This window comes from Malaclemys terrapin, chromosome 10 (genome assembly GCF_027887155.1).
Source record: "Malaclemys terrapin pileata isolate rMalTer1 chromosome 10, rMalTer1.hap1, whole genome shotgun sequence".
Taxonomy (NCBI): Eukaryota; Metazoa; Chordata; order Testudines; family Emydidae; genus Malaclemys; species Malaclemys terrapin.
Window position 1 is genome coordinate 61,954,084 of NC_071514.1, and position 233,256 is coordinate 62,187,339.

General features: G+C 43.9%; 4 protein-coding genes across 10 annotated transcripts; 3 read left to right on the top strand and 1 right to left on the bottom strand.

Annotated features, from left to right (window-relative positions):
- The first annotated feature begins 15,656 nt into the window (after positions 1-15,656).
- Positions 15,657-32,466, top strand: METTL22 (methyltransferase 22, Kin17 lysine). 4 transcript variants are annotated; one of them, XM_054041844.1, is made up of 12 exons: positions 15,691-15,738; positions 18,804-18,831; positions 19,840-19,988; positions 20,459-20,830; positions 22,356-22,396; positions 22,482-22,626; positions 23,546-23,617; positions 24,298-24,351; positions 27,930-28,010; positions 29,589-29,691; positions 30,443-30,611; positions 32,259-32,466. In XM_054041844.1, exons 3-12 carry the CDS (start codon positions 19,856-19,858, stop codon positions 32,289-32,291), a joined length of 1,203 nt encoding a protein of 400 aa, XP_053897819.1. In that variant the 5' UTR covers positions 15,691-15,738; positions 18,804-18,831; positions 19,840-19,855; the 3' UTR covers positions 32,292-32,466. The 4 variants fall into 4 exon arrangements, with proteins under 4 accessions (XP_053897818.1, XP_053897819.1, XP_053897821.1 ...); XM_054041846.1 differs by lacking the exon at positions 15,691-15,738 and adding an exon at positions 16,119-16,277; XM_054041843.1 differs by lacking the exon at positions 18,804-18,831 and having other exon boundaries at positions 15,657-15,738.
- Positions 32,467-50,290: 17,824 nt separating this feature from the next.
- Positions 50,291-203,073, top strand: ABAT (4-aminobutyrate aminotransferase). Of its 3 annotated transcripts, none has more exons than XM_054041963.1 (16): positions 50,291-50,366; positions 109,589-109,721; positions 134,868-134,965; positions 135,902-135,931; positions 137,555-137,672; positions 170,527-170,576; positions 181,931-182,011; positions 183,368-183,460; positions 185,743-185,805; positions 188,051-188,114; positions 188,947-189,095; positions 192,405-192,542; positions 194,096-194,263; positions 196,195-196,341; positions 198,856-198,967; positions 200,577-203,073. In XM_054041963.1, exons 2-16 carry the CDS (start codon positions 109,652-109,654, stop codon positions 200,696-200,698), a joined length of 1,503 nt encoding a protein of 500 aa, XP_053897938.1. In that variant the 5' UTR covers positions 50,291-50,366; positions 109,589-109,651; the 3' UTR covers positions 200,699-203,073. The 3 variants fall into 3 exon arrangements, with proteins under 3 accessions (XP_053897938.1, XP_053897937.1, XP_053897939.1); XM_054041962.1 differs by lacking the exon at positions 50,291-50,366 and adding an exon at positions 61,902-61,977; XM_054041964.1 differs by lacking the exon at positions 50,291-50,366 and adding an exon at positions 86,206-86,310.
- TMEM186 (transmembrane protein 186) lies at positions 165,083-210,307 on the bottom strand. 2 transcript variants are annotated; one of them, XR_008446464.1, is made up of 4 exons: positions 210,263-210,300; positions 206,757-206,849; positions 166,246-166,332; positions 165,083-165,405 (listed from the first exon to the last, which is right to left on the bottom strand). XR_008446464.1 is itself a non-coding variant. In XM_054041967.1 (2 exons), the coding sequence occupies exons 1-2, from the start codon at positions 210,263-210,265 to the stop codon at positions 208,776-208,778; spliced, it is 738 nt and encodes a 245-aa protein (XP_053897942.1). In that variant the 5' UTR covers positions 210,266-210,307; the 3' UTR covers positions 207,193-208,775. The 2 variants fall into 2 exon arrangements, 1 of the variants encoding a protein (XP_053897942.1); XM_054041967.1 differs by lacking the exons at positions 165,083-165,405; positions 166,246-166,332; positions 206,757-206,849 and adding an exon at positions 207,193-209,510 and having other exon boundaries at positions 210,263-210,307.
- A 130-nt stretch (positions 210,308-210,437) lies between these two features.
- PMM2 (phosphomannomutase 2) lies at positions 210,438-229,038 on the top strand. The gene is made up of 8 exons (XM_054041966.1): positions 210,438-210,583; positions 216,169-216,280; positions 217,761-217,837; positions 218,781-218,872; positions 220,307-220,406; positions 221,521-221,596; positions 224,528-224,643; positions 228,342-229,038. The coding sequence occupies exons 1-8, from the start codon at positions 210,515-210,517 to the stop codon at positions 228,441-228,443; spliced, it is 744 nt and encodes a 247-aa protein (XP_053897941.1). The 5' UTR covers positions 210,438-210,514; the 3' UTR covers positions 228,444-229,038.
- The last annotated feature ends 4,218 nt before the right edge of the window (positions 229,039-233,256 follow it).

A 233,256-nucleotide genomic window follows, 5' to 3' on the forward strand; every position in this document is an offset into this window, starting at 1 on the left:
AAAGGCTTTTCAATCTGACATCAATCCTGGGCAAGATAATGGAGCATCTGATATGGGACTTGATTAATAAAGAATTAAAGGAAGGTAATACTATTAATCCCAATCAATATGGGTTTATGGCTAATGTATCTTATCAAACCACTTGATGAGGTTAGAAGTTTGGTTGATAAAGGTAATAATATTGATATAATATACTTAGACTTCTGTAAGGTATTTAACTTAGTATCATATAATATTTTAATTAAAAAAATGAACACTAGAATATCAAATGGATTAACAATTGGCTAACTGACAGGTCTCAAACTATAATAGTGAATCATCATCAAGCAGGTACGTTTCCAGTGGAGTCCTGTAGGGCTCAGTTCTTGGCCTTACGCTATTTAACACAGTTTTATCAATGACCTGGAAGAAAACATAAAGTCATCACTGATAAAGATTGCAGATGGCACAAAAATTGAGGGAATGGTAAATAATGAACAGAACAGGAAACTGATACAGAGCAATCTGGATAGCTTGGTAAGATGGGTGCAAGCAAACAATATGTGTTTTAATATAGCTAAATGTATACATCTAGGCACAAAGTATGTTGGCCATACTTACAGGATGGGGGACACTATTGTGGGAAGCAGTAACTCTGAAAATGATCTGGAAATCATGGTGGATAATCAGCTGAACATGAGCTCCTAGTATGACACTGAAGGGTTCCCCCCAGCCCAGACACCTCACAGCCCCTACCCCACAGAGCCTAGCAGTGGGGTGCCCCCCAGCCCCATGTTTTATAAAAGAGGGCTTCGGTCTTCAGCAGGCCTGTCTGTTAGGCACCTCACACCACTTATACGTTCACTTTTTAAAATTAAATTGTAGAATATATTCAGTAATTAAGTTATGGCACATTAATTCCACAGGAACTATAATACTGTTATTTAGCAGGATGTGATTGATACACAGCGGGGGGAGGGGGAAACAAGGTGAGGGGAGAGGAAGAAATGAGATGTAAGAAAAGAAATCAGCACTTTGTGGATGAGAGATTTTATCAATTAAAACTAAAAACTGTTTGAATTCTCATCATGCTTCTGCTTGCATCCCTGGCAGTAATGTACAGTACCTGCAGAGAGAGAGAGAGAGAAACTGTGAAATGAGTTACACGATGAAAATGTCAGCTAGATATAGGACACGCTCTCTGTTAGAGAATGAGCAGGTTGACCCAGAGGCGGATTTGAGTAGACAGGCTTCTTTACTGCCATACTTCTTCCCCTCAACCCAATTGTCAAGTAAGCACTGAATTAGTTACAACACACTCTTTTAATCTAAATTAGTATGTAAATATTTACAATTACTAGAACACCCCCAAAACCCTTACTGAGTAATATGAATGCCCATACAGTATTAACTATATACTGAATATAATAATCCCTGCCCCCTGATTACTGTTTACGTCAATAACATAGTCTACAGATAACTTTTACATTGAAGATAAATTTCTTTACAATAATTGCTGCCACAAATTCCCTGGATCAGCAGTTTGCAGGGAAGGGAGGAAGTGGCCATGACCCCAAGCTCGTTTGTGTAGCTGGGAAAGGAAGGGAGCGGGAGAAAACACTGCTTTATCCAAAAGGTATTCTTTAGATCCCCACATTCCTTATGCAGCTTCAAGCTTATCAATCACCTAACAAGGAGAAGGGAAGGGAGAGGAGTAGCACTTTATCTATCAAGCTGAGACAGGTGCCTGCACTTTCTATCAAGCTTAGAAGCAGTACCTGCTTGTGCCTCCATTCCCTAATGCCATGTCTGCACACCAGTGGTCTCCCAGTTTTCTGCTTAACCCTTACATATCCCAACACTCCCCCACTCTCTTCAAAGAAGGGCCCACGCACCCCTCCTTCCCACACACTGAACGGCGGGGCACTTGGGCTGGAGGCCCTGGCTCCAGTTAGCCTTGGTCCACCAGTCATGCTACGGGGAGAGAGAGAAGGCGGGTCACAAAAGGGTGTAAGCCACTGAATCTACAAGTATGGCTTCCGGGGAGTGGCTAAGGCAGCACATCATTTTAAGCACCCCATGACTACAATTAATAATACAATTAGTATGAATAACACCCCTACAACATGGGTAATACGACCAAGAAGCGAATGAGTGTCCATTAGGCCTGTCCGAAGGGCACAGGCCACATCAGTCCAAGTACAATCAGCAGGCAGTTCAGTAGCCAGTCGGAAGGCATTCATTCCTCAAAGGGCCTGGGCTTCCAAAATCTGCGTTCGGTGATGCTCGAACTGGAAGTTGCCTGAGCAACTGTATTAAATAGTCCCAGTTCATCCAGGTGGTTTTCGGTACCACCATAGTCCAATTAGTGGGTATCGTTGGGTGTCCAGTTACATTAAGTCGATGCATGGCTGGTATATGAATTTGATACCGTGGAGTTTCCCAGCTGCAAGGAAAAGGTTCCTGGTCCAAAGCCCACCTGCTCCACATACTTTCCACCCTCCAAAACCTGGCCATTAAGCATGGCTGATCCCTCCCAGCAAATTTTATTTCCCTGTTGTACCCAACGCTGAGGGGGTATGGGTTCTGTGCACTGCAGGGGTGGCAGTTCCTGCGGCCATCCCTCCCATGCATTTCCCTGTCCCACCCACACTAAGCCTATGCATGGATAATACACCTCGGACCCCATCAGAAACTGTGTGTCATTAATTTCCATTAGCACCTGCCACACGGGTTCTTGGGACCATTTCCATTTGAACCCACTCCCGAGCCTTGGCTGTAAAAGGGTGGCCGAGGTCCATTTTCCTCCAGCCACTCCCCTGGCAGTAAGGGTACACCAACCCAGTGTACGGTCCCCCAAGTTGTCTATCAGGTGACTCTAAAGGACCAATACACCTTTAATTGATTTGCTACATTGGTCCCCTCTAAACCAGATGGCCATAAACCCCGGCGGGCATCCTGCAAGAGGTTTACAAGATGATTGGTGAGGGTTTGTTGAACCTGGTCACATGCTTCTCCCTACAAAATAGTTTTGACACTGTTCACCAGTTCACTCATAAGGGATTCTGTAATATTCTCAAGAGTTAGAATGACATTTCCCAACAGACGGTCAGTTGAGCTAAGTGCAGACCCCTGCAGTAATCCCCCCCATCCAATAGCCCCAGGACATGTTCCAGGCGTTGAATTCGAGCCACTGAGTCAGCTTCCTGCAGCGAGTTCCAACCTTCCCATAGGTAGTGGGTGAGAGCTTGCTGTTTTGGGGTGTTCTTTTCTACCGAGTTTGTAATTGCCCATAGCACCATTCTTTCACCTACTTTGGTAAACCGAGAACAGTTAGCAAATGTATTACTGAGGTACCAGTCAGTGGGGAACAGAGTGATAGATATTTGTAAACCTGATGCATTAAGAACCACAGGTTTTTGGATGGGGGTAGACCACCATGGGAATAGGTGTGTTACAAACAATTTGGAGGGAGGTGGAGGAGTAGGGAGGGGAAGAGGTTTAATTAGAGTGCATTTTCCCTTGGTCCAAAAGGGGGCAGCACGACATGTCCAATAAAAAGAGGGTGCCAGGCCTGAAGAATTTAGAGGAATGCAGAAGGGGGTCATTTCTCCGCAGGGTTAACGAGGAGAGAAAGGTACACATTCCTACAAAAACAAGCCTGAGTGGTTTGTACAAAATGACCTAAGTGACCACCCATTCCTCCCACCTTAAGCGTCCACCTTGCTGAACTTATATTCGGATGCTTGTAAGGAGCCATTATTAAACCACTGGACAAAGTGATTGGTCGGGCCACATCCATTTTGCAAGTATGCTTGGCACCAGGCACTGAGGGTGTCAGGGTCAGTAGATGGTGGGTTAGGGGAGGGGAGAGTGGATTGATATGGGGTATCCGTGCGTGCCCCATGGGCCATAGTGTGTGGTAGCACAAAGGATGTAGGCCTAAGGTCACTGACCACTTCGGCTGCTTCGGGTAAGGCCTCACACCCTAATCCCACCTCTCCAAATCTACATTGGCGAGCATAGGGAATAAACCCCCAGTAGTATCCAGTACCACAACCTGTTGAACCACAAGCTCCTCCCTGCCACCAAGGAATTGTTTGCCTTCGATACCAGGGCCACTATCGGACTTGCTCTGAGGTGTAGTACTTTGGTTCCTGTTGCATTCCAATATTCACTGGATCAGGGGCTGGATAACGAGGCTGATCAAACCTGACCCAGGCAGCCATGGGAAATAGCCACAGGAATTGCCATAGTCCTGAAAAACAGAATCACTTCATTCCTTTTGATATTTGGTTAAGGCATTATAGCGTTTTACCTGAGAGACATGAGCCCACCAGTGCTGACCCTCATGGGATAAGCACACCAGAGATGGATGAATCATGTGAGCTACCAGATAAGGACCCTCCCACCGAGGCACTGGGAAAGGGTGGGGACCGTGAGCACGATACATTACCAACATCCCCATTTGATCCAGAGGATTGTGTGGAAGATCGTACCAGGCCTTGGCTTTGGCCTTAGCCTTGCCTTCTGATTGGGCAGCCTTCATGTGTAATATTCGGATTTGCTCCTGAAGTTGGAGGATCCAATCCTCCATGTTTGCCTGCACAACCTGTTCCATTGGCGGGGAGGTGAGCAGGCTTTCCCACTGATTGGTCTGCCTGTTAGCAGTTCATGAGGACTGAAGCCTGTGGCTTTGGCAGGCCGGGCTTGGATATGCATTAAAATAAAAGGCAAGAGCTCAGCCCAATTGGTGTCTCCCAGATTGGCACCCTTCCGAAGTGCTTCCTTCATGATGCGATTCATGCATTCCATTTGCCCAGGGGCTTCAGAGTGGTAGGGGATGTGGAGTTGCCGCTCCACACCCAGCAGTTCACCAAGACGCCTCAACAGGGAACTGTGAAATGCTGGCCCTCGATCCGTATCCATGATCCTGGGAACCCCGCAGCGTACAAAGACCTGGGTAACAAGCATGAGGCGGTGGTTTGGTCCTGAGTAGGGAAGGTTTCCACCCATTTACTGAGTGCCTCTACTATTGCCAGCATGAACCGATACCCAGCTTTAGCGTGGGGAAGGGGGCCAACATAGTCCATCTGTATTCTTTCCCACGATCAGTTAAGGGTCGCTCCATGAGCTTTCCTTTGTGACCAACTGGGGCTGGCTGGTGTCGAGCACACTCTAGACATGCGGCTAGCCAGGCTTTAACATCCCCTTTCCACGAAGGCCACCAGCCCAGGCGGCTTACCATACCCATCATTTCTTCCTCCCTTGGGTGTCTGCCCACCTTAGAGCCGTGTACCCATAGCAGCAAGGTGTCCCTCCACTGAAGGGGTATGTAGGGAACCAACTGGCCCTCCTTCTCCCTGACCCACAGCCCTTTCTCCTGTTGCAGACCTGGAGGAGTAGGACCTTCCCAGTCCCGCTGCTCTCGCTCAAAGGCAGCAGCCCACTCTGCTTGGTTCCGGGTGCAGACGGCTGCCACTGGGTGTTTCCAAGGGGGCAGCTGGCTGGTATTGGGCTGGGAGCGGCTGTGCTGCAGCTTTAGCCGCTGCATCTGCCTGCGCATTTCCTGCTGCTCCAGATCCTGTCCTCCGATGAGCTTTTACCTTAACCACGAGGACTGGATTATGAACTTTATCGTAGAGTGCTTTCCACAGATTGTGATGCCATATGGGGGTTCCCAAGGTATCCTACCATTCATGGGAGGCCCACCACCCCCAGTAACTTGGTAGCCCCCTGGAATACATATTCACTATCCAGGACTATCACCCTTTGTCCTGTGAAAGGAAAGTCTTCCCATAAGTGAAGCAAGACCCATAGGGCACTCAGTTCAGCCCACTGTGCACTTCCCCCCAAAAGGGAGTAGGACCAGCTTTGCCGGGGGCTGACTATTCCAATACCCGTAACCCGCTTGCTAGCAGGGATAAGGTGGCAACTACCATCAATAAACCAGAGCTCACCCCCATTTTTGACCTGATCGGAGGAAAGGGCCCGGAACCAACTTGTAAACTCAGGGGACTCAGGGGAGTCCTCAAGGAATCAATTCTGGAGCACTTAGAGGAGAGGAAAGTGATCAGGAACAGTCAGCATGGATTCACCAAGGGCAAGTCATGCCTGACTAACCTAATTGCCTTCTATGAGAAGATAACTGGCTCTGTGGATGAGGGGAAAGCAGTGGACGTGTTATTCCTTGACTTTAGCAAAGCTTTTGATATGGTCTCAGTATTCTTGCCAGCAAGTTAAAGAAGTATGGGCTGGATGAATGGACTATAAGGTGGATAGAAAGCTGGCTAGTTCATCGGGCTCAAAGGGTAGTGATCAATGGCTCCATGTCTAATTGGCAGCTGGTATCAAGCGAAGTGCCACAAGGGTCGGTCCTGGGGCCAGTTTTGTTCAATATCTTCATTAATGATCTGGAGGATGGCATGGACTGCACCCTCAGCAAGTTTGCAGATGACACTAAACTAGAAGGAGTGGTAGGTACCCTGGAAGGTAGGGATAGGATACAGAGGGATCTAGACAAATTGGAGGATTGGGCCAAAAGAAATCTGATGAGGTTCAACAAGGACAAGTGCAGAGTCCTGCACATAGGACGGAAGAAGCCCATGCACTGCTACAGACTAGGGACTGAATGGCTAGGCAACAGTTCTGCAGAAAAGGACCTAGGAGTTACAGTGGACGAGAAGCTGGATATGAGTCAACAGTGTGCCCTTGTTGCCAAGAAGGCTAATGGCATTTTGGGCTGTATAAGTAGGGGCATTGCCAGCAGATCGAGGGACATAATCATGTCCCTCTATTCAGCATTGGTGAGTCCTCATCTGGAGTACTGTGTCCAGTTTTGGGCCCCACACTACAAGGGTACGTCTTCACTTACCGGAGGGTCCGGCGGCAGGCAATCGATGTTCTGGGATCGATCCCGGAAGTGCTCGCAGTCGACGCCGGTACTCCAGCTCGCCAAGAGGAGTACGCGGCATCGACGGGGGAGCCTTCCTGCTGCGTCTGGACCCGCGGTAAGTTCGGACTAAGGTACTTCGAATTCAGCTACGTTATTAATGTAGCTGAATTTGCGTACCTTAGTCCGAAGTGGGGGCTTAGTGGGGACCAGGCCCAAGAAGGATGTGGAAAATTTGGGAAGAATCCAGCAGAGGGCAACAAAAATGATTAGGGGGCTGGAGCACATGACTTATGAGGAGAGGCTGAGGGAACTGGGATTGTTTAGTCTGCAGAAGAGAAGAATGAGGGGGGATTTGATAGCTGCTTTCAACTACCTGAAATGGTGTTCTAAAGACAGTTCTCAGTGGTACCAGATGACAGAACAAGGGATAATGGTCTCAAGTTGCAGTGGAGGAGGTTTAGGTTGGATATTAGGAAAAACTTTTTCACTAGGAGGGTGGTGAAGCACTGGAATGGATTACCTAGGGAGGTGGTGGAATCTCCTTCCTTAGAGGTTTTTAAGGTCAGGCTTGACAAAGCTCTGGCTGGGATGATTTAGTTGGGGATTGGTCCTGCTTTGAGCAGGGTGCTGGACTAAATGACCTCATGAAGTCCCTTCCAACCCTGATATTCTATGAATCTATGACTCTGGGATCATGCAGGTATGGGGTGTATTCTTGATTAGCAGTCCAGCAACCCGACGCTCTGGAACTTTTAGCTGCTTTTGTTCAACTTGGCTGTTTTCCAACGCAATTGCCCATCGACCAATTTGAGTATCAGATACACCCCCTCTTAGCAGGTCACCAGAACAAACCAGTTTGCCTGGAGTATGAAATGTTCACAGAATGACCTCCCCTTCCCCTTACCTCCTTCACCCTCCCACTCCCCGATTAAGTACTTTACCTTTTCCAGTGCTCAGTAACAAGCTAGCCCCATTCTTTCACAGGGGCTGTACTTGCTTTCTACAGCTGACAGTCGCCGGGAGGCAAATGCTACCAGTCGCAGATGCGACCCTGTCTGCTGACAAGCCACTACTCCAATTTCCTCCCCAAAGACTTCTGGGTACAGAATGAAGGGTTTCTCGGGGTCGGGGCTGGCCAGACCAGGGGCAGAGGCGATATGCTGTTTCAGTGCCATGAAGGCTCTTTCACAGTCCGGGGTCCACTCCCAATCCAGAGAACGGAGCAGAGCTTGCAGGAGTCGCAGCAGGGTGCTGCACCGGGGAATAAATTCTCGGCAGAACCCAGTTAGTCCAATAAATGAATCTAGAGCCCTAGCATCAGTGGGACGGGGCAGCTGGGTGATTACTGCTGCCCGATTTGAATCAACAGACCGCCTACCCGACTCAATGGTTACCCCTAGGAAGGTTACTGAGGGTTGGACCAGCTGAGCCTTTTTCCCATTCAGCTTTAGTCCCGCTTGCCCGAGACTTGATTATTTCCCGGGTAGCCGCAGCTACCTCTTCCTTTTCCCATCCCAGGATGAGGATATCATCCACATACTGAATACATCGCTAACTTACGGGTCCCAGTGCATCCAGAACCCCCTTGAACGGGTGAAACAGGGTGGGGGTATTGTTGTATTCTTGGGGCAGAACCCACCATTGGAACTGAGACCCCTGCCAAGTAAAGTCAGTCTTCCATCGGCTTTCCTGGGCCAGAGGAATGGACCAGAATCCGTTGGAAAACCACTGGTCCCCTGACTGAATTTGGGCGAACATTTCGGGCAGTCATGCCACCAGTGGGGCGAGGAGGGGGGTGACATAGTTTAGTTCCCGGTAATCCATGGTTAGCCTCCAAGACCCATCTGGTTTACATACGGGCCATACGGGGGCATTAGCGCAGGAGGTGGTGGGTTCAATAAGCCCCCACTGCTTTAGGATTTCCATCGTAATGGAGAGATCCTGGATAGCCACTCGAGGGATGGGGTACTGCTTAACTGCTGAAGGAGCTCCCCCCTCGATACTCACTAAAATTTGGAGCTGCCCAGCATCCAGGCTGTCCATTGCCCATCCCGGCAGGTCCTCCCAACCCGAAAGAATGATTCCCGGCTTTGGTCCTTTTGCTACACTGCTTACCAGCTCCATGGGGGATCACCTGGCCGTGCCCATTAGGGATGGACCACAGCTGGCAGTTACACAGGTCAATGAACTGGGCTTTAAACTGGGTACCCCTATGATATTAAGCTGGATATTGGGGCCAACAACCCAGGGAGCAGAATCAAAAGGCTCTCCCTCGGACGGCGAGAATATCCTGTCCTGTTCAGTTCCCGAATTTTGGCCTCCCATAGCGCCTCCAAATGATATTTGCTGGCCCCATTCCCAGGCAGGACCATGTGCCAGATATAAGCTCGATCCAGAATCCAAAAGATATGTCCCTTCAGGCCCACCATTCAGCTGCCCCCAGATTACCAGGCGGCCGAACTGAGAGACCAGCTCCGTGGACTGTCCTGAGGGCTCCCCTAGTCAATGGCTGCCACAGCAGGGGCCCGTGCATGCCCGCATTTAAAACATGTCTCCCTTCAGGTAAAATTATTGGCTTGGCAACTGGGGCAGGGCCAGTCTCCTTTCCTTGCTACAGGGCTGGCCTTAGAGCCCGAGGAAGTTAGGGGACTGGGCTGGAACCTTTGGGCCACACTCCCTGAGGAGGGCATCAAGATGCTCCTCCAAGTGCCGGATCTGGGTGGAGGTATCCTTACCGGTGGGTCCATTTTGAGATGCAGGGGTGTCCAAGGCCATATTCTGTCGCGCATACGCAGAGGCCCTTTCCACTAATGCAGGCAGGTTGTCAGCCTGGAAGGGTCCTGCCTGTAACTCCAGCCAATCACAGAGTGGGGGACTTAGGCATTGAAGCCAAACATCGAGAAGGGCTGTTCCCCCACCGTTCCCAGAGGGTAATAGCCATTCATCCCCGAGGTCATCAAATATACTAATCCAGACATGGATGCAGGGAATAACAGCGTGCGGGTGTTCCCCCGGTATAGGGGCTAATTTAACCAAGCCCGCTGTTTGGGAATATACCCTGAAGAGAATCCAGGCCGTGTCCAGGACAATTGTTTGGAAACCCTTGTTCTGGAGGCCTACAGCCACTGCCATGGGACCTAAAAGTGTCTCCCAGGCTAAAACCAAATCATTTCTGGTATACTGGTTTAGCCGGCTTTACACCCACTCTAGCCATCGCAGGAACATGTTCCATTCTCGGGGTGGGGGCCCAATTCTCTGTACAGGCTTTCCCTATCCCCGTCCAACATTGATGTGATGGTAACCTCTTGCCGGATAGTAGGATCACCACCGTCCTCAGCATTCAGAGCCACCAGACCAGCACAAGAGCTCTGCCACCTCGTTTCTAGCAGCCTGATTCTCCTGTTCCATCCTGACCATAGTTCGTGTCATGACAGGATAGATGGGTTTTATTAGAGAATCGGGGTCTTCATAATCAGGGGGGGCTGAGGGGAGAGAAGGGGATAAGAGTGCAGGAGGTGCTGAGGGTGGGTAATTGACCCTTCAGGGCCAGGTTCTCAGACTTTAGGCGATTAAAATCGTCCACACAATTTTCAGCCATTCTGACTGCCAGCACACTGTGATGATTTACCGTGCACTGTTCCTCGGCAATTTGCTGGAGACCTTGCTTTTAAGACTCGTAACCTACTCCCATAAACCTGACAGACTCTCACACAAAGCCTGCAACAAAACAGCCTTTTTCTTATCCTGGGAGCATTTGGATGCCAGGGCAGCTTCCACCCACCCCTGGATGGCTGGCCAATCCTGACAGTCCCAAGGGGTGGCCGCATAAGGACCCCCCCCCCATCTCCCCACCACTTTATTAACAAACTCCTTAACTGGGGTTGCAGTAAAGGGCCTGTTCAACTTACTCATTGAATCCATGGTGAGACGTGGTGATCAGGCACGACTCTCCCCTGGTATCCTGTTCATGGCGCCAGATGTTAGAGAATGAGCAAGTTGACCCAGAGGCGAATTTGGGCTCCTTTACTGCCATACTTGTTCCCCTCGACCCAATTGTCGAGTAAGTACTGAATTAGTTACAACACACTCTTTTAATCTAAGTTACTATGTAAATATTTACAATTACTACAACACCCCCCAAACCCTTATTAAGTCCCTGATTACTGTTTACAGTATTAACATAGTCTACAGATAACTTTTACTTTGAAGATACATTTCTTTACATTAATTGCCGCCACTAATTCCCTGGATCGGCAGTTTGCAGGGAAGGGAGGAAGTGACCATGACCCCGAGCTTGTTTGTGTAGCTGGGAAAGGAAGGGAGGTGGAGATAACACTGCTTTACCCAAAAGGTATTCTTTAGAACCCCACATTCCTTATGTAAGCTTATCAATCCCCTAACAAGAAGAAGGGAAGGGAGAGGGGTAGCACTTTATCTATCAAGCTGAGACAGGTGCCTGCACTTTATCTATCAAGCTTGGAAGCTGTGCCTGCTTGTGCCTCCATTCCCTAATGCCATGTCTGCACACCAGCAGTCTCCCAGTTTTCTGCTTTACCCTTACATATTCCATCACTATCGTTTTTGATTTGAGCTATGATTGCTGCTGGGAATTCTATGAGAGCAGCTTCGTTAGGAATCGGTCTCCTGGAAACTGTGGATGAAAGGCTCTGAAATGTAAGCGTTAGGTATGGCTTCTATTTTCCTAGCTCCAGATTTGGCAGATGCACAGTCTGGTCTTTTCCTGTCCACTAAATAGGATTAATTTCTATAAAAGTTCTGCCTAATTTTAAAATCACTGGCAGTGCCACTCTGAAATAGCTGTCCCCTGAAACGTCATTAGCATCCTCCACTCTCCCTCTGCAGGGGACTTAGGCCAACATCAAGCAGCTGGGCCCAGTGCCCTACCACTTCCCATCCATGGCCTATCTTGGCCCCAAAGCATTCCTGGGCAGAGACACAGAGAGCTACTGTGGAATCCTGTACCACAAGAAGAGCCCTCATATGCAGAGCCTCTCCACAGCTGGACCTCTGCACAATGCAACTCCGGTTCCTTGGAGACCCCTCTGCCACCCACAAGATTTGGCCTATAATGTTTACTGGGTAAATAACATGCAGAGGCCTGATCATTTCATTGTTCTTCAGACTCCCTGGGACAGAAGTTCCAAAACTAATTAATTGTTATATAATTTGCAATTTGGTTTAAAATCTTCTTTGTGTAAAGTAATAGTATTTAACTTTTTAGATACACTGTTCGTGACATTTACTGATGTAGTTTTTGGGTTGTTTTTCTCTATTGTGAATTGATAAGGTTTCATAATGAACATGACCTGCTTTGCTTCTATGAATGGTTTTAGCACTTTGCAGCAGCAGGGACTATGCTAGCACAGAGAGGCTCCTGTAATAACTTAAGTGGCTGCATAGCACCCCACGAGTCAAAATAATATTCTGGTCTTTTCATGAGAGGCAGATGAAAGGAAGAAAAAAATCTTCAAAGCACTTTTCTCTGATGCTGACCCAAAATAATTTATAACAGTAATTACAATAATGGATGTGAAAGGCTGGATATTTCTCTTCCCTTACAACTGTGCGTTGTGGACCTTAAGAGTTCCACAGCCTAAAGTTCCTGATAATCCATAGTATTCATAGTCGCCAACTCCATGGGTGCTCCAGGGCTGGAGCACCTACAGGAAAAAAATGGTGGGTGTTGAGCCCCCCCCCCAGCAGCCAACCCCCTTTCCCACCCAGCGCCTCCTGCTCCTTGGCAGCCCCACCAATCAGTACCTCCCCCTCCCTCCCAGCACCTCCTACCTGCCGCAATCAGCTGTTCCATGGCAGGAGATGCTGTGGGGAAGCGGGAGGGGGAGCAAGGGCTGGGCACGCTCGGGGGAAGGAGCAGAACGGGGGGGGAAGAGGTGGGGTGGAGTGGGGGCAGGGTGGGGGTGAAACAGGGGTGAGAAGAGGCAGGGTGGGAGCTGCGGGGAAGGGGTGGAGGGGGGACGGGGACTGGGGCAAAGCCGGGTTTGAGCACCCCACAGCACATTAGAAAGTCAGCATTGCTGATAGTATTTATAGGAAGACTCAGCTAGTATGGTGATGAAAGTCAGAAAAAGTCTATAAATGAATGCTTTGCAATTTCGGAGTGCTTTACCAACATTAACTCATTAATCCTCACAACCTTTCCCCTCCCTACCTATCCCAAGACAACCCTTATAGAGACATATAAGGAACTGAGGCAGCTAAGGTGTTAGGGTTGCCAACTTTCTAATCGCACAAAACCGAACACCCTTGCCCCACTCCCTTCTCCAAGGCCTCACCATGCCCCCCCCCATCTCTGAGACCCTGCCACCTGCTCACTCCATCCCCCCGCTCTTCCCCACCCTCACTCACTTTCACCGGGCTGGGGCAGGAGTTTGGAGTGCAGAAGGGGGTGAGGGCTTTGGGGTGGGGCCAGAAATGAGGGGTGCTGGGTATGGGAGGGAGTGAGGGCTCAGGGTGTGGGCTGTGGGGTGGGGCCAGGGATGAGGGATTGGGGTGTAGGAGGGGGCTCTGGGCTGGGGCCGAGGGGTTCAGAGTGTGGGAGGGGGTGAAGGCTCCAGTTGGGGGTGAGGGCTCTGCGGTGGGGCTGGGGATGCGGGGTTTGGGGTATAGGAGGGGGCTCAGGGATGGGGCAGGGGGTTGGGGTACGGGCTCAGGGAGGGAGTTAGGATGCAGGAGGACTTTTAATGGCTCGGTCAGCAGGAGTTCCGGTCGAAAACCAGATGCCTGGCAACCCTATAAGGCGTAAGGGATTCTCAAGGACCAGTCACAGGCACAGCTGTCAAAATCAGGTCACGTTAAGTCTGCTGTAACTGACAGTTCTTCGACCTGATTTTCCTGCTACCAGATGCATGTAATTCCAAGGATCTTCATGGGGCCTTGTGATGAGGTACAAAAACCTCACACTGTCTGAACAGGTTAAAAGACAATACTTGGCCTATGTAGCCCCAGCCTCTGGGCCTGCAGAACATGCCGTGACTGGAGGAGCTGATTAAAAGGGAACTCAGAAGCCAAGGTGAAGGGTGGTAGACAACCTGCAAGAGAGAGGAGCCATTCTTCTGACTGGTTTCCTGCAGGTTGAGCCTGAGAGGGGAGAGCAGGTAAGGCCCCCCAGGCAATACCTTCTTTAAATATGGCTTTCTTTGAGAACCAGCAGATCATGCAGGGCCTTGCACCTTTGGACTTTTGTTTTGGGGGGGGGGGTGGGAGACTGTTTGGACTATAAGGGTCACACCCCAAACTGAAGGGAAATTGTGGTAGGGAGATTAATTTGGACTTTCTATAGGGACAACCGTGCCTGTGTTGCTTCCCACAGGGCCCTGAGGTGGGACACAGTGGAGAGGGAGGGTCCAGGTACCCCATCACACCCTAAAAGGGTAAAGGCCCAGAAGTGGATGGAAAGCTGAAGATTCCTGGCTTAAGGTCAGGCACAAATATTGCTACTATCCTGACAAAGGGGCAAAGAGCTGCAAGTTGGATGCATTAATTACTAGGCTACCTCATCCTCTGAGCCCCTTATCACTCTTGTAGGAAACTAATAAGGGTTTGTCTACACAGTGGGGCAATGTGCACTACAGGTGTGTGACTTTGAAAGCACACTAATCTGTTGTGCATTAATTGGTCCATGTGGATGTTGCTGGTGTGCACTAAAGGTTCTTTAGTGCACTTTAATGTACTACCATTTCAAACTTTACATTACAGTGCACTGGGGAACCTTTAGTGTGCACCAGCAGGTATTCAATAGGCAAACCGTGGGCTAAATCTGGAGTGCCAGACACTTTTGTACAGACCCTAAAATCTCTTTATATTGTTTTTTATTATTTTCTCTAGAGTCTGAACCTTGACTATACCTTGACCAAAAAATTTGGACCTTGACACAAAATAATTGACTACTGCTGGTCTACACAGACCAACTAATTTGTAACAGGTTAGTGTGCCTTAGCAATCACACCCAGGAGCAGCGCCAGGGTTTCTGCCGCCCTAAGCAGCAGCGCTCCTCCTCAGAGCATTTGGCGGCGGGGGGTCCTTCCGCTCCGCGTCTTCGGGGCACTTCGGCGGCGGGTCCCAGAGCAAGTGAAGGACCCACCATCAAAGCGCCCTGAAGACACGGAGCGGAAGGACCCGCCGCCACCAAATTGCCGCCGGAGACGGCAAAATGCCGCGCCCCAAATCCTGCCGCCCTAGGCGACCGCCTAGGGTCGCCTAGTGGAAGCGCTGGCCCTGATCACACCGCTGTAGCCTGCATTGCCACGCTATGGAGACAATCCTACGGTGTCTCCAAAGGGTTTTAGGGAACATCCTACGTCAGCACCGATTCATCAGATACGCAGTGCTGGTAGTGACTGTGCAAACCACCCAGCGGCCATGGCAGCCAGCCCGTTAGAGACGTGTGGCGCTGGAGCTGACTCTTCTCAACACCCACGTGCGGGGGGGGAGGGGGGGGGAAGCAGGCGGATGTGAAAATGCAGGAGGCTGCAGGAGCCATTGGGGCAGCCCTGGGGGCAGTGAGGTACCCAAAGAGCAGGGAGCTGCCTCAAGCCAGGGGGAGGGGCAGGTTAAAAGTCAGGCCTTGGGCCACTGAGCCAGACTCCATAAAGGCGCTAATCCAGCCTAGCCCCGCCCCTTAGCGAGAGGGCTCTTGGGTAAGTGGGGGAACAGCAGCAGCATCCGGGTCCCTACTGCCCCGCTTTGTTCCCCCTCTGGCTCCCAACTGGCCACGTCCCTGTTAAGGCCCCTCCCCCTTCACCTCCTGGGCGGGACGCAGGGTGATGGCGTCATGCAGGAGCGGCGGCTGCCCAATGGCGGCCGCCTCAGCTGTGTCGCGGGAGGTGAGCGGCGGGGCAGCGCGGGAGGCATCGCAGCGCCGGGCCGGGCTCCCCCCAGTCTTCGTCCCTCCCCGCCAGCTCCGGTCCCGTAACGCCGGGCTCCTCCGCAGCGTGCCGGGCCTCTCCCCGCAAGCGCCCAGGCCTGAAACTCCGGCACCCCGGGCTCCCGTGCCCCGGGCCTGCCCGGGGAGACCGCCAGGGCTGGGAATGCCGGGCCTGGGGAGCTGGTGACACCGCGGCGCTGCCGCAGTCATGGCAGGCGGTGCAGAGGGGTCGGGGGACGCGGGAGTGTCTCATACTGCGGGAGCCGCAGCTTCGGTGGGACGCGCTGTCAGCGAGAGCCCTGCGCGGCTTTGTTTGTGACAGGCACAGCCCGCCCCGCCCCGCACTACAGGGAAGGGAAGCGAAGTCCCTGAAACAAGGAGTTCCTCGCCACCTTTGGCAGCCCGGCGTGTTCTGTTTGGTTAACTAAGAGTGTTTTGGAGAAAGCCAGTTAGCAAACCCCCCTCTCCCCCCATCCGAGTTGAAAAGAAACGCAAGAGGTACAGAGCAGAATTCGTGTTTCTCCTTTCTGTACGGCTATGGGAAAAACAAAATATCCCACGCCGTCTTGAATTGTCATCAAGAAGCAGCGGGGTAGAGGGAGATGAGGCACGAGTCCATTTTTTTCCTTTACAGCTTGCCTTTACGACTTACCACCTACTTCTTTGAAATAGCATCTTGCTTCCTTGCCTGAAACATTGAGACGCCTGCGGGTGGGGAATGCCCAAAATACAGCAGTTGCATCCAGGTTGTGAAGTGTAGCTTGTAGCTGTCCTTATAGGTCTTGTCTTTGCTAAGGAATTTTACACCCCCCTCCAAAATAAAAATAAAGAAATCATTCTACTTTCATTTTACAACTATATTTTGAAAGTAAGGAGTTTTTCTGCTAACGTGAAACAAAATATTTAGTTAAAAATGACCAGAATTGGTATTTGTCTAGTAAGTTTACCAGTGGTAGTAGCTATTCAGACTGAAATAGCCTTTCATGTTCATTAATTAAACAGTGGTTCATGTGGTGGTGTGATGATTTTTTTTTTTTTGGAGTGGGCTAACTATTTTTATTTTATTTACTAAGTATACAGCCTGTAAAATACTGCTGATCACAAATAAGTGATAAATGCAGACAGGAAAAAGAAACATTTTCTAGTATTCATAAGGTTTACACTCTAGTTTGTGTCCTTGGAGAAGACTCAGCACATGGCCTGCATATTAAAAATCCCAGAATAAGAATGAGTTAAGATGAACATGATACAGATGAAATGGGGTAAAGAGATGTTTAAGAAGAGATTATCTTCTATTTTTGTTCTGTGACAGCAAAAGAACTATTATGTTCTCAGAACATTTCTATGCTGTAATATTGAGACACTGCTTTTTAGACTGGAAACACTATGCCTAATTTAAAACAAATAGAAAATTTAAATTTATCTTATTTCCCATGGAGGGAAAGCCTACTCCTCATCAGGAAAGCACATAGAGGGGTTTGGGCCTCATTTTGTGGAGGAGCGCACAAGCAGCTGAGCTTTCATGAGAAAAGGGGGGATACCTATTATTTGAAATTTAAAGGACCAACCACTGGTGGTATCCTTAGTGGCTTGTCCCTGTTGTGATACTTTTGTCTTGGAGCAGGAGCTAAAGTATACCTATATGATGTGTGCTGGAGTGGAAAGTGACTGTTGGTAGCTTCACCAAGAGTTATATGCCATCTTGTGTATATCTTGTTTTTAATTTGTCCTGATCTCATGTTCCTCATCAGAAATGCATTCAAAAGATTTTGCATCACTCCATTTTTCCCTTTAGTTGTCATCTCTTTCCAATAGAACAGAGGTAGGCAAACTATGGCCCACGGGACCCTCCTGCTGGGTCCCTGAGCTCCTGGCCTGGGAGGCTAGCCCCCCCGATCCCTCCCCTGCTGACTCCCCTCCCCCGCAGCCTCAGCTCACTGTGCCACCGGCGCTACCCTCTGGGCGGCAGTGCAGCTGCAGAGCCGTAGCCTGATCCGGTGCTCGGTGCTGTGCAGTAGCATGGCTGGCTCCAGCTAGGCGGCACGGCTGGCGCTCTGGGCAGCGTGGCTGTAGTGCCGCCGGCCACCAGTGCTCCAGGCAGCGCGGTCGGGGGCAGGGAGCAGGAGGGGTTGGCTAGAGGGCAGGGGAGTTCAGGGTGGTGGTCAGGGGGCGGGGGTGTGGATACGGGTTGGGGCAGTCAGAGGGTGTGGAACAGGGGGGTTGAATGGGGGCAGGGGTCCCAGGAGGCAGTCAGGGAGGCGGGGGGATTGGGTGGGGTGCCGGGGGGCAGTCGGGGCAGGGAGAAGGGGTGATTGGATGGAGTGGGGTCCTGGGGGAGCAGTCAGGAAGGAGAGGATGGGGCAGGAATCCCAGGGGGACTGTCGGGGGGAGGTTGGATGGGGCAGGAGTCCTGGGGGGACCATCAGGGGGCGAGAAGCAGGGAGGGTCAAATAGGGGGTGGGGGCTGGTCCACGCCTGGCTGTTTAGGGAAGCACAGCCTCTCCTAACTATCCTTCCATACAATTTCGGAAACCCGATGTAGCCGTCAGGCCAAAAAGTTTGCCCACCCCTGCACTAGAATGTGTAACTCTTACCTGTGAAGAGAGAGGCAGATTCTTTAAGAGTCATGGATAGTCAGGGAAAGTTTACTTGCTTGAGAAGACACATAGGAGCCCAAATTTTATTTGAAATAGCTTATACTCCTTGCTTTATTGGTTACAAAGACCAAGGGCCAAAATACAAGATACTTTTGATCCCTTCTATATTTACCCCAGAGCTTACCGCATTCTTCTAGTTTCTTATTTTCTACTAGGGTCTACACATCAGCTTCCCTAACACTTCTGATAAAAGACCACATTTCGGAACAGTTTTAAAAAAAAAACACCTGCATTTTTTCTATTGATTCAGTTACAGTTCTAGGTTAGAACAGACTGTCCGCAAAATGTATTATAAGAAAGGGGCCAAAAGTTTCCATTTTTGAAAAGAGAAACCAAACAGCTGATGTTTGTGTTTGTCTATCCACAGGATCACAGATAAGGTTCAAAATTATCATGTAAGTTATAGAGATTTTTAAATGTTGAAAAACATTTCCATAGTGAGGGGTTATTTTCTATGAATGTATGTGTTTGCTTCTATAGAGGGAGCATGGTTTTGCCCTTGACATTAGTGCACCTAAGCATGTATGGATGAATGACTAGAAAGAATGTAACTAATATTTTTAAATGCTCTTTGCCCTCTAATTCTGAAGCTGCAGGGCAGAAAATCAGATTTGTGAATGCCTATGTTCACTACAGTATGTTGAAATACTGATGTTGCCAAGAGGTGGGGTTTACTTTGCTCTTGTAGTGAAACACTTAGACACTCTGGCCACAGCTTGCAACAATGACTGGTGATTTTGGTTGCCCAAAATGAAATGCATTGAAGTTGCCAGACTTTTTGAAAGTGCTGAGTGCTCACCATCTAAAAATCAGGCCTTTTAAAGCTATCTCAAGCTGGCTACCAAAAGCCATTAGTCACTTTGAAAACTTTGAGCTGTGTATGTATGTACCAAAGTAAAGACCTGTTTGATGTGGTTTCAGAATGTGGTACAATATTTTTTTACACAACAACAAACAAAACGTCTCTTTCCAAACAGTTTGGTGCACGATTTGTCAGCCTATAAAATCCTGGGTTTTAACAGGTATTGACAGCACATTGAAACCTTAGTTTTGTAGAGGACAGAATGAGATGTCAGCAACTTTACTGAATGCATAAATGATATCTAGTTTTTTCTTATAAGGAATGATATGGCAATTTTTAAAACTACCAGACTATAACTCAAAGCTATATTTATATTGATTTGTTTTTACAGTGAACATCCCGCTTTACGTTGTTGTTTTTTTTAAATATCTTATTGGTGAGTGATGTACTAAGTTTGCATGATTCTGACTTGCCTGGGATCTTCACCCGAACTGTCTTTTGAGGTTATTCCAATGAACAAACATTTTAAATAAAGTGTATTGAGAAGAGAAGCATCTCCTGTTGTGACCGCATTTTACAAGGTGCTGTTGTCTTGTTTTAGATGTCCCTAGCATACCATGGTAGATGTGGCAAAGAAAGAGACTATGGATGACATCACATTTAGAAGCGACACTGTACTTTCTGATGTTCATCTACATACGCCAAGCAAAAGACATCTCATGGTGCGATTGAATACTGTTGGACAGCCAGGTAATTTACAATCAGAGGGTGCTTTGTGATCTACAGATGAAAAATAAATACCTAGCTCGTATATTGCACTTATTTATCTTATCTTAAATTTACCTACTTATTTGTAACAATTAAACCTGGTTTCAAGGATTAAATTAAATTCGTAATTGATCATTAAAAATTTGCCTCCAAACAGAAATGTCAGCATTAATTGTATTTAGTTATAAAATATTTTAATAGTTGTTAATGTTTACAGAGTAACATATTTCACTGTAATCATAGTGCCAAGTTTTCGAGGTTCAGAGAGCTGTCTCATAATCTCCTGGTTTAGCTCTCATGTAAACTAAGTGATTTATCAAAAAAATCCTGTTATGTTTATTTTTATATGTTATACTGAAATACATTTTGAAAATGCTAGTTTTCATATTGATTCTGTCTTTAATTTTTCTTTGTTTGTCTTTGACGTCCTTTTTTTTGTGTTTTTGTTTTAGTATTTCTGTCACAATTCCAGCTTCTTTTGAACAAAAATAATTGGGAGTCTGAGAGAAAAAATGAAAAAGAACTTACAACAGAAAATATGGGACACCAAACCAGAGGTGGGAAGGAATTGTGTGACAAAGGTGGTAGTAATCTAGATTTTCTCAACAAAAATGGAAGAGAAGCAAATAATTTTAAAGGGATAGAAGCTCTGCTGGATGATGATGGGGATTTGGAAGTGGTCAGAAGACCTCGATATGTGTCTGATCCAGAAGTGGAGGATCTTTCAAGGGATAAAGTATATCCCATAATTCTGACTAAAGGAGGAGAAGGTATTTTTGAAGATGCAAAGCAAGAAAGTATCCACAATAATATTATTAAAATAGGTAAGCAAAGCTTATAGGCTGATACACAGACATTAATCACTTACCTTCGTTCATACAAAAGAAAACATGGGCTATGTGTTACTGCAGTAGCAAGAGTGCTACTGTAGCACAATAGTTTTTGTGCTAATCTATAGATCAAGAAGAAGCTCTCATGCTTAACATATCACCTTTCACCAAATATTGTGAAACTACATGTACTTTGAATACTTAAGCACATTTCATAAATTTGTTCAATAGTAATTGATTCAGCAGCTTGGTGATTCAGAATGTTCCAAGAAACATAGCTTTTATTGGCCTTTAGTGGTTGCAAAGCATAAACTCAAGTTGTCATTCTTTAGGTTTGGAATCTTTTCATTTGCTTGAAAAACACACACTTTCTTCTCTTTTTAAGGCTAGCTTAAGATGTGTAGTTTTTATGGCTAATATGGGTCAAATGGGTTCTCTTCTTTTTTAAATTTATAATAAATCCTGAAGTACAGGGGGACATATTGTAAACATATTGCTGTATATGGCAGTTTGTATTGTCAATTCACGTTTGCTGGTATTTATCAGTAGTGCAAGAAGAGTGTGATCTATTTATTTGCCTCTTTCATGTTTTAGCTACAAAAGCAAAATGTTCAGGTGTGCAGTTCTTTACATAGTATGATTATTTGTTCAGGGCAAAGAGCTCTGTGTAAGTTGGAAAGCTTGTCTCTCTCAGCAACTGAAGTTGGTCCAATAAAAGATGTTACCTCACCTTCCTTGTCTCTCTAATATCCTGGGCCCGACATGGCTACAATAACAGTGCTTCTGTTACTCTATTTAAAACTTTTAGTTAGGAAGGGTATTGGTTATACAGGGAATCAGAATTGGTCCGATGGTTTCCAGGGATCCAAAATTCCAGAAAGCTTTTTCAACTGAACTATACCAGCTTAAGATGTTATTGAACAAAAGCTGTTAACATTTGGCTCTTCAGTGGCATATATGTGATCTTAGTCCAGTTGTTGGAGGGTAGTTGTCCACCTTTCAAACCACCATTATAGCTGGCACTACCTTAGTATACTTTTTGATAGTCTCAGAGTGCACAACAAAATATCTCTCATCCCTAGAGTTTTGTCTTTTTCAAGTCAGGATTGAGGCAGGTTGATAAATTACAAAAGAAGCTTATGCTACCGCTGCTTGTAGTCCACCTGTTATACGGTTAAATGGAAGATCTGTGATAAATGTTCTAACATAAAAACAGCCACTTATAAATACCTATTCATTGTTATGTTACTGTAAACAGTTCCTTGCTTATGTTCAGAGACTGCATGCATAGTGTTACGCACCCTACTTTTTACTGTTTTATGTGCAAGTCTAAAAATACAATTTTTAAAAATTTCCTTATTCATGTAACTTAAAGAATATGATCCCAGATGGTAAAGATAGTGTCCTTTGACATTAAGTTTAACCACATTTTTTTAAACAAGTAACATAAATAAGAGTCATAACTAAAGATTTTTTTTTTAAAATACTTATTTCATTTTTTTTGCTTTCATTTTACCAGAGCATACAATGGCAACAACATTGGAAGATGTTGGTAAACAAGTACGTATCTTCTTCATAGTATCCTGCACTTCGTGAACTGTGCATCAGAGTCTTAACTTTCTATGCCTTCTGCTCTCTCATGAAGGTCTGGCGAGGAGCCTTTCTTCTTGCAGATTATATCTTGTTCAAACGGGATATGTTCAGATGTTGCACGGTACTAGAGCTTGGAGGAGGCACTGGAATTACAAGCATTGTCATGGCAATGGTTGCTAAGACTGTATACTGCACAGGTACTTTGATGCAATTATTTTTAATTAAACACTAACATGAAAAAGAGTCTAATTGTGTAAAAGCACAGGAAATTTGAATGAAGCATCTCTTATTTCTGCTGGGTTTTTTCTGTTTTAGTCCTTTCTTTTTTTCTGATTATACATATTGACACCAAATAACAGGGTCTCGATTTATTGATAATACCGTGCATGAAATTTCTCAGTAGATGACACAAAAAAGAAGTGGTGCCTTCTTACAAGTGTGAAATGGAATTTTAATTTTATTTGAGCAGCTTTCATAGTGTCTCAAACTTGATTGATACCAACAAATGAAAAACCAGTTCTATGGCTATTTTTGTATTCCTTTGTGGATCTTATTTTATTGATATGCCATTGAAATTTCAGCTGCACATTGGAGATAACCTTGTCAGTCATTTACGTATTAACTTAGCTTTTGCTAAAACTGCAGTTTTAAAACAGCCAAAAAGTCTGAAAAAGATAATACTAAGAACAACTAACATTGTGGATCCTGCCTAAATTTGTTTTCCAGAAGAAATGAATCTGCCTTTGATTGTAACTCCCTAGAAAACTGTTGTTTTTACAAAAATGATTGCTCTTCTGGATAGTGAGAGCCTTTCAGCTCTAGGTCTCCTGTTCAGATACATCCTGTGTATTTAGCTGCTAGTTGTCTGTGTGAAAATGTTTGGCAGTCTAAGTTCAGCTCTTCATGAAGAAGTGTCCAGATCATAAAATATGCTCATCACTGCTAGCCTTAATATTGGGCTTTGTTATTGGCAGTGTCAGCAGAGAGCACAAGAACTATGAATAGGCCCTGGAGATTGACTGCTTCTTGGGATGAGAGGATAGCTCAATCACGTAGGTTAGGGCTTCAGCACATTCTGAATATAATATTGTTTTCAGTACAATTAATTTTTTGCAGATGTTGGTGAAGATCTTCTGGCTATGTGTGAGCAAAATGTAACATTAAACAAACATCTTACTGAACCAGAAGGTAAGAACCATTTGTTGTTTCTCAATTGCAAGTTTGTGCCTTTGCTTTCCCTGCACAAGTGGCAGAACAAGTTTGGGAACCACTGCACTTTATAAATGTTTACAAATAATGAAACTTGTATCTTAATTGAAAATATGGCTCATAGAAACAAAGATATGAAAACTCTATATAGGGTCCACATTGGGACTGCTGCTCTTCTGAGCACAGCGCAGGACTCATTCAGAGCACTGCTCTCTTCCAATCAGATACAGGTAACCATGGTTGCTGCACAAAGCTATTGTGTAATATGAAATCCTTCAAGAGTCACCTGGAATAATTGGGAGTCATGGAAGTCTTTGGGCCCAAGTCAGCAGTGGTGTAAATTGAGTGTCAATGGTGAAGTGATGTAATTGTTTCACATTGGAATGTATAAAACAAGTGTCAAAGGGATGGGAGATAACAGGAGAGCATAAGATAAAGCAGGCACCCTCTTCTGCACTTCTCCCATCATTTTCTCCTGCATGTGTAGCTCACTGGTTTGGCTGAATGCCAAATCAGTTCATGTCAAATTTTTTACTATTTTTCCACTTACCGCACCATTTCACTGCTGATTTTTGGCCTTTGATCTCCACTAAGTTGCCATCTGAAGGGTGGATGCAATTAATTTGCTCATCAGCTATGTTTTTTTTGTTTGTGTACAGGAGGTGAAGTTAAGGTAAAAGAGCTGGACTGGCTGAAAGATGAGTTCTGTACAGGTAAGTAGTTGTGATGCGTTTAATTCAAACTGTTTTCCATTATAGTTTTGAAATAGTTAAACATACTAAACTGCAGCTAACAACTCTTCAGTTACATCAGGTTCTAATAAAAATCACTTTTTAATAAGTCGGAATGGCGCCTTCTGAAATTAGTGATCATTTCCAAGAGCAGGAGTATTGAGTTACGAAAGTCCTCATTAAACCAATAAGTGTCACAGTTCTTCTCCCTCTGTGGTCTCCTCAAGGGGTGCCCCCTTAGATCTCAGGCCTCCAGCCATCAGTTCTCTATGAGCAGGGACTCGTATCCATCTCCCTCCAGACTGGGGACTCACGCTTGCTGTCTTATTGCAATGTACTGTGTTTATCCCAGCAATTCTGACCTTAGTCTTATTCCTGCTTTTCTGCTATCTCCCAGGAGCTTATGAGAGTGACCACCCAGCTTTAAGAGTACAGTAAATTTATTTAGGACAAAATCATTACACAAAAAAACATACAAACCACTATATTCTACACCCTTGCTAAGCTTACCATGTGGAGATACTGGTAGGTTTCCAGTCCTTCAAACTCTTCCAACAGTGTTTTGTCCTCCTGGTTACAGTCTCATACCAGTTCAAGGATCAAATGAGGCACCCTGAGTCAGTTCAGGCTGCCCCTTGTTACCAAAAGCCCATTCTTTGCCTACTGTGCTGCTTGAACCTGGTCAGAACCAGTATGTGCAATACCCTCTCGGGGGTGGTACTTCTATGGAGTTGCTTATCTGTCCCAGGATCTGCAAAACATATCCCTCATAGATTGTAGTTCCTTGGGGAAGCTCTGTATCTCTTCTGCATGGAGTCAGAATGCAATCCCTAGTTCCCAAAGATCTATGCCGTATTTAAGAGGTACCAAAGTCTATGAATATTCCATGGGACTATAGTATCTGGCATTCCTCACTATAGTAGTCTTTTGAAGTTTTCATGCTTCCAGGATCTTAGACCTGTCACATTATGATCTTATCTTAATGTTGTGGTGAAGTGTGTGTGTAAGCATACGTTATGCACACCGTACACATACACTAATGCCCAATCTATTGACCTGTCTGGATGCAAAACCCATCTATTCTTCCAAACCTTTGGGAAGGGAAGGGCAGGGTGGGGTGGTTAGAACAATTAAGTAGCTCTGTGATGGGATGCATGCAATTTTGTCTGAGGTGGGTTTTTTTTGAGGGTGGGTTGTTTTTTTTTGAGGTGAACTTGCTATACTTTAAATATTTGGTGAGGGCACACATAACTGGGATTGGGGCCTTTTTGTTCTGAATAAATGAAAATCAACACAGCTAATTTGGGCGCAATGAATACCGGTATCAATAAAAGGAACCTCTATTTTTCTTGGATTAAAATTGTAGGTTCTTTACAATGAAGCTGTCATCACTAAATTGTACAAGCAGCTGTATGCAACAGACTACTACACTTTCTTTGGACCCTGTCTCAATGTAATCATCCAAGAAGCAGTAATTGGATTTAATGCCTTCAGAAATGCTTCTCTTTTATGATTAAAAAAACCCATTCGTGCAGATGGAGTTTTGAGAGAAGAAAAAAATTACTGTTCTGTTTTTGGACTTTTCAGGCTGACTCCTAACTTTATTGAATATGTAGTAGCAATGTTGCCTCTTGGATACCTAAAATGCATAGCTAAAATTAAGTAGGAGTTTTGATCAAAATTCACATTTTTTGTTTTGTTTTGTTTCTTTATTGTGATATTTCTTTTAATCGCTTGAGAGTCAAATATTCAGATCTGGCTATATGGTAGTAAGGGATACAGCAAGACTTTATTACCATATAAGCAAAACTTTGCACCCCAGGCAACTGATTCTGAGAAGAATCGGTCCTAATGGAGAAAGGAAAGCAGAGCACTTCATTAAAGTGGGGTTTGGAGCTCCTGAAGGGGATAGGAATTTCATGTAAACAAACTCATCAGTACCCAACCCCAAGGAGCCTTCTGTGAATTCTCATCCACTCCTTTCTCCCCATTGTGGCTGTGGCTTTTACTGCTGCCCTAGTAACACCACATCCTGTTGTGGGAGATAGATTATTGTGGGGTGAGGGCAGTGGAATCTTCATTCAATAGGCCACATGCCTTTTGCATTGACCATACCAGAACTACTAACTGTAGTATGTAACCTATCACTTAAATCAGATTCTGTACCAGATGACTGGAGGATAGCTAATATGATGCCAATTTTTTTAAAAAAGGCTCCAGAGATGGTCCTGTCAATTACAGGCCAGTAAGCCTAACTTCAGAACCAGGCAAATTGATTAAACCTATAGTAACTACCAGAATTATCAGACACATAAATAAACATGATTTGTTGGGGAAGATGGCTTTTGTAAAGGGAAATAGTGCCTCACCAATATATTAGAATTCTTAGAGGGGGCCAACAAGCATGTGGACAAGGGGGATCCAGTTGATATACTGTACTTGGACTTTCAGAAAACCTTTGACAGGGTGCCTTATCAAAGGCTCTTAAGCAAAGTAAGCAGTCATTGGATAAGGGGGAAGGTCTTCTCATGGGTTAGTATCTGGTTAAAAGATTGGAAACAAAGGATAGGAATAAATGGCCAGTTTTCAGAATGGAGATAGATAAATAATAGTGTCCCACAGGGGTCTGTACTGGGACTAGTGCTGTTCAATATATTCATAAAGGATCTGGAAAAAGGGGTGAACAGTGACGTGGCAGTTTGCAGATGATACAAAACTACTCAAGATAGTTAAGTCCAAAGCAGACTGTGAAGAATTACAAAATCTCAAAAACCTGAGTGACTTGGCAGCAAAATGCAGATGGCATTCAGTGTTGATAAATAAATAGTAATACATATTGGAAAACATAATCCCAGCTATACATAGAAAATGATGGGTTCTAAATTAGCTATTACCACTCAAGAAAGAGATCTGAGTCAATGTGCAGCGGCAATCAAAAAAGCTAACAAGATTAGGAACCATTAGGAAAGGGATAGACAATTAGACAGTAAATATCATAATCCCTCTATATAAATCCATGATATACCCACGCCTTGAGTACTGCGTGCAGTGCTGATTGCACAATTCAAAAAAGATATAATAATAATGGGTACAGAGAAGGGCAACAAAAATGATGAAGAGATTATGAGGAGAGATTAAAAAGACTGAGATTTTCAGCTTGGAAAAGAGATGACTGGGGAAATATGATAGAAGTCTATAAAATCATGAATGATGTGGAGAAAGTGAATAGGGAAGTGTTATTTACCCCTTCACATAATGCAAGAACCAGGGGTCACCTAATGAAATGAATAGGCAACAGGTTTAAAACAAACAAAAGGAAGTACTACTTCACACAATGCACAGTCAGTCTGTGTAATTCATTGCCAGGGGATATTGTGAAGGCCAAAAGTATAACTGGGTTTAGAAAAGACTGGACAGTGGGCTGGATCACTCGATGATTGCCCTGTTCTGTTCATTCCCTTTGAAGCATCTGGCATTGGTCACTGTTGGAAGACAGGCTACTGGGCTAGATGGACCATTGGTCTGACCCAGTAAGGCCATTTGTATGTTCTTTGTTATAGACCCTGAAGCTCCCTACAGTTGGTCTGAAGCAGAGATTGCTGATTTGCATGACCACACCACGGTGATACTGGCAGCTGATGGTAAGAGAATGTAACTGAAGCCAGGAACTTGATGAAAGTGACATCTGAATGTGCAAGTGTCAAGTACTTAACTTTGAATAGGATAACTCAGTTTTGGGTTTTTTTTTTTTTTTTTTGAAAGTAGACCAGATCTAATGTAAATTATCACAGCTCTGTTGAAGTTAATTGACTTCAACGGAGTTATGATAGTCTTCACTATCTGAAGTATCTTACTGTCTTTCTTCAAAAATTATAGGTTATAATTACAAATTAGAAATTGAAACATAGCCTGTTCTTTCATTTGTGATGATAAACATTGTAACAAAATCTGGATAAACTGTTTAACGGAAGCAGCAACTTGAAACCTAGTAAATTTTGTAAAACAGTTGCAACTAGTTTCTTGAACTACATCTGCCCAGAGTCTCCCTGCCAACTTGTGTGGTTTTATATTTTCCTATTTTCTTACATGGGTTTTTCTCTGTCCTGTTGCTGAGTGGAAGACCCATACAAATAACAGAACAAGCTAACAGACTGATCTCACCATAGAGGAGAAACAGCGAAATATTGGCAATGAAGTAAATAGACTGATGGGACATGTTTCTCTTATGTTTGGGTTATAATTGTCATAGGTGTTACTTCTAACAATACTGGATAAAAAAAATTTTCAGGCAATGTTATGATTGTGTTGATATTCTTTTACCACATATGAAATTTTAACTTCTCTGAAGCAAATTTGTTATAAACGGAGCACAGTTCATACAGTCAGTAGTGAAGTTACCACATCTTATCTCTCAGAAAATGAAAATTATCTAGATGGTATTTTTTGAACTCTGTACCCTTCACTGTAGACCTTGGGGAAAAAAGAGACGTTTTTCCTTGAAAACCATGCTGTTTGCTCTTTTTATTAATTTGATCACACTTTCAGCTTTTCGTTTCTATCCTAAATTGGTGATAATTTTCAGTGTAGCTGTTCTGCAGTATGTTTCATAGTAAGTAGTGCCTGAATTTGTTGAATTCAGTTGTTTGTGTAAGTCCCGCCTAGTGTCTTTAGACAGTCAGATCAGGAGGCAAAGTTTCTTATACATCATATGATTTTGTTGCTGATGATGTAACCAGTCCCTGGTTGGCTTTTTTTGGCGTACTATATCTTTTGACTTTAAGGAACTTGATGGGCCTGATTCTCTTCTCGCACAAGTTTAACTTTGAGTTCAGTGGAACCACTACCATTTTGTCCTGATGTGAGACATAAGGCCTCAGGATTTTTGTCTCCTCCTTCCTTTAAGACGTACAGTAAGGTATTTCTTGGTCAGGAGAGAGCCTGTTTATGGATAATGCAAGTTGCCAGGCTAATGATTTGCATTGACATTTGAGAAACCGGTGAAGGCTTGACAAAAAGCAACTGTGATTAATATAGCTGGGTCAGTTGTTGCCATTAAAAGCTCTTCCTACTTTCTGCTACATCAATGTCTGGATTTGTCCCAAAGATTGTTCATTAGAAATAATCTGCGTAAATAAGGATGATTGTTTTATGTTTAAGATCATGTATGACTAAAACAGTCAAACATTCATCACTATGTTAATGTTTCTTTTGTATTTTAGTTTTTTATGATGATGACTTAACAGATGCTTTATTCAAAACACTGTACAAAATCACCCACAACTTGAAAAATTCTTGCACAATTTACTTATCAATAGAAAAGAGGTAAGTCCCACCTTGACCTTCCTTAAGATCTTTGTTTTTGCTTCAAAATTAAATCTTTTGATTCTCATAACGTTAACTGATCAGACATTTCAATGAATATTCGGTGCATTTTAGCCTCCTAGCATTCTAAGGTTCTGAACCTACAAAAATCAAGAGAAAGGGTTACGATTCTCTATCATTGTTCTTGCTATGTATCATGTCATGCCATCCTTGGGTAGAGTTACGTAAATGTAGCTAAATAAGCAGATATAGACTATTTGTGGGTTTTAATTCACGCCATATTAGTCTTTTAATATAATTCCTTGTACTAATTTGCCTTGTGTTCTTTGTTGAGTAAGAATGAATGTGACTGCGTATTCCCGTGTTAAAATGTGAGTAACAGGCCTTGTTTGAGTCTCTGTAGAGCTGCAAATAATGGGTTTCTATGTGGGCATTGTCATAATTTCTGTAGAAACAAAAACTACAAGACTGAATTCACTTGGAGAAAATGGCCTACAATTGGTGGGAAGGAAGGGTAGTTTCTTCTTATGAGACAGAAATATTATCCAAAACTATCAGTATTCTGATCCTAATTAAAATAACACATTTGCCATGAAAAGAACATGGTCATTATTGTTTGACATCAATAAATAGAATTTATATTGCGTTTTCTTTCTGCTGCTATATTTGGGGAAGTTAACTATCTATTTAAGATACAAGGGGCAGGAAAAATGTTTTGAGATATCATTTTAAATGGATACTTTCTTGCCAGGCTGAACTTCACCTTAAGACATATGGACATTACATGTGAAGCTTACAATCATTTTCGAAATACTTTGAATGATCTGGAAACCTTACAAGATAGCAAAATGAAATATACTTCTGAGCCCATTAAGCTTGCTTTCTGCCAATTTCTTGTTTATGAACGGATTGAGCAGTTGGTGAGTGATATTTATCAAACTAAATGTAATGTGTTAAGAGAACCACATCAAATTAGTTTTCAGTTGTTTAGTCCAATATAGTGAGTAAAAACACAAACAATTCACCATTTTATTTATGTTCATAAAGAAGCTATTTGTTGCCCAAGAAATGACCTGTCATTTATATTTACATTTTTTTATGCTAGGTTATATCCTAGCATATCAAGGTTTTATCAATTAATAACATACCGTGGCAAAGCTTATGCTGATAAGCATTATTTTATCTTTGAGTAAATTAATATAATCTGCATCATGAACATTCTCACTAGAGCAATGGAAAACATGATTGTCATAGTAACAACAAAACAGAACTAAAATATATTCATTTATTTGCTAGTAAATGTCTATAATAGTGCCATGATATGTTTCTCTATGTAAGAAAAGCTCGTTTCCAAGTTTTGAGTCAAAAAACTTTGCTACTTAAAGTGTACTGAAAAAGAGAGAATATCAAATTATTCATAAATTTTAATAATCTTAAAAATTACCAAATGCAGTAATTTTAAAATGGTTTCCATATTTACTTACTTTACCAGAGGGCTTTGTTGTCCCAACTGTATGACTTCAGTAATACCTAAAGTCACATAGAGAATGTAACAGTTTGTACCATTTTAGACGTTAGTGATTATTATCTGCTGTTGCAGAAGAAATAAGTAACCTTGAACTAGATTTTGAATCTCTTGGAGGTTCATAAAGAATGAAACTCATTTGGTCAAATATTGTGTGTGTGTGTGTGTGTGTTTTTCCTTTTAAAATATCTGTCTGTAATAGGACCTGATTTGGACGGAGCCCTAGTTTCATAGTTAGTTATTTTTTTTAATTCAGCTTTGATGTGTAAAATGACCAAAACCATAAGAAATAACATACTATTTTTGTGTTATGTATTTTCTAGGTTTCATATGTTGACTTCATAAATGTTTTTTGCCAAAGATTATATTCTGATCATGTAGGTCTTTAGTAATCTGTATGTAATAAAAACTTAATTTTCTGTTCTACTTGAAACTATAGGTCAAATCTCTAATCACAATTTAAAATATGGTGGTGATGGAGGATTGCCTATAAATTACACTTGTGACCAAGACAGTCTTCTTTCTAATGTTCCATTTAGCAAACACACATCTGCTATTGTTCATTAGCCAGAAATAGAGATACTTTTCAACGTCTCCTGTTCCTCGTGTTTTTGTAGTAAAATATATTGAGTGCATATATTCAGTTACACCCTTGAAGGCATTATGAGGAACCATTTGCAGAACCAAGCAAAAAACACAGAACAGGTTATCAGCAAAAACGTACCTCCTGCAGACCCCAGAATTTGTGAAATTATTGTAATGATATTTAATTTATGGCAATGTTAATTATTTAGAATACAGAATTCCCTTGCTAACTTCAGGAATAGGTAGATTCAACTTCTTTTGCTGCAGCTATAAGTACAAAGCTCCAAGAATAATAGCTAAATTAATTAGTCTTCAAAGATGATACTTACCTTATGCATGCTGCAAGCCAATTTATGTAAGGGGCAGGTGTTGAAACTAATTTAATATTCCTTAATAATTATCATGATATAGTGACCTGAGTGCATTCTGAAAATACACTTTTTTTCCCTCTTCACAGGAGCTGTGGAAGATCATTGCTGAACCACTTTAGTGACCTCTTTCACATAAGACAGCTGAAAACCTTGAGGCAGAAAATTAATGCTGTTCTACAATAAAACAATCTGAAGTTTTTTCCAGAAGATGTGCTCCCAATGATACCATAAGCCAAGAAACTGAATTTGATGCAGATTTGCCTTAAACGAATTAAATATATCTTGTATCACTTAGAGGATGATTTCTTTAAAGTTTTTAATTATATGATGCTGTTTTTAAATTGCTCCTCATAGTACAGATCTGAAAACTACTCTTAACTACTTCTGTCAGCTTTGTGATGGATCCACAGATACTGGTTCTCTAATAGTAGTGATAAGGTGTCTCTACTCCTGGGATCAGTAATTTTTTTTCTATGACTTTGTCCCTGTACACTAATAACCACCTATCCAACCTCTTTCCATATTACAGAAGTGTCAATCTCATACACTTACATTTATTTCTAATAATCAGTAAACTCAGTCAGACCCAGATTCTACTTCCATACCATGTTGATATTATAGACTCTTGTGGAGTGATCTGCAATAGGCCCAGCTGCTTTTCACCAGGTGGTTGTTTCCTCAGTTCAGAGCAATCTATTTTTAAAACTTTGGAATGAACTATGAAAATGGAGGACTACCTTTTCCCCTACATGGACCTTTTTAGTGTAGAGGCCAGGATTTCAATTGAAGCACGGAGTTCAGCCTTCAGGTTTTGTATGCCTTCCTCTGGAGCAATCCTGCTCACATCTTATGCTGTTCAATCCCTGCCAAGCTGAGGGTGGCATGAATTGTCCACCCTCTTTCAGTCCATAGATTCTAGTCTCACAACATACCTGTGGGTGGGTGAGATTTTGGGAGAAGGAGGAAGTTAATGCCATGGAGCCTCTTTTGCATTGCCCACATTGCATATTCTTGGACCTCTTGGCTATTAAATAAAAGTAGGGTTTGTTGATCACAGCTCTCCTGGTTAATAAAAAACAAACCCCACAATATATGTTCTATATTTCTGCCATAATTTTTTTTTTTTTTTTTTTTGGTGGAGGTAGTCTGTCATGGTCACCCACTTTCCCCACACCTGCAGTCATGGGAACTCTTCCTCCTGCTGAAGAGCTCTAGACTTCTCTAGAGTTGTTTTAAGTGGGTTAAAGTGCTGCATGCTGCTCCCAGTGTCTGAACATGCTCGTTCCATAGTTCTTCCAGCCCAGAGAGCTGTGATCTTTCATGTAGTAATGTGTTGTGCTTTATACTAGATGGCCAAACAAGGCCTCTAGTAGTAGTTTTAAAAGAGGGTTTATGCTTGATTTGGTTAATTCTTTTAGGGAAGTAATTACTGCTTTTCTCTTTACATGCATGAGGATATTATTTCCACGTGATGTTCTTAGCTGGGTTAAAATAGTTTTGTGGGAGGGTTTTGTTTGTTTGGTTAGAAGCACTTTAGATAGCACAGTTGATCCGTTAACCATATGGTTAATATATCCTTGACTAGATTTGTGTAGCATATCAGTCTGTGAAACCCCTTATTTAACCATTTTAAAACACTTGGATATTATTTTGTAATGATGATCTTAGCCCAGGTGTAGTTCATTATATCAGATAGGTGCATTGATCAAAGAGGCTACATATTGTATCTTGGATAATATGTGGTAAGACTGACTTAATTCCATTGGGACTGATGTTTTGTTTAATGAATATAGAAATCTCAGATTAGCTTTGTTTTTCTAGGTAGTACCATCTTGTGTCATAGTTTTCACACTGTTTTAGTCTGACATTTTATTCATAACGAACAAGTTTTCTTTAACCATCTGAGTTAAGTACTGCATAGCATCTTTAATTTTGAACTTTGTTATTTAAAAGCTATACAAAGTTCACTAACCCCAATGACATACAGAGAAGCAAAGTTGTGGCTCTGAATGCAAATGGATTGCACCCCTTTAAAAGAGGTGGGAGCATGTAATGGCTATAATGAATGTCAAAAATGCTTCTGTAAACAGGAATTTCTTTAGTATTGTTTAACTTCAAATACAATGATAAAAGCCATATTTTAATCCAGGGTTTCCAAGTTGCTGTCCATGGGATACTTTGCAGAGCGTGTACTGGTGATCTGATAGAACTGACAGTTCATGTAGTCCAGGCTGCTGATTCTTGTTTCTTCAAATATCCAGGCTCTTCTTTGCAAAGAAGAGCCTAGTAGCCAGTAAAAATAGGTGGAAATAACAAGGCAACTTTGCTGCTTCCACTAGGGGCCCTGCTACAAGTGGAGGAAACAGGATCCGGAGCCAGGGGTAGCGTGGAGCTGCCAGTTGCAGAGGAATGTCCAGGAAGAAGGGATACAGTCAGTTGGTCAGTGGAGCGAAGGGAGCTGAAGCTCCAATTCAGCAAAACTATTAAACTAGCAAGTCGTCCAATTGATTTCAAAATTAAAATTGCTTAAAATTAAACACATGCTTAGATGCTTTGTTGGATTTAGGGTCCAAGTGACAGAAAAATGGCTTAGGGATCTTGTGTGATCTGAGGTGAGGGAGTGGGTGTGTGTGCACATGCATTCTATCTGAACTTATTAAAATGGATTAAAAGATTTTTCAGTATATATTCAGTTTGAGTCACAAACCTTACATGAAGAAAATCTGTCAGTTTTCTTGTGGTTCAGAAAATCCCTCCAAGAAGACTTAAAATATGTATTTTTCTTGAAGACTGAAATGTGACACCTGGCGGGGACTGTTTGGGGGAACATGCATTTAGAGTCTGCTCATGTGAATATTTGACAGTTCAGATTTTTGCCAGATTTTCAAGAGCCCAGCAACTCCCATTTGGGCATCTAAAGAAGTGGCCAGCTCTTTAAAACTGCATCATGCCCAGCAGTAGACAACCTGCTGCTAAGTTCTGAGCAGTGTTAGAAGTCTGGCCACTTCATGTAGGTGCCTAAGTTGGAGCTGAGCTGTTTGTGTTGATCACTCTTTGGGGGGGGGACTTCTATTTAATTTTTAAAATATACTGACAATTTAATAGGTGTGTTGAAATGTGCCTTACAGCATTTATCTAATATATCAAAACTCTGCAGTTTTTGCATTTTAAAAAGTGATATTAAGACCGCAAACGAGCAATTGTTTCAAATTTCTTCGCTTGCTACGTAATGTCAATAAATTGCTGTCAAAGAAGTTTCAGCTAGAAGCAAACTTTTACAACCAAGTTATAAGCTTTAGAAAATATGGAGATCTTGGGTCAGTGGTGACAGCTGAAAGGAAGCGCAGCCTTTGCAGTTGTGGAATGTGCTTTTGCAAAACTGTTTTGTTATGTAATTAATGTGGTGAAAGGCTTTGTTGTTCTTGGACAAATACTAAAGGCATGATTTTACTTTGAAAATTAATTTGTGTTTTGAAAGTGTGGTGTAACAAGATAAATGAAACAGAACCTTTATGTGGAAAAGTTGTGTGTGGTTAAGGGAGCGTTTTTACTTTTTCTGTGCAGATTTTTTTTTTTTTTACTTTCAGAGGAGCCTGAAAAGTCAACCCAGCCACCAGCAGAAGGAAACTTTGAATCATACAGGTAGAGTGACATTGTAGATTTATTCACCTTTTTTAACATAACTGGTTCTGATTAGATCTAAATGGAGTATTGCATGCTGAGATCCATTGTATGAGGGAAGGTGAAAGCCAGTTACGTTTAAAATAAAAGGGAGGGTGGTTTTTATTCACTTAAAATAAAGAATTTTCTAGTTAAAGGTAATTCTTTTATCTCTCTGGAATGTTTACGTTTGGCTATACTCTAAAAGTCATGCTGTTTTTAAAAAAAATATATTGGTTACATGTTTGGACCAATGACTTTCATTTAGAGTTGCTCCCATTACGATTAAAAATGGCTGTGGCTGCAGTTTGTCTGAAGTCCTGTTGTGTTGCCCCTTATCACCAATAACAAATTCTGCAACCAAAAATAGGTAACAGCTCTGGGGTGCAAGAACCAGAAAGGGAACTTTCACTCTCATCAGCGTACTTATATGTTAGTACTGGACACCTAAGAAAAGGACAAACCTACGCCAGAAAGTTAGGCAGGTGTTACTCAGCATACCGAGAGTAAAAGTTTTGAGTAAGAATGTGCAGCTCTTACATAGCCATGTTTCTGGCCCTAACAGCACTTTTAAGTAGTACTAATACCATGTGACCTTATTGAGGACTTACTATGCACATTTCAGCCTAAAGCAATTTAATTTGTTCTATTGATAGCAACAAAACCAAAAGTTTATACAAAAACTGTGTACACAAGTGTTGCACCCAGAAATTTAGTTTTCCCCTTCTCTAATATGACTCCATTATATATTTGGCAAGATAATATTTTTTTCCTAATAAAGCATGATTTAGAAAATGCTACTAAGCCTGTGTTGTAATTAACCTTTGAAGAACATCCACTTGTAGTGTGCCTAGATGGTGACAGACATGAAAACTGTTTGTCTGGTGCATGAATTGTGTTTTGGACACACTTTAGATCTTAGAATGTTGGCTAGAATATGTAGTGTAACAATATAGCTCATTAGGGTTCAGTAGCAGAAGCAACAGGCTTCAGATCTCCCTGATAGTTTTTCAAGTGAGCAAGTGACTCTTACAGTGAATTTGAGCTGTCATGGAAGGAGCTGAATACATAGGCAAAGATGCTGCAGTGGAAACCAAACCCTCAACACCAAACAGATATAGCTCAGATTCCTGCTGATTTGTCTGAGTGTTCTTCAGTCTACCTTCTCTTTCACTGCCTGTCCTTTTCTATTGAGACAACAATCAAGCATACCAATTTTGTTGGTCGTTTTCATGGTGCAGATAGCTGTCCACTAGAAATTGGCATGGGACCTCAGATTCCATTCACATAGCCTGCCAAACAAACTACAGGTGGTAGATGACAAAATCATTAAGCTGGACTATTTTGGATGGGAATTAGAAGGGAGGAGGTTTCATGCTCCCTCCCCCCCTTTTTTTTCCCAATCACCATAGACACAATTCCCCTTCCTTGTTTTTTCTAACTTCATTTATCATTTTGGTAGCTCAAAAGAGAATTAAAGGCTTATGCTTCCATTTACAAACTAACGGGTGTAGAGTAAGCCAGTATCACCCATTCCTGTAGGTCCTGTAATTTTGTGAACATTATAAAGGAAAAGAGAGTGTTCACCACAGCTGTCCTCTTTTGTGGGTGATAATTGAAACAATTGCATTTGGACACCTTTGGGGGAGGTGCTGCACTTTCCAGTAAGTGCTTGTGACAGGTTCGGTCACAGAGACCCCCTTGGGACTGTCACCTGATGTGCTGCTTCTGAGCCCGTTTTCTCTGCCAGTTTGGGCCTCCAGAACCCTCCCTTGTTGAGCCAGACGCGCAAGCCTGCTGCAACACAGACCCAGGGTCTGAACCACACCCTCAAACCTGTAGACTTAACTGAAAACAGCTTAAGAAGTGTTCCTGTCTCCAGCGCCCAGACACCCAGCTCCCAGTGGGATCCAAACCCCAAATAAATCCATTTTACTCTGTATAAATATATACAGGGTAAACTCATAAATTGTCCACCCTCTATAACACTGATAGAGAGAGACAGCTTTTGGTCCCCCCAGTTATTAATCACTTACTCTGGGTTAATAAACAAAAGTGATTTTATTAAGTATAAAAAGTAGGATTTAAGTGGTCTCAAGTAATAACAGACAGAACAAATTAAGTTACCAAGCAAAATAAAACAAAACACGCAAGTCTAAGCCTAATACATTAAGGATCTAGTTACAAATACTAGCTTCTCACCCTAGATGTTATCTCAGGTACAATCCTTTTCATACCAACATTGTAGTTTATGGCGTGGGTCCAGCAATCACTCACACCCCTGTAGTTAGTCCTTTGTTCCATTTTTTTTCAGGCACCTCTTTGGGGTGGAGAGGCCATCTCTTGAGCCAGCTGAAGACCAAAATGGAGAGGCTACCAGGGCCTTTTATATTCTCTCTCTTGTGGGCGGAAACCCCTTTGTTCTTCTGTGCAAAATCACAGCAACAAGATGGAGTTTGTAGCCACCTGGGCAAGTCCATGAATTATTCAGTTTTTTGCAGGCCGACACCATTATTTACACTTTAGTTTGAACGTTCCCAGGAAAGCTCAGATGTGGATTGGCGTCTCCCAAAGTCCAGTGTTAGTTAAGTACTCCCCATTACTTGAATAGTTTCTTCACAGTATGTTGGCCAAACCTCCCTTTATGTGTTTCCTGTAGCAAACACTTCAAATACAAGCATAGAGCCAGCGCTCATAACTTTAGATATAAAAATGATACATGCATACAAATAGGATGAATATATTCAGTAGATCATAACCTTTGCAAAGATATGTCACATGGCATATCTGGAATAAAGCATATTCCGGTTGTTATATTTACACTTATAAGCATATTTCTGTAAACATGTAGAATACAATGTCACGGTGGTCATCCATCCAAGAACACATTTTAATCTCTGATCTACTAGTCCAATTAGTTACAAACATCCAGACAAATTGTTGCCGTGTGTGGAAGAAGTCACTGAAGAAAATGTGACCCCGGTATTTATCTCTGCTAAAAGGAGGAATATCAGTCACCTCCTGAGGTGGAAAGTTTTGTTGAATCCTGGAAATACTAGCTTCTAACATCAGCTCTATTTATAACAAATCTACCTTAGTATCCTGCCAGTGCATTTAGACATAGTTTGAATTTCCATCTTATGAGGCTTTTCTCCAAAATGAGGCGAAGATGGGGGGATCAAGAGAGTTTAACAAAGGTGTGGGGGGAATGTTAACACTAGATGTCACTACAACTTCAGGAATGAAGGAAGTCATAGGTGTCAGCAAGAGTTTAACAATGTCTTCTAACTTATTTTATGGGGCCCCAGGCTGGAGATTTTTCTTTGAGGCTTCCCTTGTGGCCAAGAAGGGTTAGAGTGTATATGGTCTGTGTGAGACAGGGAATGTGTAGCAGAAGGCCAAATAAATCAGGAAGTCACAAAGAAAACAAGCTTCTCCACCCCCCAAGGTGTCTCCTCAAGCCTTCTCACTCCTTCCAAGGTGCTTTGATAACAAGATTACCAACAGGTTTCAGAGTAGCAGCCGTGTTAGTCTGTATCCGCAAAAAGAACAGGAGTACTTGTGGCACCTTAGAGACTAACAAATTTATTAGAGCATAAGCTTTCATGGACTACAGCCCACTTCTTCGGAGCTTATGCTCTAATAAATTTGTTAGTCTCTAAGATTTAAATATGTATTCATATTGAGAGACCTTCCCCAATTCCCTGGTGAATACATATAATACTAATAAATTTGTTAGTCTCTAAGATTACCAACAGCTTCTACACCTTTCTAGGCTTTGGCGTTTCCTCAGACTGAGGAAGCCAGATGGCCTGTTGCCTCTTCCTGCTTAAGTGTTTGCCCCAATTAGCCCAGAGGCAAACACTCTAACTGGCAAGATGCGCTCTCTACCTGGGTCCCTTTGCCAGTAACTAACTCCTTCCCTGCCTGTGGTATTAATAAGGTGTAACTTAATTCAACAAAGTTCATTCGGCATGTTACAGGAAATTGTCAGCCTGTCACATGCAGCACTTTCCAAAGTTAAGTGGTTGCAAACAGATTCAGGATTTTGTTTGGATCCAAGAGGTCTATAATGAAAAGTAGAAAAACACCCATGCACCCTTTCACGTTTCCCACTCCATTTAAGGTCCAGCTGAGCTCCAGTTACAGAGCTTGGCTAGCTGGTGCCAGCTAGCGGCCACTGAGCACTACTCAAAGACAACCCCCTTGGTGTCTTGAATGCAAAGTGTCAAAGATTCCTGAAGGAAGCTGTTAACATTGTTGCCAGTTAAGCATTCCCCCAAGGGAGAGGATTACACAATGGCTTTCAAAGAACAAAATACATTTCTTAACCCTAACATCTTGAACACCAGTTATGGAACAGGGATGTAATGCTTTTTTTCCCTGTAATCAGATGCAGGGTGTTTGTGTTGGTATCAGAATTTGGCACATTATTACTTCATATTAATGAGCTTCTGCATATTTTAAAGTGTGTACAATGATTAATCTCTTGTGGAAAGCACATACCTTGCTTGCCATGTCTGAGAGAGCCCCAGACAAGTAAATATTTGATTGTCCTTTGCTTCATACTATTGTTATTGACTATTACCCAGATAGCCTGCTTCTTGTAGAACTAAGGCTCTAGGGAACAGCTGAAGAATGAGACTGCTTCTCAGCTTCTCCTTAGCTGCAGAATAGCAAGCTGGCAAGAGAAGGACGCAATGGCAAGAGGAAGATGGACCCGGCAACCACACCCAAGCTGCCTCTGTGCAGTGGGAGTTGGGCTGTCCATATTATTTAGAATGGCTTAGCCGGTCCATCATAGTGGTGGTTTTTTATCGGTTTATTGCAAATGAGCCCAGAAATTGATCTATGGGCATGACTTTTAAATAGAAAGAAAACAATCAATACAAAGAGTACACCGCATTGAGGTTCTGATTCTGTCATGGATCCCTGGGGGTAGTTTGTTGTAGGTACAGGGGCTTGCCCATATTGATCTGGCTGCAGGACTGGAGCCTTAGTACGTCCCACAAGGATGCATCTCTTTTATTACCTATAACCCTAATCCACCAATCAATTCCATGCAGGCGGGCAGCTTTTCCCATGCAGAGTCCAATCTCTTCAAAGGAGTTATGCCTGTTTATACCAGCCGAGGACTGGGCCCAGTGTTATTTCAGTGGAGGGAGGGGAGAAAAGGCAGTGGTTCTTTGGTGATGTTCAGTAATGCCTAGACTTTCTCATACTGAGGCCTTGGCTACACTTGAGAGTTCTAGCACAATAAAGCCGCCCACAGCGCTGTAACTCATTCCCCGTCCACACTGGCAAGGCACGTACAGTGCTGTATCTCCGTGGCTACAACGCTGCAGGTAGTCCACCTCCCCGAGAGGATTAACAGCTGGTGCAGAGTGGCTGAGATGCTGGTGCTCCAGTGTAAATGGGGAGTAACCTTATTACACAGTGATTGACCTCCAGAAACTCCCCATAATCCTTTTAAGGGAAGCTTCCTCTCCTTGTTTTGTTGTGAACTCCCGAGGCTCCGAGAGCTGCTTATCAAAAAAACAAACACAGCTACTGTTTGCTTTGAATGAGTAGAGGCAGGCAGGGGGGCTCCCTTTGGAACGCCCACAGCTAATGTTTGCTTGAAGAGAGAGGAGGCGCGAGGGGGGAGGAGGGGGTCCGTTTCTGCCAGCGGCTGCTTAGCTGGTCTGTGAGAAAAAAACAAACAGCTGCTGTTTGCTTTCAGTGAGTGAGAGAGGGGTGGAAGAGGGAGGGGGGTCGGAACTTGCAAGGCAGGGTGCTGACACAGTGTCGGCACTCCAAAAGTCCACTGTCTCCCCCCACGCTCCCTGTCACACTCCACCCCACCCCACCCCTTTTGAAAAGCACATTGCAGCCACTTGAACGCTGGGATAGCTGCCCATAATGCACTGCTCCCAGTGCCGCTGCAAATGTGGCCACGACAGTGCGCTGGCAGCTGTCAGTGTGGACAGACTGCAGCGCTTTCCCTACTCAGCTGTACGAATACAGGTTTAACTCGCAGCACTGTGCAGCTGCAAGTGTAACCATACCCTGAGATTGCACCTGAGTGCATGTTGCTCTTCAGGAGGTGTTTTGCTGGACAGTTCCCCATTGTCATCCATCATTGAAACAGCAGAATTGGTTCTAGCAACATTATGCCTCTCACACTTAACTTTGGTTGCCTTTCCAGAACCCAAAGGACTCCTATAGCATCACTGTGCCAGTCTGCATGGAAGGTGAGACTTTACTGATATGATAATGGTCTACACAAAATTATTCTAGCAATCAATGAAACATACAATGGAAAATCCATAGGTAGTGTGTTTTTCTTCCTCTGTATGAGCAAGCATATGTCCAAGTACCGAGCATTAAAGAGCCTAACTTGCTGTTTTGTTTTTGCCCTTTCTGACTGGTGTCAACTACAGTGCAATGAAATAAAATAAATGTCCAAGGTAATTGAGGCACTTAGGGCCAGATCTTGAGCTGGTGTCAATTGCCAGAGTTGTTCTTCAAGTGCTTGCTCATATCAATTCCAATTAGGTGTGTGCGCGCCGTGTGCACAGTTTGTGGGAAGGTTTTTTCCCCTAGCAGCACCTGTTGGGTCAGCTCTGGAGCCCCCTGGAGTCGCATCTTCATGGCTCTGCATAGAGGGCCCTGCCGACCCACTGCCTCTCCAGTTCCTTATTACTGTCAGTGGCGGTCGTTGGAACATTTCGTTTCTCGTTTTCAACGAGCGATCCTTTAGCATATTTTCTGTAAATAGTTACTGATAGTATCAGAGGGGTAGCCATGTTAGTCTGAATCTGTAAAAAGCAACAGAGGGTCCTGTGGCACCTTTGAGACTAACAGAAGTACTGGGAGCATAAGCTTTCGTGGGTAAGAACCTCACTTGTTCAGATGCAAGTAATGGAAATCTCCAGAGGCAGGTATATATCAGTGTGGAGTTAACGAGGTTAGTTCAATCAGGGAGGGTGAGGTGCTCTGCTAGCAGTTGAGGTGTGAACACCAAGGGAGGAGAAACTGTTTCTGTAGTTGGATAGCCATTCACAGTCTTTGTTTAATCCTGATCTGATGGTGTCAAATTTGCAAATGAACTGGAGCTCAGCAGTTTCTCTTTGGAGTCTGGTCCTGAAGTTTTTTTGCTGTAAGATGGCTACCTTAACATCTGCTATTGTGTGGCCAGAAAGACTGTGAATGGCTATCCAACTACAGAAACAGTTTCTCCTCCCTTGGTGTTCACACTTCAACTGCTAGCACCTCACCCTCCCTGATTGAACTAACCTCGTTAACTCCACACTGATATATACCTGCCTCTGGAGATTTCCATTACTTGCATCTGAAGAAGTGAGGTTCTTACCCACGAAAGCTTATGCTCCCAGTACTTCTGTTAGTCTCAAAGGTGCCACAGGACCCTCTGTTGCTTAGTTAAAGATAGTTTTTTAAAAATTGTTTTAGTTAGACAAGTGGACTTTGGGTACCTGTGGAGTGTTTCCCTCCCCTGCTTCCCTGTCCCTCTCCCAGGCCTGGGGCATACCTCGGACACAGGGCTTGGTTTCTCTAAAGTGCTTGGGGGAGTCCCATCAAGCAGACAGATGCAAGATCTGTAGGAGTTTTTACCTCCGCACGAAGAAGGAGAGGGATCACAGACTAAAGTTGCTGCTAATGGTCCGGCTGGCATGTCAGGCCTTTTGGCCTCTCCTGGAGGGCAAGTGCATATCGGTCCTGACAGACAATACAACAGCAATGTTTTATATCCACAGACGGGGGGAGCACGCTCCTCTCCTCTGTGTCAGGAAGCCCTCAACTTCTGGGAGTTCTGCATAGCACACTCCATACTTTTGGAAGCGTCCTATGTTCCAGGGTCGCAGAAGGTACTAGCAGACCACTTCAGCAGCTCTTTCCATAACCACGAGTGGTCTATCTGCCCGGATGTGATAAACAATAATCTTCCAGCGGTGAGGAGTTCCCCAGATCGATCTGTTCACCATGAGGGCTAACAGGAACTGCCTACAGTTCTTCTTTGAGTGCTGTCCCTGTGGGTGCTCCACTCCAGGTGACGGTGTGTGTCTGTGCCGTTGATTGAAGATCTTCGGTAGCAGTGCCTGGTCGGGATGCACAGGCTCAGCTGCTGTTTCGCGGCATCATTAGGGTCTGCCTGAGCGTGCGTGTTCCGCCCGCCTCGCTCCTCTCCCTCCCCCGCATTCCTTCTCAACCATGCTCGGCTGAAGACGGGACTCGGGACAGTGCTGAACCTCTTCCTTGGCCACTGAAGGAAATAAGTACAAAGACATAGAGATTAGAAATATCCCAGTTATTTCCCTTCCCTTAGAATACTTACCTATTTAAAACAAAACAAACTTTTTTCCTCGGGTTCGTCTCCCGTTGAGACACCCTCCCAAGGCATTCCTAGTTCAATAATGCCAGGGTCCCCAGGATTTAAGAAATGTAACTTCTGCAGGGAACCTATGCTGCGGTCTAAGTCTGCAAATAAACTTCCAAAAATCCACCCTGACACCCACACAGCAGATCAAGTGCATCAGAGCTCACCTGGACTCATTTCGAACCAGAGCCTCGTTCCCACACAACAGATTCCTTGCTATTACACATCTCATATGCACGCTGTCCATTCGCCCCAGAATACAGGCAAGAACTTGCCTACAGGTTCTCGGCCACATGGCAGCCACCACCTTCGTGGTCAAGTATCCCAGGCTGCACATGAGATGTCTTCAGGGTTGGCTCAACTCCAACTCCAAACCCAGCAGACACAGTTTCTGCATAACACTAACTCCTCCAGCGAATGTATTGTCCTCCCTACCTTGGTGGACAAAACCAGAGCGTTCCCTTCCATCAACGCTCCCCAGTACTCGTGCTCACCACGAATGCTTCCCTGATCAGTTGGGGAACATGCAGCACAGGGCCGCTGGTCCCTGTTGGAGACATGTCTGCACATAAATCTCCTAGAGCTCAGAGCAGTCAGATACGCCTGCCTTCACTTTCTCTCCATTATAAGGAACAAATCCATTCGGATCCTGAAGGACAATATAGCATGTATGTTTTACATCAACAGGCAGGGGGGAGCACAATCCTACTCCCTATGCACAGAAGCCATCCGATTATAGAATTGGTGCATACAACATCACATAGAACTCACCGCTTCCTACTTGCCCGGGTGTCACAACATGCTTCTCTGCATGGTGCTCCCATAGACGCTTAATGCCCCACACCATAACCCTCCCTGACATCCTGGACTACCTTTTGAAACTAAAACAGGATGGGTTCTCACTCAGCTCCTCAGAGTACTCCTTGGGGCTCTCACCACCTTCCATGATTTACTGGACGGATATTCACTTTTTGCCAACCCCACAATAAAGCGCTTCCTCCCAGGCCTACAAAATCTGTTCCCTGAGATTCATCCACCAGTGGCCGCCTGGAATCTCAACCTAGTCCTCCGAGATCTTATCAAACCTCTCTTCGAGCCCTTAGCTACCTTATCCCTGCTCCACCTGTCTATGAAAGTAGCTTTCTTGGTTGCCATAACGTCAGTGAGATGAGTAGGGGAAATAAGCACCCTGATGGCCTACCCTCCCTACGCGACCTTCTCTAAAGACTATGTTCCTTACGACCCCACCCTAATTTCTCCCCAAGGTGGTATCTACCTTCCATCTTAACCAGCCAATATACTTTCCTGCATTCTATTCCAAACCTCATAAGACTCCACAGGAAGCGAAATTACATACCCTCAACATCAGATGGGCAATCGCATTTTATCTAGACAGGACTAAGCCATTTCGTAAATCCTCTAGGCTATTTGTCTCCACTATCAAGAGAACGAAGGGTCCGGCTATCTCTAAGCAATGACTCTCCAAGTGGCTCTCTGACTGCATCAGATCCTGTTACCAGATTCAGAATGCTCAACCACCCGAGGGCATCAGAACTCATTCTACTCAAGCGATTTCAACATCCGTTGCCTTCCTCCATAGTGTACTTATTACTGACATCTGCAAGATGGCCACGTGGACATCTGACCACACATTCGCCAAACACTATGCTATCACACAGGATACCACAGCAGACACCATAGTAGGCCACACAGTACTCGCTACAGTGGCCACTGCCGCAACTCCAAACTCCAACTCCAACACCAACCATAATGGGTACTGATTCACCGGGAGTGGAGCACCCACAGGGACAGCACTCAAAGAAGAAGAAGAGAAGGTTACTCACCTTGCAGTAACTGAGGTTTTCCGAGATGTGTGTCCCTGTGGGTGCTCCACTACCCATCCTCCTCCCCTCTACTTTGGAGTACTACTCTGACATCTCTATGGTAGAGAAGAAACTGAGGAGTGTGTGGGACGGGGGTGCTCAGGCAGACCCTAACGATGGTGCGAGACAGCAGCTGAGTGCGTGCGTCCCGACCAGGCACTGCTACCGAAGATCTCTGATGAACGGTGCCGGGACATACTGTCACCTGCAGTGGAGCACCCACAGGGACACACATCTGGAAGAACCTCAGTTACTGCAAGGTGAGTAACCTTCTGTTCTGCCCCTTCCTAAACCACAGCCCAGATTAGTTGGCGGACGCATTTCTCCTTCCATGGAAGGACTGCCTGTTCTATGTGTTCCCTCCCATACCACCGATTCACAAGGTCCTCCTCAAAATCCGGAGCAACGGAACCTCGGTGATCTTGGTGGTACCGGCCTGGCCATGTCAGCATTGGTACACCACCCTACTGCAGCTATCGGTGGACACTCCAATCACACTACTGCTAGTTCCGGACCTAATCTTGCAACATCATGGAAGGCTTCAACACCCCAATCTTGAGTCTCTCCACCTCACGGCTTGGAAGCTGCGTGGTTGAACCCGCTAGAGCTTACATGCTCAGACCCCGTTAGGGAGGTTCTACTGGGTAGCAGAAAGCCTTCAACCAGAGTGACTTACCTAGCCAAGTGGAAGAGATTAACGATTTGGTGCTTGCCGAGTCATATCCCTCAAACACAATTGTCGATCCCCTTTATCTTGGACTACCTCCTAAAGTTGAAACAGCAGGGCTTGTCTCACTCCTCAATAAAGGTTCACCTGGCTGTCATCTCAGCTTTTCACCCAGGAGAGCATGGAGACACCATCTTCACTAACAAAATGGTGTGGCGCTTCCTCAAGCAGTTAGACAGATTATATCCTCCTATTCGCCAACCCACCCCTGCTTGGGACCTTAACTTGGTACTCTCAAGGCTGATGGGGCTCCTGTTCGAGCCCCAAACTACGTGCTCACTCCTCTACCTTTCCTACAAGGTGGCCTTTTTGATTGCAATAACATCAGCCAGAAGGGCGTCCATGCTCAAGGCTCTCACATCCGACCCTCCATATACCATTTTCTACAAAGATAAGGTGCAACTGCGACCCCATCTGGCGTTCCTCCTGAAGGTGTTTTAGTTTCCACACCAATCAAGACATATTCCTTCTGGTCTTTTTCCTGAAACCCATGCCAATAGCCATGGGCAGAGGCTCCATTTCCTGGATGTGTGGCGTGCATTGAGTTTTTATATTGAACGAACTAAGCCATTCCATAAGTCGAACCAGCTGTTTTTTGCTGTGGTGGACAGGATGAAAGGCCTCCCAGTGTCCACGCAAAGGATATCATTGTGGACAGGGCCGGCTCTAGGTTTTTTGCTGCCCCAAGCAAAAAATTTTTTTGCTGCTCCCCACCCCAGCCCTGGGCTCTCCCCCTCCCAACTGCACCCTCCTGCTGCCCCAGCCCTTGGTCACTGGTAACTCGCTCCCAGGGCGGGTCATTCAGCAGGAATTTTGGGTGTGCACAGAGCACAGACAGGATTGGTTCCCATATGGTTACAGAACTGCAGTAAAGTGGAACAATTTTCAGCTTGTGTGACTGGAGGATATCTGGATACACATTATAAGACTGCCCTACATAAATGGGGAAAAGTTGAGGTGCCTTTATTATTCTTTTGTTCCATTCTTTGTTTCTATGGGGAATGCACTATCACGGTCTTTCTTTTAAACAAATAAAACTAAAACTTACAACAACAAAAAAAGCAATGGCTGTTGAAAATAGCAATTCCAGTCCTAATAACCACTGGGAAGCATTTCTTGCTCAATTTATTCTACTTTTTCTACAGCAAGTTACAGTGGATCAGTACATTTGATTTGGGAGAAATGAAATAACAGCTGCCCAAATTGAGCTTGAGCCACTCCTGAATTTTGAGGGTGTTCAAATGTGGAAGGCAGGTGCTAGATTCCCTTTCTGAATATTAGCTATATCTGGAGAGGAAAAGTCAATTTCTGCTTCCATGGCTCAGAAGTGGAAATCCTCCTAAGTGCCTGGTGCTGTATCTAAAAGCTGCCCAGGTCCAGGGCCTCCCCTCCCTTACTTTTCATTTTAAATTCTAGTGGGATCTACATACCTCCCTTGCTAGGCTTCAGATAGAGAGGTGCACCGTCCATTTAGTCCCTCCAATTCCTTCTTTGGGGAAAAGCCCAGAGCTGGGGTGGCAGAAGGTGCGGGTGGGGGGGAAGAGCTCAGGGCTCGGGGAGCAGAGGAGTGCAGGTGGGGGCCAGAGCTGGGGCTGCAGGGGGTGTGGGGCGGGGGAGAGCCCAGGGCTGGGGTGGCAGGAGGTGCGGATGGGGGCCAGAGCTGGGGCGGCTGGGATGCGGGGGAAAGAGCCCAGGGCTAGGGCAGCAGGAGTTGCAAGTGGGGGGAGAGCCCAGGGCTGGGGCAGCAGGGGAGTGCAGGTGGGAGCCAGAGCTGGGGCAGCAGGGGGTATGTGTGGGAGGGAAGAGCTCAGGGCTGGGGCAGTAGGGGGTGTGGGCGGGGGGGGGGGGTGGCAAAAAACCTAGAGCTGGCTCTGTTCCTACCATTCACATCAAACTGCAGATTTCAGTTCCATAGGCCTTTCCCACAACCCTTCCTGTTGCTAGTGGCCAAGGGAATGCTGGGAAATGTAGTTCTTTCCCTGCTCCAGGGCAGGGTCTATAGGCAGGGAGCTAACCAAGGAACTACAGCTCCCAGGGGCCCCTGTTGGTTCTTAGCTCCCATGCTGGATTCTTGCGCCCCTTGCAAATCTGCCGCCCCAAGCAACTGCTTGCTTTGCTGGTGCCTAGAGCCGGCCCTGATTGTGGATCACATCCTGTATCCGGGTTTATTACGACCTCACTAAGGTCCCTCCCCTTGCTCTGACTGCACACTCCACCGGAGCTCAGGCGTCTTTGGTGGCCTTCCTGGCCCAGGTACTGATCCAGGAGATATGCAGAGCGGCTACGTGGTCTTCGGTCCACACCTTCATTTCACATTACACCATCACCCAGCACGCCAGGGATGATGCAGTGTTCGGCAGGGCTGTGCTTCAATCAGTGATTCCATAAACTCCGACCCCATCTCCTAAGGCTTGGGAGTCACCTAATTGGAATCGATATGAGCAAGCACTCGAAGAAGAAAAAACAGTTACTTACCTTCTCGTAACTGTTGTTCTTTGAGATGTGTTGCTCATAACCATTCCAAACCCACCCGCCTTCCCTCTGTTGGAGTATCTGGCAAGAAGGAACCAGAGAGGTGGTGGGTCAGCAGGGCCCTATATGTGGTGCCTGGAAGGCGTGACTCCAGGGGGCTCCAGAGCTGACCTGACGGGTGCTGCTAGGGCAAAAACCTTCCGGCGAACTGTGCATGCGGCGCACACACACCTAACTGGAATGGATATGAGCAACATATCTCAAAGAACAACTGTTACGGGAAGGTGAGTAACCACTTTTTTCAAGGAAGTCAATTGGACTCCAACAGGGTAAACAAAAGGAGTTTCTCTGCTAGCCTAGATAAAGTAACAGAGGAAATGGAGACTATGTGAGCAAGTTGTTGTATTTCTCTGTAGCACGAGAGTATACAAATGCCCAGGTTAGTGCCTCACTCAGTCATGTCTACTCCCATATGCAGGTGTGGAGGGGGAGGTGACACGGGAGGACAGGAATTGAAAAGATAATTCAGGTCATGGGCCAGATCCTCGGCTGCTTTAATCAGTCAACTAATTACAATAGCACTACTCCAAATTACACTAGCAGAGGAGCTGGCCCAGTGTTACTTTTTTAAAAGATGCCCTATCGTCGTCATCCTCAATCCCCCAGCTAGGCTTTCTTCTGGCATTTTTGTCAAAGTCCGGTTATATTCTCCTCCTATGTTTTGGATTCTTTGCAGATCAAGAGCATGCAGTAAAATGACAATGACTTCCGGGGTCAAATCCAACAATGTGTCAGATTCTCAGCTGGTGTAAATCAATATAAATTGAGGTAAATCATCAGCTCCTTTGACATCAAGGATTTCACAAGATGAAAATCTGCCCCATTTTCTTCAAAATTGAGTGTGAGAGAGATTTCTTCCAGCAGGTGGCATATGAGTCTCTATTAACAGCAACATCAGCAGCCAAGTGCAGCAATAAAATTATCTCCATGTATTTGTATTTCTACACACTGCTTCAGTCAGTTCTACTGGCATCTGAAAGGTGAGATGTGAGATAACCTCTGCTGCTTCAGTAAGGTGAGTTCCTACTGCATACTCCTACTTCCTTTCTGTCATCTGTGTGGGATTTTGTTTGTGTGACGAAGGTGTAATATGTACTGTACAGTAATTCTTTCAGTTCAGTGATTTGTTTCTCTTCTGTTGGTCTTCTAGTTAAAAATAATTCTAGGGCAAACAGTGTCTTATGTATATACAGTCTGCAGCCCCTAATCCTGATTGGGTGCTACTATAATACACATAATACATTATTAATAATATCCTAGAATCAAATGCAGATAGACTGGTGGAAGAGACCACAAACTATTTGTGTACTGCATTTGTACTCTGCCCTCCTCGTATTTAATAATGTTGCAGTGCTATATAACATCTTAACAGTTCCTGATCTGGACCTGCAAAGGTTTGGCTTTATGACCCTGAATTACATTGCTATCTTCTCAGGCTTATTTCATCCTTTATATAATGTATGCTGGCCTTGGCTCACTCAGTGAATCTTTAGTTATTGTTGTCTGAGACTCCTCTTTATGAACTTTTTCCCCTCTTCTCCTCCATTTTGCTTGTGTAGCATCGCTATTGATTTCCAGCAGGCACTCATGGAGACATCATGGGTCAAGGTCATTCTTGGTGTAAAGTGAAGTCAGTTTGACCCTGTGTGTTTTTACACTGCTCTATTTTTTAAATGTGGTCCTATAAAAGGGTACCACGACTGTATGCATGAGATATTTTCCAGATATTGTGACACTGAATTCAGTAGGAGTTTTGCAACTGACTTCAGTGTGCAAAGGATGCATGTTGTGTACTAAGTAATTCTTTTCTTTGAATTAATATTTTATTTCTGCTTTTTTGTGACAAAACCTTATAAAAGAGAATCATATTTGGTCCCCTGTTGGAACTTATCTGAATTTTCTTATGTCTCCCAGAGCTCTTGTGACAATTTGTTTATTAGAAGAAGAGGAAGGAGAGAGGCAGGGATTGTTGTTATTCAATTCAGGATTTCCTTGGAGGTTTCAAAAAACCAGCTAGTTCACCCTTCACTTCTCAGGAAGTGTAGTTTTTCTGGACAATACCCCAGTGTCTCTGGATAGTTAGCACAAGCAACAATGGGCCAGTTTGTGGCCCATAGAATGTAATTTAACCCCTCCCTTGAAGATATGAAAGAGTATAGGAGTTTTGCAAGAAAACCAACAGTTACCAGTAGAACACAAATAAGGGGCTATTAGAAAACCTACTTAGTGTTCACAACTTATCCTGCCCAATTAATTCCCTATTAAAGTCAATGGTAAGACTTCCATTGATTTCAGTGGGAGCTGAATTGGACCTAAGTCTCTGATCCTGCAAAGACTTAAGCACAAAGTCAATGTACCCAATGATCATAAAAAGTTATGCTTATAGAATCATAGAAATGTAGAACTGGAAGGGATGTCAGTAGGTCATCTAGTCCAGTCCCCTGGACTGAGGCAGGATTAAGTATTATCTAGACCATTCCTGACAGGTGTTTTTCTAACCTGTTCTTAAAAACCTCCAATGACAGACATTCCACCACCTCTCTAGGTAATTTTTTGCAGTGCTTAACTACCCTTATGGTTAGGAAGTTTTTCCTAATGTCTAACCTAAATTGCTCTTGCTGTAATTTAAGCCCATTACTTCTTGTCCTGATCTCAGTAGTTCAGTACAATTTATCATCTTTCTCTTTATAACAACCTTTTATGTATTTTAAGACTATTATCATGTCCTCCTTCAGTCTTCTCATCTCCATACTAAACAAACCCATTTTTTAAGGGTCATTTTTTTCTAGACCTTTAATCATTTTTGTTGCTCTCCTCAGGACTTTCTTCAATTTGTCCACCTCTTTCCTGAAGTGTGGAGCCCAGAAATGGACACAATACTCCAGTTGAGGACTTATCGGTGCTGAGTAAAAGAATTACTTCTTGTTTCTTGCTTACAACACTCCTGCTAATATATCTCGGAATTGTGTTCACTTTTTTGCAACAGTTTTGTGTTCTCAACTCCTCTTTAGTTTGTGATGCATGATAACCCAAATCTTTTTCTGCCATACTCCTTCCTAGGCAGTCATTTCCCATTTTGCATTTGTGCAATTGGTTATTCTTTCCTAAGTGTATTACTTTTGGATTTATCCTTATTGAATGTCATCCTATTTATTTCAGACCATTTCTCCAGTTTGTCAAGATCATTCTGAATTCTAATTCTGTCCTCCAAAGTGCTTGCTACCCCTCCCAGCTTGGTATCATCCACAAACTTTAAAAGTGTATTCTCTATGCTGTTACGTAAATCATTTATGAAGATATTGAATAGAAGCGAACCTAGGACAGATCCTTGTGGGTCCCCACTCGATATGCCCTTTCCATTCAACTGTGAACCATTGATAGCTACTCTTAGAGTACTATTTTCTAGCCAGTTATGCACCCACCTTATAGTAGGTTTGTCTAGGCAGTATTTGTCTAGTTTGTTTGAGAGAAGGTCATGTAAGACAGTATCAAAAGTCTCACTAAAGTTGAGATATATCACATCTACTGCTTCTCCCGATCCACAAGGCTTGTTACCCTATCAAAGAAGAATAAGATTGGTCTGATGTGATTAGTTCTTGACAAATCTATGTTGACTCTCACTTATTACCTTATTTTTTTCTAGGTGCTTAGAAATGGATTGTTTGATTATTTGCCCCATTATCTTTCCAGGTACTGCAGTGAAGTTGGGTGGTCTATAATTTGTCCTTATTCCCCTTTTCGTAGATAGGTACTATATTTGTCCTTTTCCAGTCCTCTGGGATCTCTTCCGTCCTCCATGAGTTCGCAAAGATAATTGCTTATGGCTCAGAGATCTCTTCAGCCAGTTCCTTAAGTGTTCTAGGATGTATTTGATCAGGCTCTGCCACATTTGCAGACATCTAACTTGTTGATATAAATTATGTTTCTTGGGATGTGAAAAAAAAACACACCCTTGAGTGACATAAGTTACACTGACAGAAGCACCAGTGTTGACAGTCCTATGTCAGTAGGAGACACTCTCCCATAGATGTAGCTACCGCTGCTCATTGGGGGTGGTTTAATTATGTCGATGGGCAAGCCCTTTCCTGTCAGCATAGAGCGGCTACACAGGAGTTCTTACAGCAGCGCAGCTGCATTAGTACAGTTGTGCCGCTGTAAACTCTCTAGCGTAGACACAGCCTAAGTAATTTTTGACTTGTTCTTTTCCTATTTTAGCTTCTGATCCTATTTCATTTACACTGGTGTTCTCTATATTTGTCATCTGATCACTTATAACTGTGGAGGAAAATGGCCTAAGGCCTAAACTTTGGCTAAACTTTGGTTAAGTAAACAGTATGTATGGTCAGGTAAACTGTATGTGTGGCCTAAAGAAAAAAAAAAAGGGGGGGGGGGTAAAAAAAAAGGTAAACAAAAACTACAAAAGCAAAACTAACTGTTTGTAACAGTCTATAATTAATCGCTGCCAGGTGGCAGAGCAAACCGCAAAGGCACAACAACGAAAAACAGAAAAAAGCTTGCTTTGCTTCATCCCTTACATAAATGTAAAATTTTAAAAAAGTATAGGTAACTTTGTGGTTTTATCCTACATAAGCTCTCGTATTTTATCCATCGGGGGGGGGGGGGGTTTCGGCTGCCTTGGCTGACTCCCCCATGCATGCATGTTTAATTAATCAATAAAGGAGCCTCAGGCTGTCTGATCAAAATCAATCATGTGGTCAATTTTCCACAACAATTTGGGGGCTGGTCCGGGATCCACAGAAGACTCTCCTAGACCGGAGGACTGCGGGCAATCTCCCACCAGACCCAGGGCCCATCTAAAATGTAAAAGACCTTTGGAAATCTCTATCATGGGTTTCTGGTGGAGAATTTGCCTGTAGGCTCAGGGTTGGGTAAGTTGCACGCTGAATCTGAACTTTTTACTGCCAGACACGCCTGACGCCCTTCTGTCTCTGGTTCTGGTTCCCCGGGAAGAGCCAGTGGGTGTGGCTAGGTAGGTCATGAATAAACCTGTTTCTGTGTCCCAGTGTGAAAGTGAAGGTCAATAGACCAGTGTGAGTAAGGGTCACAGGAAAATGCTCCGAGTCCTCTGCCGTCTCGGTGCTCATGACCAGAGGTGTCTCGAATGCAAACCCTGTGACCGGTATAACCCTGCCCTCTACCGTCTGTATACGGTCTGGTTTCCTCACCCTCTTTCCCTCTGGTTCCCCTCCTCTGCCGGTAAAAGGCGGTCTAAAGAGCCACTGACTGGTCCAAACGCCCCACCAAAAGCAACAGAGTAAACAGCGCTGTTCTCTTTAAAACTAGCCAACACTCTTTGCTAAACGGGGGTGTAGGCAGTCATGGACGCACCTAAACAAGCCTTTCCTGTGTAAAAAACCTGTGTAAAAGTGTCAGGTCCTGGGGCGATGGGCTCAACGGAAGCGCCACCCCGTCAGGAAAGTCAGGATACTGGGGGCCGGAGGATCTAAAATAACCCTCAACTCACCGGGAAAGCTGTAAAAAAGGAGGGCGGTGTGGAATCACCGTCTCGCCAGAGGGCGGTGTGGAATCACCATCCCTGGTCTGTTTTGTGTTTGTCTGTCTCTGTCTGTTTGTGTAAACTATCTATATAATATGGGGACGGTGAGTCAAAAGGAATCACCGTCCCGCCAAAAGGTACACCAGCAGTGTACATGTACCTAAATTGTAGTCCTTTTACTTGCAAGTTTCTAAAAAAATAAAATTGGTATACCAAAAATAATCCAAAATTACAATATTCTTTAAAAGGAAGCTTCGACCTTAACAAAATTGTGCACCTCAAAGGCGCACTTCTTGCCAACAAAGTCGGACAAGGTCAGTTTAATGCATACTTTTATTGGTGTAAAAAAACATTAAAACGGCACCATAACTCTCAAGTAAGGAGTCCCAAGGACTCCCAAAAAAAGCTTAAAACCCAACTAAAAGAAAACAAAAAAAAATTAACTCTTTCCCGTAACCCTGCTGGCCAGCAAATACCCCTCTACCCATCTAGACCCCTTCAAAAGGCAAAGCCCCTTTAAAGTATTCCCTCCGCACCTCCTAACAATCTTGTAAACCTGTTTCTAAAAAGCAGGCAGTTTGCTGCTCCAGCACAGCCTATGCAAGCAGCTGCTGGAGCACCTCGCCCAGACAAAACTGGGCAGAAAGCTGTTGTCCAGCCCCCACAGGCCCCAAGGGCAAAAAATATTAAGCACCTTAAGTATCAAAAGCCCTTACATGTACCCCTCAGACAGTGTCTGCCTGTACTGAGGAAATGTTCCCCATGCGCCAATTCCCGGGCGCTTCGGGTCAGAAAACCTTGGTGTTTGTGCATGCACCTTGGTCTCCCACAAAATTGTATAATTTAATTAAAATTTTTTCCAAAAATAAAAAAAAAAACTGTTAAATTCCAAAAAAAAAAAAAAAAAAAACCTGTCATGCACTAATACAACCCTACCTGGGCAGACTTAAACCAACTTCTAAGAAAAGTCCTGCTTAGGAAAACATTAAATCGCCTTTATCAGGCAGCCCAGTGGCCCATAAAAAACCCAGGCCACAAACAAAACACAATAAATAAAATTAAAAACAGGCTGTAAAAAGCACTTCTCACAGTCTGCCCAAAAAAAGCAAATTGGGCCAAAATTAGCACCTGTAAACAAAGTAGAAATAAAAATTTAAATAAAACTCAACACTATCACCACCTCATTAAAACTAAGTTAATAACCCTGTAGCTCCAAAACATGCAAAAACCCAGCAATAGCCACCCATGGCGGGGGGAAAAAAAATGGCCAAACCAAGGTCCCCACCATCCACCTTCCCAGGGACCCAGTAATGGCGCGTGTCACTATTGCAAACAGATGGGCATTAAAAAAAAAATGTCCTGATGGCCCTGGCCATTCCACTAAACAACCCTGGTACCCAACCGTTTCCAAAATCTGCTTTCATTGTTACCAAAAGTGCAAAAAATTTCTAATTTACAAGGGCAAATTCATATCCTTAAAAATATATATCAAAGAAAAAAGGGTGCCTTTCAAACAGCCTTTAAACTGTCTTCTTTGTGTACTAGTCACGATGTGTTGTGTGCGGTAACCAAAATTGTGCACAAACCCCATCGTATCGTCACTATAAATGAACTAACACTTGTAATGGTGTTGGTTGGCTTAAAATTACGCCTCTGTTATTGCTGTTGCAAAAAACATTGCTGTGCATGTAATTTTTTTTGCTAGGCCCAGTGCAAAAAAGCAAGTGGCATAATAATTGTTAATAAAAATTTTAACAAAAGTTAAAATAAAAATAATAAAAAAAACAATGGGCTCATAAATGTAAAAAGTTTAGGCCAAAAATGGCGCCAAAGGAGGGAAATTGTGGAGGAAAATGGCCTAAGGCCTAAACTTTGGCCAAACTTTGGTCAAGTAAACTGTATGTATGGTCAGGTAAACTGTATGTGTGGCCTAAAGAAAGAATAAAAGGGGGTGGGGGGTTTAAAAAAATTAAAAAAGGGTAAACAAAAACTACAAAAGCAAAACTAACTGTTTGTAACAGTCTATAATTAATAGCTGCCAGATGGCAGAGCAAACCGTAAAGGCACAACTAAAAAAAAAAAAAAAAGCTTGCTTTGCTTCATCCCTTATATAAATGTAAAATTTTAAAAAAGTATATGTAATTTTAAGTATCAGGGGGTAGCCGTGTTAGTCTGTATCTACAAAATCAACAAGGAGTCTGGTGGCACCTTAAAGACTAACAGATTTATTTGTTAAAAACAAATAAATCTGTTAGTCTTTATGGTGCCACCAGACTCCTTGTTGTATATGTAATTTTGTGGTTTTAGCCTATATAAGCTCTCATATTCTATCCGTCGGGAGGAGGGGGAGGGGGTTCGGCTGCCTTGGCTAACTCCCCCATGCATGCATGTTTAATTAATCAATAAAAAAGCCTCAGGGTGTCTAATCAAAATCAATTGTGTGGTCAGTTTTCCACAACATAACTTTTTAGGTGAAAGCTGAAACAAAAAAGACATTTAACAGTTTAGCTGTTGCTGTGTTTACAGTTATTGTCTTTCCCCCTTCATTGAGTAATGGGCCTTACTTGACCTTGATCATCATCTTGCTTCTCATGTATTTGTAAAATGTTTTCTTGTTACCCTTTTAGAGCTCTTGCTAATTTAATCTCGCTTTGTGCCTTGGCCTTTCTAATTTTGTCCCTACCTGTTCATGTTGTTTGTTTTATATTCATCCTTTGTAATTTAAGTTAGTTTCCACTTTTTGTATGATTCATGGAAGAACTCCTGGATAAGCCTGTGTGGCCTCTTACCATACGTCCTATCTTTTCATTAGTCTAGTTTGCTCTTGTGCCCTTAATAATGTGTTGTATTTTTTTTTAAATGCCAACTCTCTTGAACTCTTTTTTTCCCCCTTAGACTTGCTTCCCATGGGATCTTACCTACCAGTTCTCTGTTTGCTAAACTCTGCATTCTTGATGTCCATTGTCTTTATTCTGCTGTTTTCCCGCCTACAATTCCTTAGAATCGTTAACTTGATCATTTCATGATCACTTTCACCCTAGCTGCCTTCCATCTTCAGATTCTCAACTAGTTCCTCTCTTTTTGTCAGAATCAAATCCGGAATAGCCTCTCCCCTAGTCACTTTCTCCACCTTCTGTAATAAAAAGTTGTCTCCACTGTATTCCAAGAGCTTGTTGGATAATCTGTGCCCTGCTCCATTATTTTCCCAATAGTTGAAGTCTCCCATCACCACCAAGTCCTATGTTTTGGACAATTTCTTTAGCTTTTAAAAAAAAAGCCTCATCCACTTCTTCCTGGGAGCTGATCTATATTAGACACCTATCATAATCTGACCCTTGTTTTTTTACAACTTTTATTCTTATCCAGAGACTTGCAGCAGGTCTGCCTCCCACTTCTGTCTCAACCTCAGTGCAAGGCTATACATCTTTGATATACATGGTATAGGCATGGGCAGCGGGTGCACGCCTGCTTTGGGGAGGCTAGCTTGCCAGCCATGCCCCTTCCGCCCAAGACCCCACCCACCAACACACATTGGAGCCCCAAATCCCCACCCATAACAGAAGCCCTGAGGGAGGCCCACCCCCTACCAGAGGAGCCCCAGCCCACTTGCCCCAGTCACACCAGGCCAAGCCGCCAGCCCCACCGACCTACCGTCCCCCCCATTCCAGAGCGCCAGGCTGAGCCCCCACCCCTAAGGGCTCCCCAGCCAAGTCGCCATGCTCCCCTGCCAGCGCTGGGCCGAGCTACCGCCCTACCCCCCGAGTGCTGGGCCAGCCCCAGCTGCCAGCCCCCCCCATCAGTGCTGGGCCAAGCCTCCGCCCACCCCCAGCACCGGGCCGGCCCCAATGCCAGGCTGAGCTGCCAGACCCTCCTGCCCCCGAAGGCCCCCCCTGGCCGGGCCAGCGCCCAGCTGAGCCTCCTTGCTCCCCCTACCTGCCGCTGGCTCTCCGCATCCCTCCTCACTCCCCTCATTCCTGAGGAGGAGGGATGCAGTGAGCAGCGGGGACCTCCAGGCGGGGTGTGGAGTGGAGGAGACATGGCAGGCAGCGGCAACAGCCAGTAGGGGCCTCAGGGAAGGGGTGGGGCCACTGCAGCCCAGGTGTCCGACCGTGGGTCGGTGGCAGAGCTAGGGAAGGCTAAGTCCTGGTCTATTATATCCGCCACCTATGTATAAAAGGTAACACCTATGCTGAAGACTTTGTAAGATCTGGGCCTAAAAGAATCTACAGAGCTCAAAGGGGCAGCCTAAACACAGTCCCTCAGTTGCAGAAACCTCTTTCTCCAGTTTCTTCATCTAGATCAGTGGTTCCCACACTTTAACAACCTGTGAACCCCTTTCACTAAAATGTCAAGTCTCGTGAACCCCCTCCTAAAAATGAATATTTCCAGAGATTTTCTCCTTTACCTGCGTATAAATTATAAAAGCAGTGATCTTGGAAATATAAAATTTGTTTTTATGACATGCTTATTACACACTATTATTAATTATTATTTATCATCACAGTATTTTTATTACATTATGAAAACGGCAACACTCTTCCAAGATCTCACTTTCATAGCTTGTATCACTTTGAATAAGCCTGTTATAAGACAAGGCTCCTATGTTTCATCAAGGAGTATCAGATGTGAAACAGCTTGAAGGTATTTAAGAAGCCAACTCAAGTTCCTCCTACACAAGCATTCAGGTCTTGAGCAATCCAGGCAAACAACGCACATTACAACAAAGCTTAAATTTGTTCTTCATAATAATTTTAAAAACAATACTAGCTGCCTATTTAATTTAAAAACAGCAAAAAATATCCACCTCCCTTTCCATTTCTTATAAGGAGTCTTGAAGTTTAAATCTCCTCGGTGTGATAGATATGCTTGCTTTGATCTGCTTAGCTCTTGGAAGTCCAGGGGCTCCGGACTACTGGCCCCAGGCCGGGGTCCCTAGGAACAGCTCTGTCTGCCATTAGGGAATTTTTTCCGGAGAACCCCCTGTAACATTTTGTGAACCCCAGTTTGGGAACCACTGATCTAGATTTATAATCAGATTTGGCTAATATGGGGAACAGATGTTAGTCCTAAAGTCTAATACAATGGTATGCAAGGATGTAAAAGTATAGACATGAACTGCAAAACCTTGGTGAAGGCTTTTGCCTTTCCTTCACAACAGTGGAAACCCATAGACTGCTATATAAAATGGTTTTAAAGTTCACACACACACATAAACAAGTAGGAGATTGAGAGGTGACCAAGTTGCTCAGACCCCTCTGTGTTCAGAGATATTTGTGATCTCCATGGGTCGTACCATTAACTTTTATGCATGAGAACCAAGGAGTTTCCATACTGCTTCAGACTAGTAATCCATCTAGTCCAGTATCCTGTCTCTGATGTGGCAGAGGCTTCAGATGAAGAAGGAAGTTGTAGGACTCCTTAGGGGACAATTATGAAAAAAACTGCCCTCAGGGAAGTTTCTTTCTAACCCCATCATATAGTGATTGGCTTATGCTCTGAAACATATGGGTGTATAGCTATTGTAGAAATAAGTATAATGTTATCTTATAACTGGGCATGGTCTCATTATTTAGAGAAAGATCTTATATTTGTATTAATCCAGTTAAACTCTTGGTCGCCATGAGATGGTACAGGGATGAGTTCCATAGGATAATTATGCATTATGTAAAACAAACAAAAAACATTTAACCCCTTTGCTTGTATTAGTTATAAATTTAGTTCCTGTCATTTTCATTGAATGTCCCCTCCTTTTTTGTTGTTGTATTATGATGAAAAAGGGTAAAGAGGGGCACCTCATTTACCTATTTTATGCACCTCCTATTATGTGTCCACTCTAAACAGTCCAAATCCTTTCAGTTTCTACCTTGTAGGGCTTTTTGTGTATCTAGTCCTTTTGATCATTTGTCTCTGAAAGAAGGTGACCAGAAATGAACACACTATTCTGGGCAGGGTGCACTTGACATATATAATCAAGAGGTGCATGTGAGGCCTGCTACTGATTACTCTGCAGGGGCGGCTCTATGGTTTTTGCTGCCCCAAGCACAGCAGTCAGGTGGCTTTCAGCGGCATGCTTGTGGGCAGTCCACTGGTCACGTGGATTTGGTGGCATGCCTGCGGGAGGTCCTCCGGTCCCGTGCCTTTGGTGTCCCTGCTGCCGAATTACCGCTGAAGCTGTGGGACCGACGGACTTCCCGCAGGCATGCCACCAAAGGCTCCCTGACTGCCACCCCCACAGCGACTGGCAGGACACCCCCCCCTGGCTTGCCGCCCCAGGCACGTGCTTGCTGCGCTGGTGCCTGGAGCCGCCCCTGTTACCCTGAAAAACACATGGTTTAAGAACATAGGTTTAAGATTAGGTTTGCTTCAGCGAAGAGATTCCTGGGGTTTGTGGTGAAGATACCACTAGGGTTCAGCTCAGTTCCTATTTGAGCTGATTCTGTTCACCTATCCCTACCAATCTGGTGTGTGATGTGACATGAATGATCCTGCCTGGGGACAAGTTTGATCCTGCCTGGAAGGATGAGCACGGGCAGTAGGTTACTGTGATGTTGTCATTTCAGCTCCAGCCAAGGAATTGCACCAGCACCTCCTAGACGCTGCCAAGTTCCTGCCTTGCCCCCCTATCAGTTCCTGAGACTTGGTACAGGCAGCAAAACAAGCCAGCTTCTCTTCTGCTAATTAACTGAGCTGTGCCACTGTCTAAGGGTCCGCGATGCGGTGTTGAGTGACACCAGCCCCACCGGGCTTCAAGGGCAGCTGGGTGTGCTCAGCACCTTGCAGGCTCCTGAGAGGCACCAGACCACAGGCGATGCTCAGAGTGGGTGTGGCTTAGCCCTGACCCTGTGTGATCCCTACAACTCCATCTGACCGCTCCTCACCCCAGCCGGGCCCGTCCCTCACCCCTGCCCGCACTGCGCTGTCCCCCTCCTCTCCGGCCAGGCAGCCCTGCCCCTCGGGGGGAGGGTGCTCGGGCCGTGGCCTCTGATTGGCCGGGCCGGTGGCGCGGATTGGCTGTGGCGAGCAGAGCGAGAGCGAGGGGTGGGGGCCTGTAGCTCTGTCCGCTCAGCCGAGAGCTCGAACCCGAGGACAGACAGAAAAGCTGCCCGCGGTGAGTGCAGGGGGGGGGGCTCGCTAGTCACAGCCGGGGCGGGAGGTCCAGGCCCTGGGGGAGGCTGGTTGCAAGCACCCCATCCCTATCGGGGCAGCCGGGCGTCCCCAAACCTCCCGGCCGTGCGGGACAAGGGGAGGCTGCTGGCCCGGCGCCCCTCAGCCCTGCCCCTTCCCCCGCCACCTGCCCAGTGCTCTCCTCACTGCCCCTACTTTTCCTCCCGGGGTGAGGTGGAGGCTGCTAGGCTCCCCCTGCCTCCATCCCTGCCCTCCTCACAGCCCCTGCTTCAACCCGGGAGCGGGATGGGGGCTACCAGACTTATCCCACCGCCCCTTGACTTCTTCAGCCCCCTTTCAACCCCCCGGGGGGGGCTGCTAGGCTCCCCCTGCCTCCATCCCTGCCCTCCTCACAGCCCCTACTTCAACCCGGGAGCAGGGGGTGTACCTGCCTCTCACCCTGCCCTCCTCACAGCCTTTACGTTAACCCTGGGAAATGGTGGCTGCTGGCACCTTCTGCTCACCCAGCAGGTGGTGAGGCTGCTGGGCACCCCCGGGAGCTGCTGCAGGGTGCTGGCAGTGGTCTGTGCCCCCTCCCCTTCTTACATGGTGGCCCCTTACCCAGTGTGTGTGATTCAGGGGAGGGAGTAGCGGTGTGGTGTTGATGCCCCGGCTGTTCTCTTGTGGGCACCAATGGCAGCTGTGGCACAGTTACATGCCTGGTGAGCTTTGCCAATTCTTGCCAAGGGCCCATGCTCTGCAGCAAACATGTATGAAGCAAAGATCCATTTGTTTCTTCTTGAGGAAGACTGGTTACTTAGAGGCCTACTTTTCTCCGGTACTGGAGGAGACCACAGTGGAGTGGGGGGCAGAGTCCCAGGAATAGATCCAGGAGCAAAACCACTTATGCACAAGGGTCCAGCAAGGACAGACAAGGTCTCCCACAATGCACCGCAAACCAATTCCTAGAGCAGATCCAGTTGGTGAGGTGCTAGGAACCCTGGGATATGCCCCATAAATCCTAGCACCAAACATCTGTAATTGCAGTGCCAATGTGAATCGTGGGTATGTGGCTACACAAGTACAGGTCATGTGGTTGTGCTGATGTGGGATTGGCTAACATGCATCTCCATGTGCCTGAGCCAAGATCCAGCACACTCTGCAGTGAAGACGTACTCAAAATGACTAGTCCACGGTGACACAGTCAGTGGCAAGATTAGATTTAAAACAGGGGTTTTGACTTCCAGTCCCATGCTTCTCAAGGCAGGCAGATTCCATCTCCTGAAATCCCCTCTCCTTTCTTTTTTCAGTTTAAAATCCAACTTCAGAATCCCTCACCTCTCTTAACCAAATAGAAATATTGCACAGAAATTTGTTGGAAGCAAACAGATTGACTGATCACATTTATATATAGTATTGAAGTTAACTGTAAAAGTCATTATATCCTAAAACAGGGGTGGGCAAACTTTTAGGACCGAGGGCCACATCTGGGTATGGAAATTGTATGGCAGACCATGAATGCTCACAAAATTGGTGGTGGGGGTGAGGGCTCTGGCTGGGGGTGTGAGCTCTGGAGTGGGGCCAGAAATGAGGAGTTCAGGGTGTGGGAAGGAGCTCTGGGCTGGGGGAGCAGGTGGGGGTGAGCTCTGGGGTGGGGTTAGGGATGAGGGGTTGGGGTGCAGGAGGGTGTTCTGGGCTGGGACCAAGGGCTTCAGAGGTCGGGAGGAGGATTAGGTCTGGGTCAGGGGGTTGGGGCACAGGAGTGGGTCAGGGGTGCAGGTTCTGGGCGGGGCTTACCTCAAGCAGCTTCTGGAAGCAGCGGCATGTCCCCCCTCTGGCTTCTACGCAGAGGCGTAGCCAGGCAGCTCTGCACGCTGCCCTGTCTGCAGGTGCTGCCCCTGAAGCTCCCATTGGCTGCGGTTCCTGGCCAATAGGAGCTGCGAGGGCAGCGCTTGGGGCAGGGGTAGAGTGTGGAGCCCCCTGGCTGCCCCTACACAGGGGCGAAGGCGGAAATGCTGCTGCTTCCTGGAGCTGCACGGAGCAGGGCAAGCCACGGACCCCACTCCCCGGCAGGAGTTTGAGAACTGGATTAAAACCTCTGAAGGGCTGGATGTGGCTCCCAGGCTGTAGTTTGCCCACCCTTGTTCTAAACTAAAGGAACTAAGTACTTTGCAATTGCAATTGCCAATTTGTCAGTACCATGGTTTCCTTCAAGGAGGCTCATTGAATGGTATGTGTTATTCCCCCAAAGAAAAGATCTTTGCACCAGTGATCACGAGCCTTCAAGACACCAAGTAAGTCTGAACCAAACACTCCCCTGTGCTCTTTTTTCCAAATGGGCACAGTTGGTAGTGGAAGAGCTGGGCATTTATCTTCATCTGACAGGAGAAAGACCAGTGAGGGCAGCTATTAGTCATATGTAAGAGACTATTCCTGCTGTGTCCCTGGAGAGAGAATGATACTTGGAGTGCAGTGCGGTATTGTCTGTAGAGTATGTAGATTAAAGGGCCATTAATCCACCACATAGATAGGTCCGCCATATTAACTATCATTTGTGAAAGGATAAATAAGATAAACTTATAGAATAGCTACTTCCTTCCAAAGACAACATGCCAAAATATTCTTGTTCCAGTCTCTGATTTACTTTAAAATCGCCTTTCTTCATGGACTGTTTTGTACACTGAGGAGCTTGTGTTAGATGCTGGAACTGCTATCAACAAGTGATAACTAACTCTTTCAGTGATTCAGGTTTCAAATCATCTATCCCAGAGTGCATGTGTTTTGTAATGTATTTTATCAGATCGTAATAGTGCACCCAGAACATAGTCCCATTGCCTGAAACGATACCCAGGGGGTAGGAAAAAGGTAAAAACAATTTTTTTTTGTTGGGCATATGGTATTTGTGCTAAAATAAGAGTTCTGCGTTTTTCCAAGGCCTGCAAAATGGCTCAAAGTCAAAATATTGTCATAAATTCTTTCTTTGTAGCTTTTAACCACTTTTCTGATTTATGGGAGCTGGAGTCTGTATCATGCCTCAGTGCTAGTTCCTGACCCCATCCCCTTTGGAAAAGTAAGATCCTGCGCCTCAGGTTTCCCTCAGTCACCCATCCTTAAGGGAGGCAGGTACTTCTTAGAAACCTAGCAAAGCAAACAGAACACCTAGAAGATGATTAATCATTTGTGTGCCTGTTGCTGTATAGTACATTGGGTTAGTGCCCTGTGGCGATGGACTCTTAGAAGGCATGACCTTAGGCACATTCTGTACTAAAACTATTGCATTTGTTAGCTTTGTGAGAAAAGACCTGTGCTTAGTTTGAGCCAAGAAATGACCTGTCTACCTCTTGAAATCCACGAACAAATACAGACAATCAGAGTATCTTGTGCGCTTAGATGGTGAGCAAACTTACTCCACTGAATTTTTTAAAAATGTTGTTTTAAGATTTTAGTAAACATTTGTATAAATTTGCTACCTGTGACCAAGACAACAAAGAAATATAGGTTATTGCAGTGTTAGTTTCTCATCCTGTTCCATGAAATTACATATTGCAGCACCTTAGAATAAATGATCACATGGTTCCTTGAACTATGACACATGGACATGCAGTGGTAAATCTCTCTGTCCCTATTGTGTGTGGATTTTAGTCTCTCTCTCCATAGTACTTGGTAGCTGCCATAGTGACAGGTACTGCAGTGAAAATGTTCCTGTGCAGCTGCTGTTCCAGCTCAGGCTGTTGAATCTGTTCATTCTTCTACTACGTCAGATCAGGAAATTTTTCACTAGCTGCCTTAATGAATGTAAATTGGGGACACTGCTGAAAGCGTTTCACCTGTAGTATCAAGGACGCACATCTTGCTCCTAGTAACTAGGCTGGCTTTTATAAAAGGCATGCTCCAGTTTGCTAGCTAAAGTGCTGTGCTTACTGGGCTTGCTGCGAAGTTGTTTGTTACTGCACAAAGAGAAAATAGATGATCAGGTATATGACCTCACAATGTTTCGGTTACTGATACAGAATTTCACTCAAACCCAAATAGCTCGCCTGCCTTTAGATTGTCTTGCACAGACCTTTCAAAGGACCCATCACAAATATATGTCTGAGTATTAATACAAAAAGGAAGCATTTGTTCACATGAGTGGCTGTATTGTACTGCATAAAGTTTGTGGTTTTGCCTCTGGGTCTAAAATGTGTAAGTCCAGGGAACTGCAGCTCATTTTCTTTTCTGTGGCAAGATTCTGGGCAGTTTAAAGGCAAGAAAGCTCAAGATTTCATGTATTGGTGAGATATACTGATTAAAGCTTTCCGTCGCCATTGAAAAAAGAACATATATAGTTAATTTACCCAAAAACATAAATAAATCCTGACCTTTTCAAGGTTTCCTAATCCATGAGTCACAAAGTTGGCTATGTTTATTCTGAGCTTTATACCCATATACACAGTGAGGAAGAGCAGTGGTGTGTCTCCTTGTCTGGGTCATAGACATGGAAAAATTACTATATGAGCTGTATAGCTATAATTACTGTTGCAAGATATTTGTTTATAACCCCGTTATCTGTGTTTTTGCTTACTTGTATCTTTAAAAAAAAAAAAATTTCCATGTCGGTTCTCAGCCAAAAGGTCAATTTCTTTTTGCAAGTTTAAGTGGAAAATATGTTTAGCTCTTTTGAACTGTTAGGATGCAGAGTCTTTTTTCCCCCCAGTGTAAAAAAAAAAAAAAAAAAAAAAATTGCCACGCTTTTTTTACACAGATTTCTTGAAATGGCTGAACTTTGAAATTTGGCATATGTATAATACTCATCTTGGAATATTTCCATGATTCAAATCTGGGGAGGGAAATTGATTGGATAATAGTGAAGAGGCTGAGTAATCACTTTTGAGCAATACTCACTTGGCATCTGCTAAGATTTATTCTTGGAGCATAACACTGCTCTACAGCCAAAATGCTTCTGAAATAAATGTAGTCAAACTTTACTAATTCTGGGTCACTGAGAACGAAAACAATGCTTAAAATTGTTGATTGGCTCTAGTTTTCAAGATATGCTATTGGGTCAGTATATACAACCCTTGACTTGGGAATGGTGGAGGGCAAGTGAGTTATAAAGGGAAGGGATCTCAATTTAAACCAGAAATGACTAAAATACATCTTTGACTGGATCTATGAATAAATCTATGACTGGGTTTGGACAGTACTTGCTTTTTAGGCAAAACAATGAATGATGCAATCTGAAGCTGGTATTGTGTCATACATGATATGAATTGCATCATGTTATTCCTAGAAGTCATAGATGATGCAATCATAACGAAGCTTACATCACTCTGCTGAACAAATTGCCCTATATCAGCTCTAGAAATCATACAGTGTCGTGCTCTCTTATTTGTCAGTGTTTGATTTTGCAAAGGGCACATTTCTGTTTAGCCAAAGTGAGTAGAGATACCTCATAATTGTGTGAACAGTGCAGATAACTTCTGCTATGTTTGTGGTGAAGTGACTTTTGCATCACAAAAGCGCAGTATAACCACTATGGTTAAGAAAGCCTATCACCTTTATTTTGGCTGCAAAATTGGAGCTCAGGACAAGAGGTGGGCTCCACACATATGCTGCAACACTTGTGCAACAAATCTTCACCAGTGGTTGAACAGGAAAAGGAACTCTATGCCTTTTGCAGTGCCAATGATTTGGAGAGAGCCAACAGATCATACCAGCAATTGTTACTTCTGCATGGTGCCTCCAGTTGGGAAAAGGTGTGGCAAAGAAGAAAATGTGGACTGGCAAGGAAAAGACGGCATGGAAAGCCTTCCAGTTAGTGGCAATAAATTTTCTCAGAAACAACAAGGCAGACAACTACAGGTTGTTGGTGGAAAACCTCCTCACGGTATACAAAAGCCTTGGTTGCAACATGTCACTAAAGATACATTTTTTGCACTCTCATCTAGATTTTTTTCCACCAAACTGCGGAGCAGTGAGCGACAAGCCTGGCGAGCGATTTCACCAGGACATTGCAACAATGGAGAAATGCTATCAGGGCAAATGGAGCCCATCAATGCTTGCAGACTATTGCTGGACAGTGATGAGAGATGCTCCATTTAATGAATACAAGAGACAAGCCAAGAAGCGCCGAGTAGACACTGAATAGGACTAAACTATGGACATTATAAAATTTATTATGAAACAAAAGGCAAAAAACTATTTATATAACCCTTTTGCTGATTTTTAAAGTGTTACATAAACAGGACAGATGAAATATCATGTAAAGCAACCATAAACACATGAAAAGACCTAGGTTTACAATTTATGATTAAAACTCTATCTACACAATATACATAGACCTAAAATGTAAAAACTTAAATATCTTAGAAACAGTAGCCAATCAGTTGTTTTAATTGTCATATTTGAATTCAGCACATCAAAATACATAATAAATAACACATTTTATCTCTTAAGCAGATGACTTCTCAAAAATTGTAGACCAGTGTAATTAAACCTTGCCCCTTTTGTAATATGCATGACAATTGCACTATTGCCCAGTTTAGCAGACCCAAGGGCTGCTGCTGGGACAGTCTGCATAAGGGAGATACTGAAACACACACAGCACTGAAACATTTCCAAATAAAATAACAGCATGGGCAGGAGACAGTGAGAATGGAAAAAACTGCACATCCTTTGATCATCATAGTTTGGGCTGCATTCTCCTCTGTGAAATTTTGAGCATCAACTGAGAAAATTGGATCACGTCTTCTGGTTAAAACCTTCCCATTGATCCATTGACAATGCGGCTTGTTATAGCTTGGTTTGTTCTGATTATAAATGTGACTGGTACAGAGAGAATTCAGAAATTTCTAGTACATTTTACTTGCACTTTCCCTTCATTTCCCTTCTGTCATCTCTCCTCCTCCTATGCTATTCATGGGGACAGAACAAAACTCTGTTTCCTGAAGTCCTCCAGATTATCTGCAGTGTAGTGTCCTTCCAGGGTCATGTGGGCAGATCTTTCCCACACATACCTCTCAAAGCCTTGAAACTCGTTTGATAAATCCTCCCATCTCTAGTCTTGGCAACACTATTCCTTATTTTGAAAAATTTCCCTGTTCCTAACACTGGTCCAGCTCCGCCGGTGGGAGTGCTAATGTAGACAATGCAACAGTGTTTTTATCACTGTGTCTCATAAATCTGCTTTGAGCAGGCTTTGTGTTGGTGGCCACCTTAAATCCTGTCTGCTTCTCCGTTCGTTGCCACCCATAGAAGAGCTGAAGCAGTGTTTGCAAACGTGAGAGACTTTTCCAGCTAAAAGGCTAATGTAGATCTGGCATGTGACTATATGAGTTAGGAGATACTGCAGATGGACATTCTCTCTACAGGAACCAGGATAGGTTGGAAGAGCATGTGCTGGACCTTTGCAGGGATAGGCTCTGTAGACTGAAAGACCTAGTGACATGGAAAACAAGGCTGGAAAAGAGCAGAGAGAAAACCGGGAGATATGGACATAGAAGGAAGGGAGAGAATCTGTCCTGCCAGAGCTCTCACCCGCGACCTTCAACTATCGTAGGAAGTGCAGCTTCAGGAAAGCCAGTTCCGATATCTAGGTTGTCCGATACTTCCAAAGCACATGACCTAAGGTGGTGTATGTATATGTGTGATAATGTGCATATGGGTTGGGGGGATTGAAAGTAGAGGAGTATTATCAAATAATGTGAAGATTTCTATGAGGTTCATGTTTCTGTCTAGCACTAGTTCTTTTTTACTCAATACACTAAATGTGGATGCAGAATTTCTTCAAAATGCCCTTCAAATTAGAATATCCTCTTTATTAATAATTAAATGGGACTATTTTTTGCAACCTTGTTTTTTCTACTGTAGCTTGATCAGTTAGTGGTTGTCACCTAGAAAGAACAGTAAGTGGGGACCTGGGAAGGGAAATAAAGCAATGGAAGCATTTTCACAGTGCTCCATTTTTGCACTTTGTCAGGGGTATTTGAATCAATTTTCAGGTGTCAACTTGACTTCCATCTGTAATCTTCATACCAACAAAGAGAAAAGCTGCTTTTGGAAATTGGTGCCTTGGTACTGCCTGGACTCCTGCTAATTCCTTTTCCTGTAATCTGGGATCCCAGACAGAGTGTATTCAACAAGATTTGGCAGTACCCTTTCCCCTTTAAACATCATGCCCACTAAAATCTGAGCCCATGCTCAGTGCATAAAGGCATGCAGAAAAGGTGAACTGTTTCAGTGTGTTGCAACAAATCACTAAGGGGAATACAAAAGGTAGGAATCCGTAATGTTCAGGAAAGTGAAAGAACAGTGTCCTTCTGTACAGCACCCAACATGATGGGGCCCCAATTCAACTGGGGCCTTTGGGTATTGCTATAGAATAAATATTTACTGCTACCAAAGTGAAGGACTGTGGAAGCGTATTGTATAAGCTTCCTGGTAGCATAGCATTGCAGATGCACCTCATTCCTAACCTACAATCTCTTGTGTAGTTTATTAGTAATATAAATTATTAGGATAGCACCTAGAGACCCAAGTTGAACTAAATCTGGACCCTGTTGTGTTGGGCACTGTACAAATATATAGTGAGACACAGCCCCAACACCAAAGACCTGACAACAGAGGGGAGGATAAATCAGACAAGCAGAGTGAACAAAGATATTGTTTGTAGCATGGGCAATTTTTTTTTAAATTAATCTGGCAGCACCCCTTTGCATTTAAAGCCTAAAATGTGGGTTGGTAAATCCATTAATCCTTGTAACCTGTATTTCTACCCCTGGCCCAGATGACAAATTCTATTACATGGTGCTATTTTAATGAGCCTTTTGATGTGCATGAATTAAAATTGTGACACCAGGAAATGTAGTGTGGGAAATAAATTCTGAATAGCTCAGTGGATAGGTCTGATAGTGTTTAAAAGGATGGTTGCCTTGTGTAGAGGAGCGGACTTACCCCTGCAGCACCTCCTGCTGGTGATTTCTGGGAATTAGCTCTTCCAGCATCCTGGAGCACCCTCTGCAGGCCAGTGGTCCGCCTGTCTTCTGGCCCCCATGTCCCTCCCAGACCCCAGTGCCCTTTTATCTGGGGTTCTGCCCCCTGGCAGCATAACCCTCAGTACTAGGGTCTCCTCTCCCCAGGGAACCCCCACCCACTATCCCTATCTCACCTCAGAATAAGGCCACTGCCAGTCACCAACTAGCCCCCGCTCCCTGGGGCAGACTGCAGTATAGGCCACTCATCACAGGCAAGGTTGGGTTTGGACCTGCTGCCTTGGCCTACCCATGGGCTGCCCTCTGCAACCCCCAGTACCACTTGGTCTCCTACTAGGCCGCAGCCTGGGGCTATCCAGGCTGGAGCTCCCCAGCCCTGCTCCACCCAGGTACTCTGTCTTAGCTCCCTGCAGCCAAGCCCTTCTCTCTCTGAGTGCAGAGAGAGACTGTTTGGCTTTTGGCTCCCAGCGTTTTTATACAGGCCAGCTGTGGCCTTATTGGGGCGTGGATCTGCTGTGGCTGCTTCCCCAATCAGCCTAGCTTTTAGAGCTGCAGCCCTCTGCCAGGGCTGTTTTAAGCCCTTCCCGGCAAGAGCGGGGTAGCCACCCCGCTACACCTTGTTTGGGGTTAGAAGAGGATAATACTGATAGTTTAAAAAGCTATTTAGAAATCAAAACAAACTGCTCTAGCATGGCAGGACAGATTCATCAATAAAATACCTATTGATGATGAACCAAGCCAAGCACTGCCTCATTTTCCTGTGCCATGAGGAAGGACCCAGATTTTGGGTGTGATCTCCAAATTCTTTCTAATTCCATTGGTTCAGACTTAAAGTGTCATTGAGTGAGTTGACACCAAGGGCTTGTCTCCTTTTACCATGGATCCACGCTGTGATGATTGATTCAGCAGGGGGCGATTTAGCGGGTCTGCTAAATCGACCGCCAATCGCTCTCCCGTCAACTCTGGTACTCCACCAGAACGAGAAGCATAAAGTAAGCATAAGAAGCATAAGGGGAGTTTCTCCCGTCGACCCAGCACAGTATAGATACCAGTAAGTCGACCTAAGGTACGTCGACTCTAGCTACGTTATTCACATATAGCCCCGTAGCGTAGATCTGCCCCAAGAGTCTTCAGAGAGGGCATATGAGGCTACATTACATCAAGGGATGAGGCTGTCGGCTCAGTATTCTCTCATCCTGGCCAGCGCAAAGCAAAATCTTGTCTCTCACTTCACAGTTATTTCTGCAATGCAGCTGCTGGGAAAGGGAAACAGAATCACCAAATGTGAGTGTGTGTTTGGGGACACAGAGAAGGAATTAGTCCAGAATGAAGGGGTGGGTGAAAACCCAAGATTCCTGCTTGAATAACTTATTTTCCCAGGTTACTGCATGAGAGAGGTGAGAGTGCTTTGGTATATACAGGTTTCAGAGTAGCAGTAGTCTGTATCCGCAAAAAGAACAGGAGTACTTGTGGCACCTTAGAGACTAACAAATTTATTAGAGCCACAAGTACTCCTGTTCTTTTTTTGGTATATACAATGACTTGGAGAGTGGATTTACAAGGGACAGTCTATATTTGGGTAACTGCTTCAAAGTGACACTTGTATCTTGGCAATTTTAAAAAGCAAGTGCAATTAAATAATATAAGAATGGTCATAATGGGTCAGACCAAAGGTCCATCTAGCCCAGTATCCTGTCTTCAGACCGTGGCCAATGCCAGGTGCCCCAGAGGGAATGAACAGAACAGGTAATCATTAAGTGACATTTTGCTAGCCAGTCCTTGCAGTCTGTTTCATTTAGCCAGTTGTCAGTGAATGAGCAGTTTCTGATGCTAGCTTTTTTTCAAGGATGTAGTAGGAGCACTTGCACCATTGCCCTGATCTTCCATTGTTTAATATGCCTTGCATATCTCCTCATTTTCGCATGACTTAAACCCTCTCTCACACGTGTGGTGTGCTTGCGTGTTGGTGGGCAAAGAGCTGCTGTATTTTCAACAGTTTTGAGCTGTTATCACTTAAACTGCAGAAGTTGGAAAACTGCAGCATCTTCAGCTGGACACAAACTTTTAACATTAGATATCCCAGTGTATTGTGATGATAATGCAAATTTTTAGACCCAGGTAAAAAAACCTCAGAAGATTATATTATTTTTCGGGCAACTGGCAAATCCATTTAAAAAAAAAAACGGCTCAGGACAGTCAAATGCTGGCTAGGTAATCCTAGCTCCTGTGGCCCTATTCAGTACTTAGTCAGTTTCTTGACTGATCCAAGGAAGTAGCAGATTGCTTGACTCTGCTGTGGGAAGGCAGAGAGAGAACCTGAGAGTCCATGCTTGACTATGTGTGAGACACAGCAAGGTCATTGAGAAGTCTGGGGAAGTGTGTGTATGGTAGGAATTCCAGCTGATGGGCAGCCTCAGCACAGTCAAAGCAAAGAGAAGGAAGGATGTTTGGGCTTTTTTGTTATTCCCCCCTCTTTCGCCCATGCATTACAAACACATGCATGCTCTTGCTGACACCTTTGTTCAGTGTGCATATTGTTTTTTTGATATCATAGAAGCAGGCAGATGCACAATGGGCCAGAAGTAATAGGCAAGAAGGAACTTGTGCATGTGCAACTTTCCAAACCTTTAGAGGCAAGGCTGGGATGGATATGGAAGGAGGAAGATAAGGGGAGAGAGAGAAACTCTACACACCCAGTAGGAAGAGAATTGGGAATTTGTACAGAAGAAGAGCAAATAATGAGGACTCAGTGAAGTGAGAAGTAAAGATAAAAGGAAGGGCTTTCTGGGGTAGGATAGATAACACATTTTCTACACACCCAGCTTTTTAGTGTATGGGCCAGTCTTTACATTCCAAGAAAGGTCCTTGTGTATTTTAAGAGAGATAATATCTCCCTGTGTTTTTCTGTGTCTTGATTTCCATATTCATGTAATCCTGTCTAGCCAAAAGTCCTGCAATAACACGTCAATACTTGTCCTCTCTGTGCTGAGGAATGAACCACGTTCAGATGACATACAGGCAATATTTTAAGCAAACTCAAGAAGCTTCTGAGTAAGGTCATAGACTGTGTCCTGATTATCTGAATGTAGTGGTTGTATAGAGTGCAGTTTCTTAAGAATTATGATTTTCACTCCTCTGTACGGCCATTGGTGTGAATGCAGGAAATCTGCAGTGCAAATGTTCCTGAACTGTCTGTTAAATGACTTGGAACAGCTCCTAAGGTTAAGTTTTATTATACTGTTGGGGGAGGGGAGAGAAAGTAACTGATTTATTAGATGTGGTCAAAATCCACAAATGGCTCTGATATAATGGATTTCTACATGCCAGTTAGTAAGCTGGCGTTGCAGGCTTGCAATGGTGTTCCCAAAGTATGTCATAAAACTTCAGCTTCTGATTAACTTTCTGGCATTAACTAGAAGCAGCAAGGGAGGAGGTGCAGGCTGCAGTATTTCTTGTTCAAAGCTTCAGTAGATCATCAAAGGATATTGACTTGGCAATGTCCAGTAAAATTACTTTATTGTTTAACCCTACACTCGAGTCTCACTTATAATGGTTGTTTTACAGGTGAGAGGATAAACTTTGGACTGTCACCTTTTTTGAGCAGTCTACAACAATGCTCCCACTGCATAGCTGAGCACAAGAGAAGTTAAAATACAATCCAAGAACAACTTAAGGAAACATCCTTAAGGAAAGTGCTCTTCTGACCTATTGCACTGGGGCTGTTTGTTTCAGCATACTGTCAATGAAAAATAAAAATTCCAGTTTGCAGAGTCTGTAACAACTAAAATGCCAGACCTCATGGCTTATTTCTTCCACTGTCCAAATAGGCCAAATTCATCCCTGTGTAACTTCTCTGAAGCCACAGTGAATTTAGCTCAATGTCTTAGAAAGATTGCTACATTACCGATGTTCATCAGTGCCTTTCTAAAATGACAGGTTTCAGAATAGCAGCCGTGTTAGTCTGTATCTGCAAAAAGAACAGGAGTACTTGTGGCACCTTAGAGACTAACAAATTTATTAGAGCATAAGCTTTCGTGGGCTACAGCCCACTTCTTCGGATGCATATAGAATGGAACATACATTGAGGAGATATATATACACACATACAGAGAGCATGAACAGGTGGGAGTTGTCTTACCACCTCTGAGAGGCCAATTAAGTAAGTGAAGAAAAAAAAACTTTTGAAGTGATAAAGTGATAATCAAGATAGTCCAGTACAGACAGTTTGATAAGAAGTGTGAGAATACTTACAAGGGGAGATAGATTCAATGTTTGTAATGGCTCAGCCATCAAGTAATTGGGACAGGCTTGTCTGACAGTGCAGAAAACTAAAGAGACAAGGTGAATGACGTGATATCTTCTATTGAACCAACTTCTGTTGGTGGGAGAGAGAAACTTTTGAGCTTACACAGAGCTCTTATAAAAGATATTACCTACCCACCTTGTGTCTCTAATATCCTGGGACCAACATCGCTACCGCACTGCGTAGTGCAGAAAATGTCTAATTTTCATCTCACCCCAGAGTAAAAGAGGCTTGACTTCGGAATTCATGAAGGCCTCCGATTTAGCAGTCCATCTCTATTCAGCAAAGCATTTAAGTACTGTATGTGCCTGAGGTTAAATTAGGGCCTAATTCAGGAATCTAAATAATCTGGATGTTACAGCTCTTATAGGGAGAGTCTGTCAGCAGTGTGAGGTGAAGGAAGGCTCTTGGAGTATAAGAGAGACTTCAGAATGTTGACTGCCTTTTTTCTCCTCTATACTACCTCCTCTTTTATCTAGCCTCCAAATAAAAAACGTCTACCTGTAATATTTGTTCTTTTCTATCGCATTCCACAGCAGCACATAGCTTATTTTGAGATTTCTATTCTCCTAACTATAGAAATTAGTTCTCCTTGTAAGGCACCTCTCCAATTTAGGGGTGGACTGAGCCTGTTCTCTAGAGCTTATTGTAAAAACACAGCTTGGGAGGTTTTCTCTTAGAATAAATTGAAATGAATATGATGAAAGAATTGTCATTGGAACCATGAATCTTTAGCAGAATGAAGTTTGACTATGTCAAGTGACTTGTAAAAAGGACTGGAAACTTTTTTTTATGTTGTAGTTCTCGCTATCAAAATCCTCTCATTCAGCAAGGAAATTCTGCAGTTATTCAGATCTTTCCCTTTAAAAGTTATGGTCAAGAAATGTGGATTGAGATGAGAGCTTTAAAGGTGGATTCCACTTGCCACACAACAAATGTCAAACATATGGCAGCTGTCTTTTTCTCATGGGAATGTCAGCAAATAAATATAGACTTTCCTAATGTTTACTCAAAAAATACTAAAGCTAGCAGACAGTCTCTTGCAGTATCTCTAGGCTATCACACTATCCTCCTTCCTCTTGCAGAAAGCTTTTCCTCTCCACGTGTTGTCTCTAAGTCAACTGTGGGATATTTGCTTTTCTGAAACCTATTACACAAATTTGCATGATCTATCCGGAGGGGGAAAGGGCTTTTCATTAAAAGAGAGACTAGAAACCCCAAAGTCTGATTCAGCTAAATTTCAGTTAGGGTAATTACATGCTGCCTACTTAAATACCTTGGCATGGAAGATGCTGTATAAATGTTGATGTGCAGGTGCAGCAAAGTCAGAAAAATAATATGGCAAAGTGTAATGTACACTTCTATTCTAAAGCTCTTTTGGGAAGCTAAGGCCCCACTTACTTAATTTTCTACCATGAGTAACTCCATTGATTTCAACGGGCTTACTCATTTACAGTAAAGTTATACATGTATGTAAGTGTTTGGATTGAGGCCTCAATGTAGATTTACAGTTGAACTGAATTCAAAGCTGCCAATGTCTGTTCATTTGCTTTCTCAGTTGATGTAGATGACTGAAGCTGGAACTAACTTGCTTTGAAAAGGTTTGTGTGGGAGGTATGGCACATAGTGAGTGCTGTCGCAGTCTGATGTTGTAGTGGAAGATGAATCAAGGTTGTTTGAATAACAACATCTGAACATGTATGAGTTGACTGTTGTTCAAGTAGCTGCTCCTCAGCAGTCAGACAATATTTTCCCCCAAACCCCTAAAAAGCTTTTGTTTTTCCATGTCTACATTTGATTGACCATACACCATAATTCCCATTCCCTGCCCTGGCCAACTGAGATGTGTAACAGGATTTCAAGGGAAGGGGAGACAGTGCCATCATTTTGACATTTAAATGAGTAGAATACATAAACATCACTAGGAGAATGTATTGCGGGGATCAGTCCTGCATTAGCAGGGAGCTGGACAGCCTGACCAAATAGGCCATCTCCATTTCTAACTGCTATGAATCTATAACTAAAATAGGTATTTTACACAGGCGGACACACTTCTCAAAGCTTCAGTAATTGCCATGTTGGGTGGAACACAGACTGTTTTCTTGGGAAGGGGGCAGCTCTTGTCAGCCATTGTATATCTGATCTGTCATTCTGCAACCATGGGAGAAAAGGTGTTTACTTTCAGAAATGGGAAATATCTTCTGTAGCTATTGAGATCTGCTGGGCTTGGGTTTTGTCTTAAGAGCAAATGTGTAATTACAGGCATTGAATACATTCTTATTTTCATATCAAACTGGAACTTGATATATACCTTGGTAAACTGGGATATAGGCGACTGTGTATAAAGAGCAGTGGACAGTTACCAAAGTCTTAGGGTATGCAGGGGCTAGGATGACCCATCCCTGCTACATGTGCTTGAAAACTCCAATCTTGCATGTTAAGTTTGATTAGCGTAGAATTGAATTGATGCATTTAATCTTTTGTCTTCCTGTGACTTATTAAAGAGTTAACAAACTCTCCTGCTGCAAAAATAATATAATATATGAACTGATGTTGCATTATAAACATTGATACTGATGTCATAAAAGGAAATGAAGAAGAGTGGAGGAAATAACCTCCCAGCTCATTATCTGGACTCTGGTGGGGATTGCTATTATGCCAGTATATTAAATTGGCTGGAAATGTAATAGAAAGATTAAAAATGAAATTAACTGCCCAAAGTTTAGTAGACACGAATGTGCTGCTTTTGAAAGAGTTAGGTGGCTAAAAAGAAACTAAAATATGAGCTGGGCTATTTCATGTTTGCCTACTACATGCATCTTGTAATTCTCCCACACACAAAAAAGACCATTTATTCTTATTTTTCATCAGATTTGTTAGCAGTTGTAATAATAGCTTAATTATTTTGTCAAAATGTACTGCAGGCCACTTACAATTACACTATGATCATTAAACTACACTTGTCAAGTAAGTGAATATAGTGCAGTTTGGATTTAGTTGCCAAGCCTTTTTCTTTGTTCCCTTGCTGATTTGCAGTATTTGCTGATTTCCACTGAGTCTTCCAGATATTTGTGAGGTTCTGCGCTGTGGCCGAGAGTTGGTAAAATACTTAAGCTCATGAGTAATCTTAAGCACAAGTAGTCTCTTTTATCTCATTGAAACTATTCATATGCTTAAAGTTGCACATGAGCTTAAGAACCTTATTGAATTAGATCAATGTTAATTTAATTCTGCCTTCCAAGCAGTCTCATCAGCTGGAGTCTGGAGATGGTTGTTGAGGTTTTCAAAACAGTTTAGGGGATTTAGACACATTTTCCATTACACTTATTAGAACAGATATGTGTCTAGCTTTGAAAATCTCAAGCTGAATGCTGCAAGGTTTGCTTCGGTCTAATTCTGACAAGCGGGCAATGATGAAATAATGTTGGGAGTATAGGTATGCGAGACCCTACCTGACTTCTGTGTAGCCCCTTAGTTCATCCTTTCACACTATTTAACCTTTTTTTTTTTAAAAAGGTTTAAGACTTCTCTCCTCTTTGATGTGAATTTAAGTAGCTAGTGTCTAAACGGATTTGACACTTGTTACGCCAAATTAGTCCTAAAACGGAGACTGGGCCACTGATTTTGTTATGTCTGAGTGAATTGTATCATATAGCTGATACTTGAATGACACTATGGAAACCTGCCCCTGCCATGCATACATACACACATTCATCCCTCAAATTTGTTAGAAAATAACAGGTTCCTAGTGATGTACTGAGGTAGATTGCACTGAATATCCAGCATTTACTATGCTTATTTTCTCTTCAGAGAGAACAGTTGCCTCCTGAAAATTAGTTTAGCTTCAAAGCTTGAAAGAGTTCAGTAGTATGGGACACAGTTTTCTAGTCAGCCATAGATGGAAGAGGGCATTTTTCACCACTGTGGCTATTTGGGTATCCATTGAAACTGAGCAATCCAACGTTGGTGTTTTTTTTTTTTCTCCCACTCCATTTTCTGATGTGCCTTTCTCTGAGGTCATCCCATCACTTTTGTCAAAATAAGGTTCAAACTCTTCTCCCCAGTTTCTACTTGCTAGAAAATTGCATGTTGTTTACAATATTAATTCCTTTTTTGTGAGCTGCAGTAGGTATGTTTTGTTTTTGGTAGCTCTTGCACCAGTGAGTATAGGAAAAATGCCACCATCAAAACATTTAAGTTCTAAAGTGCAAAGAATATGCCAGGCCAACTTAATTTTTAGCCAGTGTTTCATATATTCCCTTCCAGCTACACTGAAAGACTTCATAGCTATAGTTTACAGTTAAGCTAGTGATCAAACTAGTTAGGCTAGTTATCGTATTGATTATTACAAAGGATAACTTAAGTTTGTAGACTATTTATAGTGATTGGGGACCAAATTTTGCTCTTAGTTATGCATACAAGCTAATTGGCTTAATTAGGGTTGCACATGTATAATAGAAAGTGATATTGGGCCATGGGTCCCTCTGCATGTGATTTTCTGCCACATCACTCCCCATAATTACTCCTGGGGGAATTCTGCACCACTACGCAATGCATAATTTTGCAGAAATTAACGTGCATTTTTCCTTTCCACCATAGAAATGGGCTGCAGTGCTGCTAGCTGCCACTAGGGACCACTGGACCTGGCAGAGCCCAGCTCGCACATAGAAGACACTGTCGGGGAGAGGGAGAGGGAGCTAGAGGTTTCCTGTCAGTTGCAGTTCCCAGCATGCCCTGAGGGAAGGAGAGGGTGGCATGCAAGCCTGGGACCAAGCATCAGGCTGTTTCTCCCTCTGGATCCCTCGGCTCTGGGTGGGGAGAAGGGTGGGTGTCTGGGCTGGGGGGGCCATGGCTGGGCTCTAGGGAGGAGGGTGTACAGGTGTCTGGGCAAGGGGTGGCCCTGAGTCTGGGCTCTGGTGTGGGGGGTGCGGGTATCTGGGCCTGGAGGCCCCCGTGGCTGAGCTATGGAGGGGAGACGGTGCGGGTATCTGGGAAAAGGGGGGGACCCGTGGCTGGACCCTGGGTTGGGGAGTGGGTGCAGGTATCTGGCCGGGAGAGGGTACATGTATCTGGGCAAGGGGAAGCCCCGCAGCTGGATCTGGGGGGGAGGGGCTGTGGGTATCTGGGCCTGAGTGGTGGCCATGGCTGGCCTCTGCAGGGAGGGGTTGTAGGTGTCTGGCTCCCCGGCTGGGCTGTGGTGGGGGAAAGGGGGCAGAGAAACAGGAACTGGGTTGTCATAGGGGTTTCTTTAACTCTCTACTCCAGGGAGAATTTTTGTGTGTCTGTATTGTTACAGACATACTTGCTGACAGGTATTTTGAAATAAATTACCAAAATAATTGAAAATGGCATTATTATGTAGGGTTATTTTGACAAATAAAATTTGCATAATTTTAAAATATTGTGTGCAGAATTTTTAATTTTTTGGCACAGAATGCCCCGAGGAGTAATCATAATAACTGATCCTATCCCTGATAGGGTGCTGAGGGACAGGAAAGTCCTTTATTAGTGATGACGAAGACAAATTTATACGTTGTCCAGAGGTGTTTCTTCCTCTCCTTGAAATGGTGGCTTGGCTCAAGGAGTCAAATAGCTGATTAAGGAAGATAGGGCCATAAAGTTCTGCAATCCCTTTGCTGCAGGAATCTTAAAGGTTTGATTTCCCGTGTCAGGAGCAGTCATAAATAGAAATGATTGTCTACCTCCTGTTAGTGTATGTGGTGTGCCTCTTTATGGAAGACACCTATGGTGGTGTGGGCTTTGATTAGGTATAATCAAATCACTCTAATTGTAGTAGTTGTCAGTATGTAAATATTGATTTGATACTCCAGTGAAAACAAGATGCTCATTCCTTTTCAAGGACTGCAGGCATTTTAAATGAGTGACACATTTCCTCCTCAAAAAGTTTGGAGTTCTCATGGGTTACTTTTTAGTCCCTCAGCAAGTCAGTGTTCTAAATTATGAACAGAATGTGGCGGTGAATGTCCCAGTTTGTTTTGTCCTTTACTGCTTGATGCTGATGTGTTCTATTTCTATTTCTTGCAGGCATATATGACATTTATGTTTTTGACATTTCGTCTCTACCCTCTAGGAGCTGCTATGTCTGGGTATTTTGTTTTAATCAAGCGTTAAAGTGCTGTACATTGTATGGAACATTTTGTATTTCCTAACAGGTCTCTGGCTGTTGCTTTCTAATGTGTCGGAGCCACTTCCTATTGAAGGCTTATAAAATAAATCATCCTTTTCTTTGCTAGTATGTCTGGTCATTTATAGTAAAACCATGTGTCTGTAAATATCACAGCAATCAGTAACATGACTAGATCTTATATTACTGGGAGTAAAAATAACCAGTCTTCGTAGTTACCTTGTGCTTTCATTTGCTGCTGTGCACCAATCTTTCTAGATCTTGATCCTTTTCCTTTTAGCACATGCGTCTCATGATAATACACTGAAACTGATGCACATATAAATGAATAAATTTATTTGATAGAAAAGTGTGCTTTTGAATAAGAACATAATAAGTAGAAGGATCAGTTCAGAAGAGCAGAAAATGTACTATAAGTTTCCCTGGAAAAATCCAGTATGCTGTTTTGAGATTGCACTACTACTTTCGTTGGTTGGCTATGTTCTTTCCTTCAACATGCTACTCAAACAGGACTTGTTACCAACATTAGTCCTGAAGAGTTAGTGTTGAAGTCAATGGCTGGCTTGTGTTATGAGCCATAGTTTTGTTGCAATCATGAAAAAAATGATAGTCCTGTTAGATTACTGGACTGGATCTCAGCATATCTGAGTTCAGTTCCTTGCTCTGCCACAGACTTTCCGTGTGACCTTGGGTATGTTGTTTAATAGCTCATGCATTGGGTCCCCAGCTGTGAAAATGGAGATGATAATGCTTCCTGACCTCACAGGGTCGTTAAGGATACATTTGTTAATGTCTGTGAGATGTTCAAATATTATGGTGATGGGGAAGCCTAAGCATCTAGATGGATATTGGTGTAGCAAATGCATGTGGTAAAATGTAGAGTGGGAAAAAAAAGGATTCAGAGCGGCCCCACCTTCTTTCAGAACGTACATTCCAGCTTGAGATGGGTAGGAAGATATAATTTAGTCTTTTTACGTTGACACTTTTGGTGCAGGAATTACAAAATCGGTCTCTAGTGTTGAATTCAATGGTGATACCTTTAGAGCAGGGGCTGTGTTTTATACAGTGCTTAGCACAACGGGGTCCCTATCCTGACTGGGGCCTCTGGGTGCTACTGGATTGTTAATAATAATAATAATAATAATAATTACTATAATGCTTTGAGCTTTGATAGCACCTTCTAGCCAAGGATTCAAATTCTTATAAATCTTAATGAATTCAGCTATACCCCATCAAGCAGAGTGTTTGCCACCGGCGATGTTATATCTCCATAATACTGTCTCCATACAGCCCATCTTGGGAGTCGTTATCCTGGCTGTTCAGCCACATAACTCAGAGTAGTAAATTTCTCGGAGAAACCCCAGCATTCTATAGATTGTGGGTATAACTACCTACCACTCCCAACTCCTCACAGTCATCTTCATTCTCTGCTAGCTGATATGGTCATGAAAATAACCTTCTGTTTGCACAGGAATATTTATTTCTTCTTAGCTAGTGATTAAAGTAGTTTCATAGTGTAGCTAGTTACTTGGTTCGCTACAAAGTCAAAATTACAGTTGCTTCTATTTTCCCCAGCAACCAGATAAGGCAAGAGGCTTTTGTCTCCATAAATTAACTGTTTATATTAGGGTGACCAGAGGACAAGAACAAAATATCGGGACACATGGGAGGGCAGGGCTCAAGCAAAAAAAAAGTGTGCCGCCAAAGCTAAAAAGGAGGAGTGCCCCAAGCCAAAATATTGGGACAAATGGCGTCCCGACCATACATCCGTCGGGACACGGGACAAACAACTGAATATCAGACAGTCCCGATTTTATCGGGTCGTCTGGTCACCCTAATTTATATTAATAATAATATATGGGATAACTGATATGTTTAAACAGATATTCAACTAAGTAATCTGCATTCAGCACTAGAATAAAAGGGGTAAGGGATTAACATCAGTATTTAATCCAAATCATCTTGAACGCCTGTGATCTGTGGATTGCTTGGTATACTTCTGGCAAATGACTGACATTTGTGATACCATTGATAGATTCCAAGGCCTGAAAGGAGCATTGTGATCATGTCATCTGGCCCTCCTGTATAAAACAGGCCAGAGAACATCCCCAAAATAATAAAAATATCCAATCTTGATTTTAAAATTGCCAGTGATGGAGAAGCTGCCACCACCCTTGGTAAATTGTTCCAATAGTTAATCACCCTCACTGTTAAAAATTTACATGTTATTACCAGTCTGAATTTGTCTAGCTTGAACTTCCAGCCATTGGATCATGTCTTACCTTTCTCTGCTAGATTGAGAAGCCCATTATCAAATATTTGTTCCCCATGTAGTTACTTATAGACTGTAATCAAGTCCTGCCTTAACCTTCCCTTTAAGATAAATAGATTGATCCCCTGAGTCTACCATTATAAGGCACGTTTTTTAATTCTTTGATCGTTCTTGTGGCTTCTTCTCTGAACCCTCTCCAATTTATCAGCATCGTTCTTGAATTGTGGACAACGGAACTGAACACAGTATTCCAGCAACAGTTGCACCAGTGCCAAATAAGAGGTAACATAACCTCTCTACTCCTGCTTGAGATTCCTGTGGTTATGCATCCTTTTGGCCCCAGTGTCGCACTGGGAGCTCATGTTCAGCTGATTATCCATCACAACCCCAAAATTGTTTTCAGATTCACTGCTTCCCAGGGTAGGCTCCTCCATCTTGTTAGTATTGCCTATATTCTTTGTTCCTAGATATGTGTTTACATTTACAATGTTAAAACACATACTGTTTGCTTGCATCCGGTTTACCAAGTAATCCAATCCACTCTGTATCAGAGACGTGTCCTCTTAATTATTTACCACTCCTGCAATTTTTGTGTTACTTGCATACTTTATCAGTGATTAGTTTGTTTTCTTTCAGGTCATTGATTAAAATATTAAATAGTGTAGTACCAAGAATTGATCTCTCTGGGATTCCATTGGAAACACATCCAATTGATGATTCGCCATTTACAGTGATATTATGAGACCTGTTAGCCAGTTTTTAATCCATTTATTATGTGCTATGTTAATTTTATATCACTATAGTTTTTAATCAAAATGTTATATGGTAGCAAGCTAAACACCTTACAGAAGTCTAAGTATATTACATCAACATTATTACCTTTATCAACTTGACTTGTAATAGCAGGTTCAGTTTAGAGTGATCCCTGCAATCAGGGCATTCTAAACACAGTTTTGCTGCCCTTTACTTATACAGTAAGGATAACAACATTTCATTACCCCTGCATTCAAATACTAGAGTGAGTTATAACACAAAACCAGCCAAAATTGATCATTTTGGCACAGCAGCTCCATCTGCTGCATGACTGGGCATCTCTATGCAAATATGATCTGCTCCTGAAGCCTCTTCCCCCAGCTCATAACAAAATGTCATGGGAGAGCTCATTCAGACCCTGCTTACATCCTGTTTAATCTTTTTAAAAATTGACACAGCGTTAGCTTTCCTCCAGTTATCTGGAACTTCCCTGGTATTCCAAGACTTATTGTTCTGATCAATAGGCTTCATGTGGAATGTGTCTACTATTTGGCAGTGTGGTCTGTAGTTCACATAGAAGGTGATAAGAATCCTCTAAGATCTTCTCCAAAGCCTGCGTCACTAGAGCTTGAGCACAGGGGTTTTTGGTGTTTCCTTGGCTATATCCAAAGGTCAGAAGAACACATCAGATCTGCAACCAATTTAGACTTCATAATTCCATACACTGTTGAACAAATAAGACATACTGAACCAAAATGTGCATAATCACTAGGATTATCCATCAGTGAAAAATTTAGCTTATAATAAAATGTGGTATGTTAGCAAGTGACAGTTTTCTTTTTAACACATTTGTTACCCAGCAAGTTTAAAAAAAAAATCAGTATGTGAAATAAAGATTTGTATTTAAAGTACAGAGATTATTGCCAAAGACAACTGAATAGTAAATAGTCAAAGGTTACTAGATGTGGTATACCTTAAATATTATTTTGTGATGTTAAAGAAAATCCATATGTACAGTGCACACATACATATATGCACAAAAGGTTGATCACTTTCCAATGATTTCCAAGGAGGGATGGAGTGGCATGCTACTCCTGTGATGTGATATCACCACTCTCTGCTTTTCCTGGCTCCGTGTATACCCTTTCACAGATTTTTCAGAGTGGAGGACAGGCTGATCCATTTTCTAAGTCACCCATGTCTTGCTCAGTGTTTAGACTTCCACATTGGCATAGGCAACATAGCAGGATCTATACTGCCTCCGTCTGTGTTCCCTCCCTGGCTGCTATCAAGGAGCCACTTGAGGTCCCAGGCAATGGTTGCATGGCCAAGGAGAGGGGAGCAACAGCCTCCCCTGGCTCTGTGCAGAAGGGGGTTCCCTTCCTTATAGGTATCAGTATTCCTACTGGCAGTGAGTCTGGATGTTGTCAGTTGGCCATTTATTACAGGAGGTCTTGAGGAGGGAATTAAAGAACAGTGTAGTGATGTTTAAATCATGCATGGTATACAGTTTAATTCCTCTTCCTTCTTGAATCCAGCTCCATGGTTTTCTTCCCTTCTAACATTGCATGTGTCTAAGTGTAGTGAGGCTGAGTGGCCTTCCTCCAACCGGGAGAGCGAGAGAACATTACACGCCCCTTGGAGGGCGGAGCCTAGATCGCCCCCACCCCCCTCACCGGAAGTACTGGGGCGTGGCCAAAAGTATAAGAGGCCAGCCCTGCAGCACAGATGGGGGAGAGCCTGCAACAGAGGAGGACGCTCAGCCTGTTCTCCAGAGGCCCCGAGGGGAGCCTGTGCCTGGCTGTTCCCGATCCCCAGATGTGGATGATGACTGGCCTGGAGTACCTGCTGCAGTTTACCCTGAAGAGCCGGAAGGGGCCTGGAGGCTGCAGGTACCAAACCCCGGGGAGGCAGGAAGTAGCCCAGGGGCAGCCACGGAGCAGCCAGCTGCAGAGCCCGGCGTGGCTCAGTCGGCATGTTACGGCTGTATCCCCGCTGACACAGGGGCAGCCAATCCTGCCTGTGCCAGGGCCCTGGGCTGGGACGCGGTGGAATAGGGTGGACCTGCGTCCCCCTGCCAGCCCACCCCGGGTGGCTGACCCCCTACACGGTGCAAGGAGACTCTAGCCCAGGACAGAGACTGTTTGTTTGCTGGCTGCCTTAGCTCCGCCCAGGCCAAAGCCAGCCCTGCGAGAGTGTGTGTTTGCTGGCTGCCTGAGTTCCGCCCAGGCCCCAGCCAGCCCTGATAGACTGTAGTTAAAGGGTGAGTACTTGAGCTACCCCAGTCCAGGCTAAAGCCTGGTAGTGACTATTAACCGCGCAGCCGTATTGGGGTTTTTGCCTGTCTTACAGACTCTGGTCCTGACCCCACAGGACTAGCCTGAGTGGCTTCCCTCCGACCGGGAGAGTGAGGGAGCATTACACTAAGCATTGCTTTAATGCAAAGCAGCTGGACTTGGCTACCTAGAGCTGTTAGAAAAAACTCTTGCTGAGACATAGTGTGAAGCAACCAAGACTGGATCTTGCTTGCATTTCGTTCTGGCGTGGCACTGCAGCAGATATGGCTCGATGACCCTGCATTATTCCATAGTGGTTAGGAGTTCATGACAGCTTGAATCACTGTAATGTGCTGATTACTGAACTGGGTAAGTCACTATCTCCCTTGTAATAATTACAGATTTCCTCTGTGATTTTTCTCCTATTTGTTACCACAGCAACCATGTAATAGCTCAGCTGAAGAGCTGTCACAGTGATTTAAAACTGAAATAGCTCAGCCTTTTACTGCACACTGGTTCATCTTTCCTCTTGTTTCCTCCCCTGCCCCCTTGCAGCCATGGCAACCCATCAGTGGCATTCAAGTCTGCTGTGTTTCTCGGTGCAACTAGCAAGACAGCCAGCTCTTGGTTTTTGTTACTGCTACTACATAGCCACTGCTTTTATTGTGTGCATATGTATTTCTCTTTAACTCTACAGTTCAGAGAATGAATGCACCATGGGAACATGAAAGTACATTGCATCGTGACGGCTAATTATATATACATACATGCATTCATGCATGCATGCTTACTGTGCAGGATATCAAGGAAACAAATATAAGACTAGATATTTTGTAGGAATCGTGTTCCCCGATATTACAGCTGTGGCATTATAAGCCAGAGCACAAGTGATGCGTTACAGAGCTAATCTTTAGAGACACATGCTATTTTTTAATCCCAAAGTTATAAGGAAGATACAGTATTTGGAAACTAGGAGGTCATTTGAAACAAATACATTCCAGTTCTAGATGGAACAGTACGGCCGAGGGACATACTGGCCGCCACTTCCAGCAGCTCCCATTGGCCTGGGGCAGCGAACCACAGCCAGTGGGAGCCGTGATCGGCTGAACCTGCGGACGCGGCAGGTAAACAAACTGGCCTGGCCCGCCAGGGGCTTTCCCTACACAAGCGACGTCCCAAGTTTGGGAAACGCTGTGCTAGAGGATGAGGGCTGGGAGGAAGAATCTGCCTTGGGAAAACTTAAGTATTTGAAGTCAGGTCTTGTTTAGCCTAAATCCACTTCTGAACGGAAGTGGCACAATAGTTATAGGTTTGTATTTCTGTAGCACCAAGGAGCCACACTTATGGACTTGTACCCCATTGTGCTAGACACTGAACAAACACAAAACAGACAATCCCTGTTCTAACTGGTATCCGTCTTAGTAAACAGGGAAGGACTAAAGTGGCTATTTAGATTGAACTATACTCTGACCCCCAAAGTTGTCCCTGTAGGTCTGTATGGAAGCGTTAACTGCTGTTGCCCTTGCTGTATCTGTTCTATGGCTAAATAAAGGTCTTCTGTCTCCAGGGCTGTCCATCTGGAATCTTTAACAGCATTACAATTCACTTAAAATATAGATATTAATTATTATACTTCAGAGGAGAAAATTTTTAAATATAAATAAAAATCAAACATTTTAAATCTGTACCTTCTTGTAACTCTATTATAAGGGCACAAAAACTGACAACTCTATCAGATTTTTACTGATGTTCCACTTCCTTGTCAAATCCACAATCTACCCAAAACCCTATCTTGTCAAGAAGTAGGAAGTTCTTTGGGTTTATAGATAAGTGCGAAGTAGATGTCATGAGAAAGAACTTTGCTTCAGGTTTATACCTCTTAATTTATTTCTTGTCATGTGAATGTATGTACTTTATAATGCAATATGTTGTTAATTTCACATTAAGATGTAACAGCTTACACTAGCTCCCGTGCTTTTCAAGTGACACATGGCCTGATGTATTAAGTATTTATGTTGTTCCTCAAATAGCAATGGCTGGAACTTAAGTTGTTAAAACTATAGTAAGATGCTTCAGCCTTGATGTGAAGACCTACATTTTGTCACTCCTATATTACATGCTTCCCAAATTGTGCATCTTTATGCATCTGTGGCCTTGGTTCTCAGAAGGCTTTTGAAGATTTTTTAAATTTCATTTTGTTCCTCAAAACTTCTTAGAGAATTAGATCAATTCAATTTAAAATCTCCTCAGTTTTGTAATGTCTCTTTCTGTAGCTTTTGTGGGATGGAAAGAAATGCTGTTCACATCATGATTCTTCCTGGTTCACAGGCACCATCACTACTACTCTGTAAGATCCATGAGGCCAGGAGCACCCTTTGGCACAGCTGACCTGCTGCATAGTCTGAGATGTGCAAGCTAACACATATGCTATTTATTTCCGTTATGTATACTACTTTAGTGGATTATTAGTGTTAAGTCTGCATCCTTGTGCTGACACACTATACAAAGCCTATGTCCTCTCCCTACCAACTCCTTCCTTCTAGACCCCCAGTCTCTGGGGTCTCCAGCCTGAGTCCTAACCATCCCTATTTCCACCTTGCCCCCGGGTCCTTGATGTTTCTCGGTCCTTTCTTCCCCCACATTAATACAGATTCTGCCCAGCACACACATCTGGTTCACTAAAACTCCCAGCAAGTCTAGGCACCACCAACTTCTATTGAGTGGCTTCTGAGCAGTTGGGAAAGATTGAACACCAGTAGTGGGCTATTTTCTTTGTTCCAGTAGACATGATTTGATCGAGACACAGGATACATTGTTCTCAGTCTAATTAATCAGAGAAATATGTGAATTGTTGATAAGCGATATCAGATGATAAAAGGAAAACCTAACTTATAATTTACATATAGCACAATGCTCTTACAACTCTAGCAAACTGCTCCGATCAAGTACCCAGTCAGACTGTGTTCTTTTGATTAATGCTACATCCAAGACACTACTCCCACTTCTGCAGTATTTCTGCATTTACCTCTTTCCAACTCATTCTGTTTGTTTTTTGTGGTAAAGCTGTTACTACACCTCACCTCTTCCACAAAGTGTTATCACTCAGAATAACTCAGGGCTTCAAATTAATGTGTCTAAATTTAGGCTTCAGGCTTCCCCCCCCCAGGGCTTTATGTAGACTTGGATTAAAGATGTGATGTTAGATCATATTAACTAGCTCAATCTATTGAACACCTTCTAAAGGCAGTGAGATACACTAAATTGTACTTTAGCAGATGCTAAACTGGCCAAATTAAAACCTCAAATGGAAACTAGGCCTTAACTTAACTAGGTGGCTTCTTGTTGTTTGGTATTTGTACTGCAGCAGCACTTAGAGGCCTTAGGGCACCCTTGTGCCCTACGTGCTATATAAACATGTAACAAAAAGATGGCCCCCGTTGTGGAGAGTTTGCTGTCAAAACATATGCTAAAGTATAACTTGTCTTGTCCTGATGAGTCTTAGAAAGTGTTGGAATGAGATACTTAAACCAGTCAAACAGCACACCTTTAAATTCTAGTCTACACAAAACCTTAGAGTGGAGTCCTGGCATCATTGATTTCAATGGCATAACTACCTTCTTTTCTGCTTAGTATGTTTGAAAAGAAACTCTGCTTTTGGATTGATAAGTGAGGCATTAGTTGACATAAAGATGATCTAAATTTCGCCATTGATGTTCCTTTAAGCAGTGGTTCATTAGCTCATTGGATTAGCATATTTAGGATATTTTGTGACTGGTTTTACTGTTCTGTTGGGAATCCCATCTCATATATATTATTTCATGATGTTTCATATCTTTACCATTTTTACTGCAATATTCTGGTTAATAGATAAGAAGCATGGTGGAGACATAATTGTTGCCAAGTATTTGAAGAATATAAGCACCAAGAAAAGCAAGGCATAGTTCAGGGTGATACAGTGAGTTATATGGCAGCCATCCGTCTCAAAAGACGATGGTGTAAGTACCAAAGCAGTTCAGTTACTGCATGTCATGCTGCAGCATCGCAAGTGGCTAAAAAGTCCAATTCTCAAGCAATAGTCCTTGCCATAAATAATGCAGGTAAAAAGTGCAAGACCAGAGGATGAAACTAGTGTGCTACTAGCCCTTGATGCCGTCTTCGCTTTCCTCTCTCTTCAGCCTCTTTGACGCCCTGGTGCAGCACAACCTTCTATTGTGGCCTGTTGCTAGCTGCATCTTCCCAGCTTGCAGTGTTGATGTTCAAACTTTTCAAGTCCTGCTTACAAATGTCCTTGAACCTAAGCCTAGGTCATCCCAGTGGTCTTGGATCTTCTGCAAGTTTTCATACAAGAGATCCTTTGGAATGCATCCATTGTCCATCCAGTACAAATGACCAACCCAACAGAAACATATGAGTTGGAGAAAAAATTAGAGTTGGCAATTTTGCTTTCTCAAGGACTGTGGTGTCAGGAACTCGGGTTTCTCACTTGATATTTAGAATAAAACAAAGAGAGCAAGTGTGGAAAGTGATTAGTCTTCTCTAATCCTGTAAGTGGTCTAGGTCTCACTACCATGCAGCAGCATTCTCAGCGTGCATGTCTGATAGACCCATATCTTAGTGTTCAATGTTTAGTTTCCTGTTTTCCCACATGCATTTGGTCAGTGGGCCAAATGAGGTAGCTGCCTTTCTGGTGCAAGAATTAACTTACCTCTAGGTGACAAGCTTATCCAAAGTTGATCTTGGATAGCAGAACTTATGCACAACTTCTAGTGTGGAGCTAGCTATTAAAACATCTGATGCAGTCGGCACACCTTGTGCCATAATCATTATCTTCTTTAGAGTGATGGTTAGTCAAAATTCAACAAAAGCTAGAGCAAAGCTATTGCCAAGGTGCTGGAACTCCTGTGTATGTGATGAACACTGCATCATTGGTGGGAAAAAAAGTTCTGCTACCAGCAGGAGTTTGACTTTGCTTTTTGCTCTTACATGTGTAAAGTTGAAGAGTTTTCCATCTGATCTGTTATGGTGTCATAAACATACAGCTAAGGGTAGCATAAAATCCCTCCTTACCTGTAAAGGGTTAAGAAGCTAGGATAACCTGGTTGGCACCCGATCAAAAGGACCAATAAGGGGAGAAGATACTTTCAAATCTGTGGGGGAAGGTCTTTGTTTTGTTCTCTCGGAGTCAGCAAAGGAACCAGGGCAGGGCAAATACATCACCCTAAGCATATCTGGACTAAGCATCTAGTAGTAGCAAAGAAATGCATTAGATTATCTTTTGTTTTAGCTTGTGAATTTTCCCTGTGCTCAGAGGGAGGCTTATCCCTGTTTTTGTAACTTAAAAGTTTTACCTAGAGGGGAAATCCTCTGTATTTCAATCTGATTGCCATGTAAAGTTATCTTTCATTCTGATTTTACAGGGGTGCTTCTTTTACTTTTTCTTTCTTTATAATAAAGTCTTTTTTTTTTTTTTTTTTAAGAATCTGGTTGGGTTTTAGTGTCCTAAAACCCAAGGGTCTGGTCTGTGCTCACTTCGTTACCTATCTGGTTGGTAGAGTATTCTCAAGCCTCCCCAGGAAAGGGGGTGAAGGGCTTGGGGGATATTTTGGGGAAACAGGAACTCCAAGTGGTCCTTTTCCTGAATCTTTGTCTAACTCACTTGGTGGTGGCAGCATACTGTTCAAGGACAAGGTGGAATTTGTGCCTTGGGAAAGTTTTTAACCTAAGATGGTAAAAATAAGCTTAGGGGGTCTTTCATGCGGGTCCTCACATCTGTACCTTAGAGTTTAGAGTGGGGAAGGAACCCTGACATATGGTGACATACATTGCTGGTGCTAGATGAGAAAGCATGATGAAGCAGAGAAAGAAGAATGTACTGAAGAGTGTTGGTGCCAAAACACATCGCTGTTTGACACCACTGCAGATTTCAAAGCTGTAGGTTGGTCACCATAATATTGAACTTCAGACATCATGCCACTGGGGAAGGATTGAATCAGACTGAGGAGAATGGGGTGCAACCACATCTCTCTAGCAGTTGGAAAAGACTTTCAGCTGACCAGGTCAAAAGCCTTCATAAGGTTAGGCTGAATATTGTGGGGAAGATTTTTCGAATAGTGTGATCCATTAGGATATATCTTCACCGCTGAGTTAACTTGTGTGATCAACTTCCACGTCTGAGCACCCAGATTGACCTAGCGTGGGTGTGAGCAGCCACGCTGCCAAAGCCCTTCCATGTCATTGTGTCCTCACTGTTGCTATGTTCACCTGTGTGTCACTACCATGGCAAATCTGCTGCTGCTCACTGCCAAGACTGGGAAAAGTAGAACAGGCCCACTTATTTTCTGAATGGTAAACATCTTGTAGGGTGGTGGTGGGAAGGTGTGTTCGATCAATAAAATGAAAGTAAATAAGCACATAGGAAGAACAGAAAACTCAGGCTTGTTTGTAACTATGATAACCTGTGTACTTGAGAACTCAAATGCAATTGTGGCGTTCCCAATTATATCCTGTTCTACAGAGAACTTTTAAGACTATTAGAGGAACAAATAGTCAAAAGTAAATATCAGTGTGCAAAATGTATCCCTGGCTAAAATGGCAGTAAGGGCAGCAGCTTGCGCCGGCTGTCTGAGTACAAACCTGCCTGGAACCCCTGGGCTAGCCTGCGCTGCTGCCTGTGCTACCGCCAGCTAAACTGCTCGAGTAGAACTAACGTTTGTCTGCCTCAGCTGGGAAGCATGCTCCCAGGTGCAATGTGGATGTATCCTGTGGAAATGCATGTTTCCATTCCCAGATAGTCATTGCTCATTCCATTATTAATAATGCTGGTGATAATGCTTCTGGTGAATTGTGCAATCCAAAGTAGAACAGTCCACTCACTGGTGGTTCTTTTTTGTGCTGGCTTTCTGACTATTTCCTGGGAAACTTTGTCTGTCAAATAAGTGTCTCCCCCTCTTTCAAATGCTGAGAGGCCTTGAGGAATCCTGTTCTCTCTGAGATGCTGATGGCTGTGGACTGTCGTACCATGAACCCAGCACATACTGAGCAGAATCCTTCCACTGAGCATGGCTCAGTTGCTATAGGTTTCAGTGGTAGCCGTGTTAGTCTGTATCAGCAAAAAAACAAAAAACGAGGAGTCCTTGTGGCACTTTAGAGACTAACAAATGTATTTGGGCATAAGCTTTTGTGGGTTAGAACCCACTTCATGAGATGTATGAAGTAAAAGATACAGGAGCAGGTATAAATACATGAAAGGATGGGAGTTGCTTTACCAAGTGTTAGGTCAGTCTAAGGAGATAAGACAATTAACAGCAGGATACCAAGGGAGGAAAAATAACTTTTGAAGTGGTAAGAGAGTGGCCCATTACAGACAGTTGACAAGAAAGTGTGAGTAACAGTAGGAAGAAATTAGTACTGGGGAAATTAAGTTCAGGTTTTATAATGACCCAACCACTCCCAGTCTTTATTCAGGCCTAATCTGATGGTATCTAGTTTGCAAATTAATTCCAGTTCTGCAGCTTCACGTTGGAGTCTGTTTTTGAAGTTTTTTGTTGTTGAAGAATTACCACTTTGAGATCTGTTATTGAGTGACCAGAGAGATTGAAGTGTTCTCCTACTGGTTTTTGAATGTTATGATTCCTGATGACAGATTTGTGTCCATTTATTCTTTTGCGTAGACTGTCCGGTTTCACCAGTGTACATGGCAGAGGTGCATTGCTGGCACATGATGGCATATATCACATTGGTAGATGTGTAGGTGAACAAGCCCCGGATGGTGTGGCTGATGTGGTTAGGTCCTATGATGGTGTCCCTTGAATAGATATGTGGACAGAATTGGCACCAGGGTTTGTAGTGGGGTTTGGCTCCTGGGTTGGTGTTTTTGTTGTGTGGTGTTTAGTTGCTGGTGAGTATTTGCTTCAGGTTGGGGGGCTGTCTGTAAGTGAGGACTGGCCTATCTCCCAAGGTCTGTGAGAGTGAGAGATCGTCCTTCAGGATAGGTTATAGATCTTTGAGGATGCACTGTAGAGGTTTTAGTTGCGGGCTGTAGGTGACGGCTAGTGGCATTCTGTTACTTTCTTTGTTGGGCCTTGTAGTAGGTTTGGGCCGAGGTTCGGCCCTCAGCGGGGCTGTGGGATGTCCCACCGCCTCGCTCTGGTCCGGTGGCAGCCTGGGACAACAGGCACACGGTTAGGGGCTCAGGCCCATAAGCAGGGGCTGAATCAGTCCGAAACCCAGGCCCTTAAGCAAGCGCTGAGGCAAAGTCTATAGTGGCCCAGGCCCTAAGTCAGGGCGGGCAGCAAGCAAACAGTCTGTCAGAGGCCCAGGCCCTTAAGCAGGGGCTGGGTGAGTTTGTGATAGCCCAGGCCCTAGGTCAGGGTGGGACAGCAAACAAATAGTCAATCAGTGGCCCAGGCCGTGTAGCAGGGGCTGGGTCAGTTTGGGGCAGCCCAGGCCCTAGGACAGGGCGGGGCAGCAAACAAATAGACAATCAGGTACCCAGCCTCTCTAGGCCAGGGGAAACGGGGGGAGTCTGCTACCCAAGGAGTGGGTGGCAGGGGGGACGCAGGCCCTCCCACTCCACTGCGTCCTCGCCCAGGGCCCTAGCAGCGACGGAAACTCGCTGCTGTCAGTGGGGATCTTGGCCGCAACACACTGACATCGGCTCTGGCAGTGCAGCAGCCAGACTGGGGTCGGCTGCCCCCGGGCTACTTCTACACTCCCCCTCGTATGGTACCTGGGCTGTCTTGGTGTCGTCGGTGCTCTCCACCAGCATTGGCTCCTCGGGGTAGCTGGCACGGGGCAGGCTCGGCTCCTCCTCAGGGTAGCTGGCACGGGGCAGGCTCGGCTCCTCCTCGGGGTAGCTGGCACGGGGCAGGCTTGGCCAGTCCTCCTCGGGGTACCTGGCGAGAGGTAGGCTCGACTGGCCCGGTGACTCAGCAGGTTGGTCGCGGCCTACAGCTGTTTCCCAAGCGGGAGCTCGGCCACGGACGTCTGCTCTCTCTGCCGGCCTGGGCTCCACTGAGCTCTGCAGGCGAGCTTTTATACTTCCGGGTCGGGGTTGTGACCTTGGAGGGGTGGGCGCCGGACCCAGTGGCTCCGCCCACGTTGGGCTTAGGGGAGGTTCGGCCCTCAGCGGGGCTGTGGGATGTCCCACCGCCTTGCTACAGGCCTATACTGTAGTAGGTGATTTCTTGGTACTCTTCTGGCTCTGTCAATCTGTTTCTTCACTTCACCAGGTGGGTATTGCAGTTTTAAGAACGCTTGATAGAGATTCTGTAGGTGTCATCAGGAATAACATGCCTGATACCATCACGGCAAACCTGGTGGCTGAACTTTGTGATTTTGTCCTCACCCACAACTATTTCAGATTTGGGGACAATTTATACCTTCCAAGTCAGCGGGACTGCTAGGGGTACCCGCATGGTCCCTCAATAAGCCAACATTTTTATGGCTGACTTAGAACAACACTTCCTCAGCTCTCGTCCCCTTATGCCCCTACTCTACTTGCACTACATTGATGACATCTTCATCATCTGGACTCATGGGAAGGAGGCCCTTGAGGAATTCCACCAAGATTTCAACGATTTCCACCCTACCATCAACCTCATCCTGGACCAGTCCACACAAGAGGTCCATTTCCTAGATACTACAGTGCTAATAAGTGATGGTCACATAAACACCACCCTATACCGGAAACCTGCTGACTACTATACTTACCTACATGCCTCCAGCTTTCATCCAGACCACATCACACAATCCATTGTCTACAGCCAAGCTCTCAGATACAACCGCATTTGCTCCGATCTCTCAGACAGAGACAAACACCTACAGAATCTCTATCAAGCGTTCTTAAAACTGCAATATCCACCTGGTGAAGTGAAGAAACAGATTGACAGAGACAGAAGGGTACCGAGAGGTCACCTACTACAAGACAGGCCCAACAAAGACAGTAACAGAACACCACTAGCCGTCACTTACAGCCCCCAACTAAAACCTCTCCAGTAGAGTCTATAACCTCCTTGATGCACTGAGCTCACATGGATGCTAGAGGGAAGATATCTGGCTCCTGTTCAAAGCTACTCCCATTTGGTAGGATTTTCCTACTTCCTGCATTGTGGGTTTTAAGGAAACCTTATCTTGGCCATTGGTTATTACACTCCTGCAGTTCCCTGGGCTTTGAATATTCAGTGTGAAAGCTTTCAAATTTGGTACATTTCATATCAGTTGTATTTTTTTTTAAGAAAAAGATGGTTTAAAAAAAAACCCCTAAAAACAACTTCCTCTTTTACACACCTTTATATGATTTTTTTTAAAAAAGATGCACAAGGGTACATAATTCAATGATCATTTTAATTAGACTTCTCAAAGTCTGACCAATAGAAAAAGAAGACTCCTGACAGAAGGAGCATGTGGAACTTGAATCATAGAATATCAGGGTTGGAAGGGACCTCAGGAGGTCATCTAGTCCAACCCCCTGCTCAAAGCAGGACCAATCCCCAACTAAATCATCCCAGCCAGGGCTTTGTCAAGCCTGACCTTAAAAACCTCTAAGGAAGGAGATTCCACCACCTCCCTAGGTAACCCATTCCAGTGCTACAACACCCTCCTAGTGAAAAAGTTTTTCCTAATATCCAACCTAAACCTCCTCCACTGCAACTTAAGACCATTACCCCTTGTTCTGTCATCTGGTACCACTGAGAACAGTCTAGATCCATCATCTTTGGAACCCCCTTTCAGGTAGTTGAAAGCAGCTATCAAATCCCCCCTCATTGTTCTCTTCTGCAGACTAAATAACCCGTTCCCCCAGCCTCTCCTCATAAGTAATGTGCTCCAGCCCCCTAATCATTTTTGTTGCCCTCCGGTGGACTCTTTCTAATTTTTCCACATCCTTCTTGTAGTGTGGGGCCCAAAACTGGACACAGTACTCCGGATGAGGTCTCACCATTGCTGAATGGAGGGAAATGATCACGTCCCTTGATCTGCTGGCAATGCCCCTACTTATACAGCTCAAAATGCTGTTAGCCTTCTTTGGAAGATGGCTTCTTGCGTTTGTTTGTTTGTTTGTTTTTCAAATTCACAGTCAGGCTCAGGCTCAGCATTTGGAAGTGGGAGCCATATTTTACCAGTGTGCCATTCATTGCCAGTTTTGGACATGCAGACAGAGAATAACCAACATGAATGACCTGAGAAAAAGTCTTGAAGAAAAAAGACTTAATGTGATCTATTGTACTTTCATTTCACATACACAGACTGAATTCTTCACTCTCTTCCTGTGGCTGAGTGAATTACAATTAAACCATCCCCAAATATCCTTAGCTAACATACTGCCAGATTTTTTTCCTTTTTTTTTTTTTTTTTTTTAAGTGGTTAGATCAGTAAGTCAGGATTTCTAGGTACCATCCTTAGCTCTGCTAATAACTATGTGTAATCCTCAGGCAAGTTGCTTACTTTTTCTCTGCTTTGATATATTCACCTGTCATCATCTTTGTATGGCAAAAGAAGTGATTAGCAATGTTCAAATAGCCGAGTCTAGATAAATAAGTAGCTTCAGAAGTGGCTTGGTGTAAGTCTGAGATGCCACCAGCAAAAGATCGACACGGGCACTATTTTTTACAGTGTGGTCCATAGTTTGTGACTGGTGTCCACAGTTACATTGTGTGTCATCTTCCAGAAATGTAAGAGATGTCCGCATCAGCCACGCTATGTTCTGAAAATGTTCAATGTGGATCATTGTTTCTGGCATAGATTGAAGCCAGGAAGTTCATTTGTGGGTTGGCAATCAGATGTTGTTTGAGACATTAGTATTAGCCCAGAATTCTTTCCAGTGTGCCTCCAGATTGAATTAGGACAGCGGTTCTTAAACTGTGGGTTGGAACCCCAGAGTAGGTCATGACCCCATGTTAAAGGGTTTGCCAGGGCCAGCATTAGACTTGCTGGGACCTGGGGCTGAAGCTGAAGCCCAAGCTCCACCCTCATCCAGGGTGGCAGGGTTCGGGTTCCACGCCTCCCTCACCCCCGGGGTCATGTAGTAACTTTGTTATCAGAAGGGGTCCCCGTGCAATGAAGTTTGAGAACCCCTGAATTAGGACATTTTTAAGAGCTTTAGTCCAATGCCAAAAAGGCTTGCAAGATTTCATGCATGTCTTTGTAAAGTTCTGGAGGTCCTCATGGATTGGTAAGTTCAAGTTGGTCATGGTTCACTTGTAACTGTCTCTCTGGATGCCTGTCACTCCAGATCTTGGGTGCAGCCAGATATACATGCCAGAGTGGGCAACCATTGAACAGATGTTGATTTTAATGTTCCAGCTGTAATTCTCTTTGTGGCAATAAGCTACACATGCAGAGATTTGGAATGTGAGAGCTGCCTGCCCAAACTGGTGTACTAAATTTAGTGATCAAGTATATCACTTCTACAGTGGCTGTTCAAAGTGTGTGCGCACTGGCACCCCATGTTGCGCCTATGAGTTTTCATATGAGGCTAATTGTTGCTTTTACCTTTTCACATGTCTTTTCCAGATGAGCTTTAAAAGACAAGCTTCTCTCTAGAGTTACACTTCAGACAGGGCTCATTTCGGATCTGTTGATGGTGAAAGAGGACATTAAGTGGTTCCTTGGCAGCTTTGTTGTTTAGGGAAAAGGCTATTACCAAGCTTTTGGAGGCATTGGGGCAGAGCTTCCAGTACTGAAAGTATTCCTATGTTATCTTGAGGCTGGGGGAGAGAATGTCACTGATGGCAATGAGGTCTCTGCCTGTACTGCAAGAGTGATGTTATCAGCATAAATGAACATATGCAAAATTGTGTCAGGTAAGACATTAATATAGGTATTGTATAGTGAAAGGGGGACAACGCAGATCCTTGAGGTAAACCACCACAGAGGGCATGTGCTTTGCTGATCTCCCATTCAAAAGGACGCCGTAGCTACATTTGCTCAACATTGTGGCCAGGAGTCACATGGTGCTATGGTATTTGATGACCCTTGATGCCTTGGGCAATAGCCCATATCTCCATACTGCATCACAGGCAATGGATAAATCAGTCAATGCTGTTTTGATTCTTACATTCTGCTGGAAGCCACCCTCAATATAACTATTAGTGATGAGAACCTGGCTGCAGCAACTTCACCCCAGTCCGAAACTGGCCTGTTCCTTTGGTAGAATGACTTCAAAGATGGGGTGAGATGGGCCAATAAAACCCTCTCCATTAACTTACAAGTTAATATGGGAATCTCTATTGCTGACCTAAGAATTGGACAACAGACCATAATGAACATCCTGGATTCCTCCAGGATAGACATCTTAAGGCCATGCCTGATGTACTTGGTGAGGCCATATTTTGCATCATTCATGGTGGCAATGAGTTCATAGCCATTAATTTTATATTTTACAGCTTGCTTATAGTCTGCAGCATGAGTTTCTTGCAGAGCAACAACATCAGTGTCCTTTTCCTTAAGAACTCTTAAGCATTAAGTTGGTACATACACAGCGCTTGTTCTGTGTTCTTTGATGCTGCTCTGGACAAGGGCTCTTAACAGATTTCACATTTAGCTACATATATGGACCCTAGCTTTGAAAACAACTGGATCCTCATGCTCTAAAAAGAGATTTATTGGCTCTTTTGCACACTTACTGTTCGTGTTTTTTTTCTTGTCATATTCACACAGAGTAATTTTGTTTTGCATCCAGATGCGCAGTCTGTTTTGCAAAGGGTGCATTGAGGTGACACATCTACATCTCTCTCCTTTTGGATTATTGTGTCTGTGAGTTGGGAGAACTGCTCTCGTAAGTGCCACTTCCCTATGTAGGAGACCATGATAATTTATTTGCAGTGTGAATGCGGGTATATACATATTTGTACATTATTCGGGACACTTGGTCTTACCATGATTATTCTTGCGAAGAAGTATGAAAAAGGTTTGTATAGATCATCCTAGCAAATTCAGGGGTTATTCAAAACAGTATTTATGAATCCTCTTTGCAGTATTTGCCCAGCTCCTAATTATGTCCCTTCTTGCTGTGAATAGTGCCATTCAGGACTGTTGACTCCAGGATCAGGAGCTGATTTGGGGCTTGTCTATGCTTAACATGCTACAGCAGCACATTGGCATAAAGATGCAGCAGCTAGATTGATGGAAGAATTCTTCCATTGACCTAATGCTGTCTACACTTTGCCCTCCCTAAAGTGTCACCTGACAACAGTGTACTGAATTGTGAAATGACCTACTCATCTCCGCTTTTGGGTAAATATCTATCATGCAAACGATCCAAGGTGCTTGGAAAAGGAACTACTCTTTTGCTTTTGGAGGTTGTATTTCCACTTCTGTCTTTAGACATGTTGATGGAACAGTATAGGGAAGTTTGCACTGTGGCTGCCTACTTGGAACCAGGTCGATGGATGATGACAGAACTGCAGTCCCTAGGGCTGTCAGTCTTCCACCTTTCACCAGCACTAAATTTTCTACATGAAATTAAAAAGCCCTTCTTGCTCTCAGATCTGCGTTGGAAGTAAATGAAGTGTGTGAGCTTGAGGGTAGGAACAGTTAGCTCAGGGGTAAGCAACCTATGGCATGCATGCCAAAGGCGGCATGTGAGCTGATTTTCAGTGGCACTCACACTGCCCAGGTCCTGGCCACCGGTCCGGGGGGCTCTGCATTTTAATTTTAAATGAAGCTTCTTAAATATTTTAAAAACCTTATTTACTTTACATACAACAATAGTTTAGTGTTCTATTATAGTCTTATAGAAAGAGACCTTCTAAAAACGTTAACATGTATTACTGGCACGCGAAACCTTAACTTAGACTGAATAAATGAAGACTCGGCACACCACTTCTGAAAGGTTGCCGACCTCTGAGTTAACTCCTCGCATAGTGGCATAACTGCCATGCCTGCCTAGCAAAGTCAAGGTTTTTTATAAGTGAGGGCAGCTAAAGGAAAGAGAGCCCATTCTCCCCAAATTGTTGTTCAGATCTTTGGTGTAATTCCACTGCACAGCTTGTACTGCAATTTACTAAACCATTTCATTGTCCCCAGTTAAATGGTTTTTCAGCAGTTGAGAGAGAAATGAATCTGCCCCCATGAATTTAAAGCAGGCTCCTGTGTTTTAAACAGAAAGAATGAGCTAGAAGGCTGCAGTCAGCAGCAACGATATCTTCTGTCTCGCATTCTTGAAATATGTGTGTTTCACCTCTTACTCTGGCACTTTTGCTGAACAGTGGTTTCAGATACAGATCCTGTGAACTTCATTCTGAAATGTAGATTTGTCTTGCAGGGTATGTTTTAGTAAAATGCAAAGTACTTCCAATACTAAACTGGGTGTATGTATTTAAAACAACAAATAAACCTAAAATAAATAAAAACCTATGCCCTTAAATTTACGTGCCCTATAGAGTGAATTATACTGAGATTGCTTGCATTGATAGTGCTACACTAGTGGGAAATTAGAAGAGAAATCCTAAGTGCAGACAGGATTCACAAATGGCAACAACTTAATGGACATTTAGGCAAATGTACCAATCAGTTAAAAGATCCAGCGTAGTGAGAGGAACTATGCATAACGGAAGTAGAGAGGGAGTTGGTTTTCTTTACTATGTGATAAAGGATAGTTAAGCTGAAGAACAGGTTACCAAGGGAGATTGTGGAATCCCTGTTAGTCGAGGTTTCTAAGAACGGTTTAGGCGAATACCTGTTAGGAATGGTCTAAATGTACTTATTCCTGCCTCAGCATGGGGGGATGGGTTATATGACCTCTTGAGGTGCCTTCCAGATTTACATTTCTATGATTCTACGATTAAGGATGTGATTCTTTTATGGAAGTCGTAGAAGTCACTGATTCCATTACTTCAAGCTCAGGCACCCCACGGCCAGCCACACCGGCCGTTGCCGGAGTGACCCAGGACCAGCTGCTACGGTGGGCCTGGCCAGCAGTGGCCAGTGCGGCTGGTCATGGGGACCACTCATATAGCAGTTCTGGGGAGCCCCAGGGAGTGTCTGAGCAGCGGTCCCGGGGGCTGCCCCAGGGCCAGCCGCACCGGCCATTGCTCAGGCGACCCTGGGTAGCCGGAACAGCGGCCAGCGTGGCTGATTCCGGGAAGTGCCCGAACAGCGGTCCCTGGGCAGCTGGAGTAGCAGCCCTGGGGTGCCTGGAGGCCATCCAGAGAGTAGTCCCCAATGGCAGGGTGACAGTCAACCCCCAGCACTGCAGCAGGCCCCCCCGGAACAGCAGGGTCCCAGAAGTAGAGATTTAGTCAGGGGTATTTTTGGTAAAAGTCATGGGCAGGCTGTGATGTTTGTTTGTTGCCCCATGACTTGTCCATGACTTACCAAAAATACCCATGATTAAATTTTAGCCTTATCTATGATATATTCTGACCTCAGGCTGCAAAATAATAAAACTTTTTAAAACCGCTGTCAAGCAAAATTAAAGCAAGCTACTTAATTCTTAAACTTTTGTAATAATAATTTTGTGTCGTTTTCAAGGAACTTTTACATAAAGCCAATACCATCTCAAAATGTAATTTTAAACATTGCATGAACATTATAATTTAAAGGATGCTAGATAGGGAATAATAAAATAAGATTCTGCCAGCAAAAATATGAGCTAATCTGTTCAGGGAAAACAGTTGGTAACACAGAGATTTAGTGAGAAGGGGAAGATGTGTGAAAAGCAATAATGCTGAAAGAGAACTAGGGATGGTAGTGGAAAGAAAGTAGATATGCAGTGTGATATGGCTGCAAAACTAAAGCCAGTGTGTGTTTGATCTGCATACACAGAAGCATCTCATAATTCAGAAGGAAGGTGGCCAAGACAAGTTACTGCAGAACATGCAGAAGGGATCAATCCTGAAAGGGACTAGACTAGATGACCTAATAAACGTTATAAATCCATTATTTTTCCCCAAGTTAAATTTTAGCCTTGTGCCATGGGTAGAACTTCATTGCCATGTTTTGTGTGTTATTACAGAAAATAATGGCTGATTACAGTTTTATCAGTTTCCTAGGGAGGTTTCTGAGGCAATGTCTTATAAAGCAAATTTAGTTAAGGGATGTGAAGGAAACCAGGAATTACAGTAGTAAAGAACAAGTAGATAGCTTAGAGCTGTAATATTCTGGCTTATTAACTAGTGGGGCAGTGGGTGGGGACATGACTTTTTTTCCTGAAAACAGTTCCCTACCACAGTGACATTGGCTTTTGACCCAGGCATATGCCAGAAAAACAGAGTATATCATAAAATCAATGTATAATGTACAATTCAGATACAGCACTTAACTTTTTACACACTAGTGAGAGGTCTCATTGAAGTAAATGGGAATACACAGTGTGTGAAGTTCAGCAGGTGTGTAAGTCTTTGAAGGGTCTGAGCCTATATGGAGGAAATTGAGAGGAATTGTGATGGAAAATATTAATAGGCATTAAGGGGACCAGATTAAATGAACCTTCTGCTGAAAACCAAGCAACTCTGCTTTCTACAAGTGGTAACTCCAGCTTCATTAAACTCCTGATCCAAAATTAATAAATGTATATCATGAGTATGATGGGGTGGACTAGGCCCAGAGGCCCCCTTCTGGAGGCGTCAGGGTCCTGTCACGCCCATCCGAGGAACGGAGCAGTGGAGCTAAGTCTTCCAAGTGGCCTAGAGAGACTGCAAAGGGCTAGCCAATCAGAGAGGCTGCAGGGAGCAGCCAGTCAGTTTCTTCCTGGAGCCAGAGGAGTGCAGCTGATTACTCCTGGGGGAATTTTGCGCCACTGCACATGCGCAGAATTTATGTCTCCCGCAGATTTCTTTGTTTCCCTGCAGAAAAGTGACTTTCTGACTGGGAAGCAAAGGGAAGCCACAAGAGCGGTCATAAGACCCTCCCCAGCAGTATGTTTTGGGTGCCAAGGGCACCTGGCAGAGAGGTAAATCACTGTGGGGCAGGGGACAGGACGTGGGAAGACCCGGCTGGTGGCTCCTACCCTCCGCCAGACTCAGCTGCTAGTCCCAGCTGGGCTGGGGAAGATGAGACTTCCTCGTCCCCTGCATGGCATCCAGGGATGTCAGACCCACCCCCAGATCTCTTTCCCAGCTGTAGTAAGCTCTGAACCCCACCCCACCCCCCGGTGCTTCCTGCACCCATTGCTCCTCAGCTGCAGGGGGAAGGATCACTGTACAGGGAGATGCTCCCCCTTCCACCCAACCCCCGTGCATCCAGACCCCCTCATACCAAGACCCTCCCACCGAGCCTCACCCCCACACACACCTAGAACCCCCCCCCCAACAAGCCCCACTCCCTCTGCACCTGGATTACCCCAATGAGCCATCCACACCCAGATCCCCACCCTAACCGAGCCCCAACCAGCTGCACCTGGATCCCCACCCCATTGAGCCCAACTCCCCCAGCATCTGGACCATTCCCAGTGAGCTTCTCACACAGAGACCCTCCTGCTGAGCTCTATCCCCCTGACACTCAGACCCTGCCGCTGAGCCACAACCACCTTTCATCTGGACCCCCCTGTTGAGTACTATTACCATTGCACCCAGAACTCCCCAACAAGCCCCTGTGCATCCAGATCCCCCCTGCACCTGGATCCTTCACTGAGACGCCCACACACAGATTGCCCCTCGCAGAACCCTCTCAATCCACACCTGGATCTCCCCACACTAAGCCCCTCCACACTTGGATACTGCCATGCTGAGCCTGCCTACCCACACCTGGTGCACCTGGCACGGAGGGGCAGGGCCCTGGGGTATTTCTGGGGCAAGTCCAGTCCTTGCACTGTGTCAGGGTTTGACGCAGCCTCACCGCTGAGTCTGTGTCCCGGGGGGGGGAGCTGCACAGTGATCTCCCACCTCTGTGCAGCCAGTGGCCTGTGTTCCCCGCTGCCGTGCTGGAACCTCCCCATTTGACAAATAACATTTGCAGAATTTTAAAATACTGTGCACAGGTTGAAGCATGGGTGAAGGCTGGGACTGCGGGGAAGTGGCCGAAGGAACTGAAAGTAGTTTTGTTAAAGGGACAGGGTGGTGTGTGGCTGCTATTCTTGAGGTCCTTGGCTGGGACCCGGAGTAGTGAGTGGGCCTGGTGGTGTGTGTCTCCCCCCCACCCGCCCCCCCATAGGCCACTGGGGAAATGGCCTACAATCGGACAGCGGTAGACCTCCAGAAGGGGATCTGAACTACTTAGTGGCCCAGCTGGGACCAGAAGGGCCCAGAAATGGCAAAACCATTGCCTCCAGGGAGGAAGCCCTGTGGGTACGGCCTGATACCAGGTCTGGGACTGTTTAAAGACCGCAGACACATCTGACCAGAAGAGGCGCTCATGAGAAAGTGGGTGTCATGTCGTTGCAGTGAGTTTCTAACTTTTCCAAAGTATACAACAAATATTACGTAAGTGTTTTCTCAGGTTGGCAAATTTCAAAATAGGTTTGATTTTAAATTTAACTATGTCTAATCTAAGTGCAACCAAGTGTCAGGCTGATTATCTTAGGGAAGACATAGGGGCTCTTTTCAACACAAAAATTGTCTTTCCGAATTAATAAACTCAGATTGGCAGGGACTGTCTGGAACTGTCAAAAAATAATGATGTGTAAAGTAAAGCAAATGCCATCTTGGTTAATGGTAACATAGAAATTAAACTTCTGACCTTTTTAGTGTTTGCTAAAACATACTTTTCATCCATGCAGCAATAAACTAGCAGCTTCCTGGGCATCTAGTCATAAGCGTACGTTCAAATATTTTATTAGATAAATGCAGTAAAGGCAGAATGCTTCTGTGACAGGAGGCTGGAAAAGCAGATACATTTTCATGGCATATCACATAACAAGATATAGGTCTGTTCCCACGGGGACCTATGGAGGGCACAAGTGACATTGCCTGCGAACTGCATATTTATACCTGAAACTTCATAAAACTATTCCAACAACTTCTGACAATCAAGAGGAGGTCCATATGAAGAAGCAGCATAAGAATTGCCATGAGTTGTGTTGGGGGAGGGAAGTTGGTGGGAAGATACTTGCTGCACTGAGTCGAACATGAGTTCGTTTTTAAGAATAAGATTTTAATTTAAACCCCCTTGCCCGCATTGGCTAATTGGTCATGAATGGAGATGATAGCTCAGCTAGACACTATTCCCATTACTGTAGATAATTCAGAGTAAAAAAAAACGTTACAGTCCACATCCAAGTCTTCACTAGCAAGGCTACTTAGATTGCAGTGTCTTCCCTTGGATACCTGTGCGCAGCACTGTCACCATGCCTCAATGGGTCACAGCTGAGAATACCAGATTCAAGACAAGCTGCTGATAAATAGGGCAGACTCACCCAAAACTGGTGGTTATTCTTCCATTTGGTATACCAAGCCAGTAACAAAAGTAAACTTCTGTCTCACCACACTGGTTAGCAAGAAGTCAGAAATGCAGCCTCCTTAGGCATTCCAGCCCTTGTCTCACCACCCAGACACTGAACTCTATGATGAGTTGTTGCTGAAAACCATCACATACAGGGTCCTCTAATCCCAAGAGATTAGCCACATAGCCAGGTCAGTATATAACTCAGATCTTACCCAATAATCACACTGTTGCCAATCTTTAGCATCTAATATCTAAAGGTTTATTTAGAAGAGAAAAGAAGAAGAGAATTAAAAAGGTTAAGGAAGTCATATACATAACAATCATTGAAAAGTACTTGAATCAGGTTTATAGCAGTGATATTACAGATTGCCGGCTTGTAAAGACTCTGGTAACTTCCAAAAAATTGGAAGGTCTTCAGTCAATATGCTTCTTTTGCTAGTATGCTAGTGTAAGTCCATAGTTCAGAGATCAGAGCAGGAAAGAGGCAAAATGGATATACTTCTACAGTCCTTTACTATACCGTCTCCCATGTGGAGGGAATTCTCTCAGTCTTAGTTTGTGGGAAATTATAGGCACAAGATGGAGTCCACGGTCACATGCCCTTGCATGCTTTGATGACTCATAGGAGCAGCCATTACCCATATTCTGGCTAAAGCATCCACAGGAAGGCTCGCTATGCTGGATGAATTTCTTCTATGTCCCATTGTGAGAGTTAAGTGTTCTTTAATGAGCCATCAACTTGAATGGTCCATTCACACTGTGCTGGCTATACTGGATGTAAACTATCTTGTGGGTGTTACCCCAGGAGCAAACACATTTGAAATACTGGTACATAGTCAATATTCATAACTTTAGATCCAAAGTTCATACATGCATACAAAAGGATAATCATACTCAGCAAATCATAGCTTTCCCACTAACACATCACATGATACTACTTTGTACAAGATTTGTTGCAGTTGTCCAGAATTAATGGACACAAATCTGACAGGAATCATAATACTCAAAAACTAGTGGGAGAACACTTTAACCTGTCTGGTCATTCAATGACAGACCTGCGGGTGGCTATATTACAACAGAAAAACTTCAAAAACAGACTCCAACGAGAGACTGCTGAGCTGGAATTGATATGCAAACTAGACACAATCAACTCAGGATTGAATAAGGACTGGGAATGGCTGAGCCATTACAAACATTGAATTTATCTCCCCTTGTAAGTATTCTCACACTTCTTATCAAACTGTCTGTACTGGGCTATCTTGATTATCACTTCAAAAGTTTTTTTTCTCTTAATTGGCCTCTCAGAGTTGGTAAGACAACTCCCACCTGTTTATGCTCTCTGTATGTGTGTATATGTATCTCCTCAATATTTATTCCACTCTATATGCATCCGAAGAAGTGGGCTGTAGTCCACGAAAGCTTATGCTCTAATAAATTTGTTAGTCTCTAAGGTGCCACAAGTACTCCTAATATTAATTATATAAATGGTCATGTTCTAATCATACAGCATCACAAGCACCCATGGCTTTGGTGATGGAATTTGGTCTTTAAACTATCTGTAGAAGATACTAAATGTTTTCAGGGGATTTGTTCTGCTCCCCCATCTTCGCCCTTCCTGATGTCCTTTCCTTCATCTTGGCTTTGTAGCTTCTTTTGCAGAATCTCTCTGGATGTTTTTTTATTATGTGAAGTCAAAAGGAAAAATAGTCACAACCACTTCCCATAATTTATGATGAATCTAAATGACAAATCTCTTTAAGAGCCATGGACTAGTAACAATTTTTAAAGCCCTCATCAATCTAGTTCCACAACAAAGCATGCCAGAGAGAGAACGTAAAATGAAAGATGATCTTTTGTGCAAAAAGTGCCTTTTAGTGTTAGATGGTGAACCTTAGTTCATAACATAAAGGGGATCTTGTATCTTGCTTGGCATTTGCAATTCCTGGAAGCACAAGGGTCACAAATTGTAAGTTGCCAACAGGAATAGAAGATACCACAGGGAGGCCTGGACTGGGAATTAGAAGGACCTGAGTATTAATTCTGGTTCTGTCACTAGTTTGCTGGGTAACCATGGCAAGTCACTTGCTCTGCCTGTACCTCCGTTTCCCCATGTGCAACATGGCGATAATGATACTGACATTTTTAAGAGCTTTGAGAGCTACTAATGAAAGTGCTATATAAGAGCTAGGTAACAATAATAATTTTTTTACCTTGTAATAATAATAAGGGTGAGGGAAAGCCCCTTCTCTCAGTTAACTTATGGCTTGTTGATCTTGTTCCATGTTGCTATAATGAGCTCTGTGGCTGATGTAAATTGTAAGATTTGGTATGGCATCCATGGGACTTGTAAGCCTTTATTAGGGATAAAAGGTATAGATGATGGCTCGGAGTCATTTGCCTGGAGAAGAAGACGTCCTTGGATAGGTTGTGTTCTCAGTCCTTGCGCTCTCGTTAGACTCCAGCAGCAACCCGCGGTATTTGACATCCTTTCTGGCTTTCTCCATTTGGATGCGTGAAATGGTAATCGTGATGACTAGATCAACGGGAACATAGATACATTTTTTTTTTTTTTCAGAACATCAGCTGGAATAAGGTGCTCTCTCCAGTTTGAGGTTTTTCTGGTTAAAGAAAGAGTAAAATGGCCTTGATGTTGCTCAGTCGACAGCCTGGAGTTCTGTTGCAGAGAACAAGTCAGCTATTTGCATGTGGTAAGTATTCCCTTCATGCTTATGTAAAATATTATCAATGTAATTTACTATTGCCAGGTTTTGTCTAATAGTCTTCGATCCTCCAGATTTTGAAGAATTACCGCTGCATTCAGCAGCATTAGCTAATGCTGCTGTCATAGCCCAGAAATGTCAGAAACAGTTGTTCTTAAAGACTGCAAGCAGTGGAAGCTGTTTTGTGCTACAATAGAATTTTTACTAACTGAAACAAATTTCTTTTTTCAAACACTGAATTCTGCTTTTATGGGACATCTTTCTGACATTGAACAGTGTGGAAATGAGAAATCAACCATCAACAGTGGCCTTTATTATTTCTTTTTCTTTATGCACTTTATGTATGATCCTGCATTCCCTACTTCAGTGAAGTCAGTGGGAGTTTTGCATTAGTAAGAGCTCCCTTATTGAGAACACATTACTTTTCTGACAGTGCACCAGTTAGCTATCTGTTTCATGCAAGAGCTATATAAAGTGTCAAACTATTATCTGATCCTAGGTGTATAATGAAAAAATTCTTGCTTGGATACTGCTCTATATGTTAGTATACTATTTAGAAATATTAAACCTACAATCTCTTCAAAGCAAATATTAAACTCCTTGGCCCTCATGATCTTTTCTAATGGTGTAGATTGAGCTGGGTTTTGTATGATAGATAAAACAGTATAAAATTTAGATCTGCATCTGTTTTATCCAGTTTTATATCAAATAGAATTTGGACTGAATGGCTGCTTCTTCTTTGCTAATAAATGTTAAACCCACTGTGAAAAAACCCAGACAAACAAAGAAGCCTCACCTCCACTCAAAAACTAAACTTCATGCTGAAGGAATAGACTTCCTTTCAAATGCTGTACTTCAGAGAGCAGCTGACCTCTGCTTGACATACTCAGTCTATTCTTGTAATCATGTGAATGCATCAGGTCAATGCTGCAGTCAGGAAAATACAGTTGTATTCATGCCTGTGACGCACTGATGGTCTGTGGTGTGTAAATCAGGGATCATCCAGTCAATAATGGACAAAGAAAAGTGCTTGGAGCAACCAAGCCCTTATTGGCTATCAGTGCTTTGAGCTCATTTGTCTCTTGGAATTATGCTTCCCAAACCAGGACAATAATTACATTGCAGTGGGGGGGAGGGAGGGCTGAGGGGTTTGGAGTAGTAGGTCATCCACCTCCATGGCATTTTCCACCCGTCCCTGGGTCTGGGGATCCACTTTGGTGAGAGTGTGATGTGGGATGCGGTGGATGAGCACTGGACTGTCTTCCTTGCCAATCCACCACAAATGGCAGTAAATCTGCAGTAAATGGCTCCACCAACTTGTCAGAAGTGTTCCCTCTACATTGGGGAACTTCCTTGAGTGTGGAGAAGCCCCACCATGGAGTTAGAGGGAAGAGCAGATGATCCTTCTGTGCTGTGAATGTATCCCCCGAGATTGAAGAGTATAGTAGGATTGGGGGCAAGCATCTGTAACCCCACACACTTTTTGTGGTTCTCTGTCCCCTTCTAGTGGTGACTGGGCCACATCGAGATTGATGAGCCTACTACATCCTTGGCTAACAGAGTGGTGTCTTTTAGCTCAGGCAGTGGAAGCAGGCTCATGTTAGAGGCAGAGATCCTAGGTTTAATCCCTGCTGTTTGCAAGATACCCAGGAGCATGATGTTACACCTCTCCTCTCTGGAGAACAATATGTGGAAACCTTCTTGAGTATGCTACCACTGAAACCCTCTCCCATAGATTTTTCCATTATTATTAAGCACTCAGAGTATGCAGTGCTGTACAGAACAGAGAAAGACCTGCCCCTCGGAGCTTTATTGATAATTGGGCCATAAATTTATTTCAGTTGTGACCTTAACTGTGGGAACAGTGAATAAAAGTTCATAAAATGTCAGAATAACTTGTCACAATAAATGTTGATGGGAAAAGTTACAAAAGGGGCACAGACTAATTAGTCTAAACCAGGGGTCGGCAACCTATGGCACTTGTGCCAAAGACGGCACACCAGCCAATTTTTAATGGCACGCTGCTGTCTGCCGGGGTCCCGCTCAGCCCGCTGCCAAACCCTGGTAGGCAGCAGCGTGCCATTAAAAATCCTGCCCAACCCAGCCCACTCTTCTCCGCCCCCCACCTACCGCTCTCTCTGGCGGGGGCAGAAGCAAGCTTGGTCCTGCTGGCTGCTGCAGTACGGCAGGCTCCGCCAGCAGCCAAGCTTCCCTCTCCCCCGCCTCTTCCCCCAGTGTGCTGCGTCGAGCCCCGCCTCTTCTCCCTCCCTGCCGCCGATGGCCCTTGCGAGGGATGGGAGAAGAGCAGCCCCAGCGCCCTCGCTGCTCAGACCGTTAAGGAGGCGGAGAAGAGGCAGGGGGAAGGAGGGTATGAGCGGAGCGTATCCCTCCAGCTCCCTGCTGTGAGCTGCTCAGGGGGCTGGGAGCACCCCCCTGATCCCAGCCCAGCCCTCTGCCCGGACCCCTGCACCGCCTTGCACCCCTGCATTCCCGCCCATGCCCTGACTCCTGCACCCCCTCACATGCCCGCTGCCCTGACCCCTGCACCCCCCTGGCACCCCAGCTCCGTGCATCCCCCCACGACCCCATCCCTGACTCCTGCATCCTCAACACATACCCAGCCCTTCCCACACCCCATGCCCTGACTCCTGCACCCCCTCACATGCCCCCAGCCCTCTGCCCTGACTCCTGCACCCTCCACACATACCCACTCCCCACAACCCATGCCCTGACTCTTGCACCCCCCACATCTCCACCCTGAGCACCAGGTTGGCAGCGAGCTGAGAAATGAAGCTTCTTAAACATTTTGAAAACCTTGTTTACTTTACATACAACAGTAGTTTAGTTATATTATATATAGACTTATAGAGAGAGACCTTCTATAAAATGTATTACCAGCACGCGAAACCTTACATTAAAGTGAATGAATGAAGACTCGGCACACCACTTCTGAAAGGTTGCCGACCCCTTGTCTAAACAAAAAGACTTACTGATATAACTCAAGGACTATGTTAATATCATGTCTGATAAATAAGAGAAATGTGGGACTGGAAATTAACAGACCAAAATTGGTATGTTGGAAATTAGGTCTAACTGGTGGACAAAATAATGAGGGGCTGTGCTATTCCACCCATCACTCCCTTTTGGGGTCCTTTAAAAAAAAAAAAGAGAGAGAGAGACTTTGGAAGGAAAATTGGTGATCATGGGCACTGGCTTACTGAAAGAGAGAACAACAGGAAGGAGTGAGTTTCACCATCATGGCTGTCACCTGCACTGTCTCTCAGGATCCATCATTGGGCCTTCCTGTCCTAATCCTGAGTGTTGTCCTGACCAGAACAGACCAGAAAGAGGGACCCAAATGACATTGCCACCTCCACCGGTGTGTGTGCTCACTATCACATGCTCTCTTCCGCCCCCCCCCCTCCAACTTGTGTGTCTTTTTTTCTTTCCCTAACTTATTTCTTCTCTTTCTTATCCCTCTTCTTTTGCTTTTTGTTTAATAAGAATCTGGCTTAGCTGGCCAAGACTGCATATTTTTCAACACTGCTGTGAGTCTTAGACCAGAAAGGCAGCTAACAGCAATGCCTTAAACAGCCCAATGCTGGTACAAGTTTGCCAAGTCTCGGAGTGGCTGCTAAGACTGTGTGCTGTGCCTGTGTTTCTCCAGCAGTGAGGCTGCAAGTGAGAACTAACATCAGGCATAGAAGCTGCGTTTTCTATTTTTGCTGTTCTTTTCTCTTCACTCTTGTGTGTTTGTGTCTTGTTTTGTCTCTTAGGAAATGGGATAAGATTTTAACAGCTCCAGCCCATCTCAACTAACTTCTCTTTTCTTCAAAAAGGACAGTTATTACTATCTAGAAGACTGTCAAATAGGGCAGTATTCCTTCTAAAAATTCTCTCCAGCTAAAGGGAAAAGGAATAAGGGATGTTGTTAAAAAGAAAGCTTCACTTAATATTTTATATTTCAGATGCTTTAAATTTTTCCTTTTTTCTTTATCTTTAATAAAAGGTTAAAAGAATTTTTAATGGTGTGTTTGCCATGGTACCAAACCTGGAACCTTGTTTAAAACTCTTTTTAATGTTGGACGGTGACAGGGTCATATATTTACTCCTTTGACACTTTGGGCTCATTTATTCCATCAAAATTAATATAACAGATTGCCGTGGTTTTCAATTGCAGCAAAACCTAAAGCTCTCAGATGGGTATCAAAGCCATTACAGTGATTTCCAATAAGTTGGATGTTTGTATATTTCAATATTTAAAAGACAAAATTTAAGTTTGAGGGGGGGGGAGAAATTGACTGTTCTCTGGTAGAAATCTGTGTGGCTGTGCGCTGTCATGCTTCAGCTGCGAGCACATATTGAGCAGAATAATTATGTACAGCTTGCCTCTACAACAAATGTATTCTCAATAAAAGGATCGCTATGCTTGATTATTCCTGACTTCAAAAGCACAAGTATGGGAGTCTGCATTGTGTTGCCCATCAGAGTGAAATAAACCAGTCATCTGACAAAGGGGTATGTGTGAAGAAATGGGGAAATTGATTAGCTGAAATTCAGTGCAGCAGGCAAATGTAAAAAAGATGAGTAACCCCAAAATTAAGTGTTGAAGAGTGTGTGGGAGAAAAGTTTCACTAGAACATAATATTAATCAAAAAAATTTTCAGGAAACTTGTGTCAGTGGGAAAAGAAATGGTTGCATTTAAGCTAAGATAGATATTAACTCCCCAAAAGCTTTAGGGAGGGGTGAAGATCTGACTCTGGGGTGGGAGCCCATTTCTAATGTAAACGTCCCCTGCAGTGTTTTCAGAGCAATGGGTGTGCAGGACTGTGCTAGTCAATGAGAAAAGAACCAGAAAGGGAACTGACTAGTGTGTTCACAGTCCAAGCTGATTGATTCTGTTGGCTTTGATTTTGCATTTTAATCTGAAAAGCAAGCTGAACTTTTAAATGTTTGTTTTGGTATCTAAAATATTTATATAAAAACACCCATTAAAATATTTTGTTATTTTTAAAAGGACTTTTAACCAGTCTCCCCTTATTTTTCTTGATTACTTGATCTTAAGATGGCTGTCCCTAAAAATAGTTTCTATCCCAGAAATGAAAAGGTGGCAGATTTAACTTAAACAAAATAGACTGAGTACGCAGGATGTGTGGATTTGTATGAAATATATGTAATCCTGTCTTAATGTTTCCTGAGATATCAGTAGAATAACTTGCAGGAAATCTGTGTATGAGAGCTTTTATATTACAGAAACAATAGTGACTCTAGGTCAGGGACAGGCAAATTTTTTGGCCTGAGGGCTGCATTGGGTTTCCGAAATTGTATGGAGGGCCGGTTAGGGAAGGCTGTGCCTCCCCAAAGAGTCAGGCGTGGCATGGCCCAGCCCCCGTCCCCTATCCAACCCCTCCTGCTTCTCGCCCCCTGGGACTCATGTCCCATCCAACTCCCGCTCTTCCCTGTCCCCTGACAGCTCCTGGAACCCCGTCCTGACTGCCCCCCACCACCCCATCCAACCCCTCCTCTCATTCCTGACTGCCCCCTGGTACCCTTGCCCCATCCAACCACCCCTTCCTCCCTGTCCCCTGACCACCCCAGGAACTCCTGCCCCTGACTGCACCCCGCAATCCCATCCAACCCCTCCTCTCATTCCTGACTGCCTCCCCGGGACACCTGCCCCATCCAACCACTCCCAGAACCCCTGCCCCTGACTGCCTCCTGCCGCCCAATCCAACCACTCCCGGAACCCCTGCCCCTGACTGCCCTGTGCCGCCCAATCCAACCCCCCCCCCCTTCCTGACTGCCCCTGGGGATACCTGCCCCCATTCAACCCCCCTGTTCCCCGCCCTCTGACCGCTCCGACCCCTAGCCACCCCCCCACGCCCCAACCACTACCCTGAACTCCCCTGCCGTCTATCCAACCCCTCCTGCTCCCTGCCCCCTTACTGCGCTGCCTGGAGCACTGGCAGCTGGTGGCGCTACAGCCACGCTGCCCAGAGCACCAGGACAGGCAGCCGTGCCACCCGGCTGGAGCCAGCCACGCCACCGCGCAGCACGGAGCACCGGGTCAGGCCCTGGCTCTGCAGCTGCGATGCCCCAGGAGCTCGCAGCTGCGCTGCCCCAGGAGCTCACAGCCCCGCTGCCCAGTGCATTGCGCCGGCAGCGGGATGAGCTGAGGTTGCGGGGGAGGGGAAACAGCAGGGGAGAGGCCGGGGGCTAGCCTCCCAGGCCAGGAGCTCAGGGGCCAGGCAGGAGGGTCCTGTGGGCCGGATGTGGCCCGTAGGCCGTAGTTTGCCCACCTCTGCTCTAGATGGTTCTTCCTCTCTGGATTGCATGGGATTTAGATTCTTAATAAAATTAAAATTTTGTTTCTGTCACCAGTCCAACACAGTGCAAATTGATCAGAATTGGTAACTTCAGTCTAAATATTTGTTCCACTTCACACTAGCACTGGCAGAGTTTTTGCTGTGCTCTCAGATGCATATACTCACTGTGGTATGAACACAGTCTTCTGACACACACACACTCTCTCTCTCTCTCTCTCTCTCTCTCTCTCTGTCTTACACTGAAAAAGCAGTTGTAGAGAGGCAGGATGATCCAGTGGTAGGGCACTAGCCTGGGACTTGAGAGACCTGGGTTCATTTTGCTGCTCAGCCACAGTCTGCCTGTGTGACCTTGGGGAAGTCCCTTTCCTTGTGCCTCCATTGCCCCAGCACTAAAATGGGAATTATGGCACTTCCCTGCTTCACAGGAATGTTGTGAGGATAAACATGTGAAAGGTTGTGGGGCTTTCAGATACTATTGATCTTTGATGGACTGTAAAATGAAAAGCCCTGAAGATTCCTCACTGTCAGTCCTACTCTTTTCTCTATATTAATATTTGCCACCCTTCTTCCTTCCCCACCCTGCACTTTCAAAGTTTGCTTTTAGTTTTTTATAGATGTAAGGGAGGTGCCTAAAGTGAAATGCTGAACAAATTAGGGCCTGGGACAGTGTGATCTGTACTCTCACAGGGGGAGGGGCGGAGGGAGGGGAAGGAGAGAGCAGTGGGTCTGGGATCCCTGGGTATATACAGGCTCTCTGCCTTTTCCAGTCTAGGGGTTTTGTCCCTTTTACCTTCTAGGGGACAGTTTACATTGTGCACCCTGTTTCTCTCGTATCTTGAGACAGATTCTAGTAGTTCATTCTTCTTGGGGCGGGGGAGGTGATTTTGGTTAGAGCAGTTCTGTATAGAGCTGCTCTGTTTTGTGTCCAGTTCAGTGTGTGAAAGGACATAGTCATGACTGTGGCTCCCATTGCTCTCCAGGGTGTTTGGAGCATTATAGTCCTCCCTGATACTACATACGTTTCATGAGCAGCTGTCCACTCATCATGGCCCTCTCTTTCTCATGTTTGTCATGGCCTGGCACCTGCTGTTGCCTTGCTCTTTGGGGCGAGCATTTCCACTGTACAGCCTGTTTGTATCAGGTCTCTGTGTTTCTCTGTGGTGGGGAATTCTTTCCCTATTCCTAGCTAGCCCTGAGTGGGGGACGGGGTACCAAAGCACAAGCCACTTCATATGGAATTTGTTGCACTTATTGGCTTCTAATGTTACACTGTACCATTCTGTATAAACAGTCTCAGTTTGCAGGGTGTGATGCCATAACAGTGTTCGCTCTCCAAGCAGCTCATGCTAGCCTGGCCTATTACATCTCCCTGTCAAGATCCCTTAGTAATAGATTCTGCTTCCAGCAGCTGAAAGAGAGAGCTTGGAAAATCAAAATCGTTCTTGTATAGGCTTGCAGCCTTCCAGCTCCTAACTGTTTTTTTTTAATCGAACACAATGAAGTAGGACAGTGAATATTGCAGTATTAGATCTGCATGTGTTGTTATGATATGCAGTATTACTGCTATCATGTGGCAATGCAGAAAGTCTGCCTTCTTTGGGGAAAAGGAGCTCTCACTCTCCGTGCTTTGCAGAGGGAAGGATAGTGTGACCAGATAGCAAGTGTGAAAAATCGGGACAGGGGTGAGGGATAATAGGCCTCTATATAAGAAAAAGGCCCAAATATTGGGACTGTCCTATAAAATAGGGACATCTGGTCACCCTAGGGAAGGATGAGGATTCCTAAATGTAAGTTTTTATTCCCACACCCTGTTTTCTCTCCTCCTTCCTTGAATTGGTTTTTCCTCTTGATTACACTGGTTTAACTCCACTGCCTTCAGTGAAGTTACTGCTGATTTACATTCTGAGAGACCAGAATTGAACCGTGGTGTTTACACCCATCCTCCTCTTGGCCTTTCAGGGGTAAGCACTCCTTCTGCAGGCCTATACTAAGCACAGCTCCTTCCATCGCTGCTGCCCTTTTACCATGGAGACATGTAACCACAAGCCTGGAGCACAAGGAGCGGCACTGCTGATGACACTGCAGGGCTATTAAAAGGATGAACCTGTTAATTAATGTCTGAGATCTTTGGCTGGAAGTTTCTATAGTAATGTGAAGTATTGTTACACTTGGTAGAACATGATTTTTATTTTGTTGCTTTTGATGGAAAATATCAGTTTATTAAGCAATTTTTATCTATTTAAATTTTCGCAGTCATGGGGAATTGGGGGGGGAGATTATTGAGAATCAAAAAGTTCAAGCTTTAACCATTAAAACACAAATTGTCCACATCGTGTGTTCAAATATACAAAGTACATACATAGCCTTAAATCAAACTCTAATTTAAAGTTTTCAAGTAGCCCTTTTCTTACTTTGCTTATCTATAAATTTTGATTATTTGATTATTGATGGAAATAATCTTTTGTCGGTTTGTGTGTATACAGTGAAATCTATGTTTATCAACATTTACCGATAAAAGTCTAATCCTTTCAAGCCTAAGTATGATTATTAGAAATGCCGAGAGAGAAGGCTGGTGGGTGATGGTGGCAAATAGAAAAAGAGAGCAGAAAACTACCCTTTTCTGTCCTAAAGCAAATGATGCCATCCCTGTTATAGTAAATGTTGCATTGTACTTATTTGTTAATGTTGCTGACATATTTAACAGCAAAATAAATGGGCTCTGTAGAAGTTTGAAAAGCCAGCAGTAGGAAGGGTGGAATTTAACTTAATAGTCTTTAAACTGCAGATTGTTTTGCTGCTAGAAAATTCTCTACAAATTATATACATCTCTACCCCGATATAATGCGACCCGATATAACACAAATTCGGATATAACACGGTAAAGCAGTGCTCTGGGGGGGCGTGGCTGCACACTCCGGTGGATCAAAGCAAGTTCAATATAACGCAGTTTCACCTATAATGCGGTAAGATTTTTTTGGCTCCCGAGGACAGCGTTATATCGAGGTAGAGGTGTAGTATATTAGTAATAATACTTATATTTACATAGCATCTTTCATCTGAGGATCTCCAAGGCCCTGTCTGACAGGCAGAAAGGGTGCTTTCATGTTATGTTAGCCAAACACGATTGAAAAGCCCTCTTAATGCTTGTTCACAGGCTAACACTTCAGACTAAATACCTACAGCTATAACAGGAACAGCTAACAACTTCAGAGACATAGCCTGCATCATAACAAGCGTACAGATGGCTTTACAATCATGGTAAGCTAACACAGTGTAAGAAAGTACCTCTTTTGCCCATCAAGACATTTCCTACTCATTTTACAAAAGTCAGTGAATGAATTTGGCCCATTGGATGAAATTTACAAACCCTGCTACAAGTTAGGCCTTGTTTACTCAAGAAAATTACACTAAACTAAACTGTGAATTTAACTCACCAGTATGCCACTGCACAGCCACTCTTATCCTGGTCTAAGAGTGGTCTTTTCTTTCTTTCTTTCTTTCTTTCTTTCTTTGTTTATTTGTTCATCTTATATCACCTTTGGAGAAGTTTAAACTAAACCAAAAAAGCCACTCTTAGACCAGGATAATAGTGTCCACACAGGCGGTTATACTGGTGTAACAACATCAGTATAAATGGTAAAACTTCCCATGTAGACAAGCACTTAGGCTACATCTACACTACCGGGGGGGGGGGGTCGATTTAAGATACGCGAATAGCGTAGCTGAATTCGACCTATCGCAGCCGACTTACCCCGCTGTGAGGACGGCGGCAAAATCGACCTCTGCGGCGTCCCGTCGACGGCGCTTACTCCCACCTCCGCTGGTGGAGTAAGAGCGTCGATTCGGAGATCGATTGTGGCGTCCCGATGGGACGCGATAAATCGATCCCCGAGAGGTCGATTTCTACCCGCCGATTCAGGCGGGTAGTGTAGACCTAGCCTTAGTCTGCTACTGGCAAATGGTCAGCATAAGTATGCAAAGTACATGGGATTGTTGAGGGTTTCAGACACTAATGCTTTCTAGTTCTGAGGAGTAAGGCTGTAACATAACCCCAGTGACATTTCACATGTTTGAGCATCCTATAATAATAAAGACAGTATTAATAATCAGTTGTGAGCAGGAAACACCTAAAACTGTATTTTTTTTTCAACCATGCAATTACAGTTACCTTTTAAGGACAAAGGCCACATTTTTCAAAATCTGGTGCCCAGAGATAGGTCACTTCCATTTTATGTGCCTGATTTTCAGAGCAACTCCAGCACTCCTGTTGCTTTCCTTTTGCAGGTACATTAATATTAAAATATCAGACTTGTTGGGAAATGTAGTTCAGGATCTGTCTGGTTATAATCTCAGTGTGCAAGTGTCTCTTGTTTGGATATATAGTACAAAGGTTCATTAAAAATAACCATAACATTAAACATAACAAGTAATTATCTGATAGGTCCTGACTCACTTGGATATAAGACCAGTTACAGAGAGCAAAGACTTTGGCTCAGTATGTTGGACAGGGTTCCAACAAGCCATAAAATTCCTAGAACTTATCTTGTTTTTGCTTAGTCTATTTGCGTTTATGTGGATCTTTTCATCCCAACATTCTGTAACAATTTAGATAATGATAAAGCTGGGAATATGTGGGTCAATGTGTAAACCATTATGCGCTCAGGAATAACGGACACCTTTTTGGATATGTGTGGGAATGTTTGTTTGTGCAGAAAATTTTTCTCTCTTACTCTCTTACAAAGTGACCTGGGCTCCTTAAATTTTGTCTGGCCAGTGTCCTTCAGAAGGGACCTGGATTTAACACATCTGAAAGACATCACCTTTAACAGTGCAGCATCAGTATCTCTTCTTTCAGTACAACAGTTCTGTGTCAGACTAGCTTGGAGGGAGATTCCTCAGCAGGTGTAAATTGTCACAGTTTCATTGACTTCAATGGAGTTTTGACCATTTACATGAGTTGAGCATCTGTCCCCAGGTCTTGTTGTAGGATTTGACCTGAGCCATATGCAAATGTGCTATTCTGAGCCATCTTGACAATAGTTTAATCTGTTTCCTAGTTGTTAAAATGAGAGCTCTTTATTTATTTCCCTATGCAAATTTATTCTAGTACTTGACTATGATGATATTCAGATGAGACACAGGAGATCAGCAAATCAACCTTTCAGAATTGCCATGAAAGTATATTTGCACAGACTAATGATTTACTTTAGTTAAAAATTTTGTTTATTTCCCTTTTTTAACAAAAATACATGCCCATGTAGGTGGGTAAATGGAATACTGCAAGGCTGAAAGAATATATCTATTCTTGGCACTGCTAGAATATGTCTGAGCTACTGTGCATTCATAATCTGCCCAGCACTTGCTCAAAGTGGCCAGAGGTTAAAACAAATTTACAGGTATTGATAGTCAGAAAATATATCTGTCTGAAGCCAAACTGGGACTAATTCACCAAAGGCTTTGTTAGGTCCCCCCTCCCGACTGGACATCTCTTCAGTTTTCAACCCAAGAAGAGAAGGGAATTCTCTTCAGATCCTTTGATCTGGTGAAACATGCATCTCTTGTGTTGTGTATGGCAAAGCTTCTCAATTTCAAAGGGGGGGGGGGTGAAATAAGGAGAAGGGGAGAGATTCCTTCTGAAATAGTAGAGAGTAATAAATCAGATCTGCCGTTACACAAGTTCTCATAAATTCAGGTGCTCTGTTAACTAGATATGTAGGCATCTTGTTTAGAAAAGTAGTAAAAAATGTATTTGTATACTATATCTGTGAAACAGCCTAAAAGTTATTTTGCCTTTGGTGGAAAATGAAGTGTAATATATTGCAGACAACAGCAAACAAATGGAGAAAATTGATATTTGCGTCTCTCATTTTCAAATGGCTCAGGATCACTGGCAGTTACTGAAAATTAAGATAGTTTGGATAAACTGCTCCTGAACAGATTTTATTAAAAAAAAAAAAAAAAAAAATCTGTTCCACAAATTGATCAACATTTGTAATTTGATGAAATCACCTTTAAGGCACAAAGACGATTATGTTAACTGGGGAGCAGTAATGTTTTCAGATCAGTTGAATAATTCCTGCACTGTGTACCAGAGATTTAGTTTATTCACACAATGAGCTAAGGCAATGTAAATTTATACAGCACTGCACAGGACAGTTGTTTGTTTTTAAAGTACTATTATGTGTCCTTGTGCCCTTAGCAAATATCTAGTTCACAGAAACTTTTGCATAAATACCAACAACAAAAAGGGGTGGGAATGACGCTTGTTTAGCTCTTTGCTGCTCTGCTGAGTATTTTATTGTTTTTCTATTCAGTATTCCTTGGAATGCTGTAATTTACCTTTTTTCCCCCCCCTAAACTGATCCCTTCAGAGAGAGAGAGAGAGAGAGAGAGTGTGTGTGTGTGTGTGTGCGCGCCCGCATATGCACAGTTACCTATGGATTATTGTTTTTGATGTGAGTGTTCTTGAAAGGTGTTCTTAATCTGCACCCAGTCTGTTTTCTTCAGTATATGGCCTGATTTCTCAGAAGTGCTCAGAATCTCTGAAAAGCTGTCCAATGTAGATCAATTTTACTATGCAATGAATCTAGCTGCTGAAAGAAATGAATCCTTAGTGACTTCTGCTGTGAAAACCACTAGCCAGGGGAGCAGCAGAGAATACCCCAGATAGCTTCCCCACAGTTTAGCACTTGTCCTGGCTGGTGGGATTTATGTTGAGGAGGATACACTGGGAAACACCTTCTGTTTCCTTTGATGCACCATCCAGAACAGAATTTGCCCATGGAGTTGACATTAGATTTTTTTTTTATTAAACAATTATAAATAAAAAAATAAATCCAAGGGACGGATAGAATACTTAGCTCTCAGTCTTTTCGGGGTGCTTTACAAATCTCCGCCACCCAGGACGGGGACAGGTAAATATTGTCCCCATTTTGCAAGTGGGGAGTGTGTTACTGGGGTAGTGGTAATGTGTCTGTCCTTAAGGAAGCATACATATGTTTTTTTCTGAGCATGATTTGATTGTTAAACTAGGTAGCAAACCTTGAATGGCCTTCAGAATGAGTACATTTACTTGGAGAGTCTGGCTGAAATTAATAGAAAAGTTTTCAGATGAATATTATTATTAAGGGCCAGATTACAATACTTAACAGATTGGCTAGTGCCTCACTATACGAGTAGTCTCATTGAAGTCAGCAGGGCCACGCATGACTCATGATGCTTTTAATGTGGCAAAGGGTGTCAGAGTCTGACCCTTCTATATTTAAAAAATACTCCTAAAACTTTTCTTTATTTTTCGAGTGCTTGCTTATGTCGATTCCATTCTAGGTGTGCGTGCGCCCACATGCACAGTTGTCGGAGATTTCTGCCTTAGCGATATCCGTAGGGTTGGCTATGGGGCCCTCTGGAGTGCTGCGCTCATACCGGCCGTATACCCTCTCAGTTGCTTCTTTCCGCCTGTGACTGTTGGTTGGAGCGCCTGGTCTTGCATTGCAAGAGCATTAGCAGCTCTTCATTGTTTAGATCATTCTCCTTTGTTTAGTTGAGTAACTAGTTAGTTGTTACATGTTTCAGTAGTAGTTTAGTAGTTAGAGTCCCAACTGGGACTTTATCCCAGAGCGAGGCATGCCCTGTTCCCCAGGCTTCAAGCCATGTTTTGAGTGTAGCCAGCTAATGCCCATCAGTGACCCTCATGATAGCTGTTTAAAGGGTCTGGGGGAATCTCATAGAAAAGATGAGGGTCGGATCTGCAAAAACTTTCATCCCCAGACTCAGAAAGAGCAGGACATTTGATTGAGGGCTCTCCTCATGGAGGCTGCTCTGACCCAACATCAGAGCCCTCACACTAAGGCCTTGGCTACACTGGTGCTGTACAGCGCTGCAACTTGCTGCGCTCAGGGGTGTGAAAACGCTCCCCCCCCCCCCGAGCGCAGCGAGTACAGCGCTGTAAAGCGCCAGTGTAATCAGAGCCTGCAGCACTGCACGCTCCCTCGCACCTCTGCAAGCTACTCCCCTCGGAGAGGTGGAGTACATACAGCGCTGCAAGAGCTCTCTCATAGCGCTGGCGGCACGACTACACTCGTGCTTCACAGCGCTCGCGGCAGCGCTGTGAAGTCCCGAGTGTAGCCAAGGCCTCAGACTCCATGCCCACTACTTTGGCTTCACCACGCAGTGCACTGACGGCACCAGAATCCGCCTGGCACCATTCCCCCTCACTCATACCAAAGAAGCAGTCTAAGTCGACTGGTCCGCTGGCACCGCGCAAGAAGGGAACTTCGGGCAAAGGACCTGTGTTAGGCCTCGTGCCCATTATGGAGGCTCTCAGGTATACCGCTGTGGTTGGATCACCTAGCCCAGCCAGGGACCCGCCTCCAACTCTCGGGAGCAGTAGCAGACCATCTGCGGCCCGGCAGGCAAAGAACAGTTAGGCCGACCGGCACCACAGACTCCTGGCCACACGGCGGGTCCTGCCAAGACACCAGTGCTGATGGCCAGGCCAGTTATGGGGCCACCCATCCCTGAAGGCAGTGGAGCATCTCCGGACCGCAGGTGTCATTCCCCTTTGCCATGGTCCAGGAACCTGGCACTGCAGCCTCAGTCTCCAGCCAGGAGGCCCACATCTCTGATACCATGGTCCCCACCAAGACACGGGACTCTGGAGTCACAGCACCGATCCCCATACTCACAGTAGCTTACGTCCTCCCGCCAGGGATCGACAAGGCGCCAATCACCATCGCCTCACGCTGCTCCCAGGCATCGGTTCCCTCCAGTATGGGATCATTCCTGGTCATGGCACTGGTCGCCGGGGTCCCGGTACTGTTCTTCAGGCAGGCTCCGGTCCTCGCCTTCTCCATACTGGTGCCGATGAGGGACAGTTGACAGACTCAGGCTTTGACAGCCTCGCCCTGGTCACCAGAAAGGCAGTGGTCCAGGTCGGAGTTCAGCCCTTCCCCTGTAAAGGGCGAATTGCCTCCCAGCCAGGAACTTGCCAAGGCACCTGCGGCACCAGCATGGGGTCAAGGGCAATGGCCTGCCCAGTGGCAATGCTGGAACCTGTGGGGGTGTACCTGTTATACCAGCACCTTACTCCTATCGCTCCTCCCAGGCTGCATTGGACACCCGCAGCGCAGCTGGCCTCGGAGTCGGAGCGTGGTACTGAGTCAGATGCGGGAGCTTTGCGGGAGGCTCCGGAGGCCACAGAGCAGTCCCTAATTGAGGAAGGGGATGCTCTCCACCCTCCAGTGGTGCAGTCGTCTTCGTCCTCGTCATCCCCGGATGAGGTGGTGGCAGAGCCCTGACAAACCAATAGTCCCCCCAATAACTTCAGGGAGCACCAAGGCCCATAGGCGCCGACTCTGCACCCACTGGCAGCTGCCCACCCCAGCTCACCTCCGCCTCCTCCCCTGAGCGTGCTGCGGCTCCTCTTCTCCTCCTAGCTCCCAGTGCTTGCCACCGCAAAACTGCTGTTTCGCAGTGGCAAGGCTAGGAGGGAGGGGGAAGTGGGGGAACGCAGTGCTCTCAGGGAAGAGGCGGAGGTTTGAGCACCCACCGGCGCTGGGAAAAGTTGGCGCCTATGCCAAGGCCTGCTCAAGAGGGTGGCTGCCAACCTGAATTTGGAAGTCAAGAAGCTAACTGAGGCCTGGTCTACACTAGGCATTTATGTCGAAGTTAGCGCCGTTACATCGAATTAACCCTGCACCCGTCCACACCGCGAAGCTATTTAGTTCGACATAGAGGTCTCTTAAATTCGACTTCTGTACTCCTCCCCGACGAGGGGAGTAGCGCTAAATTCGACATGGCCATGTCGAATTAGGCTAGGTGGGGATGGAAATCGACACTAATAGCTCCGGGAGCTATCCCACAGTGCACCACTCTGTTGACACTCTGGACAGCAGTCCGAGCTCGGATGCTCTGACCAGCCACACAGGAAAAGCCCCGGGAAAATTTGAATTCCTTTTCCTGTCTAGCCAGTTTGAATCTCATTTCCTGTTTGGACGTCGTGGCGAGCTCAGCAGCACTGGCAACGATGCAGAGCTCTCCAGCAGTGATGGCCGTGCAATCTCAGAATAGAAAAAGGGCCCCAGCATGGACTGATCGGGAAGTCTTGGATCTGATCGCTGTGTGGGGCGATGAGTCCGTGCTTTCCGAGCTGCGATCCAAAAGACGGAATGCAAAGATCTACGAGAAGATCTCTAAAGACATGTCAGAGAGAGGATACAGCCGGGTTGCAACGCAGTGCCGCGTGAAAATCAAGGAGCTGAGACAAGGCTACCAGAAGACCAAAGAGGCAAACGGACGCTCCGGATCCCATCCCCAGACATCCCGTTTCTACGAGGCACTGCATTCCATCCTAGGTGCGGCCGCCACCACTATCCCACCAGTGACCGTGAACTCTGAGGATGGGATATTGTCCATTGCCGGTTCCTCGGACATGTTAGCGGACGGGGAAGATGAGGAAGGAGATGAGAAGGACGAGGCAGTCGACAGCGCTTACAACGCTGATTTCCCCGACAGCCAGGATCTCTTCATCACCCTTACAGAGATCCCCTACCAACCGTCCCCAGCCGTTAACCCGGACACAGAATCTGGGGAAGGATCAGCCAGTAAGTGTTGTAAACATCTAAACATTTATTTTTAACAGAGCAGGAATATTAAGAATAACAAAAATGGGTTTCTCATGATTAGTTTGCCCTAGGCGCTTAACGTTTCAGTCCTGGGCAGTGCAACTATTGAAAAAAAATCTAACAATGTCCGGTTTAGCATGATTGTTCTGCCCAAGCCGCTCTACTGTTTAGTCCCTGCCAGTGCAGCTACAGTAAAATGCGGTCTATATGTCCGGGGATAGAGCAGAAATCCTCCTGGGACATCTCGAGGAAGCTCTCCTGGAGGTAATTGGAAAGCCTTTGCATCAGGTTCCTGGGGAGAGCGGCCTTATTGGGTCCTCCGTAGTAGGAAACGTTTCCGCGCCATGAGACAAGCAAATACTCCGGGATCATTGCCCTGCAGAGCAGGGCGGCATACAGCCCTGGTCTTTGGAGGCTTTCCCGAAGCATTCTTTCTTTCTCACTGTCTGAGATCCTCATCAGGGTGATGTCGCTCATGGTGACCTGCTTTGAATTAGGTAGGGGAATGTTACTGTTGGGACTGCTTGCCCGTTCCTTTACTGAACTGTAACCGCTGGTTTGCAGCCACGCGGTGGAGGCGTGAGAGGGGCAGCATACAGGGATCTTTCCCGGGGACAGCCGCGAGGGGGTGGGACGGGGCAGAGTTCCTGCTTGCCGGATTGCTGGCAGCAGGGACTGGCATTGCTTTCAATGTGAAAGGAGGCCAGTGCTACTATTAAAGTTTTAAGCGGCCACAAGTCTACGGCTTACCATGTCTGCCTGCTACACAAATTCCGGTGTCCTGCCCCGCTTCTCAGATCTGCAGTGCAAGACCCCAGGCACTGAATGCGAAGGCCGAGAATTCGACCTTGCCCTGAATGCGCATGTGATAGGTGCTGTGCATGGTCTTGTTCACAGAGAAAGACTATGTTCATTGTTCACAACTACATTTATCTTTCTGAGGAATTCACTCCCTTTTTCCCATTCCCACAGCCACATCTGCGACTGTCTCACAACCTAGCCTGGCATCACACTCCCAGAGGCTAGCGCAGATTAGGCGTAGGAAGAAGAGGACACGGGAGGACATGTTCTCGGAACTTATGGGCTGCTCCCGAGCCCAGGCAGCACAGCAGACCCAGTGGCGGGAGAACTTGTCCCAAATGCACCAAGCACACATGAAACAGGAGGAGAGGTGGCGGCAGGAAGACCAGCAGGCGACTCAAACGCTGCTTGGACTAATGAGGGAGCAAACGGACACGCTCCGGCGCCTTGTGGATGTTCTGCAGGAACGGAGGCAGGAGGACAGAGCCCCGCTGCAGTCTATCTGTAACCGCCCTCCCCCGCCACCAAGTCCCATACCCCCCTCACCCAAAGTGAAAAGAAGGAGAGGCGGCAGAGTCCGTGCAAACTCTCACTCCACCCCTGCAGACAGCTCTAGTAGTAGAAGGCTCTCATTCCCCAAAATTTGACAAGTTCTTTCCTTCCCGCCTCACACAAGCCCCCGTCCAAGTTTCACCTCCCAGTTTCATGTGTAGTTGCTAATAAAAAATACGTTTCTGTTAATTACTTTCCATCATGTTCTTTTGGAGGAGGGGGGAGAAGGGGGTTGGTAATTGGACAGGACAGTCACCTTTAGCAGGGTACATAGGCGGGGGCATATCCAGCAGCAGGGCACATACACAGTGCGGTCACTAGTTACCCTGGTCAGTCTGGGAGGTGGTTTTCATGTTCTGTGGTGGGGGGTGGGTTGCTCTGTGACTTTGTGGCGGGGGAGGGCAGTTACAGATCTTATGCGGCGGTCCTTATCCTGGATCACAGAGCCACGCAGCAGGGGATCTGTAACCGTCCTCCCCCTGCCACAAAGTCACATAGCCCCCCCATACACACAGTCCCGATCAGGAGGGGTGACAGGCTCCGTTGAAACAACCAGTCCACCACTGCGGAGCCTGTCAATCCTGGAGTTTAGAAGCGTCATTTGCGTCACTACACTACACCCGCTCCCCACCACAGTCTGCGTCCCAGGTTTAAAACATTCCCGCGAAAACAGTAATAAAGAAAACGGTGTTCATTAACAAAGTAGAAGTGATTTTATTTCTAAACGTGTGTTGGAAGGGGGTGAAGGGGGTATGTAACTGGAGAGGATAGTCAACATTAACTGGGTAAAGAAACGGGGGCAGGTTCAGCTTCTCTGTACACAAACTTAAAAGTCACAGGTTACCCTGCTCACTCAGGAACCTAGCTTTCAAAGCCTCCCGGATGCACAGCGCGTCCCGCTGGGCTCTTCTAATCACCCGGCTGTCTGGCTGGGCGTAATCAGAAGCCAGGCTATTTGCCTCAACCTCCCACCCCGCCATAAAGGTCTCCCCCTTGCTCTCACAGAGATTGTGGAGCACACAGCAAGCTGCTATAACAATGGGGATATTGGTTTTGCTGAGATCACAGCGAGTCTGTAAGCTTCTCCATCTCCCCTTGAGACGGCCAAAAGCACACTCCACCACCATTCTGCACTTGCTCAGCCGGTAGTTGAAGAGTTCTTTTTCACTGTCCAGGGCGCCAGTATAGGGCTTCATGAGCCAGGGCATTAGCGGGTAGGCTGGGTCCCCGAGGATGACTATAGGCATCTCCACATCCCCAAGAGTTATTTTGTGGTCCGGGAAGTAAGTACCTTCCTGCAGCCGTCTAAACAGACCAGAGTTCCTGAAAACATGAGCGTCATGAACCTTGCCCGGCCATCCAACGTAGATGTTCGTAAAACGTCCCCTGTGGTCCACCAGTGCTTGCAGCACCATGGAAAAGTAGCCCTTTCTGTTAATGTACTGGCTGGCCTGGTGGTCCAGTGCCAGGATAGGGATGTGAGTTCCATCTATGGCCCCACCGCAGTTTGGGAATCCCATCGCTGCGAAGCCATCTATGATCACCTCCACGTTTCCCAGGGTCACTACCTTTGACAGCAGTACATCAACGATTGCCTTGGCTACTTGCATCACAACAATCCCCACAGTACATTTGCCCACGCCAAAGTGGTTCGCGACTGACCGGTTGCTGTCTGGCATTGCAAGCTTCCAGAGGGCTATGGCCACTCGCTTCTGGACAGCTTCTGCTCGCATCCGGGTGTCATTGCGCTTCAGGGCAGGGGGCAGCAACTCACAAAGTTCAAGGAAAGTTCCCTTACGCATGCGAAAGTTTCGCAGCCACTGGGATTCATCCCAGACCTGCAGCACTATGCGGTCCCACCAGTCCGTGCTTGTTTCCCGGGCCCAGAATCGCCGTTCCACAACATCCACATGACCCATTGCCACCGTGATGTCCTCGGCGCTGGGTCCCGTGCTTTCCGACAGGTCTGTGCTACTCTCAGACTTCAGTTCCTCACCGCGGTGCCGTAGCCTCCTCGCCTGACTTATCTGCATCTGCCTCTGGGAAAGGTGGATGATAAGCTGCGAGGCGTTGAGAACGGCCACAACTGCAGCGATGGTCGCAGCGGGCTCCATGCTCGCAGTGCTGTGGCGTCCGCGCTGTCACTGACTAGAAAAGTGCGCAAACTGATTTCCCGCCGGCGCTTTCAGGGAGGGAGGGCGGGAGTGATGGACGGATGACGACAGTTACCCAAAAGCACCCTCGACACATTTTTTTACCCAGAAGGCATTGGTGGCTCCACCCACTATTCCAATGGGCAGCGGGGACTGCGGGAACTGTGGGATAGCTGCCCACAGTGCACCGCTTCCAATGTCGACGCTTTCCCCGTTAGTGTGGACTCACAAAGTCGAATTACTGTCCTTAGTGTGGACACACACGTTTGAATTTGCAATATCGATTCCAAAAATTCGATTTAAGTAAAATCGAACTACTCTCGTAGTGTAGACATACCCTGAGAAATCCAACAACCTCTTCAATGTCATCCCTCCTCTGCCCCAGCCCAGGTCGCATTGCCTGTCAACCCAGGAGTCCCTGTCTTCCATTCCGCCTACATTCAAGAAGGCGGAAAAGAAGTACTATGTCCCCTTGAAGGGGTTTGAATCCCTGTACCTGCACCCTTCCTGTCTTCATTAGCTAATTGGCTGTTTGTTGAAAGTTATAAAAAGCTAGATTGGATACATAGGCTGGTGCAAATAAGAGAGAGCTGTAGTGACTCTGGGAAGGAGGAAAAGGGAATTGGGGAGGGAGACTGCAGAGGATCTTGTCTTTGAAGTAGGTGATGTGTTCCTGCACAGAGAGAAAGGGCAGGGCAGACTGAAGGAGAGACCCAGGCAGTAAATAGATATTTGGAAGGTGTGGGACTGAGGGAAGAGAAATAGAGCTATTTGCCAGGGAAAACTGCAGAGCTGGAGGAAGAGAGGATAAATTTGTGTCATAGGGTACATTGTGATCTCATTCTCTGAGGGCAAAATTAAAGGTTATTTTAGTTTATTATCTGCCTTTTAATCTTTGTGACTTTATAGCTGAGCTACTAAATGTACAGCCTTTATCAGCTATGAATTGTGTCGCTTTTAATGAACTTCAGTACTTTTATATCCAGTAACTTCTCTGGTGAAACTACTTTGTCGTGCAGCCCACTATTTATACTACTGCTAAACAGGAGTGGTACAAAAATGGAGTGACATTGCTTTCCAAACAAAGCTCATTTATAATGCACTTCCTTATGGTGTTGTCACTTAAACTAAGATGTAGCACTCAGAATTAAAACTGGTGAGAATAATTGTAGTCAGTGGCCAAGATTTTCCAAAGTGAGCAGCAATTGAGATAAGTTAAACGTGGCTGCCATTCAGAGGCTGGGTGCTCAGCACTTTTTGAAAATCAGACCTCTTTAAGGTGTCTCAAGTTGGGCACCCAAAAACTGAGGCATATAAAATTACAAGTCATTTCTGAAAAACTTGGCCAAATGGTTCTATTCAACATGCAAATGCACTCTGCTGAGAAATGCAGGTGTGAGATTCCTTCCATTATTTCTTTTACTAAATATTTATTTCAAGCAAAATTACTCTAATATGCTTCTCAAGCCCCTTCTAAATCTAAAATCTTGTGGGGGAAAGTGAGCCTCCAGGATGGAGCTGTGGAATTGTGTTTTATTTTTCCGCGGTATAATTTATCTGCAGACAAGTAGAGGGTTAGACAGCTGATAATACTGCACGCTGCTACAGGATGCTTTCCATAAACCTGGGCATTTGCCTGCCTTCCCATATGTTGATCTTTCTGGAGCTCTGCTACATTCTGTTGTTTCACTTTAGGGGTGATTGGCAGATCTGTTCCTGGCACTCCATGTGATATTGTTGAATGGTAACTTCTACCTGTGCTCTGATGAATCCAACTAGCGTCCATTTACCAGGTATCGACCTGGTGTAGGAGTGGTGCTGCTAAAGCTCTGAATCAGTTACACCAATTGAGATTAATTTACAGCAGATAATTTGTTGGGGAATGGCCCTTGGGTACCCACAGCAAAAACTGTGGATGAGAATGTTAGTTTGGTTGTACAGTTAATAAGTTTGCTGTAGCTGAAGAGTACAGAGACAAGCTTGTTGTCTTTTTTTTTCTTGGTTCCCTGATAATGCTCTGGCATCTGTACTCTCCTTGCTGTGGATGTAACTCCCATCCTACTTTAATGGAGATTACAAACATGCATGTTTAGAACTTAACATGGCTAGGTCCAAGTGTAACAGGGTAGTTTGCCCCTTGGGACTGAGAGGGCTTGGGAACTGGGAGCAGCCAGCTCTTGGATTCAGATCCAGCTGCGAAGGGGACAAGTGGCTGAGAGAGCTCAGATGAAGAGGGGAGCTGCAAGAAGGAAGTGGGCTCCTGTGGCAGGGGTGATGCAAAGGAAAGGGTTCTATGCCCCTACAGCCTACTTTGGTCATGGCAATAGCTTTATTTTAGTGTTACTTTGTGAGTCTTGTGTTTGAATTTATCTGCCCTGAAGGAGGGATCTGAACAGACTTTGGCCATGGTGTTAGTCCTTCCTGGGCTCAGGGACAGGCAACAGCCTACACTGAGTTTGTTAGCCCACTCTACTTCCCCACATTCTGGTGGCTACACAAGCAGCCTCCCTTTTGTCCAGACTTGTCACTTGGGGGCTATCTTCATCCTCTTCTGCTCCTCCCCGTACATCTAGGCCATGTCCTCAAAAGCTCGCTGTTTCTTCCTATGCTTTCTTTCAAAGGTGCTACACTTTATGTATCCTGGCAGCTACAACACTCGTCTGTGCCCAGATCATCTCCCATCTTGATTGCTGGAACCACCTCCTGATACCCACATCTTCCCTGCCAGGCAATCAGAAATCCACTCCATAAAATGACTTCTCACAGATGGCCCTCCCAATTCTGGTTGCTTAACTTCTCTGTACTTTGGTTTTCCTATGTGTAAAGTGAGGAGGAGGATGCTCACCTGTATAAAGGGTTTTGAGATCTTCAAGTAAAAGATACTGTAATAATGAAAATTACATGGAAACTATGGGGCTAATCCAACTCCTAATAAAGACAGTGGAAAGACTCTGGTTCCAACAGGAAACTAATCAACCCATGCGTGGCCTTCAGGCTCCTACCTTGGTACTGCATCCCTTTGTCTCTCTTAAATGACAGGAGATATCATAAATAAATAAAGTGATTTTTTTTTATTGTGAAGTGTCAAATTATAATCTGAAAAATGTAACATTGAAACTGTTTTTTGGCCTGCATCCCTGAACATGGCAAGGGACTCCTCAGAGTATGTATCGCTTTAAATATCCTCTAGTGCTAAGTTGTTGCAGTTTATTCGTCTGCCATCTGACAGGATCATAGAAAAATTCACAACAAATGCATGTCATACTCACTTTGAATATGCACTTAATGTTTTATATCAGATGTTCAGTGAAGTAATTGTCAGTATTTGTGACAGTTGTCTGTATTATTGGTTAAAATCCCATGTATGTATAATAGGACCTAGCTATTTTTAAGGAAGTAGGTATTTATTAAACATTTTGGAATATATCTTACAAATTGATGGGATGATTTTAGGGGTATGGTCTACTAATAATCTGTGGACTGATATGTGCTGTGTTGCTAAGGGCTGATTGATTAGTATTTGTACAGAGCATCACAAATGTAAAGCACGCTTATATTGCTGCTAACTGTTAGCAATATCAGGTTTGCAAAATTTCCTTTGCTTAGCACTTTTGATCTGTAAGTACTGCTTATTACATACTTTAGCACTCTGAATACTTTGTGTCCATATCAGTAAACACAGGAAATTAATGTGGACCCTTGACCAGAAACTCCACTGATAATGTTTCCTTGAATGTGATGTAAGTTTAAAAACCTTAAGATCCTACAAGATTTGCCTTGCTCTTTTTCATCACATGTGAACGCCTCAGATTTTACTCAGTAAATACCGCTTAGATTGTATCTTGTGAACTGTTTTACTCTTGAATATTAAACCTTACAGTTTTGGTGTGGACAATAGAAAAAGCTATTTTCTACATCCTTTAAAACCACACTCAAATCCTATGTTTTGCAGAAGTTCCTTTAAAAAACTGGAGCAGTCTATTACTGATAAGCATGGTAGTTTTCTGTCTTTCTGCTTCATTAGAGATGTCAAGTCTGCTATCTTTCCTCCATTACACGCATGGCTACAGAGCAGCAGTCTACCCATAGGTCAGAATAAAGATAACCACAATATGACCCAGCTCTCTGAGCTGCAGTGCATGCTGTCTTAGTCATGCAGTATTCATTTGTTTAACAAAGCCATTTTTCTTTTCTGAGGTATACATCTTCTTTTACACCCTTAGAATTATTACTAAGCATACCGTAAGACCTTTCATTTGAGGACTCCATGAGAATTTTCAAATGGTCACTGCACTTCCCATCTTACAGATGAGAGTCCAGGGATAGATTTGCTCAGTGTAACAGATCAAATCAGTAGCAGAGATGGAAATAGAACCTAGGATTCCTGACTCCCATTCCCCCTTCTCTACAAAATAGACTATGTCTCCTCATCTCTAGTGCCGAGCTGGGGAGGCCCATTTCTGATCTCACTTGTACTGGGATAATGCTACTGTCTTCCTTGAAGTTACTCCTAATTTACATTGGTACAAAATCAGAATCAGGCCCTGAAAGTTTTCCTCACAGAGTACAACATAGATATCCTCAGCTATTGGATATTCTTATAAAGAAGAAGAAGAATTGGATATTAATTTTGAGGGGAGTTTGTAATTTAGTTTTTTCATTGTTTTTATTTCTTACAGGGCACAGATTGATCAGTCAAACTGCAGCTAAAATTGATGTGGACTTTGATTATGATGGACCGTTAATGAAGACAGAAGTTCCTGGGCCTAAGTCCAGAGTAAGTTCACAAAGTGAGGTGGTTTCTCACACACACACACACACACACACACACACACACACACACACACACACACACACACACACACACACACACACACACACACACACACACACACACACACACACACACACACACACACACACACACACCATGTTTTGATTGACCAAAACACAGTACCATGCCTGATATATAAAAAACGGGAGCTACAGATTATTGTTATCCTAAATAAATATTACACAATACACAGAATCCATTTTCTTTCAAAGACCCCCAGAATGAGAGACTAAAATGGAAGAAACAACACTAAGGAACATCAATAGTCCAAGCAGCAAGACAATAACTGTGCACACACTTAGATCAGATTATGAAAAGAGTTAGACAAATGTCAGGTTGTCTGTATGTCAAAATATTTTAAGACAAAACTCTCCTCCCAGATCTGTATGAAAGATCTCACCTGTAATGTTCTGCTTCTATAGTGTAACTTCAATGGTGCAAGTGGTCCAGTTGCACCAGGGCCCGCAAGATGTGGGGGAGGGGTAACTAAAAGAGCTGCTGGGGAGATGACGGAGTATCTGAGTAAAGATTTGCAATGGCTGATCAGAGAGGAGATTTTGCCCTTGGTGTCTAACCTCCTGGTTTCCTAATGTCTATTGCTAGTATTAAGAATTAGAAGCAAGTGAGTCTAATGAAACCTCCCATCTGCAGGAGAGCAAAGTGTATTTGCTTGTCTCCTAGTCCTCCAGTTGGAACACTGAACTGGTTGTGCCGATTACAAACTGATACTTTAGTTTTGAAAGTGGCATGAGGGTTTCAATTAGCTGGACATTTCCTTCTGATAGAGTCAAGTATTTAATAGAAATCATTAAAGCAGTTCAGTTGAAGTGTACAAACTATGTTTATCATGCTCTTGATTTTTTTATTATTTCCTTTCAGGAGTTAATGAAACAGTTAAATGGAATTCAGGTAACTCATCAAATTTATTTTTTGCTGCCAATCTCTCAGCATTTCCATTTTAAAATCAGATTTTCTAGCATTAGGTTCATACTGCAAAACTAGGCAAAAAAAAATTTAATTTAGGAGTAGTTGTGACAGACTGACAGTATCCCATAATATCCTGAACAAAACGTATGGAATTAAGATAAACTTTATTGAATAAAGTTAAACATTATTGAATTGGGCTTAATACCTTTGGGGTAAACTGTATTACAAATGCAATTGTGTATGTGTCACTGTGGCATTGTATGTATTGTTTCAAATAGGGAGGGGGATGCTAATATACTTCCTCCATTATCAGCCTTTGAAGCCATTCTCTTCCCCCCCCCCCCCCCCCCCCCCCCACACACACACATACTAGTTCAAACTGACTTCTCCAAAGACTGACAGCCAATGGAAAGGAACTCTGGTCCACAGCAAGCCCCATCCTTAGGGAAGGATTGGAAGAACTTGGCTTACTGGGGCCTATAAAACTGTGTGCTTGTTCTGAGCTGAAGCTGTCATGAACTTATAACCACAAGGAAACCACGAGGGTGGGGTGTTGAAAGACTGCTCTTGCCTGAGCCCATGTTAGAGTTGTGGTGGTCTCTGGTTAGCTTCTTAGCATGTGTGTAGGTTCTTTTATTGTTTTTTATTATGTTTTCTTTGTAATGCTTTTTACCTTAAGAATAAAGTAGGCTTGCTTAGAAAGAGCTGTATGTTACTTACAACTGTAGCAATCAGTCTGTTATCAGTCTCTGAAGAGCAAGTAAACAGGTTTGTTTAGGCAGACTATCATTGCTGGGAGTAACACAGGGAATCGGGCCACTGAAGGGGGAATACAGGTGCAATTGCCCTTAATTGTGACCGTAGTATTTTATGGTTAAATTATTGTACAATGTTTAATAGAAAATAACTCTATAACAGTTTTTAAATTCTGAAATGTTTTGTGAAGTCAGTGTGCCCTATTGTTTATTATTTACCTCTTTAGGGATTCCTACTGAATGTGGTGATTTTTTAATTGCTATTAAGCAGAGGATATGAGTATAGGAATCTTTGAGCTTAAAAGTATGTCAATATAACTATATATTTCCTTGACCAAAAGAGCAATTTTGCAATGTGCACACTTGATTTATGTGCAGAAACCGCACCCTTGCAGTTGTTCGACTTTATTCACCAACTGGTCCGTGCAAGGCCTTCCCCCCACACACATAGTGTGTGTGCGGCTTATTAGAAGAACAGATTGAGTCAGGAATATTGTGTTTTATTCTCTATTCTGCTACTGACTCAGTATTTGACCTTGGGCAAATCATTATCTTCATTTAATTCACTGATGCTTGTAAAACACCTTGAGAGCCTTAGATGAGGAAGTGTGAAATACTGTACTGCATTCTGTTCCCTCCTGTGTCCCTATTGCAATTATTATTAAAATCCATTTTTTGTAAGAGGCTACAGTAAACTTAATTCCCATACAACAGAGATGTGTATATTTGTATTTTATCAATAGATATTTTTAAAAGGTTTTGCTATATATGTCCCCCACTTACTATCTCCAGATTGTACTGAATATTCTGCCACATGCTAGATTTATTGGTTTATTTTTTTTCCTGTAAGAATGCAGAAGCCGTGCACTTTTTTTGCAATTATCAAGAGAGCCGAGGGAACTACCTTGTAGACGTAGATGGCAACCGCATGCTGGATCTCTACTCTCAGATTTCATCCATCCCAATAGGTAAGAGCCAGATTGCGCTAAAGCTCTTGATTTGCTATGGAACTGCTCCTTTCTCTCTCAATCTCTGCTGGAGAAGCTGATTAATTAAACAGTGAAATAGCTGACACCATGTATGCCTTATTGCAGTCACAGTGCTTCACTGCTCTGTATTCCATAACTGCATCTCTATATAGCTGGAGGATCTGCTTTAGGATTCAATACACATGGCTCACTTGAAGCATATATTGGGACCTAGAAGGAGCCATAGTATTAATCTTGGATTGAATCACGGGTGGTGGAGGGTTCTATAACTTTTAAAACAAGTTCCTTATTAAATGTAATGGCCTAAATGCAATATTTGACCAAGCATATTGCCTTAGACACAGCTGTCCTTCTGAGACAGACTGTCCGCCCACTCGACCTCTTCCCAACTGCAGACAAAACACATTCATTTGAAGGCATTCTTATCCTCACATCTCTCTTCTGTAGATACCAAACATGTTGCTTCTGAAATCCATTTTCTCTAGTTCCTTATGAGTCTGTGTGATGAAATACATTATTCACATACTGTGGGGCTAGCCCTGCAGAGTTCCCTTGGTGTTATCATATACCTGACCAGTGCTAGCCCACTTTGTACATTGTTTATGTTGATCACAGCAATTGAAACAATTTGGTTCTAAAGTATTTAAGCTAGGTCATCCTATATGGACTTGCTAGATACGTTTGCACATCATTAGACTTGAAAGAATCCAAAATTAAACCAAACAATGTAGTTTAAATCAAGTTTTGTATTGCCCAGAATTCAGGTTCATGACTACTTTCTCTTGCTGTTTTGGTCCCTAACATACTTTTGTAAAAGGTCACCTGGGGAGTGAGTCTGGAAGTTTAGAATAGAAGAGGAAGTATTTACCCTCTAGTTTGAAAGGTCAGATGCATTAACCAAAGTTGTTAGCATATGCCAACTGGTTGCTGATCTTGACCCAGGTCCCAGAGGACAGGTGTCTACATTGGAAAAACTACCTCTAACTGTCTTTCTGTCGACACTCTCAGCAGAGAGGCTAAATGGAAATGGGAACTGAAACTCACTCCCATTCTAGAGGTGATACGTCTGAGCCAATACTATGGCACATTGATGGGAAGTCAGGGAAAGCTTGCTGTACCCCTACTGCGTTATACAGTGGATGGAAGAGTTTGCTATCTAGGGCTGTCAAGTTGACACCTTTCATCTAAATTCACTAAAATAAAGGTTCTTTTCATAGAATCATAGAATATCAGGGTTGGAAGGGACCTCAGGAGGTCATCTAGTCCAACCCCCTGCTTAAAGGAGGACCAACCCCAACTAAATCATCCCAGCTAGGGCTTTGTCAAGCCTGACCTTAAAAACCTCTAAGGAAGGAGATTCCACCACCTCCCTAGGTAACCCATTCCAGTGCTTCACCACCCTCCTAGTGAATGCTGCACTGACTCAAACATTGCTAAATTATGGATTAAGAGAAATATGTGGTAATGACTGAATTATCACAATTTCTACATAGGGTATATCTCCTAACTTTCTAATTAGCCCCATAACTTTTTGCTGGTGTTCTTCCAACAGAAACATTTCCTTAAACAAGTCAGAAGTAACATGTATACAGCACAAGTACACCAATCAGTCTGTGGTCATAAATCTGCATTCTTTGCAATTGTGCTTAGATCACTGCCTGATTTTCCTTTCCACTGAAATATTTCTCAAAAGTTAACCCAGTTTTCCAGAATCTGACAACTCCATCCTTCAGTCCCTTGACCATCAATCTGCCTGCTACCATAATTTTAAATCAGCACTATAGCCTAATCTTTTATCCAGTTTTATCATATTAGATTCCACAACTGGTTCTTTGCTTCCTTTTCCAATTCTTTGTGGATTGAAATACAAACTTAAACTCCAAAGGAACCATACATTTTCACTTACAAAAACCAAGAAAGATTTATACAAGTCCAATCAAATTAATGCAGCCTATGCATCTCAAAGCTACATATTTGGACTGTTTTCAAAAGAGGCTATGAAATGGCAAACTTTTAAATTAAGTGTTTTGACAACAATGCTTAGCTCTGATATGGTGCTTTCCATTTTCTACAATCTTTACAAACATTAAACGGAAATGCTATCTGCTATTTCAGTCCCAGTTCAGGTCAGCAATGTTGAATGGACCATCAACCATCCTTGGCACTTCATGACTTTTGCGATATGAACAGGTGTGAACTAAGAACTGGGGGCATGCTTTATATTAGGGTACATTTATATATAGTTTATAATGGGTTAATAACTGATTGATAGACATCATAATAAATGCATATCTATAATACCTTCTGATGTGATTAGCAGCAACTTTATCTCTTTGATTCCATAACCACTCATTATGCATTTATTATGATGTCTATCAATCAGTTATTAACCCATTATAAACTATATATAAATGTACCCTAATATAAAGCATGCCCCCAGTTCTTAGTTCACACCTGGCAGGCTCGGGGGTATAACCGCACCCATGCTCAGTGGTCATACTGCTTTAACTTTAGTGGTTTCTAAACCAATGTAAAGTGGTACAAAAACTGTGTACACATCCCAAAGAAAGTCTGTGGGCTCTTTTCTATTAGAAAAATCCTCTCCTCCATTCTCACTCTCTGTCCATATGAAGTTGTAAGACGTCAGAATCCATTGGCAGTGTCTCCGCAATCAAGGCATCTTAGAAAAAAAAAAAAAAAAAAAAAAAAAAAAGTTAATTGTTCCAAACAATTCCCCTGGCCTTTTTTACACCCTTCAGCTTTCTTATACAATGACATGGTGCAAACTGGCTTTTCTCTACTCTGATCAGCACAGCTCTACCTCTCAGAATCTGCTTTGGGTATCAGAAATCATAGCTGATTATCACGAGCCCAACTCTCATGCTCCAAAAGCCACTTGTTTTGCTCCCTAGGGAGCATGGTGAAAATCCTGCAATTAAGGAACCATAGTTTAATTCGTGACGACTGCTCAGGGTATGGATTTAAAATGTGCAGAAACAGCAAGCTTTCTGAACTACATATATTTAATAAATTGTATAGATCTTTGTTGGAGATCTGCTATGAAAAACAACATAATGTCAGTAGAGATGACTGGCCTCTAGGAGCACGAAGGTACTGCTAGACATGTGGCAGATGCAGGTGGAGCTAGGCTGTAGATCTCATGTTTTGGAAAAGGATACTTGAGCAAAATTATGTCGAAAAGTCAGCATTAATGTGAATACTTGGGTCAGGGCACTAGTCTTTTGTACTTATCTCTCTGCAAGTAAATCCAATAAACCTTGCATGGATCTGTTAGACTTTGTACGCCACAAGATTTAATAATGGACCGCCAGGCTAGAACATCCTTATCAGCAAAGACCGAGAAGTAATAACCTCCTGTGCAGAGAGAGAAGAAATGAAGTTTGAAAGACTCTTTAGACTAAAGACACTGGACTATTTCCTGCCAAATACCAATAGCTAAAACAAGGCTCTGGGAGATGCATTCCTCATCACATGGGATGTGCTGCTTCTCTGTGCCTTTCCTCCCTTTCCCCTTCTGTTCAGAGTACTCCACAAGATCCTGGGGGACAGAGCCCATGTCATCCTTATAGCTCTGACATAGCCACAACAGATCTGGTATACTTCCCTCATTTGCATGATGGTATGCCCTCTGATCTCTCTCCATCCAACTCCGTGACTCCTTTCACAGGTTGCAGGTCACATCCTCCATCCCAATCAACCTGCTGCACCTGAAAGCATGGCTCCTCCATGGTTCTGGAATGTGGAAATAACCTGTTTGGAAGCAGTTAAACAAGTACTCAGTTAAACAAGTACTGTTTAATAGCAGGCGCGCTATGACTCGACACACTTACCTCCACAAATGGACTAGATTCCAATCCCGGTGCGCCTCCAATCAGGTCGAGGCAATGAGTGCTCCATTACCACTTATCCTGGACTATATTTTACAACTTAAGCAATTGGGGTTATCCACAAGCTCCATTCATGTGCGTTTGGCAGCCATTATGACCTTTCACTACAAGATAGACGGACACTCTGTCTTCACCCACACTCTCATGGAACGATTCCTAAAAGGCCTCCAAAATCTTTACCCTCACATATGGGATCCAACCCTGGCTTGGGACCCTGGCCTCTTCCTACACTCTCTTACTAGACCTCTATTCGAACCAATGGCAATATGCTCCTATGTTCATTTACCTATGAAAACAGCATTTCTTGTTGCTATCACCTCTGCCTGGTGGGTTGGTGAAATTGGAGCATTTATGGCATACCCCCCATGCACAATTTTTCATGAAGACAAGGAAACAACTAGTGGGTCATCCATTTTGGATCTGGGGTTGAGCAACAGGGATGAATTGGTTAGCGAGAAGGTCCCAGAGCTCATGCTGCAGTCCAAGCCTGAACGTCTGCACCACAATTAAACAGTCACTTAACCCTAGCCCTAACCCTGTGAGCCCGGGCCAGCCGTGGGTGTCTAATTGTGGTATAGACATAAGCTAGGAGAATGGAAGCCCTGAGCTGCTGACCCAAGTGCCCTTGTTGGCAGTGGAACAGGCTGCCACCTCTTTGCCATTCCAGCCTAAAATGTCCATTATATTCTGCTTCTTGGACTTTTTCTTTGTTCATAATATTTATGTAATGATTAAATGGCACGAAGAGGAACTGAGTTATCAATCTCACATGGATGTAAGTCCTGCTCAGAAGTGCGTGGGGGACCACAAATCCGGCAGCCTAGTAGGAGCTGCCCTGCTTTGGGAAAAGAGTCAGGCTTCAGGGGCTCCACCTCACTTGTCTGGGGTTTGTATGCGGAGTAGGAAAGCAACAAGATGTACCAGAGGAGAGAGAAGAATGAACAACGTGAGGAGGGGGTCAGAATGGCAGAGGTTGAGGTATGGAGAATAAGAAGAGGATGGCATGAGTTAGGATGGACATTGTGTGTGGATGGAAAAATGAAAGAGAATGGGGAGAGGGCACTCTGAATTGGTGCTTTGGAGAGGGAGGGGACATCTGAATAAAGGCAGCATATCTACACATTTTTACAAGCAATATGAAAGTTAGTATCTAAGCATCTTGGATAGTAGCCTCTGTTAATGTCAGCGTTCGGTAGGGTTTAATCTGGAGGTCTCTCATACAGCAGGTAGTTTTTCAACATCAGCAGCTAATCACTTCATTCCTGCCAACATACCCCCGATACTTCCCCTGATAGACAACACAACTGAGTATGCATTGAATCTGTGTCTGAGTAACCAGATCTTCTTTCTTCATAATAATCTTAACTGATTCCTGCTAGCATGACATACAGTTAAAATACTGTTGAGATTTTACTCATTGTAGACCAAAATATTCAAAACAGTATTTAAAATTGATCCTCTCTCATGTTAGTCTAATGTGTCAGTGCTTGGAAAGAAAAGATAGGCTGTTGTTATGAAACTAGAACAAGGAATTTAGGGGCATGATGTGCTTAGTTATGAAATCAATATGAAGTGAGACTGTGTCAATACCAAGGAAAATGAGATTTCCAAATTACCAACGAGAGGGAGTATAAAATAATATGCTGGTTCCTGCTGGGGTCTTATATTATTTTAAAATCAGTTTTTAAAATAGGTATACTAGGCCGCAGTCCTGCATATATCTACATGTCTGTTTACTCTTAAGGATGCGGGTAGTCCCATTGACTAGTGATGGGCATAAGTTAAGCATCCTTGATTTAGTTAGCCCTATCAGCAGCCTGCAATACTGTAATGTTTCCCTGTGAAAAGGGCAGAATATATTCTTTCAATCTCAAATAGACTCTCTCATTTTAGTTTAAGGAAAGCAAGAAGGAACCAGGAGAGTGCATGGTCTCGGCTGTAATATGCCACAGCAACTCTGAGAACAGAAATGCTTCTGCAGACAGGCAGAACCATAGGAATTTAAAGTTTCAGTACAGAGAAAATAAAGTCATAAGTTATACAACATACATTAAAGCTACCACTGACCACAAGGCTTGATTCTTTCGTGCAGTGACTTACTGTTGTTGATGGAATAGTATTTCAAAGGTTTGCTCCTTCTGTCTGCAGTGCTCAAAGAGTAGGTAATAGATGCTTTTTCTTCCCCAGGATGTTGTGTTTGGGGTTCCATTTTGTGACTCTTGTGTTCAGTGTATATCTGTGCCTGTTTAAGGAACATACTTTGGTCTGCAGTGATAAGTGCTGTAGGTCTACATCTGTTCTAATTTAAACAATGGGAAAGAACAGCATCTGATAGCAAATGGAAGAGACTGGGTGCATGCGAACTGGCTGGGGCTCAGTTGAGTTAAGACAAATTGATGCTAATAGGTAAGGAAAGCATTTTGATGAACAGGCTAAGGCTGAGAGTACAGCTTTGACTGCAGGAGTGTCTGACCTTTACCAATATAGATACCTGCTCAAGGTTACATTGGATCCATTATAGGTTGTAGATTCACAGATAGGAAGTAGCTACCATAGGTGGTGTAGTCACTGATGGCTGGCAACATTTCTCTTCAAAGCAGACTATGCATCATTGATCAAGGTCCTATGACTCTCAGGCTAGATTATTTATATGCACTCTGGTTGGGGCTACCCATAACAAGGACTCAAGACCGTCAGCTAGTATGGAATGTAGCTGCTCTTCTCTTGAGTTTGGTGAGCCACATTGAATTCATAACCCAATCTGCTTTCTGCTCTGCATTGGCTATCTTTTTGCAGGTGTGTGAGTACTGTAACGTTGCACTCCATATGCTTAATGGAAATATGCTTATGAATGACATAACTGGAATATGCTTTATGCTAAATACCCCTTGTATGGTGTCATTAGAAAGCTTGTAATCTACTAAGTGTGTTCATCCTATTTGTCTGCATGTATTATTTCTATATCTGGAGTTAGGAGAATAAGATCTGAACTTGTATCACAGATGTAAACATATTAAGTGGAGGCCATTAAGGGTGCTTCAGAAACAATCAGTTGTAAAGGGCCTTAGTTACTTGAAAGCCTTCCTGTGTACGTGTGGGCCAGCCCATGGGGAATGGAGACTAGAGGTCTTACAGTGACATGTGACCATGTCACCTGATAATGAAATCCATCTTAAATCTGGTACTTTTACATTTAGAAGGAGGGGTGGGGACCCAGAGAGACAAAAGATTCCTGCCATGTGCCAAAGCTATAAAAGGGGGTGGAACAGGACAAAAGGGGCTGCCAGTCATGAGGAAATCCCTGCTTACCACCTGAGATGTCTGCTGGAACTAACAAGGACTGTACCAGGGGAAAGGATTGGGCCTAGACTAGAAAGGAGTCTAGTCTGTGAAAGAAGCTTATTGGAACATCTCTAAGTTTAAGATATTACCTGTAATCAGTTTCTTAATGTATTAGGCTTAGCCTTGCATGTTTTTGCTTTATTTTGCTTGGTGACTTAATTTGTTTTGTCTGTTATTACTTGAAACCACTTAAATCCTACTTTTTATACTTAATAAAATCACTTTTGTTTATTAATAAACCCAGAGTAAGTACCTGGGGGAGCAAACAGCTGTGCCTATCAGTGTTATAGAGGGTGGACAATTTGAGTTTTCCCTGTATAAGTTTTATACAGAGTAAAATGGATTTATTTGGGGTTTGGATCCCATTGGAAACTGGGGGTCTGGGTGCTGGAGACAGATAACCTGCTAAGCTGTTTTCAGTTAAGTCTGCAGCTTTTGGGGCATGGACCAGACCCTAGGTCTGTGTTGTAGCAGGCTAGAGTGTCTGGCTCAACAAGACAGGGTTCTGAAAGTCCCAAACTGGCAGGGAAAACGGGGCTCAGAGCTGATTTCAGCACATCAAGTGATAATCCCAAGGGGATCTCTGTGACCGAACCTGTCACAAGTACAATCTGTAAAGCCCTATAATAGCTTGAGGTGGAGTTATTTAAAACCATATCCAATCACAGACTTTAAGATCTGGAGAGTCTTTCTTGCTGTTGGTTCCTGGGGTTAACATCCCTGTAGCCATAGTATGAGGGCATTCTCAGTAAACTGGAATAATAGTAATAGGATGAAATTTAATAGTGAGAAGTGTAAGGTTATGCATTTAGGGATGACTAACAAGAATTTTAGTTATAAGCTGGGGACACATCAGTTGGAAGTAACGGAAGAGGAGAAGGACCTCGGAGTCCTGGTTGATCGCAGGATGACTGAGTCGGCAATGTGACGTGGCCGTGAAAAAAGCTAATGCAGTCTTGGAATGCAGTAGGCGAGGTATTTCTAGTAGGGATAAGGAGGTGCTGGTTCCATTATACAAGGCACTGGTGAGACCTCATTTGGAGTACTGTGTGCAGTTCTGGACTCCCATGTTTAAAAAGGATGAAATCAAACTGGAACGGGTACAAAGAAGGGCCACTAGGATGATCCGAGGAATGGAAAATCTGTCATGTGAAAGGAGACTCGAGGAGCTCGGTTTGTTTACCTTAACCAAAAGAAGGCTGAGGGGGGATATGATTGCTCTCTTTAAATATATCAGAGGGATAAATACCAGGGAGGGAGAGGAATTATTTCAGCTCAGTACTAATGTGGACACGAGAACAAATGGATATAAACTGGCCGTCGGGAAGTTTAGGCTTGAAATTAGACGAAGGTTTCTAACCATCAGAGGGGTGAAGTTTTGGAACAGCCTTCCGAGGGAAACAGTGGGGGCAAAAGACCTCTCTGGCTTTAAGATTAAGCTTGATAAGTTTATGGAGGGGATGGTTTGATGGGATAAAGTGATTTTAGTCAATAGGTCAATAACGTGCCATCGCTGGTAATTAGTAACAATGGTCAATGATGGGATATTAAAAGTACTACAGAGAACTTTTTCCAGAGGGTCTGGCTAGAGAATCTTGCCTGCATGCTCGGGGTTCAGCTAATCGCCATATTTGGGGTCGGGAAGGAATTTTCCTCCAGGGTAGATTGACAGAGGCCCTGGAGGTTTTTCACCTTCCTCCGCAGCATGGGGCAGGGGTCGCTTGCTGGAGGATTCTCAGCGATTTGAAGTCTTTAAATCATGATTTGGGGACTTCAACAGCTGAGTCAAGGGAGAGAATTCTTCCAGGAGTGGGTAGGTCAGCTTTTGTGGCCCGCATCATGCGGGAGGTCAGACTAGATGATCATAATGGTCCCTTCTGACCTTAGAGTCTATGAGTCTATGAAAGGCCATGCATTTGGAACAGTCAGAGCTATTGTTTAGTGTATCAGAACACGGGGCAGATGTCTTTCAGTTAGGTACATAGTTGCCACTTGTGATTATGTAATTTTATACTAGAGCTAATTAGGGAGATGTTTTCATTAGTATGTGGGTTGGTGGGGGCGTTTCTAATGTAGTTTTCCCTTTTTCTTTTTCTTGCGTTTGAGAAATGTGTGATGATTAACTGTGGAAGAATGTAGTATGATGTGTTTGATACTTAAAACTAGGATGTTAGGAAGTTGGTTTTTCCTCCTTGATACTCCTAACTGCCAGATTTTTCTTCTTTGAAAGATAATTATCTTCTGTAGAATCAGTGACAAGTGAAGGATGTTGTACTGTATAGCTGGAACAGAGATAAGGAGAAATTAGTATAAAAGGAACTACATGCAGAGGGGAGAACAGGAGATAGGCAGTATTTTCAGAGCAACTTAATTCAAGAAAATAATGGTGTCCCTATGTAGTGTCTTTATTAGGACTCCTTTGAAATATAAGGCCAGATTCTGATCTCCATTATACTGGTGTGAATTGAGTCATTCTATTGACCTCATTGACATTACTCTGCATTTACATCAGAGTAACTGAGATCAGAATTTAGTCCAATGTGCATGGTATTGGTCATCATGATTGAAAAGATGCATTTAGGTGTTAGGTGGTGGAGCACTGCAGTGTTTGATATATAGAGTGGGAAGGATGTTCAAGCCTTGAGAAGGTGTGACTAGGACAGGGGTTCTCAACTGTGGGTTGAGGCCCAGATTATGGGTCCTTTTTTTTTTTTTTTTTTTTTTTATTCTGAAACAAAATTTGATCATGACTTCTCTCCAAGTTCAGAGAAATTCCTGGGGCCCAACCTACAGCAGTTAGCATTGCTTGACTTCTGTCTAATGCTACCTTCAGACATGTTGCTTTGTAACAAATGAACCATGTGCCATATGAGAGTTGTTTCATATTTAGCATTTCCAGGCTTTATCAAAGAGTTGGGTCTTAACATTTTAATGTATTCTCTTGAAGATGTTGCAGTAGGGAAGAGAAATATTAATGTAGAAGTTTAAGTATTGATTGTTGAAACAAAATGCCCAAGATTTGATGAGGGTTGTTATTAAAAATATATTAAAAAGGACTCAAAGTTCCAGTCTGGGCTAAAGGTAAAGAAAACGCTGGGTTCAGTTGATTTTTACTGTCAGCAATTTATTTGAAAATTCATCTGAATGCCATTGTTCCCAGATGTCAGACCAATAACTGAGTGTCAGGTGGCTTGAAGACAAATGTATTAATTGTTTCCACTTCTAATTACTTGTCCTATTATTATTATTTATTATTAGATCTGCATTCTTGATTGTGAGAATGTGGAACTGTGGTGTCCTATTAGGGAAGTTCAGTTCTCAAAAGAGTCAGGGGGGTTCTTTTCAGATTAACTTCTAAAGATCTGATGCTTTCCTGAATCTTTTCCATCTAAAAAGCTGGTGAGGACCACAGTTGCCAACTTTCACACGGTAAATAAGCATCCCAACTTTCACAATAAGCCAAAAATCAAGCTAATCCCATTTCAAAACAAGGCCAAAACAAGCCAGTCCCTAAGAACCCTAACACTCTATGTGACTAGATCCAGCTTGTGAGCAGTCTGGGATTGTGGTGGGCCCGCTGTTACCCCGGCTTGCCAGGAGCCAATCAAAAAAAAAAAAGAAGCATCAAGCTACAAGCCAAACAAGCAACAAGTTACAAGCCAAAAACTAGCCAACAAGCAACTCAAAAGCCACTTAAGCCAAAAACAAGCCCAATTTCTGCATTTTTTTCCACAAGTTTGGCATGTCTGGTGAGGGCAAACTTTCATGTAACTTCCTGTAATTTTCAATTATGTTGGAAATACCTGGCAGTAGTATTTTTTGAGGCATTTTGGTATTTCTGTCTCTGGAGCCATCTGAAACCAAATAGCACCAAGGCCTGTGAGAATAATTTACATTTTAGATTTATTTTAACTGAACTTTCTTGAATCTAAAGAAATGTTCATGGTTTGTTTGAGTTTGGGGCAAATATTTAGACTGGATATTTTTGCCAGATTGTCTTGTCTTGGCTGTGGCATCAACCCCTGCTTTTAATATCCTTACTGCAAGGTCTACCTGATGGAATTGGTAACAAGGATTACGAAAGGTGATAACTAACAACCTGATCCTGAAAGATATTAAGTACTTCCTGCGAGGTACTGAATACCCTCTGCTCCAGTGAAATCAGTGTGAATTGATGGCACTCAGCACCTTATCAGATCAGGCCTTCAATTCATAGAGAGCTCATTGCAATGATGTTGGAGAACAAAGCTTGTTGGAAAATCAAAACAATTTTTTTAACTCTCCTTTTCCACTAACTCCTGCTGTATGTTATATATCAATAGCCACAGGTCATACAGGTTGAGTTCCAGATGTACTGAATTTATGGTAGTTGAAGAAGAATCCTCCTGTTTTGATATTCTGAAGTAGTGTTAAAAATAACTACTGTGAGCAAATATAATATCAGATTCAGAGACATCCCTAGGATACAGCGAATTGGGGCAACAGCTCCGGGTCCTGAGCTATGGGGGGCCCCGCGGGCCAGCACGATTGACCAGCGTGGTCGGTCCCAGAAGTGACAGGTTTGTCACTTCTGCCTCATGCCCCGCATCCCCGGTAGGGATGGACCTGATCACATTTATGATCTTTCTCTCCATCCACCGACGACTTTTCTCCCATTCATCTATTTAAAAACAATTCACTTCTGCTCTAGTGTGTTGTGATGAAATGTACAGTATAGAAACGTACAGGCTTGTGAGGAAGCCCAGACTCTGATTCTGTGGTCTCTGTGTAAGTGTGATATTATCTGATTAAAGTGTGACCATATAGATCATTGTTGCAACCACTGTTATATATTTGCAACAAATGTGGCATGTAAGATATCTATGAAAAGGTTATGATTTGCTGGTTGTGATTATGCTATCTCTATGCATGTATCTTTTTTTTTTTATTTGAAGTTACGAATATTGGCTCTATACCTGGATATCAAATGTTTGCTCCGGTGGTAACGCCCACGAAGTAGTTAGCCAGCACATCTTGGAGGGATTATTCAAATTGAGTGGCCGATCAAAAGGACACGTAACTCACAATGGACCATGGGAGACACCTGTCTACACTGAGTGGACTGTCCTGTAAACGTGCTGCAATGACTGAGTGAAATTGGGCATGAGCATGTGACTTGCCCATGTGACTCCAAACACTATTTGGTCACCTGTGATTCTCCACTCCCTGTGCTAAGATTTTTGTTTGAAACAATGGGTTTCCCTCCACATGGTGGAGGATATAAATGGCCCTGAAAACCCCTCCATTTAGCCTCTATCCTGCTCCAGCCACTCCCAGAAGTGGCCGGCACATCCCGCGCGCGCGTGCGTGTGTGTGTGTGTGTGTGTGTGTACCCTGTAGGCACCACCCCCACAGCTCTCATTGGCCAATGGGAGCTCCGGGGGGTGGTGCCTACAGGGAGGGGCAGCGCGTGGAGCCACATGCCCCCCCACAGGGGCCGCTGGGATGTGCCAGCATCTTATATATGGAGATATACCTATCTCATAGAACTGGAAGGGACCTTGAAAGGTCATTGAGTCCAGCCCCCTGCCTTCACTAGCAGGACCAAGTACTGTCCCTGAATTTTTGTTTTTTGTTTTTTTTGCCCCAGATCCCTAAATGGCCCCCTCAAGGATCGAACTCACAACCCTGGGTTTAGCAGGCCAATGCTCAAACCACTGAGCTATCCCTCCCCTTCTAGGAGCGGTGCGGGGCCAGGGCAGGCAGGGAGCCTGCCTCAGTCCTGCTGCGCTGCCGGACTTTTAGTGGCCAGAGATTGCAATCAACTGGCAGAGACTTCGCGATCGCCCAGTCGATCATGCTCTACTGGTTGGTGACCGCTGCTCTAATACCACAGCAACCACTGCAGAGCTGGTGGAAAAGCTAGCTGGGCCTCCAGCTCATGTGATCTCCAGCCGTGGCTAGTTTAAATTTATAACCTACTCTGCATGGCCTCCAAGGCTCCTCTAGCATTTGAACTGGTCTACGATACACTTCAAATACAAATGGGGGGGAAAGGCATCAAGCAAAAGAAACAAAATGCTAATGCACTTTTCTGTTGGTCATTTAGATTAACACAATAGCCTCCAGCAACAATGATATCTACTGAGAGAATGATACCTGAACTGCTACAGGAGCTGAAAGCATTAATTGTTGCCACCTTACTGTATCAGTGTGTGTGTGTGGGGGGGGAATAGAGTGAGCAGAGCGGGGCTTCGGGGAAGGGGTGGGATAGATCCTGTGTTGCACTTAAAGTCAAAAAGTGATCTTGTGCTTAAAAAGGTTGGATACCACTGTATTAGGGGGAGTGCATTCTCTTTGAGCTTAAACTCTAGTTCCTCTTACATGTCAAATAGAGAGGCACATTTTCTAAATTCCAGGGAACAATACGACTGGTACAAGACAGGAAGGCAGAGGGGGTTGGGAAGGTGAGGAGACTGGTACCTAAAATGCTATCAAAGCAAGAAGAGATTACTCCTGGGGAAATTCTGCACCAAAAAATAAAAAATTCTGCACACAATATTTTAAAATTCTCCATATTTTGTTAAAATAACACAATATAATCACCCCAGTTTCAATTATTTCCATAATTTATTTCAAATTAACTGCCAGCAAGTATGTCAATAATATAGACAACAAAATTATTCCCCCAGGAGTAGAGTTAAAGAAACTCCTATGACAACCCAGTTCCGGTTGGGGGGGGGGGTGCTGGAGAGGGCTGCATGGTGCCCCCTCTGGTCCAGACACATGTCTCTTCCCCACCTGATCCCCCTCTCCTCTCCAGAGCCCAGCCACAGAGACCCCCCAGCCCAGACTCGTGCCAGGAGACACGGTGCAGCCCTGCCCTTCCTCATCCTTTGCCAGAGCCAGGTCTCCTAGGCCCACGCCTGTCCCCAGGTGGATGAGAAGCAAGCCCTGGAGCCAGAGCATGCAGAGCCTCCATCCCCACCAGGCCAGGCACTCAGCTCACTGAAAGCCAGGCTTTGCAGAGTCCAGCAGCCTCTAGTGGTGGCCAGCAGCTCTGCAGCCCAAATTCTGCAGGAAAAACATGACATTCTGTGCAGAACATTAATTCTGCGCAAATTCTGCATTGCTCAGTGGCACCGAATTTTCCCAGGACTAAAATATTCTTGGCTGGCTTCTGGCTTGCTTCTTCCCTCCCCCCTTCCCAGCCCCCTGCTAGAGGCAAGCTGGTATCTGGTTATCAGGTGTCACCTGACCTTCCTATGGAAATGTAGTAGGACATGGGCTTATATGTTTTAAGTAAATATTTTCTTAATTTTTTACTAATTACAGCAAAAAAAATTAAGGATCTATAAAGCTAGATCAGTGGCTCTGAACCAGGGGTCCAGGGCCCCCAGGGGGGTCATCAAGCAGGACCAGCATTAGACTTGCTGAGGCCACTGCATGGGGCTGAAGCCATGAGCCCCACCACCTGGGGCTGAAGCAGAAGCCTGAGCAACTTAGCTTTGTGGTGCCCCCTTTGCTGTGGGGCCCCAGGTAGTTGCTCTGCTTGCTACCCTTAACACCGGCCCTGGCTTCTATATGCAGAAAACAAGTTGTTGTGGCACAGGTGGGCTGTGGAGTTTTTATAGCATGGTGTGGGGGGCCTCAGAAGGAAAAAAGTTGATACCCCCTGCACTAGATAACATTAAATATTTTGTCTTAGAGCCTTAGAGCTGTCCTTCTGTTAGACCACATTGTGCTTTCACTGGACTAGGTGGTATTGTGGTAAAAAAAAAAAGTGGTAAAAAGCTAACCTAACTAAACTTCATATTCCCCAAATGAGAAGTGGGGAATATGGAATTTAAAATGAGTTTATCGTCAACTACATTACTGAGTGGATTCTTCATATTCTGTAGCTTAGCACTTCTGAAAGGTAGAAGAATGTGTAGTTTTTCTTTAGGTAACTGTGTATTTCTAATACACTGGGAATATTACTTTAAGTAGTGAGGATGACCTGGTTTTGGTCTCACTTTAGGTCTGTGGCATGTTCTGGGGTGCTGCCAGGGAATGAAAGGGAGTAAGGAGTTGAGTTCAGCAGAGATGGTACCTTGATGAGTACCTTTCTAAGCCCCTGGACCACATCCTGCACAATATGTACTTCACCTCCATGTATGAAAAATGTCTGCCACCTCTTATTTGGAAATGTATAGCGTGAGTAAGAGATCATTAGCAGCAGTTTTATAAGGAGAGATTTATTGTACACTGAGATGGATTGAGTGATCTTGCACTTGCCTACATCTTGCATAAAGATACTGATACATTAGCCCCTGTCATTCTCTCTTCCCATCCCCAGCATAATGGAAGATGATAAAACCAGCACATCTAACAAGTTTTGGTTTGGTTTTCTTGACTTTAAATCATGATTCATAACTAGGGATCTCTAGTGGTAATGGAGGTGAACAACTGTTATAACATGTTACACAGACTTGTACACTCCACTGCCATTGTGTGCATTACTGTGTGTGTCACACCTCAAACAAATACAGTAGGATTGACTTATAGCCTCGGCAGGCACCTGTCCATGTACTTTGGTGTATGTGCACACATTTACCCACACCTTGTGTTAGGATTGTCAAAGATCATGCACTGGTGTCTGCACCTGCAAATTGTGGGTTTATGTATATGCATGTGCACAAATGAAGGCACGGCTAAGAATGTGGCCCAATATATGCTCTTTTTTAAAAAGGCAGAATCTTTCAGAGATTGTGTGGAATGAATACTTAATGTGGGAACGTAGTTATGAATGCTATCCAAATGTAACAGATGTGCCAGAGAGAGCTGTCAAGCCATTGGCAGAGCTCTGTGTGATGCCTAGTGTTTCTCGCTGCTGGGTAGGCCTCAGCATTGTTGGTATCTGTACAAAACGTTCGCTAGAACAGTGCTGTTGTGCCATTGAATTTCCCCTGCACTATACAATTATAACTGGATCTTTTTATTAGGGACAAAAAAGCGCATATTTAAACCTGGTCCATAATTCTGTGATAGGCTGCATTATGTAATGAAACTTGTAATAGCTAAATGAACTTACCTGAGGAGTTCAGTAAATGTGTAGTTGCCACCCACACCTATTTTAATGCAGACTTGCTTGGAGTTATCTTTCCTTTATAGACTTGTAAACTTTAAGTTCAGAAGGGACCGTCATGATCACGTCTGATCTCTTGCACATTGCAGGCCACAGAACCTTACCCACCCACTACTGTAGTAGGGCCATAACCTCTGGCTGAGTAACTATAGTCCTCAGTATTAATTAAGTGAAGTGCTATTTCTCCTGCAAACTTATTCCCTTTTTTTTTTGGGCCGGGGAGGGAAACAGGGGGGAAGGGAATAATAACTCTCACAACTTCATGTTTTTGAAGCTGGCTTTCTGAGGCAGCATGTCACTGAGGAAGTGGGCCTGGCCAAAAGTTCCCGTAAGAAACAGTGAACTTGTGGGTCTGCTGTTGGGTGACAGGTCACTGGATGCTCTTGCTATCCATCGGCCACAGGAACTCTTATAGCTCTAGAGGAACCAGACCCTATTGCTATACAGAGTCAGTTCATGCTGTTCATTTGGATATAATATGCTACTTTGCCAGGGATTATACAGGGCTGGCCTTACCATGAGGCGAACTGAGGCGGCCACCTCAGGTGCCAGACTCTAGGGGGGTGCCACTAGGACCCAGAGTGTAGAAAATTGTGTCTGCTGCTGGTGCAAATGTATTCTCTCTGCTCTAGATGCACAGAGATGGTGGAGTGCTGTGCTGGAGGAAGGAGGGCACAAGAGACATAACAGGCAGGCAGGAGAAAAGGTGAGAGGGAATAACAGAAAGCAGCAGGAGCTGCAGGGAGAGAGAGGAGGATGAGCCTCTTATGTACCTCTCTAGCACCCCTGGGAGCCTGGACTGATTAACACCAGCTTCTCAAAGAACTTCCTGTTTTCTGCTGCTTCCCTGAACCCACTTGAGGAGAACAGGCAGTCAATTGAAGTAGTAGGAGCCAGTTAGGCCCTTAAGCCGCTGATATCTTCCCTCACTCAGGCCCTACTACCAGCCTGCTTATTTGTCCCCTTCAATTGAGTGTTGAGAGCCACTATAGCTGGCACAGAACAGCAGTCATGAGTGAAAGAAGAAAATGCCCCTCAGGCAGCATTCAGAAAAAGAAAGAAAGCAAAGGAAGCTTTTCTATCTAAACAGGAAGGAGCTCTTCTGAGATGCATAGACACAAATGTTCATGGTGAACCTTCCGGCCCCAGTGAGGATGTGAGTGGTAAAGAGATGCCTGATCTTCCAGTTAGGATGCAGGTGACCTGGCAGCTACTGCAGCATCCATATCTCCCTCTCAAATGGATGTAACCATGCACATTACTGAAGAAAAGTGTAGCTCAGAGAAGAGTGTGGTGGAGGCGCAAGAAACAGCTGCTGCTGAGTTTAATTTCTTAAGTCTAGATGATCCAGGACTGTGGACCCACTTGAGCTGTAGCCTGAGGGACTTCCTTGTACTGGATGGACCACAGCAAGTGAAAAACTTCATGTTCCCCAAAGACAATGAAAATAGAGTTTCCATCCAACACATTACTGGCATGAAATCCCCAATGGTGACAAAGTGGAGAGGCCATGGCTTATGTACTCAAAAACCCAGAATGCTGCATGCTGTTTTTTTGCAGACTCTTGGGTTCTACAGGAACAAAGGACTGGAAAAATCTGGCTAGAAATCTGGCATGCTATGAGAAGGCAGCAAATCACCAGAGAGCATTCCATAGGTGGAAAGAGCTTGAGATGAGACTAAGGTTAAAGGCCACCATGGATGATCAGCATCAAGAGAAGATTGCATCAGAGTCTCTTTATTGGCAAAATGTTCTGAAAAGGCTCATTGCCATTGTGAGAATGCTTGCTACCCAAAACCTAGCATTGCGTGGCACTTCAGATCAGCTGTATGTGCCAAACAATGGAAACTTCCTTAAAATTGTGGTGCTGATGGCTGAGTTTGCTGCTGTACTCCAGGAACATCTAAGAAGAGTCACCACCCAAGAAATGTACATACACCACTACCTTGGAAAAACAATTCAAAATGAGATCATATAGTTACTGGCAACAAAAGTCAAACAGAAGATTGTGGCAGATCTGAAGTCAGCAAGATATTACTCTGTTTTTCTGGACTGCACACCTGACATCAGCCATACAGAACAAATGACTTTAGTGGTGCGTTTTGTAACAACAACAGAACCTAGTGAAAATGTCCCTGCAATGGTGACTGTCAGAGAGTATTTTCTAGAATTTAGTGACATTGATGATACTCCAGGTGCTGGTATGACACATGTGCTTCTTAAAAAGCTGGAAGATATGGGAATTGCGATAGCTGACATGAGAGGTCAGGACTACAATAATGGTGCCAACATGAGAGGAAAGAACAAAGGAGTGCAAACACGGATCTGAGAGTTAAACCGTCAAGCTTTTTTTGTCCCGTGTATCTCTCATTCATTGAACTTGGTGGTCAGTGATGCAGCATCAGCTTCTAGTGAGATTGCTGAATTTTTTAATGTAATTCAAAGCGTCTATGTATTTTTCTCTGCATCAACTCATTGATGACAAATTTTGAAGCAACATCTGGGAACATCCTCTCTGACACTGAAACCACTGAGTGCCACGCGACAGGAAAGTCGAGTGGAGGCGAAAAAGCCTATCAAACACCAAATTGGGAAGATAGATGATGCCTAGTTGCCATTATGGAGGATAATGCTATGACAGGAACTGTTTGTGGGAGAACAGTGGCAGAGGGAAATGGAATCACCAGAAACATACATATCTTAAAATTTCTATGTGGCTTAGTGTTGTGGCATGACATACTGTTTGAAATAAATGTTGTAAGCAAGAGACTCCAAGGTGTTGACCTTGATATATCTGGAGCAATGGAACAACTGGACAAAGCAAAGTCATACCTATAGTCTTCCCGGTCAGGTGAGGGATTTCAAAATGTTCTGAAGAGTGCACGGAAATTGGCAGAGGAACTTCACACTGAAGCTATTTTCCCACCCATTCAAGAATACAAGAGTCACCAAAGAAGAAGACATTTTGATTACGAGGCACGGGATAATCCCATAAGAGACCCCAAACAACAATTCAAAGTTGAATTCTTTAACTAGGTGCTAGATTGTGCAATACAGTCAGTTGAAGAACATTTCATACAGCTCAAGGAACACAGCAGTATATTTGGGATGTTGTATGATATTCCAAAACTCCTCGCTATACCTGAAGAAGACCTACACTAGCAATGCAGTGCACTAGAGACAGTGACTCATGATGACATGCACGATATTGATGCGAGTGATTTAAGTGATGAACTGAAAGCCCTTTCAAGATACATTTCAGCAGGATCAACTCCAAAGGCTGTTCTGGAATATATGTGCACAAATAAGATGACCACCCTCTTTCCAAATGCTTTTGTTGCTCTGCACATACTTCTAACACTTCCTGTAACAGTTGCCAGTGGAGAACACAGCTTCTCCAAGCTGAAGTTAATAAAAACACATCTATGCTCCACAATGACACAGGAGAGGCTGGTCGGCCTTGCAACCATCTCAATAGAGCATAAGGTGGCCCAGACTGTGGACCTTCAGCAGGAAGCAGTTCAAATCTTTGCAACCAGGAAGGCATGGAAAGCACCACTTTGATTATTCAAACAGATAAAAATGCCAGTGTTTACTATGCAGACAAGAAAAGTTACATTTGCTGTGCAGGTATTTGAAAGTTAAGTGTTACTTAAAGTTATTCTTCGAGTGATTGCTCCTGTGTATTCTACAGTAGGTGTGCGTGCTCGCCATGTGCACCGGTGCCAGAAGTTTTTCCCTTAGCAGTACCCGTACTGGGGGAGCACTGCAGCGACCCCTGGAGTGGCGCCTGCATATCACGCTATAAGGGGAGCCGCGGGCTCCCCCAACCCTCAGTTCCTTCTTGCTGCCAGTGAAGGTAGTCGGAACTTTTGTGCTCCAGCTCTGCTGCAGCCCTTCTTCTCGACCTTAGTGGTACCGTTGGTAGATCGTCCTTCAGTTGTTAGAGGGGGCTTGGGGCATGCCCCGTGCCCCAGGCTTCAAGTCGTGCGACTCCTGTCGCCGTTCTATGCCCAGGAGCGACCCTCATGCTGAGTGTCTTTGTTGCCTGGGTAAGCCTCACATTAGCGACCGTTGCAAGATCAGTAGGTCATTCAAGCCAAGGACCAAGAAGGAGAGAGACTTTAGACTCAGAGCTCTCCTGATGGAGTCGGCGCTGACCCCGATGCCGGTACGCAGATCGGACTCGGCGCCAGCCGCCGTGTCGTCGGTACGTAGCGAGGCCCCTTCGACCAGTCGGCGCCGATCTCCTTCCAAAAAGGAAGGGAAGGGCCCAGGCTCGCAACAACACAGTGACAAGGATAAGGAGGAGGCTGGTCCCGTGCTGGGCAACCCTCAATCCCCCCCGGGCTTGAAAGCTCCGACTCACGTGGAGCGGAGCAGCCCGGTACCATCAGCCCAGGCATCCCCACTGGTACGGATGCCGTCGACGCCGGATGGTGCAGGCTGCGAAGAACATTATGTCTTTGCTCGTCCCGAGTTCGCAAACGGGCACGGGCCCTAGGTCGCAAGGCAAGCTCCCGTTGGATGCCCACCAGACCTCTCCGAGCAGCCGCAGTTCCCGCTCCGAGGATCGCTCCCCGCACTGCTTGGCGCGCAGCAGCCGCTTCTGACAGCTCCTGGCCACCCTCGATGCCAGCTAGATCGTCCGGGCCGCCATAGGGACGGGAGTCGCGGGGACCCTCTCCTCCACCTGCCAGCAAGCGTAGGCACCGAGAGAGGCACTGAGAGCGCTCACCTGCTAGATGTAGCTACCAGAGCTGCTCTCGACGGGACAGACATCGGCATTCCCGTTCCAGCTCCCACTCGTCTGGACGTCACGCCAGGGGCTCCCCTCGGGGTACCTCAGCAGCAGGACACCGGGCTTCGCGTCGCCGTCATGCGTACCGAAGCAGTTTGTCACGTGGGTACCATTCATTGACATCGAGATCCAGGTCCCGAGGTAGACGACATCACAGACACCGCTCCTACCGCTCCCGTGGCACCGAGCGCTCGTCGGCAACCTCGGCCTCGGCACCTGTCCACCCATCCTCGGCACGCTCTGTTCCGCCGGGACACATATTGCCATCACGGGCTCAGCCGAACCAATGGCAAAGGACCCCGTGGCAAGGGCAATGGTGCCAGTGGGTACTGTGGCCATCGGGGCCAGCCCCAACGGAGGCCCGCTCGGTGGCCGGAGTGTCCCAAGCTCCATCGGCCTCGTCTGGCCGCCTACGGGACAAGTCTGTGGGTCACGAGTCGGCGTACCCGTGCCAGGTCTCTGACCTCGGTCTCGATGCCCCGGCACCGACCGAGGCGCCCGGCTCCATGCGGGCCCTCTTTCCGGTGCCGGATGACACCATAGCGGCGCCTCTGCCATCGGTCCCTCAGGAGGACTTCAGGGCGCATCAGGATCTGCTAAAGCGGGTGGCATCCAACCTCCAGCTGCAGGTCGAGGAGATAGAGGGTCCGTCTGATACCCTTTTTAAGGTCCTGTCTCCCTCGGCACCGGGCTGTGTGGACCTGCCTCTGCACCAGGGTATTGCCAATATCTCTACCTTCCTGTGGCAAACTCACGCCTCCCTGTCCCCAATCTCGAAAAAGGCCAAGAGGAAATACTTTGTGCCGGCAAAGGCAAAGGACCATGAATACCTCTATTCCCACCCGGCACCGAACTCGCTCGTAGTGGAATCGGTAAACCACAGAGAGTACCAGGGCCAGCCGGCGCCCACCCCCAAGAACAAAGACGCCAGGAGACTGGACTCCTTTGGCAGAAAATTTTATTTGTCAGCTAGTTTCCAGCTTCGGGTAGCCAACAGCCAGGCCTTGCTCAGCAGGTACGACTTCAACCTATGGGAGTCCCTGCCTAAATTTGAGCCCCTCCTCCCGGACCGGGACAGGAAGGACTTCAAGGCCCTGGTAGAAGAGGGGTCGGCGGCGGCTAAAGTGGTCCTGCAAGCGGCATCCGATGCTGCTGACACGGCGGCCCGCTCAATGGCTTCCGCGATCGCTATGCGCAGGGCGTCGTCGCTCCTGTTGTCCGGACTGTCGACGGAGGCCCAGTCTCTTATGCAGGACCTCCCCTTCGATGACAAGGATGTCAGGCTGCATGGGATGAAAGATTCCTGCACCTCCTTGCAGACCTTGGGCCTCTACGTCCCCCCGGCTAAGGACAAGGCCAAATCGCTCCCGGCAGCTCAACCTGTGAGGAGCAGATATGAGCACCCATACAAAAGACCCAGAGACCAGAAGCATCGGGGCGGTGGAAAGGGTACCAGTTCAGTTCCAGGGCAAAGGGTTCTACTCCTGATACTTCCTGATCCCGAAAGCGAAAGGGGGTCTCAGGCCTATTCTGGACCTGCGTGGCCTGAACAGGTTCCTAACCCGTTCCAAGTTCCGTATGGTGTCCCTTGCCTCTATTATTCCCTCCCTGGACCCAGGGGACTGGTATGCGGCCCTGGACCTTCAGGACGTGTACTTACACGTCCATATTTTCGAGGGACACAGACGCTTACTCCGTTTCATGGTAGGGTTGGACCACTACCAATTTGCGGTCCTCCCCTTTGGCCTCTCCACGGCTCCCAGGATCTTCACGAAATGTATGTCCGTGGTGGCGGCCTACCTCAGGCGGAAGGGAGTACAGATCTTCCCTTACCTGGACGACTGGTTCCTCAAGGGGGAGTCTCGTTTTGAGGTGGAGGCCCACGTGGAGCTGCTCCTCTTGACATGCGCAGATGTAGGCCTGGTCGTGAACGAAACCAAATCAACATTAGTGCCCGTTCAGTGCATAGAGTTCATTGGGGCCCTGCTGGACTCCTCCAGGACCACAGTCTCTCTTCCCCTAGACAGGTTCGAGACCCTAAGGGATCTCATTGCCTCAATCACGACGTTTCCGGTGACCACGGCGAGGGCGTGTCTCCGGATTCTGGGACACATGGCGGTGTGCACTTACATGGTCCGCCATGCCAGACTCCGCATGAGGCCCCTCCAGATATGGCTGGCCTCCTGATTCTCCCAAGCTTGGGATGGGCTGGATAAGGTTCTCAGGGTTCCGTCCCCGGTACTGGGTTCCCTGCTCTGGTGGTCCTGCCTGAGCAATATGCTACAAGGGGTTCCCTTCAGAGAGGCCAATCCATCCATAGACCTGGTGTCCGATGCCTCAGATGGGGAGTCCACATGGGGAACATGCAGACCCAGGGAACGTGGTCGGCCCCGGACTTGCCCCTTCACATAAATGTCAAAGAGCTCAGGGCAGTTCGGTTGACTTGCGTGGCTTTCCTCATGCACCTCCGCGGCAAGGTAGTCAGAGTCCTCACGAACAACACTGCCGCCATGTATTATATCAACAGGCAAGGCGGGACTCGCTCCCTAGCCTCTGCCGGGAAGCCCTGAACTTAAGGGGGTTCTGTATCACCCCTGATATCTCCCTAAGGGCCGCTCACCTCCCAGATGTCCGCAATACACAAGTAGACAGCCACAGCAGGGTCTTCTCCCCCGAGTACGAATGGTCATTCCACCCGGAGGTCGCTTGCCGACTCTCCCAAGAGTGGGGAGCTCCCCAGATCGACCTGTTTGCAACCCGTCAGAACCTGCGTTGCCCCCAGTTCTGCTCCAGGGGAGGGGGAGGAGAAGGCGCGATCTCTGATGCGTTCCTCCTGAGCTGGTCGGGCCAGCTCCTCTATGCCTTTCCCCTGTTCCCCCTCATCGCCAAGGTCCTTCAGAAGGTGAAAGCAGACAAGGCGGAAGTCATCCTCATAGCCCCGGCGTGGGCCCGCCAACACTGGTATGGGCCCCTCCTACGCCTCTTAGCGGCCCCCCTCGAGGGTGCTACCTCTCCGCCCAGACCTCCTCTCCCAGGATGGAGGGTGCCTCCTCCATCCCAATTTGGCCGCGCTCCACCTGACAGCATGGATGCTCCGTGGCTGAATGAGGAGGAGAATAGGTGTTCGGAGCAGGTAAGGCGAGTCCTCCTGGAAAGCAGGAAGCCGTCCATGCATCGGACATACGTGACAAAGTGGTCCAGGTTCGCCAGGTGGGCGAGTGAGCGGGGGGTCTCCCCCACTGCCGCACCCCTCCAGGTCATCCTGGACTACCTCTTATCCCTTAGGGCCCAGGGACTGGTACCCGCCTCAGTTAGGGTGCACCTGGCAGCCATGTCGGCTTTTCACCTGCCGATTCAAGGCCACTCAGTCTTCTCCCACTCAATGACCTCCCACTTCCTGAAGGGCCTTGACCGTTCATTCCTATACGCTAGGCCCCCCTGTGCCGCAATGGGACCTCAACCTGGTCTTGTCCCGTCTCATTGGGCCCCCCTTCGAACCCTTGGCCACGTGCTCCTGGTCACACCTCTCGTGGAAGGTGGCCTTCTTCGTGGTGATCACTTCGGCCCGACGTGTCTCGGAACTCAGGGCCTTAACCTCGGAACCCCCCTATACGGTTTTCCATAGGGATAAAGTCCAGCTCCGCCCACACCCGGCGTTCCTCCGCCTTCCATATGGAGCAGAGCATCTTCCTCCCCATGCTCTGTCCTAAACCCCACTCCTCTGATGAGGAATGCCGCCTCGACATGCATAGGGCGCTGGCTTTTACCTGGATCAGACTAAGCCGTTCCGGAAATCCTCTCAACTATTTGTTGCCTCAGCCGAGCGGGCAAGGGGGCAACCTATCTCCACCCAGTGGCTTTCCCGCTGGATCATCTTGTGCATACGCACGTGCTATGATCTGGCAGGGATTCCCCCGCCACCGATCGTCAGGGCACACTCTACGAGGGCTCAGGCCTCCTCAGCTGCGTACGTCGCCCATGTCCCCATTCAGAACAATTGTAGGGCAGCCACTTGGGCATCAGTTCACACATTTACTTCGCATTACGCGATCGTCTCCCAGTCTAGGAATGACGCCAGGTTCGGCAGGGCGGTACTTCGTCCCGAACCATCGTGAACTCCTACCCACCTCCAGCAGATATTGCTTGGAATCACCTACTGTGGAATACACAGGAGCAATCACTCGAAGAAGAAAGGACAGTTCTTCTTCGAGAGATGTCCCTGTGGGTGCTCCACTCTAGGTGTTGGTGCGTCCCTGCACCTTCACTCGGAGACTTTTCATAGCAGTACTCGTACTGGCCACACATGCGCAGAGGCTGCCCCCCGCAGTGAGTCTAGGATAATAGTGCGCATGCGTGGCCAATCTCCTCAGTTCCTTCTCTACCGTCCCCGGCCTGAGACGGAGCTCAGCAGACTCGTTAGGAAATCCCTCACTTTGTTACTATTACCTGTTCTAGTAGTTAGTTTGTTGTCAGTTCTTGTTAGTGTAGCTCATTAGTTCTTTTATCTGTTAAAAAAAAAAAAAAAAAAAAATTCTCTCAGCCGCAGCCGCTTCTACCATGCCTGGCTCCACAGGCTTTAAGCGCTGCTCTACGTGTAAGGATGCTATTCCGCTCTCTGATGGCCACTCTCATTGTATAAAATGCCTGGGGGAAACACACATTCCCCAAAAATGTGCCCACTGTACCAAACTCAGTTCCAGGGCATGAAAGGACAGGGAGCTTAAACTGAAACTGCTCCTCCTGCAGAAGTCTATCGGGTCAGTTTCAGACCCAGGAGCCGACTCCAGCTCTACTGTCCGCCACAGCCCCCCTGCTTCAAAAAAACTGAAGAAAGCTACAAAAAAGGGGCAGCCCTCTCCAGCAAAGAAGTTGGTGAGGCACAAAAGTGCCTCAGGCAGGTCAACAGTTTCCCTGCCTGTGTTTCCTCGCCTCAGCACTTTTGAAGAGCCGGGCTCCTCAGGCTCCGCAGGAAAGCCGCCTCAGGCTGCGGCGGCGGGGCAAAGCTCCGGTGCCGAGGCTTCAGGCTTTCAGTTGCCTGCCTCGTTTATGGCACCGTTCGGCACCGAGACGAACACGGTGCCGACATTTCCAGCCTTGCCTGACCCTGTGCGGGCTGATGTTGTCCCCCCCGGCACCTACCACGGCACCGGTAATCGCAGCACAGGCTGACAGGGAGATCAAAGGAAAAACCCCTGCTCAGAGGAATGTTCCCTCAGGGCAACTTCCTCCTCCACAGCTTTCACCTCATGCAGGAGCCTCACCTTTTCAATTCACTCAGACAGCAGATCTATTGGTCTCACCTATTCTGCAGTCTCCCCTGATAAATGCCTGTTTTTCTCCAATGCTGGATTCAGGATCAGAACAACCTTCCTCCAGTGAGGAGGAAACTGATCCACAGGCAGTTTTTTCTCCTTCTCAAGACTCCCAGACCCAGATCAACAGGGGTTACAAAAAAAAAAAAAACTACCTCAGCCTGTCCTCAGTATCCTGCCCCATGGGGAGTGAACCCTTGGATGGCAACACCTATGCCCTACCCACCACCTTGGCAATGTTGGGCACCAGGGGCATCGTACCCCCGAGAACACATGCGCTACGGCACTTCGACCAGGCGCAACACCGGTTTAGCACTGCCTCGTGACGGACCTGCCAGTGACATAAGATACCAGGCAGCACCGTCACACTCCCAGGAGCAACTGAGTCCTGCTCCTATTCCAGCAGAGTCCGACGTAACGCTTGAGGAAGCCTTACTTCCCCTTCCTCCAACCCCGTCGGATGACGATGCCAAATTCCAAGACCTCTTTAAAAGAGCTGCAGGTGACTTGAAAATTAACTTAGAGGAAGTCACTGAACAACGGCATGAACTAACAGACATTTTGCAGCCCTCTTCTTCCTCTAGAGTGGCATTACCAATCAACATAGCCCTTTTAGAACCCGCTAAATCCATCTGGCAGAATCCAGCCACTAGCCTACCTACCTGTAAACAAGCGGACAGGAAGTACTTCATTCCTTCAAAGGGCTCTGAATTCCTTTTTACCCATCCAGCGCCAAACTCATTGGTAGTGGACGCAGCAAACCAGAGGGCCAAACAACAGTACGCCCGCTCCACCCCAGCCAACAAGGACAGTAAACGCCTGGACCTCTTCGGCCGTAAAGTATATGCATCCTCGACGCTACAATTTCGCATAGCTAATTATACCGCAGTCCTTGCAAAATATGACCACAAAAACTATAATAAATTCATGGATTTTATTGATCACATCCCAGAACAGAAGAAACAACAATTCACAGCTCTGGTTTCCGAGGGACAAACCATATCACGCACCGCTCTCCAAGCGGCCCTCGATGTAGCTAACACTGCAGCAAGGTCGACCGCCACAGCAGTGGTCATGCGACGAGGTTCATGGCTCTCTTCCTCCTTCTTCCCTCGAGAGGTCCAGAGCACCATTGAAGATTTTCCCTTCGATGGGGAAAAACTTTTTGCCTCCACCACAAACGACGTGCTGCATTCGATGAAGGACGCAAGAGCAACCCTCCGGTCCCTAGGCCTCCAGCCACCTGCGACCAGAATACGACAATATAGATATCAACCTTATCACCGACCACGCTACCCCACATTTTCACAACACTCCTATAGACCACAGGAACAACAACAGCAACAACGACACCAAAGACCAAGATTCCAGCGTTGTCGTCCTAATTCTACAGGGGCGCTGCAACCCCCTCCAACTAATAGGCAGATTTGAAGCATTGGTCGAGGGTTTAGAAAACAGCGTTCCCACTTCAGCCGGCACACCTATCTTTGGACACCGCCTATGACCATTCTCTCATCACTGGCAGAAAATTACATCCGACAAATGGGTCATAGAGGTAGTTACAATTGGATACGCCATCCCCTTTCTCTCCCTCCCTCCCCCCCACCCACCCTCCCCGTCCCTCTTCAGGGACCCATCTCATGAGCAACTACTCTTCCAAGAAGTGCAGCATCTCCTTCAACTGGGAGCAGTAGAAACTGTGCCAGAACGACACAGAGGGAAGGGTTTTTACTCCCATTATTTCTTAATAGAGAAGAAAAATGGGGGATGGCGACCAATCCTCGACCTCAGGCGGCTCAACAAATTTGTCAAAAAGCAAAAGTTCAAGATGGTCACTCTCACCACTATAATCCCAGCGCTGGAGCAGGGCGACTGGTTTTCAGCCCTCGACCTACAGGATGCCTATTTTCATGTGACCATACACCCATCCCACAGACGATTCCTACGCTTTACTCTCGGCTCCACACATTTCCAATACAGGGTTCTCCCTTTCGGACTGTCCACGGCCCCCCGTGTTTTTTCCAAGATCCTAGCCGTAGTTACAGCCTACCTCAGAAAACAAGGGGTCGTAATATTTCCTTACCTAGACGATTGCCTCCTCAAAGCTTCAACGTTCGACGAAGCTCTCCGATCCATACGGCTTACCATCGATTGTTTCCTATCTTTAGGCCTGCAAGTAAACAAAAACAAATCCACATTATACCCCACCCAACATCTGGAGTTCATAGGGGCATACCTCGACTCCCGGACGGGGTTGACATCTCTCCCACCAGCTCGCTTCAATTCTATAAGTCAACTAGCCACAAGGATTCGCAACAGTCCCCAGGTGACTGTCCGGGACTGCCTACAAATACTAGGTCACATGGCCTCGTGCACCTCCGTCGTTCAAAATGCACGTCTATATATGAGGTGCTTCCAAGCGTGGTTGGCCACGGTGTACAGACCGAATGTGCACCCTCTAAACAAGACTCTCTCCATACCTGCCTGAGTCAAAGATTCTCTACAGTGGTGGACAATTCACTCCAACCTCTGCTCTGGAGTCCCCTTTCTTCAGCAGGCTCCATCCCTCATACTGACGACCGATGCATCTCTGACAGGATGGGGTGCACACATGTCTCACCACACAGCCCAGGGGCTTTGGTCTTCAACCGAGACCTCTCTCCATATAAATGTCCTAGAACTTCGAGCCATTCGCAATGCGTGCCGTCAATTCCTACCACCGATCAAGAACCAACACGTACGCATAATGACAGACAATATTGCATGCATGTTCTACGTGAACAGGCAGGGGGGAGCTCGATCCCAGTCCCTGTGCACAGAGGCTATGAAACTCTGGAACTGGTGCATTGCGAACAACATTCGGGTATCAGCGGCCTACCTTCCTGGAGTGATGAATACCACAGCGGACGAACTAAGCAGACGTTTCCCGTGGGATCATGAATGGGAATTAAACGGGCACATCATTCGTGACATATTCCGCATTTGGGGCTATCCAGTAATAGACCTCTTTCCAACTGCAAAAAACAAGAAATGTCCCAATTTTTGCTCCAGAGCAGGGCTAGGCAAACATTCCCTGGGAGACGCATTCATGATCCCATGGCACCAAAACTTACTGTATGCGTTTCCCCCGATACCGGTTCTGAACAGGGTCCTGATAAAAATACGAACAGATGGAGCCAAAGTGATCCTAATTGCCCCATCATGGCCCAGACAGCCCTGGTTTCCGTTTCTCACCAAAATGTCCATTCGACCACCAATCCCCTTGCCTCTCATTCCGAACCTCCTATCACAACAACACGGCCGTTTTCTCCACCCCAACTTATCCATGCTCCACCTCAAAGCATGGTTCCTACATGGTTCTCCCAAAATGAACTAGATTGTTCTGAACAAGTTCAAACAGTGCTCCTGCATAGCAGAACACAATCTACTCGCACCACCTATCTATGTAAGTGGAAACGATTCACACACTGGTGTTCAACTAAACAACTTAGTCCCACGTCAGCACCTCTTCCGCTCATACTTGACTACCTATTGGACCTTAAGCAATCCGGCCTTTCTTCCAGTTCCATCAGGGTCCATTTAGCTGCTATTACAACTTTTCATGACAAAATTGAGGGTACTTCCGTATTTGCTCATCCTATCACCAAGCGCTTCCTCAAGGGACTCCAAACCCTCTACCCAGACATAAAACCACCCACCACCCCGTGGGACCTTCATCTAGTTCTTTCTTGCCTAACCCAACAACCATTTGAACCCCTAGCCACGTGTTCCCTTTTACACCTTTCGATGAAAACAGCATTTTTAGTGGCAATTACCTCCGCCAGGCGGGCAGGAGAAATAGCAGCTCTTATGGCAGACCCACCATATACGATATTTTTCAAAGACAAGGTTACCCTCAGGTTACACCCCAATTTTCTTCCTAAAGTACACTCCTCGTTCCACATTAATGAGCCGATTCACTTACCAACCTTTTTCCCGAAGCCACATGCGAACTCATTCGAAGCCTCAATGCATACACTAGATGTACGCAGGGCCTTGTCCTTCTATTTGGATAGAACCAAACCTTTTAGAAATTCTTCCAGACTTTTTGTTTCCATCGCGGAGCGTTCCAGAGGTACACCTATTTCTACCCAGAGACTTTCAAACTGGATTTCTCAGTGCATCCGGTTGTGCTATCAGATGAAGAAAGTTACACCTCCAGACGGCATCAGAACACACTCCACTAGATCTATGGCTGCCTCTGTAGCATTCTTACGCAAAGTTCCCCTGGCTGATATCTGTAAAGCAGCTACCTGGTCCTCTGAGCACACTTTTGTTAAACACTATGCCCTTACTCAAGGCCCTCTATCTGATATACGTTTGGGCAGGGCTGTACTATCAACGGCGTTCCTATCAGATCCGAAGTCCCTACCTCCTTAAGATACACGGCTTTTAAGTCACCTAGAGTGGAGCACCCACAGGGACATCTCTCGAAGAAGAAGAGGAGGTTACTCACCCTGTGCAGTAACTGACGTTCTTCGAGATGAGTGTCCCTGTGGGTGCTCCACTACCCACCCTCCTCCCCTCTACTTCGGAGTTGGGGTAGCCTCCGTTGTAGAGAAGGAACTGAGGAGATTGGCCACGCATGCGCACTATTATCCTAGACTCACTGCGGGGGGCAGCCTCTGCGCATGTGTGGCCAGTACGAGTACTGCTACGAAAAGTCTCCGAGTGAAGGCGCAGGGACGCACCAACACCTAGAGTGGAGCACCCACAGGGACACTCATCTCGAAGAACGTCAGTTACTGCACAGGGTGAGTAACCTCCTCTTACCTGTCCCATAACTGGTGTTGCTCCTGTCTATTCCACACCCTGCCCTCCTTCCCCTCTGTCAGAGTTGTCCAGCAAGAAGGAACCGAGGGTGTGGGGAGCCCGCGGCTCCCCTTATACCGCGATATGCAGGCGCCACTCCAGGCGTCGCAGTGGTGCTCCCCCAGTACGGATACTGCTATGGGAAAAACTTGCGGCACCGGTGCATGTGGCGAGCACCCAGACCTACTGTGGAATAGACAGGAGAAACACATCTCGAAGAACGCCAGTTACAGAACAGGTAACTATCCTTTTTTGAACAAGGCATTTTAAGTTTTTAGTTCTCCTTTATTGGGGTAGGTAGCAGAGCAGTACAATGAGAGGAGTAGAACAGGAAGAAGGCAGAATTGAGACCTTTCAATGTTTTGGCCCAAGCGAGAGGGCTTGGGGGTGTCATTTGAGCTCCCTGCCTCAGGTGCTAAAATGTTGTGGGCCAGTCCTGGGATTATATCAGATACCCCCTCACCAAACCCAGCAGCCCAAACTATGCACCATTCTTGTGTAAGAACTTCCACAAGTTCAAGGGTGAAAGGTGGAATGATGCTACTTGGGGTTCTCTCCTCCCACTTTGTGATCATCGGCCACTTTTGGGTGATATTTGTATCCTTTCTGTGCTTGGAAGTGAGGGACTAGTATGGTCTGAGAAGCATAAGGATGGAGCATAATTTTCCAGACTGACTTTGAGTGGACAAATGAGTTTGTACGACAATACAATGTTCAGTGCTTGATGAAGGTCATTTTACTCAAACAAGTCATGGTTATGATTACTATCCCTCTGTTCTTGGAAAGAATCTCTTCAGAGTGGGAAAATAAGCAGTCCACAGTGCATGCTTTTTAAACATTTACAGTAATAGAATCTGAGCCGAAAAACATTAGTGGCACTGATCTAGCAACAGTGATACCATTCTCAGTAAAAGAAAGCGGGTGACAGATACATTTGGTACTAAAGAGAAATGGGAAGTGTTAACTTGGTAACCCCAGAGTGAAGAGGAAGCAAATTTCCACCACTCAAGTGGATGGCAGCACTTCAAACTGATGGTTAAAAAGATTAATCACCAAAGAGCTTCATTTATACAAGAAAGATTCACATATGTCACCTGTGGGCCTGATTCCTTTTCAAACTGTCTGTAATTGTTTTATCTGTTTTAATCAAACTTTAATAGGGCAACTGATCATGCTGTGTCCATTTCAACCTAATTGTCAATTTGGTGATAAGCCCCAACACTAGTGAAGTCTTACACCAGAGTGTTTGGTGGTATCGCACGCTTCCCTGTAATCAGATGCTGCATTTGTCCCTCAGCCACCGAAGAGAATGTAAGTCATAGGGGCATAACAATTTGTGCCACTTTAGAAAAGAACCAACCTTTAATACTTTAATACGTGGAAAGGTTAGAAATGACACTAAGAAAACAGCAAGTTAAGAAAATAAAGTTACTCTCTACAGTACATACTGATGAATAAATCTCAAAAAGGCTACTTGAAACCAGATGGAAATAGTCTCCTTCTTTTGTTTTAGGTTACAGCCATCCATCTCTGATGAAACTTCTCCAGCAGCCACAGAACTTGGTAAGTGGTTTGTATAAAAGACACAAAATAATTTAAATCAGTTTTTCACTCCTCCCATCCTTGTTATTGCTTTATCTTATGTTAACTTTTTAAAAATGGCTTGTTCGCAAATCAGTTTAGTATGTGAGTAGACATGCTTTAATTTTGGGGGGGGGAAGGGTGGGGGGCCTCACTATTTTTAAAAAAGCTCTGTAAAGTTTAAGGATAACAACAAAGACTTTATGTAAGTTCCAGAAGAAGGGAGTTTGAGATGGCATATTTATGCATCACTTTGTACATACTTGAAAGAGAGAATTCAAATAAAAACAAGGAGTCCAGTGGCACCTTAAAGACTAACAGATTTATTTGGGCATAAGCTTTCGTGGGTAAAAAACCCACTTCTTTAAAGTGCCACTGGACTCCTTGTTGTTTTTGTGGATACAGACTAATTCAAATAAATGCTCCCTTCAAAGCCAGGCTGTTTTGAATTAATTATTTTTGTTGTGTTCTTGAACAAAGCACTTTGAATGAGTCTGTTAGCAAGCTTTGCTTTTTTGGAATCTAGCATGACTCCTTGAAAGAGAGCACAAAATCGATGCTATCTTCTAGTCACAACGTGAAAATGGTAATTTAAATCCAGGATCCTGGATTTTTATTGTGCCTTGCTCACTGTTGTGAGAAGGGATGTCATTCAGGTACTGATGCACTGTCATATCCTTGTAGAATTAAAACAAGAAGGCTAGTGCAGTGAGATAGTTTGGGAGTAAGGTAATTATTTTAAATGCCTATACAAATAATATATTGTTTGTAGTTTTGTCATAGCTGTGTTGGTGCCGGGATATTAGAGAGACAAGGTGGGTGAGGTAATATCTTTTATTGGACCAACTTCTGTTAGTGAGAGAGACAAGTTTCCAAGCTACAGAAAGCTCTTCTTCAGCTCTTCCTCTATGTAGCTTGAAAGCTTGTTTCTCTCACCAACAGAAATTGATTCAATAAAAGATATTACCTCACCCAGTTTATCTATGCAAATAATAGAGACACAAAATGGGTGAGGTAATATTTTTTATCGGATCAACTTGTGTTGGTGAAAGAGACAAGTTTTTGAGCTTAAACAGAGCTCTTATTCAGATCTGGGAAAGGTACTCAGAGTGTTACAGCTAAATAGATGGTGGAACAGATAAGGACTTACCAGATATTGCAAAAGACCATTCAAAGTGATAATGGGCAGTTAAACACTTCTACAGTTGAAGGAAAAGGAGGGTTTGTGGCTTATAGACTGTTGTAATGAGCCATAAATTCAGTGTCTTAAGTCCATGATTTTCAGTGTCTAGCAGAGTTGTAAATTTAAATTCTCAGGCTTGTCTTTTGAAGGTGTTGTGCAGGTGTCCTTTGAGGACAAGGACTGGGACGTCAGATATGGAGTAATTATGCAGATAATGTGAATATATTGCTTAGCAGTGTAAGGGCATGGCTACACTTGCAGATGTACACTACACTACACAGAGCGCTGTGAGTTAAACCCGCCTTCGTACAGCGCAGTAGGGAAAGCGCTGCAGTCTGTCCACACTGACAGCTTCAAGCGCACTGGTGTGGGCACATTTGCAGCACTTGCAGCAGTATTGGGAGCAGTGCATTATGGGCAGCTATCCCAGCATACAAGTGCCTGCAATGTGCTTTTCAAATGGGGGGGGGGTGGAATGTGACAGGGAATGTGTTGTGTGTATGTGCGGGGAAAGAGAGTGGGTTTTTGGGGTCCTGAGAGTGTGTCCTCGTGCTGTCTTGTAAGTTCAGACCCCCCTCTCCCAGCCTCTCTCTCATTCACTCAAAGCAACAGTAAATGTTTGCTTTTCTTGGAACTGATAAGCAGCTGGCTTCTCCGAAACCAAGCTTTGAAAGGGCATTTCCGCATTCCTGTAGCCGATTTCACAGCAATGACAAGAGTGGCCACTTGACTTAAGGGGATTATGGGACGTTTCCGGAGGCTGATCACAGCGCAGTAACGCAAAATCTTGTTCACACTGGTGCTGTGGCACTCCAGCGGGGTGCAGCAAACGTTATTTCACTCGCCGAGGTGGAGTTCCAGCAGTGCTGTAGCTGCGGAGTCAGAGCGCTCTATGTGCCTCCAGTGTGGATGGGGAGTGAGCTAGGGCGCCCGGGGCTGCTTTATTGTGCTGTAACTCGCAAGTGTAGCCAAGGCCTATGTCTTAGGCAACAAGGGTGTAGGATGCTGTTCTTTCTTATGAAGCGGAAATTATGGGGGGGAATCCCACATGAAAGATGTTTGAATAATATTGCATTATAATTCAGTCTGCTTTTTTGCCATGGCCTTTCTGGAAGTCATGGGTTCCATGATTTTTGTATATATTTTTTTTAATTTCCATGACTTTTGACAGTTTAGCTTGTGCATGTGGGTAGATGCATCCAGGGTTGGCTCCAGCTTTTTTGCCGCCCCAAGCGGCGAAGGAAAAAAAAAAAAAGAAAAACCCAATTGAGTGGTTGCCAAAGTGCCGCCGAAGAGGAAGAGACGGAGTGAAGGACTTGCCGCCGAATTTCCACCGAAGACTAAAACAGAGCGCTTGAGCTGCCGCCGAAGTGCCGCCGAAGACCCGGCTGTACCGCCCCAATAACGGACGGAGTGCCACCCCTTCTATTGGCTGCTTCCTTCGCTGGTGCCAGGAGCCAGCCCTGGATACATCGGATGATGAACTGAATTAACTTAATTGAAAACTTTGCATGATTCCAAGTTAAGCCCTGAACTTTATGAGAGTCTGAACGCAAAAGCTCAGCAACACTGTGTAGATGTGAAAGACCAGACCAGTGAATTCTCAAGGAGAGTTCTCATTTCTCCAGGGTGGGTGATTCTACCTTCCCTGAAATTAAAACAAAATGCCTCAAAACTTTTTTAAAAACCGACATGGAGAGCTAGGTCAGCTCAAAACACCCTAATACAGTGCAGCATTAATCTAACAAAGAGCGGTCTACCACCATGGTGTTTGGTGGCACTAGCCTATTTGTCTACTGGCACTTTAAATGTCAGAGAAAAGTTTGGAAGAAATTGCAGATCAGAATGCCTGCAAAGTCCAGATAGGAACTTTATAGCTAGGCCCATCTCTCCTAAACATGATCTGCACAGACACTGTTAGTCTCCTGGTTTTATTTCTAGAGTGGATGATATAGGCCTCCATCAGTTCAGTGGGAAAAAAGACAGAATTGAGTCACCCAGAACCCATCTGGCAATGCTTTGTCTTGGCAACTGTAGGCAATATGTCCATTTGCACTGAAGTATACTGAAAGCATTTAGTTCCATAGTCAGGGAATTACAAAAAGCAAGGGCTTCTGGAAACCTACTGCAGCCAACAGTGATATATGGGGGTGTGATTGCAGACTGCTGAGTGTCAGCCATACTGTGAAAATGCATTCCCGTTCCCAGGGCTGGTCTCCACTAGAAAATTTGATTGACAAAACTGTGTCACTCAGGGATGTGAAAAATCCATACTCCTGAGCAACGTAGTTAAGACAACCTAAGTCCCTGTGTAGATAGTACTAGATGGATGGAGGTGGATTGTCTACACCAGTTGAAGGACCCCTTTTGTCAGTATAGGTAGTGTCTACATTGAATCACTACAGTGGTGCAGCTGAAGCACGTAGCTGCGCCCCTGTAGCACTTCATGTAGACTAGCCCTTAGTCTTACTCTTACCGGAGTAATCTCCCCTGAGGCACCAAAAATATTCCAGGGACTTTGTTTATTGTTAATGATAAGAATAAAATTTACTTCTGGGGATTATGTCCTTATTTTTTTTAATGCATCATGTACTATATTTTTATCCCATTGTGAAGAATCTATTCTCGCTAATTTGAAATGGTGGCAGATGATTTAAATGTTCTATTTCTCTTGTTGCTGGGCTTATCTCTTTTTAACAACAAAAGAAAAACATACTTTCTTCTCAAAATGGCCCATAATCCATTAATCTGTTGTGAATTTTTCTCAAGCATCTAGTTTTATGTGGCAACTTTTCTCTAGTAAAGACAAAAGTTAAATAAGAGCTCTAGTACACACCAAACAAAATTTGCTGTTCAAACAATTGGAGAGGAATATCTGTATTTCGATTTATTTAAGTCTGAGCCTACAGAAGTAAACATTGTTTCAGAAATTACATATTTTTATAAATTATGAAATTTTGGCTAGTGTCCAGTTAGATCCTGTGTATTTTTCAAGAATTCTGATGATTTCCTTACACATTGTAAATATTGCAATTCACATCTCTCGTTGCTCTGATCATGTTCCATGCATTTCCTGAATAAGATGAGCTTCACTCCCCAAGAAAGAGATTGAAAAATATCAAATAACATGCAGACTGCCTTTCACTGAAAAACATAGAGGATTTAGGAAAACACTCTCTTCTCTCTGGAGACCTATAAGGACTTACTTCACTGGAGCTCAGACTGTATTTCTAATGAGAACTTGGGAAAAGTAGCATTGTTTTGTAGTAATCATGGGTTGTTGAGCCTGCTTTGATACATGAATTCATTGCCAAACATTACTGACTTGTACTTAATTCACTTTTAATATACTGGTAAAAGTAGCATATTGTTTGACAATAGAACATCTGCAAAGATTAAAATCTGTACTATGGAGGAACACGTCAATCCATGATATTCCATTCAAATCACTTGAATAAATTTACCAAATTCATCTGTGTTAATAATTTAACAGTGATTTTAAGAACAAAAACTGTTTTTCAAACAGTGTACTGTACAAGTTGGTGCTCACTGACTCCCCACTCAGTTATCACCTACAGACCACCAACACCAAACTCTATTCTATAAGGGTTTTTATACCATGGTCATTGCCATAGTATCTGAGTACCTTCTAGGAGTGCATTAAGCAACTTGACTAACTGCTGTCACATGTTTTGTTCACTCATCCTGTTCCCAGAGGAAGTAGCAGTGGAGTGTCTTGTTTTGATAGCATGGATTTCTTTTGTTTGTTTTCTCTGTGTGTGTATGTTAGAGAAAGCAAGGTCAAAGAAATCCACCTTGCACTTGGAATGGGAAGTGTTGAGGTTTGTGATAGTCCTGTCCTGGGGAGTTAATTTCCTAAGCTAGTGTAGAGTACAGAGGCTACTGTGCGCATATCACACCTGTCCTGTGTTGCTGAAGAGCATTTTGTATTAATTGGAATTTTGTAAGTGTTGAAGGTTTCATGCCCAGATATATTACATTGCTATAGTCCATTTGAGAGGTGATGAAGTCCTGAATAACTAAGGCCAGGTTTTCATCCATCAGGATGGGATGGAGTCTCCCAGCCAACCAGAGATTAGGTAGAAAGCATTACTTGTGGTTGTTGTGGTGTGAGGAATTCAAGAGTACTCCTAGACTATGGACTGAATTGACCAATTTTGGACGTGAACTATTCAATCACAGAAGACTCTACCATGGCTGAAAACTCCTCAGAATACTTTCCTTTGCCCTCTTTGGCTTGGATTCAGATTCAGCCAGTTGTTCATCCATAAGCTGATCTCATCCAAGCACTGGGCCACCTTGGTGGTGGTTGACATGGTCATAAGTGTTGAAGAGCTGTGTATCATCTGCATATTGCTGGCATTTGAGTCCATGTCATCTGACCAGTTCACCCAGTGTTTCCATATAGATGTGGAAAAGAACCAGAGAGAGAATTAATATTTGTGGAACCCCCCAATTGAAGGGTCTAGTGATGGAAGTGCAGTTCCCATTACTGGTCTTTGGTGTGTCACTCCAAGAAGGACTGAAAACATTTTGGCACATCACCCTGAACTCCTGCCACCTCTGTCAGGTGAAACAGCAGTATCTCATGGTCAATAGTGTTGAATGCTGCAGAGAGGTCTAGGACGACGAGAATGGATGTCTGGCCTCTATCCATTGTCAGGAGGAGATCATCCATCAGTGCCACTAAAGCAGTTTCAGTTCTGTGTCTGGGTCTAAAGCCAGATTGTGCTGGGTCTAGTATGTTGGCTTCACTTAGATGAGCTTGTAGTTAGTCTTTCGCTAGCTTCTCTGTGGTGGGGCAAATCTTGCTGCTGCACCTCTGCAGGTGCCGAGGACTCTTGTAGTGGAGACGTTTTGTTTCTACTGAGTAAGAGAGGGAAGAGTTGGGGAGGACCCCACCTCTGGGAAGCAAAGAGGAGTCCAGCTCCACAGCGTGTCCCTGCATGTTGTTGCACAGAAGAAAATTGGGGATAGAGCTTGTCATAAATATAAAGGGAAGGGTAACAACCTTCCTGTATACAGTACTATAAAATCCCTCCTGGCCACATCTTTCTGGAAATGTGGCGCCCAGAACTAGACAATACTCCAGTTGAGGCCTCATCAGTGTGGAGTAGAGTGGAAGAATTACTTCACATGTATTGCTTTCAACACTCCTGCTAATACATCCCAGAAAGATGGGTTTTTTTTTTTACAACAGTGTTACACTGTTGACTCATATTTAGCTTGTGGTCCACTATGACCCCCATATCCCTTTCCACAGCACTCCTTCCCAGGCAGTCATTTCCCATTTTGTGTGTGCAACTGATTATTTCTTTCTAAATGGAGTACTTTGCATTTGTCCTTATTGAATTTCATGCTATTTACTTCAGACCATTTCTCCACTTTGTCCAGATCATTTTGAATTTTAAACTTATCCTCCAAAGCATTTGCAACCCCTCCCAGCTTCGTATCATCCACAAACTTTATAAGTGTACTCTGTATGCCATTATCTAAATCATGGATGAAGATATTGAACAGAACTGGACCCAGAACTGATCCCTGCGGGACCCCACTCATTATGCCCTTCCAGCATGACTGTGAACTACTGATAATTACTCTCTGGGAATGGTTTTTCATTCAGTTTTGCATCCACCTTATAGTAGCTCCATCTAGGTTGCATTATCCTAGTTTGTTTATGAGACGGTCATGCGAGACAGGATCAAAAGCTTTACTAATGTCAAGATATAACACGTCTACCGCTTCCCCCTTATCCACAAAGCTCATTACTCTGTCAAAGAAAGCTGTCAGGTTGGTTTGACAGGATTTGTTCTTGACAAATCCATGCTGACTGTTACTTATCACCTTATTATCTTCTAGATGTTTGCAAATTGATTGCTTAATTATTTGCTTCATTGTCTCTCCCCTCTTCCATGACTTTTCAAAGATAATCGCTAATGGCTCAGCTATCTCCTCAGTCAGTTCCTTGGGTATTCTAGGATGCATTTCATCAGGCCCTGGTGACTTGAAGACATCTAATTTGCTAACTAATTTTTAACTTGTTCTTTCTCTATTTTAGCCTCTGATCCTACCTCATTTTCACTGGCATTCACTATGTTAGATGTCCTATCACCACCAACTTTTTTGGTGAAAACCGAAACAAAGAAGTCATTGAGCACCCTTGCCATTTCCACATGCTCTCTTGTTGTTTTTCCCCATCATTGAGTAACAGGCCTACCCTGTCCTTGGTCTTCCTCTTGCTTCTAATGTATTTGAAAAATGTTTTCTTGTTACCCTTTATGTCTCTAGCTAGTTTGATCTCATTTTGTGCCTTGGCCTTTCTAATTTTATCCCTACATACTTGTATTATTTGTTTATATTCATTCTTTGTAATTTGACCTAGTTTCCATTTTTTGTAGGACTCTTTTTTGATTTTTAGATCAGTGAAGGTCTCCTGATTAAGCCAGGGTGGTCTCTTGCCATACTTCCTATCTTTCCTGCGCAGTGGGATAGTTTGCTCTTGTGCCCTTAATAAAGTCTCTTTGAAAAACTGCCAACTGTCTTCAGTTGTTTCTCCCCTTAGATTTGCTTCCCAGGGGATCTTACCTACCAACTCCCTGAGTTTGCTAAAGTCTGCCTTCTTAAAATCCATATTCTCTTTTTTGCTGTTCTCCCTCCTACCATTCCTTTGAATCATGAACTCTACCATTTCATGATCACTTTCACCCAAGCTGCCTTCCACGGTCAAATTCTCAACCAGTTCCTCCCTATTTGTCAAAATCAAATCTAGAACAGCCTCTCCCCTAGTAGCTTTCTCCAGTTTCTGAAATAAAAAATTGTCTCCAATACATTCCAAGAGCTTGTTGGATAATCTGTGCCCTGCTGTGTTATTTTCCCAACAGATATCTGAGTAGTCGAAGTTCCCCATCACCACCAAGTCCTGTGCTTTGGATGATTTTGTTAGTTGTTTTTTTTTAAAAAAAAAGCCTAATCTACCTCTTCTTTCTGGTTAGGTGTTCTGTAGTAGACCCCTACCAAGACACCACCCTTGTTTTTTTTACCCCTTTTATCCTTACCCACACATCCTAATGTGTGAGAGAATTACATGCACAGTGGCAACAGTCCAGTGGATAGGTCACTGGACTGGAAATCCAGGAGTCTTGGATTCTACTTCCAGCTTAGCCACTGACTGGGTGTGGACTCTTGGAGAAAGCACTTCACCTCTCTGTGCCTCCACTTCTCCATCCGTGAAATAAGGATAATGATACTCTCCTTTGCAAAGTGTTTGAGATCTATGGATGAAAGGTGTTAAATATTATTTATCATGCCATTTACTTTAAACGGCAAACACAAATATACTATAGTACAATAGAGCCTTCCAGGTATCTCCCAAAGACGGCATGGAAAACAGAACTGAAGAAAGCAAACAATCATTCAGGGATGTATTAGCAGGAGTGTTGTAAGCAAGACACAAGAAGTAATTCTTTCATTCTACTCAGCATAAGGCCTCAATTGGAGTACTGTGTCATGTTCTGGGCACCACACTTCAGGAAAGATGTGGACAAATTGGAGAAAGTCCAGAGGAGAGCAACAAAAATGATTAAAGGCAGTACTTAATTTGTGTCTGGGCTTGCCAGGGCTGAGACCCAGCACCTCTAGGCTTGGCAGTTCATCACTCTGGCACCTCTGGGCTTGCTGCATCAGTTATAAAAGTAAAACAAAAAAATTGTTTGAGCCCTGGCACCTCTTTCATTACAAATTAAGCACTGATTAAATGTCTAGAAAACATGACTGTCAAGGTTGCTTCCCCACTCTGAACTTTAGGGTACAGATATGGGGACCTGCATGAAAACCTCTAACCTTCTCTACCAGCTTAGATCTGCTTTTGCTGCCACCACTCCCAATGTGCTAACTCCCTTCCCTGGGTAGCCTTGAGAGACTCCACCAATTCCCTGGTGAACACTGATCCAAAACACCTTGGATCTTAACGCAAGAAGGAATTAATCATTCCCCCTCCCCCCTTTTCCTTCCCCCCCCCCCCAACAATTCCTGGTGAGTCCAGATCAATCCCCTTGCATCTTAAAACAAGGAAAAATCAATCCGGTTCTTAAAAAGAAGGCTTTTAATTAAAGAAAATTAAAGGTAAAAATCATCTCTGTAAAATCAGGATGGAAAATAACTTTACAGGGTAATCAAACTTAAAGAGCCCAGAGGAACCCCCTCTAGCCTTAGGTTCAAAGTTACAGCAAACAGAAATAAACACTCTAGCAAAAGGTACATTTACAAGTTAAAAAAACAAAGATAAAACTAACACGCCTTGCCTGGCTGTACTTACAAGTTTGAAATATGAGAGACTTGTTCAGAAGATTTGGAGAGCATGGATTGATGTCTGGTCCCTCTTAGTTCCAAGAGCGAACAACCACCAAAACAAAGAGCACAAACAAAAGCCTTCCCCCCACCAAGATTTGAAAGTATCTTGTCCCCTTATTGGTCCTTTAGGTTAGGTGTCAGCCAGGTTACCTGAGCTTCTTAACCCTTTACAGGTAAAAGGATTTTGGAGTCTCTGGCCAGGAGGGATTTTATAATATTGTACACAGGAGAGCTGTTACCCTTCCCTTTATAGTTATGACAATGAGGAACTATTGAAAAAATTGGGTTTCTTTAGTCTGGAGAAGAGAAGACTTATGTGGGGGGGACAGAAGTCTTCTAGTATGTAAAGGTTGTTATAAAGAAGCGAGTGATTTAATTGTTCTCCTTAACTACTGAGGACAGGACAAGAAGGAATGGGTTTAAATTGCAGCAAGGGAGATTTAGGTTAGCCATTAGGAAAAACTTGCTAACTATAAGGGTAGTTAAGCACCAGAACAAATTACCTAGGGAGGTTGTGGAATCTTCATCATTGGAAGTTTTTTAAGAACAGGTTAAACAAACACATGTCAGGGATGAGCTGGATAATTCTTAGTTCTGCCTCAGTGCAGGGGACTGGACTAGATGTCCTATCGAGGTCCTTTCAGTCCTACATTTCTGTGATTCTATGAATATCATCTCTGCTTTCTCAGCCATTGTTCATGTCAGTCTTCTCTGCGTAGCTCTGTCTCACCAGTTAGATTACCTTCATGAGTATTGGGGATTGGAACTGGTTCAGTGTTGCAACAGCATTCTGAGACACTTCATGTGCAGCTGAGTAGACACAATCAACTCAAAATGTAAACTATGGCCAGTAGTTTGGATGATTTTAACCCCCTTCTCTCACAATCCAGTACCAATCTGATCAACCTCTGAGCGCAAAATCGAGTTGCTACTAAAACTAAGCTGCACAAAGTCATTGAATGCAATTTTACATAATCTGGTGTAGCAGTATCTCTCATTAAATCAGAACACAAATCCCCATTCCTCCTACAGCATCCATTCATCCAGACATGGTTTTGCCTAACATGTTGCTCCCTTGATGTACTACTCACTATTGTAAATGTGAGAGAGGATTTTATAAGGGAAAGAGCATGTGTGTTTGTGTGCATAATTTTATTGCAGGGAAACTATTTTATTGCAAGAATTGCTTTGCTGATTCTTGCAGCTTATCTTTCTCCTGTCCTTTGAACATATCTTTGTCTAGTTCCCCCAGCCTCAAAATCCTGTATTGTCATAATATCTGGAGGGTGTTTATACCCACAGTGTTCAGAACTGGTCTCCCTTGAAGCCTGATAAGGAAGAAACTGTTACACTATCTTAATTAAATTTGGGTTTAGCCATTCTAACTGAAGCCAAATAATTAAGGCTTTAAAGTTTATTTCCTCTGTATAAAAGGAACTGAGATTTTGGTGAAAGAATAGGGTGAAGGGATAAAAGATCAGTGTTAAAGAAAAAACATTTAGTGCAGTCTAGAATATTTTTCTTTAAAGGTGACCCTCAAAGAAAATAAAATTTGGGCTTAGACAGAAAAATGGGTGAATTTATTGAGACTTGAATATTTTCAGTTATTTTTAAAACTTCTGTATCATAACTGCAAATATTTAAGAATTTGCCTAATGTAAGTGTACTTGAACTTTAGACTTAGTTTAATTTATATTTACATTTTTTGAATCGCAATCTCAACATCACAGATTTTTTCTTATGATGTTAAATACTTAACCGTTTCTCTTCCTTCACTTTTCAGAGTACATTTGTTAACAGACCTGCTCTTGGGATTTTACCTCCAGAGAATTTTGCTGAAAACTTAAAGGAATCTTTGCTTTCGGTAAGTTTAAGAATGAACTATGATGATTTACCATATTCTAAGTCTGCATATTCTCCAAAGTGCATGTATGATACGAACCCGCCCCGAGAGGAAGGATCTGAAATTTCTGTTGCATCAGTAAATTGCAAAGTTACTTAATCACAAATAAGAAATAGAGCTCTGTGCAACTATCTTAAACACCCCCCATTAGAATATTCCTACCATCCATATTAACACTGATGAAGGGGTTCAGAAGGTATGAAACACAATGAAAAATGCAGTAGCTGCTTTAGTTAATGAGACTACTCACATTCTTAAAGTTAAGCATCTGCTTTGCTTGATCAGGGCCTAAAGAGCATAACAAAATCCAACCTACAATGCTTAAAGCCATGATGGAAACAGGATTTGAAGAGATTTTAAGGAACACCAGGATTTTTTTTAAAAGATCATCAGAGAACTGACCAGATTGTGCTGCTCTTCCGCTCTTGAAGAGATTCAAAAGTTGGAACTATTATTAAATAATCATTATTCTATATTCTTGAAGATATCTACTGAAATTATGGATAATGAGACTGAGTGTTGAGAGTAATCATCGCTTACAGATTGAAGAACTAAACATCAAAGGAAGCAATGTTTTTGCTTTGTTGGTGTTCTACCCCTTTTCCAGTTTATGAATGCCCTTTCATAAGTGGGAAATTTCACATGGAACCCAGAAAGTACAAGGCTAAAGTTCTGTCTAACAATCCTTTAGCTCAAAGTGTGAATAGCTAAAGATGAGGCCTCCAAACCTTTCATTGTTGTATTTTCACTAGAGGCTTTCTCCAAGTGACGCATTGTTTGTCAACCTTCTTTTCCTTGTATGCCGAGCATGTGGAGCTTGGCATTGAGGTTATTTTCCATGTGTGCCTTTCTCCAGATGGTGGTTATTCGTGTAATTATTCTGTAAAGGAATGTGTGTGTTTTCTCTTTCTTTGTTAAAATTGTGATCAATGTTTATGAAGAAACATGTGGTATTCAGGGTACAGACTTACCAGGGTAAAAATAAAAGCATTTGAATAGGAAATGTTGTGGTTTAACTGTTAGCAGCTGAATCACCTGCCTTCCCCTTTTCAAGAGAATGGGATCCGTAAATGAAGCTGGATGTTCCCATGCAGAGAACTTTGCAGATGAAATTTCAAAGAGAATCTCCCACCCTCCACCGTGATGAAATCAATCCTTTTGTTCTCTTAAGAGCTGAATGTGAGAGGTGGTGGTGGTGTCTGCATGCAGACACTGCACTGGATTTATTCTGAGTAAGGGAATTAAATGGGGCTGGTTAGTATTTTTGCTTTGTTCCATAACTGCTATTTTAGCTTTATGATGTCTCTTTGTTGACAGGTGGCTCCTAAAGGCTTGCAACAGATTATCACCATGTCCTGTGGATCCTGCTCTAATGAAAACGCCTTTAAAGCAATATTCATGTGGTACAGGGTGAGTCAAAATTCTGAGTATGACTCTTTACAAAACTGCAGAACCTAGACATCAACAGTGCTTCGTAAGAACTGAATCTACATGGAATGTGTTCCTTTAGTTATACAATTATGGATTAAACTGTAGAAACCAGAATAGACCTTTGTACTTTTGACTTTCTCACTTGGAAGATCCCAGATGTGTCAGCAGCTTTCTCACTACAAAACTATTGTTTTTTTCTCCCTGTGCCGCCTCCTCTCCCTGGTCAGAATTAGGTGGATCAGGTAAAAATAGAGATATAAAATTCACATTTTGCTTGAACAAGTGATTATTTAAAGATCTGCTCTCTCATGAGCTGGCAGGGCTCCAAACAGAGCCTGTGTTTCTATCCTGGTTTCTACAATATTTATTTAGATTCCGGTCTGCTACAAACTCCACATTGAAAGGCATCCATACAACGCTTTGGGCTTCCTTGACATGCATTTTAAAAACATAAGAACACAGGAGATACAAAGTAAAGATCAGCCAGTGCAGCCGCACCCCTTCCTCCCTCTTTACCATCACAAATCATTTGACTGATGCAGCTTAAAACCCTCCAGCACACTTTCTCACCAACCAGAAATTCTACCCTCAACTGGTCTGTCTTCTGACAATGCCTATGCAAACAAATAGGCTTTGTAGTGTATAAACTTGGGCTATTTCAGACTTGGGTGCAGTGAGGGGAAGAAGGGGACAAAAGCATTCCAAATGAAAGGAAAGCTGCTGATGCAACTGTGACAGTAAGGCATTGGAAGTGGAGAGAGTGAGGGACAGATACCAAGCAGTTTCTGGGTTTTTTAGGTCAAAACCAACACCTGAAATTCCACCTTGAAGCCAGTAGGCCCATATGGCTCATAGCAAAACTATTTTGGAAAAGCTTCATTCTTTAAAATTGTTGCAGTGCATTTTTGTTTCTGGCATTCCAAGGCCTGTGTGTGTGATTCTAGGGCAAAAAGGGGTTAGAAGAAGTTGGTTACAAAAGTACCAGTGAGGCTATCTTTTTAAACAAACATTTTTTTTCAAGCTTTTGTCTTAAAATGTGTTGCCTAAACTAAACATGCAAGGGTCTGGTATAAAATCTTCCTTGCCCTAGTTTGGAAAGACAGCATTAAGTTATGTCTACGCTACGGACCTTACAGCGGCACAGCTGTATTGCTGCAGCTGCACCACTGTAAGGTCTCCTGCGTAGCTGCTCTGTGCTGGTGGAAGAGAACTCTCCTGCCGGCATAAGTAAACCACCCCCAATGAGTGGTGGTAGCTATGTCAGTGGGAGATGCTGTCCTATCGACATAGTGCTGTCCATACCAGTGCTTTTCTTGGTGAAACTTCTGTCTGTCAGGGATGTGAAAAAGTGCTAGTATAAACAAAGCCTAAGTCACAAGTGGCTGTGCTCATTCACAGTCTCTCTCCTAATATCGTGAACTAAACTAGAGCTGGCCAAATCTTTTAACATCTCTGTGCATAGAAGATGTATACTGAATGGAATGTTGTTGAGTGACGGTATCATACAGTCAACCAGTTAAAGCTGCAGCAACCATTAGTTTAAATCCATATGCTGTTATTGTTGCTTATATATTACAGTAGAGCCCAAAGGTCCCAGTTAGGATTCATGCCCCATTGTCCCTAGTGCTAACATAGATAAAGAGAGAGTCCCTGCTCTGTAGTGCTTACCATCTAAAAGAAGCTAATCTTTTTACTAATTCCCTAAGCCATTCTCTGCCCCCTCTAAATTCATTTAATAACAAAATAGGTAAGTCCCTTCATTCTCCTTTTGACTTTCAGAATGAGCATATAATGCCTCTAATGCTAGATCATCCCACACAACATGACACTCAAGAGAAACAATGTATGGAGCTCTTCAGAGGAAAAAGTTACTGTCCGCTTTAGACTAAACAAACTCATAATTAGCTTAAGGAGAGACAAACGGGCAATGAAGAGTGGTCGCACAGACAAACCCTGGAGCTTCCACTACATCTGAAATACTGAAAAGAGTTATTCTCTTTTTAAAAAGAGAGACATAAAAAGGATTTTCTGACTATTTTCTCATGCCCACTCCAGACAGACTTGTGCCTGTTAAGCTTTGGAGATTTTATGTAATTTGTGGCTTAAAAATCCATATATGGTTTCATCAAGTCTGTCATTTTACCTGCTGGTTAATCCTTCAGACACTTTATTACAGTAGGATTTTTCAGCAAGACTTCACCAGCAAATAATGAGAGAGTCATCTAGGACACCTCATAAAAACTTCTTCATTACTTTTGCAGAACAAAGAAAGGGGTAATAATAATGTCACAAAGGAAGAACTGGAGACATGCATGATTAACCAGGTAACTTTACTGTTCTGTTATCTTACCCAGATTGTTAGTTTTTGATTTGTTTACAGAAAAAAATCCAGGGCTTTCTAACATTGCAATGGATACTAGTACCTAAAAGCTTCAAGAATGGTCAATTATAACTCACTCCCAACCAAAATTCTAGGCCTGCTACTGGCATCCTGCTGCCTCCCGAGATAGTAGTTGTGACTTGTGTTAAAACTGCCCTCTTTATGTGATACACCATCTGCTACAGAGACGTGCATGTGCTGAGAGAGACTGTGGGGAGCACTAATATACACAGATTTTATAAATAAAGATTAAGAACATTAACAGTCCTCTTAATTTTTTCCAAAACTGTGGTTTGATGACTTAAAATTAATCAAGAAGCTAGTTTGCAATGGAATAATCACATAATCACAAGGGAGCAAGAAATTAAGATGCAGCTGGAAAGCCTGTGAAGTGCCAGTTCAGCTCTAACCCAGATTGTGTTGCTCTAGCCAGTCACAAACCTTAATACACAAGGTTACTAATGAAGTGGGAGAATGTGTTTAATTTGGGATACCTTCTAAGATGTGAGCATCTTGGAAATTACAGAATCTCTAACTCCATGGCCAGATCCTTGGCCCAGGGTACGTTCCTGTTGTGTTGCTTCAGTGGTGCAATGTTTTAAACTGTCTTGAAGAGGCTCCTGGAGATTCTTCTGCTGGAAGGGGAGCTGGGATGTGCTTTAAATTGCGCCAAAGCCAGGGTGAGAACTGGGTACTGGAGCACACTCTGTTTTTGCAATCTTGGAATGATAGAATGATCTCATAGGGACCATTCCAGCTGGCATGAGTTAAAGCTGCCCTATGACTGATCTGATTTATATCAGCAACCATAGGATTGAGGGAGGTGGTAAATGTGCTAGAAGTACTTTTATCCCGCCCACAGCTACATCTTGTGTGAGCTCACTTCAGTTTAGGATTAAACCCACATTGTGTTTGATCCAAGCATTTTTTTGCTGTTCCTAGGAAGGGTATCTTCTGCCTCTCCAAAGCTGCAAAGGGCCCACTGAGGTCACCAGTCTTGTGATATATAAGGGCCATCCTTTCATAGTGTGAAGTTAAGGCACTCCCTGCCTCTGTTCCCAGGGGTGTTGGGCCTGCTTTTCTCTCCAAGGCTCCCCACCATGCAGTGGGATTGAATTATTAATGGCTAAAGAAAAACTGGTTGCGTATTTTTAGGCCCCAAATCTAGGATTTGCATTTAACAGAAACAGACCTTACAAAGTTTTACAAAACATAATAGTAGAAGAGTTTCCATGAAATCCTAAAAGAAAAGAACAAATGCAGAAAGAAGAGGGGTTTGTTTAATTTTAATATTCACCTTTGGTGTTTGGAAACTAAATGTTGGCGACTTGGGAACCAGAGAGAAAGAGACTGATTAGCACAAGATATAAACCAAGAGCAGGAGTGGAGGCAGTTCTTTCACTTTTAAGATTAGATCACAAAGAAGGGGACTGGTCTCTTTAAAATAACCCAACAGTGTCCCTTTTAAAGTTCAGCTACTGTAAAGTTTCCATACGCTTTATATTAGTTTATTTTTCATTCAGCGTCCAATAAGTAAATCAAAATAGAGAGGTGTGTGGTGATCTGAGTGCAGCCCTGAGGACTCAGGTGTTCCTGTGTCTAATTGCCTCTTTGGACCCAATCCTGCAAACACCTACATACATGCTTACGCTTATAAGTATTGAAGTCATTGATCCATGTGTTGGGCACTAATTCCCTTGTAACCTTTGGCAATTTACCATCTGTCTTGATTTCTAAAAAATTGGGCTGATTGATCCCCCCCCCCCCCCCGGTGTGTTGGGAGGATTAAATAGTTAGTATTTGCAAAGCAGTCTGAAGATGGAATGCTAAATTGGCCGATATTTGTCTTTAATATTCATGGTATTTACAGGAGGTCAGATAATTTTAAATTGACGAAGAATATTTCTTGGCAAAGAAATGTGTGAATATACTTTACTGAACTTGCTGCCTGAAGAGTAAAACTTGTTTGCATTTTAGTTGAGGCAACAGCCAAAAGTAGCAAAAATCTTGCTGTCTTTCCTAATGCTCTGATGGACATATTCTTGACTGGCAATTTGATTACAAGTAGAATGTTTGTGTGTTCTTCAGTCCAGTTATGTAATCCTGTTTATGATTCCATTCCAATAAGCTACACTGCCACCTTCCTGTTGTTCGAATAGTTCATTGACATATCCTGTATTTTATTTCAGTCTCCAGGGTGCCCTGACTATAGTATTCTGTCCTTTATGGGTGGATTCCATGGAAGAACCATGGGTAAGAAAAACACTCCCAGTAACCTATATATTTTTGCCCTCGTCCTTTCTCTGATGATATTGGACACAGCAGTGCATATTTATCTCCTTGTATTTATATATTTTAAATGAAAGATTCTTTTGCAATGAATTGGTGATAGAAATACTATCAGTAAAAAAAACCATAGATTTATTAAAATATTTGGAACCTAAATCTGATGCTAATGAAATTTGTTAGAAATGTACTAAAACAGCATTTTATTTCAACTGGAGGTGTGGTTAACTGTGGATTTTCACCTTCGGGAGATGGCCCAATTTCATTCTAGGCCCATAGTTTTGCCATCCACACTATTAAAAATCTACCGTTTTGGGGGGAACCTGTTTTTTTACAGGATATTGTCTGATACCATTTGGTCCTGCCAGTGCAGAAGGGAGAGTTTCATATTTTAAACATGTTACCTAACTGTGCTACTGCTTTGAACTTTGCAGGGCTGTAGCTTGATTTAGAACGTGGTTTGGTCTTATCAATACTGGGAAGATGAAACCCAGATTTAACTGTAGTGGCCATTACCATCCTGTAACCAGATTCTCCTAGCTTTTTTAAAATTACATTTTAAATAGTATAGATGCCATCCAACTCTTCAGAATGATGCTCCGCCTAATAGAAATCCCCAAACCCAATCAATCAGTACTCCAGAATAATCAAATATAAATTAATCTGAACACTGCAGTTAAAACGGAATCATCCAGTTCTTTCCAGTAGCCCAGTAGAAGACAATTTCTCACCTCTCAGAATGTTTCTTTCCTTATTTCTAGTGAGATTTTGTTTCAATTTTTGTTTTTCTGTTTTTTAGGTTGCTTAGCTACAACTCACTCTAAAGCAATTCACAAATTAGACATTCCATCATTTGACTGGCCGATTGCTCCATTCCCAAGACTAAAATACCCCCTGGAAGAGTTTGTGAAAGAGAATCAACAGGAAGAAGCCCGCTGTTTAGAAGAGGTGAGTACTTCTCTGTCTGCATTCTGTTTTCATTTTGAAATAATGAAGTTAGTGGGATTAACTGCTGTTAACTTGGAAGAAAATTTTCAGGAATTGGAACGGCCTTGGATGAAAGCAGTACTCCCTAAGCTGTTACAGTTAATAGCCTGCCTCCGCTGCCATTTAAAAAGAACGGTCTACTATGAAACTATGAATGGTCTGCAGAAATTTGCCCCAGAGTGAAATTTCGCATACAAGGAAAGGTTTGTTTAAAAACATCTGAATTAATTTTCTCTCCCAAATTTGGGAGAGGGGAAATGTGCACAAGGGTGAGCCTCAGTGTGCTGAGTCCTCTGAAAAGCAACTCTGTAAAAGTGACATGGACTTTCCTGCTTTCCTTGTAAAATTTCTGGATTCAGGCTCTGCTCCTATAACCAGCTCCATGAAGTTATATGCCGGTGTGGCTCCCCAGTGAAGCCAATGAGGTCTGCCTATGCAGGTATAGTGGGGTCCTATGCAGAGCCAGTTGCAGGATTGAGGCTTCATTTCCAAACTAAATCTGGAAAGCAAGCTTTGTTCCATTCTGCCTTTTACATCATCGCTAAGGCTACATTTTAGTCACGGCTATTTTTAGTAAAAGTCACAGATCGGTCATGGGCAGTAAACAAAAATTCACAGCCCGTGACTGTCCATGACTTTTACTATATACCCCGACTAAAACTTTGGGGGCGGGGATGGCTTGAGGGGGACGGCTCGTGCGGTTGCTCGGAGGAGGTGGGGTTGACGAGGCTGGTGCTTGCTCCCTACCTAGCTCCTGAGCTCCACATGCTCCTCGTATCCGCCCCAAAACCCAGTTCTGCAGCTCCCATTAGCTGGGAATCGTGGCCAATGGGAGCTGAGGGGGCGGTGCCTGCCCGCATAGGCAGCCCGTGGAGCTAGGAGCTGAGGGAGGGGAGTTCCTGTAGCCCTTCCAGGGAACCCGCCTTGGGTAAACACTGCCCCGTCTCCCCATACCCAAACTCCTGCTGCTGGAGGGGTGGGGCAGGGGCAGGGGAGGCAAAACTGGCCCAGAGGCTGCCCGAGCTGCTCAGGTGGCCACCGGGCCAGGCACACCAGCCACTGCAGCAGTCATGGAGGTCACGGAAAGTCATGGAATCCGTGACCTCTGTGACAAACACGGAGCCTTAATCATCACTAATAGCAATCCTGCAGTCAGAATATAGCTGATATTTCTGTTGAAGCATAATGCAGAATAGAGTCCAGGTTGCTGTGCTAAGATAAGTAAATGCTTGTTTTATTAGTAGAAATGACTCAGGGCAGACACATGTTGAGTAAAAAGGTGTATGGTTTTTTTTCATAGCCACTTTTCAGCATGATCTTAACAAAGCTTAAATATTCCCCTTTCATGATTCCCAGTATTCTGGCCAACTCTTCCTGATTATTAGATATTTGTGCTTCAGGAAGAGTTTTATCCTCCTTATAAACCACCTTCTTTCCTCTGCACAATCCTGCATCAAAGCTATGCAGAACATGGTAGGTTTCTGTGTTATTTCTATGAATATTATATCTTCCCCATTTTAGATGCTCAGTGTTATTCTGTATAACTGCATGTGAGTAAAGCAGAGGAGGTTGTTATGAGGAAAACAAACAGGAAATAAAACAATGACAGATAAGGTATTTTTGCCGAGAATACTGAGGGTCCTCAACAGAACAGTGGAGGAGCTATTAATTGGGAAATGTGCCCTTGCATGGCACCAATCAGGCTAGCTAGTTTATTTTTCCAAGACCCAAACATAGGATCAAAAGGATACTAAATCCTTAAAGTCCTCTGTCTAGAGAGGAAAAGGGGTGAGCAGGCAGGAGCAGCTAGACGTAAGGCTCTGACAGAGATACTGAGGATATGTCTACACTGCAATTAAAAACCCGCAGCTGCCCCATGCTAGCTGACTCGGGCTTAAACTAAGGGGCTGTTTAATTGCAGTGTAGAGGTTCAGGCCTGGGCTGGAGCTTGGGCTCTTGGACCCTGCAAGTTGGGAGGCTCCCAGAGTTCAGGGTGCAGCCTGAGCTCAAACATCTGCATTGCAATTAAACAGCCCCTTAGTCTGAGCCACACGAGCCAGAGTCAGCTGGTATGGGCCAGCCGTGGGGTTTTAATTGCAGTGTGGACATACCCTGAGAGTATGCTGCATGGGCTGTCTCTCCCAGCCCAAGAATAGGAATGTCTCGGCTGATTGGAACTTATCCATAACTTGCAAGGAGAAAATGAAGTTTAAGTAAGGTTCTTGCATGTCAGCCTTATTTCTTATTTTAACCCATTTCTCTGACTACTCTGTTCTTGCTGACTAATAAGTAGTACTTTGTTTTGAAAAGGCTGACCTGTGTTGCTGCATACGGTTTGTGGTTACAGAACTTCCAAGAGAGAATACTCCTGCAAGGAGCCAAGCCAAATTGGCCCTGATAAAGGAGCCATGGTGGGAAACGGGTGCCGCAGCCGAGGTACACCCAGTCTGAGGCTATGTCTACACTACTGCGGTAAGTCGACCTATGCTACGCAACTCCAGCTACGTGAATAACATAGCTGGAGTCAACGTACTTTAGGTCGAGTTACCGCAGGGTCTACACCGCAGGGGGTTGACGGGAGAAAATCTCCTGTCGACTTACCTTACTCTTCTCATCCGGGGTAGAGTACAGGGGTCGACTGGAGAGTGATCTGCAGTCGATTTGGTGGGTCTTTACTAGACCCGCTAAATCGACTGCCAGTGGATCCATCTCAGAGCATCGATCCCTGCTGTAGTGTAGACCTGCCCTGAGAGTGGCAGTGAAGTGGAGGCCCCAAGCCCATCACCTTGAAGCATGCCCTCACAAGAGACTACAGAGGGTTACGAGGCATAGCAGCTCTGTGACCTCAGACAGAACAATGATGAATTTGACACCTCATAACTATTTATACTTCAACAGGTTTGGATGTCCTAAATGAAGCACTATCACTCCACAGCAGGATCATTCAAACAAAAGTGGTGTCCATTATTTCCCTAAGTTTTGCTACAGCTTTCAAACAAGCTTTATTGTAAATTAATGTGAGCTGTGTTAAAATGGTTTAAAATTATAGCACTTTAACATAATTAAAATTAAGAAGTAGGTAACCATCCTAATTTCTGCAGCAACCACATGTTAATTTTTTCATCTTAATGTTTGTGGGTTTTGATACCACCAATGCTCTTTGCACCAAAGAAGTCCAGCTTCTGGTGCCAGGAAGGACTAGTTTTTCCTGAGAGGAAACTTGCCATTATGTCTTGGAAGGAAAATGTAATATTCATGTTTGATATACAGGTGGAAGATCTGATTGTAAAGTACAGGAAAAAGAAGAGGATTGTTACTGGAATAATCATTGAACCAATTCAGTCAGAAGGGGGAGACAATCATGCTTCAGATGACTTCTTCAGGAAGCTACGGGACATTACCAGAAAGGTAAATCAAACATTTAGAGGTCACTAACTGGTTAGTTGAGTCTGCAAGACTTCATTCCTGCTTCTCAAGTTAACTGGCATTTTCTCCAGACCATTTCAATGGGTTTCCCATACTCCCCTTCTGAGACTAACATAAGAGTCCAAACATCCTGGAAGACCACTAAAATGGCACTGGTCGCAATGATGCGTATGTGCTCATACCCAACAGTGCCTCTTCACCAGCACAGTAACACTTCCGGTTCCATTTTGAAGTGTTCTGAGAGTTTTCAGTGACTTGTTCTGTTGAATAAATTCCCCCACTCTCAAGGGAGACCAAGGGATTGGTCCAGTCTGATAAATCGTGGTTCCACATCAGTGTCCTTAAGCTATAAAGCTAACTTCCATAGAGAGGCTCATGCAATTCCAGGAACAGTAGTTGGGATGGTGAAGAAGTATTTTTCTTTCTGGAACATTTGCACTTGCAAATATTGACCCAGCAACAGTAAAAGCAGAAGTTGAATCCAGATGTAAGTTCAGATGTTCCAGTAAAGGACAAAAATGGACAAGATGTCTTATGACATTTGGAATATCATGGGAACCATTTAAAAGTGGAGATGAGACCTACCTTTCACTTTCTTCTTGTAAATGTTCCGGGTGAGAAACCTGAATGTGTGTTCATGGAAAAGCATGTTAATGACATTTGAGTAACCCTGTTCTGTAGGATGAAGCAGCATCATTTCCCTTTGTTAACAAGTGCTCTCACTGCCCACTCGTTTTTCTCAGTGTGGCATCGTTTGAGCAGTTTAGATTAGATGGGCAAGTATGAGGCTAAGTCGAGCAGTTTTTGTCTTGCCCAAACTGAGGATGTGCCAATGTTGTAACAATACTGTGTTGAGAACACTTAGAAATCTGTTTTAATGTGACTTTTCAAAATCTCCTTGCCCGCACAGGATCAGTGGAGTAGTCCATTGCAAGTAACATGTTTTTGTTTTGTTTTTTTTAAAAAGGGCTGGAATTTTCAGCTAGTCAGGGTGACCTGATTGACCGACCATTCCAAAGTGCTTTACGCTACAGAACAGATGTGCTGGGATGTTGCCTGTGTCTATCGAACGTGACTGGCCCCCAGTGTTGTAGGTGGAAACTTTCAAAAGTACAAATGGAAGTTAGGCTCTAAACTCCCATTGACTTTCATTGGGAGTTTAAAGTCTAACTGCTTTTTGAACTTTTTAAAATCGCTCCCTTAGCATTTTCTAATATCCCTTATAAATGTTTTGATACAGTCTATCTAAAACATGGTTCTTTTCTCTGTTGTCCTCACAAGCTTGTATAGAAACCAGATTATTGTGTACCTTCCTAAAAAATAGCTGAATTTCTTTTGAAGCTGTAGTCACAAAGACCTAAAAGATAAAATATTTTACAGACTGACGTGAGAGAGGTGTTCAAAACAGTTCTCCTGACATATTGTTCTGTGCACTATTCTTTAACTCTTAGTATTTATGTATTTAGTAAGAGAGGTGAATATTTGTTTTGGAAACATGGATTCAAGTTCCCTGATCTCTCAATCTCTCTGAACAGCATGGCTGTGCATTTCTGGTGGACGAGGTGCAGACAGGAGGCGGCTGCACTGGGAAGTTTTGGGCCCATGAACACTGGGGCCTAGATGACCCAGCTGATGTGGTAACATTTAGTAAGAAGATGATGACAGGAGGATTTTTTCACAAGGAGGAGTTCAGGCCCAATGGTGTAAGTGTTTTAGTGTACCTTGGATTCTGTAGTCCTAAGTGTTAATGAGTGAAGGAAGATGGTCCATTTCTGGGAGTGATTCTAAAATATGCTGAACCTTGGGACATGCTTCTTTCCTCAAATGCCTGGTGAATAGTACTGCTGCATATATAATAAACTCAGCTGTCCTGCAACTGAGTTCATCTGATATGTGGCAATGCACATGGCTTATTTGAGTACGATGGAGCTATTATTTGACACACACGTTCTGTATACAGTAACTCCTCACTTAACGTTGTAGTTATGTTACTGAAAAATGCGACTTTAAGTGAAATGATGTTAAGCGAATCCAATTTCCCCATAAGAATGAATGTAAATGGAGGGGTCAGGTTCCAGGAAAAAATTTTTTTGCCATACAGTACATTACAGTTCAGTACTATAGTTGGGAGATGCCCTCGCCTTGCCCCACACAGGCACAGCCCACTGGCACTGGAGACAATGAGGCAGGCAAGGAGGCTGAAGGTGCGGTAGGCTAGGAGAAGCACGTTGCACAGCAGCAGCGGCAGCTTCCCCTACTCGGCAAGTACCAGGGGCGGGGGGCTCAACCCTCAGCCTGCCCATGCCACCCCTTCACCCAAGCCCCCACCCGTAACTCGCCTCTTCTCCCCCCCCCTTTACTCCACACGCCGTGACCTCGCTCCTCCCCACTCCCTCCCCTGCCTCCTGCCCGCTGCAATCAGCTGGCTTGCGGCGTTCAGGAGGGAGGGGGGAGGAGCAAGGACATGGCACGCAGGCTCCCCCTACCTCCTGAATACCGCAAGCGAGCTGATTGCCGCAGGCAGGAGGCAGGGGAGGGAGGAATGAGGGATGGCACACAGGCTCCCCCTCTCTCCTGCCTGCGGCAATCAGCTGATTTGCGACGTTCAGGAGGGAGGAGGGAGGACTCGGTGTGCAGCCTCCCTCTCCCTCCTTTGCCTCCTGCCCGTGGCAATCAGCTGGCTTGCGGCATTCGGGAGGCGGGGGAGGAAGGAGGAACCTGCGCACTGAGTCCTCGCTCCTCCCCTCTCCCTCCTGAACACCACAAGCCAGCTGATTGCCGCAGGCAGGAGGCGGGAGGAGGAGGGGGAAGGCACTGATCCGCGGGGTCGGTGGGCAGGAGGCACTGTGGGGGGGCGTAGGGGAGCTGATAGGGGGGCTGCCAGCTGTGGACAAAGAAGGCAGCCAAACAACGTTATAGTGAAGCATTGCACAACTTTAAATGGAGCAGGGATGCAAGATCAAAACAGTGTTAAGTGAGAGGACGTTAAGTGGGGAGTTACTGTAGTTTCACAGGCACAGACAGTGGGCCTAGTTCTCCATGCCCTTACACTAGTTTAACTACAATGAAGTTCTGCTTCAGTGGACTTACCCTCGTATAAAACTGGTGTCAGGGAGTGGAGAATCAGGTCCGGTATTTCTAATATGCTTTATTTTCAGCACCAAATGTGAGTAAGAATTGATCCTGTACTTTTGGGAGCTATATCTCTTTTCTTCAAGATCTGCAGATTCTTTTATTCAGAATTTTTTAAGACCATTAGCAATCTGTGCATAGTTATAAACTTAACATCTGGAAACTGAGCCAATGGGACAACAATGGAAACACTGAGGCAAAACCACACCATGCTAACTGCTGGCCTCAGTTACACAAACATTCATTTCAGTGAGGTCACAAAGGACAGGGTGCCGTTCTCAGCGCAGAGTGGCTTCTCCCTAGTTCTTCCGAAATGCTGTGGATCTGCTCTTCTGGGCAGGCTTTCTGTTCCTACAGCACAGAAGAGACGCCTAGTGTTCATTTCTGGTGCCCCAGAAATTTGTTGATATCCATGTGCTCACTTTCCTTTGTGTAGAGCATTGCTTTGATTCAAATTGCCTCTCACCATCTTCCACAATTTTTTTCCCCCCTCTCCCTCCAGCCATATCGGATTTTTAACACCTGGCTTGGAGATCCCTCCAAGAACCTCATGGTCGCTGAAGTCATTAACGTTATTAAGAGGGAAGACCTTCTAAACAATGCAACCCATGCAGGGAAAGCTCTACTAGCCGGGCTGTTGGACTTACAGGTGACTTACAGGGTTCAGGAGGGGATTCCGATCTGGGGCAGAGGGTTCAGGATGCAGGCTCCAGCCAGGCTGTATTTACCAAAGGCAGCTCCCAGTTGGCAGCACAGCAAGGCGAAGGCAGGCTCCCTGCCTGCCCTGGCTCCATGCTTCTCCCGGAAATAGCCGGCATGTCCGGCCTCTAGGCGGAGGCCTGGCCAAGTGGCTCTGAACGCTGCACGTGCCCAAAGGTGCTGCCTCCACATCTCCCATTGGCCACAGTTCCCAGCCAATGGGAGCTGCAGAGCCGGCGCTGAGAGCAGGGGAAACATGCAGCGTTTCCCTGATCACCCCTGTGCCTAGGGGCTGGACATGCCGGCTGCTTCTGGGAGCTACGCGGAGCTGACTGGACTTTTAACGGCCTGGCAATCCTAGCTTCCTGGTGAGCCAGCACTCGCGGCTCCAGCCCCACCGGGGAGGTGTGGGGGCGCTGAAGCATGTGGCTTCTAGCCCAGGGCATAGAGACTTGCTGCAGGCCGGATCCAGGCCACGGGCAGTAGGTTCCCCACCCCTGGACTAGATGATCACAATAGTCCCTTCTGGCCTTAAAGTCTATGAGTCTGAGTTCTACTATGTGGTGTACAGTCAGTGTACACAGGTTTAATTGTCCTAGTTTTATTGTTTTAAGGTTAAGTATCTCCTTGTACTCCAGAAGTCCCACTTGTCTTCTAGACAAGAAAATGAAGAGATGGTGGGCCTTTTCCACCACAAGTATTAGAGTTTTTATCGACTGAGGCTTTATCGCACTGCTCAGCATAGAGTCTGAGCCCCATTGTGATCACCAGCAGACTGCCTCATACATACAATCCTGGTGCATTCACTGAAGTTGTTTTTAATACAAATAAAATCTGGGCTTACTGATGCCTTTACAATAATCAGGGCAATCTGTACTAGCACAAAAGGTTTTTGAATGGTTATTTATTGTTAGATACTAAGCTAATGCTAGAAGTACTTTTGAACTGAAAATCTATTGGCACTTAGAAGCTGTGTGACTAAGATAGGGGAAGTGTTTGTCCAATCTGTGAATAGTAGGTGGGCAGAGAGGAGCACAGTCAGCACATTTGTTTGCAAATGGTTAAGCTGTTCTCCCTCAGGATCTACTCATTAGATCCTGGTTAAGCTGTTCTCCCTCAGCATCTACTCCTGTTCTCCCTCAGGATCTACTCATACTGCCTAAGCAGACAGGGAGAAGTGACAATGTGGTTTGTTTTTCTTTGAGATTTATGGGGCAAATTAAAATAGTTTACTCTTAACTTCAGTTTGCAGGATTTGTGTCCTGAAGCTGAGTTATGATGGGTTCAGCCTGTGGACATGACAGATCTCCCTGCCTCGGCTTCTGTACTAAACTATTGATCATGGGTTGTTGTGGTTTTTTTTTTTTAATTAAAAGCAATCCTATAGAATATACCAGACATTAGTTCAATGTGCTGCACAGAGACAGTCGTACATAAGGCCATCTCCTCAAAGTGTGGTGCATATAAAATATAATGGATTCAAACAAGAACTGGATAAGTTCATGGAGGATGACTATTAGTCACGATGGTCAGGGATGCAACTCTGTGCTCAGAGCAACCGTAAACCTCTGACTACCACAACCCGGAGAGGAAGATGGGGTGGATCGTTCCATAATTGCCCCGTTCTGTACACTCCCCCTGAAGCTCTATTGGGCCACTGTTGGAGACAGGATATGGGCAAGATGGACCATGATCTGACACAGTATGGGAGTTCTTATGCTCTTATATTGGGGAATGAGATTTTTCTTCCTATACAGAAATTCCCGCTGTTGCCCTTTTTCATTTTTCTCTTTTCATTAAAAAAAGCTATGTCCCAACCACACAGCAGTGCATGCTTCCTTGGGGAATAAAGAGCTAAACTCTTACTAGTCTCACTTAGAAAACAAAGTTACCACTTCACTAGAAATAAGCATCATGTAGGCCAAGGGATTGAATATACCTACTGTGCATATGTATTTTTAGCAACTGAATATATTTGTGTCTAGCAAAACTTGCAGTTTATTGCACCATGAAGATAAGCTGGTTTCTAGCACCATTCAATAAGCGGTTTGGGCTCAGATTTGCCTTGGCAGTATCCTAAATGTATAGAATGGGTGCATTTTAAAAATCCAAGTAAATATTGCCTATTGATCCTGTTCTGTGGTGTAAACTCTGTCAGACTCCTTTACATCCTTATGAGAGAGAGAGAACACACATTTCTACCAGCCATAGACATCTAATCTTCTGATTACTAAACTCTCCAGCAGCACCAGGCAGTTATTGCAGCTGGGTAAATAGGTTATAGGGCCCTATGTCAGAAATTAAAACTGTGTAATATTTCCATGTCTGCAGAAACTGAGAAGGCAAAGTTTCCAGTTTGTAGAATGCCAAGGTGCACAGCTCCACCATAAAATGCCCTGGAGTCTCTGCTAGAAAGGTCTGACAGCAGATATAAGAGTAATGTTCCCGTAACTCTTTATTCTAGGCTCGTTACCCACATCTCATCAGCAGAGCGAGAGGACGAGGGACATTCTGTTCGTTTGATACTCCAGATGATACAACTAGGAACAAGCTAATTGCAATAGCCAGAAACAAAGGTATGATAAAGTCTGTCCGCATGTCATGCAGGAGAGTGGCTTTCAGTATCACATCCCCTGCATTTGATTTTTCTCCTGTGGCGTATGAATGAAAAGTTCCAGAAAATTTTGTTTTCCCTGGCTGGGGAAATAACATACTATTTCTGTAAGCACGATGCCAAAGCCTCAGGTTGTTTCCACATTCGGGATGTACGACAACAGAAATGTTCCCCTTATGTTCTACGTACAGCCTAATATCACTTCAGTGGAGATTTTAATTTTTATATTAAAATAGAGGCTAGTTCTACCAAGGCTGTTTTTGTTAGTGAATGCATTTACACCACCACGCTAATTTATCATGTATTTATAAGTAATATTTTATAATGCCATTTATAATTTGAATTTTTAAATTAGAAAATGAGATCTTTTTTCTATAACAGTTGAATGTTCTAGTTAGGCTGGTAATATGCTAAATGTATTTGTGTATCGAAAACCACATAATCACGTGTGTGTGTGTGTGTGTATATATATCCCCATATCATCCACTGTTCTTGCGTCGTAGCTTACAATAATTTATAGTTTATAGAACGGTCTAGGGTTGCCAGCTGGATGAATTCCTGGAGGTTTCATCACATGACATGATCTTTAATTAAAGATTAATCTTTAGGTCCTGGAGACTCCAGAACAATCCTGGAGGGTTGGCAACCATATCCCTGTCACACAGTCCCTCCTTCCCCCACCTTCAGTTGAAAATCGGCTGGCAATCTCATAGGATGCCCATGGAACAATGGGTTTGAGAAACCTACATCATGTGACACTGTACCTGTCCCATGAGGTATTGCAAACCCTTCCCAAAGCATCCTGTGGCCAGTTTCACAGTGGGATAGCTATCCACAATACACTGCTCTCTGTGTCAATGCAAGAGTTGCTTGTGTAGAAGCACTCGGCCGACACAAGGAGCATAGTGTGGACGTGCAATAGCGGTTTAATTAAAGCGGTTTAGTTAAGGTGGCATAACTCTGTAGTGTAGACATGACTAGCTGAGCAACAGAGATTTTAACGGTACTGCAGCCTTTGATTGGGAGAACGGATAGATTGTTTCAGAATCAGGAGAACACTTCACATTTTTTTTAAAAACTTAACAGGGATTAAATGATTGGCCAGTCCCTTTGGATGGTTACCCTTGACCTCCTGTACTCAACAGTGTATTAAATACAAAAACGTCACACCAAAGATGAAACTAGCAAACATCTTGTTCTGTGATGTAGGCCGTGACTGTGTGAAGAGGATTAATGCTCGTTTTCAGTCTTTGTCACTGCCTGAGCATCACTCTCTTTGTGATACTATTTGGCCTCCCTTGTCACGGCTAGGACTACTTCCAACATTTCAAACATCTGGTGAACAGCATCAAACAGCTACCATGCTGCTTATGTTTGTTGTTGTGTCAGGTGATCAGCTCCAGGCCCCGCTGCACCACTGAAACCCCATTTATGGCTTTACATGGGTCTGCAGTGCTGTGGAGAAGCTTGTACTGGCCCTCCGCACTGCGGTGAACTTCATCCTGAGAGAATGGTATGTGTTGTGTATCCTACAAAGAGGGAAGTCACTAAGGTACGTCTTATTGCCTTAGGTGTTGTGCTGGGAGGCTGTGGCGACAGATCGATCCGTTTCCGCCCAACTCTGATCTTCAAGGATCACCATGCGCACCTCTTTCTGAACATCTTCAGTGACATCTTAGCAGACTTCAAGTAAAGACACATTTTCCTTGCACTGAACAGTCCTGTCCTGTCCTGTCCTCTAAGATTATGAAATTAGTTTACTTAATTGATATATATTTTCACTTACAGGACAAAATGTGAATTCATAAAATGAAGCTGTTGTTTTTTTCCCATGCTTACCAGCAAGTCAGGCTGCTTTAAACTGAAACTCTGGACGCACATGGAGCTTTGGAGTTTCACAGATCCCCAGCAAGTGCATCCAAATGCCTGTGCTCTGAGCAGTATGTTTGCAAGGGATATTACACTTGTTGAGTGCTAGATTGCACTCCATTTTCAGCCTTGGGTCAGAGCAGGAAACAAGGAATAACCCTACAGACGCACTGCCTTTCATATTTGATTATTTAAACATAACACAATAATATCTATATTTTCATAGGTTAATGCTGTAACTTTCCATTTTCCACTTTGTGTCCAGACGAAGCAGCAGGTCTTGTGAGTGTGGGGTAGAAGCTTAGGAGATGTGTCTGCCAAGCAGAAAGTGCCATTGTCTGACAGTGACTGGGAGGAAAGAACAGATGTTTCAAAGTAAGCTCTGCTTTCCAGCACTGCCAAGTACGGTATTTCAGAGAATCACTTCCAGCTGTGTTCCCATAAATACTAACACACAATCTGCCATACCAGACTGTACCAAGGGACCATCAGATCTGCTACCCTGTCTTCGGCCTATACCTAGTTCTTCAGAGGCACTGATGCATCTGGCCAGTTGAGCGGTACATGGAAGTGATGGGGGGAATAATTCCTTTCTGGCCCGTGATTAGTTATTCCTAATGTAAACAGTCAGCCTTGTGCACACAAACCTGTACCCAAAGGTTTCTGAATTGCTGAAGCTTAGGAAATAAAATGAAGCATGTACTGCCGCCTTATTTTAGCAATCTAAAATGTGTTGGGCTGCAGGATTATTTAACTGGCTTGCCCATAATATGCAGCCATTGATTTAGCAAAATTTCTAAGCAAATATTCAAGATACTTTGCAAAACCACAGATGCATTGTTTTGTACCGAGCCATTACTTGACATCAGATCTGTTTTGATGGAGTCCTTACTAAGTGCACAGTTCTAATGCAAAATAATTCTATTGTTTTCGTATATTTCTTCTCTCACACTTGAGGGGTCCTTTAGAAAATCACAGGATCTATAAATGTCAGTGGTCTGTTCTGTTCACTATCAGACAGTTGTTTTGGGGTAGCTCCTTTATATATGTCTTTCCTCGATCTAGTAGAAAGGATATTTTCATTAAGCTGATTTGCTGAGCTAATACTGTTATGCATTCCCTTTCTCTTCACTAGTGAACGTTTGAATTTTGACTGAATGATGACTGAACGTTATTCAGGGTGAAAAATATTTTGAACTGATTTGTGAATTTTTCATGTCCTGAGACAATAGATAAGTATTACAGATTAAACTATTAAGCTCCCAGTGGCCAGTAGATTCTACAGTGCAGTTCAGTGGAAGCACTTAAATATTTAGGTTGAGACCTGCACATAGGCAATTTAGACATACGTTCTGATAAGTTCAGTGAAAGATGTGTCTAAGTCTTCTGGTCTGCTTTGAAAATATTTCTGCCTAACAAGTAACTTTCATAATTACTGGCAACTAGCAACCAAGGAAATTCACTTCTGCTGATTTAAAAATAAGCAGGTTCATGTAAGCCTGTCTGTGCTACATACTGTTCTGGAACTTGTTGGTCAGAATTTTCATAGTGTAGACAGGGCTTTTGACCGTAAGTTTTCTGATGATTATCTGTAAAAGTTCATAGTTAGGGAAATAGCCAGCAAAAGTCAGGGTAAAACTTGGAATTGTATGTAGATTACAAAAGACTTGATGGAGGGTTAGTGAATAACTGTACAGTGAAACCTCATTGTCATCACAGTCCTAGTAGGTATAAAGCTATCAAGAAGAAAGTCAAACTAAGAAATTCCTCATTTGACAACATTTTGGGAATTAGTTCATTCAACATATCAGTGCAGTAGATTTTAGTAAATGTCTCTAGCAAGTCTTGTACTTTTACAGAATCAAAGGTCCAGTAATGAAGTCTTATCACATCCTCACTTTTATTATAAATACTCTAGGTGTTTTTAATAACTTTTACTGACACTCAGTAACTGTTTAAAATTGTGCACAATGTATGTTGATCAGATTATGTTAGAAAACATACTCAGAGAGCACTGCAGCCTAAGCATAATAAAGTAATATTGTTTACAGCATATTGTGGACAGTGCCAAATAAATGTTTAAACAAAAATACCTAACTGCACTTCATGATGTAACTGGTGGTAATGTACACGAATCCATGAAATAAATAAGTTTTTCCTGTGTAATCAGTATTCTTAAATAAATTATTTATAATTGAACTCCTCCAGTAAGTAGCCCTTTTTATTGTTAGAAATAAACTTTTTAAATAAAAATATACAATCATAAATGTTATGCTCACTACATAGTTCTGTATTTGTATATACTCTATGGAGGATTGTACACCATACACATAGCCCACTCATTCAGGTGATTCCTCTGGCTGCATTGGTATTTAAGCCAAGAGGAAGCACAAGCCAACATGACTGCTTCGTCATTTCCTTTTGCTTTACTGCAGTAGTATTGAGTTCTGCCAAGCCATAGGAATGATGTGAACTCCCCCTACTGGCTCTGCATTAGTAGACTGCAAATCAGGGTTGGTCTGAGGGCAGGTCTTCACTATGGGGGGGGGGGGGGGGAGGGGTGTCGATTTAAGATACGCGAATAGCGTAGCTGAATTCGACCTATTGGAGCCGACTTACCCCGCTGTGAGGACGGCAGCAAAATCGACCTCCGCGGCTCCCCGTCAACGGTGCTTACTTCCACCTCCGCTGGTGGAGTAAGAGCGTCGATTCGGGGATCGATTATCACGTCCTGACGAGACGCGATAATTCGATCCCCGAGAGACCGATTTCTACCCGCCGATTCAGGCGGGTAGTGTAGACCTAGCCTGAGTGATGTGTTTAAGTGGTGGTGATTTTCCCTCTAAAATACCAAAAAAAAAAAAAAAAAAGAGCCACGGGCAAGGTGTGGAAATAACCCTGAAAATTATAACTAATTCTTCCAATGTAAGTGAAGATTGAGAGCTGAATTATTTGCCATTGTCCTAGGTTTGCTCCATGAAGTAAAAATGCATGACAGATAAAAAATGCTGTAAGAACTTGACTTAAGCACTTCCAGAACAACTCAACATTTGTAAGTTTTTCTTGTATTTGTGATAGAAATGTTAACGTTACAATCCAGCAGACTTTTCACGTACAGGTCTTTGATTTATATTCAGCGCTGAATGAGCCCCTTCCAGATGACTATCGTTTCATTCTCTGAATCAGTAGTTTTCTCAACATCAGTTGATTAAGTCTCACAACACACCAGCAAGGTAGATGTACTTACGGGTGTTGAGGATGCATTTAAAAAAAAAAATCTAAGAAATTATCCATTTCATAAATGGGGATACTGAGACCTAGAGTTTAAATATCAGTCAGCATTCAGACAGTGAGTCAGTGATAACTGGGATTAGAACATTTTACTCCAAACTCCCATTTCTCTACTGTAGACACAATTCATCCCCACCTTCAGACCTCAAGGTTCACAGTACATCAGTGAAAAAAGAACAGGAGTACTTGTGGCACCTCAGAGACTAACAAATTTATTAGAGCATAAGCTTTCGTGGGCTACAACCCACTTCTTCGGATGCATCTAGAGTGAAACATATATTGAGGAGATATATATACACACATACAGAGAGCATGAACAGGTGGGAGTTGTCTTACCAACTCTGAGAGGCCAATTAAGTAAGAGAAAAAAAACTTTTGAAGTGATAATCAAGATAGCTCAGTACAGACAGTTTGATAAGAAGCAAGTGTGAGAATACTTACAAGGGGAGATAGATTCAATGTTTGTAATGGCTCAGCCATTCCCAGTCCTTATTTAATCCTGAATTGATTGTGTCTAGTTTGCATATCAATTCCAGCTCAGCAGTCTATATGCATCCGAAAAAGTGGGTTGTAGCCCAGGAAAGCTTATGCTCTAATAAATTTGTTAGTCTCTAAGGTGCCACAAGTACTCCTGTTCTTTTTGAGGATACAGACTAACATGGCTGCTACCCTGAAACAGTACATCAGTGAGCAAATCCTGCCCGGTTCAGCACAGTGGAGGGAGCAGACATACTCCCTGCAAAGTCCTACTATGAACTTTATCCAGTTACAGCAGGATTTCACAAGACAGGTTTGAAGGTGCCCTGGGAAATGCTCCTACAAGCAGAAGCAAAGTGCACTTTGTGCACATCATGCTGCTGTGACTGCAGCATGTAATCCATTTGATAGAGTGGGGTAGGGTTACATCTCCATCCCTTAAGGTATGTCTAACACTTCAAACTGGGAGTATAATTCCCATCTTGAGGAGACATAACTGTGCTAGTTCTGATCTAACTAATGCACTAAATGTAGCTGTGGCAGCAGGAGGTGGTAGCCACCCCAAATATGTGCCTAGCATCTTAGACAGGTTTGTACTTGGCATGGCTAGCCCCTCCCCGCCCCTTGTGCCTCCGTGGCTAAGTTCTATTTTTAGGGCTAGTCTACATTGGCAACGCTAAAGTGCTGCCATGGCAGCGCTTTAACGGGACTTGTGTGGTTGCGGCAGAGCGTTCTAAAGTGCTCCCAGAACTCTAAAGAAACCACTTCCACAAGGAGTATAGCTCACAGTGCGGTCTACACTGGCACTTGACAGCACTGAAACTTGCTGCACTCGGGGGGGGGGGGGGGGTGTTTTTTTCACACCCAAGTGAGAAAGTTGCAGCACTGTAAATTGCCCGTGTAGATAAGCCATTAGTGTGCTAGCTCAATCATAGCTAGTAGAGATGCCTTCTCAAGCTGGGAATCAAACCCCAGCTCAAAGTGCAGACATATCCTTAGGGACATAGGAATCTCACATTGGCTGGCCTTTTATCCTAGCACTCATAAGATCCTGCCTTGCAGCTTGTTCCCTAATCCTTATCTTTCTTCCTCCACTCTCTTGCATACCAGTGCAGCAGAGAGGATTTTGCACTAACGTGCAGTACGTTTTTAGGAATTATTTGACTTTAGGCAAAACATTTGACAGTGAATTGTAAATCTGTCACAGAAACCAGTAATACCCAAGAGCAGCTATGTAATGAGAAATGGAACCTCCAAAGATGTTAAAGGTGGAATGAACGCTAAGCTAATGCATGTGATCACCTATGTTCTTCTTGAACATTTCCATTTATGATGCCTTAGTGACCTCCTTTGGCAGCTGCTCTGTAATTGCTCTTATCTGACAGGGTAGGCTTAGATAAGGATACTTTGTGCTTCTAAGACCACGACTTCATGTAGTACTTTATTTGGTCAATTTAAAGTGTTTTTGTACAGAGTAATCTATCTTATCCCACCAGCCATCCTCTCCCTTTACTAATTCTTTTAATGTGAAAAGGAGAAAATTGCAGTGCTTTGCCCCTCTCAGGATTAGGCTCTTCATTAATATATAATGAAATTTATTACAGGTGTAAAGTCCATACAGGGCCACACAGAGGGTTTTGAGGGCCTGGGCAAAATCTAAAATGGAGGCTCCCCACCCTTCCAAAAAGATTACCACTGAGGGGTGGGGGTTGGTGAGCCTGCCCCACACTCACCCCAGGGTAAGGCTCACTGGGCCAAATTTCAGTGAGTGATGTTGCAACGTGATACATCAGCTTGCAATGCCACTAGGTTTGGGGGCCCTCTCAAAAAGGGCTCCTGGGCAAACTGCCCTTTTGCCCCACCCTGGGTTGCCCTGAGTCCATGTTTTCTCCATGTACAGGCCTCCTTCTCATTATGGAATAAATCTTGCTCCTGATTTCCAGCTGGCTGGTAAGGATTATTCCCCACCCAAGGCCATGGAGCAGTAAAGCTGCTGTCCTCAGTTGGTAGGGGGGAAAGTAGAGGATTTGAATAGTGGTTCTTCCAGCCTCCCCAGGTGCACATACCCTGTTTCCCCGAAAATAAGACATCCTCCGAAAATAAGGCCTACTTACAGTTTTGCCTCTCGTTGTAATATAAGGCATCCCCCCGATAATAAGACCTCCCCGATAATAAGGCATCCACCGATAATAAGGCATTTTTCATTTCTGAAAAATAAGACATCCCCTGAAAATAAGACCTAGCGCATCTTTGGGAGCAAAAATTAATATAAGACACTGTCTTATTTTCGGGGAAACAGGGTAGCTGTGCAAGTAGTTGCGGGGGGTGGGGGATGGGACTTTATATGCCCTCTGTGAGACTGCCAAAAGCCAACACAAACACAGATACTGCTTCTCTAACCAGAGCATTCCATATCTGGAGAGGCCCTGGGCAAGATTTACTCCTGTGAACTTTCATGCTATGTGAAGTTGTGCAGCTTTAATTAAACAACTCCCACTATACGATATGGTTTGCTTGTGCTAACACTTGTAATTTTTCACGTGATAGTAATAAAGGTAGCCATTACATTTTTATTAAAATACATACTGTGCTGTATAAATCTGCTTAATTACCTGTCATTCTATATCAGTAAGCAACACAACTGGAGTCTGTTAAAACTTTATACAGTACAACTTTGTGTTTTTTAATTTGTGATAAGTACAGTACACAGCAAAAAAGCAAATTTATTCTAACTGTAGTCCAGTCAGTGAAAGGATATGTTGAACTGATGTGCCATTTAGCTCCTGTATGGGCACTGTTGCTGTTGAAAGATCCCAACCAGTGATGAAATGAAGCTGTGCATGCACACACTTTTTATAAAATCTCAGCCCAATTCAAATATTTCCATGATTCTTTATGTTCTAATGTAAATCTTTTAAAAATAACCATTTCCCTGCTGTTTTTGCAACCCACATATTACGATGCTACGCCTAAGAAAATGAAATTGACCGTTTCAATTGGTTAAATTGAAAAAGAAAATCCCAACAGAGCATAAGCACTGAAAAATAAATGCTTAAAATTCTGTTTCAATAACCTAAGATATTGTCTATAGAGCAGGGTAAGAAAATATTTTTTAAACTTGAACAGGGACCTGATGATGTGTCTGTAAATAGTACTACTGTAAGATACTTCTCGTCAGAATTTTTGATCCTTTTCACTGTGTACACAAGTTAAAATGCTTTACTAGGGCTCTTGAGACACTGTTCAGCTACTTTATTTGCTTTCACATAGTTGAAGTAGATATTCTCTTGCAACATATTTTTCCTCCAAGCAAGGTTTAGAGCCTTGTGAAGATCATCCAAGCATTGAACCCACAAGCCACAGATAGAACAATGGCCAAAATTCACTCAGGATCCTATTAACACGTTTTGATCTGACATAAGAACTGTTAAAGAAAAAAGTGAGTGGCACACTTCCCAGTTGGTGCCAGTCCAGAAGACAAGGGACTGAGCAAGCAATTCCACCGCATCCCCATGACAATATTTTTGCAAATCCTTGTACCAGGATACCATTTTAATAACTTACTAATATTTCATGTTAATATAAATAATTAAGACTTTCCTGATCAAAAGTTGATATAAATTGAAAGTGCAGTCTCACAAGAGACTAAAAATGGCACTGTGGGCTGCTACGGTTGTATCTATGATAGCAAATTATATTTGCTCAGTTTTACCAATAAATATTTTTTAACTGCCATCCTACAGTCTGAAAGCCAAGCTGAGAGAGCCACACAAAAAAAACACCACCATGCTCGACTGCAACTGCACATTAAGGTGAAACAATTAAGATTTCAACTGTGTAAGTTACCATCAGACATGAGTATTAAACTATATTTCTTTACATAATGGTTGTGTGTAGGATAAGATTCCGCTTTCATCTGAAACTAGTTGTACAGGAATATCTATCTAGTGGGTTGCTACATCACTGTATCCCCTTTATCGAAACACAGGTGTGCATATTTGCTCATAGAGGTTTTGTATTTGAGTGCTTACAAATCTATTAAGCTATGGATGTGATGAATTCAGCATGAAGAGCAATGGAAAACATTAAACAAGCTAGACTCTTGGAAAATGTTGGTCATTGCATCTGAGTTACTAAAATCCTCCAAATATTTGGGCAAACCTCTGTTTATCCACAATATGGCCAAATGTTAGAGTAAAATATAAAACCTGTGTACTATTATGCTGTTTAAACTGGAGCAGTACTTCATTCTTGGCATCTCCAGTGTCATCCAAGGTCATCACACTTTCAACTGGACAATAAATTTCTTTCCTTCTTCCCCAAAATGTCAAGTGTGCCACTTTTACCATGGTGCCAGCTTCATTTAAGTACATCAGTCCAATCATTCGTCTGAGAAAATAACTTATACCATACAGCATTGCAGCAGCAAAGCAAGCAGTGCCAGTGACATACAACACAAAAGCCTGAGAAACTTGTTCCTGCAGATAGAGGTGATAGACAGGCGGGAGGATAACTATGGTTATAGCAGTCTGTAGCAACTTCATTCTTGAAAATATTCTACAATATTTAATTCCGGGAAACTTGTAGACCAGTTTGAACTGTTCTTTGTTCTCAATCATCGACTTGTCCAAGACTCTGTTTGTGGGGGTTAAACTGCCAGTACATCTGTACGGTGCCAGCCCTGTCCCAGGATAAAAATTAGCACTGTCAGGTTGCCATCTCTGTGGTTGTAAGAACATATGGGTCCCAAAGCAATGGGGTAGGCACGTGTCTTCTCTTTTCCACAATCTTGTTGAAAGCTCCCTTGGTAGAGATCTCCCAAAGGAAGGTAGCAAATGGAGTCTAGTCCTAATTTTGAAGATTCCAGCCTAAAAGAAAACATTCCCATACCACACCATTAAATCCTTCAATACTGGCATTACAAGAGAATTGCAGTTATTACAATATTTGTTTCTTAAGCAGCTTGAGGACAATCGGTGTATAGAAGTTACATTCCTAACTTGTTCTAAGGGAATTGGTGAAGCTCATGTTTGTGTTGAGAAACTTAGTCATGCGCAGATTTCAATTTGAGGCCTGTTTACACAGCACAAAAGAGCCAAAATTACTTGCTATAGAGGTGTAGATCTGATCAGAAGCACCTGAATGCACAGTGTATACAGGCTGAAGGGCCCAGGGGTGCCCCATATCCTCTCTTTAGGGCAACAAGGTGACCAGCACCCGCCCAGCACACTGTGAAACGTCATGATGCCTGTCGGGGCTGCCCAGGCACTAGGTAGCGCCACCTCCCCGGCGTGTGGTCTGCCGGCAAGGTGCTATGTGCTTCCTCCGAGGAAACTTTACTACCGCGCCTTCCCTCCCGCGCCGTTTAGGGCGGCCTGCCCCCCTCTCCCCAGCACAGCTGCTGCTGGGGCCGGACCTTGAGAGGCGGAGTATTAGCGCTGGGGGGCGGGGCCCGTCCCGCTGGGCGCCGTGTACAGCGCCTAGCACCGAGCACTGCTGCGAATCCCGCCAGGGCCGTGCCCCGCGAGCGGGCGCTGGGCCCGAGCGGCGCCTCGTGCCGGAACCGCAAGCGAGGCGAGCACCGGGCCGCATCCCCCAACGCCAGCTCCCGACCCCTTACCATGTCGACGCGGAGAGAGGATACGCGACTGCGCCTGCGCCGCCGCCGCCGCTACCGTCGCTCTACTGCGCCGGCGCCCTGTGGAACCACGTCACGGCTGGCGCGTGGCACTGTGGGCGGGCTCGTGGGGGGGGGCGGCCTGCGGGCGCCTTGCGGTGGAGCTGTTTGGGTTCCCGGCATCCACCGCGGCGGGGTCGCGCAGAGCCGGAAGCGAGTGCAACTCCCGGCTGAGCCACCTCATTCATCCGCAGTATGGCGGCGCCGGGCAGCAGCGTCCTGTGCCTCTTCGATGTGGACGGGACCCTGACCGCCCCCAGGCAGGTGAGCCGGCGGGGGCGTCCCTGGGGCTTCGGACCTGGAGGGGGTCACAGGGAGAGGGGTCTGGAGTGGGCTGGGGGGGGTCGTCACATGGAGGAACGTGTGGGAGGTTATGGGGTTGGGGTGGGCTGTGGGGGATATAGGGCTGGGCTGATATGGGGTGTGGGGGAGGTTATGGGGTTGGGGTGGGCTGTGGGGGATATAGGGCTGGGCTGATATGGGGTGTGGGGGAGGTGGTTGGGTTGGGCTGTGGGGTTACATGGGGGACATATGGGAGGTTATGGAGTATAGGGATGAGCTGGGGGGGGGGGAAAGAGTCTGGAGTTGCAGGGCAGAAGGACCTGGGCAGGTGATTATTAGGGGAGTCTCTGGCTGGACTAGGAGCTTGGGGAGGGTATAGGGTCGGTTATTGGGGTGAGAGATGTGGTTTGGGCGGGGTTATCAGTGATACGGTCTCGGACCAGTCAGTTCTGACTCCTAACATATGCAATTGACAAACCCAGAGAGTTACACTATACAGGGTTTTGGAGCTGTGTTCCTGCTCAGCTCCAGGCAAAAACCTGCAGCTCCACTGCTCTGCACTCCAGCTCTGGGCTCCGCTCCAAAGCTCTGCTATCAAAGACCTAGAAAATAGCAGTTTCCAGTCCCACCAAAGATTCATAGATTCATAGATTCTAGGACTGGAAGGGACCTCGAGAGGTCATCGAGTCCAGTCCCCTGCCCGCATGGCAGGACCAAATACTGCCTAGACCATCCCTAATAGACATTTATCTAACCTACTCTTAAATATCTCCAGAGACGGAGATTCCACAACCTCCCTAGGCAATTTGTTCCAGTGTTTAACCACCCTGACAGTTAGGAACTTTTTCCTAATGTCCAATCTAGACCTCCCTTGCTGCAGTTTAAACCCATTGTTTCTGGTTCTATCCTTAGAGGCTAAGGTGAACAAGTTCTCTCCCTCCTCCTTATGACACCCTTTTATATACCTGAAAACTGCTATCATGTCCCCTCTCAGTCTTCTCTTTTCCAAACTAAACAAACCCAATTCTTTCAGCCTTCCTTCATAGGTCATGTTCTCAAGACCTTTAATCATTCTTGTTGCTCTTCTTTGGACCCTTTCCAGTTTCTCCACATCTTTTTTAAAATGCGGCGCCCAGAACTGGACACAATACTCCAGCTGGGGCCTAACCAGAGCAGAGTAGAGCGGAAGAATGACTTCTCGTGTCTTGCTCACAACACACCTGTTAATGCATCCCAGAATCATGTTTGCTTTTTTTGCAACAGCATCACACTGTTGACTCATATTTAGCTTGTGGTCCACTATAACCCCTAGATCCCTTTCTGCCGTACTCCTTCCTAGACAGTCTTTTCCCATTCTGTATGTGTGAAATTGATTTTTCCTTCCTAAGTGGAGCACTTTGCATTTGTCTTTGTTAAACTTCATCCTGTTTAACTCAGACCATTTCTCCAATTTGTCCAGATCATTTTGAATTATGACCCTGTCCTCCAAAGTAGTTGCAATCCCTCCCAGTTTGGTATCATCCGCAAACTTAATAAGTGTACTTTCTATGCCAATATCTAAGTCGTTGATGAAGATATTGAACAGAGCCGGTCCCAAAACAGACCCCTGCGGTACCCCACTCGTTACGCCTTTCCAGCAGGATTGGGAACCATTAATAACAACTCTCTGAGTACGATTATCCAGCCAGTTATGCACGCACCTTATAGTAGCCCCATCTAATTTGTATTTGCCTAGTTTATCGATAAGAATATCATGCGAGACCGTATCAAATGCCTTACTAAAGTCTAGGTATACCACATCCACCGCTTCACCCTTATCCACAAGGCTCGTTATCCTATCGAAGAAAGCTATCAGATTGGTTTGACATGATTTGTTCTTCACAAATCCATGCTGGCTATTCCCTATCACCTTACCACCTTCCAAGTGTTGGCAGACGATTTCCTTAATTACTTGCTCCATTATCTTCCCTGGCACAGAAGTTAAACTAACTGGTCTGTAGTTACCTGGGTTGTTTTTATTTCCCTTTTTATAGATGGGAACTATATTTGCCCTTTTCCAGTCTTCTGGAATCTCTCCCGTCTCCCATGACTTTCCAAAGATAATAGCTAGAGGCTCAGATACCTCCTCTATTAGCTCCTTGAGTATTCTAGGATGCATTTCATCAGGCCCGGGTGACTTGCAGGCATCTAACTTTTCTAAGTGATGTTTAACTTGTTCTTTTTTTATTTTATCCGCTAAACCTACCCCCTTCCCATTAGCATTCACTATGTTAGGCATTCCTTCAGACTTCTCGGTGAAGACCGAAACAAAGAAGTCATTAAGCATCTCTGCCATTTCCAAGTTTCCTGTTACTGTTTCTCCCTCTTCACTAAGCAGTGGGCCTACCCTGTCTTTGGTCTTCCTCTTGCTTCTAATGTATTGATAAAAAGTCTTCTTGTTTCCTTTTATTCCCGTAGCTAGTTTGAGCTCATTTTGTGCCTTTGCCTTTCTAATCTTGCCCCTGCATTCCTGTGTTGTTTGCCTATATTCATCCTTTGTAATCTGTCCTAGTTTCCATTTTTTATATGACTCCTTTTTATTTTTTAGATCGTGCAAGATCTCGTGGTTAAGCCAAGGTGGTCTTTTGCCACATTTTCTATCTTTCCTAACCAGCGGAATAGCTTGCTTTTGGGCCCTTAATAGTGTCCCTTTGAAAAACTGCCAACTCTCCTCAGTTGTTTTTCCCCTCAGTCTTGATTCCCATGGGACCTTACCTATCAGCTCTCTGAGCTTCCCAAAATCTGCCTTCCTGAAATCCATTGTCTCTATTTTGCTGTTCTCCCTTCTACCCTTCCTTAGAATTGCAAAGTCTATGATTTCATGATCACTTTCACCCAGATCTGGCACCTACAATTGCCCTCCTGTGCTAACATTCCCTGCATCACTTTTACACCAGTAGGGGGACCCTGTGTTACAGTCATGTTCTTTTCATGCTGTTTGTCATGTTGATGGAAGATGGGAATGTTGCATTTTAGTATTATGGCTTGTCAACACCATGTGATAGTGACTTGTGATTACAGCTGTGCAAATAACTGATTTCCTCATTCCCTCAACTCAACTGGCTATGCTGAAAAATTGGAGAGGAAAATAGTTTCAGGTTGATGTGGGATGAACATTTTTTGAACTTTTCAGTTAACCAAAATGTTAAAAAAAAATTAGTTTGGGTCAAACTAAATATTTCATTCTGTTTTAGAGCTTTTTAAAACTTTTTAAAATAAAACTGACGTAAAATTCAGAACAAAACTCATTTCAAATACAAAAAAAATCAAAACTCTTTTTAAAAGTTTTTTGGTATGAAACTGTTCTGCAAATTTGTCATGGCTTTGCATTAATTTTTGGTTGACCCAAATCTATATTCTTCAGTAAAAATAGGTTTTGGCTGAAAATATTCACACAAGTTGCACTTGTGATAGATTTAATATTTGTATTAAAGCTAATGTTTAAAAAAAATTATATAAACCTAGGTTGGGAAAAGAGTGTCTACATCTTAGATTAGCCACATATACAAAGTTATTTTTTAAAAGTCATATGATACATAGAGTACATAATCTGCAATAACCCAAATTTAGGTGAATAGATTGAACAATACAGTTTAGGTATTAGAATTCGAATACTTGGGTACATCACTCATGAAAAGTTGTACAGAGATTTGGTTGTGGAAAGCAAAATACATCAATGAGTGGGGATTGTCCCCCAGTAATTGAGAATTAGGTTGGTTTTCCATTTAGAAAATACAACTTAGATAATTTTTCACTTGACCACAGCTCAAAGAGCCACTACACTACAAAAATCATTTGTTGCTGTGACATCCTGATCGCCAGTTCTGTCCCATGTGCAAACTCTGAAAGAGTAGCCACCCAGAAACTTAGGGCTTTGTGACTAGTACTTTGTGTTGCTATTTTTAATGATGAGCCCTGTCCATTCTGATTTAGGTGACTTTTGAGACTGGAGACATGGATTAAAACAAACACCACATGATATTATAGTGCATACTGCTAAATGGGAGACTGCTTGACTAGTTCACGTGAGGCCTTTGTCTGATAAACTGGTACAGTAGTCCAGAAAGGATAGGAACCAGTACACTGAGGGTCGGAGTGGCAGAGGAGTTGTTACATAAAGCAAGCTTAAAGTATCCATTGCTGCCACATGGGATGAGTTCAGTGTCAGTATTGGGATTCTGCTTTAAGAAGCATGTTGTGTTGTCAGCTCCAATGTTTAACTGTCACAGGAGCATCTTTCCTTAATTATTCCAAAACCCCTCTGCTAGCACTAATTATATTACACTGGAGGATGGATTTTGTTGAACAGACATTAATAGAACTCACTTTGAGATTCAGAAAAATAAATAAAAGTGCAGTTCATGTTTTTTTTTCCAAAGGGCTGGAATATTTATTTTCTATTGATTTAAAAGTAACAAGCTGCATACGATGTTTAGGAAATTAATAATTATATAGTCATATGCACTGAGTTTATATCAAACTGAGATTTTTTGTAACAAGATTTTTTTGTAATCGCTTCAAAATAAAAATCATATTCCTTTTGAATATTTTGTATATTCAGTGTAACTATAATCAAAAACGCGGATGACATTTTCAACTGTTTTTCAGTTTATTTACTTTGTACCTTTGACAGTACTTCGCATATATCCAGTTTTGTTGTTTCCTTTGTTTTGCATGAGTGTTTCACACAGTAACAGAAGAGACATCTTAAAAAAAAAAAAAAAAAGTTATAAAGCCACAAAACTTTGGCAAGGGTGCTCGTGGGCAGTTGTCTGGTCTGAAACTAATTTAACTCAGTTTTCTTAATTCATTAGATTTAAGATGATGGCGTACCTTAGTATTATTTACAGTGTTTTGTTCTGTTTTTAGGAGTAACTTTGTCCCAATAAATAATAGCTGGCTGGCTGGAATGAGAGTGAGCTGACTGAAGCTCAATGAATTACAAATGGAGATAATGCCAGTAATTTGAAGGAAATGCCTACTGTTCCATCTTGAGAGAGTTGAGGGTGTATAGTATGTTGTTGGCTTGAAGTTTAGGGGAGGGAGCTCCTGGATTCTCAATTTTTCTTGGTTTCAGGAAGCAGCATTGCTCATAAGCGCCATTTTTTTAACCTATGAGTTCAGTGTGATGATTGTAAGCCATTTATTCTGATATGGACATTGTGCTATGCTTACTGATGTCTCTGACTTCCAAACTGGGGGTAGGAGGGGGATTAGTTCAGTCTATGTGGAGGCTGCCCTAGAAGACACCTCAGAAGCCAGTGCAGTTTTTTTACTTTTTAGCAGTAGGGAACAAGGTACATTAGTGAGCTATAGTGGCTTCCTTGTTATTTAAGGCATTTTTACGTTAAGGGAAGATTTTATCAAAGGCATTTTTTAAAAAGCTCACATATTGTTTGTTAAAGCCCTACACAATTTAGTTCCCAGTGACCTTTCTCCCACTGCACTGTTGTATTTACGGTCAACTGGTAACTCATGCTAAAAGTACTTAGACTACCTAAAAATTGTAAACTCTTCTTTTAATCTAGAAAATCACAGCAGAAATGGCAGATTTTCTGCAGAAGCTGCGGAAGAAGGTGAGAGTTGGAGTTGTAGGTGGTTCAGATTTTGACAAAGTTCAAGAGCAGCTGGGAGACGATGGTAAGAAAAGAGGATGATGCAATCCAAGTTGAAATGAATGGCTTATGAGGAAGTCCTGATGCGTAAATACAAACCCTTTCTAGTGGAGTTGTTCATTAAATGCAAGCTTCCTTATTCCTTGTTCTGAGTATCAGTTTCTCTGTTTTATTATATCACTCCAATTTCGTGAAATGTTAGTTATTTACTGTCCCACTCAGAACCTGCTCAGGTTAGCATATGACAATTGCTGAATTTTATGCCCTATATGGACAGCTACCAGCTGGATTAAAAGTCCTATCTAGTACCTATGCTTTTGGGTAGAATGATTTTATATCTTAAAGATCTTGACATTTCTTCTTAAGGGATTGCTACTGAGAATGAATTACTGACTCCACACTAGCATTGTAGTAACGTATATATTTTAACATCTTTATAAATTGGAGTTGTGCATATCTCATTACATAGGTTGTTAAATTATCTAATGTGTTCATCCATGCAGGAGCTGATTTTATTAGATGGTGGCTCTGAAAAGAAAATCTGATTCTTTTTCTTTTTAACTCTATGTAATATTTTTAATGTGAAAGATCAATATTAATAGCCTTCCATAATTCACAAGTATGCAAGCCCATTACATACCACGAACATTTTATCTAATCGTTGTTTCACGTGGCCTCTAAGAAGTCATCTTGTCCTACACTAGCAAGATCCTGATACCCTGAAATAATCTCCAGCAGTATTACAACTACTGGAAATGTTCAGATAAGGATGTGATTTCACAGTAGTTGTGGAACAGAATATTCTGTTTCAAGAAAAGATCTGGTAGTGTTTTTCAACCTATTCCTACAAAATTCATTTGAATCCGAATGCTGAATTTTAGTTTCAGCAGCAGTATCACACAGCTTGCAGTGAAAGAAATAGTACTGTACATTTTCCTATTGAAATATAGTGGCGCAGAACAAGCTGCTTGGATTTACCATTTTGTAACCATATATTTTCATCTTCTAATACGAATTACATATTTCAGAGGAGACTCAATACTCCTATAATTCAATTTAAATACACACACACAAATCTTAATAAGGCAGAGTTGCATTAAAAAAATCACACTCAAATAGGTAAACTTTCCTTCATTCTCGTATCAATTTAAATCCAGATTGTTGTTTCAAGGTTTTGCAATACTTACTGGATCCAGGACAGTTTACAGTAATAAAGCACAAAGAAATGTGCTAAGGATGGAGTCAGATCCTTAACACTAAATGTATGTAACTTAACTACAAGCTCTTCACATGATAGACGCCTGGTGACTTCAGAAGGAGGAATAAATACAGAGGAGTTGCAGGATTAGGTCCTTGGAGTCTCTCACTGGACATTACAAGTGTGTAACTTTTGTGCTTAATATTCTAAAAACTACTGTATTTTGACTTGAAAGGGTGTGCATACTATAAAGTATGAGGAAAGACAATGTATAAACTGCAGCATTTTTTTTTTGTTTGTATTTTAGTGGTTGAAAAATTTGACTACGTCTTTCCAGAAAATGGTCTTGTATCATACAAAGATGGGAAATTTTTGTGCAAGCAGGTATGTATGCAGTTTTAGTGATCATTTTTTAATAAAATCTGAAATTATTTTATATGTTGTCTTTTATTTGTATAATTGACTGTTCATTTTGCTCTTTGTAAACTGACACAAGGTATGGGGCCAGATCCTTGCCTCAAACCTCCTGTTTTGTGCTGCTCAAAACCTGGTAGATTTGGTTAGATGAGAATTTTTCCAGCATGGGAAATTCTTGAGTGACATCTCTCCTAGCCGCTGGCATAGGGATCCTAGCTGGAACCCTCTAGTGATTCCAGCTCATAGAATTTCCATGGCAATTGGGTCTCATTTAGAGCAACCTTGAGGCTACTCTAAATTATATCTGATCCCTGACAGGCCTGAGAATTGGGAAGCTGGAAAGGTGGCTTTCATCTTCGTTCCCTCACCACCCTCCAAATGAGTGCAGTGTACCCTGGTTGCTGCTTAGGATCTAGCTCATAAAGTGAACTCTTGATTGATTAGTGTAATCACTGCAAGAAATACTGTAAGTGGATGAGAAAATACTGTTGATTAAATCTAATATTGTGATGAGCTTAAGTGTCTCAATCTAGCTATTTCAGAATGGAAAATAAAATAGTTCAGGATCCAGATTGATATCTAAGGCAGCGGTATCTCACACTGTACTTGCCACTGTCTGCCCCTTTCCATTCAATCCTGCATTTTCTAACCCACAGTTTGAAGTAGGGGCTTGGAGGAGCATGTTATAAGGAGAGATGATCAGTTGCCCAGCACAGCAGTATATAATTAAGGTAGAGAATGGGAGCCTACCATACCAGTGCTGCACACATACTAACGGAGAATCACTTATCTATGGCATGTTTTTCTGGGATCTGCTATACATGAATATCCAAAACTTGTGTTGTCAATTAGCTACTTTCAGAACCTTGAATTCTGGACCTATACCTGATAGGTCTTTTTGTATGTTTAGAGCATTCAAAGTCACCTGGGTGAGGACCTGCTCCAAGATCTAATCAACTATTGTCTGAGTTACATTGCAAAAATTAAACTGCCAAAGAAAAGGTAGGTATATGCGCATGCACTTTGTAGGGGAGAGGATATTCCCACTTTTGGGATGTTGAGCATCAATAGGAAGACAATGTCCAGTCCACTTAGAGCTGGATGGTTGTGTTTGAGGGCACACTGTATAATTGAGATAGATATATATTATTGTTCCAGCAATCCCATACATAGGAAGACAAGTTCTGCTATTGGAGCAGGTGAAGAAGGATCAAAAGAAAAGATTGTCCAAAGTTGCTTGCCAGGGAACAGGGACTTACTTATTCCCCATAGAACAAATTGTTCTATAAAAATCTAGAAAGACAGAATATTGGGTGCTGATTGGGATACCGCCTATTTTCATTTCCCAGGGAGGGAAAATTGAAGTTGGTGTAAAAGGAATTTTCTTGATGCAGTTGGAATTCAAAAAGCAACAAAGAGTCCTGTGGCACCTTATAGACTAACAGATGTATTGGAGCATGCACTTTCATGGGTGAATACCCACTTTGTCACACGCGTTACATGCATCTTACGAAGTGGGTATTCATCCACGAAAGCTTATGCTCCAATACATCTGTTAGTCTATAAGGTGCCACAGGACTCTTAGTCTGGATTTGTAAAAAGCAACAAACACGGCTACCCCTCTGATACTTGGAATTTAAAGGCATTATTGCTCCATAAATTATAAGTTTGCAAGTTTTCTTCTAAAATTTGAGAGCAGTTGCCCTGCACCGTACTTGGGAATGCAGCTGCTGGAGATGCTGAGCTAGATCCTTTGCTCCACACAGTTAGGACAAGGAGTGTGAAAGACAGGTTTAAGCTACCCTGGCAACTCCCCAATATTGGGGCTGGCTAAGAACTGTCCTAAGATTGCTTTCAGTTCTGTCCAGCCACAGCCTCAGGAAAGCTGATCCAGCAGCCAAGGAGCGATTACTAGAGTGAAGGGGTGCTTCCGCCATGCATCCTTTTCACTGGAAGTGTCTTCTATACCAGAGATTAGCACGGGGAGTGTAGGGGCTTTGCACCAAGCAAAGATTCCTCCACGTCAGGGGAATCGAATCCTGCTGGGTTTCTGGCTGCTTACACAAAGGAAGAGGAATGGGGCTGAGCATCTGACCCACAAGGTCTTGAGCACTTATAACTGTTTTTATCAACAATGTGCAGGATATGTAGTAATCCTATTTACTCTGACGTCCTAAGCAAATTTCTACTTGGGTAATTACATTTTGCAATTTGAAATGCAAACTTACGTGTTTTCCTCAGCTATCACTAATGTAATGGGCAAACACAATTCCTTTAAACTGTAATATTTTCATCACATAATGCCATTTTTGGAGATATCAGTAATAGAGCAAAAGTTCTTGAGATTCAAAAATCTGATCATAACTGTTTTTGTCTTTCAGATATATGTGGACTTGTGTCCCTTTTCAGCAGTGACAGTTGACTCTTTTTTTTCAGGGGTACTTTTATTGAGTTCCGAAATGGGATGCTGAATGTCTGCCCTGTTGGGAGAAGCTGCAGTCAGGAAGAGCGAATCGAGTTCTATGAACTTGATAAAGTGAGTCAATTTTTAAAATGGTTCACATCTCTTATTCCTCACCGTTCTAAAGGACACTGTCATGGTCAGACTATATTTTCGAAAACTCCCCTTCTTGTGTTTATTACCTTTCTTCCTGCTGTTGGTTGAGTTTCATTGTTCAAACTGCAGGAAATGTAAAAAACAGATTAGCTGATTTCACTTTCTCTTTCTGGTGCTCTAGCACAATGCTGTTGTGAGGCGTTTCCAACACTATAAATCTCCCTTCCTTCTCACCCTGCACCAATCCTTCCAAAAAACCCTCATCTGTCGGTGTATCTTGGGTTTTTTATAGTACCGATCACTGGTAGCTTTTATGTTTGTTGAAAATTAATGAAAATAAAAAAAAATTCTTCTTACCTTCTCTAATACTTTTTAAACAAAACCTAAACTTGAGGCTTAAACTACTCAGCATTAGCCTTCTTTAAAATGCAGTTATGTTTACCAGGGCAGAGATAGTTTTGTGCCTAAACGCATAAGACTGGGAATTGAGAAATCTGGGCTCTGTTTCCTATATTGTCTCAGACTTCTTTTGTGACCATGGGCATGTCACCAAGACCCAAGATTTCAAACAATGTCTCTAACTTAGAGTACCTCAGTTACTGGATGCCTAACTTTTAGACAACTCAGGTTTGATTTTCAGCATGTCTCAGGCCCAAAAGTGTAAGGCACCCAAAATTAGAGACCACTTTTGAAAATTTGGTCTTAACCTCACAGTGCCTCAGTTTCCCCATCTGTGAAATTGAGCTTTTCAGCAAGGGTATAATACATAATTCGTTAATTTGTAATTCATTAGTATGTAAAATACGTTGAGATCCTCAGATGGAAGTGAAAAATAACATGGTATAGATCAAATTCTGTTCGCATTTACTGTATACTTGTGTAATGTCATAGTAGCCCCATGGAGATGCTCCAGACTACACAAGTGTATGCTGAGCAGAACATAGCTCTAAAATACTAGTACTGCACCATTGCATTCGTGGACTTGGGAACAGCTAGATAGAACCGCAGTTCCCTGCTTAATATTGCCTTTTCTGATACTGATTGCTAAATTGAAATCACTTAACTGATCCGTCTTTGTTTTTGTTTTTAACAGAGGGAACATATAAGAGAGAAATTTGTAGCTGATTTACAAAGAGAATTTGCAGGAAAAGGCCTCACATTTTCTATAGGTATCACTTTTTTAAAAAAAAAAGAATTTAATTTAAAAAAAAATCATACCCTCTTGCCAGATTGCTCCTGCTGTATGATTCAGTTGTCAGGGTGGGGGTGGCTGCTGCCATTTTGTACATGAAGTCTTTTTCGTTAGGTACCTTGTTGTAGAAGACACCACAACGAAAGGAAAACTGCATCTCTCTTTTCATTAGTTCATTATCTTCTGATGTCTCTCATACAGTGATTTTGCTTGATTAGTCAGAAATGTGTAATACATTTTTACAAATGAGAGATGCTGCTTCTGCCCACCACGTACATTACAAATACTTACTGCATTAACACTGCCTCCATTACTAGCCCTTGACTTTTAATTTCAGTGGTTGTATTGTGTGTGTGTGTGAGGGGCGGGGGGCGGGGGTGAGACAGAAAGGAAATTCAACAGGAGACACAAGATGCACAGTGATTCTGCACAGTAAGAATGTGTCTTTCTAGGCTTCTCTTTCCTATTTTTTCCCACTGAAAATCTCTGGGCAAATTCTCCACTTTCTCTTTCATTTACAGTAGAAAGAACAAATGGTTGTCTGTCTCTACCTCTGGCAGTGTTAAACATTTGGGGCAAAATGAGTTTCAAACAGGGCTTGCCATGAACAATCCTCTATGATGACATCCACTTAAACTGAGCAAAACATTTTTAAAATATCAAGAAAATCCTCCTGTTTGAGACTTTGGGTCAAATTTCAGCCCAGTGTTAAACTTGACGTTATTAAAAATCCCTTGGAAAAATACAGGTTTAGAATAAAAGTAGCCACTCAAAGATCACCGTAATAGAGTGAAGAGCTTTGCTTTATAAGACCACTATCTTAGGGCTAGTCTACACTGGCAATGCAAAAGCACTGCCGTGGCAGCACTTTAACGTGGCTTGTGTAGTCACGGCAGAATGCTGGGAGAGAGCTCCCCCAGCACTCTAAAAAAACCCACCTCCATGAGAGGCATAGCTACCAGCACTGGGAACACGGCTTCCAGCACTGGTGCACTGCTTACACTGGCTCTTCACAGCGCTGAAACTTGCTGCGCTCGGGGGGGGGGGTGTTTTCACACCCCTGAGCGAGAAAGTTGCAGTGCTGTAAAGCCAGTTTAGACAAGCCTTTAAAAAGATTGACTTCCTCCTTTTTGCCTATTTCAAAACTCTTATGAAATCTTACAGTGTAAACACAGTCATGCTCAAAGAACCAGGAACTCATCCACAATGTTGTATATTCCATTGGAACGTAGAGAAAAGGAGTAAGAGCAGGTCGTGTGCACTCCACACCAGCTATTCAAAGGGATTTGTTTCTCAGTGATTGGAATTCTTACCTGAAAATCTTACTTGTGTTTGAGAGCATCTTTCCAGAAGATGGTATGCACTGAGTCATGTAGGTTCCTTCCAGTGCTGAGGGATTATCTCAATGGATGAGCTTAATTGTATATCTATAAGTTCTCAAGCATAAACATTTATACTCCACATCATACAGTCCCTGATATGTGGTGTCCCTGAAAATGGTCATTGTTTTTGTAGAGGTGATGGGGATTCTGGCATTGGCTCCCTTCAGAATGAATTGGTTCAAAGCATAAAGTGATAACCTGACAGTCCTCATTAATACAAAAACACTCATTTTCTGCTGAGTTGGTTGCAAAGTTGGTGTCAGGGAGAGTAGCTGACACACCCCTAGCCCATATTCAGACACACTTGTAGAGCTTGATTCCCACTGAGGCCTGGTCTACACTAGAAAACTAGGTTGATTTAACTACATCGGTCAGGGTGTAAAAAAATCCATACCTCTGAGCGATGTAGTTAAGCCTACCTAAGTCCCTGTGTAGACAGCATTACACAGAATTCTTCCATCAGCCTAGCTACTGCCTCTTGGAAAGGTGGATTACCTATGCCGATGGGAGAATCCCTTCTGCGGGCATAGGTAGTGTCTATACTGAAGCGCAGCAGCTCTGCAGCGTTTTAAGTGTAGACAAGCCTGAGAAGCTTCTACAGGCTTGGGAAAAAAGGGGACCAATGGAGTAAAGGCTTCACTTACCTTTTTCTTCAGTGTCTGAATCTGCCAAGCCTGCCACCCTTTCTGCTATGTAGAACAAGGGTGTGGCATGATCTGCTTTCACTCAGAAGCAGGCACTTGAACTTTAAACATTTATTTTTAAATTTTTTGAGAGCTGTCTGAATTGAAGTTTGGTCCTAGTAGATGCATGATACTGTGGACAGGAAGAAATCTAAACCTTTAAAAATCAGTTTAATGTGGGACCACAAACACTACCATGCCTTAATCAAAATCCTGTGCTCTTGCATCCTGTTGCTACAGGACAGAGTTTGGTTTGTTTGGGTGTACCAAAGATGTTTGGATTTCTTTTAAATTTAAACATCTGAATTTCCTGAGTGTAGAACACTTGGGCTAGGTCTACACTACCCACCTGAATCGGCGGGTAGAAATCGACCTCTCGGGGATCGATTTATTGCGTCCCGTTGGGACGCGACAATCGATCCCCGAATCGGCGCTCTTACTCCACCAGCGGAGGTGGGAGTAAGCGCCGCCGACAGAAAGCAGCAGAAGTCGATTTTGCCACCGTCCTCACAGCGGGGTAAGTCGGCTGCGATACGTCGAATTCAGCTACGCTATTCACGTAGCTGAATTTGCGTATCTTAAATCGACTCCCCCCTGTAGTGTAGATGTACCCTTGGGTTGGTAACAATTGTAACATCCCTGTAATGTGTTTTACACTAAGTCTTGATGTGTTCTCTGAGTGTCCTTAACTCCATTTCATTGTAGTTTTTGTCTCGGACTTGTTCAGTTTCCTCTATCAGAATCTGCTTCAGTGGAGTTCAGCCTCCATCATTCTCCCTTCATAAAAATAGAGTTCCTTCCCCCCACCCCTTAACACTTACCTCTTGTCTACCTTTTCCTTAGGGGGGCAGATAAGCTTTGATGTATTTCCAAATGGCTGGGATAAGACATACTGCTTAGGAATTGCCTGCAACGATGGATACAAGACTATCTATTTCTTTGGAGATAAGACCATGCCAGTGAGTACTGAACTATTTCTGCATATACATTTAGAATCTCTTTCCCAAACTGAAAGCTCCATAAGCAGGACTTTTTAATCAATTATATTAGAGACTGAATCCACGCTATGGCTTTAATCTTTTGTCAAACATATTTCCCTCCCTTAATGTCCCTTATGTAGTATAAGGCAGTCACAGCACAGCAAGCAAGTTACCTCTAGAGCGTGAGCAGTTTTCCCTCTTCTGAAAGGAATACAAGTACCAGAGATGATGATAGAAAAATGTTACTATTGTCATCCTATATTCAAACATCTAGGTCTGATTCTGATTCTACATGTCTACAAACTGGGAGTAACTTATTGAACCTCATCATTCCTCACTGAAGTGATCTAAATTATACTGTTGCCCCTTTTTGACCAGAGCAGCTAGACCTTAGGGCCCATGAGATGTTCCGGTTGTAAATAGAAATTGATAGTATGGTATCTTCTTTGATGCCATCTTATTTATTTACAAGGAATGTATCAATTCCTGACTTTCTGAGTGCAGAAGATCAAGAGGAGCAGTTGCTTAGTTTATAGCCCCCAAGCATTTTTAGCGAAAACCAGACCCAAAAGCTCGGTGTGTGGATTATTCCAGTGTCAGATTGTGCTTAGTCTGCTGCTTGGCTTTCTTGCCCCTCTCTCTGTTCTCATTTTGTGTGATCTCTCTCTCCCCCAATATCCCCACCAAAACCAGTGCTCTGCTAAAATGTCTTGGGCAGGTTCTCTCTCACTTTTATTCTTGGGTGGGGGATTATGCTTACAATTATGGTAACTGATGGGTGAGTTCAATGGGATTTTAACACAACCCCATAATAAAGTTTCATCTAGCTCATAACAATGTTGAGTAGAGGAGCATCTTAGTAAAAGAGGTAAATGTTAATGATCAACACCAGTGCTCTGTACTCAAGGCTATAACATACTGTGGTGAGATCTATAGGTGAGAACTTGGTGACCTATTCTGAATCCTTCTCCAGACTAAATGATTAATTTCCATTCTGTTTTTGACATGGGTTTGTAATTGACACACAAGTACAGACATAACCAGCTACACTGACCATTCACCTTGACGGCTGCATACTTAAAAACAAAGATTTTTCAGTATAGTTATTCAGCAAGAACATATTTTAATACCATGGAAGTGTTTGACCTAAAAACACTCTTATTAACATTTCACTTTAGATTAAAATATATTAAATCTTCCATTTGAAAACAGATTTTCTTCTGATCTAAGTAATAACATTCAGTGATATGAAAACAGTTCCAGCATTTACTATTGAAATATTTTCATAACATTAGTGTATTTTCAGAATGTCCTTTCAAAATATTTCTTGAAAATATTCCTAATCAAATTTTATGATGCATTTTCTTTAAAACTATTGCAGTTCATAATCAGTTCAGAAGTGAGATGTTTCTAAGGTGCTTGCATCTGCCTGCCTCTTGGGCTATAATGTGAAATGTCACCTAACCTCGAAATCACAGTATGGAAAGATTTCAATTTACTTCTGGGATTTTGCAAAATTATTCTGCCATGGCTAAACAGAAATTGTCTTAAATATTTTTGTTAGGAGGATGAAAATGCAGGTGTAGAAACTACTGAATGAAGTTAATAAATTTCAGTCCAGAAAATTTAAAAGGAAAAATCTTGTATCTGGTGTTTTCATTACTGTGTATTCTGCTAGCAAAGAGCTTCTAAAACTATTCTTTTCTTGGGGCAAATCAATGATGTCTGCCCCAATTTAGACTTTATTTTAAAATATACTGATGAATATTCTCTGAAGTTTTGTGTTGGTTTTTTTTAATCTACTACAGTGAGCTTCTTTTGTAGCAATTCTTAACTCACCAGAGTTGTTTCTGCGCACATGAGCAAAAGGATTAGAAAATCTAGTAAATTATCCAGCTAGAATCCCTTGATTTCAGTAAGTTTCAGATCATACCCTTTGCTGGAGAGAACGGCGAAGGAACAGAATTCCATTTTGAAGTTCATAAAAGAGCCAGCTGAAAACTTTATATTTATTACATCTAGGTGTAAGTGTCCATAAAAACTGTTTCACTGTATTATTTGAGACAGTTAACTTGTACCCAAGCAGAGCAAAGGAGAGAAGGCTTTGTCCTCAAGCTGGTAAAATAAGAATGGCTTCTTTCTCTCTAGTATTACTGTGAGAGAGGGGTTACTTATTGCAAATTGACACTGTTCAAGAGTTTTGCCTCTGCCTACTCCCATTTGTGGGATTGGCACCTCCTCACATTGCTGAACTTTTTTACCTCCATTTAATACCCTGCATTTTCTTCCTCAAAAATATTTAAGCCAATTCCCGTTTAGACATTTGACAGAATAAAATATCTCTCCCCCTACCTTTATAAAAGTTGTACTAGTCATGAGCTCTAACCCATTCAGTGTAAACTAATAAAAATTCTCTAGCTCAAAGGGCCTGATACATCTCCCTCCCAACATCAAATTGTGGGGGGAAACAATGCCTCTGCACACCGGCCTTTTCACATCCCCTCCATCAGAAGGTATTAAGCATCTTTCTAGGGCTAAAGAGGGTGGTTTTTTTTATAAATCAAGATGTTTAAATAAAGAGGCTTTAAAGATTAGCATTTATCTATCTGTAGCGGTGAGATCTGTACACTCGCAATAGTAAGACAGCCTGATTAAAAAAAGCACCTTTTATTAAAACAAAAAATCTAAAATAGTTTTCTGTAAAATGTGATAGGGAAATTACAAGATGTGGGACGGGATAAAAGTTTATTAGCACAAGTTGGAAATAACCTGCATAACTCAGTTGTGATTTGTCACTCTTATCAACTCTACAGTAGGCATTTTACAGACAGGCTTCCTATTTGCTGTATAAGTAAGTTACTTGTGTGTGTCCAATTGGGCCAGTAAAATCTGAAGGGCTAATCTCCCTTGTGTAGACACAGCATATGCTGACAGTTTTTATAGCAGCATATACATGGGGATTTTGCGGGCCTGTTGGCACACACAGAATCATAGAATTTCAGGGTTGGAAGGGACCTCAGGAGGTCATCTAGTCCAACCCCCTGCTCAAAGCAGGACCAATCCCCAACTAAATCATCCCAGCCAGGGCTTTGTCAAGCCTGACCTTAAAAACGTCTGACCAACAAAACTTTGTAGTGTTAGACCTGTCCTAAAGGTTTGTACTATTTAGCTCAGGTTTTTTAAAAGTGATTTTAGTATATCTTTAATTATTCCCATCTTTGAAGGTCACTGAATTTGTTAAATGGTACACTGGAGAGATTTTTCTAAGAAAATAATCAAAAGCTACTCTGAGCATATTGACCAGTAAGTGACAGATTGACTTTAGTACACCGTCTAGTCATCTATATATAAATCAGCTTTTAGCATACTGTTCCAATCGTTTAGTATTTTTCTGTTTTATACACTGTTTGGTGAGTACCTTAAGTTACAAATGTGTTAAGTTACTATCGCAGTAAACAACAATTCAAATGCTGGTTAAGCCTAACCTGTGTGTGGTTTATGTGCTGCACGATCTGGCTCTCCAGCAACCTTTTTAGTGGACTGTTGCTCCCTTTGAGTTTGAAAACCATTGACATCCACCCTTTTCGCAACACACACAATTTCCTTAATGTATGTAAGCAGGCATGCATGTGTACTGTGAAGAAGGCAGCTGACTTACTTGTCTCTCTTGTCCACAGGGTGGAAATGATTATGAAATCTACACAGACTCCCGAACAATAGGCCACAGTGTCACATCACCAGAGGACACAAGAAGAATCTGTGAAGAGCTATTTTTTTAAATAAATGACTTTGTTTTCCTTTAGATTTGACAGCAGCCAAACACTGTGTTCAGCTAAAGTCAAGAAGAAATACCAATCCCTTCGAACATGAAATATTTCACTTCTTTCCAGTGGTGTTTTTTCTTAATGGTTCACAAACAGCAAATGTTCTGTTAATCATACATCACTAGCAAGAATTCAATGTTGATTTGTCGAATATAGCAAAATTTGTTTAGGAACCAATCTTTTGTATTCCCATAGCCACAAGTTTAATTCAGTTATGTACTGATGTCTTTTTAAAAATGAATTATCTAACTAGGATATGTAGATTCAGCTGTTTTTTTCTCTGAAGTGGTACATTGGGGAACATAATTGAAAACTCCTACAACTAGACATTTTTGGCTCAAATTAACACTACCTGATTTAACTCCTCATAAGCTAAAATTAAAAATTCACTGGCATATTTGATTCTTAGCAATGTTAGTTTTGGATTTAGATTTAGTGGATTCTGTGATAAGGGAGAAATGACACCATTAAGTGAATGTGCTTTAAAAATAGGTGTAGTAAAAAACAGGGAGCGAGACTTGTCACCTTCAAATAAAGTAATTTTTCTGCATCCAAGGAGGTTTTCTTACCTAATGAAATGGGACCTGTGGGGATAAGCTGGCCATTAAGAAATGGGCATTTTAACACTGGAAATACTGAAAACAGACTTAAGCTACAGTGAATTCTGTTTTCTGAGGGAAGATCCTTAAAAATGACCTGCAAAGGGATGCAGGGGGGACTAACTTATGCCTTTCTTTTTTTTTTTCCTGCTTTCTATACTTTATAAAGAACACCACAGTTTTTGTTTGGGGTAGGGTTTTTTTTTCCCCTCAAGTCTTCTCCTTGTTTTACCTGAAAGCCTGGAGAACCAATCAGTTCCATTTCCTTCTTGTAATGCCATCAACCAACATCTCTTCCGTTAAGCTGTTTTGCTTACTGCAGTTCAACCAAATATTTTTCCTCCAACCTGTTTGACCTAAAGATCCAACACAGCTCCAATCGTCCTCTAAGGATAACTCCATCAGTAATTTTGCTGCTTAGACATGTGGTTTAAATATAACAGACTGTCACAAAAGGCCCAGCAGCCTTATCTCTGTGTAAATTACCTTTAAAATGTCTCACCCTTTACTGTGTTTTCTTTGCAAAGTGTAACGGTCACATCTATGAGTGGCAGTGTAGGATAATTAAATAACTTGTCAGAACATTAATCATGCCTTACAAACTAGTCTGTACCGAGAGAGAGGGGTTTGTATATTTAATAACAAGTTGAAGAATCAACTGAGAGATGGTAGCAAAGCAGAATGTTGCCTATATTGTACATTCTGGTCTAAGAGCAGATCCTAGCGTGTTTGTTGCAGCACTAAACATACTATCATTTCCCTGTATAACTAATTGTTCACACTGCGTTGCACACTAAAAGTAACTTGCATACTGAAGGTTTTAAACTATTTTAGATTTTGTATGAAGCTTAAATGGAAAATGAAAGTTGGAAAACCCAGGATACAAGTTACTATTTGGTACTGTGAGCTGAAGATTTCAAGCACTGAGAAACAGGTTAGCTACTGAATTTTGTCTCATGCATACAAATAAGCCTCTATGTAAACAAAAAACAGCTTGCAGACGAACCAGCGAACAGGATATGACTAAAGCTGACCAAAGTATTCAGAATGTGCCACAATGCCCCACAAGTGGGGTTAGTTCAGCCTTAGTGTAATTTCATTGGTCAAAAGGCAATGCAAATTTTATTGAAGTCAGTGGAAAGATTGTCATAGGCACCTGCATTGCAAACACTGCAGCCCCATATTTTTTTAATCTTCAGTTACAGTGGTGCACATGTCTTGTATCAGAGTATTGAATGTTCCAGTATTACCTATGTTTTCATTGCCTTATATATGTAAACACAACCTCTTCATAACAAAAAATCAATCTGCAGCTTAGTAAGAGGAAATACTGATTATTGCTGAAGTGACCTATAATTGGGCTGAATTTGTCATCTTCTATGGCAGGGATAGTCAATAAGCGGACCACGGGCCAAATGCAGACTGCCTGTCGCTTTTGAATGGACAGTATTATTATTGGTGGTGGTTTTGTAGACAAAAAAATAATTAAGTATCCCTGTTCTATGGTATTGCTGTTTTCCCTCTCTTGTACAAAGTTGTTGACTGGCCCGAGGCAAAGCTCACTTTCTCTCGTCTCGTGTGTATTCTAGCAACACTGCAGTCACATTGAAATTACCTTTTAAAAAAAGGAACAGCTATGCCTGTTAGTCTCACTAGCAATGTAAAAGGCACAGAACTAAACTCCGGTCTCCTCTCCCCCCACCCCCGCTTTTTTTTTTTTTGTACTGTTGTTGCCAATCCATTTTCTAGAATATGGTTAAAAAGAACTTTAGGAAGCTCCAACCCTTCCTGTGTTTCTCAGCCCACCATTCAAGAGAATCATCTGACACAGCCTTGGATGACGTTTCAACGTACAATTTCCTGAGTCTGTCTCAGGATAAATTGGTTCTAGTGAGAACTGTACCGGTCTGAATTTTCTTCCTTAGTATATAAAGACTAAACTGCGAGCTTTTTGCTATTGTCAGGTGACGTTAGCGTTCAAGATGTTTTATCCCTACGGGCGCACCCCTGTAAGAGTCACCCATGCACGCGCAACCGAAGAATGTAAAGCAGTTTCTGCAACACTAAACAAGGGGAGGCATGGCCCCACCCCCAAGCTATGCTTGCTCACTTGAGCAGCAGAGCTGAGGGGCAGGCAGTGGCGCACTCATAGGGACAAAACATCTCAAGGAGGCAAGACTGTTCAGAGGAGTGTAGCAGCAGGTAAAATGGCATAATGCTTGGCAAATGTGAATGGAAGACCAAGTTGCAGTCCTACAGGTTTCTGCTATTGGGACATCTTTTAGTAGAACTATAGCTGTGGACTGAGTGCTAGTTGAATATGCTGGTCCTTTGGGGGGGATGGGGGAGCAAGCCTGCCTTCCAGCAGATTCATAACAGGTTAAAAGGCAACCCAAAACTCACTTTGATGGTCTTTGAGTTGAAATAGGTTGTCCCTTCATCCTCTCTGCAAATGATCTAGGAGAGACCCAGAAGTCTTAGTACTGACAAGGTAGCAGCTGAGAGCCCTTCTATCATCTAGTGTACGTAGGCTGGTTTCCTATCTGGTGGCATGAGGCTTTGGGATAGTTCACTGGTAGGCAGCTTGTGTGATTAATATGGTTTCCAAAGAGACCTTAAGCAGGAAGCAAGGATGGGGACACAGTGAAATCCTCTCTCTACAGAAGGTAGTAAATGGCAGGTATACCCTAAGAGCACTCAGTGTGCCCATTCATCTAGCCAAGTGATGGCTATAAGGAATGAACTCTTGAGGGAGAGGTGATGGAAAGCCATCAGTTCAAAGGTGATGGGAGAGTTCCTCAGGGCACTGAGACCCACATTAAAGTCTCACCTGGGCTGGATTCTATACAGGGAGAAAATAAGTTGTGTAAACCTCTCAGCAACTTGGCTGTAGGAGTGTGGGCAACAACCAACAAGCCGCCCTAAATGGGAAGTTGTGATAGCGGCCAAATGTACTCTGACTGAGCGCATTGTCTTTAAATCCAACAGGCAGTCTAGGGGTGCCAGATGGCCAGAAAGGGTTAAGCATCCTGCAGTCTTTACATTGTCAACCTCTAACACACTGGTTCCCAAACTTGTTCCGCCGCTTGTGCAGGGAAAGCCCCTGGCGGGCTGGGCCGCTTTGTGTACCTGCTGCGTCTGCAGGTTCGGCCGATCACGGCACCCAGTGACCGCGGTTCGCTGTTTCTGTCTATGCTGTATTCTGCTAATTCAGAGATCTTAACATTTACATGAACTGTAAATATAGTGATATCAGCATAGTGATTTCTCATTGACGCATATAAGGCAATTGCCTTATGTTAATCTGTGTAGCTAATTACCGGTGATGCTTAGGTCCTGATCCTTTTTATCTCAGATCTGCTTGGTGCTTTATGCAGGGGAAGCTCAAGTTGTAAGACAGAGCTCCAGTCCCAGCTGGATCATCCTGGATATGAATAATGGACTGATTCTAAGAACTCTTTCTAATGCCAAAGTTCACTATCTCTACTATGAAACTGATCTCAGAACTGTACTCATGTCTGTGTGTATTGATCTTTTAACCAATACTCACTCCCTTTTCTTTTTTAGTAAATGTTAGTTTAGTTAATAAGGATTGGCCTTTTGGGTAAGATCTGAAATATTCATTAACTTGGGAGGTGATGTGTCCGATCTTTTGGGATTGGTAGAACTTTCATATTTGACTTGGCTGTCTGGGTGGAAGCCCACGGCTGGGTTGCTTTAAGAGAACTGTGTTTTGGCTTCTGTGCAACCAGTAAGGCACTGTAGAAGCTTTTTTGTGCAGGCTTGGTAAATCTAAGTATTGGAATATCAGCTTTGGGGATTGTCTGCCCCATTCTTTGCAGTTTTCCCTAATTGAGAAACCTTAGTGTGGCTCCCCTGTCACACTAGGATCGTGGGAGAGCACTCTTCTTAAGCATCAGAAGTTCCCAAGAGAACACCAGGAATGGAAGCATTTTACTTTTGAAGGTATTTGCGAGTACTAGGTTTTCTGCTTGGACCTTATCCAATCAGGTTAGCTCCATGCTCGAGAACCGTCTAGGAACCATGCTCTGATCTCAGAGCAGAGAAGGTGATGGTATCGAAGCCTGAGTCGACGGGCCAGGTGCATCTTGGTGCCAAGAGGTGTCAGTCTGTACCGAGGAAGAAGGCTCCCTGTGCTGTCTATTAGA

Coding starts and splice junctions, on each gene's coding strand:
- METTL22 (XM_054041843.1), top strand. CDS start 19,856: ATGGTAGATGTGGCAAAGAAAGAGACTATGGATGACATCACATTTAGA. Junction 22,627..23,545: donor TAAGACTGTATACTGCACAG/GTACTTTGATGC, acceptor AATTTTTTGCAG/ATGTTGGTGAAGATCTTCTG. Junction 28,011..29,588: donor GGTGATACTGGCAGCTGATG/GTAAGAGAATGT, acceptor TTTGTATTTTAG/TTTTTTATGATGATGACTTA.
- ABAT (XM_054041963.1), top strand. CDS start 109,652: ATGGCCTTGATGTTGCTCAGTCGACAGCCTGGAGTTCTGTTGCAGAGA. Junction 137,673..170,526: donor GATTTCATCCATCCCAATAG/GTAAGAGCCAGA, acceptor CTTTTGTTTTAG/GTTACAGCCATCCATCTCTG. Junction 196,342..198,855: donor CCGGGCTGTTGGACTTACAG/GTGACTTACAGG, acceptor TCTTTATTCTAG/GCTCGTTACCCACATCTCAT.
- PMM2 (XM_054041966.1), top strand. CDS start 210,515: ATGGCGGCGCCGGGCAGCAGCGTCCTGTGCCTCTTCGATGTGGACGGG. Junction 210,584..216,168: donor CCCTGACCGCCCCCAGGCAG/GTGAGCCGGCGG, acceptor CTTTTAATCTAG/AAAATCACAGCAGAAATGGC. Junction 220,407..221,520: donor AGTTCTATGAACTTGATAAA/GTGAGTCAATTT, acceptor TGTTTTTAACAG/AGGGAACATATAAGAGAGAA.